The sequence below is a fragment of the Myripristis murdjan genome, chromosome 17 (assembly GCF_902150065.1).
Source record: "Myripristis murdjan chromosome 17, fMyrMur1.1, whole genome shotgun sequence".
NCBI lineage: Eukaryota > Metazoa > Chordata > Actinopteri > Holocentriformes > Holocentridae > Myripristis > Myripristis murdjan.
This window is the reverse complement of record NC_043996.1, coordinates 19,750,330-19,987,832: the sequence shown is the minus strand read 5'-3', so window position 1 is coordinate 19,987,832 and position 237,503 is coordinate 19,750,330. Positions and strand designations below refer to the sequence as shown.

At 41.5% G+C, this 237,503-nt stretch overlaps 5 protein-coding genes across 8 annotated transcripts; 2 read left to right on the top strand and 3 right to left on the bottom strand.

Annotated features, from left to right (window-relative positions):
* Positions 1–29,811: 29,811 nt before the first annotated feature.
* LOC115375761 (dipeptidyl aminopeptidase-like protein 6) lies at positions 29,812–94,634 on the top strand. Its single transcript, XM_030075295.1, has 26 exons — positions 29,812–30,003; positions 70,534–70,648; positions 71,842–71,940; positions 77,612–77,706; positions 77,793–77,867; positions 77,957–78,009; positions 78,501–78,582; positions 82,092–82,212; positions 87,236–87,390; positions 87,562–87,659; positions 87,798–87,924; positions 88,420–88,458; positions 89,041–89,148; positions 89,243–89,334; positions 89,433–89,480; positions 89,598–89,710; positions 90,593–90,640; positions 90,823–90,921; positions 91,274–91,343; positions 91,593–91,787; positions 92,167–92,221; positions 92,429–92,531; positions 92,652–92,710; positions 92,847–92,919; positions 93,032–93,105; positions 93,197–94,634. Exons 1-26 carry the CDS (start codon positions 29,812–29,814, stop codon positions 93,341–93,343), a joined length of 2,535 nt encoding a protein of 844 aa, XP_029931155.1. The 3' UTR covers positions 93,344–94,634.
* Positions 94,635–95,441: 807 nt separating this feature from the next.
* arhgap21b (Rho GTPase activating protein 21b) lies at positions 95,442–138,589 on the bottom strand. Of its 2 annotated transcripts, none has more exons than XM_030074460.1 (24): positions 138,397–138,589; positions 137,149–137,358; positions 128,161–128,346; positions 127,923–127,944; positions 123,123–123,215; positions 121,293–121,371; positions 121,153–121,207; positions 113,497–115,069; positions 108,311–108,457; positions 107,759–107,861; positions 107,577–107,622; positions 105,268–105,393; positions 104,879–105,178; positions 102,923–102,987; positions 102,628–102,770; positions 102,365–102,507; positions 102,088–102,246; positions 101,862–101,940; positions 101,675–101,748; positions 101,466–101,555; positions 100,900–101,067; positions 100,538–100,643; positions 98,154–98,185; positions 95,442–98,034 (listed from the first exon to the last, which is right to left on the bottom strand). In XM_030074460.1, the coding sequence occupies exons 2-24, from the start codon at positions 137,221–137,223 to the stop codon at positions 96,445–96,447; spliced, it is 5,454 nt and encodes a 1,817-aa protein (XP_029930320.1). In that variant the 5' UTR covers positions 137,224–137,358; positions 138,397–138,589; the 3' UTR covers positions 95,442–96,444. The 2 variants fall into 2 exon arrangements, with proteins under 2 accessions (XP_029930320.1, XP_029930321.1); XM_030074461.1 differs by having other exon boundaries at positions 95,442–98,031.
* A 1,878-nt stretch (positions 138,590–140,467) lies between these two features.
* On the bottom strand, positions 140,468–147,935 carry prtfdc1b (phosphoribosyl transferase domain containing 1b). Of its 2 annotated transcripts, none has more exons than XR_003929747.1 (9): positions 147,609–147,935; positions 147,230–147,336; positions 146,176–146,359; positions 145,562–145,627; positions 143,011–143,028; positions 141,876–141,958; positions 141,705–141,792; positions 141,392–141,468; positions 140,468–141,214 (listed from the first exon to the last, which is right to left on the bottom strand). XR_003929747.1 is itself a non-coding variant. In XM_030075306.1 (9 exons), exons 1-9 carry the CDS (start codon positions 147,654–147,656, stop codon positions 141,167–141,169), a joined length of 678 nt encoding a protein of 225 aa, XP_029931166.1. In that variant the 5' UTR covers positions 147,657–147,919; the 3' UTR covers positions 140,468–141,166. The 2 variants fall into 2 exon arrangements, 1 of the variants encoding a protein (XP_029931166.1); XM_030075306.1 differs by lacking the exon at positions 141,705–141,792 and adding an exon at positions 141,612–141,658 and having other exon boundaries at positions 147,609–147,919.
* Positions 147,936–152,208: 4,273 nt separating this feature from the next.
* pbx1a (pre-B-cell leukemia homeobox 1a) lies at positions 152,209–198,149 on the bottom strand. 2 transcript variants are annotated; one of them, XM_030074362.1, is made up of 9 exons: positions 197,476–198,147; positions 196,579–196,652; positions 163,928–164,172; positions 161,678–161,868; positions 160,974–161,109; positions 159,984–160,143; positions 158,820–158,932; positions 157,280–157,369; positions 152,209–154,287 (listed from the first exon to the last, which is right to left on the bottom strand). In XM_030074362.1, exons 1-9 carry the CDS (start codon positions 197,658–197,660, stop codon positions 154,195–154,197), a joined length of 1,287 nt encoding a protein of 428 aa, XP_029930222.1. In that variant the 5' UTR covers positions 197,661–198,147; the 3' UTR covers positions 152,209–154,194. The 2 variants fall into 2 exon arrangements, with proteins under 2 accessions (XP_029930222.1, XP_029930223.1); XM_030074363.1 differs by lacking the exon at positions 158,820–158,932 and having other exon boundaries at positions 197,476–198,149.
* Positions 198,150–224,588: 26,439 nt separating this feature from the next.
* glula (glutamate-ammonia ligase (glutamine synthase) a) lies at positions 224,589–227,808 on the top strand. Its single transcript, XM_030074468.1, has 7 exons — positions 224,589–224,743; positions 225,383–225,570; positions 225,722–225,883; positions 225,978–226,124; positions 226,224–226,351; positions 226,455–226,654; positions 226,749–227,808. Exons 2-7 carry the CDS (start codon positions 225,405–225,407, stop codon positions 227,059–227,061), a joined length of 1,116 nt encoding a protein of 371 aa, XP_029930328.1. The 5' UTR covers positions 224,589–224,743; positions 225,383–225,404; the 3' UTR covers positions 227,062–227,808.
* The last annotated feature ends 9,695 nt before the right edge of the window (positions 227,809–237,503 follow it).

The window sequence follows — 237,503 nt, the reverse complement described above, 5'->3', positions numbered from 1 at the left end:
AACGCCGCAGACACACACCAGTGACTTCAACACAGACAACCCATCATCCCCTCACATATAGGAGCTAATGGTCTGACTGGACTTGTTGTGAATTACTAAAAAACATCCATCATATACAGTAGACAAAGTAGGATACGAGCATGAGCAGAGGGCGTCAATACACTACACTTCAATTATCATCAGAGAGAGTTGTTTATGTCGCGCTGGCTCGGATAAAATAACACACCCGTCCCTCTCCTCAACCAGTAATGCATTCATGTAAAGGCAGGGATTTAAAAATAATACAAATAGCCTCTGATCCCCATATAATATCTTGGTTTGCTCCACCCGAGAAACATCGGGCAGTCACTCATTGATGTGACAGGACACAAACATCTTGACTGAAAATAAAATGTGACATTTTTTTGTCTGTCAGTCTTTTATTAAACATGGCCCCCTCACCATCCTTCACCATCCTGTCTTCTCTGTGTTCAAACTAACGCTGTCAAATTTCCTCTCCCATATCCTAACGCTCCCTGATGCCGAGTTCCTCGTGACCCCATCTTCCGTCTCGCTTTTTGGAGAGGGATTGAAAAACCGGGAGACAGCGGTCTTTCCCCTTGAGGCACACCCTCGAGGCCTTATTAAAGTGAAGGTCATGTCCCGCTGTTCTCTGTCTCCCTCTTACTGTCCTTATCCACTCACATTTCTGTAATATCCAGGATTTTCTTCCCCAGATGTCTGACTCTTACTCCTCCAGGATATCAAGAGCACAGCACAGGGGTGGCACTGTAATCCTGACATTTAGAATAAACCAGTTAGGGGGTTACAGTGAGCCAAGGTGATGCGCTTACGTATTTTTACCCAGAGTCCCCTGGGGAAAAGAGAACAGTAGAAGACCTAAAACTACTTGTTTAAGAGATTATTGAGCACCATTGTATTATGTATCTATTTTTTTAATTTTACACTGCCATTTTTGATACTGATCAGGCTGTTGGCATTGTGTCATTGTTCTCTCATAAAACACTGCACCAAGGACTTTCCCTTCAAACAAGAGGGCACTCCAAACCAAATATGAGAAAATGTAACAGTGAGGAAGGAACTATTACTGTAAAAACCCTTTACTGTGGTGGATAAATCATTAAAAACTCAACATGTGACTAATGACAATGGACTTTCCCTTGTCATATGCTTTTCCATCCATTTATCTGCATGTTTTCAGAAGACCTCACTGTGGTGCTGCTTCATGGTTCAAGGCACCCCATGGCTTCATTATTCTGTTGTCCGAATCAGACAAATGCCTTATGGATTTTTTTTTTCAAGCGGCTATAGAGCAACAGCTATAGAGCAGATGAATTCATAAGGCTCAGGTTCCCATATGAACCCTGGAGAGTGGGTTGCAGGCTGTGAGATACCAAAAGTGATGCTCTGTCCCCCAGCCACATCAGGGAGTGAAGATTGAGGCAAGCCTTTGCTTTGTGAACCCGCTCCTGTGTTTGACAGTACATGGGTGTGACTCTGGGGTTGCACCATATCCTGGTGTTCACCATAAATTGTCTATAGCCTGGATTTAAGCAGCAATGTATAACTGAGAATATATTAAACACAAGATTATGATTCAGTGGCTGTAGATAGTTTGCCCTCATATCTGATATCATAAAATGACAATATTGCCCTACAACGGTCAGATAATCTCTCTAGAAGAACATAAATGTCATGTGTTGCTGTATTTATTTTATCTTTATTTACCATGGAAGGCCTCACTGTTAAAAACAAACAAACAAACAAACAAAAAAACAACAACAACTCCCAACTCCTTTTCATGAGTATCCTGGCTAACATAGATGACAATACACAATAGGCTGAAACTATTAACAGACTGTACAGAGTCACAGTCACAACATCATCAGCTTTATGGATAAAAATAAGCCCATCAGTATAAATAGATAAAAGAAGACAATGAAAACAAATGGCACAACCAATGAATTAAAAAAAAAAAAAAAAAAAACATTTACAGCACATTGTAGTGAAATTGTTGCTGTAGGCTGTGGCGTTAAGGATTTTGAAACATATAATGCAGTATTTCAAAACAATGAGTATTGTTTCAGTAGTTTTTAGATTATTCCATGCACCATTAAAATGTCTCAGAGCAATCAGCATAGAGGGCTTTGGGATGCCGTTTGATGCTCTAATCACAGCTCGTTAGAATTTGCCATCCCTTCAGCTCAGCCGTCACCGCTTTCCGCTGCCTCTCACCTTGAGAGAAAACACGGTGGGACTGATCTATTTTGGAAAACAAATAACTTGATGAACCAAGTTAGCTATCTCTGACAGCATATTGATCAATTATGAGCCAACACTGTGATAGGCTATTTTCATACTTTCATATCCTGTTATTCATCATAAAGTCTCTGTAGCCTGGATTTAAGCAGCAATGTGTAACTGACAATTTATAAAGACAAGATTATGTTTCCGTGGATGTCAATAGATAGATAGGTAGATAGGGAATATGTATGTAAGAGCTGAACCGGCTCAAGAGCATTGTGTATGAATATTAATGTGTGGATCAATCCTGAGCCAAAACTATGATAGCCTATTTTCATACTTGGGGTGGATCATTCTTGTCCATCTTTTGTGATTATGTTCGATATGAAGTGTTTTTTACAGACTGGATCCCCTGTAGTGTAAAGCTTTATAGCTTTTTGCAATACAGCTCTTCATATATTTCAGTTTGTGATTACCTATTTCAACTCAAAATGTTCAGTGAAATTAATGCTGTCATATATATGTATAAGTATATGTATTTGTATGTAAAAGTGTAAAGCAAGGGAACATTGCTGTCAGGTGTCAATCAAATGATCAAACAGTCAAATTGCAATATTATTTTCCAGACACTTGTTCAGCCTAATCCTTTCTTTCAGTCTATTTTTCTTTTGTCTTTTTTTTTTTTACACACCCACCACATGGTTTCTCTGCTGTCTATAAAATATGAAGCTGCAGACAGAGGGACGTTTCGCTTGATCCCTCCTTCAGTTTGGAGGGTGGGCTGTGTTATTGTCTTGTAACAGGTTGCGCTTGTTCCTGAATTGATTGAATGTTTTTCCATCTCACCATTTTCATCAATGTCCAATACTTCCGTAGTCGCAGGCTTTGGACAATAGACCCATTCCAGGTTTGGTTTTATAATTTAAAGTGTTATATAATACCGGTAATTGAAATCCCAGAAGGCCCCTCACCCCGTTACAACATGCTTGATGATAAAGCACACAATTCCCCTGGTAGCTTCAATGTATGCCTCACTGAACGTTATATAAACACAAAATGTTTACAGCACAACACAAAATACTATAGGGATAATTTACCAGGAGGAGCAATGAAAATCAGGCTGTTTTTCATGATAGTGAGAGTCCAAATGCATTTAGATTCACTGCATCGAAGCTTGTCAAAACTGTTAGAACAAGACTATAAGATTACTGCATACATCATACTAACTCCGATATCAATTTGTTGAGAATGTCAAGTCTTCCCTCAATTTACAGCTGGGCTTTTCCTCTCCCCAGAAATATGAATCCCAGTAATAAGGCTGTGCTGAAGGAAGACATATATATATATATATATATATGACAGTTTGATATAACTGTAATACTGAATACTGGTCAGGAAATACCGCCACTCATACTTTATTTGTGTTATCAAGCTGTCATGTTGTTTGTTTTCATTGCAATTTGCTATGATGAAGTGTGGATATTGCTTTGGGAGTGACTGCCAGACTTTCACATTTCTCCTCATTACTTGTCTTGACTAGGCACATTGTCAAAAACCATGGAGAAAAGATTAATATCCTACTAAACCAGGGACAGACAGAAAAAACAGAGGCTTTCCAGTGGAGAGTTTTGTATGAGTGGGCTTACTCTGTCCCATGTTACTTTATCTAACCCACCAATCATCAGTATGTACAGTATACAGGCTACCATGACTTAGGTCCTATTAATCTGCTTAAGCTGCTCAGTTAACTCTTTAGACATGCACAGCATATAAATCTAATGTCAGTCCTGTCCATTCTCTGAATTAGGCTCTGCTTGGAGAATATGGAAATAAAGTTGGTCAGCATTTTGTGGAAACAGACAGCACTTTATCCATCAGTCGGATGGAGGCATCTCAGTAGAGCCTTAATGCAATTAAACGCCCTAAGTGTTTTATGGCTCACCAAGCAAGACGTGTGGTTTCCAAGACCTCCTCTGAGCTCTGTGGCCACAGCTTGATAGCCCTTTCTATTTGTATACTCTGTAATTGTCAACACAGTTTTAGTTTCATTCTGTTACTTTGAGATATATGGCCTAAGTGGTTTTCTTTGTATGTCTGTAAAAGAGATTTACATGCAAAATTGTATTGGACCATCTCGCTGCTCCAAGGAATAAAATATACAACCCTGACTGATGAACTAAGAGCACCCAGCCAAGTTATATAGATGATGAAAATGTGGTGAGACAAATAAAACCAGCAGTGGTGTGACTGGAAACCATCCACAATGCCAAGGACGCTATGGTTCTTCACTGCATAAGACATAACTAACACCCTCTTTGCGGGACAGGGAAAGGTAACCACGCCCCATGAAGGGATCAGCGTTTGCAACCTGATTTCACTGACCCCCTCTGTGCATGTCTGAAGGTGTGCTAAACAATGAAATTAAATGCTATAGTGTTTGGTTGGAATGAAAACCTATGCACCCTTAGCACTCAGTGCACTGCAATGAATTAATGAATAAATGAATGAACAAGTGACAAAAAATAACTAAGGCAGGAAAGGCAGATTAGCCGACTAGCATCAAGAATATGACACTCGATTCAAGAAAAATCTTTTTTTTTTTTTTTTTTTTTTTTTTTTTGTGCACTGTGGCACATGGTCTCTTAGCCCTGTTGTAGGTTATTGGTACACAGCTAGGACTGATTATCAGAAATTTGTGTATGTCTGTAAAAAAAAAGGAAAGGAAACGCAGAGATTCAGTGCGTAGTTTGAGTACATTTTGATGCCATTCCTGAATCCGGGGAACTGTCTGTCTGCTGATGTATCTACTCCAGTTAGACTGTGGGTCAGGGCCACAGTAATTAACCCCTCCTTTCACTGACAACCTGACAGCTGTAAGATCATCAAGGATATGAGCAATAGATTATGTTTCCATCAATCCTCACCTTGTTGACATTGCCCTTCTTGTACAGTAAATTATTTAAGGGTCCAGGTGGAATAGATTCAAGGGGAACAAATCCACCTTCTGAAAATGTTAGCCAGTATCTGGAGCCAGCAAATCTTTCAGCTCGGTAAGGGAGACAGTGTCAATTATTTAGTATGTACTCATGGGAAGCGAGCAGATCACCAGTTTGGTTTGCAGGTGGTTTAAGCTATAAGCCTAAGACTTCAAAAAAACAATTCTATATAGTAACTTGGCTGAAAAATATACTACTCCATCATATTCACGCATGATCAAAAAAAAAAAAAAAAAAAATCATTTAGTCGGTTCAATGAATTCTGCCCACCAGGTCAACAACATTTCAAGTCAGCATCACTGCTCTTTTGCTATTTGTTTTGAAATTGCCAATGTTACTTTGTTTGGTCAAGAATAAGGTGCTGGGGTCAGCAGCCCAACTCAAAACTCCCCATCAAAAGATACCGTTACTGCTGGCTATTGCCTAGATATTGATCAGAGCTCGATGCTTGGAGTTTGTCTTCAGGGTTGAAAAACTGAAATGGGAGTATCAGAAAGACTAACTTCGATTACACAAAGTTGTCTATATGAGGGCTCTTGGGTTTTTCCAGGGGGTTCATGTACTCTGGAATCGGATCTTTGACAGTACAGGCAGAACATTAAATGGATGAAAACTATCCCAAATCCAGGCACTGGGCTTGAATGTGTGGCTGCTGAATAAGTCATAGTGTCCAAGTCCATTAGAGAATTGCAGAAATCTCTTTGCTGGCAACGGGGGGATTGCTTCAAAGTTTGATGAGGTAAGTGATGGGATCACATGAATGGCAAACTTACCAAAGGTGTTTTCAGATGTTGGGAACTGACAAAAAGTTACCAAAAAGTGGCTTAGTGTTCTGTTTTCGGTTCCTATTTTTCTATTATTCTGACAGAGCCAAAGTAAGATGTGTTAATAGCAAGGTGTTGATAAAGAGAGTTTGGCAGGTATGTGGGTAGCTAAAAAAAGGAGGGGAAAGTGAGAGGGAGAGAGAGAGAGGGAGAGGGAGAGAGAGATTGTTAGATTTCCTAGCTAAAGTTTTGTGTGCTGCCTTTAAGTGTCTGCTTGATACTCAGTTCAAGATCATGGACTTTGGTGATGCATTTAAACCTGGATGTAAAACCATGAAGTTATTCTCTAAAGCTTGGGCCAGCAAAAGTGGCTGTCAGCCCAAGAATAATCCAAGACTAATTTAAAAGCTCTGTGGTGTGCATATGCAAAACACCAGACAACATCTGCAGATATTGTACACACATATTATACAGAGATTATGTGGCCAATGTGATTCTGACTGTGACTTAGATAAATAATGGAAAGATGCTGACCTGTTTAAGTCAGCTGATGCCACACTGTTTTATAGTACAAAGTTTTGTTACAGTGAAATATTAACACATCCAACACAAAGTTATGTTTCCGAACCCAAAGAATCATAAATCATAAACAACAGATCACCACCGTCTTAATGCAAAAGACTATGCTGACTGTAGCTGAATATGCTGAAGTACAGTAAAATGAAATTCACGGTGTCTCCGTGCATTCATGGTGATGAATGGTCCCTCTCTCTTTGTCAAAACAACAAAGCATGCAGAAACAAAGGACTTTGATGATGAGTAATTGTTTTTGAGCTGGAATATGTGGGCCTTTGTGTGTGCAGTCTATTTCTGCCAGCGTGAGATATTTGGATCACTTTTCCCTTTATAATCCCACCACATAAAGCACACAAGGCTTAATGTGCTGCCAAGGTGACGCACGGAGCTGGACGTCCAGAGAGCAATGTGATGGAGAAACAGTATCAGAGTGACTGTTCCTTTTTTCCCTCCTAAATCTGATTGACGTACAGATAGGATTTCTACCTCGTGAAGCCCCATAATTCAAGGCATTTCAAAGGCGCTGCAACTATGGCAAATCACTGGGAATGCTGCTCTGGGTAGAAAATGGAGAACTTTATCTGTGCTACATGCACCCTACATGACAGCCATTTACTCAGAGTGTGTTTGAAAGGGGCCTAATGTTGTTTGCTTAGCTCTTCAGTGCAAAATACAATGTTGCAGTGCCCACACAAATCTGCCCAAATCAAATTTCACGCAGGCTTATTTTGTGTACTATCCATCTCCCCTCATCCTTGTGTTGACAAATTCTATAATAAATTATGACAGGTTGCACATAGACCGCCGCGGTTATTGAATTGTTGGCTCATTTTGTAGATTAATCTGGGCCAATATATTCCTTGTGGCATCGTGAAAACAGCGTTGCAACTAATGGTGTGATTTATCCCTCCAATACAGCCATAACACCGACACTAGGTTGGGAATTCCTCACACTAGTGCAGGACTGTTATATTACATGCCATGTGATTAATGTTCACCACACAGGGCACCAACGAAAACTCTAACAAAATCGTGTAAACAAATTCGACTGTCTCACAACAGATGGCCATATACCGCATGCAACTGAGCATCCCTAATATCCCCCAGTGGCACAGTAACACTTTCACATAATAAAACACATTTCCGTGTGTGTGACATGTTTTTTTTTTTTTTTTTTTTCAAAAAAAAAAAAAAACAACAACAAAAAAACAAAACAGTTCCATATCTAGAGTGTTTCTAACAAGTGCTCGTTGTTTGTAATGCCAACAACAGCCATCCCTCTCCTATAGGAGGCAGCTGAGAACATTTTGTGTAAAGTGGTTTCCTTATCCACACAGACCAGAATAAAGAGTAACCATTTTGAAAATACATGTGTATTATTTATTTAGTTATTTATTTATTTATTTATTTTGCCGTCAATCAGTATTTCACAGCTTCTGCACAGTATACATGTACAATAGGCTATGTCCACACTATTTCTATGTAAATTGTGTATGCAGGTGCCGCATGTCGCCCTGTTAGGGTCAGTTCTAATTACTGTATGGATGTCAGCGGAGTGGTAAACAGGAGCCGCACTGGTGAAAGGCAATACGACAGGAAGTCTACTTGTAGTTCATGGCCACAACCTGAGATGAAGTGGCAGGCAGTCTGAGACCTGCCCCCGAAAGCTGATGCAGGCTGTGTGGCTTTGTGAGTGAGCGTGAATATGTGTGTGTGTGTGAGTGTGTGATGGAGGATGAGGGAAAAACAGAGAGAGAGAGACTGTGTGTACTTTTTTTTTTGCATTTGCCTGTGCATGTGTGTGTCTATTTGTCTGTTTTTGTCAGGCTATTAGACCATGACTGCATTTACCATGTACTCACCAAAATGTATTGATGAAATCCCAAAACAGTCAATAGGCGAGGTACACTGGTTAGGCAAAAACACATCAATACAGCCGAGTATCTCAATATTTTTCACAATATTATATCGAGCCTCTTGCCCCTCATATCGACATGTGCTGTATCTTTTATGCAATTCTTTTTTTTTTTTTTTTTACAGTGTCATAACTTCTACATGTTAGTGAACTGTGTTAAGTAAGTGAACTATGGTTATTTTATTTTTAATATACTGCATTACATCAGTTTGTCACTTGATTTATCCAAAAAAAAAAAAAAAAAAAAAAAAAAGTATCAGGATCTCCGGGTGTTATGCAGTAGGTTGAATTTTATGCTCTATTCATACATTTTCAGTCAATTCTGTACAGTGTGCTGCAATTTATTGTGAGACAAATCATACTTTGACCCATGTATTGTGATATGTATTATATTGTGAGGTCCTTGGCCAATACCCAAGTGGTAGTGAGCCTGCTGGTTTGTTTGCCGGCCCCTATTTGCTTCCTATTGAGGAGGTTATGTCTCCTTGCAATGAGCTTTGTACTCTCAAGTTGTACTCTCCCGTGCTCTGAATGAAAGGGGAATGTCAAGAAATCAAACTGCATTGGACCCAATAAGAAAAATGGATCCTTGGTTAATATATTTTTTTTCTTGATAATTGTTCAGTTGGTCAGCTTTTGAAGTGTGTGTGTCTCTCTGTAAAGTGCTTCTCACCATGACCCAGAAAAAAACTATTTCACAGGCTTCATATTGCCTCCTTTCGTGCAAGGCAACTGTGTTTAAGTAATTACAGGTAAAGTGGAGGAGTGGAAGAGAATGTCAAGGGCAGCCTTAGCACTTCTGCCTGAATTCAGTTTTATGTCACTCCAGCCTCATGTCAGCCCTTCAGCAGCCCACATATCATTAAGTGGCCGAGAGTTTGAAGCTGATAGCGTTACTTCTATTGGTCTTTCAGGTCATCACCATCTTGAGGCTTGGCTCTCCATTTCCCCCCGGTGTTTCCCAAAGCTTACACTTCTAAACCCTGAGAGCCCAAAGTCCATTAGATCAGTGGTGCTCAGAACAGAGATTTATTTATCACTCAACAGCCCCTGTGGTCAGCTTTATTGATATTCTAATGAGGACAAGAAAGGGAGACCAACTGAGAGGGGAATTGGATTTCCAGTGAGGAGTCTACCCCCCTTTTTTCCCTTCTTCTTCTTCAAGTGCTGTTTCAGAGGTGCTGATGGAATAAATGAGACAAGTCATATGCACAACCATGAAGCTCATTTTGAAATAAACCAAATAGATTATTATGACAGACATTTTGGGTAGCCTGTTTGCCTTGATGATATCAAACAGTGAGCAATATGAGTGCTCTCTCTCCCTCTCTCTTGATAAGCTAAATTCAATATATATTGTTGTACCAAGTCAAATATTGAGGAAATTTTAAAATCTAGAACATGATTTTAAAAATGACTGCTATAGCATAATGGCACATAAAAGTTACTTATTTAGCGTTATCTAAATAAAGTGCACTGACCACAGGGACTGAAACAAGATCTGAAAATGCAGGATGGTGTTCACAGGGTTCTCATATACCATCTGAGAGGAAATGCTTTTCTGATAACAGGAACTTGGTAATGCTGATACTTTGTAATGGTCAACCAATGTCTTAAAAAGATGTAATTCTGTATGAAGAATCGCTCAGCTGTCATGATGGCACAGGGAGTGAGGAAGGCACGGTAATTATATATGAAGAGCCCTCAGGGGATATAGTTATTATTACCGTCATCCCCATCAGCACTGTTCTCCCTTGCATTATCAGAAAATAAGTCACAGGCTTGTACACTATTTCCTGTGTGTGTAAGGAAGTGGTAATTTTAAAACAAAGGAGTGCATTTTAATGTCAAAGCCATGTTAGCAAAAAAAAGGAAAACAATTTTTTAGAGTTACTTTTGCTCCATTTTGAGACCATACAGTCCATTTGAAGCATTATATTTTCCCAAACCACCAGCCACAAGCTACAGAAGCATAAACATTTCCAAATATTCATTTTTTTACTTCATCTTTTAAAGGTACATACAGATTCAAATTCCTTTTTAATATGTAGATTTGCAGCAGAAGTAGATAGGCTTTGGTGAAATTCCACCGAAAGCACCTTGCCACACTTCATTTAAACACAAGCCCATCAATCTGGCAGTGATGAAAGAATAAACTTGTAACACCGGTTTTATTTCTCATCCTCCTCCCACTTTCCCCTCACTATTTCATCTGGCCAATTTCCAACTTATGTGGGTTCAGGGTGACTTCAGTGTAACACCCTCCCCTGGTATGAAACCTCTACTCCACTTGAACAACCCTCCCCAACAGTAAAACAAATGTAATTGGTCTCCTGTGGCTTCAGAGCCCTTTGCCTGTTCTTCCATTAGCACCACCACAGTGCTCCTGCAGCATGGCAGCCTGGCTGGCCGCTGTCCAAGGTGCTGATCTATAAATGATGGCTTTTGTGGTGGAGGGATGCCTCCGTGGTGCGCAGCCCCTTTCCCCATGTTGCATTATTCTTTTTACATTCTATCCCCCCACCACCTGTCATTCATGTTTGATTTTCTGGACGATAGCGGCGTGCACAAACAAAATGAAATGTCCCTTTTTGAAGTTACAAAATGGGAAAAAAAAAGCAGGATAAGACACCTGAATGCAATCATACTAGAAATGAAACCTTTGAATTTGAATCAGAATGCCTATCAAAGACCACAAATACAGCCTTGCATTGTTACTTTTTTCTCTTTTTTAGTTTTGACCTTGAGGGAGAGAAATATGGCATCTTTTGTGAGGTCTTGTTTGTATCTTGTCAACACATCCCAAATGGGAGTTGTCATACCTAATCGCTGTGTCTTTGGGTATTGTAAACTACATTACTCCTGTTCAAATATTTATCAGCCAACACCAGTGCAATGTGGCAAACACAACAGAAACAAGTTGAGAAGTTTACCACCCAGACAAATTACAGCCAGCACTTCCTAAATTCTAAGGATGCCTTTACTGACTGTTGGCTGTAATAATGTGATTTCAGAAACTTCAACTGATCAACATCATACAAGGCCAAAAAGTCCCCAAAAAAAAAAAAAAAAAAAAAAAAAGAGAACAAGAAAATAACTGTTACATTGCTACTCACTCCTATAAGGCCCAAATCTTCCCTTTAGATTTACTCAAATAACCTAAAGTGAGGATCAATGATATGTTTCTTTATAACAAAGCACAAGCCTGTCCTTTGTTCCCTCTAATTAGGAGCTGAGGTTGAATTTAGGAACTCTCTAGCCCCAGATCATTATTTCCAGAGAGTGCCGCCACTTAGCTCCCTGTGGTTTCATAAAATGCTCACTTTACTCTCTTTAATGAACTCTTTTGCATCCGATCCTCATTAGGCCTATTTGGGAAACTATTGGCCACTGAGGGGATGGGGGGGTGAGGGTGCGGTGACACTGTTTTGTCTTTGATCAGCAACAAACGCCTTTACCGGCTGTACCCAAGACACTCTCTGCCCCGAAACAGCTGCGGAGGGCAACACAGGGTCTGGCTGTTGTTCTCGGATCAGTTCGGGATCAGAGAAACCTGATAACAAATCTTGAAGAAGTTCTTGGGCTATTGAATTGTGCTACAGGCTCAGGTATCTAATAGCAGACGCCACTGTGTGGGCCAGAGGATGAGCTGACCAGATTATAGGCCTATTTACATTTCCTTGCCAGACACCATCTGCAATATGTTGACGTACCAGTTGGGCTGTGAAAATGGAAAAAAAAAGCGATGCACCAGGCTTTAGATGGCCATGCGACTTCATTACAAAGTGGATACAATCTGCATGGTGAAACGTCAATTATCCAGAGACTTTGAGGATGGCAGTGCCTCACTTCTCACAGACAGGCGTATATGCAATTTGCTGGTAAAGCAGCAGCCTCACTGTCCTCGTCTTTTATTTTAATTTAGAGGAGCAAACTGGGCGTGATTCAACCAGCGACGGACAATTTTTTTTGTCCCACTGTAGAAATAAAAAACTCCACTTGCTGGTCGGAAATCGCACTAGATAAACTTTGTACCGGATTTGGGAAGCAGACAGAAAAGCGCGCATGTTTCCTCCCCACAGAGAGCGTCTTCTTTACCATTGGACATCTCCGGATAACACTTCTTTAATTGCAGTACCACAGGTGGGTGGTGTTTAATCTCGCTCATTGCTCGACAACATCTTGACGGCGAGTAAATAGGAAACCAGAGCGCGGATGCCGCCATTTGAAGCTTTTCAACTTGCAGCTTTATCATCAGACTGCTGAAGAGGAGCCGGGATAACACAGGCGCCAGGATTTTCAACAAGAAGAGGGTATTTTCTTTTGGTTAGTTCTGCGTGTGTGTGTGTGTGTGTGTGTGAGAGAGAGAGAGAGAGAGAGAGAAAGGGAGGGAGAGAGAGAGAGAGAGAGAGAGAGAGAGAGAGAGAGAGAGAGAGAGAGAGAGAGAGAGAGAGAGAGAGAGAGAGAGAGAGATTAAAGTTGGTTGAGAAGGGCGGCTTCAGGTGAACATTTTTGTTTTGCAGACTTGCTGTAGTGAAGCATGAACTCATCAGCAGGTGCGGGAAACTACCGCAGGGGATCCAGCAAAGGAGACAAGGTAATGTTTACACCAAGACCTTTTTGCTGTCCACGTAGAATCAGCTGGGAGATTTTTCTTTTTTTCTTTCTTTTTTTTTTATTCATCCAGCAATTCACAGTAGTCAATTTTCAGGATGCATTTGTTGAAACAAGAAATTGTGAAGGTGCAACTGCTCCGGATGCGAAGGAAAGACTCTATTTTCTCTGTTGTGGACTCGCCCTGAGCAGAAAACAAAGACAGAGTCGTGTTACATGCCGTTCAGGTGTCATTATTAGGACCTGTAATATTGATGTAACATTGGTTACTTTTAGGATCAATCCTGTATCTTTTCCTGTTTGTGTCAAATGACCTTACCAGTGTAGTGCATTGCAAAAGTGTCATTTAGTCTCACAATCTGCCTCAAAAACCATGTGTTTTTTTTTCCATTAAACCGGCTAAAACTTTTGTCAAACGTTTGAGATGCAGTTATTTAATTGTAAACAGTGCAGATCCACGCAATTACATCACGAAAAAAGACTTATTTAAAACACCTTTTGAAACCACATGACTTGCATCAGAAACATGTGTAATCATCTCACCTCTGTCAGTTTCCAGAAGAATACGACTCACTATTAGACTTTGGTCATCATTTTCTATTTACTGCATGTACAGCTTTGGCTTGATGTGTGCTTTAACTTTGGCTTTGAGAACAGGCCGGGTTGTGTGTCATCTGCTTTTTATCAAATTGCATGTTTATTTTTGGAAAGGCTTTTTTTAAAAAAAAAAAAAAAAAAAAAAAACATCACAGATGCATCTGTAATTGCAGGTTCACTTGTTTTTATTATCCTAACGAGACACACTTACCATTGTAATCCCATATCACCTTTGCCATAAAGTGTAACTTGGAAAAAACGACAGAGATTTCACTTGCATTACACGGAGGGACGCATCGAGCGTATAGTATCAAAGAAAACAAAAATGTGATGAAGCATGAAGCCGCTCTACCGTGTTACTCTGCACTCTGAGGAGCTGTGAAATATTCAAGTGTGACAAATCCTTCTGCCTCTAGGGGGCATGTCAGCCCCAAAAATGTCTTGACATCACAGACCATAGTATTTTGGGATGTTCCTGTAATCTGGTTGAGACCTGTGGGGCCATAAGAAAAAAAAAAAAAAAAAAAAAAAAACACTTTTGTAAAATAACAAAAATCTTCCAGAGACTTTTATAGTTTTCTTGACAGCAGTTCTCACTTGTCAGTAATTTCAGCTATCGCTCACAGAATCGGAAAACATCCTGGAAGTTTCTACAGGTTATGGACAGCTCAGTGTTTTGAGCCTCTGAGTTTATCATTTATCACAGCTTAAGCTTTAACTGTTCTACATTTATTGTTAAATATAATGACATCTCATTTAGCCTGGCTGAAGCAGATATGTCTTTGTGTATAGGCCTACTTAATAAAGACTGTCCTTCATCTTCCAGTGGTATAAACTTATCATAAGTAGTGAGGCTCTCTTTGTTGTTTGGCTCTTGGTTTCAGCCTGTGTGTTCAGACTCACTGTGAAAGGTTTTGGTCATGAGTCAGTTTGCCCTCTGCTGGAGGAACAGAGCCACATACATCACGATGCTACAACCTATGGCCTAAAAGTCCCGACCATCAAAGTTTCTTAAGACTGCTTTGTCCTTCTGGAGGAGTTCCAGAAGTAGCTTATTAAATTCCATCATAATCTGTGGTCAATTTGCATGGAAAAGAAATTAAGTCTGGCTGTGGATTCCCAAGCCTCACACCCCACCCCTCAGAGGATAGATGTGTAATTTGGAGTAAATTCAGACTTCACTTCAATGAGGCTCATTAGTCTGATATGTTCGTTATCATCTTGTCATGAGAAAGAGAGATCACTCTGAAGACGTTCCAGCAGAAACTATGGAAACATCCATGATCATCATGATTTTCCTTACCTTGTTCTTCATTTCTTCCTCCTCCAATACCTCCCCCTCGCTTTCATCACCTAATGAATGCACTGAGTCCTTGCAGCAGCCATTGATTGTATACTTCTTTAGGCATTTTACATTAAGAAAGGCATAACCTGTTCCTCACATGCAAGTCAAAATCAGAGGATATCAATGGTAAAATCAGAGGTAATGGCAATTATGTCAGGCTTTCAATCAGCCCCTTTTCAGTTTCAGTTCCTCTGTTACTTCATTACATATTACATAACATGTAGCCTTACTGTTTCAACATGGATCATACAATTAAAATAATTGATTTCAAGTTTTCATTCAAGAGTTAATGTGCAAGTTTCTCCCAGTGGCAGTTCATGAAAAAGAGGCTGTAGCTATTGTAAGAGATGCACTAAGCCAAACACAAAGATGAAGATCTGATTGTTCACATTGTGTCTGTTATATAAGACATATGAGCAGGGCTGGGCGATATGCATCAAATCAAAGACAACAATGTGTTTGACTGAATACCTCAATATGAATATTGTATGAGTATTGTGGGGACTGCTCATGCTTCCAAAAGATATTTACACGCAAGGGATTTTTTGATAAACAACCATTAGTGTGGATATGATAACCAAACAGGGTGAGGCAAATAATAAGCGCAGAATTCGCTCCCTTCACTGTAATGCAGCCTTTAAAGCCAGGAAAATACAACACTTCATCATGATATTACGATATCCAGAATCCATGACGATATCTAGTCTCTTATTACCATACCAATATAACACTGATATATTGTGTCTGCGTTTTGGGACTTTTTCTATTTCTCAAAATGAATGATGTTTTGAATGTTGAGTAAATATCACCCCAGAGAGCATGTTGGTTCAAATATCCACCATTTTTCATGACCATACAGCGCTGACCATGTTTTCAATAGAGGTCATAGCCAGGATAATCATGACTATTTTCATAACATTTAAATTCCAACATCTAGAAATATCCCTGCTTCATGGACATGTAAACTCATTTATGAACTCCAACTCAATCTTAGCTCCATCACTTTTGAAGGTAGTTTATATGAGTTGAATCATTACTCAGCCTGATTTAGTGTATTTGGACACTGTCCTGATTGAATTATTGGCATTCATTTATACCTCCCACACCACAGAGCATAAAATATAATTCATATGTTGCCTTACGGTGTCTCATCTCATATATTGTGTTGACTGCGTCTGGCGTTTCTTGTTGTCTGACACTTTAGAGGCCAGTGCCATTCTCCAGAGTCTAGATTTCCATCATTTGCATTTGCAGACAGCAGCTGCCTGACAGCGCTGTCTGTTTCTAAGATTGGAGTGGCATTGTTTCAACTTCTGGAACACACAAGAGGCAGTACTTGAGTGCTCGCTGTCTCCAATGTTCAGTGTTCACGCTGAGTTGTGATATTGATATCAAATGTATCTACGTGGTCCTGTTAATGTTTTATTAATGTAATAATTCCAGTGTCCTGTGTGAATTAGCAAATAGCATGATCATAATTTCAATAGATTTGATCATGTAATTTTTCAGTGAGCCAGTCACTATCTTTTTTTCTTTCTTTTTTTCGAAAGTGTGTGGCAAGGATTTACTGACACTCTGAGCTGAATGTTAAGGTTCCCAGGAGTGGAGTTGTTCAGACATACCTCTATTGAAATGATTTGTATGCAGTAGGAATAAGTTCGGATGAAATGCCTTTCAAAAGTGCTCTGTATTCATCTGGTGGGCCCTCTGTATTTCTGCATTCAGCTATCGCGCTTTGAATCGGCCACTTAAAATGTTTGTATTGCCTACCCATAGCCACTATTAGCTACTGCAAAATGACTTTCATTTTACAAACGCGCACATGCACACACAGACATACACACACACATTGCGCACGTTTTGATACCATCTGTTTATTTTATCCAATGACCATATTGCGTGCGATAATACAGCGGTGAACAATAGCACATTGTTCAGTGTAATGAAATCGGAGACAGAGAAACAACCAGGGACATCCAGCAGCAAGGGACAACACCATTCAGTATCAGTCATTTGTCACCACTAACTGCTGTGCTGAGGGTTTGGGGCTTCAGGCATCCTTTGCTTTAGATGAGGACCATGTTTATGAAAGCTGTCCAGGTTTTGCTGCTCCTGGCCAGCTTTGGGCACTTGAAGCTCTTCATCCTGGACCTAATCACCCCTTTGCTGTTCCCCCTGGGTTGCAGGGCGCATCTATACCTGTCACCTGTGACAGATGACCTGATAGAGCTGTGTCTGTGGTCAGCCAGCTTGTGAGTTATAAGAGACATGTTATAATCTGAATTCTTTCAAATGCATTTCTATTCTATTCCTCAAAAAAACAATGTTGCTTCTTCTATCTATACCTTGTGCCAGTGCCCTTCTCTGAGCTCAGAGCAGGGCTGCTCTGAGAAGCATACCAAACAAGCTGTATGAATCCTTGGTATCCACAGGGAGGTGTGCAGGTGGTGGAGGTGGAGGATGCTTGGGGCTTTTGAGTCAGTTAACCAGGCACAGGAGCTGTGGTGTGTGGCTGAAGGTCAAGATCAGGGCTGGGGTAAGGACACCGAGGTGTGAGGGTGTCACGGGAAGCAAGGTTGTGAGATGAGTTTAGATTATATATCAAACCCAAGTTTGAACAGTTTTATGTCAGTTAGACTAATGCAAAGCCATACAAGGTTTAAAAGTGAAAATTGAGAGCAGACATTGACCTCTCAGACTACATATTTTGTGCTGTTTGACCAAAAAGCACGATTTTGCCTATGGATTCTCTGGTGCATGTTTTTACTACTACTACTACTAATAATAATATAAAATAATGTATTGCATAATAATGGAAATCTCAGGGTGCTTGACATTAGTCAAAATCCAAAAAATACATGAGCATTTGTGAAGATGAAAAAAATTCCAATAAAAGTGCATACAACAATAAGATGAGTAAATGTAGAGTAGAGAACCAAATTGCTGGGGAAAAAGCATTACAGCTGTTATGTGTTTCTGCTCGGTCTCTCTCACACACTCTCTCTCTCTCTGATATATGTATATATATGTGTATACACACACACACACACACACACACACACACACACACACATATGGAAAACATGTGGAAAACATTAATGAGATACTGGCAACGGGAATGTGCTTTCATGAATTATTTGATCCTATAGCAATACATATACACTGGTTTGGTATTTATTTAAGCCTTATGTATCTTATGTGATTATCAGCTCATTATTTATTAATTGAAGTTATCAGACGTAGACATCAGTTACACAGATGCTCTTGGATAAGCCACAAACAAAACTGACAACTTAATTATCCCAATTCTAGCAATAGTAAACTCAGCTTTCTCTGCAGTTATTTAAACCCTTTTTTGTTTCATTTGGTGTCACTTGCTGAATATGGTGAGTGACATCAAAACTAGGCAGTATACCACCATTAGCAGTCTTTAATTAGGGGCTCTGATATACTACTGCTACCACTACTACTACCTCTACTGATAATAATAACAACAACAACAACAACAATACTACTACTACTACTACTACTAATAATAATAATATAATAATAATAACAATGATGATAACAACAATAATAACTATTTATATGGCATCTGTAAAAACAGCTTACAAAGCCCTTTGACAGACACAGCAATACTCAGGAAGCAAAATCACAACAGAGAGCCAAACAGTAAAGCGAAACAAATTATGGTAAAGTTAAGATGAAGTTAAAACAAGAAGAAACAAGATGCAAAAACCCAGGAAAGAGAAGAATGATGATGAATAATAGACAGTAAAAAACAAAACATAAATAAATACAATTAAAACAATAAAAACAATAAACAGAAGACAGCACATAAAAGTAAGTCTGTTATTAGAAAAGTGCATTAGTAGAGTGCAGATCTCTGCCAGGCATATTTCCCCTTTTCCAGAATACAGGCTACCCTATGTGCTGAGCAAGAATCGGGAGACACTCAGTGGCCAGTTCTATTGTCAAATGCTTTTCAAACTGCAAATTACAAAATGCTGTATGATTCAAATATAATACAGTACAGTACAGAAATGATACTCCCAAAGCCACTCGAAACTTTTCTTGGTCTCTCTGTATATGTTTCACTTTATTACACACATTATAGCAGTGGTCTGGAACTTGCTGCTCACAAACCATTTCTGGCTCTTTGCCAGAGGTCTTAAGGCTTTCGATAGACACTGTGTTTCAAAAAGAGCACATATTAAAATAGCAAAATTGAAAATTACTACTAAAGGTCTCTCTCGTTCTCTTTCCCTCTCTCTCTCTCTCTCTCTCTCTCTCTCTCACACACACACACACACACACACACACACACACAAGCATACACCCACACACATACACTAAAGACCCGAAGACAAATATTAGGCAAATAGTTGTTTTTTTTTTTTACAGTTGTAAAGCATGTGTCCCATGTGTCTGCTCAGTGCTCTGTTGACTTCCTTGTCAGCAGTGTGATCAGAGTGTGATTGGAATGAACACAGTAACCAGAGGATGCAAAAACGAGCAAGCTAGACAGTGAATGAAGTGTGGGAGGGCTGTAACGACCCTTGAAGAGGGAGACAGAAGCAGTGAGGTAGACAGTGAAGGAATTGAGGGAGGACTTTGGACTGGCCAGAAGGCCCCCACCTGAGGATCTATAGGCCATGAGATACCAAGCCGAAGGTCGGCCGTCAACTGATATTTGGGCATTGGTGAGCATCTGTGGCCCTAGTTTTTGCAATGTGTCCAGCACCATTGGCACTTGTCGGACCCCTGTTGGCGGCTTTTTAGCCAATTAAACATGTTGAATCTGTGACCGAGCCAGTTGGGCAACGCAATGCGACACAACAGTTGGGCTTTGTCGCCATTAGTTCTATGATATCGGTTTGGTGTGCCTGGGCCTTAAGGCTACAAACGGGCTCATATGGGGTCAACATTCCAATTATGTAACTTGGAGCCAGACCCAGAAGTGCTTTTAAAGTGATCCGTAAAACCTTAAAATCAATTCTTTATTGAACAGGGAACCACTAGAGAAAAGCCAGGTTTGGGGTGATGCAATGTCGTCTGTTAAAAGCGGTAAGAAGGCAGAGCTCCATTCTGAACTAGTCGTAGGCGAGAGAGAGACTTTAGATTTATGCCAGAGAGGAGGAAGTTTAAGTAGTCAAGTCTAGAGAAAATAAGAGCATGAGATAATGATTATAAAAGCACATTGGTTTAATTCTGGAGATGGTTCCTATTTGCAAGACTGCACAACTTTTTAAATCCGTGATTCAAAGCTTAACTCTCAATCAAGTAGCACTCTTAAATTTCTGACAAAGGGCTTCACATTAGCAGACAAGGGACCAAGGCTCTTCTCAATGAGACTGAGCAATGTGGTTTCTGATTATGAGTCATTGAGTTGAAGATAATTTTTGTGCCATCAGATAGTTGATCTCACAGAGACAGTCTTCAACAGCAGCCAGGGTCGTAAGGTCTCAGGTGAAGATATATCTATACATTGTCTGCATTGTAATGAAAAGAGACATTGTGATGTTTGATTATTTACCCAAGGGGAGGCATGTAGATAGAAAATAAGACTGGACCTAAAACAGAACCTTGTGGTACACCACAGGTAATGTGAGTTGTAGAACAAAAATAGTTACCTGTGGTGACCGAGCAGTTACTTTCTAAAAGATAAGAATAAAACCAACTAAGCGCATATGTTCTTGATGCCAACCCAGTTTTTCAGATGGTCAATCAAAATGGCATGATCTACCATGTCAAAAGCTGCAGTTAGGTCTAAAACAATTCACCCACCACCTCCCCCTGCCCCACCCCCTTTCCCGCTGGCTGCTAAAATGAACTGATGGTGGTGGGGGGGGCACAATTTGAATTCCTATGTGTCCTTAAATTTTGTATGCCATTGATCAAAGCTATTATTAATGATTTTCTTTTGGCAACACCTCTTAAAATGGTGTAATGGCAGCTCGCAGCATTCTGCAAAATCAGCAGGAAGTGGTAAACAAAGGAAATTAGAAAACACATACAGGCTGTGCTGTATAGGAAAGTAAATAAGTCACGAAATTCAACGCACACATTGTTAATCTTCTGTCAGTATGACAAAACACCACATCACCCCTGTGCTCTACAGCAATAACTGCAGTGACCTTTTACACTAATTGCAATTACAATGACTTACTGTGAGCAGCAATGTTCATAATCACAGGAGTATATGTCATAGCTGTAAATGTGACAAAAATGCATGCAGAAGGTGGCCAATCAGGAGCATGTTTAAAGGACCCTGGGGAAATGTCATGGTAGAAAATCAGCTTGTTAACAGGAAAGGCTGTAACCGCCACTACCATGTCTTATATTAACTCAAAGGACTTTATTATTCCCCGGTCCAGATCGGAGCAATTATTCCCTCAGATGAAACCTTATCTCCTGTGGTGCCTATGCAAATATGAACTTTAGCTCATCTTTATATCCCAGGCAACTGTACAGCTTTACATGTTAGCTTGTTTCACGTAGTTGGCATGATGAAAGAACTTTCCTTTTATCAGTAACCGTTCTTCCCCTCTGATCTTGGATTGTTCATTTGAACAACCAACTTAATTGTCTTACATTCTGTGACAATACTGTAAACCGCTGAGAAATTGCAGCTGTTGTTGTCAACTGGCATGCTGCATTTCTTGTCTGTGTGCAAATCAAAGGCATGAGGTATATAGTCTGAAAGCCAGCAGCCATTAGTAATAAACTGCCCCAGCTACAGTGGAAAAGCTCTCTCTTTAAATGTGTCCTTGAGTCACGGTGGAAAAGAAATTTAGCTGACTTTAAATATCTGTATTCATGAGGCACCGTGAAACCTCAAACCAGTTACTACCTCAGGGTGAAAAAAAAGTCTAGCCTATAAAATAAAAACGCAGCCTCTCTCATCCTCATTCCATTCATTTGCCTAATGAATTTGACAAGGTCAGTATAAAATAGTGTATGATTTGTTTATAAATGTTAGATTAGACAGTGGGCTTCATAGCAATGAGGTGTGCAATATGAGTAACTGATCTCCAATGCTGTGGTGCCTTACTTACTTAGTAATACATACTATACAATTGACATTTGATGTTCATGTGTCTTGAATGTTCCCAGCTCAGCATCTTGAGTTCACACACAAGCAAAACACTGAATGGCACTATCAATACTAGCCATGATTCAGCCAAATTTGACTGAGGACTGACTGGGTGGCCTTGTGATCTGCTGTTGCTGGATCATGCATGCACCACTCCTAATTGATGAGTTATGAATGCTTTGCTATACTTCTTGCCTTTGCTCTTTGTCATATTCAGTTGAACAGATTGGATTAGTGCTGGAAAGCTTTTGGCTTTTCATTGAAAAATAAAAGAAAACAACAACAAAAAAAAAAACGATGTTTTCGCCCTAGCTTTATGAAAACCATTTTATGCCCTCTCTCCTGTGGACATTCTCATTGCACATGCTTTGGTTTGCTTGAATAAACGGGTTATTTAGTCTCAGCTCTTGAATTCAATACACAAGCCCCAAATGCTACATAAATAAAGCAGCAGTGTGGATCGTGCCAGGCTTCTGTCCTCTTGCCTGGATGGGTGGAGGGGCCGTATTTTATGATGTGGAAGACAGGCAGCATAAATATTACCTGTCATTAATCGCCTAACTGGGGAGATGATTGCATTGATCCATTTCTTGGTAATATGTGCACTGCAACTTACATAACTGAGTACAAATGTTTGTAAACATACTTGATGTACAGAAAGTCAATAATGTTACTGAGGTGTTGAAGGTCTTGTCCACTTATTCGTGAGTGTCTACTCTGTGTACATGAGAGTGTGTAAGCAACATGCATGCACAGACTGTCCTATGTGTGTGTGTGTGTGTGTGTGTGTGCCTCTTATGTTTCTTGTGGGTGTATTTTCGAGTCGCTAATTTAGTTGTTCTGTTGAACTCTCTGGCTCTCTCTGACCAAGGTCCTGCTGGAAGAGTTGGAGTACTCGAAAGAATGAGTGGGTGCGGGAGGGAGCAAGGATGGGAGAGATAAGTAGCATTTGGAGTACACTGAGCCTGCAACCCCCACCCCCACCCCTCACCCTCCTCCTCCTGTGGAGGCGATGCCAGTGTCTGTGTGATTGATTCGCCCAGCGAGTAGAGAGAGAGAGAGAGAGAGGCGTTCTTGGTCAGGCTCCTGGACCCCCGGGCCATCCTCTTCCCTGCTGTGGGGGACTTCTCAGACACCTCCAGCACCCCCAACTTCACAGCGCAGGGTGTGAGCGCAGCACTGGTGTTTGACAGAGAGAGAGCATAGAGAGAGAGAGGGAGAGAGAGAGAAAGAAAGAAAGACAGCAAAAGAGAGAGGCAAGGCAGTGGTACTTTTCACCATGTCTGTTCTCATAGCCACCCAGCTGAAGATAGACACCAGCACTCCTTCCAGAAGGGTAAGGGCCCTTTTAGCATGCATGGCACGGTGTGGGGGAATGTCTGTGTTTATGGGTGAGTCTCCTCCTGACAGAAAAGACTACTGGCTCCTTTTAGATAGCAACTGGACAGCCAGGGAGGGAGAAACAGGTCCGCTTTTTATTTTACCATGATGGACATACAGTATGCTTCCCTGTTAATTTTCTTTCAAGTGTTTCATTTTAATATATGGTAACATGTGCTTTGGTTAATGGTTACTGCTGGTTGTTATTCTTTGTGATGTGTTGCCATCTAATGACTTCAAATGGAACTGGCCGCCACCGGGAAAAGTTACCTGGATAGAGCTACGTACGGGTTGATGTGCGAGGTATTTCTATTTAGTGTATGATATTATTGATTAAATGATTTGCATTCATTCTTGACATGTTCAGCCTGCATGCATTTCATTTTCTCTGTTTAGGTGATAGTTATTGAGTGAGGAGAAATGGCTTGAAAAAATTAAACTAATTGCAAGCGCTCAGTTCACACTAATTGCTGACTTTAGAATGGTCTTGTTGCTGCATTCATGTACGCATGCAAATTGACTGCGAGGGATATTGAAAAAGAGTAGCACAATAACTTATATTGTGCTCTAGCTATTGAGGTTTATGTTTACAGGACAAGTTGGACCATCCAAATAACTACTAGCGTTACCTGAGGTCCCTCACTTTTATTAGACAAAAAAACTGTGGCTCATAACCAGTAGAAGAACTGAAGTGCACTGCATAATGGCAAACTGTGAAAAATTTGACATTTGCCAGGTTAAGAGAGTCTACCCAGCTTTCCAGATTACAAGAACATATAGATTCAGAATAAATGATAAAGGGTGTTATATTGTGCACCACCAGCAAAATCACCTCGGGCTGAAATCAATAGTTGAATAAAATAGAGTGTGACTGGCACGGTGGTTTGAATTGTGCCTCACACATGCTCAGAGAATACATTCCCATGTGATGAAGTGCTTCATTTTGCTCACCGGAGTGTCTTCCTCAGCAGATGCCTCGCTGTATTTACACACACAAGCACACATCCACATGCACAGACAAACACATTACGTGATGATAAATTTCACTCGTGTTTCCGTTCAGCTTGTTCCATTTCTCCTTTCCTCCTCTCTCCCACTTCCCCTATCTCTCTCCCCCTTTCCTCCTCCTCATCATCTGTTGTCACAATCCCAAGGCAAATGCAGTCTGCCGTTTCCCTCAAACCTAGCCACAGTCTCTACCACATCAGCCAGCATTAAACTCCATTTCTTCTGTGACTTATCTGCTGCCATTTCAATTTGGGCTCACTTTCCCTCATCTGTAATGTACTGGACGGTTCAGCACTTATACTCTGTACACGATATCACGCTGCTTCCAACAGTCTAATGCAACCTACTCGAATAAGTTTCACTCCTAGAAAGCGGTTCACAGAGTTGAATTTACATGCTGGGCTTAGCTGAGCATAAGTTTAAAATGGCTACTTTTTGGAATAGTTCCATAAATGTGAATGTGGTATGATTTAGAGGATATTTATAAATCTGAAGCATGAATGCTATAGTCTATTCAAGACATTTGTAAAGTTTTCTCATTTTCATGAACCTCTTCAACTCTGCTGATCCCATCCGTGGGTTTATGCAGCTTTGCAGTGCATGCAGCTTTGTGACAGATCCCAAGGTTTCCAAAGACCGACCAAATATGTCCTATTGAATAATGCACAAGACATCCAGATATTTTCTATTTGATATTTGTACTTTGTATAAGCAAGACAAAGCTTCAGTGAAGTGTTGAAAACATCAGATACAGAATATGTATGTGACATTGTCATACAATATGTAAAAAATACTTTTTCTTAATTTTAAGCTGCTTAATGGGAGATTTTATGCTAAATCAGAGATTAAGGGGTTAAATATCGGTTACAGTAATGTTTAGTCTCATTTCATTTTATCAGCTGAATATGACCTGACCTGAAAATAGAAATGACTTTAGTGATTTGTGGAGACAGCTTGCTTTTGTGCAGTCGGCCACAACAGTAATAAAGTGCTTTGACTTGCAGCACATTGTAATTGAATTCACCATCGTTACATGGCCTGAAATGAGCCAAGTGTTGTAATGTAGAGTTAGGGTGTAATTCAACGATAAGGAATGTATTCCTCTGCACAATCCTATTAACTTTGGCCTTCAGTGAGGTATAATTACATTTTGATAAACACTGACAGAGGAAGATCTTCCCCCCTAGGACCAATGTGGTTTTATATCAAGGAGTGGCCAATATAACATTGTAATCTTGATGGGAAAGAAGTCAATGACTTCATCTTTTTGAGCTAATTAGATGAATTGACATACTGAAGTTTTCAAATTTAACTTTTCTGTTTTTAGGTTTAGGGATTTTTTTTTTTTTTTTTTATTTTTTTTTTTTAACACTGGAGGCCAATAGGTGACAAGAACTTGGTGGCAGGGAGAAGAGTGTTGATTAATGATCTTTGCATCTATACTGGCTTATTAAAATGGTTTACAGTCTTATGTGCAGAAGTTTAAAAAGTGGACATATTTTATGCACCCACAATTCACTGCATGTATAGGGATTTATGATCATTTCAATCAGTGTCCCATAAACCACTTTGTAGCCTTGAAAAGGACTATCTTGGGATTGCAGCATAAGAAAAAGCATTTGGCCTTGCTGTAACAAAAGCCACAACATGTAAGGCAATACAGCTACCAGGGTGATAAGCAAATGTGTTGCCATGGCTCAGCTCAGCATAAACAGAAATCATTAGTGTCCAGCTAATACAAAATGGAAAATGGCACAAAAATGTGATTACCATGGGCTGCAACTAAATCCATTCTGTTGCATGCATGTAGAGAGACACAATGCTTTCCATATTCAGCAACAACTGAGTGATGTTCAGAGGAAATGAGATATTATTGCACTCTCACCAAACATTGATTAATTGATCTGTTTGTGCGGCCATCCAATTAATTTGTGTCATTTTGTTGTGGTGTAAATAATGCTGATGGAAACAAGTAGGCTGGTTGTAGCTTTTTACTTAATGTAGACACATTAAGTTGCACATTATAAGTGCATCAGAGCATTGCATAATACATGGTCCTGTAGTATGAATCTTGTATGATTGCATTATGGCACAATGAGGAATGTCATTCAGAAGGTTATAGCAGATATTCATTGCCACTTATCTCTTTATACATTGTTTATACAACATCATTTTTTTTTTTTTTTTTTTTGTTACAGTAGGGTCACAGGACAACAGCTTGCCCACTATTCTTTGTCATGTTGTGTTTTTGGCAGATCTGTTGGTTCGAGTTCAGGCTTTCCTGCTAACAAAGCTAGTATAAAGTTATAGGATCATATACTGCAGTGGGATTTTTCCTGCAGGCTCCCTCAGAGCAGTTCACCACACTGTGGAAGACATAATCACGTATATTCCAACACCAACTGAATAACTTTCCTCTTGCGCCTATAAGACAAGATAGCACCGGTGCATGTTCAGTAAGTCTCGCTATTAATATTCTCCAGTGAAATCCACAGTAAACTTACCCAGGAGAAACTTTGAAGTATAGTGGAGCATAATGATATCACTCATAGAATCATGAAGTGTAATGAAGTAAATCATGTCATGTTCTCATTAAAATACATTTGCTAGGTGTGTATAATATAATTATGATGCCTCAAGGTGCCACTGCACAAGCAGCTGAATAACAATTAGACTTTTGCACTGCTAGACAAATGTGCGCCTTTACTTACACTGGCTACAGTGACATCATTATGTAACTGTAAAGGTACTAGGTATAAGTAGGCAGCTACTAAGTCTTTGCTGATGTTATTACATGCCTTTCCAAATAGCAAAAATATTTTGTGTCCATGCATGCCAGAGCTTGTCTGCTGTAATGTTTGTGAGAACAGGATAAGGTGTAGCTCCAGTCAGCTTGGGTATCTGTCTGCCAGTGATAGGGGAGCCAAGTTTAGCCCAGCCCCCTCGTACAGTCCTGGAGGGACTGTTAAAGCAGCCAGCAGTTCACAATAGCTCCCCAACAAGGTGAAGGAGATTGGAAGACATCCATCAGAAAGACTGGGATGGGTGTCTGGTGACCCAAACCTATTTCCCAGGGGTACACAGGAGCGGACCTAGGAAAGGCATTTATGAACAAGAGAAACAAATGATGACAGGGATCAGGATGAGCCTCTGTGGAAAAAGAGGCCGCTTTCACAAGCTGTAATCCCTGAGAAGTTCAGTCCACAAAGCATCGTGTACATTTCTGTTGGAGCTACAATTATGTTGCATGGAAACACATCAAACAATGCTGCGCATAATGTATGGATCATACACAAAGCTAAAGGAAATAGACTGAAGACTTGAAGAAGTCTTTAGAAACAGAACTGAGAAACAGACTTGAGGAGCAAGAGTGGAATACAGACAAACCTCCACTAAGCAAAGGCAATAATGTCTTATGGCCTTGTTTCTGAATGGATATGCAAACCTTTGAAATCGATGTTCTGTATTCCAGCAACATATCCTATTATAGAGATTACATTCATAATTCAAGTTATGAATTAATGAGCCTCCAGCAGTCTTTTTGGGGCTGGAGATGACTCACCAATTGTGAGGAAATTAATTGAAACCCGCTCATTGTTCATTGTCGTATATAAAATGCTTTCATTTCTGCTGCTGTAGTTAGCACGCCTTGATTATCTTCTGCAAACAGCACGTTTGCAAAATGAACTTGCATTCACAAATAGCATTGTGAATGGACGCGTCCATCCACAGCCACAAAATGCAAAGTAGCAATTTTCAGCAGTACTGTGCACGTCTGCTTTGAATCACAGTTAGTGCTGCTTTGAAGTTGTACCCCTGTGAAGATGACCCATTTCCCAGAAATACAGCATAGTCCCAGTGGAGTGATGGTTTGAGCTGTCACAGCGAGGGGCCAAGGGGTGTTTTCTTGTGGCACCCACCCATGACAGTGACGGAAGAGATTCTAACACTCCCCCCACCAGACATAAGCCAATATTCTGCATTTATGACTGACCTGCTTTACTGTGGCCTCAGTGAGCATTTTAGCAGTATGAAATCACTTGTAATGTATTGGATGACTTGAATTACATCGCTGCATATGAAATGCCAATGAAAGTGTTTTATGGAAAGAACACTGCGTATATCAAGGTGCAGGAGAGAAATGCTCAGTATTTTACAGGGAAGAAAGGTGGGAATAAAGGTGAAGAACATTCACGCTGCAGGAGCTATGGAGCCAGTCTGTTAATTTGGATAAACTGTGGAAATAGACACTATTTCACAGTAATCAGGGAAATGAATACTGTTGGGAATTTTTGTTTTCTGATTGTCATAGGAAGCAGCAGAGTTTGAAGTTCTGCTGTCCTTATCTTGGCAAAAGTAATAATTGTTTTACACTTGGATTGTACTTGATCAGAGGGTGTGTGTGTGTGTGTGTGTGTGTGTGTGTGTGCGCGCGCCTCTGTCTGTCAGCCTGTCTTAACCCAAAGCGCCACAGAGAGGCACTCGAGCTCCGTCTTGGGACTTGGAGTAATTATTTGGAGGAAAATTATATTATCCTGTTCATGTAATCATAAATATGTGCGACCAGCCCTTATCAAAGGGTTTGAATGCAGATAAAAGCAGGTGAAAGTTTTGCTGTGCTGCTGTATTTGTGTGCACAGTCCCCACATCAGTGTTATGACAGCAGTATTACAGTATAGCTGCTCTCAGTCCTGGTCACTTCTCATGCAGAGCGCGTCTGCCGAGAGTACCGGAGGCTCTCTGCGTCCTTCACACTCTTCACGCACCAGGACAGTCCGCCAAACACAGAGCTGACAGGGTCCACAGATTATCTTTTGCTCCTTTGTTTTGTGGACAATTATCAGGAGTCTGGAGGAGGAAATATCTGATTGGAAACTCAGCGTCTGGCTGCTATCTCGCTGTGTGAGGAGGCATCAGGAAACTGAAGAGGGGGGACAACGTGCTGTGAATACTGAACAGAGCAACTATTGACACCTACAGCCTACCACTCTGCTGTGCGCCTGGACAAAGCTAAAAAGGCACATCGCCGTGAAGGATTTAGCTTAACGTCGGTCTTCCACTCCATGCTGTGAAACTATTTCTATCCGTGCATGCTTATTTACTAAGTCTCTTCACCTTATCTCTTTGCTCCATCCCAGAGGGAAAACGGGCTGTCCGCCATCGGCTCTCCTCGAAGCGCACAGAAAAACCAATAGATCTGCCCAAACCTAAATCAGGCGAGACCCGTCTGTGGCTTTGACATGCTGTAAGTTGTTTTTGTCTGGATTGGACCTATTATGGCTTCGCTGTATCAGAGATTCACCGGGAAGATCAATACGAACAATTCCTTCCCGCACCCACCTGAGGCCAGCCACCTTCTCGGTGGACAGGTTGCAGAGGAGGAAAACGCAGGCAAGACCCCTCAGCCCCTCGCCGACGGCCGACCTCACGTCCAATACCGCAAGAAAAACGTGCGGGAGGATGAGGATGTAAGACACTTGTCTTTTATTTAACAAGATAAACCCACGAATAGCACACAACCCGCCACCCTGCATTAGTTTAGATCATTACCCCTCCAAGACAGAGAGACACATTCATGCATATATACATCTAGTTATATATGTGATGCACCGATTGAAACGCTCTCCCGGGTGTCACTTTTACAGGCTGCGCAAGAAAGTTTTAAAATGTTGCTTTGTATTTTATTCCAGCTGCTGCCTTGCATGAATGTGTCGATTTAAAGCAAAGTTGCGTTGGTATTGTGTAGTGTTTTTCCAGCACTCAAATTCTGGCGCAAAAAGTCTGAGTGACCAAATGAAACCTGCCTATGATTGGTCTTTTGTCTAATTTGCCTATGTCATCTTGTGTGTGTGTGTGTGTGTGTGTGTGTGTGTGTGTGTGTGTGTGTGTGTCTGTGTGTGTGTGTGAGTGTCTGAGTAAAAAGCATCCACTTAAGCAAACAGGAGACTAACAGATATTTTACTTGTAAAATACTCAGTAGTTTTTGTGTCTGTTTATTAGGCATGCACTGTCCATGGTGCTGAAATTGCAGTGATCGTTCCCAGCATGTTTTAGTCCACACTGTTTCTGTCTTTTTGTTGTTGTTGGTTGGTGCACTGTGGCCTTTGTTATATTAAATTTGCAGGCTTGTGGTTATAGTTCAACATAAAAAACAAAGGTGCCAACCTTGTGGACATTTCGTGCATGTAATCCCCAATCCGGGGAAATGATCGCTTTGACTGTGTTTGGGAAAGAAAACCCCAGTCAAGTCTCCTCATTTGAAGCAAATTATACTATTAAAAGTTTTACCCTCATAACTGTAATCATGTGAATAGTGATAGCTTTGCGCACTGGTAAGACTTTACATCAGATCTGGTGGACTGACATGCAGCCGAGGCCTGATGGAGAGCGTGCTACTTGTTTGCAGATGACACTAATTCAGACCTACACAGTTCATGAGATCACAGTACCCTTCTCAGGCGTTTTTATCTTTAAATGGTGACAGGTCCATACACTGCTAACACTGCGTTGTTGCTGTGTGTTATTGATGTTTGTCACATTGAGAATCCAGTGATAAGGCTGGTGACAGGCCGGACACCAACACTGCTGGGGCTTAAAAAAACCCACAACATCTGCATTAGTCACAGGGTATAGGCAATTTCTTAGTGTGCTCCATGCTCCACAGTTTCCTGTGAAAGCCTCTGTGTTTGCTGAATGAGGTATTTTCATTGCTGGGTAATTGGAAAGCATGGTATTCAATTAATTCTAGTAATTTAAGCGTAGGAATGTGGTCTGGTTTTTCTGCAGTGGTTTATTAAATGTCTCTGTGTGATCAGTAGCCACTGCTGGATTGCTAGGCTTCCTATAGCATATTTATTAGGTGTGGACTGTTCACCTTGAGGTCACCTTTAGTCATGATGTCCCACTGAGTAGTGCTGGAGCATGAAATTGCCTTTTGCCTCATGAGATGGAGAGGCCACTTCAAGCAGTGATTTTTTTTGAGTCCCCATAAAAGTTTGAATGAGCTTTTGTTATTTCCACTTATTTTGCCAAGGGAAAGGGCAAAACTCGATTTTCTTTATCTGGATCATTAGAATCAATTAATCTTCCAGATGGTTTAGTGTTTTTCTACAATCCCACAGCTCCAGATGCAAGTATTACTTACTATGTTGGAGGCAGCAGTTTACTCCAAGCTGGTAAAAGAGGGAAGAGTCGGCTTTTTCTTGCAAAAACAATTAATTTGTTTTACTGCATTGCACTGAGTTCTTCAGAGCTCACAAAATGCGAGCACTGCATCTTTGTTTTTGGATATGTGTGTGTGTGTGTGTGTGTGTGTGGGATGTGATTAATTGTGTAAGCTCTGTGCTCTGAGTGTAAGCATCAGTATTTTGTGGCAGAGCTTGTGTCACCTGGGGAGATCAGCCATAGTTCTTTCTCTTTCTTACTATCTTTTACTGCTAATGGTGGCGCAGAAGCCCATAAAGTGTTCTTAATTAATTGTTGCTGTATGGACGTGTGAAATAAGGTGACATTTCAAACACAGACACCAGTGCTGAGGGATCTCGTCATGACCTGGCTTATACTGACTTTTCTCAACTGCAAGGCCAACAGAGGACAAACCAAACATCTCCTGTTGTTTTGGCTCGGGCACGATAACGCAAGGTGACACGTGAGGCAATATCAGATGACAAACTAATAATTTATGCACTTAAGCTTATGCTGAACATTTCCTTTGGCTCTGTCTCACCAGAAGTCTTCTAGCTGTGTTTCAGACGTCCGTACATAATTCTTCAAAATTATGAACCATTTATCAACTTAGTACTCTGTAGCCATTCTTGTTAGACTCAAGCCTGAGGGTCATCCTATCTCATCCTTGGGAAACTTTGCCTGGTTCTCACTTAAATGGTTTGGCTCCTTAGTTTTTCAATAAAACTTTCTCAATCACAAAGTTCCTCATCATGCTTTTATAAACCACACCTTTGGAGTTCTGCAGGGTTCGATTTTAGAATCCCTTCTCTTTTCTCCATTAATGTTTTTTCTTGTCCACATTGCTACTACTACAATTATTATACAACAATCATTTGCAGGCATCTATAAATACCATTAAGTTCTGCAAATGTTAAGCCATTTTCCAGAAATTTAAGAGAGCCATGAAGATCTAAGCTTTGATCAACATTTCAGGGAGAAATTTTCAGTCTTCTCTGGGAAATAGTTCCACACTGAAGACAAATTTTATCATTTGGTTATCTGGACCATCCCATCTATGGCTTTTTCAAACTCAGCCTACTTCAACTGTTTTAAAAGGCTATCTGTGTCACTCAAAGGCCTGCATCACTCTTGCTTCCAGCTGGGACAAGATGTAACAGTAGCGCGTTTTATCTACCACTAAAGGCTGGTTCTAATTTTAGAGTCTTTGCATTTGTCACCTGTCAGTTTTCAAATTGGTTTTAAAATTTCACCAATTCCTTTAAAGGCACATTAGTGTACTGCCTCAAGCTACAGCTCAGCCTTTTTAATGCCTACATTTTTCATTTTTCACAATATCTATCTGCTTATCTCATGATTACATAGACAAAATAATATATAATCACATTATCATCCTAAACACCTCTAGTTGAGCCAACAAATCTAATATTGATACTTACACTGGCTGAATCTATCTTGTTACTTTTGTTCATTGTGACTTCTGTAATGGCAACTGTGAATTCATGCTGAACTGTGATGACTATCGATAAGCAAAAAGCTCATTTCCCACTAGGCTGCTCTAATCTGACATGCTGCTCAGTAATACATTAAAATTTTTCCCCCCTCCTAGACTGCAGGCTTTTGATTAAAAGAATGCTGGAAATGTTGCCAGGTATTAATATTATTTTTGTTTAAATACATAGACAGGGACAGGAGAAGAACAATATTCTCCCTGGGGAGCTTGGTGGCAAAGGGGTTGTTTAGAGATGGCAGTGTTACACAAGCTGCGCCCCAGGAGACTAACAAAAAGATACAAGCTGTCAGATTTCTCTTTTGAGATTATTTTGGTCTGTGTTTAAGGTAACCATTGTATTTAACAATGTATTCTTGGCTGAATACTGCAAGCTTTCTGGCTTTGAACCACAGAATATTTGGCTGGCTATACCTTCTTCTACAAGTATTACTCGGTGATGCTTCATGAATTTGATTGATAAAACTTTTGAATTATTTTGCTAGTTTCATACTTTAGTTTGAGGTGAAATTGGACCATATCAAATGTTAATCCCCTTTCTACATCATTTTGTTATCTTGTGGATCCTAGAGCATTGGAGTTCAAAAGGAAATGATAACTCACCCAGGCTGTGTGATTGAAGTGTGAAATTTAATTCACATTGGATACTAATGCCCAGGGCTGACTCCATCTGTCTTCAGAAGCACACATACACACGCCGACACACGCCGCCCCGCATGCACGCATGCACGCATGCACGCACAAAATAAACAGAAACATGCTCACGCTCAGAGCACACTAGCACAGTATTTTTCGCCTGTATATACTTCTCCTAGTGGTGTCTGGCATGTGTCTGGAAAGAAGATACATACATGCACACACACACACACACACACACACACACAAACACACACACCGCCTGTCCTCACATGCACTTTACTGTACTTTCTACTGAAAAATATCCCAGATAAGAGTAAGACAGTCTGGCCTAGTTCCCAAGAATTAGTCTAGTGCTTTGTTTCCGTTGGGGTCCAGAGCTCAGCGAAATCAACCAGACTGAACTTAAAAAGAGCAGCCACATAAAAGGAAGAGAGCAGTGAGATGTGATAGTCTGTCCTCATTATCTAAGTGACCAAGCGTACTCTTTCTCTGCGGTGACGACTGCTTATTGAAGCCTGCCACTCTCCTCTTTACTAGGTGCTCTCATCCACAATAAGGATGTGCTCTGAGATTTCACTGGCATTCTCTTATTTAGCATTTTTTACTGACTTATGTTTTTGCACAAAGACATACACAGGCAAGTCATAAGGTCTCATTTTAATCAGGGTTAAACAGATGTTTTGGTTTATCAGGGTATTGGGCCAATATCCTTTTTGTCTTTTTTTAAGATATCGTTGTGTTCATGTCCTCCCTCTCCAATATGAAAAAGGTTGTTCTTTTGCTCTTTTTAAAAAAGTCTTTTGATAGCATTGGACAGTATTCTCTCATCTCTTTATTATGTATTGGCAATATTCTCTTTGTATATTTTGTTCATTCAAACATTTCATTACAGAGAGATTTCCTCTAGTAATAATTTCCTTGTTTATTTTTTTCATTGTAATTTTCAAATTCAAAGATGGTCAATATCCGTACAAAATATCAGCCATGGGCAGCTCCAGTTGAGGCAGATATCAGAACCAGCAGTGATTTTAAAAGAAAACAAATCAGTCAAGCCCTGGAAGTAAACATACAGCCATCTTTAGAAATACCTCAGAGCACATTGTCTAATTTTAGCTATAACGCAAATGCAGGGTTGCTGACCGCTCAACCTTTGCTCTGTGTGCAGTGCAGGACACAGAGCGGACAGGCTGTCACCCAGCGCGGCTCCTCCCCTCAGGACAGCACAGCATCCGCAGCAGGACCTCCTGCTCTGTGTTGCCATGGTTGCAAAGGTGAAGAGGGTGAGGCTGTACACTCTGGGAACACACACTGTTGCTTTCTGGTGGCTCTGCCCGCCATCTGGAGATGACACAGCGCTCCCAACCATGCAACATGCTAAATCCACCATCATGGGCCTGCCATGTTGCTGTTTTCCTCCATTCTGCAAACAGCCAGCAGCCTGTATGTGTACAAGCATCCACCACTCTTTATGTGTTGTGGTTGCTGCGGGTAGACTGTCACTTAGTATCGACCAGCTTTTTGCTGCTCTTTTCCCAGAAGGCATCTCAACTGGTCATCCATCCCCCTCTCAGCACCTCAACACTCTGTTGACACACCATCGATCATCCCATACCCCCCCCATGCCCCCTCCACGGGCCTGTCAGCAGCACGTCGACATGGCTGTTGCCGCCGCCTCGTTCTGCAACTATCCGTCTTTTTTGTCCAGTGATTTACTGTATTATTACTGGGGCTGACAGGTGGTATTAGTGAGTGTTTAAATAGAGAAATCCCCCATTACTCCATGATGAGAAAAGGATTTTGCTTATTGGTTGGTGCTGAGCTTCTGTCTTTGCACCCTGGATAGATATCCTGCTCTGTACATTTTCTAAAGTAACATTTATCCAGCTGTTCATACGTTTCCATGTCAGCATTTTAACCCTGTCCTGCCCTATTAATCCCTTTCACTTTTCATTCTTATTTTGATTTCAACACCAACTGCTATCTGTGCGGCTGAAATTGAATTTTAGCTGTTTAAATATTCATACAGTGAAAAATCACCCCTTTTGTCAGCCATCTTCTTCTGCGTTTCTTCTTTCTTAGTGGCAGTGCAGTTCACAGCCTTCCCCTGCTTTCTCACAGGAGATTAGCTCACTCTGCAGATCTAACTTCACTGTGGATCTTAAACCTTTTCTGTTGCGTTTTAGAACTTTAAGTGTGAGTCTCAGTAGCTAAATATAACAGTCTTAACCCAGATTGCTCCCATTTCCTATTCTCCCTGTGCTCGTGTCTGTTCAACGAAGCATTAGCTTTAATGTAAGGATGGCTGGTGATGGGTGGTGCAGTTATTTTGAGACAAGAGGAAAGAGCAGTTTATTTTTAGAGCTTTCTACTTCTGGCAATAATTTCCCAAAGGGTTGGGCATTTGTATAAATTACAAGGTTTTATTCAGGCGCAATAGTAAGTGTATGCATATCAAGTCAGAGTCATTTTATTGGAGTTTGAAAGACAAAGTAGTTGAAAAACCATCACTTTTTCATGCATTGTGTTGCTTTTGCCACTAGAGGCTCTCATGCGCCAGCTGATATTTGGCAGCCAGACTTGAAACAGACTTGAATAACACAGACATCAACATAGATGAGGCAAGACATTGGTTCTGGTGAGCAGACAGACACAGGCAGGCATTCGGTCAGCCAGTTCCAGGTTAGATTTGTCATCTACTGTCAACACTTATCACCCCAAAAAATCCTTGGACTAAAATGCAGCCAAGATGCTATGCTTTTGCCAGCCATTTGTCCCTGCAGGGCCTTCCTTACTAAAGCCAGCCGGCTGACCCAACCTGCCGCGTCACAAACAGAACCAAAAGGAGATTGATAATGTCACATGTCATCAGGGGGGCTGGATTGGAAAGGTTATGTGGTCACTTAGAGCATAAACTCTCTTTGACAGCTACATCAGCCACACTGAGGGATTGCATTGACCTGCAAACACAGAGCTCTTTGTGGAAGAGAAAGCCAAGGAAGCACAGAGGGTAACAGATGGTCAGCGGCATTGATTATAACATTTAATTCAAGAGGGGAAACGGTCATATTATTATACTGGTGGTATATTAGTGGCCACAGAACCTGTTCAGTAACCAGAAGATCACAGATTTAAAGGGTACAAGATGTTCTGGATGGTTAACTAAACCTGCCACAGAAACTGGAACTCTGTCAGTATATCAAACCAATGCTCCACAAGGCCATGTGTAAAGGAGCAGTTCACCCAAAACCCCCCAAAAGACATTTTCCTCCTCACCCCTAGTGCAATCTGTCCTGATAGTTTCTGTGTGATTTGGTGAGTTTTCCAGTCTGCCACAGTCTTTCCTGACTCCCTCCGCTCCAACACAATGTGGCTTGATGACATAACCAACAGCGCTCAGGGGCGAAGAATTTTGTTGGGAACTGTTTCCTACCAAAGAACACTGGCAAACTGTATCTGTCAATCCCCAATGAGTATGAATTGGATGAAGATAGATTCAGTTTGCCCATGTGCGTCAGTCGGAAAAAGTTCCCAACAAAACTCTTCACCCAAGAGCTGTGGATTATGCCAGGCATCTGCGTTGTTTCTTTTTCTTTTTTTTTTTTGAAAGAGCTGCTGCTATTGAGTTTTTCACATGCATATTTTTGACAGTTTGAGCCCCACAAAATAATACCCATCCAGTATCCATTGTATTGGGTCCCAAGAGACACAAAAGACTGAGGCAATGCACAGAAACCATCTAGATGGATAAATTGCACCGGCAGAAAAAAATATCTTTATTTATTATTTTTTTTAAAATAAATCACAAATATATAGAGAATTAAGAAGAAATTATTTCAAAGCCAACGACAAACACTCTCCAGCAATATCTCTGTCATCTGGAATTAGAACAGCAGAGCGGAGCTGCCATCTCTCCAGAGCCCTCACAAACTCTTTTTCAGGGCTGAGACCAGGCAGCAGTAATCCGTTGTGTCACACAGGCAGATTCTCTTATCGACCCAGCTATGATACAGCAGCACCACACCCCCGGGACGCACACAAGCATACACACTCACACCCACGCGCACTTTAGCGCACAGTTTCTCAGGCACATAAACACAGTCAGAATGACAATAGGATGGCAGTGCTGCAAAGTCAACAGGGTCAAAACACAGCAAACACAAGCAACAAGTCGCATTTGTAGCAACAGTGTGGCGCACTCAGAGCCGAGTAAAAGTGAAATTCAAACTGATTGTGTTTGCATTGTGAAATCCATCCTGCTACAGTGGCTATTCTTATTCTCGGCTGAGATGTTTAGTGGGCTCCATTATCCTTCCTGTCAGTGTGGCAGCAGACTCCCCGGGTTAGTGGTTCACCCACAGATAGATGCCACAACTGATGTGTTTCAGGACACACAAGAGAGCTCTGTCCTGTCCTGACACCACTGGTCTCGGCTTCTGATAAATAAGGCATGAGATAGGCTTTCATGTTGCATCCTGGCCAGCCGTCTGTGTGCATTCAAGCCTTGCAAGGAGCAACACAGGAGCACCAAACAAGACTGCTGGACCTTCAGCCATGAAGGTGGGTTTGCGCCTTAATAGTTGTACTAGTATACAGAGATGGCTTGCCCTGAAGGTGGCAGGTCATATGCAGCAGGAGTAAGAAGTTACGCAGTGCATCTGAGCGCTGAGTTGTGTGGTGGGTTTGTGTGTGTTTGGTTGAGTGCGATGTACAAGGTGTGAGTGCACATGTAGGCCACTGTCAGTGTGGATGAGTTTTTCCTCAGGAAGTTTTGTACCACGCAGTTTGGCTGTATGCACATCATCTCCAGTCAATATTTCTCCTGCTCCTCTAAGCCAGGAGAGGCAGAGAGTCATGAGTGTGAATGAAACCCAGGGACTCCAGGGACGGAGGAGAAGATTGCTTTTCCCTGCGCTGGGAGCCGAGCACTGCCTTGTGCGGCGATGCTCCGTCTCTTGCCCACATAGAGCTGAGCAGAGACGGGGATAGGTAATGACTGTCTACTGTGGTGGAGGTGGACAGAAGGGAGAGTACTACTGAGTGATTTGCTATTCTGGAACTGGAAGCTTGTCAAATTGTACCGTACCCAATGATGGGAATCTGAACCACAATGATTGATGTTCCTCCCCTCCCTAGATTGGATGTTGCATCATGGGAATACGGGGACTTTATTGCTATATGTGTCAATGTCGAGGTAGACACCTTGTTTGGATAACATCGTGGCTCGTGTTGAGACAAATAAACCAACCTTACAACTTCTGCCAAGGAAGTTTGAGGTTGTTATTTAGTTTTGCTGTCAGCAGGATTATTCAAAAACTTGTGAACTGATTTTCAAGACATATGGTGGGCAAATAGGCTTTGGTCCAAAAGGGCAGTTGATTCATTGGGGGCGCTGCAAATACACAATTACCATTTTTTAGCTGTAGCATTGAAATTAATGGAGATGGAGGCTGGATTCCAAATCCTGAGGGTGTTTGTGCAAGGATATGAAATTAACTTAGAGTTTAAGTGATATAAATTATGTTTTTGGGTGTAATGGCAAGTTCGGCAATTTGTTCAGTGTTTGCAGAGGTTTCCACTCTCTAAGTGCCCTCTATTTATAGAAGCTGGTGTTTTTGCACCGGAGTTGTTCGCCGCATTTTGTATTCTGTCTGTGAATCACAAACAAAGAGACAACGGGAGAGAATTTGTTGGTGCTGTCAATTTGAGTCACGGTATAAAAAAGTGCTCTGAGTCTCGTATTGAGCATTCTCACAAAACCTCGAGGCCACAGACAGTATGTGCTGTATGCACTTATGTTAGGTATTATAAGCTGCACTGTGTCACAGTGTTGTTGCATTTGACCTCCTAATCCTTTAGGAAATTCTAGAGTCTAACAGAAAAATAGCTTATGGCTCTAAGGATGGCACTTTTATCAATCAGAGTGTTTCTGAATTGCTCCTGGGAGTAGGGCAAGGCAGGGCAGGCAGGAGAGAGGATAAACAACTCTGGGTAAAAAGCGCCATAAAGTGGCCCCCGCGCTGCGTGTGGTGTGTAATGCTGATCTGTGCTGAATGGCAAGATGGAGCTAATGGCCCTGGTAAGTGGCTCACTGCTGATTGTTGTGAAGGGGTTGAACGCTTTGGCTTTATCCCACCACACTCTCCTGTGAGGTTATGTTTCAGAGATGAGTGCGGTCATCCGTGGCCGCCGGACACCCAACGCTGTCCGATACAGTCGCAGCACCTTCTCTATTCTGACCTGACCCGCTTCGGTCCGATAGCCGGTGTCGGATTCTCTCTGGCAGCTTCAGATGGGGTCTCCTCGTTGATGTGTCCGCACTTGAGAAAGGAGGGCAGTGCCTCAGCTGGACCAAGTTCTCGCAAATATTTAACAGACACACACACACACACACACACACACACACACACACAGCCATGCACACACACTTTAATTTAATGCCAGGGGTGTGGAACTTAGTGCTGAGATGCTGAGTATGGGAATATTTTCACTGAGAGCTAAGGTGTGTCTTGTTTATGATCGGCTCATTATTGAGCATCCCTCCGTCCACATCACTCCTCTCTCTCCCTGACTAATGCTACTGTAAGACTCCAAACGCTGCCTCTCCATCAGCATGAAAACACGCAAGTTGTCCCGAGTGGAGAAACTATGGAAGGTGAGTGGTGTTACACTTGAAAATGGATTGAATCTTCTCTGCTACATATGTAAGTTGCATCTGCATTTGTATAATTTTCCTGAAGAAAATAGTCTAGTGTTGCCCTCTCTCAAGAACTGCTTTGTTCTCTTATGATGCCTTCATTGAGTCTGTTAACGAGCATGGAATAATGATAATGGTATTTTGAATACATACTTCAAACTGGTACTATATGCCAGAAACTGTAAAAGCTGTTTTATAATGGATTTGAAAACAGACAGATGCTGTAAGTTGTGTTACAAACGACAGCCAACACTATAAATTGTTACAGAGTGTTTTTTTCCAGCTAGCAAATTTAAACACATTTTGTAGACACATGGAGGTGCAATTTGTGTTATAAAAACAAGAGGCGGTGCCTGTTAAATATGAAAACGTGCTTACCACCAATAAATAGTTGATTTTCTTTGATTCAGAATAGCACGTTTTCTTTTTTTACTGCACCTTTATTTATAAATGAGAGTTAAAATGGGGAAAGTTTCACTATCTTACTTGACTAGCCCAGTGAGATATATTATGCACAGCCCTTAGGACCAGACATAGAGGATCCAAAGCACAAATAATTTAATGGACTTCCCTCATGGACATTAGCTGTGGTTAAGCGGCAGCTGTGCAATAATGCAGAGAGTACTTCCCTGGTCCCATCATGCTTTGTCAGCTCATTAACTAAGCTACGTCTTTGATATACGTCCAGGTAAACAAAGATGGACTCTCTATCTCTGCTGATAGCACAAACAGTTTGTACACATTGTTTTAGTAGCTTTCAAAAAGTGAAGGTTTAAATGCAGAATTCAGTGCATTTCCTCCATGTTGGTTTGTTAAATTGTGCACTGTAAAAAAAAAAAAAAAATAGTGATTCTTATTTATTTTTTTTAAATGAGAAAAAATCTCTCATCTGCAAATGGGGTTAGTTAATTAGTTTTTAATTCTCAATATATCTATTTTTTAATAATCTTGAAGTATCATTTTCTCAATACTTGTTGTGAGATCTGCCTTGTTCGAAGATATTGACGCTGGAAAATCCCTAAAACCAGTGAAGCTCTTCTGGAAATAAATGGAATTATCTCATCCAAGTGGCAGAATGCGCTACTTGTTTTGGAAAGATCTGATTTTACAACTGGATATGGACTAAATGACTTGTTTAGATTGGACATTGTTGTTGCAGTGTTGTGTTCAACCATGCAGCCTAAATGAAAACTGTATTTCCACATTTGGTGTGAGCCCGGTTGTAACGTGGACCCCGGCAACAGCTTAGCAAGTGATACTGATCTGACGGAGCAGCCTGTGGTTATGTACGCCTGCTTGTGGCTGTGCTGAAGCCTGAAATATGTTAGGGTTATGATTTAACCATGCGACCAGTTTCCCAAAAGTAGATCTAAAGCAGGATTGAGCTGTGGCAGGAAGCAGCGTGCCTAGTAATAATAGACGCATGCAGAAAAGGCTTTGACTGTCAAACTTCAGATAGTGCATTAGACATGCACACATAATTTTACACATCTTGATAGCTGCTTTAGTGTGTGTGTGTGTGTGTGTGTGTGTGTGTGTGTGTGAGTGAGTGAGTGTGTGTGTGTGTGTGTGTGTGTGTGTGTGTATGCAAGCGCATGCATGTGTGAAATGGCTCATTTGGGCTTGAAGCACTGATAAAAGAGAGATAATGAGCATAAAGAAACATAAACTGTCTTGAAAACTTTTCCACTTAGTTGCCGCGGGTCCTTGGGGACTTGTTGTAACCTGATGATGAAAATCTTTTAAATTCTGCAGTGAACGGGTAAAGATAAAGTGCTGCTCATTCAGATGTCTCTAATTGGGCTTTAATTGCTATCCTTGGTAACTCCGCTATTTTGTCCTGAAATAGAATTCTGCTGATATATTCATTGTGTCCTCGTGTGAGGTGAATTATTTTCTTTTGGCTTGTTAAATCTGCATTTCATTTACCTGTGCCGCCTCCTGTTGTTTTAGTTTCCTGTTTTACAGTGGGCTATACAGCACTGTCACTCCTAGTCATTTATTGTTATTATGTTTATACTTGATAACAACTTGCCTACATGCAATGTTCATTTTATTTTTTTTATTTTTTTCCCTTTTACAACCTTCTTGTAAGACACTGATGAGGACACGTAAAGTTCATGAGGCTTGTAAGTCTGTTTTATGAGGACTGGATCAGCACATGGCTTAATGTCCTGTAAACTGATGCTGACTCACCCCGGTTGTCTCTTTTTGTATTTATTCCGGCTGTCTGTGTGCTTCACCTCATTGTGAAATTCACTGTTTACTTGTTAACATAATTTTCTTGCCACTCTTTTTTAAATTATTATTATCTGACTAAATATCCAATTAGTAAATGTGCAATAAATGTCTGTTTTCTTAATTTCATTAATATGTGAGTTGCAGAAAGGTGCCTTTGGGTGTTTTTTGTAATTATTAAGCTAATCTTCACAAGACACTTTGATGGAATAATCCCATGAGGCATGAAACACTGAGATGTAACATTTTTCTTTTTCTGGCTATGTTTACTGTGGGTGTTTGCAGCTATCTGACACTTTGCTGTTTATCAGTCACTTCAAGGAAGCACTCACTGCTGCACACTACTGCTGCTACTACTACTGTTACTAATACAATAAAAGTGTTAATAATGATGATGAATGTGTCTGCAATAATACAAAATGTGAATTTTAGTTGACTTGTTACTAAATTAGGATCTTAACCCCTCAAATTACATATAAATGACACTGAAGGCACTTTCCTCCCTTATTTACAAGCCAAAGACCTTACAACTTCAATCAAAAAACAAAAGAATAGTTTGTTTCATTAGTTTCTTTTGGGTGTTTATCAGCTTTGCACCTCAATAGTAGCAGCAACAGTACACCATTTAAAATGATTTTGAATACTTACACCATATACTGAGTATCGTTGTAGATGTAGATTTCAAGTGCACATGCATTTCATCTTGCCAGCTTTTGTTCATCGCTCAGTTCCCCTCATGGCTCTGTGCCAACTGGAGTCTCTTCTTGTGCCCCCCCTCTCTCCTCTCAGCATCCAGATTCCTTCAGCCACATCTGTCTTTTCAGTCCTCCGTCTTTTGCAGCAGGATTTCCTCCCATTTGTCAAGACACTCAGATCTGTAGTATGGTAGTGTCCGGGTTTTGCAGAAATTTGGGTTCTGCCAGATGGCATAGTTTGGGATTTTGGTCCTCCAGTCAAGATCTCTGTGAATGTAGCCTACACGAACCTGGAGAAAACACTCCTAGAGATCACATGGTTGAAAAGTGAGGTCAAAAAGTCAGTTGTTGTGTGTGTGTGTGTGTGTGTGTGTTTTTAATAATACTCCAGCGTTTTGGGCAAAATACCTTTTTCAACTCTGAAGACAGTGTCAGAGTTGCTGTAAGATTTATTTTTTCACTTTGACTCCCAATCACTCCCACAGACTTGGGTAAGTCAGTTTGGTAGTTTGGGTAAGTCAGAAAAAGGCTATTTAGCCTAAAATGTAGTATTCATCTAAATAAATTATGATTAACGCTTGAGGAGCAGCATCTATATGAGCTTTCCCCTGGTTTTGCTTGTGACTTTGTGATTTCTCATATTTTGTCATGAGTCACCATCTCCATCACCTTTCCATCATCATCTGGTCTCAGCAATGGGAGAAGCGAGATTCTGGGAGCTGGTAATGTTAGCCTGCATCACTCTGGTTTCAGGAGAGACCCCTCTGCTGCTTATCTCTTTGTTTAGACAATTTGTAAAGTTATATGCGGGCAGCATTACAGTCTGGAGTAACTGCTGCTCCTCAGGGAACAACCCACTCCCTGGTTGCCATCCTGAGAAAATGAGGAAAGAGATGCTTTCGGCACCCTGAGTCCACAGCATCCTTAGGGGAGGTCAAACACAGACCACATGGTGGCCATCCCTCATAGGCCATCTGAGTGCTCTCGTCCTCAGAGTCCCCCTCCATATGTGTGTCCTTCCTTTGCGAGAGTTTCTTTGTGGTCTCCGGGGCTGTCAGTTTGCCAGTGAAGCAGCTGTGGGGATTTTGTTTAAGTTTGATTACAGAGAACTCAGGCAGTGTTTGGAGGCATTTACTAAAATGTGGGCTGGCTCCAGGGAACACAGTGGATGGTGTGTGGGCTAGATCGTCCTTTTCCTCTGGAGACAGTCTTGGTTTGCATGCTGGCTGTTGTGAGTGCAGACAGTGGAGCAAGTGAGATGTGGTAGTTTAGGTTCACAGGACCAGAACAATCTTTTGGGTAATAATGAGAAAACAAACTTTGTTGAAGAAAAGGATAAAGGAATGTCTAGAATTATTTTCATGGGAGCCACTGCAAAGCAGAAGTATAGGGAGTGTTCAAAGAGCCATTGTGAGCTTGAGCCAGTCTATACTGAAATTAACTTCTGTCTTTATAAACTTGCATCCATGTATTATTGGGCTAAAAATGGCAGTCAAATTGTAATTAAGAGATTAAACAAACATCCAGTTATCAGTGTTAGTGCATTTATGCTAAATTTAACAGTGTGAAAGTGCAGACTGGCAAGAAATTTCACTTAAATTGAGAAGAAAAAAGGTAAAAACAAAAAAAAAAAGAAAAGAAAAGAAAAGAAAAACCAGAAAAGGAAAAAAGGACTGACTCCACATTGGCTTGTGTTTTTATGTCTTGTTTTCCATTAGAGGGGAACATGGTGGGTGATGGGAGGCCATTGCTCATTTCACATGATGTTGGATTTAGTGTAATGCGAGCCGCCAACTGGGAAAAACCATTCATGTCAGCCTCTAGTGGTAATTACATGTAGGACGTGTGAATATTTTATAAGCCCTGTATAGAAAGACAGAAAGAATAGAAAGGAAAACAATCGACAGTTATATTCTTGTTTTTGAAGTAACTTGTTCTGACATTTAAACATTAACATTTTAACTTACCATTTAAAAGTTGTAGCAATGAGTTGCCATCATGTTCTTGCACATTTTTTGAAATAACGCAAACAAGACATGTACAGCTTACAATCACTATACTGAGCAACTGGTATTTCATATTTGAAATTCACTAATATAGCTAATAATCAGGCCAAATTCCCCCCAAAAGTCAGTGTGTTCCTTTAAGATTGAGCGGTGGATCAAGGTTATGTGCCAGTGTTGGTCAAAGATGTAGGTTCAGAGGCTAGGGAATAATGAAAAGCTAACTGAATGTCTGTGTGTGTGTGTGTGTGTGTGTGTGTGTGTGTGTGTGTGTGTGTCTGAATGCAAACAATCCAGACAAGACAATGGTAGATTAATTATTTCACCCTGAAAGTCCTCTCTTGGTAAAAGAGCAATAATGAGTCTGATTAAAGACTTGCAGACTTTTTAATTACCCTTCTGTAATGTCCGGAGAGCAAAAAAAAAAAAAAAAAAAAAAAAAAAAAAAACCTAGAAAAAACAAAAACAGCCACTGCCCACAGTCTGAAAACTTCTCTGCGTCTCATTACTCCCTGACATATGGAGGCATGTTTTCTCAGGGCTGAGCTGATGACCTTTGAGTGTAAAAATCATCTGTGGTGAACAATGATGATCCGCCCACTCACCGATGCCCCTCTCGCCTCCTGATTTACAGCCACGGCTCAGGCTCCAGACTGCAGTGGAGACGTGAGCGGTGGCAGGGAGGCTCACTGATGTGCACAGTGTGGATGTGAGAGGCAGGTGTGCAGCCAGGTGGAGGGCTGGTCTCCGCTGAGGTAATGGCAGGTCACAGGCGGTCGGAGCTCGCTGGCCGGATGGAGGCCGGAGGGTTGAGCGGGACATGACTGATGACTGAGTTGCCGAGGCTGACAGCTGGTGCCATTGTTGAACGGAAACAGGTTGATCCTGAATCAACAGTCCCATTGATCGATAGGGCCTTACTGGCATTGTGCATGGGAACAAGTGAAAATTAGGGTTAGACCAGTGTAACAGTCATGTCATCCACCTGTGATACGGTAGAGGCTCCTCCCTGAGCACAGCTGCATAAAAACTGTGCAGAAAACCTGAAATTGATTTATCTTCTTTGCACATTTTTTTTACTCTTTTGTTGTTTTTGTAAATCAATTCATCATTAAAAGCCTGCAGTAATATACCTCTGAGTTATCCTGCCATTGAACTGGCTGGGTGGGTTACGCCTCCTTAAAGAGCTTCAAAAAATTTAATTTGTATCATATGATAATGGATCATATTATATTGCTATAGGGGAGAGTGGGGTAAATAGTGCCAATTTTTACTTAAAGTGCCTTTAAAGCGAGGGGATTACAGTAATGCCTCCAACTAAAATATGCACATATAGTTTAGGATGTTGTGCATCCCTGGGAACAATCACTTTGGATCTTATATAAACTGTTTGAGAAATATAGCTTTCGAAAAAAAAGTGGTTTTGTGGCACAACTTGCCCCCGGTGCGGGGTAAATTGTGCCATTAGAGAGAATACACTGGGGTAAATTGTGCCATTGATAATTGAAGTAAAACAGATCATTTTAACCTCACAAATGATAATGCTATATAAAAGCAAAACAAATTCAATACAAAATTATTTATTTAACATTTATTTATTATTTTAACAAGATCACAGGCCACTTTTCTATAACAAGGCCTAGCGCCACATGAACACATACCCAGAACAAAATACAAATTCCAAAATGAGCACCTGCAAATTATCTTCATCAGAATCTGAATAGTTTTAGTGATCAAAGGTAAGAAGACAATGTACAATAACAATAAAATACAATAAAGTAATATATAGTATATAATCACAAGTTGTTCCACTGGCACAACTTACCCAAGGCCCTTTGGCACAAATTACCCCAAGCCCACCATTTTGAAAAAAATGCATCCCCCAGCTGTTTTGAGCTAACATCATGCTAACTGTATAGACTCATGGTGTAGCTTACTAAAGTACTAAAACCTGTGTGAACTGTTTTCAAAGTTTTCTATAATTGTTCAAACACAGCAATCAAAAAACCTTGATCATGGAAATTTTACTTTGGAGGGCAAAAAAATGTTTTTTGAACTTAAATGTGCTTTCCTCTCAAGCCATGTGTCTCCCTTCTTTGCAGGATGAGTGAAATGGATGCCTCTTCAAAAATATGTGGTCACATGACCAACTTCTTCTATGGTTTTTTAGATAACAGGGGTGGCACTACTTGCCCCTTGGCACAAATTACCCCACTCTCCCCTACTGTATAGCCGTATTGTATCTTATGTTTTTGTTGTTTCATATCATTGCATCCTATCATTGTATCATATCATATTGTTGTCATATTGTATTCATTTGTATTGCATTGTATCACATTGCACCATATCATCATCATAGTTATTTATTGTTTTAATTTCAGTTTTGTTGTTGTTGTTGTTGTTGTTTTGTTTTATTGTCTCTTTTTCTTCTTTACATCACGTTTTTTTTTTTAAACTTCCATGCCATACTTCCTAGCATAAAAATCTGAGGGATATACTGAATACATGAAAATGGTCAGTTTTAATGACTGTAATCATGTGTACTAAAATATGGCACTTCAAAAACCCCCATTGGCTGATTGGTTAGTCGATTCTGTGTATGTACTGAATATACTAGGTGTTATGTAAAAAAAAAAAAAAAAAAAAAGAATAGCCAGAGGGGATATATATTGTACTATCTGTATGCTGAGAGAGCCCTTAGGGAAAAGTCTCTGGCTTTTGTTTTTGCTAACATTGTTCATTTTAAGTGGCTGTGGCTGTGTGAGGTTTTCTGGACTGCTGTGTGAGAGGCCAGCTGATAATGATCAGTTATCAAACAAACTGTTCTGGCCTTTGTTTAATGTCCTTCTCTCTCTCTCTCTCTCTCTCTCTCTCTCTCTCTCTCTCCCTCTCTCTCTCTCTCTCTACATATCAATCTGAACCAACTATACTCCCTCAGCTCTGAAGCTACAACTATTTGCCATGGCTTTCAACAGAGGGGAGTCAGTGATTAATGCTTTCCCATGTTAAGACGGGTTCACTTTATATGAACTCCCATTCATCAAGTGAAATTACTTGCATTTTAATACCTGCATGTCACTACCAACCTACAAGTTAATGTTTTCACTACAAAGAGTAATCCATATCTGCATCTGATCACAAAATCACACTGATTAATAATCATCAGAGAGATTTTCTAGCTGCTGCTAGTAAATCCTGTAGACTTTGCTTTGACCAAAAGCAAGGTGTCAGACAACTGGTGATCACTGGGGGGAGCTAGCATGCAGTTGAAGATGCTTCACTGTTTGTTGATGGTTAAATAAATGTCTGTTTGTTAGTCTGTTAGAGAAGACGAGGCATCTGGTAACTTTCTGGAGTACACTTCAACAACAATGCATGTTTAATACTTGGAGCAGAGTGCTTGTTTAAGGATTTGGGAATATAGGATTCCTTTGAGAAGTGCTGCCAAGAGATGTTTTTTTTTATGTCAGTATTGTGCCACTAAATTTACTAAGGAAATGCAAAAAAGCAGAATATAAAAGAGAAATGTCAATTAGCTGATAAAATGGGGGTTTAAAGAAAAACAAAAACAAGCCCTGCTGGCATGCGCTGACCCCACATGGCTGTATTTTCTCTTCCTTCTCCAATTAAGTCTGAATGTCTGTTGTTTCCTTCTCCCTGCTGAAGTTGGAAGATAGATGTTGCCAGGCACCTACGTGTAATGTGTTGTGATGATCAATCCTTGTACCCCTCACCGTGTTTGGGTGTTTGGGTTCTGTTCCTCGTTTATTTTGCTTGCTTGGCTGGTCCCTTAAGCGCTCTCCATGTTATTGTTGATGTTTTCTTCAGTGCAGTCTTTATCTCATAAATGGTATCCTCTTGGCTTTCTCTTCTCTTTAAGCTTCGTGTCAAAATGTTGAGCACCTACTTGTATACATTGGCTGTGGGGCGTGGTGGGTTTAACATTCAGCCAAATAACTATGTAAAGCATGTGAGTTGAAGTGAAGGAAAAAATATTGTCACGTTAGTCAGTCACTCAGCGAAATCCAGTTTGCTATTATTTTTTTCCACCGAATACAGAATAGCCTCAAGTCAATGAGTGTTTTTTTTCTCCCTGTATTAGGCATTTTGAAATCATTTCCATGTACCAGTAAAAGGTGAACGCTCTTGTTTTTGCTCGCATGTGTTAGTGGAGCTGTCAAGAGCAGCGGTGCTGAAATGAGTCTGTGCAGAGAGCTTGTTATGTAGCTCCGTCGAGCCATGCGTGGAGCTGCTTAGTCACAGTTGTGCTGAACTGTGTGATTAGTAAAGGTTTATGGTCCTCTTGGGATGTTGCTTCGAAGCTGACAGTCAGGAATCTTTTAAACATCAAACTGGGGTATCTGAAAAATCATGAAATATCAAGGTTAAAATACAGCATTTGAATCCCCTATATATTTGTCATACTGGAACGTTTGGGTGATTTAATGACATTTTTTTCACCTGTTGAATGCAGTGCTTTTGATGCTGTGGGTGACAAGAGATTATTTATGTGGTTTCTTAAGATCCTGTAAGAATTCCTCTATTCCTGCATGAAGCCTAAACCATTTAGTTCACTCAGCCAAGTTGCCAGACATGATGTATGATGACGGTAATTATGATGATGATGATGATTGCAAAGTATGTTTGTCCATTATGAATCAATTTGTAAAGCCTGTCCAGTATCTTTTATTTTTCATCAGAGCAGCTCTTGATAGTTTTTCCTTTAAAATTTGAGATATTTGTTCCTTTGTCTCCCCATTCATCTATACTTCCACTCATGGCTGAATTTACTGACTATTACAAGAGAATGAAACCATGTATTCGATCTCCTCCTGACAGCCTGCCCTGCCATGCTAAATATAAAAATAATAATTCTCATAATAATAATTATAATTATAATAATATTGATATGCATGATCTTTGTTACGTCATTGTAAGAGGAGAACCTTTACCTATAATGAAATGATCTGTAACTGATACTCCAGCATATGTTCCTTTCTGGGAGTGAGTCAATTCATAGATATGCTTTCTTACACTAAAAAAAAAAAAAAAGAGATCCAAGAGTGTTCACTTCCTTTTCCTCCAACAGATGACTGGTTCAAAAGGCCAGGAGCTCTCCAGAGACTGTACCTGACTTTTGAAGGAACTCTCTCTCTCCAGTAGAGGAGCTGTGTGTGCAACACAAATAGGGAGACAAGCTGTGCTAACAAGAATGTGGATGGTGTGTGTACAGAGATGTGACACACGGTGAGAGAGAGTTGGAGGCAGATACCGTGCAAACAATGTTTTGGTAGGAATTGGAACTATTTCTGCACTACGTGGGAGGACTGTAGCACTGCTTCTCAAGAGCCAGGCCAGCAGCAAGCCTTTGTGTTCAGGCAGACAACACAGTAGCATTGGCATGTACTTGAATGTGATGTTTTTTTTTTCTTGTTGGTGCTTTGGGCATAATATACAACTCTCCTTGTATTCTCTGAACTGCCAATAATACATTTGTCGGTTTTCTGTGCATTGTAGTTTCAGCATGTTCAGCAAGACAGTGACTAAACCTCATCTGAAAGAATGTATCAGTAGCCTGTTTCGATCTTGTACTGGCTTCCCCGTCCATTTCCTGTGTATTAAAATTGCCAGTAATGGTGATAGGGGCACCTGCAGTGATCTTATCCAAAGTGGCAGGTCTCCATACTATCAGATGCTCAGAGAGCTGGAGCTGAGAAGGGGAGACTGGAACTGTACAGCTAAATATAGGTCCAGGTGGAAGGACAAACCTTGGGTTCTCCTTTACATTGGGAAAAAAAGGGAAAGCTGAAATCTCAGAAGGCTCATTATGGGTGCTGGGCTTCCAGGAGAGTGTAAATGACAGTAATTGTAGCTCAAATCACTAAAAACACCTCAAAACACTTATTCTACATGAACTTAATATGCTTTGTGAGTGATTTTACACATGTACAATTTTTGTATTGTACTATATTGCCATGCAATTAGGCCTGATTCCTTTAACTATTCTGTGAAAATGGAACACACAAATTCATTAAAAAAAAAAAAAATAATAACAATGAAAAAAATTATGGGAAAACATTAACCCCATAATTCTGAGATTCCATTAAATTTCCCCTTAAGTAGCTTCAAAGTTAAGATTTCCCTCCACACTGTAAAACAATGGCACACACACACACACACACACACACACACACACAGTATATTCTGTATCTGCTGGTTGCATCTCTTCACTGAAGCTACATCACACTTATACTGAATTAGACATTTCAAGCCAAGCGACCATTGTTTTACACATTTTCCCAGTAATTCAGCAGGACCTATTTGGCATCTTTGCAAACCTTGGGATCTCCACAAGAATTTAAAATAGAGTTCAGTGGGTTTGGATATGCCATGCAGGGTTCAAGAGGTTAACTTAACGCAATTAGTGATTAACAAATTGTTGTTCAACTGGATCTCTAATACTTAAGTAAAACTCGACAGTTTGATATAAAGAGAGTGGTGGCTGCATCACAAGCTGACGATCGACTTGAGGAAGTAGGCTACCTAGTCTGATTTAGTGCAATTAAAAAACGCTTTTCAGGCTTCAACAAAGCGCATATACTGTACAACTCTCCAGGTAGTCAAAGGGAAAATGCGGATTTGAGCAGTGGGCGATGACATTGCCTCTGTGAAAGGTAAATTGAACCACCCACATCGCAAGACGCGAGAGTGCAGCGACCACAGTCTCCTGTAAGCTCAGCTGAAACACTTGGCTGTCTGCATCCACGGTCCTCGTAATTTTATCAAACCACCTGGGTTTCCTCCAGTTGTTGGCTCGCCTCTCTCTCTCTCTCTCTCTCTCTCTCTCTCTCTCTCTCTCTCTCTCTCTCTCTCTCTCTCTCTCTCTCTCTTTCTCGATCTGCGTCGTTTAGTTTCATTATTCTGCTGCACCTGTCAGCGGTGGCTGGCGGACTCTCCTCTCCTCTGTGGTTGCCATCATGACTTCTGCAAAAGAGACGAACGGACCTGTGAAAGCGGCTCCGCAGCAGGATCAGGTAGGACTTCAGGCGTCGCCAGCTGCCGAAATTTTTGGTGCGTTTTTTGCCAAGTGCGGCAGGGCGCGCTCCGCTGAGCATTCTGGTTTCATCTGGCACAACAGGTTCAGCAGAAAATAGTAAATGAGCCTCATCTCTCCAAGATGTAGCAGTAGGAGAAAACAGATGACTTTAGCCAAAATATAATGTGCATAGTTAAGTATTGGTTTCCACTTGATAGTGCTTGTTCAAATAGGCTACCATTATTTATTCCTTTATTCATTCATTCATTTATTTATTTAGTTTACTGGCAGAAACGGTTTAGTGTTGCAGTTTGGGGGCATGAGCCAACAAGGTATAAGTTCTGAACTTCTGCCTTAATATTTGATGAACTCTTATTGTAACCTCAGCCAGCAGCAGTATAGACTATACCATGCACTGGGTCTGTGTGAGAAGTGATCCTTAGAGGAGAATCATAGTGTTACCGGATTTGGTTTCAGGAAAGTCAATGTCTCCTTTCCAGAACAAGAGAAAAGTTCAGATCCAAAATGAAAATGAGCATTTTGGCATGGTTTTTCAGTGTGTGTGTGTGTGTGTGTGTGTGTGTGTGTGTGACCAGTGCTCATTCAGAGGCTGAATGAGCAGCTTTCCATTCTTTTAGCTCCAATTATCGAATTTTCAACACATGAAAAGCAGCATTAAGATGCTTTCATTCAAATTATTTCTTGCATGCTTACAATTTTCTGTGGGGTTTAAAATGAATTCTTATTTGTGCTCTTAACTCATCCATGAGTTTGACCTGTGGTTTGAATAAGGCCACGGGGAACAGTGAAGTGATGCACTGCTGTGTAGGCCTGAACACATGATGCGCATCTGGTTTCACGTGCAAGTTCCCTGACAATGATATAGTTTAGGCTGAGAAAGCATTTCACGAAATGTCACGCAAGGAGAGATCAAGACACCTTGGTGATAGTAAACCAATTAGCATAGGATTGCGGGTAGAAAGTCTTTGACCGCTCAGTGCATCTTCAAGGATTGTGTCAAGCACCTGCAGAACACATGAGAATCAAAATAAGGTAAATCTTACTTGTTGTGGTGGTGGCATTCCACTGTACACACACTATATCACTAGGATAAAATAATGACTGATACTTTGAAAACTGAGAAAAATATTTTCTTCAAGATTGTAATAGTTGTGCCTGAACTGATTAATTTTGCCACATCTCCTGGTTCTGTCTCAAGTGCTTGTGGATGGATCTCTTCCTTGGGTCCTGACACAGTCAGCACCATTGAATATTTTAAATGTTTATTTTTGTGGCCTCTTCATACATTTATGAAAGCAAGCAGCATCTTGGAAGCAGGAGGAGTAGACTTATGAGGAGAGAAGCTCTTTTATCATATTCCAATCAAACAAGAGTGGGAATCCTTTTAGAAAGTTGAGAGGAAATCAGATATGAAATCCTGAAAAGGCAGCACACACATACATTAACATTTATCTGCGCACCGCAACATTTTTACTGCTTCATTCACAACCTGCCTTTGGTTCTCTCTGAATATGCATTTTTTTTTTTTTTTTGGGCTCAAACAACGTATTTTAGTGACCTCAGCTTGCTTGTGATGGTGTTGGTTTGAAATGTGAATGTCAGCAGGTGCATTTACTTATTTTACTTATTTATTTTATTGTTTGTTTTCACAGGGACAGTGCACAATTAAAAGTAACTGCACCAGAATTTGCTAGCAGCTAATTTACATCTGTTGTCCCATGGCAGTTAGACAATAAAACAACCACAGAGCAGCAAAAACACTACATAAAACAACACAATATATAGAATCCATTGGTTAGAGATAATAAATAGAGTCAGTAGCCTAGGACAGTTAAAATAATTACATGGCAATCACTGGTGGTAACACTTTTGTGCTGACTTTAGCCAAAGCTTGAGGCTAGTTTTAAACACTGCAGAGCTTTCTGAGTCTCCAAAATCTGTGGCTATGGAAGTCCATTTCCCCACTACTTGAAGCAAAAAAGCAGATTGACCAGGGTTGTCTTTCTGAACTGTGGTGCTCCAGGCTTACCAGCACTGAGGAGGGGGCACAAGGTTATGAATTAGGCTGAACATCAGGCATGCATCAGACTAAAATAAGAATTCATCAAAACTGAGGAAAATATATATTTTTTCAAGATTGTACAGCCATGATGATCCTTTGGCTTTTTATCTAGTACTTTTAGCATTTGTTTATGGAGTGAGAACACAGGTTTGAGTGTCATCACACCTGCCTGTGACCAGGTTGTTATGCAGTAAGACAGTTGTTGAAAAAACATAGTGTGTACAAAAAGCTTTGGAGCAGATGGAGACTGGTGCCTGATGTTCTTAAATTAAGTCAGGTTAAACTTAACATACTAACCTGTTTTTTGAAAGACAGGTTTGTGTCAATTGTGTCAATAATGGCTATATATCTAACATGTGTCACAGATTCTCCATTAATTAAAATGTCAGGATTAACTGAATTATTGGCCCTCGCAGTGATTTACCTTTCTTACGTCAAGGGTCAAACATGACTTAGCTAGCCAACCCAACACTTTGCTCATTGCAGCTGTCAGTTTGGCTGCCGCATATTTTTTAGATGCTGCGTGGTTTAAAATCACAGTATCATCAGCATACATATTAACATCTGGACATACCAGAGGAAGATCATTGATATATATATCCTAACTAAAAGTGGTCCTAAGATAGACCTTTGAGGGACCCCTACTGTACAACTACCAAATGCAGAGTGCTTATTACCCACTCTTGTAAGCTGTTTCCCTTTTTTTTTTTTATCCAGGTCAAGGCATCGACAGATAAATTAAATTTAGAGTTTTCAAAGTAAATCATTATATATAAGTATAACTATATCTTAAAATATAAAAACACAGTTATGACAACACCATCCTTGTCAAGATAACTTTTGATTTGTTCAACTGTGCACTGGTCCACCTATCTCTCACATTCCAGTTTTAATGCTCTTGAGCAATGCGCTCCACCTGGCTCCATACCCAGCATCAATCTGAAAGCACAGAGAAATAAATAAATGGAAAATTCAAGTAAACTGAGGTTCCCTCCATTAAAAATGATGCTTTCTTCTTATGGAAAGTCAATACAAATTCAGCAAATGCACCTCTGTGATTCAAAGGAGTGCATCTGAAATTAATATCCTGTGCTGATGCACCATCACTGTCACCCTCATTTGATGAGTGCCATTCCAAACAACCTTCGCATTGTTGATAGTCATAGTCATTTTTGAAAGGATAATTACCACCACGAAATGCACCACTGCGTGCCCTACTCTGTTGTGTATGAACACGTCTACCATCTCCCTCATTGCTGTAGCCCTTTTCAATGTAAGGACACTGTCATGTTCAAGGTAGTATCCACTTATCTGATTTCCAGCAGTGGAATAGTAATATGGTTATAATAGTTTCATTTAAAACATAAGCACCCATCCAGATCAGCAGGTTAAAGGTGACACATGCAACAAAAACTTGAACTTGAGCTCTATGAACACGACCTCGTTCTTCATAATTGGAAACTTCTTCAAACTGCCAAAGCTCTGCTGTGATTAAGTACTAGTTTTATATGTTTTTCTGATTTTGATTCTACTTTTTGCTTTCAGAATTTAAATTTGTTTTAGTTTTTGAAAGGCCTGGTACATGGCATATATACATTGTTATTCACAGAATACAAGAACACATGGCACATTTCTTGTATTATGGAGGCAGACATCAGCCAACAAATCCAGTAAAAATAAACAAATTAATAAATCCAGGAAAACAACATCAACGACAGAGGGAAAACATATGCCATACATATATCTTGAGTCATACTACAGGATCACATAGTCACAGAAGAGACTGAAATCTATTTAGACCTATATTCCATTTTAATGTAAACCCATAGCCGGTCCCAGGGAGACACCACCCCTCCTCCTGATCACTTATTCTGCTAAGAATACATTTGTAAGATGCTATTTCCACCATTTCACTACCCCATTCTTTCAGTCCTGTAGCCTTCCTTTTCTTCCAGTGTCTTAAAATAACTCGACAGACTGTTATTACTGTGTACCCACAATGGTAACACTAAATGCACACTTGGATATGTTTGGTATTTGGGACTGCTCCCCCAGTAAACATAACTGTGGTGTTATAGAGATTTCTGAACGAAACCAACCACTGGATCCAAAGTGGTCTGATTCTACTTTTAATTTCCAGCATGCCAGAAGCATTTGATCTGCAAAACATTATTTTGACAAGATAATAGGCCTCCTGCTTTTATCATTTTAATTTTCTGGGACATTTTGAATAGGACGTTTTCTTTTACTGAAGGTAACTTGCGCTTGATTCATTTGAGACAAAAAATGGCACTATCACTGCCTCCCTTGTGTCATTTTTTCGGTTCAAGAAGCTGCTCTGTCAGTCACTTTTCTGGTGTAGTGCTGTTCTTATGATTAAAAGATACTGTGCCACTTCAGTCCATTGGCAAACCACAATTCATATCCTTTCAGAAGACACTGCTTATATGATGTGAGAATTCCTTTCCTCAGCCTTGCCTTTTTTGTTGATTGAATCCGCAGGACTTCACACCTCCTCATTTTTACCTTTTCCACATCCCTCTCCCACTCCACACATACCCTGTGGCATGCTAATAATTCTTGCAAATAGCCACGGAGAGCCAAGATTACCGATTTTTCAACACTTTGCACAAAGTTTTATAGTATCTGTTCGTCTGGAATGGCTCATATTTCCTATTTGTCTTTATCTGAATATCTTCTCCTTTGTTTCCCACTTTGAATCTCTGAAGCAAACACTCAAATATTTATGTATTCAACACAGATTGTGCTGGATTTTCCTCCCATCTGTTTTTTGCCCCTCCTTCAAACAATTAACTTCAGCAAAGGTCACCCAGGAAATCAATACATTTTCAATTATGGTCAAACACTTTAGCTGCTGCATAGCCACTTTTTAGGAAACACACTAAGCCATTTAATTTCACTGAGTTTCCTGCGGTTGTGATATGTGATGTTATGTGATGTGATGTTACACATTATCACATAAATCTGGGGTTTTGTGTGTGTGTGTGTGTGTGTGTGTGTGTGTACATGCAATATGTAAATCACAGCACAGTATTACAAAAAGCAAATAATTAAGAACTGTTCTTTAATCATCTTAATGAAGAGACACAGCAACCGTAACTGTGCAAAACAGTGTTGCTACAGGCCAGAGTCACTAAAACACTGCAAGAACGTCACCACAGGACAGAAATAACAGCAGTATCATGAGTACCAGTGTGTGTCACCGTCAACAACAATGTCCAATATTATCAGTAAAAATGATGAAATACAATAAATCCTTAAAACATAACCTTTCTAGAGTACAGGTTTGGCATTATTGGTGGTATTTTAACCGTTAACTAATGTATGATTGTACAACCCTGCAGTCACACTAATAAACCAATGTGGTTGTTCACACTCTCATTTCAGTATTTCTACATTTCAAAATCACACACAATTAAACCTTCCTTGACTTTTTTCTGCACAATGTTGATGTCAGCTTACCTCACATAACTACATATATAACTGCTGATAAAGCCCTTCATCAGAGCATGTATATATATCAGTTTTGCAAAATGTCACTGTGTACATGCATCACTGTTGGCTCAGTATTTTCTGAGTCATTGTGCTGCGTCTTCATGTCTTTAGGCGCTGAAGAGTGGCGAAGTGTCTCTCTGATGATGCCACTGATATGGAAAGAGAGAGGCACAGCTTTATGAGGTTTTCCTCTTCTCTGAACAGTCGTCTGGTTTGTGGGTGTTGTTTGGCCACTCTCTGGGACTGTGCTGCATGGAGAATCCATGGTAATGTCTCCCAACATCCTGAGTTGGAGCTGCAGGTGGTGTGTGTCCAGCTGCTTGGGAAGATGAAGGGGCTGTAGGTCCAGCTCCACTGTGTGGCCCTTTGCTGCATCAATTACCATAGTTTCTCTTATCTGCAAGCTGATGTCGAATCACCTCTCCAGTTCCGAATGCGCCAAATCCACAGCTTCATAAAAGTCATGTCTGAATTATGTTGTTTCACCTGCCACTGATTTGGTCCCTTCAGTGTGCTTATACCAGGCTGTGGTCCTGCTTACCCAGGACACAGTGTCTGCTGGCACCCTCAGTCCTATTTTGCTAGCACATGTCATTACCTCAGAACTCTCCTCCATAATGCTGTCATCTCTCAGTGTTGTTATTTGTCCTTTTAGCACATTTGTACATTCAAGGTCACCAAACGCGCTTGCCTTTGTGATTTGTAAATTCCTTGCCACTGCCTCACAGGGCCCGAGCAATGCCTCGCAGTACAGAAGGCCAAAGAAAGTCATTCCTGTTGGTGCAGTCCTCTGATTTTTCCTCTTGTTTCCCTCTTAACACTGTTGCCATCCTTCAGTGTGTCAAGCATAGCCATGAGAGTGGCATAGGAGGAGCAGATGCACGAGCTTGCTTTAGTGCATGTGCACCACCTTATGGGACCCAGACCTAAGATGCTGGTCACTACTTTATCAAAACATGATTCAAAAAGCTGCATGCTAAGTTAAATGAGTCAGCCACTAGGATCACCCCATGCAACAAAAAGAACTAACAAAAGGGCTGTCAAGTCTTGCATTGTCTTCACTCACCAGGTTTTTCTCCACTGTTGTGGCAAACGAAAAGTAAACAACACAGTATTTGTCTTTCAGATAATTTAGCCACTGGAATTTTCCAAGGCAGCCTGGCTTGAATGCACAAGTGAAGTTATCGGTTCCAAAACGCCTTGAAACTCAAAATCCTTTGGCTGGAAAGGGAAATTAAATTCAGCTAGGCTAGCTTCCACCACTCTAATTGCTGTAGACATCAACTCTGTAGCTGCTGCCTGTGTGCCTCTTCCTGTGACACATTCCTGCACACTCCACCGATGGTAACTGTTCCTCGGCTACCGCAGCCGATGGGCTCACGTCAGCTGCTGTTTGGCTGTCCTCCTCTGGTGCAAAGTGTTGAGGCTTCTGTCTTTTGGGTAGTTGCAAATCTGATTGTCAATTTAAGTGCCAGTTTAAGTTTATTGGAATTGTTTTTTTTTTTGTTGTTGTTGTTTTTTTTAAATCCAAAATTAATTTCTGACTCATGAAAATGATAACATTTCTGACTAAGACACCTGTGGCAAAACTTGAATTGTCTTCTTGGCAGAATTTTATCTTGTGCCACTGAACTGGAAACAGCAAACTATCGCTGCTCAAAATAATGGAAAATATGTATTTATTAATGGTTGCAGGGACCAGAAGGGGTTTGCATGTAATACGGGACAAAGAATGAAATGAAATGAAATAAAATAAAATAAAATAAAACAAAACATGAAAATATAGCATGGCTTCAGGTGTGGGTGCTGCTGCTCCCCCAGCACCCCTACTTGCGGCAGCTATTGAATTTCCCCACTGTGGGACTAATAAAGGAATATCTTATCTTATCTTTTTTAACAGTGAGCACATTCATATAGTATTTGTTACAATAGCTTTAAAGAATACTAAGACTACTATTTAGTGGTGCAGTTAGTAGTTAGCAATTTACTAACCCATAGCAAAAAAAAAAAAAAAAATAATTATAATGCAAACAAAAAAAGCCAATCATTTATCTGTGGGTGGCTGATGGGCTTGTTGATCAGTTTCAATGACTCAGCGATCACCTCACCGGGGGCTGTGATTTGCAGCTTTTCAAACTCACAAACAAAACCTCCCTGCCCGTCACTCCTTCCCTGCCTGCTGCTCAGGGATGTGGGATGATGTTACCAAACACATGGCGTTGCTAAACAGTTTGTCCTTAAAAGAGAAGTGATCTTGTGTAGATTGTGGGGTTTTACAGTTACCTGGCCGTCATATGAGTCCACATGGTTGCAAAACATCCTCATTGGTTGTTCCGTGCAACTAATGTCACATATAATATCTCAAAATGTATGGGGTGTGTGTGTGTGTGTGTGTGTGTGTGAGAGAGAGTTTTTTTGTCGGAGAGAGAGAGATTACTACATGAATTACATACTGCTGAATTATGCTTTTTTAATTTGTGCTTTTTTTTTGAAACACAGTTTCTCTGAAAAGCCGTATGACTTCTGACAAAGAGCCAGAAATGGCTCATGACTCATAGGTTCCTGACCACTGCTATAATGTGTGTAATAAAGTGAAACACATACAGAGAGAACAAGAAATGACTGAACTCAAGAGGCTTTGGGAGTTTGACGGTACATTTTCTATATTGCACTATAGGTTATTTGAATCATGCAGTAATTTCCGTTGTAATTTCAAAAGTGTTTGACAATACAATTGGCTGCTCAGTCTCTCCCAGGTTTTGCTCAGGAGGAGAGATATGCCTGACAGAGATCTGCACTCCACTGAGTGCACTGCTTTAGCTGTAATTTATTTATTACCTGAAGAGTGTGACTTATTACTAGTTTCTACTTGTTTGTGGGTGTGTTTTATTCCATTAAGTGCTCTACAATACTGGACTTGCAGTGTGTATCAAACACAGCGAATGCTTTTTACCTATGGTTACACACACACACACACACACACACACACACACACACACACACACACGCACACACACACCCACACACACACACAGTTTTCACAATAATAATGAGAATACTGATAGTTACTTGCCACAGTGTGCCACCTATTGTATTTTTATTTGTTTATTCTTAATGACTAGTTTTTTTTTTTTTTTTATTTGACCCGGTGAGAATGAAAGGCAGACAGAAGAACAAGCTAATTCCCTATAGGTAAATGGAAGACTTCAGGTGTATGACCACTGGGAGAAAAAAAAAAAACAGATACTTAATAATTGATTTGAAAGTGAAATCAGGAAATGGCATAAAAGGCAGTGGTTTAAATAATTTATAACGGTTCTGACTTGTTGTGAACGAAGAACCACACAATGCACTTGTCCTCTTCTCAGCTAGCTCACCAGTGTATCAAAATACTACACATCAGAATGATACTACCACCACCATTGGTACTCTCACTCCTAATAAAGCACTGTCCACCTGAAAGTAACAAATTTCCAATGAGCAGAAGGAAAAGATTAAATAATCAGCTATTGAATGATCAAGAGAGGATGCAGTGACAGGTCTTGTCCTTCCTCGCGCAGAAAAAGTCTGCCTCTAGTACCAAAGATGAAGGATGAATGATGCCGGCAGCAAAAGACTTCTGAATGTATTTTTCCATGGCTTCTGTGTCTGGCAGGGAGAGGGTGTAGAGGCAGCTAACATGTAGTGGTATGCCCGGCTGCAAATCAGTTGCACAGTTGTAGAGAAATGTAGCCCAATGCTTATAAAATACCTCTCATGTTAATAAGAACAGGAATGCATAAAGATAGGTCAGGGTTGGCAGTAACTGGAGGAAGTACTGACTGAAGACGGTGCTGATGACAATGGGGGCCAGTGATGGAGCCAGAAACCCAGTAAAAGAATGACTTGAGATCAGAAGAAGGCCAGGGCATTGAATGATGTTGAAAACAGTCTCCTCTTTGATGGTTCCTAGATGGGTGCAAATGAACCGGTGTGGTGACCTCTATGACCCAACAACATGCCATCCAAAGCGTTGGCTTCTCATACTCTCTCCAGAGGGGAAAGTAGAATGCTTGGACAGCCACCTCAGGGTCTATGAAATTTTCATCTGCACCTGAATCAATCAAAGCACACAGAGGAAGAAAGTGAACATCAAACACTAGGGTATAGCCTGGAGTTGAGTTCTGGGACAGGAAGCCACTGACCTTGAGTTAGCTCCCCTCTACTTAAGTGTCTTCCCTTTTGCTGGGTGCAGAGGCAGGTGGAAAGATGATGACCGGGCCTGGCTGCAGTATTGTCCTGAATCCTAAAGTCGTGCACAGCCCACCAGCATGGACTCTAGCTCTGATGATGAGGCGCCCTTTGAAGTCTCTCTGCGAGGAGCAGAGTCTTTTTTCTTTCACAAAGTTGTCCATCCAGTTAGCTAGAGAGATGAAAGTGCCAAGAGAGACAGGTTCATCACAGGGAGCTAACTCATCTTTAATGGTGTCAGACAAACCATGCGGAAAAAGAAAAAAAAAACACTTTGCAGGGCACCCTCGTCCCAACCACACAAGGGTGTGAAGCTCAACTGAGAATTCTGCTATGAGAGCCTTGACAGAGTATTAGTAGGCTCTTGGAGACCTCACTTCCCTTAACACAATAGTCAAACACCTTTTCATCTCCCTGGTGAAAGCATCAAGAGTGTGTTTTTTCTGTCCAAGAGCCATTGCCCATGCAAAGGAATTTTCTCTCAGCAGTCACATCCAAAAATCTTATCTTAATTGGTGGAGTAAAACAGAGGTTGCTGCTCCAAAACTAAAGTGCACTTGGTGAGAAGAGGGAGCCAGTGGAGAGGGCTGACCTGGACTGGTTGGTAGGTTTAGCTGGTGTCAGAGGCTGGTCACGCCAGCAGTGAGGTCCCTGACTTGTTCCAACATGTCACCTAGTCCTGCTGGCTGAGTAAAGCCCCCTTGTTGGCTAGGGTCTGGTGTAGGGAAGTGGTGTCTGTGCGGTTATGACCAGATCGCTCTGTCTGAACATAGGCTTGCATCCCTAAAGCAGACACAGAGACTGACAAATACTTCAGTAAACAGTACATGTGCACTGAAAAAAAAAAATTCTTCTGGTCAGAGAGCAGATTTCCAGCAAGACTCTCAGCAAGTGGTGATCACTGAGGGCAAAGGGGTAGGAGGGGATCCAATACAGGTGAGTAGCTCAGGTAAGTAGACTGAGTAGGCAGAAGCTGCAGGGCTCTGACAACAGGAGAGCAGTGTTAGCAGAGGCAGGCAGCTGGTAGGGTTAAGCAGAGCAGCAAGTCAGCCAAAAATAGCAGATTCCAAAAACAAGGCAGGCAAGGTAATCATGGTCAGAGAGTGGCAAAGCTGTACTGGTTAGAATGAGGCAAGTCACAAGCAGGCAGCAGGCGGAGATCTGACAGAGATAGTGGTTAAAGCATGGACCAAGGTCGACAATCTGGCAAGGAATGAAGGTAAGGGAGTGGTTTATATAGGAGGTTGATTGAAGTTGACCCACAGATGCTGCCTCACATGAAAATGTGCCTTCATGTCTTCCTGCCAATTAGGACAGACAGCCAGAGAGAAACAGGGAGAGCGAGAGCAGGAGAGAGTGAAGGAAAGGCTGACCAAGTCACAAAACAAACACAGGTACTCACACAAACAGACACACACACACTCCCACAGGCTAAAACACACACTCAGAGAGAGACTGTGACACAAAGAGTTAAACGATCATAGCACAGACCTAAAAACCATAAATGGGAACAAATAAGTAAAAGTGCATCATGTGCAAATGTGTCCTGTATGTTATGCACTGATGGGTGCAGCTGTCTTTTCACTGTCTATGATGTTATTACAAAAATAAAGAATACAGTGATTTACAGTACAGGCTTAAAGGTCCACTGAGCAGTGGACTGCTGAACACACTATCAAACTGAAGCCAAAGTGATGCTGCAGTTCATGAAGGCTCATTCAGCAAAATTTAGTAACCATATTGGTCTGTACACAATCAAAATCACTGTCTTTTAAGTCTTTAATGATGAATTTACTGCTTTGATTTCCTCATGCAGGCTTATCTAAAGCCTAGGTATTAGTAAGATGAAAACAAGTCAAAATGAAAACTTAGACAGTACGTGCAGACCTTCAGACAGTAAAAAAACAGGAATTTGGAGTCCTCATAAGTAGTCACAGTGTGGCTAGAATGAGACTTTACAACACCATCAACTCAGCTGGACGAGGGGAAAATTAAAGATGTTAAAGCGTGATTGTCATTCAATTTCGCAGATTCATATGTTTCTCATTATCAGATGGGAGCTCTGTGGGAGGATTTTATGAGTGGTTGGCTACTTGTTAGTCAGTGATGGCACTTCTCAGCAATTTTGTCAAATGTGTTAGACTGAAATAGGATCCACCAGCTATAGCTTAAAGCAACTTGATTTGTACCTATCTTCAATTCCACAATTTCCTGACCTTTTTATCAGAGCTGACATCTTATCGGTGAGCGTGTCCACAGGTACGATATCTTATTTCAAGTACACTCTGTTTCCACTGCACTACTTGTTTCGATTGAGGACCGCAGTTAAGTGTATTGTAGCGCTCACTAACATTTTTTTGTTGCCAGGTGGACAAAGACAACGTGCCTAGCCAGAGACAGGCAGGCAGTTGCCCCTACTATCTATGAACCAAGACCCAGCTGGCATTAATTCTTAATCTTGCTCATGAATGCTCATGATTTATTGATGGTGTTCCAGGGAAAAGTTTAGCCCCATGTCCAAGGGGTATTGCTTCACTCTCAAGTTTGACCTTTCTCAGACAGCGAGTACATTACAAGCGACTGATAGATCGTGTGTCGAGTGTCGGATGTCTTCAGGCCGACCCGCTGAAGTTTGCTTTCTTGTGAAATGCCCGCTGTGTCATATTTAAGACAGCCCAGTTTTGTCAGTCCTGAGTTAATTTTGTACACCCATGTCATATTATTTGTTTCCCACAGGGCAGTCAGTGGTAATATTAGCCCCCATCCCAATGTATGCCAACTCCATCTTCACTGCAAATCTGACTCAAATGACTCTCTTGGTTACCTCGGAAACCAGGTGCTCACAGATCAGGAAAGATCCATTTCACACTTCAGCAGCAAGCAGAAAGACAAAGAGATGGTTAGACAAAGAGAAAGTGGGAGGGAGACAGGATTAGAAAGAGAGTAAGACAGGGAGAGAAAGAAAAAGAAGAGAGGAGATAAAGAAGGCTTGACCTTAAAAGATGCCTCATTCTTACAGCCCCTTTGTCTCAAAATAGAATGAAAATAGCAACAAATGGATTGGGGAAAAAAATGTTGTTTTCTCCCATGTGTATTTCTAGCCTTTAGTGTAGTCAGTAGATTGGCGGAGAGCAATAGGGAAATGCAGGGTTTGTTTTGATGTGGTGTCTGAAGAGAACAGGGTGAAAATGGCTGCAGTGCTCATTTATTGATGCAGCTTTTATTGTTATCAGCCGTGAGGCATGCATGCCTGCTCTTCACACAGGCTACACAGGGAGATGGTTTAATGCAGACAGCCAGCAATATCTCGCCTTGTCAGAAAATGCTGTCAAAGGTCGAGATTTCCTTTTGGCACAGAGGCACTTTTGCCTTGCTGAGAGCTCTTTAGAAAGATCAACTTCCTGGGAATAACCAGGTTTCAGGCGGCCATGCAGTTTGACAAGCAAAACATCGGGGAAATCAACTAATCCATCTTAAGTAGGATTTTGTCTGGATCTTTGGGGTTTCATATGTGTACTGCTAACAATGGAATCACTGAGCATTTTCATTTATTTTATGTGAGTGAATGTGGTGTAAGTTTGCAGACCCTATTCATTTGTGTTTGATAAGGTGGGTAAAATTAATCACAATTCTTGCAGAGCCATGGCTGCAGGGATAAGGCAATCACAAGAGAGACACTTTAATAGGAGCAAATTTATACGAGGGAACATTGCTGTTTTTGAATATGTGGCTCCACCGCTGTCGATGAAGGTTATTCTCAAGTCTTCTGTATAATTTACAGTTTCTTGATACATTGCCGGAGCAGCTGGTTGTGTGGTTTCAATAAGAGAGACAGAAATTAAATAGTAAATATATAGGAGTGAATGTAAAGAAACAAGCTTCTTGGTGTACGCTGAATGTAATGAACAGTATTTAGATTTTTAAAAAGAAGCAAGTTGTATATTTCACACATATACTTGCATAAACTAATGTAACCAGCAGTGCTCACTAAAATGATGGGGTGTTTCTTGACTAAAAGATTAATCATTAATCATTCTCCACTTAACCAAGAGCATGCACATGGCAGCTTTACTTTAACCTACATACTCAAAGCTTCACATGGCATGATAGTGGCTCCAAATGGCAGTGAGAGGTAGCTGTCTTAAAAATCTTGAACTTATGCACTAGTTGTGTGGCATAATGTGTGATTTGATAGCTTTATAAAGGATAGCAAAGGGATGAGAGAGGTAAAGTATCTAATATTGGTGATTCCAGCGTTCTCTGAATGGAGCACTCACTCACTGCAGTTTGCATTCTGCTCTTACATTTTGATCTGTCTCTTCCTGTAAAATGGTGTGTAATGCATACTCCACCTGACACCAGAATTTAAAGGAATACTCCAAAGTTTTGGGCAAAATACCTTTTTTTTTTTTTTTTTTAATCTTTATTTCAAGTGTGCATGATACGGTGTGTAAATAAGACAGCTTCAGAGTTGCTGTAAGGTTTATTTTTTCATTTTGATGGAGCAAAGCTAATGACTCCGATCGAACATCTTGTCTCGGTCCGGGTAAGTCGGAAAAAAAATGCATTTGTTTTGCCCAAAATAAGGAGTATTCCTTTAATGTGGGCAAATATGGCAACTCTGCAGGGTCTCAGACAGGCTGAATGGCACATTCTTCTCTATTTCAGCCTAACTTTGAGTGAAAAAAAACCTTGCCTAGCATAGCTTTAGGGCTCTACATATGGTGAACAAACTTGCTGATATGGTTTGGGTACTGACAATAAGCTTGGGTTTTATCTTTGTTGCTGCTGAGGCACTGCATTGTTGATGGAGCAGAGGGGTGTTAATCAAGTGGGTGGCCCAAACAGCGGTGACAGCTGGCAGGCTGCAGAGTCCCAGTGGCTCTGCCGACCGTTGCTTAGCCTGCAACAGGAACACAAGTCAGAATTTTAACAAGTTGGTACTTTGTCTATCTACTCTACATGGACTGACAGTGGAGACTTGGGATTATTCATTTTATTACGTTATCTTGTAATAATTCTACAATGTCCAGCAGTCTCCACTGATTTGATTTGTTGAAGGCTCCTTGACCTCTGATTGAATAATTGGGTGTCTATTTACAGATATGCCAAGCATGGTGACGGAAGCTATTGGCGCTTGTCATCCTACATTTTTACAGCCTGAATTAGCCCACAGGGCCTGTGGGACATGTATTTAAAATTCAAAAAGTAGGCTGTCTCTGAAATCGCTTTTACTTTCCACATCTTGCACTCCAGACTTCAGCTTAGTTTGGCCGGTGGGCGAGTACATCGAATGGAGAAATGACCACAACGGATTATTTACTAGACTAGCCTGGAGTCCAAAGGCTAGCAATATTCTGCTGAAGGATGCGTTTCTTGTATGTGGCGCATAGCCAGCTGTCACATTTATAGATCATTAGGCTCTTAGGTTTGAGCAGCACTGAGTTGAATACTTTTACTGGACCAGGATACTGTATATAAATCACCTATGTAATATTAAAGACTGTCTTACAAGGTGCAGTGTAAGGAAACAATACGTTTTGGCTTTCACTTTGCTGTTACTGCCCTTACTAAATAGCTTGCCATTTTCAGCGTGGATATAAAATGAGTAAGTGTACAAGTACATGCAGATACAAGGCTTTTATCTACGTGTCTGTCAGAGCATCCCTTTGTTCTATTTCTGGCGCGGTCAGAGGTCTGCAGCGATTGCCGATATCGGAGACACAACCTCAAAAGTATGTCGTTTCTATTAGGGTGTGATAACGCGGGGAGATTAATTCCCCGTGTGTACAGTGGGCCGCACAACTCCGCTGCCTTATCTTCAAAATCCTGTTTATATCAAAGAGATACTGTACCTCTGCAACAATGAATCAACTTATTGATGTGGCTGCTGTTTTTCTATATGTACTCACTGCCTTCAGTATTGATTTGTTTGCCTGTGAGACAAACTGTACACATATAGTAGATACTCACACGATGTACACGCTCATGCGCACGCACGGACATACACATGCACACACAGACACACAGAGAGAGAGAGAGAGAGAGAGAGAGAGAGAGAAGAAGAAGTACCCTCCAAGGGAGCGTAGCTGTGTGGACTGGGTTCCTCTGGGAATGAGCCATCAGCCGTTTGAAGCAGCAGGAGAAGAAATGTGAGGGGAGGAGCCATGGTTGCCATGGCAGCAGGGCGCACGCACTATTAACAGAAAGAGAGGAGACAAAATTTTCATTGACCGGCACGTGTGTGTGTGCGTGTGTGTGTGTGTGTGTGTGTGTGTGTGTGTGTGCGTGCATGCATATGATGCGTATGTGAGCATGAATTGACATTTGGACGCATTTCTTGCCATATTAGAATTGGCGAGGTCTGTGTGTGTGTGTGTGTGTGTGTGTGTGTGTGTGAGAGAGAGAGAGAGAGAAAGAGCGAGAGAGAGGGAGGGAAAGCTGTGCCCTTGTAGTGGAGACAATGCCTTTTGTATCCCTAATTCTTTAAATCCTTACAATGGTACTTCCTTTTTCGGTGTTGATGTGCCTGTGCCTGTTCATGGGAGCAGTCATTCTGCTGGACTTCTGACCCTGCTGTCACACACACATACACACATGCACACACTCACACGTACACACAGTAACACTGGATATAAATCCATCTAGTCACAGTGACTGTGGAGGCTGAAAAGCTACAGCCTGTTATATCAGGCCAGGGCTGTTGATTACTTTGTTTCCAGTTATAGCTGGTCTTTGTCTGCTCACAGTGTCACCCTGAATGTGTGTGTGTGTGTGTGTGTGTGTGTGTGTGTCTGTTTGTGAAGACCATTAATCAGACAGGAATGACACCTGACAGGAATTCGTCCATAAGGCTCTGATTGCCTTGATTTGACAGTGTATCAGGCAGAAAGGGACGTGTGCATGTGTGTGTGTGTGTGTGTGTGTGTGTGTCTGTGTAATAAAAATTTGCAAAAATTCCCCACAGAGGCTTCCAGTTCAAAATAGCCTCATATGCATCTCTGCTTTGAGTGTGTGGCGGTCCTCGGAGGTTAGCTGATGGCTGCCTACTGAACTTTGACAGTCCGATGTTTTATATTTCCTGTGGTTTTTGCTGTATATGTTTTTTCGAATAGCGCTGATTAGCTATCTACCATCTGCTGGGCCGAGCGAGGAGAGCAGCTCATTATTCTGCCCGCTCGATGCCTGTTGTCTCTGCGTGGAAGCCATCCCTCCACTCTAGCTATCAGGCAGAGCTGCAGGGACTCTTAGTATGTGAACAGCGGGGAGCAGCTGGAGGATGCAGTGTTATTGCACAAGCGGCTGGGTAGTTGTCTGCATCTGTCTGACAGAGAATGAGCTGTCCTCTGGCCAATTTCTCTCTGTCACTGCTCCAACTGTGACAGTACAAAATACATCTGTCTTATATACAGTGTGAGGAGCTCGGTTCCAAATTGCTGCTTATTCATTTGAAAACGTCAATTGGAGGTCATCATTCAGTATCCTTGAAACACAGCAGATCCGTTCGGATATTGAATATGATATTGTCATGTGGGTATCCATTACCGTTCAAAATATACCTGGATTTGTTTTCATTTTGTGCTTTTGGTTGGATGATGAGGCATTCGAACTGGGCAATATTATGATATTATTTTGATAGCATGATACAAGACTGCATGTCATCTGGGATTGTGGATATTGTAATATTGTTAAATGGTGTTAGGCATTGTGTTTTCCTGGTTTTAAAGGTAACCTATAAAGAATTGTCTAAGGTCGATTGAAGTGAGGACATTTAATTATTGATTAAATGTTAAATGGATTGATTTAAGTCCTCACTTCAGTTGACCTATTTTTGTGTAGTGCACCTTTAATTAAAGGCTGCAGGAGACTAAAGGCACACTATTTTCTGAACTTGTTCGACTACTCTATCTGTCTCTAGCATCTGTTTTTTTTTTTTTTTTTTTTGCCTCTCCCTGCTTGGTCATCATATCCACATCACTAATGATTGTTCATCACAAATCTCTTGTATGTAAGTATCTTATGCAAGCGCCAGTATCGTCACAATATCAATATTGAGGTATTCGGCCAAAATGTCATGATGTTTGATTTTGTCACTACCACCCAGCCATTTTTCAGTATCTGTATGTCGGTGTGTAACATCTGCTTTTAATCTGTTTGTGTTGTTCTCAGGACCTGGTGGGCAGCGTCCCGGCCCAGAGGAACTGGAAGGGAATTGCTATCGCCCTGCTGGTCATCCTCATCATCTGCTCCCTGATTGTCACCTCTGTCATCCTGCTGACTCCTCGTATGTACACTTCACACACACACACACACACACACACACACACATACACACACACTCTCATAGGCGCACACGCTCACTGGGCTTTAAATTGTGACATGACACACCTTAGATGAAAATATTTTCCATCCTCTTTATAGCGGGATTCCACTTTTCTCATCGCGCAGCCAGGAATTTTGATTTGTTAACCTTTTTTTCCACGGTGGACAAGGTTTTACAGATGGCATGATTTTCTGGTTGGAGATTGTATGTTGGTTTTTCACAGAGGCAAGGTCATCCTCTTACTAGGTAATGGGTCTTTTAATGTGTTATGCCATTCAGGCCTGTTTAATGGAGATGATTATGCAGTAATAGCTCCAGCCATTTGTCAAATTGGCACAGCATCAGAGATACCATTTGCCTACTATTGGAAATTAGCTCTCACCCCTCAGTCTGCAGTCTCTTGCCACGCAGGAGAATTTCTTGAGGTCTGAAGTCTGTAAACACTCGAACAATATCTCAAACACGGTATTTATGCACCCGGATCTGTCTGCTCAGTCACGCCGTGAAAGCTGCTGAAGAATCTGTCAACTTACTGATTTGTACAGTAATACCGAGCTGTCAACTGTGGTGACAACTTGTGTCTAACAGTTGTTTTGCGAGTACAGGTGTGCAGTGGCAGACGGTTAAAGGGCTTATTCACTGGGTATGTCTCGTTCCTCACATCCGTACGAACTCAAGCCTGTTCTCCTGTTGCTCAACCCGCAGTTCGGCTGTCAGCTTCAGATCTCATTTTGAGTTTGGGGAGAGAGGGAGTTCTCCCCCGCTGCTGAACAATGAAACAGGCAGATGTGAACTGATGCTCTCAGATCAATAGAGTCCCTTTCTCGTTTGTGCCCTGCTCTAAATTGCCGTGCCTATGAGGAGGGAATACGCCTTGGAAGTGCAATCTCCGGGGATGGGAAGAGCGCACTGTAGCGCGACGGCGACGGTCTGTGGTTTGAGCAGAGCGACATGTTGGAGAAAAAGTCAAATGATTTTTTCTGTTTTGTTTTTTTCTGAAACTAGAAAAACTCACTAGGTTGAAATGACAATAAATCTCCTAAGGACACCTCTTTAAGTCTGAACTTCTCCAAATGTATTTTAGTAGATCACCCTGACTCTTACTGTTTATTATGAACCACTGTGGGGAAAACCATTTTGTTGTTTCTTAACAGGTGAAGATGACAGTCTTGCCCTCAAGAAGAAGGTGACTGTAGAGGACGTCTTAGGTTCAGACCTTCACATCCATGACCCAGATGCCAAATGGCTCAGTGGTGAGTGGACAGGCTGCCTTTGGTGTTTAACATCTGCATCTCATGTCAAAAAAATGTTGGGATCAATATGCTCTAGCCTGAAAACAGACACAGTGTCATGTAGATGCGCACCAACTCATCGAATTCATTTTTCTCGGTCTCTCTTGTCTACAAGAAAAGATCAAACATGCACCAAGCTCCAAGCTTGTATCTTGCCTTTAATGCAGTGTTACCCACAAATTAATTATATTCTGTGCTGGGGAAGTGGTCTGGAGTGGAAAGATGCACAATGTGCTGTTGTTGTACATAGATGTGCATTTGCTGTGGCCTCTGTAACCTTGACAAGGTAACACAGAGAAAGCTGCAGGCAGTGCTCATAAATGTTGGATCAGCAGACTCAGTGTCCTCTGGTGTTAGGAAGGAAAACTACTTCAAAAAATTTTTTTTTTCACCTTTTCATCTTTTCTGCACAAATAAATGAATCTGATCTACTTTATTCATAGTTTGATACTACGTGTTGTGGTACAATAGCTGGTGGGGACTGTATTCCAGTAACATTTTTAATTAGTCTTATAATTTGTAGACATTTAAAAAACGATTTTCGCTGGATAGAGTGTGGATTGCGCTGCATATTTTTGTCCAAACTCGACCCGAGAGGGAACATAGTAACCGAGGCCTGAACCCAACAGGCGCTGTTTTTTCTGCCAACTGACCCTGAGATCTGAGATGTTGCTTGTCATCCATCACCAGGTTACATTTACTGCCGTCACGTAAACTCCAGCACTATGCAGGAAGTTGCTCAGAACAGACAGTAGATCCGTCATTTTTATTTATTTTAAACTAGAGTTTCTCTAAAATAACATCGACATGACTGAACCACACCCGACCCAACTCAAACACATGCATATCTGAAGTCCAGGGAATCACCTGGCAGAGATATTAAATTATACACTATTGTACCTGTATTTAAATGCTGGCTGTCTTAATACTCTAATGATGATACATCCAAGGTTGCTATATTAAGTCCACCAAATGGATTTTTCAAAAGTAAATAATAATTTAAGCATTAATTTTGCCAACCTGGCCGTTAATATCAAACAGTTTGCCAGAAATTTCATTCTGGTCTGAATGATTAGAATAAAATCTAAGAGTTGTTCAGCTCAGCCTCTGCAGTATAACTTGGCACGTATCTCTAAAAGTAGGTCATTTCTGTCTTCTTGGCCTGGAGGAGGGCCACTCATGCCTTTCTTTATCTTTTTTCTGACAGTTTTGTAACTCTTGACTCAACTTTGAAACTTTTTCTTGTCTGCTACTTGTTTCAGATTTAACAGCTCAGCTTTTAACTACAAGCAAGAGGAGAAAAATTATAATCACCATGTTCACCTCTGTTTTAATGTTTAAAATAAATTTGATAGCTTTACTGTGTACTTTTGAAGAAATAAATCATTTGGGCCATTCTTACATTGTGTAGCTTTGATTTCTTCATGTATAGAGGCACAGTCTTAGATCTGAAAATGAAGCCCCTCTAAAGTGTAGATTGAAGACTTGGAGATGATCAATCATTTGTGATCAGGCCGCTAACTTTAGAAGAACCTGTCTGAAGGCGTAACTCATTTTTACAAACTCATAATTAGCTGACAACTTCGCTTTGTTCTCATTATGTTGTATTGTTAATTTGTTTTGTTCAGGGTATAGTGTAGTCTCTGAATACTTCTGAGTAGGCTTTGTGTATTGACATGTTTAATTAATTTTGCTGTTTTTTTTGCTGATTATTACCGTCAGGTTCCGCATTACTGCTAGGAAATGATGGCAAAACTGAACAAAATACTTCTTCAGAGAGATTCCTTGACGTGGATGACTCAATATAATTAACCTTGTCAGTGCAAGATGATCCTTTAACAACCCACCACCCCAAAAGGCAGACTGAAGGCCTGAACGCACTGGGAACAAGTTTGACACCCTTTAAACCCACTTTCCCATCAAATCCATTGTTTTCAATTGCATGGCACGCACTGACGTCTGACAGTGTTTCAATGTTGAGGTGTCAAAACAGAAGTGGGCAGCCTAGATCTGGATCTGCTCTATTTTAAAACAGGCAACTAAAAGTTAATGGGAAAGGGGCATCCAGCAGCCGTGTGGTGAAAGCCTCTCTTCCTCGCTGGCTGAGCTACCGTGAATGCATCGCCTGCCCAGTGTCTGCAGGCTCCACTGTGCATATTTATAAATTAGGGAATCGATTAACTTGTGCTGCCTATATAACATTACCGGTGTTGTGTCTGTTTCCACGTCGATGCGTGTTTCCCCTAACCTTAACCTGCACCCAACCTTACCCCTAACCCTAACCAGTCGTTCTCTGAGATGCTTACCTTACCTCCAACCTTACTTTAACCACAAACATTTACCTCTGCTACACCTAACCATAACCTAGCTCCTAAGCACAGCTGTGGAGGTGGCACTACAGGAAGGGGAACATTATTTGAGGAGGGGGCACTCTTCGACACAACTGTTTAGGGTTAGGGATGAGGTTGGTTGCAGGTTAAGGTAATGGGAAACACATCTCGACAGGGAAACACAAGGGAAAGCACCTGCTTGCAACTTGAAGGACATGTACAACCTTCATGATCACATTTTTAGCGAGAAAACACACAGTTTAAGGTTAGGTCAACGAAATCAACAGTTGGGCTACTTATAAAATGTTTCCTGGGCACAAACACACAGGAGTGTTTGTGCCTCTCCACAGGCCAGTGGTCTTTTAATCTGAGCTGGAGAGAACACCGCTATCTTTCCAAAAACTTTTCTACTTCAGCTGCAGCTCCACTGCTCGGTGAATTGAGTTAACTGACTGTCTACTGTTGGCTGCTGTGGGTTTTTTGCAGGCAGTGGTTTCTTGCAAAAAATCTCCCCAGTAGAACCAAAATAAATCCTGATGTTTCAGTTTGGCCGGTTTTAATCCAACAGCACAGAGAGAGCAGGCTAAACAAGTGATGTGAGCTCCATGGGCTGTGGGACAATGGCATCAGATGACGCTGTGCTCAGCTAGTCGATTTCCTAAACAATGTTTGGAAGGGTGTGCTTGATTTGTTGTTCCCATCCTTGCCAGATTTGTGGACTGCCCGACCATTCAAGCTGTCACTCGCATCAGGCAAGGCAGGATATTACTACTACTACCACTCCACTACTAGTATCAATGATAATAATAATGATAATGGTCATATATTGCAATTCAACTTAAATGGAATTTTTTCCTCTCCATATACGATGTTTCTGATAATATATAAAGTAGACCAAATTTCCCAGAGTAGTTTTAAAGCCAGTTGGGTTGATCAGCAGTGATGCTACAATTTAGGTGCCTGCAAACAAACTGTCAAAAATGTCTGTTCAAGCCTTCACCCACTCAAAACCCCCACATATACACACATACATCCATTCTTGCAGGTATGGACAAATCTATGCACATTTGATCGCTGCCACCGGCACTTTGTATCTGTGTGCCCCCATATTATGACCTTACATCCGTCCTTTTGTTCTGCTGTTCACACTGCGCTCTCTGTGATTAACATTACCAGCTTATTAACATATAATTAGCTAAGTTTCTGTGTTACTTTGTCCTTCACCCGCAACCATGATGAGGATGTCCTCACTGCTTGATGAAACTCCCGCAATCAATTGTGTGGCATTGCGTCTTGTCGGAGTTAAGTTAATGCAATCAACTCCTATTCGGCGCTAATGACCTTCTGATAAGGAGCCCAATGGGACAACCTTACACCTCAGTGGTCCTCATCAATATTTTATAGGCTTCATTCACAGCAGTGTGTAATTGATCCCTGTTGCTCTTTGATCACCGCTCGCCTCGGCAGTCTTTGGACTCACCTCTGAGTCTCTCACTCACATCCAAAGGAAAGGAATTCAACCTTCACATTGATCTCTAAAAATAGAATGGCTGATGTCTGCCTGACTCATAGCTTATTGATTTTTTTTTTTTTTAAATAATGTAAAGCGTAAAATATTGTTCAGCTGGTATCATAAAGAATATCTGGTGCTAAGCCTGCTTATAAAAATCTATGTTGACTATTTAAAATGCAAAAGAACCAACACTCACAAGTGAAACATTATCACTATTCTTTATGACAGAACATATTCCCAGCTCATATCCTCCTATGAAATTGATTTGGCTTGATCACAATATCCTGGACTGAGCCTGCGCTAGCAATGTCAACTCTTGTTAGTATCCCTCGTCACTCAAAATTGGCAATAAAAGTGGAATGGATTGGATTGTGCTGCTCGGCAAGCCTGAAAAATTTCATTGTCACAAACAGGTGTCACAAAATTCGTTTGGCTGAGGTGGCCAGGCACTTAGTGAGGCCTGTTTGTTTTGTCTGTGCATTTGTATTAGCATTTTCATTTTCAATCTTCATGGTTGATCACAAACCATTTGAAAGTGCATGTGAAGATGGCATATTTTGTTATTGGAGATACTGGAAACTAGAAACTAGATGCTAGAAAGTTTTTGGATCATATAGTTAAATGTGAGGAAAAAAACACCAGGAAGATTTGTTTGTGTGCTTTGTAGAGAGTTTAAAATGACTCAGAAGCCTCCAGTCATAGCAAAACATGTCCAACAGTATTAAAAACTTTAACTCTAGTTTCGGCACATTGCTTATATTGCTGTAATAACCAGATAAAACAATTCTGTCATGGTTTACTGGAAGTTTTCAAAACAGAAGAGACTCTCTGTGAGGAGCTTAGTGTCACAGTGATGCTACTTTAGCAGTGGTCCAGATGGTTGGTTAACACGATGCAGTGTACCTCCCCAAACACAGCATTTTTTTTTTCTTTAAGAATGGCAAAGTCATTTGAGTGGTCACTTTTGTTTATTGGTTAAGATTAGAATCAAGGTTAGGGTTAGGGTTAGGCTAAGGTTAAGGTTATGCATAAATTGGTTATGGCTAAGATTGGGAAAAGGCTGTAGAGAATGAATGTAGATTCCAGCAGCTATAGTGGACCAAATATATGACTGTAAAATGCTCACCCATACTGACATTACATCTTGAGATCTAGTTGTTAATAATATCTTTTTCAGTGTGGAATATGCAAGATGACAAAAGTTTGTCAAATTCCTTTAGTACTCGTAGTTCTTGTAATATGGTTGACCAAATACCTCAATATCAATATTGTGGTCATATTGTAGAGATGGCGACTGGTGATTTCATAAGATATTAACAGACATATGATTTTTCGCAAACATTCATTATGTGAATGTGATTACCAAGCAGGTACAGACAAATAATATAAAAGCTACAACAGTCTAATAAGTTTAGAAAATGGCATTCTTTATTGTTTAAAACCAGGAAAAGACAACATTCATGTTATATCATGGTATGACGATATCCAAAATCACATACAATGTTTAGTTTCATATCATGACGTCAATATAATGTTGATTGCCCAGCCCTGATTCCTTACATTTACAGTATATGAAGTGCATCCTGGTGCATATGTGATGTGAATTCAAATGGCTTCCATGGGAATATGGTCAGCTGTCCAGCAGTACTGCAGCAAGGTCAATGATTTTTAACTGTTTAAGATCAGTCAGTAGCAGAATCGGTCTTGTTATGCATTTTGTGTCTCTGTAGACTGAACAGTATCTCCTCTTCACCCCCTCTGACGCCGATGTTTCATTTGCCATTTGCAGACAATGAACTGCTGTATCGCACGAGGGAAGGAGATGTTGTCAAACTTAACGTTGACACGCTGGAGAGAGTTGTGGTTGTGGAGAACAAGAAGTTTGTGAGTATCATCTTGATCTGGCATTTTCCCCCTCAATATTTTACTTTGTTTTACATTGCATTAATCCCATTCTCGACCTCATCCAGGAAACATACAAAGCCACAAAGTATCAAGTATCTCCAGACATGCAACACGTGCTGTTGGCCTTTGGCGTGACCCCGGTGAGTGACCCTCTGAGCGCTGCCTTGCATCACATTTTACCAGAAGCCATTCAGCCTCTGACTATGTGATTCTGTGTTTGTCTCCACAGGTCTACCAGCACTCCTATTTGGCCAGTTACATCATTTGCAGCCTTGTTACACCGTAAGCCTGGCTCCTTGCCTCTTTTTGTGTTTTGTGGCTTTTTTTTTTTTCATTATCTTCCCTCCTTCTGCATTCGTGGTATTCCTCTGAGTAGACAAAAGAATTTGTAAATATATATCCTGTCTGACTTCATGGAAGCAATGCCACTTCCATCTACCTGCGTGTGCTGCCACCTTGTGGGACTTCATTCAAATCCCATTTATTTCCATGTGCTGTGTCTAGTCTGGCCTGGCCTGTTTTTAGCTCTTCATCCATCTATGTCTGCTCATTTCCCTACTGTTCCATATTTGCACTGGACTGAGCAGAGTCAGCTCGTGCTAAAACAGGCTTTGGATGATTGATGAAACCTGCGGTCAGGTAGCAAACAGCATATGTGACATTGCATTTGCATGTGCATTGTGTAATATGATATGCAGTGTGTATGCATGCACACAGTTGCAAATACAGCTCTTTTGCGCCAAACAAGGGATGTGTTTCCCCCACTCCCACAGGGAAACATGGAGTTTGAACCCCCCTGAGGTGCACAACGCGGTCCTGCAGTTCGCTGGGTGGGGGCCCCAAGGCCAGCAGCTGGTAAGGAGACATTTTCCTCTACAATACAGTCACCGAATACTCATAGGGATCTGTCAAAATCACTCTGACAGCTCACAGCATAGTAATGACTTACGGCTTATCATGACAGTGTGACTAAAAAATGGCTCAGTAGTAAGAGGTTTATGTAAAGAGAACTGTGATGACCTCATGCAGATTTTTTTTTTAATTTTTTTTTTTCGTACACTTCCTGGGCTGACCTCAGTGGAAATCACTGTGCAGCCAAAAGTATTTTAATTTTCTCGAGCTTGTGAGGACAAGCAAGCCAGCGAGAGCCACAGTGGCAGATGGCATCTCGGTGGCACAACCCACAGTTTGGACAGTCTGGGGTTGCCGGGGGGTAGCAGTCAAATGGCAGTGACTGAAGTGTGTTTGTGTGTGTGTGTGTGTGTGCGTGTGTGTGTGTGCATGTGTGCGTGCACTGTCAACCCAGATAAACACAACTATACTCAAAAAGTCAAAAGCAACAGGTGGCGCTTTATTTTTTTGAATAGAAAAATAATGAGCAATGCTAGATCAGTATGCTTGCCCTCATCATTACTTAAAGGAATAGTTCACCAGAAAATGAAGACATTTTCATTTTGTTTCAAGGTTTGATTTGTCTGACAGTGTAATACATTCTGTAGATGTGTCATCATAAAATGTATCAGACACTCGTGAGCGGGTGACAGAGGGCGGTAATGGAGTCGAGGACTTCACCGAAACCTCATCAAAGCGCTTGTCTTATACCTTTATCTATTTTGTGAAAGAATTTTGTTGCTTTTGAGTTGAGTTAATTGGTGTGACTGGGTTTCATTTGCCTGATGTCTAAATGACAAGGAAGGTTTTGATGCTGTTTCAAGTGCCAAAAACAGAACTAAATCTATTCTGTTATTTTATGCAAATTGCTTTAGAGTATAATTATTCCACGTCTTACTTTTATTTATTTTTCTTATTGTTTTTTTGCTTCAGTGGGGATCACGCCCTCAGCACTGACAGCGCTCTGTCCAATTACAAGAGCCCTAAGAATTATGTGAAGTTATTCTGAATTTGCCTATTTTTGTACAGCAACCTATTTTTGGTAAAAGTAGAATTTTCTGTAAAATTAAGAAGATCAACTGCACAGTGTTGGCAAAGGCATATTTCAGAGTCATGGCGTGCCGTGCTTATGGGCTTATTTACTTTGTGTTTATTATTAATGACCTCGGTGTTGTTATAGCAAGCACCTGTTCAGTATGAGCCACGCATAGCGATCTTTTTTTCCCCCTCCCTTTTTTCAGTGATAGCTTACGCTCATGTTTCATCACCTACTACTACAGAGCTGTTTGTTTTTCCATAATTGCTCTTATTGTGTCATTTTCGCAAATTACAGACAGGTTTGCTGCAAGAAAATATTAACATTTCTAGTGTGTTATGAGATTTTGCCCACCAAGGGAGAAAGCAGCCTAATTTGCATATGGTAATAGTGTACCTGATTGTTTCCTTTGCGATGCTGTTACTGTAGCTTCGCGTTTGATTTAATGAATAACTCAGGTTATGTGAGACGAATGAGATAAGCCAGTGTCTTTTGTCTCTGTCTCATCTGATGATGCTGTTTTTGTCCCCCTGAATATAATGATTTTCTATTAAGTTCATCAAAACAGGTGTAATTCATCATAAAGTGTTTTATAAACATATAAAGATGGCTGTTTTGTGTCTCTGTGTGTGTGTGTGTGTGTGTGTGTGTGTGTGTCTGTGTGTTTCTGGCGAAGCGTGTGTCCGTGTGCAGTGAAGCATCAGGTGTATGATGCAGGGAGCAGGCAGAGGGAGATGAATCCTGCTATGTTCAACTCATTAAACCACAAGCAATTACTCTGCTGTGACAGAGCAATCAGTGTGGCTGGGTCAACAGACACACACACACACACACACCTGAAAGAGCGATTGCATTGACAGAAAAAGAGGAGGGAGAAAGAGACAAACAGAACTAAATGAATGAGTATAGTGAGACATAGTTAGACAGTATCACACCCAAAAAAAAACTTCACACATGTCATAAAAACCCGGGCATGCACTGCAGGTATCTTTGATGTTGCCACTTTCATCTCTCCTCCCTTTTGAAACAACGTCTTTCTTGGCTTTTCGCTCTTGCTCTGTTTCTCTCATCCAATCCCTCGAAGACTGAAAAGTAGAGAGAAAAGATTAGCGCCTGCTTCGATAATGATTCGTCTTTTCAAAGACCATAGAGGCTTATCTCATTTGTCTCATTTACAACCATATGGTATAATAATATTTTTTTTTTTTCGTCCGACGAACAGTGAAATCCCTTAAGACTGCGGATGTGTTTCTTTTAATCACCCTGTTGTTTTAGATGTTAACATAGTGAGGCTGCATTGTTGGAGTTTCAGTATTTCACCATCATCGGCCAATTTGTGATTTTTTTTTTTTTTTTTTTAACAGGTACATTTTGATGCTGAAAAACTTAATTTTTGGTGAATTTTCCGCTCTAATTAAAATGAGGTTTGCCTGTGATTTTCTTATGTCCTCTGGCTGTTTACAGCATCCACCAACCACTGCTTTACTTTACACTGCTCTCCATTGATCTTCTCTCCTTAGATGTTGATCCTACAATATAAAACTTTGATTTTTCTCAACAGAGGCCATAGATCAGAGAGCGAGTCATGCCTGTCTCTCTCTCTCTCTCTCTCTCTCTCTCTTTTTTTTTTTATTCTTGCACTTTTATTTAACTGGAGTGCTTCAGCTCGGTCTGAGCAGCAGGGCAGCCTGGCTTCACATAGCAATCATTTCACATTCACCTCTCTCATACACACACCGGGCAAAGCAGCGCAATAAGTTGACAGAAATTTTTTTAAGTGCCACACACACTCATCTGCCAGCTGTGTGACTTAATTCCTTCAGGCAGCGTCATCACTGGCACAGCTTAGAGCCACCATCGCCCACTCCCAGCGGACAGCCTCATGTCTCAATAAGCACAGGAGTGTGTTTTGTGTGTGTGTCTGAGCTGTGTGTGTGTGTGCATATGTGTGTGTGTGCGTACATGCCTGCAGGGGCCCCAGCCAGCTACAGTGCCTTGATTAGCAGCAGAATGGCTTGCGTACGGCTCTGGAGAGGAATACAGCATGAACCGTAATGAAACAAATATCCTCTAATACTTTGCTGAAGGCAGCTGTTGATTGAACATGTATTAGCCTGAGAAGTGGGTGGCTGTGTCTCTCGCTGGTTGCAGTGGAGTGTTTTAGACTGAGAGAAAGTAAAACTGCGATAAAAGGCCATGTTTATTTTATTTATTTATTTATCGGAGGGGGCAGGGGTGTAGAGGCGACTGCTGTCGATGGAAATGTGCAATCAGGATGTGAGTGTAGGAGGAGTCGTGGCGCCGGTTTTCCACTGCAGGAGATTGAGGTTGAAGGTTAAAATCACCTGTACTTTGTGATAGTGCTGCAATACACAGAGCAACTCTTAGTGATTGGGAAACAAATGACAGACACTGTTTTTTTCATTTCTCTGTCCAGATCTTCATATTTGAAAACAACATCTACTACAGAGCAACCGTGGAGAGTCGTTCGATTCGGCTGGTGTCCACTGGTAAAGAGGGAGTCGTCTTCAACGGTCTGGCTGACTGGCTGTATGAAGGTAAGACAGCTGTGAACACACTTCCACCAGCTGCACAGGCCAGTCAAGGGCGATACCTGACATTTAATATCATGACAATGTCCCGTGGAAGTGTTGTGATATAAATATTGTCACAACATTATGACCAGGGGGCATCATTTTTGTATGTTTTATGTACATGAATGGCACATTAGTGTTTTGGGTGGGGGTCAGGGGGCAAAGGGCTTGATACTGCAGAAAATATTGCACATGGTCACAGAGATTCAGGGTTTGTATGGGTGCTGGAAATCTTTAAAGATTCTTTAATTTTAATGTGGTGTTGTCAAAGTTTGAGAGGTGGTTAGGTTAAAAAAAGTGCTTGAAATTGTACTGTCATAGTAAATGGCTGGGTCAGCGACACATTTAGAAAACTTTAAGCTTTGTTGTGTTTTCCTTTTAATTTGTCTCACTTCTGTTACTTAATTATTTTGGTTGTTCATAGCGCAGTAACATCTGATTTAGTGTGACAAAGAGGTGGTATAATCCTTTTGAGTAGCTGTAAACAGCCTCAAGGTGCTGAAAAATTATGTTACGAGTCTAACGTGGACTTAAAAAGCAGATCATAAGTTGCATTTCCATTTCTATTTCCATGACTTTCTTTCATTAGTTGCATCTCCCGTCACACAAGACTAACTCAAACGATGCAGAGTGGATACGTTTGACAGAAACGAGTGAAATCGGACAAAATTGTTTGGGCGAATGGCAAGAAAGGCAATGCAAGATTTCAGTCGGAGGAATATTCTGAAAATGTTTCTCTGACTTGATTTGAAGACGAAGGTAACCCCGTCCCGTGGACGACATGATTCCATTTGAACGAGCACAGCTGGCGATGTTTCAGCGCCCCTCCTCTCCTAGACTTCCCGTGGCTTGTCTTTGTGTTGAGGCCGTTTTAATTAATTCATGTCTGCACCACTGCAATCTCACACAGCAGCTGTTCGCCAGCCAGCATACTTGTAATTTAATATGAAACATTTTCTGATTACTGCATGTGAGACAGACATGCCAATTACATACCACTTAAATATGGTTTTGTTTTTGAGTGTGCTGCCATGATTGAGACCCGTGATGCCGCTGCGGATTCAGTCATAATAATAACATTTAAAAGATTTCTTGTTACACTTCGAAGACTTAACTATTTTAGCGTTGTTATCATTATCTATTTTGGATTTCCTTGGGAAAAGAGGGGCAGGGGTTGTAATTATAATGTAGTCATATAATGTAATTACAATATGCCAGTTATTGTAGGAAAAAGGAAAGTATGTTATATGAACTCTGCTGCAGGGCCGGCTCTAATCTCGTGAAATGGGATTTTTTTTTTTGGTTTTGTTTAGACAGAGTACCGGACGTGATTCAATTGCAATTCAGAAGGAAGATTTGCTGTATTATCTTCTGTGTTGTATGCCATCATAATTGGATAACGGACCGCTTTTCAGAACCACAGATTTACTCCCTTATGTGCGCCGCTTACAGTAAATTTGAGTTGTACGGCTCAAGGTGAAGCTGCCTCGTCTCTCTTGGGTGTTTGCTGCTGAGCAATCTGACATCGGGGTGTTTGTGTGAGGCGATTTCACCTATCTTGAATGGATTACATGAGCAGCAATGCAGTATTGTCAGTGGTCTGCCTTTTAAGAGGTAAAAAACAGGATATACACATCCCGGTTCCCTCCTGCAGTCCTCTATTGTTAAGTGTTGTCACCCGTGTCCTGTTAACCCAGCCTGCTTGTCCCGCCTCCTGTGTTTCCCCAGCCTGTCAGTTCCCTGTGTCTCTCCTTGCCACCTGTACCTGCTTGTGTTAATTGCTCTTGTGTGTATTTAAGCCCTCTGTCAGGCCTTGTTGTTTGTCTTGTGGTTTTTTCAGTTCCTTGTGTAGCTCAGGCCCGTTTTACCTTTATATGTTACAGTGAAGTTGTCTTTACCACACAGCCTACGTCTTTTTTTCCCCCGAAACTCCACGTAACACTTTTACTGCATTATTCCATCTTTGTTTTGTTCTTCGCTTTGTAGAGTTTCCCATGAGAGATTGATAAATTTCCTCTGCAAGGCTGTGGTGGTGATCAGCGTCCCACTGTTATTCCTCAGCTGTCAAATCAAAGCTTACACAAACAGGCGTAACTATTTGATTAAAATATTAAAGACAGTGAGGCCATTGTTTAGTTCATGAATGCTGTAAACATGACACTTGAATACAATCAGCGATACGGCGACAGATAGAGCCTCCGAAACATTTCCTGCAGAGCCGTGACCTGCAAAAGGTGTGTGTATTTATGTGCGTGTGTGTTGATTTGGCCATGGGAACATCTAGGGTTTGCAGTCTCTGCGTTCGTCTTTTCCACTGCGTATGTGCAGAGCCTGAAGGCGGTGAAACATTTTCTCCAGATGACCTGCAGATGTGCATCCCCTGGTGCTAAAGATAGTTTGAGCGGCCCTGAACATCAGCAGACAGTATTTCTCAAGTGTAATACTTCAAGCTTTCATAATAAAATGAAGATCCCACGTTTTGCCCGGTCTGGGTTGTAGAATGAATTGCGTCAGCTGATATTCTCTGAGCACGGGCCTTGAAAATGCTGCTGCACTGCTGAGAAGTAGCTGACCTCACAGAGCAAGGGATGAACTGTCTTCTATACCTGCTCTGAAACCATTACGAAACGCCTCATCCTTCTCATTTAACCTTATAGGAGAAATAATTACAACTCAGTGACATCAGTGCTAGCATCAGCATGAAGACCCCACCAAGGCTTGTTAGTTTTGTTCTCGACATGATGGTGCAGGTGCTTTAGCTGCTTCATAGAGCTCTACTGCCCCCTGCTGGATGAAAGTTGCTCGTCACTGAGAGGCCACAGTGAAATGAAACACAAATTATTGAGGGAAGGTGCAGCCTTTCGTGAGATCAACAAATCAAGGGTCGATAAAGTCACTCTCAAGGGAGCGGCTGCCTCCAGAATGACCGCTCCCTCAATTACAGCGCGCGAATGGACACTGTGGGATTTGATAATCCTGAAATCAGTGCCAGCTTTCTGTCTGTTAATAGGACCATCCTCAGAATTAAGCCAATGCTGTCACACTCTGACCTGGAAAAAGTCATTCACGCTCTTATTTTCTCTAGACTTGATGACAGTCCCGCCCTCCTTTCTGGCATAAAGCTAAAGTCTCTCTCTCGCCTACGACTAGTTCAGAACGCAGCAGCTCGGCCTTCTTACTGCCTTTAACAGACAACATAGCATCACCCCAATCCTGGCTTTTCTCTAGTGGCTCCCTGTTTGATTTAGAATTGATTTTAAGATTTTACGGATCACCTTTAAAGCACTTCTGCGTCTGGCTCCAAGCTGCATAATTGAAATGTTGATCCCGTATGAGCCAGTTTGTGGCCTGTAGATCCTCAGGTTGGCCCTTCTGGCCGAGCCAAAGTGGAGGCTTAAACCTAAAAGTGGCCGTGCTTTTGCCATCGGGCCCCTCGGCTTTGGAGCGACCTGCCTGAGGAGATACGACTCGCAGAATCAATGACTTCTTTTAAATTCCGTCTTAAAGTCTTTTTTTTTTCTTTTTCTTTTTTTTTTTTAGACTTGCCTTTATGTGATGTTGTTTCATTTCATTTAATTTATTTATTATTGTGTCTTTTGTTTTCCTGTTTTAGCCTTACTTTGATTTTACCTTAATTTTACCTTGCTCTTGTTTGGCCTTTCTGTACAGTCTTCTGTTGTTAGTTTGCTTTCTGAGTCTTCTGCTTTTGCTGCGTCTTTCAAAGCACCTTGTGAAATCTGTTTTTAAAGGCTCTATATAAATAAAGTGTGTTATTATTATTATGATGATGCACAAAACATTAAATGATGGAAGTGGGATGTCATGACATTAAATGGTGGATCAGCAACAGACGTCGTATTTTATTTCTTTAATTGTAGTGGCAGTCGTGTGTACTTGGTGCAAGAAGCGCTTGACTAATATGACGCCGGTGGTTTTTATAAGCACGGATCTGCAAATGACTCACGTTTTAACAGTTGTCATGTTCTTCTCTCCTTCCATTTGATCCGCCAACGTCAAATCAACATCGGCATGCTCAATTTAATGCCAGGCCAGCCTTTTTTATTTTTGTCTTCCAAACCTTTTCAGTAACCTCTGTTCGGTGTTACTGCTGAATGATAAAAAATGGCATTGACCCGAAGAGAGGAATGACTGTTCTACCTGCCTCTGTGCCCGCCAGCATATTTCATACTGTCAGTGTTAAATATGAGTAATGGATCCCTTTTTCCTCCGTGACAGTACAGTAAATGGGAGCCATAAATCAGACTTGCTAAACTCGTGATTGTTTAAATGGTGTCATATGGGAAATGTCTATATCTGTACTGGTATATTAGGAACATAAATACTCCCTAATCAGGTGAGCTGGACACGGAGCAAAACGGTGATTTCAGTGTTTTCCTGTGCAAGTGCACAAAATCTTCAAATTAGTTTTTTTCTGACCCTAATTATGTGTTCTGTTTTTTTTTTCTATTGTTAGCATCACCATTGTTAGTGGTGTAATAGTTTTTCTTTCTTTCTTGTTTTTCCTTATAATGTATAATGTGATACGATGTAACATACTATAAACATTACACTAATAACCTTGCCTTGATTGCACACTATCGCATTCCTGGTGAAAATGTGTCTCTAAGCCACCATTTCGGCATCATCAGCAGTATTTCTGGCTGTGTGTGTGCATGCATATCCATCCCTCCATTTTCTATACCTGCGTATTTCTTACAGCATGCACTGGGTGGAAGTGAGGAAAGCACCCTGGACATCACACAGACAAACACACAATACACAGTCACACCTATGGGTAATTTAGAGTCTCCTCACCTCACCTGCATGTTGTGGTTCTTTCAGAGGAAACCCACCCAAACACTGGGAGGACTTTTTAAATTCCACACACAGAAATGTGAACCCAGTGCCTGCTTGCTTTGAAGTGACACAGTGCTATCCAGTGAACCGCTGTGCTGCCCTGTACGTGATCATGCTGCTTTGTTTACAGAGGAGATCCTGCAGTCCCACATCGCCCACTGGTGGTCTCCAGATGGCCTGTGGCTGGCCTATGCCACCATCAATGACACCCTGGTGCCCAAGATGGAAGTCCCCATCTTCACAGGCTCGCCTTATCCCAGCGGCTTGGAGTATCACTACCCAAAGGCAAGGCCACAATCCTATATCTCAGTCTAGTAAATTCAACATATTTTATTTTTATGCATAGAGGACCTTCATATAACTTGTTTGACTTTGAAGACAAAAGACAGAAGCCTCTTTGCTGTCTTAAGCATGACACCCGATCTGACCTATCTCATTTCACGTCGACCCCTGCAGGCTGGCGAGGAGAACCCTGTAGTGCACCTGTCAGTGGTGAGTCTCAACGGTCCCCTGCACACTGTGGTGATGAAGAAACCCGATGACCCCCGAATAGGGTGAGTGGCAGGCCGAGGGTACCTGGTTGTGTGTGAATTAGCAGGCACCAGAATAGCCCTGCAGCATTTTCTTGAGTCAGTGGAGACAGAGGTTGTCAAGTGGTTGTGATGTACTGTAGTCTACCATCTGGTTTCCAGGAGGGAATACTATATCACCATGGTGAAATGGGCCACCAGCACCAAGCTGGCTGTCAACTGGCTGAACAGAGCCCAGAACAACTCCATCCTGACATTGTGTGAGGCTACAACCGGAGTCTGCATTAAGGTGAAATATTTATCAAAAATGCCTGCATATTAGGGTATATGAGTACATATAGCAGGGCTGAACAATTAATTGCAATATTATCAAAATTACAAAGTGCAAAATCCAATTCGCAGGAGCTGACTGTCTTGATGAAGGTGAAATGTGTGACAAAGTATCATTATAAATGAAAGATTTTGGTGCTACTGAGACGCCCCTTGCTATAAATTGTGTTCTCCAGACATAACAAAAGATATTTGTTTGGTACAGAGTCCAGCAAAATGGCATCATTATCATCATATTAATAGCTTTTTTTTTATCAGTGAAAATGAAATTTATGATGCACAAACGATCATTTCCACTAAAACTGTGAATCATATCATAGCTGCATCTTTCAAAACAACTGCAGTGTGATTTTTTAAAAATCATATTGTTCAGCCCTAATATAAACATACCAGGTAATTAAACCTAGACTCTGACTCTGATTCGACTTTCAACACAAACCTTTTATATTTTCAGAAACATGAGGATGAGAGTGAGAGCTGGTTGCACAGACAGGTAAGTGATAAAAAAAAGAACACTGCTGTACGATCATATCGGCACGTCATGAGTGTCGACCGATAAAGGCTTTCAAATGAACACTGGCATATCGGATATCAGCAAAAAAATCAATAACGTGAACCCCTAATAAAAATAAATATGGGATGTTTGACATAACCTAAGTTGAAATTGATGTTCTCTGTAATTAGGCGGAAACAAGTATGTGCACATATTGGTATCTGCAATTGGTCAAAAGAGTTGGAAAATATCGACATATTGGATATTGGCAAAAAAAAAAAAATCTGTATTGTGCATCCGTCCTGCTGCCCTTTGTATTGTGTTAAAAGCAGTTGAAAAAAGCAGACTGGGTTTTTGTGTGTTTGTGTGTGTAAGAGCAGGAAGAGAGAAAAAGTCTTGCTTGTACATTTTAGGACCCAGCCTTTTGCACATGTTCACATCGACATGCATTTACACACTGCATTAAGGTGAAAATGTATTAAGGTGAAATATTTTAGGTGAAATATTTATTCATTAGGTGAAATATTTGTTTCATTAGTAATTTGTTTCATTACACAGGACTTTGTTCTCCTCTCTCCACAGAACGAAGCACCTCTGTTTTCCCAAGACGGACACAAGTTCTTCCTGACCAGAGCCATCCCTCAGGGTGGGAGAGGGAAGTTTTTTCACATTTCCATGTCCACCTCGAAGGTAAGTACTGCGGTCGTGTCCTAACATCGTGATACTCAGCTGAGGAGAGGATTTGTGGCAGAAAAGTGACTGTTCTCGTATGGCTCTCCTCCAGCCCAACACCAGTATCGACATACTTCAGTCCCTGACCTCTGGAGACTGGGACGTCACCAGCATCTTGGCCTACAATCATGACAGGAACCTCATGTAAGCTGCAGCAACACGACGCCGTAATCTAGTGAATGTATTGCACATGTTTAACAGCTACTGGTGCAATGTCATGGATGTTTCATTTTTTTCCCCAGATACTTCCTGAGCACAGAGGATGACCCTAAACGACGACATCTGTACAGGTAAGATTGTTTCACTGGGCATCAACTTGTGAACTCCATAGCGTGTTAAAGTGCACCCAGGTAATGTATGCAATGCTTAATTCTCTTAACAGTAGCTCTGTCAATGCCATCTTGCAGTGCCGACACGATTCCTCCGTTCAACCGCCGCTGCCTGTCGTGCGAGTTCAAGTGCGGCTACGTGGACGGCTCCTTCAGCCACAACATGCGGTACTTCTTACTCAACTGTAAAGGTGAGCGTCCTCAACCTTGAATCCATTCGGTCAAGGCTTTGAACAGCTTTCAAAACTGCAGTGGCACATACCACAGTAGGTTTAGATGTCAGCCGTCTGATTTTTTTTAGGGCAGAGGGAGCCATGTTCAGCCAGAAGGTGTAATTGAATTAGTGCTCCATGTCCGGGTGAGAGTTCATATTGAATTGGACAGCCGCAGTTAACCTCAAACCACCGTAGGCTCCCTCTAATCAGCCATAGCAATAAATGTCTTGCCCGACCACATGCCAGCAGCCAAGTGTGTACTACTACCGAACAGCTGGCATACTCTCCCCCGGTGGTTTTACAGCCTTCCTGTGCATTCAGTATTTGCTGTATATAACTTGGATGGGAGAGGACGGCCCAGTGGTGAGCATCGTATTACTGTTTACAAGATGTGCTCTTTGTGTTTCCTCTGAGACAGCCCGTCATCATTATTTTGCCCCCTCGGCTCCAACGCTGGGGCACTGCAGCCCGGTTGCCATGGGAGTTGATTTGTTTAGAGGGCTCACTCCAGAGAGGAAAACGGGGACTGGTTTTCTTCATTAATTGGATCTTTGGAGAGTTACTCCATCGTGAAATAATAAGCCGGTACTCATCTGCTTCCAATGGGACCGACGTGGATTATTAGCTATGGAGCTGGCCGAGAGGGCTATTTCTGGCCTCGGTTTAAGATAAACAGAGATGTTGCCGCTGTATTTACCAGAGGATTGTCACGGCGTCAGCGGTAGTATTCAGTGACTTGTTTACTGGCACGCTGGAGGCCTTTGTGTCTCTCTTAAGTGCCTTGTTGCGTGTACGCATTTTCAGTGTCTTATTATTCAGTCCTTTTACCTGCATTGTTACCTGTTTTGTTCTGTGTAGGCCCAGATATACCCAGTGTGGCTGTCTATAGCACCAAGGACAAACAGAGTGAGTATCATAACAACAAGCAGCGCTGTCATCTAAGTTCAGCGCGGTCCTTCTACCTTACCGTGTCCCATGAGCAGCACTAAATTCACTGGCAAAGCGTAGAAAGATGTATTCATGGAAATGTGGAGTTTGCATCACAATGCATGAATGAGTTTGCGTTCCTGTTTCCTCTCCAACTGCAGAGGTGTTTGACGTGGAGACAAATGAACGCGTGAACAGTACCTACCACAACATGCAGATGCCCAAAGTGGAGTATAAGACCATCACCATAGACGACTACAGTATGTATCCACGTTCTCACAAGCACTTTTACATACTTTAAAATCACTGTGAAAGACAGTTTAATTTGATGTGCGGCATGATTATTAAAAAAAAGTGCTGTTTTTATTGCCTGATATTTTTGCATATGCCTACTGGTTAAAAATCGCGCCACCATTGAAGGTAGACTTTTCCAGGATGTAGAGGTGATAGAATTTTGATATAAATTACAAAAAAACGAAATTATTCGACATTAATGTGAAACAAGTGTATATTCTGAGTTGAAAAAAAGTAATTTGTTTCATTGGGATTTTAATAGCAGCCAGTTTTGTATTAAATATTCATATGTAATTCGCCCAATCCTGTCTATTGCAGCTTTGACAATGCAGATTTTGAAGCCAGCTGGATTTATAGATACAGCCCATTACCCCTTACTGCTACTGGTGTAAGTATGGAAACATTTGAACAATTTCATTACACAGATGATTCTGTCCTCAAATGTAATCCACAGTGTGCTTTTGTTTGATGCCAGTAATAATTTTTTGGCACTATTTTTTTTTTCCAGTCATTGATGTTTCATTTTGGATTGAAACTCTTGAGGACGTGTGAGTGTAAGATTCCCCTTTGGGAGCTTGGTCATTGATTTAAATGACCAAGCTCGTGGTTTGTTCTTGTGCCTCGTGTGTTTCCTCAGAGATGGCACGCCGGGCGGGCAGATGGTGACGGAGCAGTTCCAGGTGGACTGGGCCACGGTGCTCGTCAGCAGTTTCAGCACCATCGTCATCCGCTTCGACGGCCACGGCAGCGGCTTTCAAGGCACCAACCTGCTTCACAGGGTCAGGAGGAAGCTGGGGAAGCTGGAGGAGCGGGACCAGCTGGAGGCACTCAGGTCAGACATGTGTCATGGTTCAGTTGGCACCTCGGTTTTTGGGGCACGGTGTGGTTTTATATCATGGTGTGGCTTGAAAAACTTGAACTGGCTTAGAATTGAAGTTTCTTTTTTAATTTAAACATATTCAAGCCATTGAACATATAAAACTGAATTGGCTTTTCACTAATGTTCTGTAAGGATTTTGCAACACAGCAACAGAATGTATGCCGCTTGTGGAAATGTTGGTTATTAGGCCTAATGTTGTTTTTAATTAAAAGTAGTGTTGAATGCTCTACATTATGTTCTAACTGTGAATGCTTTCCCGTACAAGAGCTGAACCCCTAATAGTACTTCAGTTCCAAAACTCTAAAGCTTTACTTCCTCTCTTTCCTTTCAGACTCATATCCAAAGAGCCGTACATTGATAAAACTCGAATGGGAGTGTATGGAAAGGTAAGATAGATGAAGCTCTCTGAGATGTCTTGGTGTTTTGATTCTCCGGGTTATCTTCTATTAGCTGCCTCATGGAGATATAGAAGCCTTTTTATGTGGTCGTTTTAAGCACAAACTGTGATAGATTAGATTTTACCTCTTTTTGTAGCATTCCTTCTTGCTGTGATTTCTATCTACTTTTTTTTTTTTTTTTTTTTTTTTTATTAGGTCTATGGAGGATATTTAGCCACAATGCTTCTGAGCTCTGAGGAGTTTACCCAGCTGAAATGTGGAACTGCAGTCTCTCCCATCACAGACTTTGAGCTTTATGGTAAAACTGTGTTGTCCTCAGTCTGCTATTCTTTATCTACGGCTGTCTTAAAGACTTGGCGCTGTTTGGACATTGTCTAAGAAAGTCTGACCCTTATTTTTCTCTTCTCCAAACTTTCAGCCTCCGCATTTTCAGAACGATATCTCGGCTCACCAAAGACAGACTCTCGAGCATATCAGGTGTGCTTTGAACTCTTTTTTTTTTTTCTTCTTCTAGTGAATGCGTCAAGAATAGTGTTTGCTGAAAATGAAAAACACTCATCATTAGAGGGATGTTTGTTGAGCGGCGTTTTTTTCTTTTTTCTCTTTGCTTCAGATGGCAAATTTAGCACACAGAGCGGGCCAGCTTCTGGATAAGCAGTACTTGATAATTCACCCAACTGCTGACGGTAATGTTCTCATAATGTTTGATTCATTATTTCTCATTCTTGCCGTGAAAAAATATTGTTTAGCTGTCATTTTTGTGTAAGCCTCCAATGGTTATCTTCTCGTCCACCACAGAAAAGGTTCATTTCCAGCACACAGCCAAATTTATCAACCATTTAATCGTCGAGAAGGCCAATTATACTCTACAGGTGAGCTCCATGTGCCAGCGTCTGACAGTTGTTGCTGCATTATTTATGAAAGCGTCTTATTTCATTTCCGTGTGTCTGGGCGTCTGTCTAGATCTACCCAGATGAGGGGCACTTCTTACACAGCGAAGGGACACAGCAGCACCTGAGCCAATCGCTGGTCAACTTCTTTGAGGAGTGTTTCCGGGTGCCGGACATCCTGACAGACGACGAGCAGGAGGAAGACGAGGATGACGGTTAAACTCGGTCGTCCACGCAGCCTGGCTAGCTCCTACAGCACAATATGCAACAGATCTTTCTTAACCCCATCACCCACCTGCTGCCATCTATCAGCTCGACTCTGGAGTGCAGTCCCTGCATGTGCAAAGGGCCTCACCCTGCAGCCTGTCCTCACCCTCCGCTGGCTGACAAGGGGACCAGTCAGAACGGCTCTTATGTCACATCGATGACAGCAAACGAATCACAGATGTGGACGACTCATATCTTTATCTGCTATTGGATTAAATGAACTTGGTGTTGAAGGAGCCACCTCTTGTACCCCCTCTGGTGGACGAATAGAGGATCAACATAATGTTCATTGAGGAATGCATCTCCGTTCCCAACCACGCACATTAATAGAGCGCTTTGCAGCACAAAATATCCCCTGTGAAGATCGTCATCCAGTTCATTATGTTTAGATTGAACTTTGAATGGCTGCCAGTTTCTGATAACCTACCAACCCCACCTTCTGATTATTGTGTCCATGATTACTGCCTACTTGTTTCTCTGATGTTCAGTATGTCTTACAGTAGTATTGTGGCTATGAATGGATGTATGGCTACATCAATCCTTAGCTGCCTTCAAAAATGAGGGCACATGGTTAACTTGTGCTGTTCCAAAATAATAATAATAAAAAACGCATCTAAACAAATAACATTATCAATATGATTTCCTCTCCTCACATTTTGGAATTGAACTGTGTTCTTTTAGTCACTGTGCCTTACTGTGGGTAAAATATTCATGTTAGAGACCCACGTGACACTGAAAACGAGTAAATATGGGCAAACTGTGCATTACTTTGATGAGTCAAAGCCAGATTATGATTTGATTTTCTTCACATCCTCAATAGGAAAGGAGAGCCAATCAGTTTATTCATGCAGGAATTTACAACACACAAGTTATGACACATTTTATCTTAGAAATTTAGAATGAACCGAGTATGAGCCTGTATTTTGTGCTTGAGGGATGATGTACTGATGAAAAAAAAAAACAAAAAAAACCTACAGCATATTTTATTTGCTATTACAGATTGTTGACACACTGTATTTACTTTCCAAATTGGCATATTGGTGAGTTAACTATGTTGAATTTTGTTTATTTTGTGACTTAGTTTGTTTGAATTGTGTGTTAAATGGCTTGACTGTCCCCATGTCAGTTACGTTCGTATTGTTAGTGAAGGTTTCTAGTCAGCTGATGTACAAAATGTATAAAATCTTACATTGTTTAAGTCTTTGTTGTCTGTGTGACTTGTACATAAAGCATTTTGAAATGTATCTCAAGGTGTTGTTGGCTTTGTTTGTCGTCTTTTCTACAGTGTCTAAACCTACGCTCACCATCTCCAGTCTCTTAAACCAAAAAGTAGGGGCACTGCCGGCTTGAGCTTCAACATTGTATCCCTTTAATTGGAGCCAGAGTGCCCTCTTGTGTTCAGTACAAGCATTACACTGCAATTAAGGAAACAAAGCATTTATGATTCTCAAGAGATTATTCCTGTAATAAATTTGAAACACCATATAGATACTTGGGCAGAACGCAGTAAAACAAACATGAACTTTTGCTCTTGACAAGATTTATTTCCAGTGTTTTAGGAGTCTGTGTCCCCCCCTCCACGCTCAGAGGGAACACAGTATTGGTATAAACGGTCCAGCTCAATGAAGTGTTTTCACATGCAGGGACCTCTCCATAGAGAACTAGTACCTACAAACTGCCCACAACACCCACTGAAGGCCTCATGAGCGACATCTCACAATACTGTACTTCATCCCGCAATTTGATGGAAATGAAAAGAAAAGCAGCTGAAACATGGCATTTATATACACAATTAAGTTACTTATTTTACAAGGAATATTTAAAATTCAAGTTCTGTTAAAATCCAAAATGAAAAAGGGAAAAAAAAACAACAAAAGTATAAAACATGTTAAGACCAGAGTGGAATGCCTAAGGAATGGAAGCTCGGCATTTGTTAGATAACCTGTAGAATGGCTGTGAGAGTCAACGATAAAAATGTCATTCACAGTAACATCTTCATATATCTCAACAAAGACGATATGGCACCCTTACATTTCATTGTGAGGCACTTCCTATTGCGAAGAAACATGATTTCTGATTTGATTGGTCATATTCTTCTTCCTTTGCTCTTTTTTTTTTTTTTTTAAATATCTTTCAGTCACCGACAGATGCATGAAATCACGAGCACGTCAACTAATAACACAGCATTAACATGTTGCATCAGAGGGATGTTGTTCACTGCTCTTTATGCCACTTAGAAGTGATGAATAAAAACAGTATTTCCATTTGCATAAGTCCAGTGTCTCCTTGTCACAATGTACCTTAGGAAAGGCCCCTTGACAGCACAGAGCTTGTAGGCAGTCCAAACACAGGCTGTACCAAAAACACAATTCAAGTACAGAGAAAAATAGGGATATGTACACTTTTAGAATGAAACACAAGCAGCTAAAGCTTTTAGTCAGTATTACAGCAAGCATGTCTGTACATTCTTCATTTGGTTACTGAAAGACTCACTGACTTTAAACATTGTAACTTTCTTTACACAAAAATAGTTCCTCTGCAATACTAAAAATCTTTCCTTTCTTCTACTGTCTATTCATTCTAAAAGTCAGTTTATCCTTAAAGCCACTTAGCTAACCTTTACACAATCTTAACTTCAGCGCCATTGTTCACTCCGTCTTGCACATACTTCACAGGCCCATTGTTCAATGAGCAGCAGGTCCTCTCAATCTTCAGCATAACAGGGATTTGAATTAGGAGTGAGGATTTCCTCCAGCTAAGTCATCCCGCAGTCATTTGTCATTTTAAAAAAAAAGAAATAAAGAAAATATATAAACGATGTATTGTTCCATGCCTTACACATGAGCAAGATCAACAATCCCTGTGTGCAGTAATCCTCATTTCACAAGCACACACAACTTTCACAGACACACTCCAGACAACATTTTCTGTACAACATGCTCATTCACTAACATCGAACACAGACATTTCACTGACAGACTCCCAAGTAAGTACACATGTCACAGACAGAGAACCCAAACACATACACACACACTCACACACGTCCAACACTTCTCACAGGTACTGATAGAAGCGCGAGTGGACCACCTGGGCACCAGAGAGTTTATGTGGGTGAGCGGTGGCTGAGAGGCTCAGGTTTTTACTCTGAGGGATGTCCCCGTTGAGCAGGTCAGCTGGACGTTGCGGGAGAAGCTCCGAAGACGAAGACGCCCTGAGGTTCTGGGGGTCTTTGCTGCACAGCGCCGCCTGGTGTTCAGAGAAATCCAGGCTGACCTCGGGGTTGCTGGTGCGGTGCCGCTCGCGGGCAATCCAGTCCCCGATGGAGAAGTCCTGAGAGCTGCACTTGGGCTTCAGCCGGTCCACAGCTGACAGCTCTGTCCGCGAGCCAGAACCGATGGCACCCTGGTGCTGCCAGTCGCCCAAAACAGACAGCTCTGCAAAGTCCCTTTGACCGCCCATCGTGTGTCTGCGCCGGATATTCTTCTTCTTACTGCGGCCCTCAGGGGACCGGCTCCTCTGGGTGCCCACGCCAAACATGTCATCCACCGACGTCCGCAGACGAACCTTCAGTCGGTCTGTGATCTTCAGCCTCCACGCCGGCTCGGCCTTCTCCAACTCGCTACGGGACGAGGAGCTGAGGCTGCCAGTGGAACGGCCCTTCGTCGACCCCACAGCACGTGACAGCCTGTTGGAATCTTTGTCGCTACGCATGCCGTCCAGTGAGGACTCACTGTCAGTCTTCTGCCGCGCGGATTTTTTTCTGGAGAGCGTGTCACATTCAATGAGTCTGTGGGAGGGGAGGGGCCGCAGTTCTGGCTGGCAGCTCTGCTCCACTTGTCCTACGTCTTTCCCCACAACAAACACCGACAGGTCGCTCTCGCTGTCTGTCTCCATTGGCCTTCCTTCACTGATGAGCTCGCTTCGCTCATCATCTGCCTCGTCTCCACCCCGGCTTTCAGCCACAGACTGAACCTCTGGACTGAGGGTGCTCAGCTCCGCCCCAGTCAGGAACGTCATGGAAGATGTTGTGGAGTAGTCGGACGTGATGGAGCAAACCTCTGCCCCTGGCCCGCTGGGGCCCGTCTCTGGTCCCAGAGCCGTCGTCCTGCCGTGCCTCACTCGGGGAACAGAAGCCTGAGAGCTGGTGCTGTTCATCGTGCCGAGGTCTGACACTGTATCATCGTAGTTGGAGGGTGGGTCTGACAGAGAGGACTGGTGCGCCATCGGCATGCGGTAATTGAGGCTCGGGGAGTGGGAGGGCGAAGCGTAGGGGGAAACAGTAGTGTGGAGAGTAGGGGAGGCATGTTTGGGGGGCGGGGAGGGAGAGGACTGTGACAGGCTACTAGAGAGAGACTCCTTGCCGTTGTTTTTGTCCAACTGTTCCTCCGAGCTGTTCCTGTGCTTTGCTTTTACATTGGTTTCGTCTGTCTCCCTCTCCTCCTCGGTCTGACTGTCTGGGGACCAGGGAGGCTGCAGCTGGCTCTCCTCTGGGAGCTCCTTCTTTGAGAACACAGCGTCCAGGTCATCATCTGAGCTGCTGGGATGAGCCTTGTCCTTGGGTTTCTTGCGCTTGCGGCTGACAAAGAAGGAGGAGCGCAGCATCTCTTTGCTACACTGGTCCTTCCCAGAACCCCACAAGCCCTGCTGATATAGACACAAAACAACATTATACACCGAATCCGCTGGACTATAAAGATCAAACAGCAGAGAGAAAGGAGTGAGGAATTTATATGAAATAAGAATTGAACAAGAGAAGAAGTTACCTTTGATTTGGAGGAGTCACTACATGCTGAATCTGTGTAAAAGAGAGGAAAGTCATTAATTTAAGTCCGCTACCTCAGTGACTTGCTGAAAACAGTCATCAATTAACAGAAGGAGAAAGGAATAGAGAAAAGGCAGATGAAAAGTTTGTTGAGAGTGAAACCGACAGACACGACGAGTATAATGACAGCAGCTGGATGAGAGCGGTTGACACATTTTCAGCTCATAGTCAGAGAGACAGGAGAAGTAAACGGAGTAGGCAGTGTATATGTACAAGTGGAGAAAGCAGCAGAGGAGGCCAGAGATGAGGAAATGAGAGGAAAAGGAAGTAAAACCCGGCAGTAAACCAAGACACAAAGCAGCTCATGCTCATGTATCGATGAAAAAACGACGGCACATCACGGACAAACACGTCAGTCACAGAGCATCACACAAAGCCACCGACCAGCTATAGGCATTCTTTCCCAACTCAAAGACATCACATAGGAGAGGGGGTGATGAGTTTTCTCTAACCAACAGACTTAAGCGACCTGAGCTGAGTGTGTGTGGTAAGTGTAATGGACAGATAGCTCTCACTCCAAGCTGTAGGTTACATCCTGTGGTGCACTTGGACATGTAGCCTGTTGTTACACGAAACCTTCCCTACGTCTCAAATCAACCGAAAATACTTAACATAAAAGGCAAAGCAAAGACGTCACAAAACTTCTCTACCTCGCAAAAAGGAGAATTAGCACACATTAGCTAACAACAGACTATATGATCTAATTTCAGCTCAAAATGTTTCTGTCAGCGTGCAGTGCAGGGCTTTGATAGGGACGTCGGGTGGCTGAACAACTGATGTGAGGTGTTGTACGTAAGAGGGAGAGGAGGATGTAAGTGGCAGTGTTTGGCTGTGAAGGGACACAATTTTTTTTTTTTTTTGGTAAATGTTGAATGGAGACAGATAGCTTAATAACAGGACGCCACAAACACCAAATAGAACAAATGGACACAAAAGAAAGCAGCTGACACAGACAGACTACCTGTGGCTGCTAATAGCAAAAACACTCTAGAGCCCCCTCCAGTGTTGAGCTATGGTTGCACATGTGCTGCGGCACTAATCCAACTAGAGACTAATTGGTCTGGCATGTGGTTGTACATGATTGTGTAGTTCCCTCTGTGTGTGTGTGTATGTGTGTATGAAGGATTGTGTACTGGAAAACAGCCAGCTCAGTACTGCTACTACAACCCCCCCTCAGACACCATGACAGATTTTATGCCACATGACTGGGAGAGAACCTGAGGTTGACCGTACCATGCTACTTGTCCTTGCGATCAGCTTAAGAGACAACAAGAGACAGCAGAAGGGCTTTCAGAGAAAGTACAGCAGCATCGCTCTGTATCCCCTCAGTTTAGGGTATTCGTTAAAATATGAGACGTGCACACCACAGGAAAAATGACAAACATCGACTTCTCTTTCTTTCTTTTTTTTTTTGATCTTTTTTTCCTCCTTTCGCCCCAATTTACAAGAGTTGCGGGTTTCTGCAGACTAGGCAGCTACACTGGGCACAACACTCGTCCTTCTTCCTACAGTCCCAGCTGTCCATCACTGACAAAACAGAGTCCATCAGTGACATCACCGAGTGATAGACGCCGCCCACTTGGCCTGTGTCAAGATTGGGTAATGTGTGAGTGCTGGACAGGGACAAGGGAGAAAAACAACACACTACACACAGAAGGGCAGAGGTCAGAATGGTTAAAACTTCCACTGTTTTCTTTTTTGTTTGTTAGTGTTTTTTTTCTTTGGGAAAGAACATGCCGGGTTTATGTGAGACGAGGAGAAGGGGAAGAAAAGAACTGAAAGAAAAGGAGTCGTCATCTCAACATAAGTAAAGCACAGGGAGAAAAATGACTTGAGCAAGGGAAACTTAATATTACAAAGCAAAGAAATGAACAGAAAAAAAAACGTCTGGACAATTCTGTCTTTGGGCAAATAAAGATAAACACAAAACGAAACAGACCTAAAAAAACAAAACAAAACAAAACAAACAAACAAAAAAACAGGGTCTTGACATATTGCAAAGTATTTTTCAACAATTTTCCAATGGGCAAACCCCAAAATGTATTTATTGAAAAATCATTGAAAAAGCTTGCTATAACAGAAGCACAAATAATATCTGCTAGACTTGCTTAGCCTTAAAGCATTTGAAACTGATCATGGAAAACAAGCACAATGTCCTTTGCTTTAGCTTTAATAGCCACATAATCCTAATGTTAGAAAATGTCTTTTCCATGCTACATGTCTACTTCACTCAGATTTAATGTCTTGTAAGATATAATATCTTTGCAATGCGGATATCTTTGCTTTGGTAATGTCGCTCCTGAGAGAAAACTCCTGTTGACTTACCTGAGACTTCACCTGGTGAGGCTGCGGTCCGACCGATGTTGGAGAGCAGGTGGTCTATGTTGGGCACAGGCTGAGACTGCACTGTGCTTTCCTGCTCAGATGTAGTCTGGAGCGACAGATGGAGAGAAAAACACAGTCAGGAAAGACGTAAGAACAGATGAAAGAGCAAAGGGAATATTAACTGAGCGAGAAGATATGGAAATGGGACACAACCTCAAATTCACTTGTCATCCAAAAGGAAGAGAGTTTAATTTTATTCAAATACGTACTGAATGGTTCTCAAGAAGCAGATTAAGTTTAAGTTTTGTTTACACTTGGAGGAAAGAATAACAAAAGAAAAAAGTGAGTGAATGGCTACATACAACAGGATCTTCATCACCCTCCTCTGTGAAGAACCAGTCATACTGCTGGATGAGATTCTCAACTATCTTGCACTGGTCCGGCATGTGATTCACCATGTTGGTCATGTTGTCCTCAGAGGTTCGGACAAGAGTAGGACCGAACACGATGGCCAGGTTTCGAGGCTCCATCTGAACAGATAAGGCAAAGTTAGATTTGCTTAAAATACATCCCTAAGGGCATGTTTAAAGACCCAATGAAATATTGCTCTTATTTCCTTGATCTTATATATTTCCTATTACAACAGGATTTTGGGAGAGAGAATGGGTGAAGATGTGGGATTGTGAGGATTTTATTGGCTGAAATTCTCAATTATGCCAACTGGTGTAGCATAAGGTCACCATTAAAGTTGTGCCATTTTCCAGGAAGTAAAAGCAATGGGAGTTGATTTCCTGGGGACTTTAATTTACATATTAAGGACTGGAGCTGGAAAACTACCAGCAGGGAAAGAAAAAGGACAGGAGCAACAAGGGTGTTGACTAATGAAATTTACCTTAAAAGATCCTGTTAACTGTCTTAGCTATCATACCTTGTTCTTTTCACAGTTTTCAGAAACCCTCTTGAGGTGAGCAGAGAGGAATTTCAGAGTTTCATAGTGATGATCAGGCAGTTCATGGATCTGTAAAAATAATTGACAGACGCTCAGTTTTCATTCATACTTCATATAATGATAATCAAGCACATATTCCTATGGTTTGAGCAACATTGTGCACACATTTAATAACAGATTTCACTTACTAGCCTCTTCAGCTCCTTTAATCTCTCCACTGAGTCTTCTATTCTGTTGGCTTCGATGAAATCTGCATACTTTTCTGTCGAACATAGGGATCAAATTTTTATTTAAAGGCATTCAAGACAAGAAGAAACACACATGCCCAAACGCCCAAAGCTTGTCATCATTACCAGTGAATTCACAAGGTCTCACCATTTGTAAAAAGAGGTTCTGGAAGTTTCCGGAAAAAAGATTTCAGTAAACTACTGATGACATTGAGGTCCCGCCATTTCTGCAGTGGAAAATACAAGAGAGAAAAACAATAATGTGTTAAAAAAAAAAAAAAAAAAAAAAAAAGCTCAGAGACCACAGCAATTATCGTTTAAAGAATCTTCCAATGATGTGGCATTTCAAGTTAAGTGGTGTGTGTGTCACTTACATCTTCTTGGATGTCAATGTCAGTCATGCCTTTGCTGTTGAGCTCCTCCTGCATGTTGGAGATGGCGGCATTGTTCCCCGGCACCCTGTAGATCCCCGTGTACTCCAGACCTCTCTCCTCCACCACCTTGCAGCACACCTCCACGATCAGCGGCACAAACTGCACAACGTACATCAGGACAGCATTAATGACAACAATGACCTATATGCAACTGTCGGTATTCACACAGACATAGTTTGAACATTGTCTTCAAACACAGACAGATGTTCAGCCTCACCCTGTTGGTCTGAGCAGGTGGACAGTCATCCAGTCGCACCCCAAATGTGACCCCTGGAGGAGGCTTCTTCTCAAAGGGCTTCCTCATGATTCCTGGAATGCCTCGTTTCCATGCAGCTCTGTCTCGCGGAGGACTGGAGTCATCTGACATGGCGCACACACACACACACACACACACACAAACATAACAGTCATGACAGCTCAGAAATAGCATGCAACAACACAAATTGAAACGGTTCTGTAATTTTCAACCAGTGCCTTTACCTTTCATCGTCCTCCGCTCCTCTGTTTTGGGTGAATGAGGACTATGGCTCTTGCCATCTGCTTTACCACCCAGGAAGGCTTGCTTGATGCTCAGGGACTGACGGGATGTTTTAGGCGAAGGCTCAGACCTGCTGCTGGGCGTACTGCACCAAACCAAGTTTTACAAAAACAAAAAGTAAAAAAAATAACACAACATAAACAAACAAGATTAGATTGACATACAATTCTAAGAGGTTGATACAGTGGTTGCAATACTGTAGTTGAACCCCAGGGGGCAATGTCTAGCGCTGCATACCTCATCATGGTGTTGTATTCTTTGATCTTTCTGCTGATCAACTCCTGGCTTGTTATGGCAGCATTCTGAAATAACACAAATGAGAAATCACATCATGATGTAAACAGATTCAAATGTCACTTCTATGCATTTTCAAAGTAAAAATAGTGACAGTGTAAAACAGGAAAAACGTTCCTTCATTTTGGAGATGCTTGTTATATAACATCCATAAATTCATTTCTGATATGATATGATCGGATTAAAACAGTAAACTATATCAAATATATCAAATATAATTCAATATATCTACTAAATCTGTGAAAATAAACAAAATTTGCACATCCAATTCCCTGAAATCAATGCTAAGTGGCATTCAGAAAGTCAGCAGTTCATTTGAATGGAGAAACTCTTGGGTTACAGGGCGCTCACAAAAACCTGAAGGCAAACTGCAGACAGGAAAACAGATGAACAAACGATGCCACTGTTAACTAATTTCCAGGGCCACACATCTTCCGAAACCACAGGGATGATATAAATGATACTAACTTTATCAGACAAGCCTGCACTTTGTAGTTTTTAATGTAGCCAAGAATGTAAAGCATGACTAAGAAAAAAAATCAAATGTACTTTCTTCAAAGGACAGGGCAGTGCAAAAGTCAAGATTAAATAGTAAGAAAAACAGGACAGCAATTGTGAAAACTCAGCGCAGCAGAAAATACTGCACAGATGGGAGAGAGAATTCCCATTGAGCTTCGATCTCTCATTTCAACATTCCCTGCTTCCATAAAACTTCAAAGGCATAGTATTCAGGATTTTCCACATGCTACATGTTGTTTGCCTCTGTGTGTTCATTCAAACTGTCACCACCTCTCCACTACCAGTGTGACGGATGTGCCTCCACAGAAAGCAACTGAGACTTTATGGGCCATATGGGCTTGGAGAAAATGTTAACCAATAAAATGTAACAGTGACGGATGTCTTTTGTTGATAACCAGCCGTTTGGTTACCGTACCTGTCCAACAGAGAACAGACCATCTCTGCATCACACTTCATCATTCTTTTAATTCGTCAGTGGGGAAAAGTCAAACCAAAGCTGACTCTCATTTTTGAATGAGCCCTATCCACAGCTCCTTTTACTTCACTGTATTCTCATTTTTTTGCAAAGTCTGCCAATGCCCGAAAAATGAGCTACACATAGTCCACACAACACTGTTTTGAAGAAATGTAGTGTTAAGTAGTGAAGCCTGTGAAACTGTGAAACACCATATTCCTGGGTAGGAAAAATCCATTTGGACGGCCCTTGAACTCCTAATTCCTTGTTGGAAACTCTTCTGAACTCTCATTTTAGTCCTGAGTTTCCTGACATATAGTTTATAAACATACAGCATACAAAGCGAATGATAGGCGCAAAAAAAAATAACTGCTTTAACCTGATTTGATGCAGGTTGGCAGAATAGGTTTACTGCCCAGAAATGTCCCATATTATGACAGACGTGGGCAGAGGGAGAAGTGCAAAGACTAGCCAGTCATGGGTATTTATATACACTGCCAGTCCAGCAAGTGGTAACAGAATGTGGAAATCTATACATATTTGAAATACGTAAAATCCTGCATAGCATGTCCTTAATTTCCTAAATGGATTTAAAAGTTTTCTTCAACGGTCAATAGAATGTAGTGGCTGGGCAACGACTCTATAGCGCAAAATATTCTTTTACTACAGCAATATGTTAAGGGTAGGTCTACATCAACATGAGATGAACAGAAACATTTTTGCCTCTTTTCCCAAACTGATCAAGACCTGCAAATTATAAAATACATTTTCCATGCTAATTTTAAGACATTTGCAACCCTGGGATGAGTTTAGACCTAACCCAGCATCAAGTAATAAGTGACATGCATGCTTTGGCGAAGCCAGGCAGCCTAGTATAGGTCTTGTATAACCAAGTACAGGATAGTATAAGTCTTGCGAGAGCACACCTCCTCATCCAGGTTACTGTTTTCCTGAATGACTCTGATCCAGGACAGCATGTCATCCCTCCCGTCTGCCTGGAATAAGTACTCGTTGTCTGATGTGGTTAGTCGCAGCACATTCTTGCGTTTCGTGTCACTGTAGGAGATATCAATCAGACAAGCCTTGATACTGATAGGCTGAGGTTCCTCGTCAGAGTGTGAGGAGGCATGGGACACCCCGTCCTTCTTGTCTTTGTAGAGGGTGAGGGAGTGGCCTCGTAAAACAGCGTACATCTGCTTCCACGACCTCATTCCTCCACCAACACGCTGCAGAGATAGGGGATGAAAGATTTATACCTTGGACTCAAACATTTGAGGAATATTTATGGCACTTCGGTGTGGGTGTATGGGAGTACCTTATTTTTATCTGTGCTAAGTTGCCGAAAGTTGAGCCAGCCTTCTTTGGAAGAATCAGCAAAGATATCTGAAGAGGAATCCCTTCTTGATCCGGAATCATCAGAAGATCTATGTCCATCCAGAGCCTGTAAATGTGAATACAGGAAGACAAGACTAATGAAGAGGCAGGAGACGTTTTGTGCTCACATTCATGCCCATAATAGTAAAACACCTCCTATGGAAGCCACTCATCTTATACTAGGGGAACCACAAAGGCTGTTGGCTAATCACTGCAAAATCTTGAGCAAGTTGATTCATTATGGGTGGTGAAACCAAGAAATCATAGAGAGCACAATTGTAAGACCACTTTAAATCCACAAGTATGGAGGACTAAAAGGGACAGAATGAAATAAATAAATACATCTTTAAATAAATACTTAAAAGTGTCATTAATTAATTAAAATGGGAATTAAATAAATAAATGTGTCATTAAATAAATAAATATGTCATTAAATAAATAAATGTGTCATTAAATAAATAAATGTGTCATTAAATGTGTCATTAATTCATTAAAATACCAGTTCATTTAATGTAAAAACATATATATAATTATTTCATTATTTATTTAATTATTTCATGGACCGGTGTTGCAGTGCTTCATGAATTAATTTTATCTGTCAAACTCACCCATCAAAGTCAGTGGGCGGATCCTAACACCTGATTGGTTACCCGGCACAGCAAGCCAAGACAGATCGACTTCAGATAATCGATTGATGCAGAGCAAGTAAACATATTCTAGAGTGAAAGTTTTTAACTGTTTTGCTTAACCCAGACGCTCAGGTTGCATAACCTACAGCCGAGAGACTTTACTAAACATCAGGTAAAGCATGCTGCAAGAACTGAGGCTCTCTGCTTTGATGTGGACACACTACGCCAGCACGGGATTTTACCTGCGTCTACACCGGCAGCCACCAGGGAGAGGAGGGAGCGCAAGCGGTGCAAACGTAAACAAATGAGGGGGAAGAGAGCCGGGATCCACGCTAGGCTACAGGCTACAGGCTACAGGCTACAGGCTACAGACTACAGGCTAAAGGCTACAGGCTATAGGCTATAGGCTAACCCCTCCAGACCAGCAGGACCGTGGCTCTTGCTCTCTAATGTTCGCTCCCTCGACAACAAGCTGGACGAGCTACGCTTGCTAAGACACCCGCAGGAGAGAGACTGCTGTGTGCTTGCTTTTGCGGAGACATGGCTCCATGGAAACATCCCATCCCTGCAGGAGTAGAGCACTGAACACTGTCAGAGACCCCTCTCACCCGCTCCACAAATACTTTGAGCTGCTTCCATCAGGCAAACGGTGAAAAGCAAAACCGCTAGAATGAGCAACAGCTTCCTCCAGAAAGCTGTTAGACTTTTAAACTGCTGACTTTACCATCAGTCGGGGATCCTAAGTGAAAAACTCTATCTCATTTTGTGTGCACTACTGCTGTATGTGTAGCTTAATGACAATAAAGCTTGATTTGATTTGATTTGATTTGATTTGATATTCTGACACACCTGGTGGCGCAACCTTTACTCGGTTCAAGCAAATGGGGGATTTGCAGGAGCAAATGTTATTGCGGTGCGCGATGCGTGCTAGATAGGTGCAGCCACAAAATGTCGAGAAGTTGCCCAGAACTACTCAGAGAAGCAGCAACTTTAACTGGAGAGGCTCTCAGCAGAACTCCTCCGGCTCCGGCAGACTTCCAGGCTTCAGACCTAAGCAATCGATTGGGCTAGATTCACGTTAGTCCCGCCCACTGACTTTGATGGGTGAGTTTGACAGATAAAATTAATTCATGAAGCACTGCAACACCGGTCCATGAAATAATTAAATAAATAATGAAATAATTATATATATGTTTTTACATTAAATGAACTGGTATTTTAATGAATTAATGACACATTTAATGACACATTTATTTATTTAATGACACATTTATTTATTTAATGACATATTTATTTATTTAATGACACATTTATTTATTTAATTCCCATTTTAATTAATTAATGACACTTTTAAGTATTTATTTAAAGATGTATTTATTTATTTCATTCTGTCCCTTTTAGTCCTCCATACACAAGAGGCATTGGGTTTCAAAGCAACTAACTCTAGTGAGTAGTAATTTCCATTTTATCACAAAGTTGGAGTGAGACTCATTTCATCTGATATTGAAATGTGATCTACTGAAAAATCTGAATTTTAACAGAAAATGTGTTCCCTCAGAGTTCAGTAACAGCACCAGCAAATCCAGTAGGTGCGACTGAGTGAGTGACAACTGTTACTCACCTTTCTGAGGCCCCAAAGGCTGGGCATGTGCTTACTGGAAGGCCGCCTGAAGACAAGGAGGAAGAAAGGGCGGGTCAGTAAAGGGCAAATATTAAGACGAGATGAGGTCAGACAGACTCATGACCTGATGAATACAAATGAGGAAAAATGAGGGCAATGACCTGATCCTGGCATACACTCACCCTCTCCCCTCCTCCCTGTAGTTGTCCAGACCCTCATCGTACGATTTGGACCGCTCTGTTTTGGTGGCTGACTCAGACTCCAGCAAAGCATTTCTGAGGGACTCTAAAAACAGAAAAACAGACACATTATTAAAGGTTTATAAATCATAACCCAAGTCATAGACTCGAGTGATAATGAGGGTCAGGCATGGCACCCCAAGAGGTGTCTTGGATCTTTAAACCTGGGCTAAACAGATATTAAGCAGACCTACAGAAATGGGTATTTCAGTAAATGTGAGGTGAGCGTTCCCTATTGTCTATATTTAACAAAAACAAGATGTCCCTTTCCTAATAATAATAATAAAAAAGCCAAAATTATGTGGCATCTTGTGCAGTTAACATGTTGTACATAGCATAAAAACTGATATATGTGATATATGTGACACTGGTTTGCGATTTTAACAATGGCAGTAGTCTTGTTAGTACAGGGCATTCTGGATAAGGAAGGCTCCGCTGAACGTTCCTGCATCACAATTGGATGAGACACATCCGATACCTGACAGCACTTCTTACCTTGATCATGTGACAGCTGACGACGAATGACAGGGCATGGGGAGGATGGACTGGGGGGAACTGTAGTTATGGATGGAGCAACAGATATCACAGCAGATGCTGGAATAGGAGTGGCCTCGCGGTCAACGCTGGGGCTGGCTGGCTCATCTGCAATCACAACGCCACATTTAGTTTTTGCATAGAATGGTGTATGCAGCTTTTGCCACAGTCGTTATCATTACATCACCATGTGTTTCTCTGATTCTAACAGTGCAAGTCTGTGCTGGGACTTACTTAGCTATAACTTAATGTAAATGTCATCAATAACTTGGGGTGCTGTCAACTGCAGCATTCAGGAAAAATAAGTAAACAGCCTCTCTATGGCTCTTCACCAACAACACAGCCACACACCAACAACATAAAGACAACGGATCATCTTTTGACATGTTTATCGAGAGAGGAGGAAGTTCTTAATTCTTGAGTACTGCCCACTCCTGGCACTCAAAGCCTGAAACAGCTCAGAGTACAAAGCTGCTCTCTGCAGCCGAGGGGCTTTTGGAGCTAAATTTAAAGGCAAGTGCCCTAGTTCCAGCCTTTGCCCAACTTTGAAACGGGGCAAAGGAAAAGGCGTTTGAGGGTTTCAGAGTGAAGGCCTTTAAGGTTATCCTTAAGGTTAAGACTCCACCTATCACCAACAGGCATGATTCTATGGTAACAACTTCAAAGTCTTCCATCTTTATTTACTTTCTCCAAAGTACAGGATGACCACTACAAACCTTCTAGTTTATGTTGCAAACATCAAAGTGCAGTTACCACAGCCCACACAACAGAAAACCCCAACATAAGCAGCACATCTCTGCATACAGGACATAGAAACATAAAAAAACAAAGAACATACCAGGTTCTTCAAGCTCCAGGTAGCGCTCACACTCCTGACAGACTGTACACCAGGTAACATGGTCTAGCCAGACTGATGGGTTCTGCCCCAGACCCAATCGGTCCACCAGGAGCATAATGAAGAGGCCAAGACAGGCTTACTCTCTTGTCCCAGGCTGAATAAAGTCAGGCATGGTCATTCTCACTGTGTCTAACAGTGGACCAGTACAACTTCTGATATCCTCCAACGGATTTAACTATTTCCTCTGTCTACTGTATATTTAGCAACACCTCACAGTAACTGAACTAAGATGGTGTAGCCATGAAGTCATATCTTCCGTGCGCTTAGAAATTAATTCCATGGAGTAGGAAAAGGCCATGTTCCAGCTACAAAGCAAAATAGTTTTAAAATTACCAGCTAATATCATCTAAAGAGAAAAGAATGTGACCTGTCTGTAGCCTAGGCTAAAAAACACTGAGCATGCCGCACTGCTATTCAGGCCATGGGAACGCAGGCTGACCTCACATGATGAGGGCCAGGACTAGTAGCCTTTCAAACGGGTCATTGATGGTGGCCTAGAAGCCCGGTCAATCAGGGCTCTGTTCTGCTGGCCATGGGCACAAAGCCCAGAATGGTGGCGTTGCCGCATCATCACTGTCACTGCCTGCTTTGTCTGCACCTGGTCTGCAAGGCCTCCTCTGCAACCACAGTTGCATGGACTGCGACAGGCATGGGAGAAACACTGTTGGTAAGGCCACCTGACACACCAGGGCACAGGAAGTGTAGGAGCTGTTTAACTTACTGTGACAAGAAGTCCATTGACATGGAAATTGTCACTTATTTTCAAAATGCAAGACCTTGGTTGAGTAAGAACTGTTCAGAGTACAAAAACAACATTAAACAGAACTTCAAAACTGATGCAAAACCTTGTGTTGTTTGTTTTGTTTTTCGTTTATATTTTTTGTTTTTGGGTTTACAGGATTGGGTTCTAACTTTACATTCTTATTAATTAAATGACTAATTTACTTTCATTTTTTTTCTTCTCATTTCTCTCACTCCTATCTTTTTCACCTATTATTTTGTTTTTCTTACACAAAACCTTACCTCTTCTCCCTCTCATGCCCTGTCTCTGCTTATCTACCTTTCATTCTGTCGCTCCTTCTTCTGCACTCAGAAATAGCAATTTAGGCCTTAATCATCTGTAAGACTTAGCTGGTCATTTAGCAAAAGCTGAACAGATACATCCAGTCCTACTAACAACCTAATTTTACACAGCATATAAACACACAGGTTTAAACCTTTAATAAGGTAATGGTGCCTTATAGTATTTCCCTTTGATATTTGTGGAAAAAATCAAGTGAAATGTAACATGCAACATACATTACATTAGATAGTTGGCAGGTTACACCCCACAATATTAAGGAGGGCTGCAGCTACTTCAAAAAAGACCCAAATTTAACTCAGAAACTAACTTTTGTCCCATGGGCCAAACTAAACTCTCCAGTGCTGTCGCTGCCTGTGACCTAGTTCCTCCATACATCTACCTACAGAGTACAAAATGTCCTTATGTCCTCCAAAAAAGTAGATCATCAGAGACAGGGCACTTTTTTTAACTTTGACTAAGAAACAAAATGTTGACTTTCAATTTATAAACAAAACTATTTTACACTTAGCCTAACAGCACATACCCAAATATAAAATATTTCATTAATTTGTGCTGACATTAAAGGAGGTGATGTGAATTCTTCATACGCAGCTGTATAGCCTATACTGGTTTGTTTTCAATTTGCTAATATGATTTTTTTGCAAAATCTCAATGACAACACATTCAAAAGGGCAAAAACCAAAAAAAAGGCAACACCGAACAACCACGAGGGCCTGCGACAACACTGAACAACACAGCAAAGTCCTCAGCAAGGCACACAAAAAGCTAAGAAATTCTATTAATTATGAATATTTCCTAACTACTGAATTTGCAAAAAAGAAAAAAAAAAAAAAACAGAATCCTTAAAGGGTTGAAAAACTCAAAGTCTCGGCTATGTAATTCAAAACCACCACATTTACCACATAAACCTTATGGAAACAAGTTTTAACAATACTGCAAACCATTAATGTGTGCATGGCCAAGCAATTCTTTTGAGGAGGACAACCATTTAATCACCAGCTGATGCATTATGTGACTTCTGGTAAATGCACTCTCAAACGACAACAACCAAGACAGCAAATGTGTAATCATACTTGATCTAGCAGCCTGTGTATGGAGGAGCCGTACAGTAGCACAGTTGCCTCTCTGTGCGGTGGCCCTCCTTAATGGTTTGAATCTGATCTGGTCAGCAGTGTGCAGGCTACATACAGGAGGCAGAACCTTCTTTTTTGATTTTTGCTTGACAGCTATTCAAATGAGGGCTAGCATTCCCTGCTGGTAAAAATATCATGGAATTAAGGATGATGATGATAATGATTAAAATGTACAATGTCATATTTTGCTTGTTCAAATGTGCCAATGGCCATTACATAGCATTGGGGGTTCATGAGTGTCCCTGATCAATACCATTCGTTTCATTGTTACGGCAATGGCTGCTGACATTTCGAGCTCTGAAAATAGCCGATTTAGTCTGGGGCTTTGTTTTATTTTGGGGAAAATCCCCCCTCCTCCACTCCCCAACACACACATATAGCCACGCTGCTCTTGCCTTTATTCTTGTGTTGGGCAGCATTAGTCTGTAGAGTCTGGCGTTAACAAGCTAACACACACACACACACACACACACACACACACACACACACACACACACACACACACACACACACACACACACACACACACACACACACACTTCAAGTTGTTAAATGGCATGACTTGTTCATTTAGCTTGGAATAACATTATGACCAGCTTTTACATTTGCTGTTCAGATAAGCAACATGTGCTGTATGTTGCTGCCACTTTCACTTTCACTCTCAACTTGCATGACCATTATGACTTGTTGCATGTAAAATGTATGCTTGTCTTGTTTCTTATGGCTGTTGCTTGACTTGATACTTCTTGCAGTACTTTATGACATTTCTAATTTTATGTGCCAACATAAATTGTGTTGAAAATGATAAATGAAATACTATTAAGGTTGTACCTGAGTCTGTATACAGATGTAAATAGTAAATGGACTGCATTTCTATAACACTTTTCTAGTCTACGAACCACTCGAAGCACATTACAATGTTTGCTTCGCATTAATACATTCACACACACATTCACACACCAATTACAGAGGCTGCCATGCAAGGTGCGAAGCTGCCCATGAGGGATGGTCTTCAGTGTCTGGCTTAAGGACACCTCAACATCCTCACTGAAGGAACCAGGGATTGAACCAGGAACCCTCCAATTACCAGGAGACTGCTCTACCTCCTGAGCCAGGCTGCCCCTTAACATAGACAGCAATAGCAAACAGGTGGTACGACAACATAAAGAAATCACAGTGTTCCTTTAACAACAAGGGTTACTTGTATCATGGCTGCTTCCTGGGCTGGAGGGCAAAGGGAGACTATAGTCTGTTAGATAATTACTTTGCCAATCTCAGTCCATGAATTTGTATTAATTTCTTGGTGCTTCACGGCAACAAAGAGTAATATGGAGCCCACTATGACACACACAAAACCACTGTGCCTTATTAGTATTTTCTTTTATCACAGACACGTGTAACATCAGCTGATAAAAACGTGTCACACAACTCTACCAGTGTGACGTTCTGATGAAGACGGAAGCTTGCCGTCAAAACATGTCAAGGTATGAAAAATAACATCTTCCAATACACATGTCTGTGATAAAATAAAATTATCATAAGTAAGCTTATCATAAGTAAAGACATAATGATTCCCATACAATTACCCCTGTGCCTGCTCCATAAGGACCCTAAACAAGCTACCAGGCAGAGGACCACAGTTGTTGTACAGTCCCTTCCATGCCTTACTTATCATCAGGTGAGTATAAACTAACCTGAGACAGCATCACATTACCTCCCAAGAGGTTTAAGCTTTCCCCTATTCCATCCCAGATAAGCCTACAACCCGAGACACCCTCTCTGGCTGCCACTAAAGCTGATCAATAACATCTACCAAAGAAGATTGATTTACTTCTTAACATCCACTCGGCACTGCATATACACTCATAACATGCTGAAACTGATGAATTTCAGGATAAAAATATAAACTTTAGAGGCCTATTAATCCACAGGCTGTATGGTCCCTCTCTGTCTGGTCTAAACCAATTTCAACTGCCCTAACAGTCTGCCTCATGTTAGTACTGCCTGCAACCACAGCTCATTGTTCTCTTACCAATGAATGGAATAGAGTCCAGAGATTCATCCAGGTTGCTGGAGCAGGAGGTCTGACGTTGCTCCCCAAGGCGACGCATGTGCATCTCCCGACGTGCATCATTGGGAAGCCAGCATGCCACCACATCTGCTGTGGAATCTGTTCCATCATCGTTCACAGCTAGGATGTAGGAAGGGTGCCGTAGGGGACTGGGGTTCTTTCCAGAGGGAGGCTTCTCCCGCAGAACTACCCTGCCCTCTACAGGGCTCCGCCCATTTACTTGGCTCTGAGGCTCTAGATGGGGTGGTTTCAGGATGCCAGGTCTCTGGGGTCTCTGTTGAGAGGCAGAACAGGATGAGGACCTGTGTCCTACCAATGCTGCCTCTCTGCCTGCCTCGGCAGGGTGCATAGTTTCAGCTCGCACTCTGCTCTGTCCTTGTCTGGTAGTCTGGCTGGCATGGTTACTTTTGACTAAAGGTCTTTGGTCAGCAAGGGAAGGCTCAGCGCTCGTGCTCTTCCCCAAATGAGAAGGTCTATCTGAGAGCATAGGGGAGGAGCGGGTTTGGAGAGACTCTGGTCTTTTAGTGTAGACAGCAGGGTTGGGTGCCCCCCTCATGCTGCTGCCAGCAGAAGGCCTGTAGAGAATGGCTTGTCTGGGTATAGACTCTCTGCTGGGCCTTGTACCTTGGTCTGCTCTTCCATAACCTCTCCTGTCTACGGGCCGTACCAGCTCAGCAGGATCTACGTAGTCTGTGGAGCGTGCCCGGGCTTTGTGTGTAAGGCCATCTTGAGACACACTTCGAGGGGGCCAGTTCCTAGCATGGCCCATTCTCTCTGGCCCACTCATGCGGTCTTGTGAGGAGCTGCGTGGGGCAATCTGAAAGTGGAGTGGTGGTCCATGATAGGAGCGATCATGGGATGTGCTCCTGCGTCGAATCCCCTTGGAGCACCAGCCTCCCCGGGGAATGTGGTGGGTGGTGTTGAAAGCATTCTGACTGGAAGCCCGCAGGCTGTCCAGCCTCTCCTGGATAGTCCGGCTGCCATGGGAATGGATTCCTTTGTTGTCAATGTACTCCCTGTAGGTTTGGTAGGTGCGCCAGTCAATGTTTTGATGGTTGGATGGATAGTGAGGTGGCGGAGCTCCATAAGGAAGCATCCCTGGACCAGCAGGAAAGACGTCAGCCTTCCGTGGGATAGGATATTGAGCTACTGACCCTGGCCTCCCTCTGACAAACCCAGGGTCTATGTAATCTATTCTATGTGCTGGACCCATTCGACCCACATGGGCAGTATCTGGAGGGACCACCACAGTCCTTACACTGTCATTGCGCATGCACACTGCCATTTGGCTTTTTGGGTATGACTGAGGAGGTGGAGATGGAGGCACGGTGATCTCCTTGCGGTACCCAAGATCAGGAGGTGCCGCTGGCCCCCGGCAGACCTGCCCTGCTGGGGGGGATGTGTCTGTTGCCTGGGCCATGCCTGCAGGCTTACAGTCTACTCGGGGGTAGCATACAGGGGGTGGATCAGGAATGTGACGGGCATTTCCACTGTAGGTGCTATGACCACGGAGGTAAGCATCCTGGGAGTAGGCCTGAGGACAGAGCGAGAAAGCAACGTTACAATAGGCATAGTACAAGCTGCATTTGCAAGTACGTGTAATATTCAACAGTGTACGACTAGATGCTTGCAGAGAAGTCAAGCGTGAGATTACAAATGCTACTGTGTCCATGTGTGTGGGTAGTGCATGTTGCAGTGTGAATGAGTGGAGGCGTTAGCAGTTCAGGAGTGTCAGTGGTGTTCATCTGCTCCTTATTTAGAGTTCTCATGGTAATGTTCGCTGTGCCATGACAGAACATTGTGCAACATAACAGAAGACTGCACTATATCAAGAAAATATTCCTCTCTAAAAAGGACTGGGTACTGGTGCTTAAAATAAACTTTTAATGTTAAGGTGCTGTTTCTCCAAAAATATGTTGATATTAAAATCCTAGAGTTGTTCTACTACCAAGAGCAACAATGGTTTGCTGTTATCCTAAAATTGTGATTTGATTATTAAGAGAAAACATTTTTCTATGGATGAAATGGTTAACTGTATACCTATCACTGCTACAAACCTCTAGGAAAAAAACAATGACAATATTCATTTTGTACTAGATAGAATATACCATGACAAATAATTTATCAGCTACAATCAGGTAGACATCAATACATAGCTTAGACAAGGAATAACATTTGACATGATAATCACACAACGGTTGTGATAACATGGATGAAAGACATTAGCGTGGACACCATGTAGCCCAAGTCTTGGCTTACATTTTACATATTGAACATGACAGGGTTTGATAACCTAAGTAACATTGGACATAAATATGGACAGGTAGTCAATGTCTGTTTACCCACCTCAGACTGACAGCCTGTAACCTCAGACAGACAGGTTGCTGCCCATCCTTAGTAGCGACTGTGCTATATTTAACCTCAGTGATTACCCTCCCGGGTTTAGCAGTCTATACTATTTCACTATAGACCATACTATAAACCTTTCAAATAAATATAAAATGGCAGCTAGGAATTCTTTCAGTTTCTCAACTATGGGCTAGTAAAGCTCAACATAATCTGATCTGATTTATCTGTTAGGCTTGAACTATACATAAACATACAGATGAAAGTGGAAAGTCAAAGTAAATGGACTTTGACCCTACTACCTGGCATCAAATCACATTCTTACATAAACCTGTGTGTGCTAAAGCAATCAGTGCTAGCCTATGTCCCTCCCTTTGTAAGCATGAGCATGCAGGTGAGTTCAGAGGTCACCGGCCTTTGTCACACTAATGATATCTGGCATGGAGGATGAAAAAGGGGCGAGGCTCCACTGAGATGCCAGCAGGATGCCAGCTGTTGTGCCTAATCAAACAGGTACTGCAGGCACAGTGCATCAGCCATCGCCACAGGCTACATATCAGAACCCCTAACACAGAGAATCAACACTGGTTTGAAACCACTAGTTAGGAAAAGCCTTGATGTAAAATCAACATAATATATCCTATAAAAAGACAATGCCATCATGCATGACAGATGCAAAATGAGACAGCAAGCACAACATGTCAACATCAAGTGGCTACCAAGCCTGTCGCCTGCTTACCAGATTAGTGGTTTTCCGAGGAAAAGGCTGCCGTTACAGCATGTGAAAACAAGAGCATTAGGACACCAGGGAAGAAAGGGCAGAAGAGAGGAAAGAGGCTAGCAGAGCGAAACACATACATTGTAAAAAAGAGAGCAGATTGAAAGAGGAGTGAAAGTGAAACAGGCACAGCGGTGCCTGGGCTCGACATGCTAAAAATATACCGGAGCTGCAGCAGCAGTAGACAGGGATGGTGAAGAAGCAGAGCTGTGGCAGGGGTTGCCACATTAACAGTACCACCTGCCTGTGCCAGTCTGTCCTGGGTAAGGCGGCAGGAGCAGAAGCCTGCCTCCCATACTGCTGTTAAGTCTCCATGGTTGTATCTATCTGCAGCCAGAATATTACGCTCACTGAACAAGGTGCCTCCAGTCTGCGTGTCTCTCTCTCCCTCTGCTATTGCTCACATGACAGAAGCAGCAGCTGCTGATTATACATTCAGCTCAGATGGTACAGCTCCCCCTCCCACTCCTTCTCCTTCTCTCCCTCTCCGTTAGCATCAACCTGTTCAAAACACAGGCAGTCAGCTGACTTTATCCAATGGTTTCATCTCATTGTTCATGCTCTCCTCCCTCTCCCTTTTTCCTTGCTCAGTTTTTCCTTTGCTTTGCTGGCTCAGCCCCCCACCACCCACCCCCAAACCACCTCCTTCCTCCAAGTTGAACGTTCACTCTGTCTCTTTGCTAAGCAACTGCTGCCTGTCTCTAGACAGTCAGTGTGTGCCGCCTCCACCTCCTACAGTAATGTCATCCTGCTAGCATCTCTGATAATCCTCCTGTTCTTATGGACAGCCCTCGTCTGTCTGCCTGCCTACATCAATACTTAAACCGTTTTTTGTGGCAGCTGGCCCATTACTGTTACTCTTCTACCACTGAGGCCAGTGACAGCAAGTGCAACACATGTGAAACACAGCTGACTTTAGAAATGGGAAGGAGGCAAAAGAGAACTAACAAGGGAGGGGGCAAAATGACAGCCAACTGGATATCAGAGCAGAGAAAGGGAGGGATGGTACAAGGAGGCAGAGGGATAGGTGATAAGTGGATGGGTACATGTTTTCATTTTCTCCAAGACTACTAGTTAAATATCAGTTGACTTAGGATATAATCTTATATCTCTATACTGAGATGTAGTTTAGAAGAGACACCAAATTTTCAATTTCTTAGATAAATTACTGTTGATTAGTTGACTAGAGGGGGTAGTGCTTCAGACTGGTTATGATTGCATGACATATTGATTTGCTGCTCTGATTAAGTATTATTCAAGCAAAGTACATTCATAGGATGCTTCTAAATGATTTACTCAACCATCTATCTGGTCAGTTATGACCGAGACAATGGTCAATTATGGCTATATTCACTATGCCCACAAATGGTCAACAAGGGAAATTTTTGTTGCACAGCAAATAGCCCAGGTCTTTCATATTATTACTCATTATAAAAAGGCTGTCAGATAACAAAGAGCCCCTGGGAGAGTATTCCTCGGCATATGGACAGAGCGCTCAGTGTGATTTGTTAAGGCTGAATTATGCTTCAGCGTTAGAAGAGCGTACGGGGGTTGTGCGAAGCACGCATTTCCTACGCAGCGCGTGTGTGTCCAACATACCTCTGCAAAACACACTGCAATTCTCCTCCCACCAATGTAGACCCTGTGACGTATGGTCGCTGCTCTTCTGCACGTCTTTGTAATGGCGAGAGGACGAGTCGTATAGGTGCGGGTACTTGCGCACCTCCTCGGCCAGGCGTTCTTCCGCGAGATCCAGCACTCTCCAAAGTTTTCAAACACAACCGAAGAGTCGAGACACAACAGTTGTTTTAAAAACGGCGCTGCCGGCCGGCACAACAACAGGATGTGATACCGGTTGCAACGAAATGCCGTAAATTATGTACTTCGGCGGACCAATCACAGCTCTTGTGGGGCTGCGTAGGGTCAACAACAGGAATTTTTGGGAGGCGCGCGGCAAGGCTCTGCGGCGGTCGCACAACCCCCGTAAGCTTCGCACAACCTCCGTACGCTCTTCCTACGCGGAAGCATAATTCAGCCTTTACAGATATACACTAGATGAGTGCACCTTTACTTTGCCCTGATCCTGCATAATGCTTACTAGCTGCCATCAGCTGCAAGCAACTTACATAAAAAATGAATGAGGAGATCTGGCATGCACACAGGTAATAGAGGTTTTATCTGAGCCCTTTAAAAAAACTTTTGGAGACACACAAACCTCTTTTGGCAGTATATGCAAATGTACAGTGTTTACTCTCCCTGTTGCCTGTACCCAGAGCTCCCCGTTCAACTTTCCTTCAAAACTCCACCACATGATGCGTTTCATGTCATGTGGTGGACTTAAGCCAGCTCCAGTGAACTACAGACTGTATTTCTGCATTTTTTTGTCAACAGGGCAAAGCGGTCATCTGAACTGCAATAGTGACAGTGTTTTGTTACTAACACGGCAACATTACAGTGTGAAAATATATAATACATGTTTTGATGAGGCCCGTTCAAGACTAGCTTAGCATATACACTGCCCCAGTTTGTTAACCAGCCGTGCTATAAGCACAGTACACTCTGATTGTTGTAGTTTTTCTACCTTTTGAACAAAAGTGACTAGCACAGCCCTTTTCTCTGTTTTCTCTGGTGATGTAGCACCAATTTCAAAAATATGTGTGCCTTTTTAATTCAGAGAGCCTAGTTTTATGAAAAGGCCATCTTTCCAGGAGTGAATCATTCCTTTAAGATGTAGATCAGCCACAGAAGGGCTTCTGGTGTCATTGAAAAACAAAAACAAAAACAAAAAAAAACAAACAAACAAACAAACAAACAAACAACAACAACAACAACAAAAAAAAACGAATACATCGTTGTCTCTGTCTGTCCTGTTGTTTTGTACTCATCCTCTAGAACATACTTCCGGGAGCAATTATGTCATTATCAAAGCCACACCAGGGGTGCCTTGGCAGCAACACACAAAACTGAATCATTTCAAACAGCATCCAGCTATTTCAACATGCAATGAAGATCGACTTATCAAACTAGCAAAACAACATTTGTGTTCCTCGGAACAATCAGTGCCTACATTCCCAACATTACTGCTAGAGATATGTAACTGATAGAGAGATGGACCAGATCAAAATAACTCTTTTTCCCATAATCTAATTTAGCACCACGACCTAAATTTCATTTAGACCCCTAAAGAACCAATCATGACAAAAAAAAAATTAAAAAAAATGGACCTTTGCTCATTTTATTGAAACTCACCTTGAGACTTCCATGTATGTAAAACGGTTTTATTTAAAAAAAAAAAAAAGAAAGAAAGAAAGAAAGAAAGAAAGAAAGAAAGAAAAGAAAAAAAAAAAAAAGAAATGTTTTGTAATGCTGATACATAATATATGGGATTTACACTAACATTCATTTTGCATGTGCATGTCCACTTATCTTAACCAGGTAAAACATAAGAGAGCATGACATAAACCAAGGTTCAAACTCTCCTATTTGTGTTTGATGATTTTTCAAAGTCATTGCCTTCAGGGTTTCCCTTAACCTCTCTGATATATCACCGGGAACTGTACTGGCAAAAATGCTGTAGGAAGTCATACATACCCCATAGAAATAAGGCCTGGCTACAAACAGCTTATGAGACAAACATTGATTGCAAAGTAATTGTGCTGAGGAAAATCTGGAAGAAAGCCTTTGCTTCAAAGAGGTCTGTTTTAGGTCAGTGATTATAGACTAATCGATTGCTGACTGACTTATTATCCCTTGCTGTAAAACATCAAACTATAACTCATATGAATGGATGTGTGATTACAGAAGAATAATGGCACTTACTCTGAGTCGCCAACTCTATACTCCATTTAATGTTGCAGACCAACCAATCAGCCAATTCAATCTGATGCCCTTCAAACCCTGTTCGCTCTTCTAATACTATCTGACTGCCTCAGGTAACAAACCTGTGAGACTGTCACATGCAATAAACCACATTTGGCAGTGATCCATATTACACAAGTAACATCTATTTGAGTCATGAAGCAGAAATTAAGACTACACTGTATTGGCCTATGATCAAAGAGACATTTGTCTCTTTGACTGTAGGCCAGTACAGAATGGTCCTAATTTCGAAGAGACAAATGTTTCTTCAAATGCTGACCTCTGACTCTTCTCTATACCCCCTCTGGTGGCCAAGGCAGTTAATCTGCATGTTTGTATATTTCAGAGAGTGCTGGCCCTTCAATGAGGCCATTTCTGCAGCAGTGTCAGCGTCACAGGCTGTTCTGGCCTGGTTAGGAGGCCCAGATAGAGAACTCTGATGGGATGGCAGGACGGCCTGCCTCTTACAAAAAGTGTCCCAACAAGTGCAACTTAAAGTAGAGCAGCTCTCTGAGACCCAGTCGCATAAATAGTTGCGATCACTGCAGACCTGGAGACACATAGATTATCTGTTTCTAAGAGAGAAAGTATGAATACAACCCCATCAGATGACAGGGTTGTAAATAGAAACTTACCAGCTGCAGTATATCTTCATCTTTTGGCATCACACAGAGTTCAAGAAAGGCATCACTGCAAGGGAACAAAAAAGGTTACAATTAAAAAGTGCACCAAACTGATAGACAATCACTTAGAAAAATTTCACATAAACTCTCACCTATCTTGGATCAAGGCTATAACCTCAGAGTAGGTTTTCCCAATGATACTTGCTCCATTCACCTTCACTATTCGGTCACCTGTGAGCAGTAAAAAAAAAAAAAAAAAAAAAAACAACAACAGAGGCAGCAAAGGCATCAGTAACAAAGAGAGATAATAAAGGTTTATATGTATCTCTACATAGTGGAACTCAGTCCATGATGAAGAGGAAGTGCAGCTGTTCGGTAGCCAGAGGGTAAAAAGAGGAAAGCAAACAAGTTAGGCATAGTCACCTGATGTGTGTTTACAGGAACCGTGCCTGGGGGCTGTCTGCACCCACCAACATATTAAAATCACTTGGATATCTAATCAATACAGGACTAACAGCCTAAATACACCAGCTAAGGACGCAGATCGACACATCTGCTGCAGCAGAACATGTCCATTATAATCCCCTGAAGCTGCTACACTGACCATGGAGGCCGTGCACAACCACGGGGGCATCGAGCTGATCTCTATTTTACGCGCCTGTTTTTTTTTTTTTTTTCCCTGTACAATTTTCAGTTGTTGGCCCTAATTTGTGGAATAGTTTGCAACTAATGATTAGATCATCCCCCTGCACTGATATCCTGAAATCTTGTCAGCTATTTCTGTTTATAAGAACATATCTGACTTATAAACAGAAATGGTCAGAAGAAATTCTGTGTAAACCAAAAATTAAGAGCATACAGTCTAATTAGGAATATTTAAAAGCCAGAGACTATGTCGCCCTTAACCTGAGCAGAGCACAGAGGTCTGTCTGTGCCCAGCTGAGATGTGGTATCTTGCCTCTGGCAGTGGAAACTGGACGCTTCCATTCAGTTCCAAAGGAGGATACAAAGCATCTCCTGTGTGACCTTGGAGAGGTTGAAAATGAAATGTACTTTTTGTTTTACTGTCCATTATATCATAATTTCAGACACAGGCTTTTCCTAAAAATGTCTGCAGAATGTCAAGATTTATCTTCTATGACTGGTGAATGCAGACTTCAGTTCCTGTTTACAGACAAAATGTTTCATCTAGCTCAGTTTGTGTTAAATGCTTATCAACAGCATATGAGGATGTTTTATGATTAAAAGTGTTAAATGCATAGTCTGTGCCTCACGTGCCAAGGCTATATTTTGGAGCTTTGATGTCTGAGGAGCAGGCTTGTATTTGTTTTTGGTTTGGGCACTGTTTTACATGAATCAAGGTATACTATACCTGTTCTTTCAGCCTCATTATGTTATTGTTCTTGTCAGTTATGTCAGTGTCTTGTAAACCCATGCAGGCTGGGCACCTTTTGGTACATGACACCTGGAAAAATAAATTACCTACCACTCTCTTTTGTTTAGCCTCTTAATTGTTATCATTACAACATGCCTGACCACTCTCTGTTTTTTATTTACTGTTTGTCGCTGCCCGTATTATGATTTTACCAAGATATGCTATGCTTTTATCACATTACTTACACCCTCTTATTTATGTCTGTGTTTTTATTTGATCATTCTTTTTTTGTATTTGATTATTGTTGTTTTTGTTTGATTGTAATCAAATGGTGACTATGGTCAACATTTGCTGTTTTTAAATGTGCTCTATAAATAAACTGAGTTGATTCCTTATTTATCTTTGCTTGTAGCAGAAGCAATAAAGTTTATTATACTCACTCTAATGAATAAAATGCATAAAATGTAACGCCTCATTTCTCTCTCCTCTACAGGATACCATTTAGAAAGTTATAGTACAAATACTGCAAATTCATGGCTTCCTAGTCCAGCAAACTGGGCAACTGTGCTCCAGTAAGCTGTGGTTGGAGATGAATGAGGATTATTACCTGTGCAGAGTCCAGCTGCATGGGCAGGGCCACCTTCCTTCACTTGCTTCACAAAAATGGTGTCCATTGGCTCTAGCCTATTCCGCTGTCTCCCTGATAACACAAAGGTGGCAGTGAGTGTCCGTTATTACATTGGAAAATAATGTCAAAGCAGATGGTTATAATAGAAAATATGCCAGTTGTCTGCTGAAAAGGGGCCTTTTCATCTGGATGGGAGGGGAAAAAAGACGCTTTTAAATATTTATAAAATGTCCATGTCACCAGTAGCAACTAGTATAATTTTAGACATTTCTTTGAGATTCTAGAGGTTTCTTTCTTTTAGTCCAACTGTGCCAATAATAAGCAAACCTTAATATTTATTGAGGTTTTGGGGATTTCTTAACAGAGGCAATAGCTAGGCAAGCAAAAGAAGATGTTAATTCACTATTCTGATACAAGCGCCATATCTGCTCATTTAAAAGCACGTCACATCAACTTTAAATCTGAAAGGCAAGTAACTACAACAAAGCCTACTAATGGCCAGCAGACTGGGCAGTAAAGTGATTCATGACATTTGGAAAGGAAGAGAAAATGAGTGTGTATGAAAGTCAGAAATAGAAACTGGGAGGTTTGTCTCAGGATTTGGAGGCATGTGAATCAACATCATAACAGTAGAACCGACTGTTTAGGCCAGTGCCTGCCCACAATACAACAGTTTTGAATGTAAATGATAGTTAATTGGACAGAAAAGTCCCAGTGGAGGGGGGATTGTGTGGATTTAGGGAGGTGGGTGAATGCAACATAAGGGAGAAAAACCTGTTTGCTCATGCTGCGCCTGTCTCCTAGCAGCTGCATGGCTGCAGAAAAAGGAAGAAAATAAAGAAAGAGTGTGGGGGGTGAGAGAGAGAGTGCGAGAGAGAGAGAGAGAGAGAGAGAGAGAGAGAGAGAGAGAGAGAGAGAGAGAGAGAGAGAGAGAGAGAGAGAGAGAGAGAGAGAGAGAAACGAAGAGAAGGTAGACTGCCAGTGTGTTCAGCTGCACAACTCCCACTCTTTCCTTATAAACTGAAAAATAGCTTTGGGCAGAATGCAAGAGTAAAGGTAAAATGCTCTTCCAGCAATTCATACCTGTAGGTTAGTGTATGGTTTGGCAAACATTAGATTAGAAACCAATAAATGAAGAAAGACATAGACAAAAAAGCTAATAGACCGTCAGCTGGCATAAATAGAAAGAAAGAGGAAACAGGCAAATGAGCAGAAAAGAGTGAATAAATGAGAAAACGTGATGTGTATCTGTGACAGATTCTGAGCTCTCAGCTATTTGTGTGCATATTGTGTTTGAAGGATTGGAAAATGCAAACAGGAAACAGGTGGCCGAATATTATTCACTGGTCAATTCATCTCTGGTGGCCATTATGCTGGCAACAATCCTCAATATCGCTATATGCATAAGTATCACTCCTGCACACACACACCTGTACCTGCACATGCGCCTTCATTTATTCTTTCTCTCTCACACACATGGCATTACACATGCACAATCACATCCTGGGGATTGATATTATGTAATACTGCAACAGGATTCTCATACAACCACAGCATTGTGCCGTGCTCCATCTGGTGGCAGCTTGTAGAATTGCACTACCATCACCACAATGCAGCTGTTGTTTCATGAATTGATAGTGCATAAGGCACCACCAACATTTAAATGTACTGTGAACTTTTAGCTGCTCCCTGGCCTATTTAATTGTGAAGCATTTAACACTGCTGTTGTATACATGAGGAAAACATGTGAGGATTGAGACCTAAATGCAAAACATATATAGATATAAAGACACAGTCCTTTTATCAATCCCAATAAATTCAGCTTTGTTTAAAAGGGCTGTTCTTGTCACTTAAAGACGGAGGTCCTGTCAAAAATAACAAAAGTACATTTCTGAACAATGAGACCCTGAACACTATCCTATCATCACTGAATGATTTCTGAATGAAAACTAAAATCTAATCTTCAAGTTGCATCAGCCAAAACCTAATAAACCCTTCATAAAATATTGGCTAGGTGTGTGACCACCACAACCCCACCACTCCATGATAAACAAAAGGATTCCCTTCCATCCATGTTGTTGAGGGAGTTCTCTTATGTCAGCAAACTCACCATAATACCTATAGGCCTGCTGACTCAAAATGGATTCTAACAACAGCGCATGTACACACTGAACTCGACACCAAAGGAGACATACTCTGCATAACAGCTGTGATTCAGGTACTAGTAGTTTGAGCCTTTATGGATCCAAAGGGAAAACCCGAATAGATGACAACAGTACACTAAATCACAAGCGCACCCACACCTCACCTGAGAGCAATGAAAAAAAGAGCTTTGTCTTAGGAGGCTGCAGACTCTAATGCAATAAGATTATTTATGGCAGTGCTGCGCTGTGACCAGGCCAGAACAGTTTGGACTGGGATCATCTCAGGTTGTTTTTTTCTCAACTCTGGCCTGCTGCCAGCAAGGCCCTCTGTCCTGTATTATGCAACCATCAGGATTCTTTAATATTCCCTAGCTTACTCAGACCCAAGCAGCGAAGCTTCAGGCCAAACAGCCCCTGTCTTCTGCAGCGCTAAAGTTTCTGGGTCATAAATCACTATTGCTATAATGGGAACATACTCTTCTGTACCATTACATGAAGTTTACATTTGGGCACAAGCCAACTGCAAGCTGCGTGCTTGATGCCCACCATTTCTTTTTTACTGCCGAAATTAAAGGCAGAACCAAGAGTTTAAAAACAGACTTAAGACATAACAGCACCACCGCATCATATGGTTTTGGGTGAGATCATTCTGTACTTATAACAGGACTATGTTTTAGTCTCTCAAGATATGGTAGAGATGCTTTCGTTTGTATGTGTGTGTATATCTATGCACCTCTGTGTATCTGTAAAATAAAATTAACAGGGTTTTGTAATAGAGTGAGGGCAACATTAGTATAGGCCTGCAAGTGAATTTGAGCACGTGTCAGTTAGTATGTGCAGATAAGCATGTGACTGCGTACATTCTGCTTTCACATGGAGGGGTGGTGTCTCCACTCCACCCTCCGTAACAGCCCACATAATCTGTTCGCCATCCACTTGACTTCAATAACAACATTACAGCATTATTGGGTGCTGAAAGCTTTCTGCATATTGTTTGTGTGCATCTTCAACAACAGTTAGACTTCTTACTGGGTAAAAACAAATGATACATCAAATCATAATTATGTAAATCAATGTTTTGGCTTAGATTTACCAAAACATATTTGACACAGTTTAAAGCATTAAACGCCACACAAAGTCTGTGTGCACATTTAGCAATGATCCTTTTTAAAACTCTGAAAGATTATGCCATATCATGTTACTGTAAGCACAGGTATGGGTCAATAATAATCTGGATTGCAGACATCACTGAGTTAAAACATTTCACGTCAAATCCAGGATCAGGGATTAATACACAAAACAAACGGAATTTGGGAAAGTTAAGATCTGTTTTGCTCTGCCTTATTTATCCTATTTGGCCGAAACAATGTACCAGTAGATTGTACAGATACACTCGCATGCACTGAAAGAGTCAATTATCTACCACGTGTGCCTCAACGTCTTCCAAGATCAGTGACTTATAGGGTTTCCCCTAGTGTAGTAAAAACAAAAAGATTATTTGTCCAGACGAATTATTTACTTCCCCAACATGTACAGGGTGAGTTCAGTAACAGTGCCTCTTTCCTGCACATTATTTTTCCTCTCACAGGAAAATAAATGTCTGGGAGAATTACTTACATCCAGCTGGATGAGTTCCAGTGACAGCGTCCCCCCCTACGGCCAACAAAAGGCAGCTCAGACTAAACAAAGAGTTAAGCCCACAAACAAGCCACAGGGAGATCACCTCACTGCGATCGCATTAGGATGGAGCAGGCTGAAGCAGAGCTAACCCAATCAAAGAGCATTCCTATCTGAGAAATCTAAATAAAGCATCTGTCAGCAAAAGCCCTGAGATGTGCCTATTCCCTTTTTTGCATGGGAAAGAATTTTATGTCAAACTTCATATCACAATTTGACAGTTTAATGTTTACATAATGACAAACATTCATATCTTGTGGGACATGACTTTTTTGGTCTTCAGTTCAGCATACCTCTGCTATGGCAAACAGCGCACACTTCAATTAAACGTCAACTTCAAAAACATTAACAGGCACTTCTTATTACTGCCCTCACTTATGGACAAAACCCAAGGAATTAACAGGGAAAATAACTGTTAAGCCGTTATTGAAATCAAAAGTTTCGTGGATGGTGTGTCTGCCAAATTGTCTTATGCACTCCTATGATTTGGGAAAAAACTAAGTCATGCTTTACAAGGTTTTCATGTTTTTAGATAAACACAGCATAATTAAATGGCAAATTTATGGCATGAGTTTTACGTGAGGTTCTGCGTTTTACAAAAAGGGAAAAAAACAGCATATGTATTGACTAATGTGGAAAGAGGGGCTCAAAAACAAACCCAGTTAAAACTGAAAACTGTCTTTCTCACAACCTCAGGGAGAAAAACAGCAACAAAACAAAGAAAAACAATATGAAGAGGTAGGCCAGTGCAGGACAGAAACAGGTGGTGCTGACCAAACCTTTCATGCCTCCACAAAGGTCAGCGACACACAGGAGGCACATTGTTCCCACTACATAAGGAAGTAAAACGAACTAAAGAGCAGATGGATTAAGAGTCATTATAAGTCAGAGGCACTGCACTGACTCAGCAGTGCTAGAGGGCAGGCATGAAGAGCTACAGCTGAAATACTCTGCTTACCTCTGCGGCCATGTTCTTCCTCCTGTAAAAACACAGAGATGCTCAAGTGACTTTGTTGCCCAGAGGATCAAGGAATTTAGCACTTTGGTATCATACTTTTGTTGACTCAGTGCTATAATCTTAAGCGTTAAACAAACAACACTCGGGTGAATGAAACTTCTTGGGGACAAAACAGAGCATATCTATTTCTGAAAAGTTTACTTAGGCTATGTGAGACAAGTATGGTCATGGAATTTACCGGGAAGTCACAGTGCACAGCCGACTCTGGTGGATAGACGATGAAATGGCGGAGGGTGAAGCCAAACCCTTGGGAGGTACGGCGCAAACACACTGTTTTAGGCCCCGGCCATGAGAAGGGCTCCTCCTCTGCCGAATACAGCGCTGCGGTAGAGTCAGCCATGTCACCCCACTCTGGAGAGTCATTCTGCAGAAGGAGGAAGAGTTAGTGAAGTGAAGAATATAGGCCAATAAACAATGTGCCAAAAAAATCCCCAGATGTAAATGCCAGTTTGCATGCTTCTTCAAAATGTCATTTGACAGGAGTTACGGCAACACCAACTGAGTCATTCATAACTACTCAAGAAGAGAATGAGATCTTAAAAAAACATTAGTGGCTCCAGTGTTAACAGTGTCCCATTTCCACAGTTGTGAGTGTAGAGCCCGGCAGGCCTCGGGGCTTTTGACACCCACCCCTCTGTTTACTGGCTATTTATAGCCTCACACCTTTGTGGTATCGTGTGTACAGCAATGGCCCCCTATTACTCTTCCTTCCCATCTCCTATTCCCTGTTCCAGCACCACTTTCAGCAAAGTCTCTGTTCAAAATAGTCTTGTACTTACACACAAGTGAAAAAAGTATTTTCCTCACCCCTTCTCAACCCCCACCCCAACTCCCCCAGCCCAGAGTTTCACCCACAATGTGAGGAATTTGATGAGCTTGCATTCACGCTATCCCTGCCTGTGGAGATGTGTAGAGTAAAATCAGGATGAGTTACCTGCAAGCTAACACAACCAGTGAGCTAAACAAGCAGATTTTGTGGTGCAACTTCAAAACAAATACAGGAACATCATCACAGACTATCAAAGTAGTTTTGTCAATATATGACTGAAGCCATTTCAAAATAAAAGCAAAAATGTGAACTTAAGACCAATAACTGTTGTGATCAAAAGACAAAAAAGTAATAATACCAGGTCGATCCCTCACTTAATACAGTTTTTGGAGGTAGAACCGCAAAAGCCAAACCACATTTAAAAAAACAAACAAGACCAACATTTTGTTCACACTAGCAACCAACAGCAGCCCCTTAAATTGCTCTTAGTCTCTCACAGGAAGAATATTTGCTATACATGTTGGTCTCACCTTCCAAGGCTCATTATAAACATGCTGTTTAAGTAGAGGTGTATGCCAAGTTAATGCATGTTTTACTGTTGCTTCTGAAAGATGTGTTACTGCTACTAAACAACCATGTCTCTCCTAGACTGTCAACAACATAAACCACCAGTATCTGAAAGATTTTAACGTGGTAACCAGAGTCGCTGGAGGGATATAAGGAGCTCAACCTTGCATAGACAGTGAGAAACAACAGCATTAGTGTAGCTTGCTGGGAAAAAAAGAACTGCAGGTGCAGCTGACACCAATGTATTTTGATGGAACTAGTAAAACAGGTTTCTCTTGGTCTAACCAAGCTTTGGCTGTCTCACGGCACCAGCGCTTCCATGTTGCCGTCTGAGCATAGGCCCTAAAATGTCCTTGCTCCATTCGAAAACATGCAAATCCATAAGTGGAGACACACTTGTGGCGAAATGACAATAGATCAAGTGAATGTTTCAAATGTCTGACTGACTTCCCTAAGGTCTCCAGGGCAAGCCAATCCCAGTCAACTGGATTTGATTTAGCAGCCAGTCCACATGGCTATAGGCAACCCTCTGATCCTTGGATATGGTCGACAAAGGGGGTGTGGGCCACTCCTGGCAGACACATGCCGAGCAGGGTTATCATTGCCACTTGCATAATTCATACTGTGGTGACATACCGGGCCAAATTCCACTCCCACATTCCCGTGATGGCCCTCCCTTTCCCCTTCATTTATAAAACCCAGACGTTGCTGAGCCAATGTGCCAGTCGAATGCATGTCAAAAACAGCATGACCAGACCATCGACAACAGAGACTGTCTGTTGAAAAAAACACTGCTGGAGAGGGGGGGTCAAAGTCTAGTGCAAAACCTGATAGTGAGAGGGGTAATCCTGAAAAAGTAAAAAATGATACCATTATCCATCTACACAAACATCAGTCCCTTCTAAAAAAAAATTACAAGGAAAAGCCTATAAGAAACACCCACACCAAAATACACAGCAATCCTCCCCCGGCTTACAAATGAATGCCTCTCAGCCATTCATGAATCACCAGAATGCTAGTCTGATATTTGCACTGGGTGAGGCAGCTAGGAGTGTGTTTTCAATAAGAATTTGTTCTAATGGATATCACTGGGAATCAAATAGTGGCCAGCCCTTACTTACCAAGCCTCTCACAGCAGGAACACTGATCTCAATGACAAGATCTCAACACATCCACAAATATTGTAAAAAGGAGTACCTGCAGTATTTATACTCTTTCTAAGGGTGCTATTTAGGGATGCTACAATTCAAGGGAAAAAAAAGAAAAACTGATCAGTACACACTCCTTTTATTTGAAAATCTAGTATAAACATTAACAAGTAAACAGAAATGTTATGAGCATTAAGTATTTAAACATATTAGCTACATTTGAATAAGAACACTGAGTTACAAGTTCAACATTAGCCCATAGCCTTTGGCAAGAAAAAAAAAACAGCCCAACAAAAGACTTATTTCAAATTAGAGGAACTCAATGAGAGGTCATGCTGTAACAATAGCGTAAATAAAATGGTATGATTATATGCTCTCATTTTAATTTATAGTTCTGTAAGCATGAGTGTAAGTTTAAGTGTTTCATGTATTTAAACATAAAGGCTATTGTAAGGTACGATCACTGAATTACCAAGTACCAAGTCATGGAGCAAAGTACAAAGTTGTATTGATAGTACTGATACTAAAATCACTGGAGTTGGTATCATTTTACAAAATTTTGGTATTGACTTGGTGCCTGAATGTGAATTCTTGTGACTTCCCTGGTGGGACACACCTCTCAAAACTTTGGCACATTTCCTTCCAGTTGTTTCACAGGACAGCAGCATTCACTGAGCCATGGCTATCAGGCTACCCAACCTATTCTCAGCATTGTAAGCCTCAGACTAGAGCCCCCCACGGAATTTCAGTCAGCATGTTGTATTTGGTCTCAAAATTGGACTCTTGGAGTTACGCAAGTAAACATGTTATGACTGTCAACATAAGGAAACTGTGGAATGCGAAACATATTCTGGCTTAACAAACACTGTATTATTTGTGCCAGTGTATTAGGTAACATACTAAAGACAGGGTACACGTGGTCATTTTCAGAGAGGTTTTAACATGACTACATACACAACTTCTCACACAAGCACATACCACACAAGGTTGATAAACAAACTGCATAAGAGACTAAAGAAATATCCATAATGTACCATAGTACCAAAGCTTGTATGTTAAAAAAACTTTCCATCACCAAATGACATCATCAAATGACTTAGCATTACATGTACCACATGACATCATCCCTAAAAGCATCAGACATGTACACAGCCTTTTTAAAACTGTGATAAAACCTGCTTCTCTGTGGGCTGCTAAATTCTACACCACATCCAGTCCAAACCAAGCACTTAACTGTGAAAAGCCTAAGATAATGATACAGTGGTCTTCTGGTAGGCCTTGGGCGTTTCAGTCTTGTAGTGCGGTAGAAGGCAAGAGTATCATTAGTCAAACTACGTAGACTTGTGGTCCATTTTGTGCACGCTACACATCTACATGTAACTCACACGTTACAACACACAATAGTCCTGTGGGCTATTTCTGAATGCAGGATATCATTCAAAAATGCTGGCAATCATCACGTGCAGAGAACATTTCAAAAGAACCTGACATGGCATCTAACTACTGAAAGCCTGGGTTATAACCAAATTCCATGCCAATACTGACACTCCATTCATCATGTGTTTCATAAACCCTGGTTATTTCGGTAAACCGACACAATAATGATTATTCATCTTGTCCCATTAACGGCCAAGACTACCCACTCAGAGAATGCCTCTTTACTTTGAACAGATATTAGGCTTTCAGAAATGAAAATGAGCAATGACGTGTATATACTATAAATGCTCTCCAGGAGCGATATTTCCATCAAATATAAAAGCTCCTGTGAAGTCAATTTCAAAATATGAAGTTTAATCATTTAGCAGGTTGGTATTTTCTTTAGAGTCAAATGTTAATGACTGTGGGACTGGGTGAGTTGTAGATTTCAAAAAAGCGTTCACGTAATTATCCTTCAAATTCACACCCCACAACTCAAAATGAGATTCCAGTGAACAGTGAGTAAAATCAGGGCATGTGTGTTTCATTCTGCCTTTTTCCAACTTGCAAGAATAAGCTGTTAATCCTACTCTAAATGGCAAAACAATTATTTGCTTTTATGGCATGGTTTGAAAATTTTGAAAGTATTCTGTGAGAGGTCACTGGAGGTGATTTAGTGTCCAAAACAGGTGCTGTGTCTAGCCACACCTAATATCATCACGTTTTTGAAAAAGATGACTAGCAAGTTATAACACACTATCAGTGAGCATTATGACAAAGTTGTACCTACTTGGAAGGTGACCTCTAGTGAATTGTCTCACCATCTGATGCACCAACACTATAGAGAATATGATCTGCCTAAAAGAGGTAGAGGCCTCTCAAAAAGCATCAGTAATGTGATGACAAAGCAGGGGTACCCAATGCTCACCTTTGGGTTGAAATCACTGATGCCTTTGCATATCTGTACAGAATAATTTCAAAAACACAATGGCATTCACTGTGTTTATCCATATCAGTCTTGATATGGATGTTGAGCCTCAATCTGTTATGAAAATAAAACTTAAAATATTTTGCTCATAAAGCTCTAACATATAGAATATTATGATTATAGAGTAAATTCTGTTTTTCTAAATACATATTATAAAATATCTAGACTGTTTGAACACAGTGGAAACCACTGATAGTGTTCACAGTTACAGTGATTAACCGCTTATATGGATCAAAAAGCTTGGCACAGAATCGTTCCTATGCAAATGCTGTTTAAATGATATCAAGTGGAGCACTTACAGTTTTCATTTTGGGTCTTCTCATTTATTAAAACCAAAGGAAAACCAGTTTTTTTGTTTGTTTGTTTGTTTTTTTAAGAAATGCACAGTCAGGCTGGTAAAAAAAAAAAAAACCTTGCTGACAAACTACAGAGCGGGGGCCGGTTTCTCCTACTGGTGAAAAGTGCTTTTCTCTGGGCAACAGCTGTGGGTTTTCCCATCACGTCCTGCTCTCTGCCCCAGGACAGAATGAGCACACCAGCTAAGGCACCAGCATGTTTTAGCGACTATAATTCTCAATCTGAATCCTATCAGGATCTTACTATATAATTTTTTTTAAATATTTTTTTAAATATTTTTTATATTTATATTTTTAATACTGACAGATATTTGACCAAAAACATTGGAATGTTTCTTTTTACCCATAACACCCACCTTTAACCTGTTGTCTTACTTGTAAGAAATATGTTTAGTGAGCACTTGTTCAGAAAAAAAAAAGCGCAACAAGTGAAAACAGCTGTAGCACTCTAGAACAGTGCCTTCTGTTTGTTGCAGCTCCAGTGATTCGGAGCTAAAATATGAGAGAGCAGTGAGAACCTTTTAAACTGAAAACATGTCAAGACTTTTCTGTGGTAAGTTGGCATGGATCTCAATCAGCAAGTGCTGCACAGAAACTATGCAAAGAGGAAGAACTGAATCACGTAGCCCACCTCTATATTTTCCCCATGACATCAGACACAACCATATGGCAGCAGGAAGTAAGAGCCATCTTCTATCGAATTGAAGATCAATTTTCCCTTCCGACTGCCATCAGTTAGCCATACGATGCATGTGCAGAGGGTTCTGTAAATGGCAGCCTGCCTAAGTGAGTTAAACACAAGCTTTAATGAGAGCAAGACTGTGGTTAAAGGCTGGTCTGTTGTCTATGGCTCCTGATAGTGCTAAATATGGATCACGCTTCATCATCCGAAACAATAATCTGTTCACCGCAGTCTCATGTCTATTGTGTTACAGAAGGGAAGACAAGTCGAAAGGCAGAAAATATTAAGAACAAAAAGGCCCAAGCGACTGTATCACAAACAAATTCCAAATAAATCGTGATATCCAGTGTTTTCCCGAGGTTGACTGCTTTGGGGAAGAGGATGGGCTGCTGGGGGGATTAATTACAATATTACAGAACATGTGGACCTAAACAAACAGTTAAAGAGGTCATTTTACAAGTTGGGTGCCTTTAAAAAACACTTTCAGACGTTTGGGGTTGATAACTGGTCATCTTTGGTTGCACACAGATTACATTAATAAATTAGCCTTGATGGGAAGCTATTATTGCACTTACAGTAATGTAACGAGTTGTCGTCAACTCGAATAAAGTTATCTTCACTTCACCTGTTTCTCCTCTGCTCTGTGTCTGTGTGTGTGTGTGTGTGTGTGTGTGTGTGTGTGTGTGTGTGTGTGTGTGTGTGTGTGTGTGTGTGTGTCTGGAGGGGCTAAGCCCCGCCCTAAGTGAGCGGAGAAGAGAAACTAGCACGACTGAAAATGACAGCAAAACATTGTAGAGACTCTCACACTGAGATAAAATGAATTAAGTACACATAAATTACATAAAGAACATAAATAAAATGTTTTCTTTCTTTTGCCCCACCCCCCTTCCCAAGGCAATAATAGAGGAAACATTGATATTCTCAAGATAAAAAGACACTAGGCCAATATAAATATAAAAAAGTCAGACTCCAAATATTGCAGACAAGAACAGACTGAGCAGCATAATAAAAAATGAGTGTTGCAAACTCCAAATCCTAACAGAGGAATCCGGCCAGAGGGAGCAGACATGAAGCCAACACTGTTTCACTGTCTGCCACTGGGATTCAGGGTTCAGTTTTATTGCTCTGATTGCATGCAATATTAAGCTGATACTGATACACAAACAATCCAGTGAAAAAGTAATATTCAGCTAATGCTTGTAGACAACTACTCTAGTGTTAAAGGGAAGCAAAAACAGTATAATGGATCAAATATTTTCTCACTCAAATTGCCATATTGATGTGGACTGATGTGGATTGTTTCAGTTATCAACTGTATATATAACTGGTTTTAGTTCATGATGAATGTTAAGCAGTGAGAAGAAGGTAAAAGGTGGCATGCTTACAACAGAACTGTGGTCATGTTATCTGAATAAAAACAAAGACACATACCTATTGTCATGTAAAATCTTTCAGTGACCTGACTTCTTCAAAGAGGACTCAGTGATACATTCTAAATACATGAAGAAATCTTCAGAGTGAAGTGTGTGCCTGGCTTCAGGGGAAAGTGTTGTGTCTTGACAGATTTAAAGAGTGATTAAAAAAGAATGAAAAAGAAAAAAACATCCTCTTAGAAAACCTCTTAAGTCATCAAATCCTCAGTGTCATCATTTCCAGAAAATCCCAGGGCCAGAGACTCCTGGGGGTTTCCAGCTCAAAATTAGCACATGAATTAGTGTGTGTGGTAGCCTGATTAGAAGGATGCAAAACTGCTAAAGGAAGGATTCCCATTGAGTGCACCGTGCCTTTCACTGTACCAAAGCTAGAAGCACAAATCCACCATGAAATAGATTTCCCATGTTTATTCCAAGAATTCTGGACAACAGAGCAAGAGAACCGAGACTAATGTCATGTCATGTAGAGACACGTCAAGTCATCACGCAACATCTTGGAAATGAGTGACAGTGCTTCGCCAAATAACCACCGCTGCTGGTGGTTATTTGGCAAAGATGTGGTTACATTTTAAGCTTCAGAGCTGTTTGTGTTAGTGCTCCATTAACCTCATTTCAAAGTGAAAATATACATTACATGACTGTATAAAGTGCCTGAGCAAATATTGTCAAGTGGGCATTCCCAGAAAGTCTTGCTTGATAAAAATCATTGATATGCGTTTCCTGTGAAGTTTATTTTTTGCAGTGGCAGTGAAGATAACTGGAGTACAATATAAACTTTCCTTGTACATGTCTTTTAAATGACCTCTATCAGAGTGTGTTGATTTACACAGGATTAACTGCTGTGTTCACATATCACTGTACGTGTTTTTATTACAAAGGTGATTTATGCGCTTAGATTGTTTTCTCTATGACTCCCAAGGCCCTAGAGACTGCTCATGGCCACCAATCCATGCATTAAAAAAAAAAATTCACCGGCAAAATTATAAAAAAAATGACCCTATCACTGGCCGATTTATCTAATATTCTGTTTTATGTCCAGTGATCCTCCTTTTCTCTGTGTTCTGCCCAGTAATTATAAAATCATATTCAGTACAGTGATAGCACAATGAGCTTTACATCCCTCACTCTATTTACACGGAGGCAGAAAAGCTGAAGTGAAAGGCAGAATATTAGATTAAAGGGGCGGAGGAAATAAAAGAAAACCACACATTCTATAAATAGGTGACCTTATACTTAAAAGGAGCATGAGCTACCTAGTTCACCATGAAGGTCCTCATTCAGAGGACAAGCCCCCAGAAGAGCAGATGGTGTCCTGTCTGGTATTACAGGGGTTACAGCTTAAAAATCTTTAAGAGGGGGATTGAATAAACAGCCTCCACTCTCTTGTCTCCTGCCACATCTACCATCACTGATAAGTTTGGATTAAAATGTTTTTAAAAACACTGCTGAGTAACTCAGACCTGTCTTTGGATCTTTTCATCTACAATGATCAATTACCTTAAAAAAGGAAAAATAAAACTTTTGACACCCACTCGCTGGCTGTAACAAAACAAAACAATAAACAAGCAAAAATAAAAGAACAATAGTGAAGTACTGGTGGGAGAAACAAAGCATGGAGAGTTACAAACACAAACAGCTGGGGCCCAAGTGTCAAACCCATTACTTACCCCCCACTACCACCAAATTAAAAGACCTAAGACACTGAAACCAGGACACTAGCTGCCCTAAAATCACAACTTAAGGATGATCACTGCTTCATATATAGCACAGGCTGGGATACAGAGTCTGAGGTTTGAGTGGTGTTTACCTCACAGAAAGACGGTCTTGTTGGTTGTCTCTCCTCCTCTTCACCACAAGAATGAGACCAACGTGATGCCATCATTCAACTTCACTTAAAATGCTGTTATCCGTGAACGCCCACATCGAAAAGTTAGCTCCAGCAGGAGGCAAGAAAACACTTCATGAGTTCAGCTCTGTCCACTTCACAACTCCATTCTTGCTTGTGTTGTTAGTCCAGCTGTTTCACAAACAGGAGAAAATGTTAAAGCTTCTCTTCATATGTTACTGAAATGATGACAGCCTTTTAAGTAAAGTGCTCTGAAGTAGTATCTCTCACATGTCAAGGCTCTCACATGAACCTAACATCACAATTCAATTTAATTCACGATGGCAGACCATGCTTTAACATTTTGAGCAGTCCAAATTTAGTCACATTTCAAACTTTACGTGATCATTTGATCCTTTAGTGCATCAACTTTAGAAACCTTTAAATTCCGGTAAATGTTGAGAAACAGTCGCCTGAGGTAATAGGGAAAAGTGTGTCCATAAATGTGGCACAATTCAGTTTACTGGACTTGCTGACTATTGTCTACCTATTTCAATGCGTCCTAAAGCTGTTTAAAGAAGGTGAAGGCAGTGATGTGACCCTCTGCATCACCACATTACTCAAGCAACTTCAAACATGGATTGAATGCCATTATTTTAAGCCACAACAACATGAACGCTCAACAGATGTGATAAATGGCCTGCAACAAGTGGACAACATGGGGAGGGAGGGCAATATAAATGTCCGTCAGGATGGGAAATAAACTATCATCAAATCTAGCTGTAAAAGATTGATATTGTGAGTTGCTAGTCGGATGAACGTGTCATCGAATTAATACCTGAGTGATAAAAACATGAATTCTGTGATTAATACCGAAAGGGAGTGAAACCATGACACGATGTTTTCATATTAGGAGGAGAGATCGATGGTCAAATGAGGCACGAACAGAGCGTGTCGAGCTGTTGTTCTCTGGCGACCGACAATGGTCAAAGTAGTATGGCAGCAGTTTACACCTTTTCCTTTGTTCGTTTCGTCGAAATGTGAAAAAACACAACAAAGTAAACAAAGTCAGGTCCAGCAACAAACTGTTACCAGGGTTAGTTACTCTGTGGACGCTATTGTTAAAGCAGAAAGAGCAACAACCAAGTCAACTGTGGCAGCAACAGGCTGCCGCTAACACTGGTGTTAGCATACAGGCTAACGACTGGAGTTTAAAACAAAGTTAGTTACCTGTGTAGTTCAGAAGTGTCGTTACAGACGGACTGCAGCGGGAATAATTGTCCATAAAAACAGGTCGGTAATGTAAAATCCCGGAGTAAAAGTTCCGCAGTGGTCAGACGTTTTCATAATTTCATATCTTCTGAGTACAAACGGTTTCTCAATGACTATCCAAACCCACTCCGGGGAGGCGCATGGTGCAGTTTGTAGCTGGAATTTGCTTCCAGCGTTCCCGACTCGTCTCTCTGGGAGCCCACCTTCTGTCCACAGAACACTCCCAACCAATCAGAGCACGCCTTGTATTTGACTCGACCAATCCGGTGCGATTTTACAAAATCGTGCCGCTGCCCAGCTCAAAGGTGGTGTTTTTTACTATTCCAAACTAAGCTGAATCGATCGAGAGCCAACTCCGGTGAAAAATACAACAATGGACCTAGAGACATTGTACATTGCCACAAGTTTACCTTTCCAGTTAAAGTTTTCAATAGTACTGTCCGATTTTATTTTACTACACACAATGTTGCTATGCCATTGGTCCGACGGCCCATTATTCGAAACCCGAAAGCCCATTAGTCCGACGGCCGGTCATGCCGAAAACAAACGCCCATTGCCCCAAAGACCCACCACTTTGAAAATACACACTGTGGAGTTGTGGGGGTTCAGTGGCTTCAGTGTTGCATCCATGCCGAGAAATGCATCCACCCCTGTTGTTTATTCATAAGCTTACGGAGGAAACTACCGCCTAAACTTAACCAAACGCACGGAGAAAAAGTTTCGGAATGATGGGCATTTGTGTTCGGGATAACGGGCCCTCGCTGCAATGGGGAATTTCATGGATTACTTGGGGTTTCGGAATGATGTGCCGTCGGACCAATGTTCAGTCCCCCACACGCAACTAGGATGAATTACAAGAGTCACATGTCCTGGTTCAAAGTGGGGTCGAGGAGGGCTGGCATGTGGATGTTTTCACATTGGGTATCTCACTGAACACACCAGCTTTCTCTATCAGGCTCATCGTATTGATATATAGCCTATAGCCTATTCTCTAGGAATTAAGATAAAACATTTAAATATAGCTCATTGACACGCCCCCCACACACGCTCACACAATCCGCATGTATTGGGATAGGAGACTAGAAGTGATCAGATTCCCAGGGCCCTGACAAATGTCCCCTTTATTCCTTTGCAACAGAAGGGGCCACCTGTTCTTGGGATTAGCAGCTTCTGTTGCAGGGGTCAGTATAGGATGGAGACTTTGACAAAGCTCTCCTGTCCAGTCAGTTATACTTCCACTGCCTCCACTATGGGTAAAAGCAGTAGTAAGCTTTTTTATTATTATTATTAAGTCAATTTCAGTGGTACCTCACATCTTGGTGAGCTACCCACCACAAAGTACAGATGGCAATTAGAATAAGAAAGTTACTGTTATAGGCCCACTCTTGCATGGCTTAGCCAGAGGATATTTATCCACAGTGCCATTTTCCATTGAGAGGTCACAATGTCAATTCACTGTAATCCCCAGCAGACCTCACTACCAAGTGAATAACGGTTTTGTTTTTATAGCACTTTTTGTCCCCAGCTCAAACGCTAGGAGTCATATGTCAGGTGCGTACAAAGAGCCCAGGAGCTTGCACAACGGACTCTCTTTTGTTCCATTTACTATCTGTAGTTCATATGCAGCTAACCTACTTCTTCCATCTAAAAACTTTTACTAGGTTAAAGTGTTTCAGGTTTCCAACCGTACAACACTTTGCCCTACCTCAGTATTGAGGAGATGCAGGCAAGTGTGTACCAGTTTTAAAAGGACAGATCAGGTGTTTTGAGGGAAATTAATGAAGTTGCAGTGTAATGAGTTACAGTTGTTACAGGGTAATACAATGGTTTGTATGACCCAGAGTCCTCCGCTATATGTGAATAACTAAGAAAAAATGAGAGAAAAAATGAGGCAGACTGGGTTTCTCTGTCTTGTAAGCTCCACCATTAAAAAAAAGTTTATGTGAGTGGCAACAAAATATCAAAACTGGAAAATGTACAACTAATGTAACTGGATAACATGAATAGTGTAGACAAGTGGCACATAATATAGCTGAAATGCTCAGAATCACATACTTTACTGTGTGTTAAATAATATAAAAGAAAATACAGGAATGATACAAGAACCCCACTACATTGACAAGAGGTAGTTAGTACACTTAGTGTTCACAAATCTTTTTGTTTGCCCCTGAGCAACAAAGGCGACAGCAAGACAAATATCTATATGGAACATTAAAAAGACAAGTGGAGATGAAGATGGTCTATCATTCTATTACCAAAAGGCACAGAAATTTCCAAATACAACAGTGTAACTCCCTTTCATCTTAAATACAGCTGACATCGAGTTTAGTGTCACTACCTTATGACAAAATACATCAAATTCATGTGGTGATTATCGAGTCCTTTACTTTGCATAGAAAAGCATTAAAATTGAGATGACTGTTACTTTTCAATAAAACTGAATCAAAACAGAACTACCCAAACTCTAATTCAGCTAATTCAACTCAGCTGTAACATTCAAACACTGTTAAATATTAAATGTTTTGCTAGATCCATATGTTAAACGTGTTTATTCCTAAAGGAGATACATGTTTGATAGAAGGTATGCAAGCGAATGCCATAAAGGAACAGGGATGTTTGAGATTAAACGTCATGACAGCAGTTTTAAGTGACTGTGTCGCCATGGGAAATGTTCAGGTTTGCTGCTGAAACACACCATGTGACAGTAGCCTCTTCTGCAGTCCTCCATTTAGATCTTATATTTCATCTTCCCGTTTTCACTGATCACACAGATATGCTAAAAAGGGGGAGAAAGGGAGAAAGAAAAGTGACTTAAACAAAAACATTACATCAGTTCCTTTGTGATAGGATGTCTGCTGTGACAGTCATAGTTATTGGACACATATCAGGAGGCAATTCCTCTCTAATACAATCACTCAAATAAAATAAAAAATAAAAAAATAAAGTGACTTACATTGAGGTCTCTAAAGTACTCATTGTAGTCTAAGGCATATCCGACCACAAAACGATTGGGTATCTCAAAGCCTACATCTGAAATTACAGACAAGAGGAAGGTGATTTGAAAGCAGGTCCATAGTCTGTTGACTCATGGCCAAACGAGCTGCAACAATCATTTTAATGGCAATGAGAAAGTGAGTCACAAAAACATAAAAGAGGCTTGGTCAGGTACATACAGTCAGGAAGACATGCTGCATTATGTGGCACTCTCTTCACCAGCAATCTGATAAAGACAGATTAAAGCAGAGGTTATAATATGAAATCCACACCTGTCGTGTCGGCCTTCATGAAAACAATATTCATTTTAATAATAGCATGTGGAATCGGTGTCCCTCACTCTCTCCTTCTCCGTCTAGACTGGAAAGAGGAAATTGAGTGACTCAGAAAGCAGGTCAACCCAGGCTGGTTTTTGTTTTGCTATCTTTTCAGCCGAGACCTACCCTGCTACTTTGATCATTTTGGGCCCAGCAGCTTCCACGTGCTTCAGGAGAGTCTTCATTGTCTTCCCTGTGTCTACAATGGCCTAGGAGGCAGGAAAATAAGTTGAGAGAGGAGTAGGTTGCCAGCAATAAAATGCAGAACAAGCTAAAAAAAAAAAAAAAAAAAAGAAAGAAAGAAAGAGTGCCTGAGCTTTCTCCCATAGGACTGAAAGTGAAAAAGAGAAGCTGGTCACACTGTACTCCCTTCTAGTCTCCTTTTTTTGCAAGTGCTCATGTGTGTGTTCTCTAAAATGACCTAACTTCCACGGAGTTCAGAAGTGGTGCCAGCCTCAAGAACAGGAGGAAGTAAAAGTGTAACTAAGCCACAATAGTAGGTTTCTAAGTTTTTCTGCTGACCTGTTATGGGTCTGTTGTTGTGTTTCTATGGGTGTTTGTCAGCCCTCACTACTTCTATACCACAGATAACACAGAGCTATCCAACATCAATGTTCTTTCTTAAAGTGAAGAACTACGGTATTCATGAATGTATAAATATGCCAACAACTTTGGATATGGAAGATTATTACATTAATATAATTTTTTACCTAGCAAATGGATATAGGCATACTTTAAGAGGCTAAATATAAAAAACACATGCACAGAATCATATAAAATAAAAGTGTACTCAGAGATTTCAGTTCAAAACACTGTTAAAGACCCTCTAGTTACTTTGCAATAAAATTCCTCACTGAGAGCAGTATAGGAAAAGACTTATTCACTGAAGTCTGAGCACTGACTAATGATTGCTGTATCAATATGCCCTTTCATGTGATACCCACTGACGTAATCCCCCGCTATATGACAGAACTGATCTCTTTCTTGTAAATCATGTTCCTCTTCAGTGCACAAATTCCCCTTGCAGAACACAAAAGTTGTGCTAACAAGCCTGATTCTTGAGCAATCTTGGAAAAACTCAAATTGCCTGGATCTAGGGCAGCCAATTAAAAAAGTTTTCTCCCGCTGAACTCAGGCTCGTACAAGAGAAAACTTAAGATGTCTTCTCTTGACCTGGATAAACATCTGGGGCGAGGGATACAATGGGTCCATTTGGCGAGGTTAGAGGAAAAATAGAGAAGTATTAGAATGGCTGACTCACCTCCACAATCAGTACGTTCTTATGTGAGCATGTTGAAGAGGGAAGAGAGGGAGGAAAGAAAACAATTACATATACTTAGGAATGGCTAAGAAGCTATCTCTGATCAACAACACACACAGTCCAAGATAACACTCAGAAAGCCTAATGTTCAAAAGCTAGGTACTACTGTGATTTCAAAACGTCACAAAATAACTGTGCGATCTAAAATACAGCATATACCAAAACAGTTTAAACAATTAAACAGGAGGGCCAAACTATGGAACAAATGACTTTTGAAAACAATACTAGTAAATCAGTTTTTGTTTCACACAGCAGTAGAAAAGCCCCTTGAACAAAAATCACATGTTAGAAAACAATAAATGCTATAATTTCTCAGCATCGTATTATACAAATGGGAAGAGTGAAGTGAAATCAGGGGATATCAGTTGTGTCATAACTTTTATTATATGATAGTGATAGCAGAAATCACTTAGGGAACGGAGAGCACCTAATAAAATGGCAGCATCACCCAGATCTATGGTCATCCCTTGTGTCGTGTCACAGTCAAATAGCTGAAATTCTGCAAATTTTTGCCCAATCAATTGGAGACACTGAGGTAGTATTTAGATTGGAGTCACAATCTTAGTTGCACAAACTTATCTTGGTCAAGAAAAAAAAAGTATACACTGCTAAACTACCCAATAAATGTAACTGTATGCTGCCACTTCTTTTCAAACAAAGGATGCATCCAAGCATGTAATCATGCTTTGTCCCGGCCTCATTATCCACACAGAGATCTAATTAGAGTACAGTAGCCATGCAGAAATAGGCTATAAAAGAATAAGTAATATATCAAACTCCCCACAGGAAGGGCAAAACTACAGTATGTGAATAGTGGCATGGGTGTAGGCCTAGTATAAACTGTGTAATGTGCTCCATGTCAAACAACAATTAGCTCACTTCTTCCAGCAAAACACAGCGGCATTCATTTACCAACAGGCTGACTAAATTGAGTTGGACATCACGGAGAGCTCAGGGATTTCACGAGCAGACTTAAAATACTGTGTGAGCAAAGCAACAAGCCATGAGTCAAACTCACCACCTCATATCTCATTCATGTTTCAGGCATTTCGGCCACACCTTGCCACAGTGTATGTGTGTGAGAGTGTGTGAGACTGTGACTGATCAGATCAGCTGATTTATATTACTTAACTACACTCTTGTTGACACATGAGTACATTAGCAGTGGTTAAGCAGACGCAAATAAACAAACATGCCCAACAGGTGTGTGCGCTCAAACACACACACGCACGCAGACACACACTTACGCCAAATTTCTTCATGTTTTCATGTCTATGTGATTTCAAGAATACATCGACAGAAACCATAAAGATCCAATAAAAAACTGGGCGAGCCCTGGCAGTGTCATGTGTGTTCACTTTGTAGCACCATGTGCTCATGTGAAACAGTTCAAATGGAGGACACAAAGGATACAAAAGCAATGTCTTTCCCACTTTTTTTTTTTTTTAAAGAACAAGCCAACACTGAACAATACCTTGCCAACCACTTTGTCCCTGTGCTCTGCAGATTTAGCCCTGAAACGCCACATAATATTTAATATAAGAATTTGACTAGACACCAGTTAGGTGTGCTTCTACACAGCTGAATCAGCTTTACAGATTCCAGCTTTCAGACTGAAGTTTTTTTTTTTAAATCTTCAAGGAGTCCCACTTCATTATGAATTGCTATAGGTGACACACACAATGTAGCAGCATGCAAAATGTCATTAGTTCATCAAGACCCTTTAGTAAATACTAATATAGTTTTTAAGGAGGGCGAAGAAGCTGGCAAGTCACCATGCAACAGTTGTTTGATATTACTTATTAGAACTCAAATGATAAAGTAAAGTAAGATACAATTAGGTCTGCTGGCCTTTTTAATTAACTTTTTAATTATCATTTACTGCGATGTTAGGAATGCAGCTGAAAATTTCTATATAAAGAATGGTGGCTCTATTCAAGACTCACTGTAGGAAAACACTACAGGTTTTGAAATTGCTATTGCATAATGATGTTGATTGTGAATAATGATGATGATGAGTAACAACTAACAGACCACTGATCGGCTACTGTTCCCTTAATCTGATATGATACCCACTCGACATGATCTCCTTTAAATTATAGAGCAGGCCACAGGAGATTATAGGATAGGATAACTAAATATGTTATATTTTCTTTCTGATAAGATTAAACAACTGGATGCTTCAAAGAATCATGTGTGATTCCCGGAGGAAACAGCTGCCTTGTGGTCATTGGTGGTGTATCAGAAACTGCCATCTTTGGTCTCCTTTGCGGAAGCACTGAACCATTTGCACAGGAGCAATGAGAGAGACACTGGAGCTGGTTATAGGGAAGGCTGCCCTCTTGAGGCTGCCAACAAGAATAACCTGCTATCTCAACTCCAGCTGACTGGTAATTTTACTGTAACGGGGCTCATGACAGCACCAGTATTTCATTGGAGTCAGACAGTCTCTTCTTGTAAAACATTTTTGTATGATGCTGGTGATATTTACCTTGCCATTTAAAGAAGACAGATCCTCGGCTCCAAGAATGTGGAGATCCTCAGTCGACTGGTCATTCTACAACAACCAAAACCAAGAGAAATAAAGCTTGTTCTTTTGTTGTTTACATGTGTTAGAAATTATTCTAGTAATATTGGTGGGAAATAGCTATACTAAACAAATATGAACACAATCGTTTTTAAGTGATTCCTAAGCAAATAAAATAATTTTTAGCCTGAAGGTAAGGCACATTTGACACGCTTTTTTTGTTCACCTTGTAATTTCATTTTGCCTATGAAATAGCTGCATTTTATGGAGGGAAATCATCTCTATATTTGAAACGCTGGATGAGATTCAGGTTAATCAGGTTTAAAAGCTTATTTTACAAAATAACCATGTAATATCATCTGCATACAACCTCAATTTCTGCAGTGTTTTTCTCCTTTGCATGGGTTATGATCATATAAAATGGCTCAGCCGTGGCCAAATCACGCATAGATATTGCTGTCATAACATTATCTAATTTATACATCTTTTCAGTCATGGGATTCAACCATTATGGCTTGTGACCTAAGGCATGGGGGAAGCCTGTCTGTTTTTACACCCCTCTCTGGCCAGAAGCTCACCACGTAGCTCTTGAGTCGGATGAAGTGAACCCTCATGGGGATGGTGTGGTTGGAGTTGCGACTGAGAGCTTTGATCCTATCCACCAGGTCTGCACAGAACTGGTAGCCTCCTTTCAGCACACACAGAACCACTATGTCATGGTCTCCCAGGTCATCCATGATATTTCGAGCGAGACGTTCTGTCCTGTAAACAACATCAAACAGTAACTTGATTTCTCCCTTTCGTAGCTTAATATATCTGCTTCACTGAGGGCATGATCCTGCTGGAACTAATGGCAATGTAATCCATGTCCCTCATTCTTAAAGCCATAAAGCATAGCAAGTCTTTGATTCACAAGTTGTTGTCGATCCGGTTTTAGATTAGTGGCACACCTGTGCCATGCTCAGACTTGCTTACAGTATCTCTTCTGACTCTGCACATGTTTTAAAGAGAGAATACCAACATCTGCACTCTAATAGGTGATTTAGAGTCGCTCCATTTAAACACAAGAGGCCAAAGAACTCTTTTATACATCAGGCTATCCTGTTAAATCTGCATCCAGATCTCAGTTAGACCAGGATATAATGTGATCCAGTATGCATTACTGTCATGACTGTTTGATGTGCTTTGTACTGTCACATATGCAACTCTACATTAAATCTGTGTGTAAATCTCTTCAATGAAACCGCCTAAGGCTGCAAAATGAATTTCAGTGTAAACTGACAAAGTTATATTGCGTATATTTCAAATACAATATGGGTGAGAATCATCAGTGAGCTCAAAATGAGTCATTATCACACAATACTTGGGCCACAATATGACAGGAGAGTGTTCTTGTGTTTTTTGCTTGGTTTTGTTGGGTAAAAGATAACATGAACAAAACAGGCACATACAATCAAGAATAATGAGCGCCCACTTATAGAAATTTTATCTTCTCATGTAAATACAGAACCCATTCATTCTTTTAAAAGCCACTTGCATCTGTATGAAATCACTGGCAAATCTCTCAAATTTCAAAGAAACCCCCAAGTTTGAGTGACTCTTAATAAAATAGAAACTTGTGCAGTGTTGTACCTGTCCATTATCACGCCATGTGGAATGTAGACACAGTCTAAATCGCCAGAGTAGTGAGCTGGGTAGCTGAAGAGGTCTAAACTGTAGCCTGGCCAATCATCTTTGATCTGGGAGGGAAAAGACACGATGTTGCAAACTTGATAAACCACAGGGAACCGAGCAAACACTGTTGTTACAGAGTTGCACGCTGCTCACCAGCCACGTCAAGCCAGCCACTGAGACTGATTGTTGCACTGAATAAAATAAAAGAAAAAATCATGATCTAGGCTTTGGGCAAACTTTTTGCGATCTGCGGAGCATGTGCGTCCGTGAGTGAGTAACCCTGCATGTTGGACACTAGCACTCGTCCATTGCCTGCCTCGTTTTCTGATTTAATTACCACAATTCCGCCTCTTCTTCCTTCAGATTGGACGGCGCCGTCTGCCATGTTGGTTTCCTGCGATGCAAAGGCTGCAAAGTGCGACAGTTTGTTGTTGGGAGAGAGGCACTATCGGAGGGAGTTGTCATTGAGGGCAGAGGAGGAGCATCGGTGTGGTGAAAGGATATTCCCAGTTTACATCTGACTAGCCGCGATTGCACTCTTGTGTATTGGGAGAGTTGTGGCAATCCGCGGGGTGGACCTCCCTCCAGCCGTCAGGGCGCCCTCTAGTCCGGATGCAGCATGGGACGGATTACCCCGTGATTTGGGGCTCAGAGGCCCCAAGGCAACACTGCCCCGCGCCTCGTGTGCCTCGATGGGTGGGGGAATAATCCCTCGAAATATGACGAGCAGGGCAGCTTGATAATGTTACAAAATTACAAAATATAAAATATCCTCAGTCCTCAACATGGGTGACTAACTCACTCAAAACCTGCCATTGAAGTTTTGTTTTACAAATTCAAATCAGCATTACCAGTTATCTGACACAGATAAAAGCACACCCACTGGTGCTCAGGTTGACAGGTGAGACAGCTGCAGATGGCCCAAGTTGCACACCAAGGTATCACTAGTCTTGTTTGAGATATGATTTTTTAGATGTGATCCATGCTGAAAGAAATTACAGGCATGGCTGATCACCACAGGCACCTAAATGACTTGCCTCTGAGTCTTCACACCACCATGGATTCAGAAAACATTGGATAAGATTGTGTGTCACCTTATGAATGTTTTAAGGGCTTTGACTGGCAATATCAAGACAGGTGGGGCACGAATCTTGCAGAATAATTTAAATTCTGTGCAAATATAAGAGGTTGTCTGCTTATTATAAACATAGAATTGACAGTAGGCTATACTACACCTCTCAGCCAGTAACTCCCTGAATACTTGAATAATCTATTGTCTCTGGTTAATCGGATGTGTTAACATCACCATCGTGTGGTAAGGGGAGCAAAGTGATGAGTGGTGAAAGCTGTAGCAGGCAGACCACAGGTCCCTCTTGTGGTAGTCATCAGAGACTCAGATCTCTCCTTTGAATCCTTCTCTGCTGTCATTCAAACCCAAATTAATATTCCAAGACTCACACACATTTCCAGTCCACCTTTTTACCTAACATACCAAGCTTACCTAACTTACCTTAATTTACTTTATGTGGAGGTGCATATCTACAAAACACTGGGCTGATAACACAAAGGCTCTATAGGGAGGGCAGAGTGGACTGCTCTGGTATTTCAGTTTGTGCAACTCTCACTCTCAAAACTAATATTCATGAAGTTCAAGTTCACACTTATTCAGAGCCCTTTATCACAGTTTACAGTCTAAAAGGTGTTAACAGGCCTACAGTTAATAGAAAACAGAACAACACCCCCTGACATGAACCTTTATGGCTAGCAAGAGAAACCTCTCAAAAAAGGCTAAAAGGTGAAAAATGTGATATCTTCATAATACCAATAGCCCGGAGTAACAAAAAAATTGAGAAAATCAAGATCAGCATCAGCATCAAAAGAGTGGATTTGGCATTGTTGTACTGGGTTGGGCAAATACAAAGTGGTGAGACCAGTTTGTGTTGCAGGGTTGTGCCTTGTCACCATGGTGGCAGAGGTAGAGGGGAATATGAGGACTAAACTGAACTTGTGAGAAAAACCTCCCCATTTGGCAGATGCAACTACAGAGCACCTTCGTCCTCAGGATAGATCACCTGTCCCCGGCTCTGTGTTGTGCCAGCAGCCATCAGTTTGTACAGTGACTCCTGACCAAACAGCCCCAGTCTCAGCCGACTGTGATCGTGCTGAAGCACTCTGTTCGGACCTGTGTACTCTTCAGCACATCCTCTGCATCTGACTCAGCACCATGGCTCTAATTTCCACCAGGGACGGCAGGGACACTCATCTTCTAAAAACTTGGTATTTTGTACCCTACCCTTCCCAGTGCACACTTTTTATAATTTTATTCATCAATAAACCAGAGAATGTAAGATTTCTAAAAAAAAAAAAAAAAAAAAAAAAATAGCATGTCTATGTTCATGTTCAAATATAGAAATGCTATTCATATAAATTGTACATTAGTGATGTACAATAGTGATGTTAGATTGGTCATTTTGTGAATACATGTGTCTTGTAAATCATGTTTTGAAATTTTTACAGTAGTTTACATGTTAAGTGAACTAGCTAGCCTAATTGAATCAATGTAACTGATGACTAGCTGGTATTCATCTAACAATGGAACCAAATCAAATATTGACTCCATCTACATCAGCTCAAATAAAAATATCATATTTCAGCTAGCTGGATGGTCTATCCTGAATCTGTGAAGTTGTGTAAAAATGCAGGAAATAACTTTTAAACAGCAAAATTAATTGGGGAAAGACCACATGACCTCCTAAAACTGAGTCCCACCCACTTTTCGGACCACAGGTCCACCCCTGCTCAGCACATAATAGGCTGCAGTTTATAAATATGTGCTGGCTCCTTAATGAAACATGCACAGACAAGAATCATAATAGTGCTGATGGATAATAATGCAGGCTTATTTTGTATATTTGATATAGATGTGTACACCACACATCTATAATAATAAACTCAATATAAACTCTGTCTGCATCACACTGAACGAAATAATGAGTCAACATTTTGATCTTTTGTGAGTGCGGGCTCCGGCTCCCTGTGGCTCCTCTGGTCAGTTAGTTTCGCAGCGGTGGGGTATGGGCTGTAAGACTGGACGGCTGTGTCATTCCACATTAGAGCTGCCTGCTGGGGGTCTGTTAAGAGGGTGAGACAAGGTGTCTGGGCCACCCACCCATGCACATCCGCAGCAGCTGTAATTAAACAGTGGTACATTGACAGCTGGGGAGCCAGATGTCAACAGGAACATTAGATTTCAATCAGCCGGCTGAGTACCACCTCCATTACAAAATCTCTCAAAATTATTGAAAAGTGCTGGTCGGGGAGAGTTCATGTGGTGATCTGCATACCTCTTTTTATGTGTCATGAAGGCGAAAAATATCTTTTCCAAGTCTTAATCAAATTTGAAGGTCAGCTGTAGTGTCAAGCTTTATGCGATGATAGCAAACAGAAAAAAGATAACTGGTTGCAGTGTATGATCAAACAAAGATCACAAATGTGCTGTGCGCTCTTGGAAATGGGGAAAACAGCATACAAATAAGAGGGCGATCCAGGTACTCCAAATATCAGGAAATGTGACAGCGAGGAAGGAAATATTAAAAAGCCTGTATTGTGTTGGCTTAGTCTTTAAAAACTGCTTCTAGGGCTTTAGAAGCAGAGAATACGGGTGCAGCCTCACCTATATAGTTGCAACAACCAATATGAGGCAAGAGAATATCATGACAAATAAATACAGAACAAACAAAAAACAGAAAAATATACATAAGCATCGCAAAATAGGTATCCAAATATGTGTAAAGAACCTATGCAATGAGTGAATGAATGCCAAGTGATCACAAATGGCCCTTGAGTGTGAAAACATGAGCATCTAGCATTTTGTGATGTCCTTAATGTTTGCACAAGTCAAGGTTTGGTGAGGATGAAGGTTTGGGCCATTGATCAAGTCTCGTCAAATTGTTTTGATGCCCACGCTGTTCGTGAGAGCAGGCCTGTTTCTTTCCTTCCCCGGGGCCAGGGAGCAGTCTGGCTTTGGCATTTCACACTCACTCAGCAGTCAAGGCCTGTGACCATCCACAGACTTTACCGCCAACTGTTCCCTTACCCTCGCCCCTGTGTTTGGCCAATTATGAATATTCAGTTGCTGTGAAAGTAATTCTGTCGGACATGCAACTGTCCAGCTAGATAATGTCAGTGTTGTTGTTTGTAGCATTTGAGGGGAGAATCTTACAAGGACGTGACCATTCCTCTCCCTTCCAATCAGATTCTGATATGTATGACAACAAAAAGGAATGACTGGCCATCCTCAGTGTGACCTAAATAATAAGTAGTATCCTGAATTTTTCTTTTTTGTTCTTTCTGTCTTTCTCTGTTAATTGTCTTTGCTAAACCCACAAGCCCACACAAACATGCACACACTAAAGACACTAAAGAAAACAGCACATCCGATTCTGAACTGAATCTGTGGCTGTTCATCGCAGGGCTTTCTCATCCATCATTCGGGATAAACGTGTCTCACAAGATGTGACAGACCTTGCGCCTGCAAATCCAAATCTCATCTTTAACACCCTCACTTGTGGGGTCCCACCGTGACTTCAAATCGAGAGCATCATCACATTGCTGGTGGGAAAGACTTGCTCCTCCAGTCTTAACTAAATTTCATGGTGGTAAAAATGTGTCTGTGAGTGTGTGTCTGTGTGTATGCGCACTAATACATTGGACAGGAGCCATTATGGAAGGCAGGGAGATGGGGGGTGGGTGGGGTGGGGGGGACCATAAAAGGGAGATGTCTACTGGCAATCACTAACCTTGGTTGACTTTCAGTTATCGCAAGACTGGCTGCGATTACCATTGTGCCACTGATGCCTTCAAATGATGGAGAGCAAAATGAGAAGTCTTTGCTCTCTCATAAACTCCATAATAAAAATGCTGATGTATGATCTTGCTGTATTACATATCATTTTAATGTGTTGAAAACCATTTTCAACAAAGCAAGTCAAGCACAATGGTGCACATAAACACATGTTTGAAAGTTCATGAGCTAATTTCACGAGAGTAGGAAAGCAAAAAAAAAAAAAAAAGTAATAGCCTACATTAAGCATACAATAAAAAATAACAAAATACAAAAGAGCAAACATACAGACACAACATAAAACGTATATAAACATGATTAGAATGCTCAGAAAACACATTATTTGACATAATGAGTTGTCCCTTCTTTAATTCTTTAATGGTTAACATTTACAATGTTCATGATTTTTTTTAAAAAACTGAAACAAATCAGTTTGATAGTACTGACAAGCATAAATTCAAATGTCTACATTTGTTTTGGTGTCAACTCTAGGGTTACTAAAGCAGTAACAGCTGAATAATATATCGACTGCATATTGGAAATGCTGGATATCTAAATAAATGCCTGTAAGAGATGTGGAAAGTATTAGTTCTATATCAAAACAGCAACTCAAAATGGGACTGGGCAACAGTTCAGGTGTGTCTCGATGCTTGTTTCATGGCGATGTTCAGCTTCTCCATGGCACAAGCATCCCTCGACCTGTGCTTGTGTGCTGTGCTGTAGTGCAGATTCACGCTCTTTGCTACCTGCCTCACCAGAGCAAGGATACACTGTAAGCATATAAAACTCTATTAACATAATGACTTCCCTGTTTAAGTGGACTCTGATTCAATGTACTCAAAAACAAACTCAGTTATAGACATCCTTGACAGATTTCTTTCTTTTTTTCCTGCAGAAACTGTTAGTGGACTTTTCAACAATCTTTTTTTTTTTCATAGGGCAGCATTATTCACTCGGCTTTCCTTTTTCCTCACGCTCCATTGTAGCACCAGTGTTGAAAATGTGGCAGGAGTTACATTTAAAATAGAAAAAGAAATGATGCAACATATTCAGGATGGATTTATATAGTCAGTCATATACTGCTAACCGCATGTATTAAACAGTGGCGTGATGGCAAACACACTTTTCTTGACAATTGTTTTGGTTTAACAGCAGCATTTTGGCATCTAATACCTGTAGGACACCAAATGTAATAGTAGGGGTTAATACAAAATATCAGGAGGATTTAAGTCTTTTAAAAAATAAAAAACAGTCAACAGAAGAAGAGAAAATTCCTGTCAGTGAGGCCTATATCTCTGTGACCCTTATGCTGTAGTACCAAAAGGAATACAGAAGTTGAAATGACTTGGTTTTGAGTTGTCCTTATTGTAATGAATGATGTCAATCAAGCTTGTCTGAGTTGATGACAAGTATTTATTTATTGTTTTACAGATAACATACTTCACAGGGTTACCTTAGAGGTAATATCTCCTGACAGAACTCTTGTTTTGACTGGTCGGAGACAGAGGGGAAGATGAACATACTTTATCAAGCACACATTGTAAACAACTGAGCAATACTTAAGTCTAAATGGCGTACCATAGAATAGGTGAGAGACAACAAAACGTAAGTAAGAAGATGTGCCTCTTGCTTGCAAAGACAAAATTTTCATTTTTACAAAACAAATAATGGTCACTGACATTTTTTTCTACTTTTTTTTAGTGGCTGAGAGGTAGAATGAAGTATTTTCAGTCAAAACCAATGGTTTGATTTAGGCTATTTATCTTATCACATCATTTCATCATTATGAGTGAAAACATCACAAGTGAATAAGTAACCCCAGCCCTCTGAATATAATGTGAAATCTGTACAAACATCTCCATTCATTGCAGTATTGTTTTGATTTTCATTGTGAAATTTTTTTAGGTTGTATCCCAAATGTCCAACATTACAGCAGAGGAAAGTTTTTTTTTTTTTTTTTTTCTGGTTAGGATTTCACAGTACCTCTCCAAACTCTGGGACAGTGAATTCCTATACTCTTTAATACTGTGAATACCAAGGTCAGTTCATTTTTGTGGACGAAGAGTGGAGATTGATGTATTCAGTTGGAGGTATCCGAATGAACACTTCCGGGTCCTTCCGTGGGTGATGTCACTGACGAAGGAGTTGGAGCATCTTGCCAGCCACCATTTGTCTGCAGACAGAAGACAGGAGACAGCTTAATGAGAGCACAACATGTTGCAAGATAAGATGTGGGTATATAAGTGTACTAATATCCTGATTAAAATGAATTAGACGGTGTGTGTCGCTGCTGTCATACGCTGCCGCATATCTCACTACTGACAGCTAAGGAGAACGTAAGCTCAATGTAAGCTTGATTTAGAGCCCTTATTCACTGTTTACAGTCTCAAAGGGATTTTCAAACAGTTTGTACAGAACATCTAAACCCCCCGCATCCTATAAAAAAATAGATAAATCATTTTTTTAAAAAAAAACAGAAAGGGGAGAAATGGAAGAAATCATGGGAAGGGTCACAGAGAGATGGGTGGCAAGTGGGGCTGAGCAATTTATCAAAATCACAACATGGCCAAGTTCAATGTCCTACAAATGCCATTATAAATTAAGCATTATAGAAATCATATTTTCCAGACTTAAGCGACAGACTCCAGCAAAAATCACATCATCATCATCAACATCATCATCATCATTTTTATATTTATTTTCAGTGCAAATGAAATGCAATGCCTTCCAAATAAAATTGTGACTCATATCACAATTGCGATATTTGTCAAAATAAGTGCAATTAATTTTTTCTTTTCTTTTTTTTTTTTTTGGTGAATCATTCGGCCCTCGTTAGCTCAATCAAATTCAGTCAATTAATGAGAAGAAATCCAAAGCGATTGACTTAAAAAGCAGCATAAGGAAAATCATAAAGCAAAAAAACTGAAAAACAGCCTGACTGACCACAATGTGTGTTTTAAATCTTGGGTTTTGTGGACTCTTAAATCATAAAACCTGTTCATCCTATAACAGACACACATGTGCAAATCATTGGTTCAAATGTGAAAATAACCCAGACTTTTTCTTTTTTCTGCTACAGCAGTGATATTATGTCCAACTGCTACTCTAACAACCAACACAATAAAACTGACAAATGCTGGTTTTGACTGGGTCACCAGAGATTCACAACCTTCATTAAAAATATTCTGGATCACTTCCCTCCATTTCCCATTCAACATGGCTGACATAATGTGAGCTAAACAGTGGGGATGTTAAACTGAATACACAGACCTTTCATATACCTCCCAAAATACCCCTGAGATAGTTGATAAAAGAATCATTTATACCAAATTATCACACTAGCTACTAGGGGGGAAAAAATAAAATAAAATGGTTCTGCAAAATGGATGCCTTCTCCAATCACAAAAAAAGGTTGACTGAAGACCATTAAAGACATTAATAGCAATTTCCATGCTATTAGTGAATGCTGAAAATGTGCTTTGGCAGCCTCTTATTTTCAAACCCTGTTATTTCACATAAAGGCTATCTGTCATCCTATTCAGCACCAAGAGAAAAAAGAGAGGGAGAGAAAGAGAGAGAGAGAGAGAGGGAGAGAGGAGAGAGAGAGAGAGAGAGAGAGAGAGAGAGAGAGAGAGAGAGAGAGAGAGAGAGAGAGAGAGAGAGAGAGTAAGAGAGAGAGAGAAGAAAAAAAAAAACATTTCCAATCTTTGTGAGAGTCAACACCCACCAGCAATTTAAGGGGTGTGATTGCTGTTCAAGGATAGAGAAGGAGAGGTGCGCCACATGAATGTTCACTCAGTGGAGCTCAGAACAAAAGACATTGTCTGGAAAAAAAATAACAAAGCACCCACACCTCATTCAGAAGTCCTATTGACATGCTCTGAAGTATTTCAACAGTTTAGTAAAATAAGTTTCTGAGCCATTTTTTTGTCTTTTGAAGAACTAGCTTTGCACTTGTTCAATATGTAATCATTATCACTATTACTATCATTATTATTATTAGTAGTAAGAGTAGCAGCAGTAGTAGAGGTAGCAGTATTGTAGCAGATTCCAAAAAAAAGAAAAATTTACTCCTCCATATCTGATTGTAGATAGATAGATAGATAGATAGATGGATAGATTTTATGGACTATCAGACACTAATATCCAAGGGATGACGTATAAATGTGAAAACACTTTTCCAACATATATGCTGTGGGTTATGATAATAATAATAATAATAATTATAATTATAATCATTATCATCATCGTCGTCTTCATCATCATCACCATCACCATCATTATCATTATTATTAATATTATATTTGTTTTTTGTTGTTGTGAAGGTAAAAATATTTAGGTTCTCATCGTAAACTCTCAATCCCTCCAGCGTTTTGAAGGACACCTATACACACTGGAGCCTGTTGCATTTTGTCTCAGCGTTGGACCACATAGGAAGCCGATGGCCTGGATGCGTCCACGTTCTTATTTTAGCATGAGGGGTGTTGCAGGCTTGGCTGTCAGTGTCACTGTGGCTGTGGATGAATGATCTGACCAATGTGCTTGGACTGTTAGCCCAAAGCCCCGCTCATCCCATCTATGTGACTGTCGTATTGATTCTGTTCAGTCCCGCGCAGCCTGTCGCTATGGATCTACATGCTAACACACTGCCTCCAGTGCTGCCTGCCCAGCCCGGCCTCGGAAGAGGACCTAGAAAACTGGTCCAGCCTTTCACAGGATAGTTAAGAGTTATTTTAAGAAGGAGCAACTGGGAAGTTTTTCTTGAAGCCAAACTTAGAAAGGAAGGGAGGTATGGCTTGTCCTAGGGTGGCAATGTGGGAGCCGTGTAGGGAGGGAGGATGACACCTGTGTCCTTGTTCCTGTCGGCTGCAGGTGCCTTGCTAACACTAATACCCTCCGACAGACTCGGAGCGTGTCCAGCCACTCAGCCTGGCCGCTGCCTCATTGCCTGCCACCTAGGGCATGACTGGAGCAAGGGTGGGGTGCGGTGTGGGGGGCAAATGCCTGGACAACAGCCCAACCCCAGCAAACCCTGCTTAACGGCATCGCAGTATACACACTGAATTACACAGTATTAAATGCATGCATTAACTGGAAAATACATCCAAAGTAAGACAGCAAGGAAACGTTGAGAAGGACAGAAGGAGATTGTTTACAGGTCTTACGTTGATGCCCTGTGGACTGTACATCTGGCTGGCTGCGAGGCTGTCACTGTATCCTCCGGTCTGGCTGATAACATGGCGAAGGGTATCCACCTGGAACACCGAGGACAAGGAGACAAAAGCCCTGGTCAGACAAAAGCTCTGGATAACAAAGACCGCTGTGCACAAGGAAAGGTCAGCGTGATAGTAAAAGGGTACCATAAACAGGAAAAGGTTACAAACTGTGAAACAGAATGATTTGGCTGCTATTACAAGCTTGATAACAGGCATTGCAAAAGGACAAAAATACACAAAGCGTGACAAAGAGTACCCCAGAATGAGTGTTTATATTTTTAGTTGTTGCTAAATGCCACAACCAAACGAGACATTAAAATACAATGCCGTGCAACTCATGTCTCCTCCTAATTACATCTCTACACTCCTGACAAAAACACAAATGTTTTATGTGCAGTATTGATTCCTGTATATGCAGACGTGCAGGCATGATTTCAAATAATTTGCTTTCTCGAGACTTGAAAATGTTTTTTGTCTGAGTCGGTGCATGCACATTTGTGTGGAGGGGTGGGGGTGGCGGTACAACTTCAGTTATGGAACAAAGATTTCACACATGGCACTCCAGCAAATGCTCCGATGAAGGCTTATGTCGAAACGTGTTAGCCTGACGTGGCCATCAATAAAAATATGGTATAATTGAGGTCAAGTGTCGTATTATTTTTGAATGCGCTTTTTATTTGGAATGCTGCCATTCCCATGCTCTTCATGGATTCGTTGGAAGCCACTTTGTAGTTTTTGGCAGAGCACCCAACCAGGTTATATGAGGAGACACACCTGCCATATGGATTTCACACGACATCAGAATGTGTTATTCAGGAGGCCAATTTGGTCAAAGCTGTCATTTCTTTCTTTTTTTTTTCTCTTCTTTGCTTTCATTTAATTGTACAATCCTGGTAGTGAGGCCATTTTGAAAATGTTCAGGAAAATGACCTTTTGGAGGATCATGAGTTTCAATTAAGGACCAACCCGGAAGACCCCTTTATCTCCTATGGGGGTCATCGCTTTGCATATTCATGAATGACCTAAAGCATTTGGAGAGCTGATTTGAACAGAAAGGGGTGGATGGAGGGATAGAGAAATGCTGCCAGGAGTGCTGAAACCACACAAGAGAATCACCATGGGTGATGACTCTCCAGTCTATGGTGCGAGTTGTAACACTCAGAAACCTTTGTGTTGGTCATCATTGTCCACTGGGGCAAGGTCAGGGTGCTTGATTGCGCCGGTGGCTATGCAAACCCATGTCAGGGAAGCTGATGAGTGTTGCACCGTTTCCAAAACTGTCTGCAGTCGTCTACTCACTTGTGGCTTGACAATGGCCTCTACATTAGTGGAAACCTTAAGGCTGAGAATAACCTCTGTCTCACTAACTAGGTCAAGAGACTCGGTCATTATATGCAGACTGATCAGTGGCTCAACAACATCACAAGTGATCTGGGCTAGCTTGTGATCTCTTGCTTGTGTCAGACACTACGCTTGGAGAGGCTCCTACCTGGGATTGTATGTTGGCCCCAACCTGCCCCCCTTGGTATGAGTCCCCATTGAGGGACTGCACACTCATGAACAAGTCTCCGGAGTTTGACATGTTAAAAGAGCCAGCAGAACCTGAGAATACACAGAGTCAGAGAAGAAAAGAGAGAGAGGCAGAGAGAGAGAGAGAGAGAAACAGGAAGAGAGTACGACAAAGATTGTGGACAGGATAGAAGAAAAGGAAAGAAAAAGGAAGAAACAGGGGAGGAAGGAAAAAGGAGTTAAAATGATCATGCAAAAAAGCATTAAGTGGGTTAGTTGAGGATGGCAGCAGGCAACAAGAGGACAGCATGACAATCCACCATCTACACCATCTGCACGCTACAAGATATCGTCCGCACTGCACACATCAAAGCATCAATGAATCATAACGAGTAACAGCTACGTAACGGATAATTGTCATAAAATTGTTAAAGTCCAGTTAAAGTAAGCCTTATGGATTGTTTTGTTGTTTAAGGTCCGTGCTGCCGGTGTTTCATTAAGGAAGTACTAATTGATCCACAGGAAGACCCAAAGAGTCCTCTTTGTCCTCTAATGGACCCCGACTCCCCAGATGTAAAGAGACCATCGCGTAACTTGATTTTAACACCCGGTCCTAATCCAATACAGTTGAGAAGTCTCTATATGACAGAAGACTTGGCTTGCCCTCTGAACAGCTTAATGGCATGCATGAGGTCAACCGGACAAGAGACAGGATAAATTAACGTCCACAAGACCAAGAGGTCAATACAATACAGAGAGAGAGAGAGAGAGAGAGAGAGAGAGAGAGAGAGAGAGAGAGAGAGAGAGAGAGAGAGAGAGAGAGAGAGAGAGAGAAACCAAACAGGCAGAGAGAAAGAAAGAAGAAGAAATGAAGCAAGACAGAAAAGAGAAAGCCGTACCATATTACTGGGTTAGTTAAGGAAGGGTGAAGCGCTCTGTTAGTTGAATGAAACAGCACCAGAGACTGAATTCTTGAGTCGGGGTTGTGCTCTATTTTAGCACAAATATCTTTCTGCTCTGCAATATCACTGTCCAGATTAAAATAAATGAATAAATAAATAAATAAATAAAAAATCCTCATCCATGATTTTGCTGATTGTTTTAGTGTCTACAATGTCCGTTTTCTTCTGGGTGTGAAACTCACCTGCTGAGTTGGGAGTGGATGGGGAGTTTGCCTGACTGCCGTGAGCAGAAACGCTGGTGGCATTGACTGCGGTCTTTGCTGCGTACATGTTGGCCTCTTCTTGGAACTTGCCGATGTTCTTCTTGTATCGGATTCGCTTGTTGCCGAACCAGTTTGATACCTGGGAAAATTGCGGTGACATGAAGGTCTTCATTAACTCTACAGATATGTATGCAGGCGATGAAATGAATGAGATGAGAAGAAAAAAAAAAACATTCTACAGACGGAAAGAGCAGCCCGCCAATGGGCCTCAGAAATCACGTCGTCAGTTGTCTCTCTTTTTTTAGACTTCGGAATGAAAACACAGATCATCTATGGGTGAAATGAATGGGGTTCTTCTCATTCCTTCAAAATAATTTATGACATTCCGATATGCGTTTGTATATGAAAAAGGAAAACATTAAAGAAAAAGTCACAGGACAGCCAGCTGTGTATTTAAACTGCCCTGCAGTGTTTGTTTGTTAGCAGAATAATTATTTCAGTCAAAACCTGGCAATGGGAATTCAGAGGATCCAATCCCATTTAAGAGAGTGATTTTGAACTAGTAGCTAGTAACTAATAAGAGAGTTTTTTTTTTTTTTTTTAACAGATTTACCACTTAGCAGAATAGAGGGTAACACACACACACACACACACACACACACACACGAAACATTCACAAATACTCTAAACAGTTAACAAATGCTTACTAACACATTATAGTATAGTGACAAACGCATTCTTTAACTTCTTTCTTCATTGTTTAATGTTTCTGAACATGTTTCAAACAATGAATGCATAATTTTGGAGCGCATGCCAAACAATGCTTTCTGAAAACTGTAAATTAATTGTTTATCATATTAAAATGCTTACCATTGTGTAACCGTGTGTTAGAAAGCATATGTTAACTATTTACACAGCATTTTTAAATGGGTTAAAATAACTTGCAGCCTAATTTGTTGTTCCTGGTACCTGTGACACTGTGATGCCACACTTCTTGGCCAGCTCTTCTTTGGCCTCCTCACTGGGGTAGGGGTTACTGAGATGGGAGTAGAAGTACTCGTTTAAAATCTCTGTCGCCTGTTTATTGAAGTTCCTCCTCTTTCGTCTGGGCAGAGAGCAGTAGGAACAAAAAGATAAGAAGAAAAAGAAGCACATTTTGATTTAGATTCTTCCCTTCTGTTTCTATTTCATCAAGCTAGAGTTTAGTTTAGTTTGCTTGCACAATGCTAAACATGGACACAAAATGATAAAAAATACAATCAATAAAATAGTAAAATACCAAAAACAATACTATACAACAAAAACAGAGAGAAAAGAAAGACAAATGACTATTCTGTCCACGGTAGATGAAAGCACATCTGACCTCAAAACAGAAGAAGAAGAAAAAAAAAGAAAGATGAAATGCAAGGACACAACTGGATCAGGGATTTCAAAATAAAACTACCTTGAAATGACATACCAGAGACATCACTATCATGGAATGTTTTTTTTTTTTTTAAATGCTACATCGACAGAAAACTGCTGCTTTTTCAAAAAGTAATTATGAGTTCAGCTGTACCCAACCACAGCATCTTTTGCAACCCTCTCCCACACACGCACACACTCTCTCTCTCTCTCTCTCTCACACACACACACACACACACACACACACACGCACACAAACACTCACAGACCTGGCGTCAAGGAAGCGTGAGCGCAGGATCATGACGGCCTCGCAGGTGCTCTGTTTCAGCTGCATCTGGATGGAGCTGAACTTGCGGTGGATGATGCTGACCATGCGCTCGATCTCTTTGGGCGAGATGGGTCGTGTTCGAGACTGCTCCCTCAGCAGGTTCATCACATGGGTGGTGAACTCATTGCACGCCTGGATGCATGTAAAAAGAATAACCATCATAGGAGCTCGACAGCCTTGGAACGAGATTGAATTCTCAAGCAGCTGCACCTTTAACAGCCAATAGAAGTAGGGCTGACAGTATTACAGAAGTAGTGTCAGTAGTCATACGGGTAGTCTGAATTAAAGCAGCAGACAGTGCGATGTTTCACGCCAAACAAAGTGGCAGCGAAGTCATACAGTTGGAGGTAGCGAGGCTCGTGGTGCTCTGAATATTAAAAAGACTTTTCTTCAATGGAAGGGAAAATGTGACAAGTGAAGAGAAATCTAAAATGACAGGAGGCTTTCAGTCCCGTTCACGTTCAAGAAGTTTAAACTGTCTCTCTCCCTCTCTTTTCACTCCATCTTTCAGTCTACCTCGTTCTTTCTCTGTCTGAATCAGTCACTGGATATGACTGCATTCAGAGTCAAGGTGTCTGTTGCTTGTCACCGCCAGGGTTACGTCAGTCAAAATGATGCACGGAGCAGCCGTTCTGCTTGCACACACATGCCAGACACCACTCACTCATACACTCGCAAGGTGTATGTAGCGTGGTGACACAGAAATGCTCAGGTGTATATTCACTGTGACAGTTAGCGATGACTAGCCTTGCTTGGAGAGGATGACAAACCCAGAATGCTTTGACTTCAGCGGGAATGACAAGATGTTACAGTCTTTGGAAAAGAGCTGGTGTGTGACTGATATAATGGCTGCTTGCTTGCTGAAGATAATATCTCTGCAAGCCTGGCTTATCAGGAGGTGGCCTGTGAGAGCTTATTTCAAGTACATTATATACAGTTAAAAAAAACAAAAACTTTTCAATTCAAATCGTCTTTTTTCTTGTATCTAATGAAGACACTAATATTCTGTTGAACCCCAAAGGATAAGATGCTCTTTTCACTTGTTACCCCTCTACAGAAAGGTCAGAGGTCAGGTCCAGCTACAGAACAACGTCCCTGGCAGTGTTAGAGATTAGGCATGGGTGACATCCAAAATTCATCCTTGCAATATTCAATATTATAAAAAAATAATAACTCCCTTGTTTAGATTAACCTTTCCTGGCACTTTTTAATGTGTAAACTGTGAAAGGAGGCTTTTATCTGTATATATTTATGTTTATTTTGTTGCTGTTGTTCTTTGTTATTGTTACCAATTTCAGCTGGTATCTTTGATCATTATGGATTGAGTGTGTTTATGATGTAAGATTTGTGTGTTGAGTGTCCTTGGGTGACTTGAGAGGCGCTTATAAATAAAATGTAATACTATAATTGTTAAATAAATAAAAACATTTATTTTATTCAAAATTCTTCATCTAAAATATCCTACATTAAACATTTTATGTTCAGATTTCGCACTCTAACAAAAATTGTCATGTGTGTATTACAAAAAAATTCTCTATGCTCCCTGTTATTGTTACTATCTGCATTTATTCAGCTGTCATATAGGTGACTTGCCTTTAGCTGCGGTGCTGACAATTGAACAAACTTTTTTTTAGTCAAATAGAGGTTAAATAAAACACATTAGTCTTAAACAAATATCAATATTGAATCAAAAAAGCAATCTAACAACAAGACTGCAAAAATAACAGTTATACTGGTACAGGACATTTAAGAATTGCGGATACCGATATAAATAATAAATTGAAACTTCCGAGACCTTTCAGATTAATCCTATTAAAATAGTGAGGCTTGCTACTAAAGAGTTGTCTTTGTAGTCATTCTGTGGTGTGGCTATGGTACTGTGACTTTGGGCACGGATCCAGAAAGGTATATTCAATGCTATTGGATATCAGCCTATGTGTAGTAGGCACTCAACTAGGCAGATACTTCCAATCCTGTGTGCTTGAGTCCAGGACTTGTGGTTGAAGGATGGTCTCGCTGTTTTCTAAGCTACACTGCCGCTCAAAAAAGTCTCACATGAATTGATGAAATAATAAAATGTGAGTATCTTTTGGACAAGACAGGGAAGTTGGGAGAGAAAATACTACAAATGTAGGAGCAGCAAGAGGACAAAAGAGGATGCCAGTGGTAAACGACAAGCTTGCCCCTTTACCTGTTCGTACTTCTCCAGCTCCGTGTGGTAAATTTGTCTGATCTGAGAAAGCTTGGCCCGGTAGTCGGAGTGTTCTGCTGAGTTGTCGGCACCGACGCCTCCTGCAGCGGCTGCGGCTGCTGCTGCAGCTGCTGACCCGCCACCTTTCTCTGGTCCGGACACGCCCTCTGCCAGCAGCATGTTGTCCAATCGCATCAGCTGGGCATCTGGAGGCTCCTCCTCTTGGGCGCCCCGGATACTGAGCACTGAGGAAAGACCAGTATGGCAAAATCAAAATAACAATGAACATCCCATATTTGTGTTGAAATTGACTTGTTTTTCAAAGGCAAACCAAGTGACTAAAATATCAGATGCATGTCTTGCAAAAAATAAGGGCTCAAAACAGTCCTAAACAGCAAGTCAGAGGTATTGCAATACACTCAAGAAAGACTTTTAAACTGTTTCTCCCCCTCCAGTCAACCAAGTGAACTGAAATATGGCCATTGTTTTAATAGCTCAAGTCTGTGCCATAAAAACCTACAGCCTCACTGAGTATGGCAGGATAATAAAACATCATTTCATCGATTCTGAATATCATTTCATGTAAATAATTAACACAGCCACCCACCAGAGTTCATTTTTCATTGCTCCCCTTATGCTCAGGCTGTCATGTTTATTTTCTGCTTTAAAACAATGTCATCTTGTCAGACGTTACCTTCAAGATAAAACAACTAATACGAAATAAGATAATATCAAATTCATGTCAAGATACACTGCAGAAATTAATAGAATAAACTAATATGAGAGTCCACTTGCAGGAGATTAGAGCATTTTAGTCCAACTGAATAGTTTCCCCTCTTAATCAAAATACATCATCTAAGAAATGACTCTTAGGAAGATATTGCTGACATTCAAAATCATTGATTCACTGTAATCTTAACATCTGTTATTACTACTACATGATTATTACATATTGAGCAATGAAGATCAGATAACCAGTATATATTAATTGAATACCTAAACAAGCAGCAAACAAGAAGCACTTGATTTGGTACAAAAGACTAATAAATAAATGCCCGACTCCCTAACCCAAAACCCCAGTGCAGTTCTAACAATGCTGTCATCCCCATTTAGCAAGACTGCTGGAGGATGGCGTGAACACTGCCACCGAGGTCTGTTCACACACTTGTTTGGGGAAGCCAGTGGCCACAGTTTCAACCTGTTTCACACTCCTACAGGCGCTCGGCTCTCCACTACAGCTCAGCTCCCGTGTTGCGGTGAGTGTAAAGAGTAAATACAGAAAAGGCTGGCATGCAGAGATGACATATATACCATATCGCTCAGAAACACACATGCAGCCTTGCACACATCCAAACATAGGGGCGTATATGTGACATGTTCAACACACAAAGACTTACTTAAGAATTACACTGCTGGCTCTTACACTGATGCCTTATTCGGGCTCGAGCAAATATTTTCAACATATCTGAGAGCACAAAACATCCACTCCTCTTCCTATGAGTTGGGATTTATTCAAGCTAAGCGTCAGCCATGTTGCCTTTCCCCCGTCTGCCACTAGAAGGCTCCCTAGGTAAAGGAGCAGAGCTTCCTGCTTTCCTTTAGAGGTGCTGAAAACAGCCAACCAGGTGCAGCCCTCCATTCCATCCACTGTCTTCAAGGACAAAGACAAGCTCACGCTGCCAACACATTTCATACATATATACACTTTTACCCATATGCCTCTGGAGGAGTGTCTAATACTATGCTTGTCTTGCCTAATACAATTACAGATAATGACAGTAAATGACGAGAGGGGGCTCGGGTGGGCTTTGTGTCAATAGAAGTGCTGGACTGAGCCGTGCACTAAGCCATATTAGACCCCAAAGCGGCTGGCTGTAGGGACGGGTAGGTCTTTTGTAATGAGGATATAAGGTTGAGTCGCTGTGTGACCTTTCTGGTAAGTCGGGGTCCAGATGGATTCCCGGGGCCTCACGGGGAGCTTGTCTACCACGATCCCCTTCTCCTCTTTTCACCCGCTTTCTTTTCCTTTTCTCCTCCAGCACAAACATCATCAGTTCCCATCAGCTCCAACACGTGAGCGAGCTCAGCTCAAGAGGCAAATGTCAATGGCTATCAGACGGCTGGAAAAGGTCAGGAGTTCAGATGGGGAGTAGACGCGCGCGCGTGCGTGTGTGTGTGTGTGTGGGCGCATGCGCATGTGCAAGTGTGTTGGTAGGGCGTGTGCCAGATGAATATGTGGATATTTTTCATGTGAATCACACCAGCGGGAAATTATAACACTCGCCAATTTGATTCTGACAAAATAGTGGCACATCCCAACCAGAGGGGGAATCTAATGAGCCTAAGAGTGATTTATTCATTCCCTCCAAGTCCCCGAGTGCACAACTAAAAGCATGAAATGGATTAAATAAATACAATTAATAAGGATAATCAAACAATTCACTGTGCTGTGGCATAATTACCCTAACCATAGCCATCAGCTTTATTTATTTCTCTTTGGTAATAGCAATGAAATCGATTAGACTTCTCACTGTGAACTCTGCCACTGTGAACTATACATTAACATAATCACCTGACAGTAGGACGTGGCCCCTATTACAATATATCACATACTCCCCACACTTTCATAATAACAAGACCTTTAATACACACTCTCTAGTCGATTCTTGCAACAAAAGCATGGAGCCCATACTGCTCTGCATTTCTCTTATCCCATGGACAATCACAGAGTGGTATCTATAAAAGGAAGATGGCCATCATCTCATCTTGATCATTACCGACAGACTTAATTGAACAATGAGAGGACACAATTCCCCTCTCCCTCACTTCCCCCTCCTCCCTCCTTCTTTCTCTCTCTTCTTCCTTTTGCACGTGGTATTGTATAATGCTTTCCCCGAGATGTAGGGCACTACACCCAAAAAGGCAACACATGAAAAATGAATATGTATCATAAACTTCACTTGAGCCATTTCCAGAATAATGAATGGAAATTTAGGGATAAGCCTTTGTTTTTGTTATTGACAAAATAAATTTTGCTGTTTTACTTACTTAAGAGCTGGCTCATGCCCATCGCCGCCCTACTTGCTGTTTGCATTCGAGAGTGTAAATAAACATGACGATTAAGCCACCCACTCACACAGGGAGAATCAAGGTGCACGCACAAGCAAACACTCCACACATACACACACGCACACACACACACACACACACACACACACGTACACAAATGAATGCATGCAAATACACATCCACACAAACACACCAGCGGACACGCAGGAAAAATATACAACTATGCACATTGGCAGGCTACCCTGAGCACCAAGCCTGGCGCCCTGCGAGTGCTTTTAAATGAAAACATGTTTAATTAATGATGTTGAAGTATTCTGTCACAATTAGGAAGATGTACGGTCAAACAAGCCAGCAGTGATGTCCCTGACAGCCATGATGAAAGTTTACCCTCCTTGCCCTGACTGGCAGCTAGCAGCCAATGCTGGACTGGATCCATTTCCCGTCAATACAGTAATGCGATACACTCTGCAGCGCTCTAGTGTATATGTGTGTGTGTCTGTGTGTCCTTCCCTGCCTCGCTCTTGGCCACGTCACATGGCCAAGAGAGGGCCAGGCAGTGGCTGTGCTCTCTATTGATTGTGTGGGCACACGTCATCTAGGGTTTCAGCAGTTAATAAATCAGGCCTGCTCCTGACACAGCCGAGTGTGTATACATGCACGTGTGTGTGTGTGTGTGTGTGTGTGTGTGTGTGTGTGTGTGTGTGTGTGTGTGTGTGTGTGTGGGCCTGTCACAGACCAGTCAGCAGGAGTGGAAGCGACAGCCACATGATAATGTAACATCACCACCATTCATCCCTGCCACACGGCATTCTGGGACAAAACAACAACAACCTAGGAACCTGAAAAAAGCAGTGTGATTTACAGCAGACATGACAAGTATCACTAATACAAATACTCCCCTCCCCATTCCTTGAAGGAGTTCAACATCCTGCTCTCATCTGCATGTGATAGAAGCCCAGAGAAACAGTCTTCATGAGACACGCTATTGTGCCATTTTTTTCACATTGACCCGCACAGGAGAGGTAAACTACAGCGCTAAGCAATGCTATTATCATTACTGAGAACACTAAATGAACATTATGTTACATTATATCCACTTTACTGTATATGTGGCAATTTCTGCTTCTGCCTAAATTGAATCAAGGCTGTAAAAAAGAGAGGACAATCATTGTGGAATTACTAATTATTGCACACAATAAAGTCTACGCCAAGCAAACTATTATTATATTGTAGAAACGATGTGTGTTGGTAACTCCAATAGTCTTAAGATGCTCTGCACTGTAACTCGGAAGCTAGATTTGCGATCTATTCGTGAGCTCATGGGAAACTTTCTCAGGCCCAAAATGTTCCCTCCATCAACAGATAATGGGAAGCTGTACAGCCTCAGTACACAAGGGCATAGTCATAAAGCACCTCTAAAACAGCTTTATGTTTTATCAGCCATCTCGAGTATCATGTGCAGAAGGGGGCAGAGCTAGAGTGTTCTATCTGATACCGGGTGGGGGGATGGGGATAACAAGGACAAGGAAAAACACCAAAGAAACACTGGAGGGACAGGGAGGGACAAGGAGATGTGGATGGTACGGGCAAGGAGGGAGAGAGTGATGGAGGGAGAATGAAAGGCGAAAAATAGAAATGGAATAGGAAAGCGAGGTGTCAATTAAAAAAATGAACCCCAGTGCATTTGGGAGGTGACAGCTGGTGGGAGACGAGCTGACAGGCGTCACATTAGGCGGATTTGGTGGCCGCTCCCCTCATCCCCTCCTTTTTTTTTCCCTCTTCCTCTGTCTCTCTCTCTCTCTCTGGCTTTCTCCACTGGCGATCGGTAGTTTCTCATGCGGCAGTAGTGGCGGCGGCAAGCAAGGCAAGAACTCAGCTTGGTGTTTTTCAGAACAAGTTCCCCCTGCAGCTACTCCTAATAACGGTAATTATCGTCATCATCTGAGGCTTAAGCAGGCCAGGCTGAGGCCTGAGGGGCTGGCCTGATAATGAGGCAGCCAGCGCCAGAGGAGAAGACCATTCAGAGAACCGCCCTGCCACCAACGCACAGCACTCCCATTTAAAAGCCTTCATTAAAATAATTCATTATTCAAAATAGGCAATACATTAGCCCCCTGGCTGTCAGTCTTTCCTAAGGTGCCTTAAAATATATATCTTCTTGATTGAATCAAACTCCTGCTCAACCCATGCAGTTTTAATAGCTCCAGGCTGCACTGGAAACCACGGTGGCTGAATAGCTGAGGAGAAGTCACAAGCTTGTGGAGCATGGAGCAGCAGAGTCAGGCTGCGAGCAGAGAAACAAAGACGTCTCTATGGAGAGCACCCTAAGGCTCACTGTCGGTGGAACATCCACAGCAAAACATACAACAAAGCAAAAAAAAAATGACTGATAACATTTACTGTTAGATAGATAGAGCTTGGTTTACTGCTGTCAGTGTTTCTTACATCGTCCACAGAGGAGGCCAACAATAGTCTTGATACTGTAGTCTGTATAGTGGAAACAATAATCTATACTGTACACTGCATTCTCGCGCAGGGACCTTGCCTACCTGTTATGATACTACCAGGGTTTGTGATCATTTCTACGGGTATGTGATGCTAATTTATCCATGAAAGTGGGTCAATGCACCTTAATTTCCGTTCACCAGATAAGACACAACAGGGGACATCTTCACTACCTTCATTAAGGATGCCACTACTAGTAATCTTCCCTTCTTGCTCCACCTAGTCTCATTATAATGTCAGTGTCAGTATGGAAGATTTTGATTACTTGGGAGGAGTGTGGGGGTGGGAGGGGGTGAGCCTATCTGCTACGAAAAAGCTTAGAAAAAGCAGAGAATCACAGCAGACTTTCACAGCCTTTTCAATCTTAGAACGATTTTCTCGACACATGAAAATTCTCATCCACATTTTCACAAGCACTTGACTGCCAGCTTCAAATTAAATGACAGCCAGCAGAGTGATACTGTCCCGGGCAGCAGTTGGTGAGGGTGTGTGTGGAGCGTTCAGAGCCAGGAGGAGATGGTCCATGACAGTTAGTGCCCTGCCCTAACTGTTGCCCTACAAGCCCCCCCCCATGCAACAGGGCAAGACACGAAACAAGGGGCCCAATAACACACTCCTCCTGAAGTCCCCGTGGTGTGTGTTCCTGCGCATGGCACATTTCATAAGGCTCCGCTCTTTGACTGGTGATGAGTTTATGCGAAGGTAATTAACAGTAATTAATCCTTAATTACAGCAATTAGCAGAGTCGCAGTAAATTAAGCCACATCTGGAGGCACGGAACATGGCTACACAAGTGGGGGCGGGCTTTTTGACAAGGGGGAGATGCTGAGCCCATCTGACAGCAATTGGTTGGGTCTACCTGGGATGCCATTCCTGCTCCAGGCTGTCTGGTGTGCCTCTAAGACGAAGACCTGGGTGATGTGGCAGGGCCTGATAAAGGAGGTTCATTCCTGAACTGCATTGTTTCATCTCAGGGGGAAAGGCTCCCTTAGGCTACCAAGGCAAGGACACCCACCATATGGCCACTCATAAACATAGACAATAAGCGCTTATGGTTCTGCTTCGTTGTGCACTGTTTCACTTGATAACACATGAACATGCATACCACACAATGATGCCAGAGAGAGAAATTTGCCCACAGTTTGCTTCTCTGGAGCAACACAATTGCACCCAACACACTTACGGGGTAAAATATACAAAAAGCAACATAAAGCCTCATTCACTCACCGGCTGGTGTATTTCCTGACATAGTTAAAACTTTATTATCCTTTACAGAGTGAAATCTGAGCTGCATAGCTAAATCTGCACTATTCCCACATATGTAGATATAAAAACATAAATGAACATGAGTGGTCACTCATCCCATGATGCAATTCATCTCCAGTGGGAGCGATATGCTCCAGAATGACAATGCCCCTATCCATAAAGCACAAGTGGTCACTGAGTGCTTCAAATGGCATAATAATAATGTTAGCCATATGCCAGTGCCTTCTGTGTAAATAGATACAATCCCAGTGTCTTTTCTCTACATAGATGATCCAAATTGTATCCATGGATCTAATATCGAGTGAGGGTTACATTAGATAGATACTGGTAAATGGAGGATCCAGATGAACAGTCTGAAGTGATAAGTAATGTTGGCTCTGATGAGTGGAAATCATTTGTTTTGTTGGCTGAGCGGTGATATTCTGAGCTGTGATGTTTTAGGCTACACCTCCTCCAAATCGGAGAACTGGGCAATTTTATGAGTTAAACCACTGGCAACCTCACTAGCTTAGCCCTTTGCATAGCTGTCACACAGCAGAAGGAATACAGCCCCACAAACATGGCACAGGGTTAGAGTCCCACATCCACACAACTTCAATGACAAACTGCCCTGCCATGACAAAGTCAAAAATATTGATATATTGCGCGGTAGGTTTAGAGGGTGACATCCCAGGACTGAAATATGTTGGCCTTCGCTTATGCAAGAGGTGCAGACAAACACTGCAGGATTGTGGCTGTTACTGTCCTTTCTGTCTATAGCTGTGGAAAAATGATGATGCACTCGTCACCCACTGGTTATCAAACCAGTCACATGCCCCAGCTGACTTCACCCTAAAAGTGCAGCGTACAATCTGACAGGCCGGCTGATGCAGTCCAAATGTTTGATAGGATATGAGGTGCCATTAATATTGCAATGCTAGAGAGGGTCGCTCCAGCAGGAAATATTGTCTCTCTCTGCATTTATCAGGGAGCTTCCCATCAAGGCAGAATAAGTCAAACAGGCTTTTTTTGCAGTGTGTGCAGTTTGTTTGGAGACTGTCACAACTACGGAAATCCCTGTGAGGTTTACTGTTTTGCCAGGGCCTGGTGCACAAAACACTAGTGGTGCTAATTCTTCCCCCAGCCGTCATGGGAGAAAAACTATGTGAGGGATTACAGTCCATTAGCGGGGCCAGCTCCATTTCACACACTCAGAGACAGTCTTGGGTCAAATAGCTTTTGCTAATAATTCTCAACATTTTGCTTTTAACCTGTTCGGAGTACCAGATTTGTGATGTTTATAAAAGACAAAAAGCAGTAGTTGACAATCTGCACAACCACAGCATAGGAATTCAAAGACAAATTTGGATACTTCTCTGTGCATGGCAACTTATGTGATGCTATCTGAATTGTCCCAATGCATTAATGATCTCCTTTTTCATGGTTCAGTTTGCACCTACGTGTTTAGGCCACAGTTCAATTTGTATCATAATTTGGCTTGAAAAAAAATTGAAGTGACTAAGAATTCCAGTCTCTTCCAGTTTCTTTTTCATTTAAAGATTAATTCAACATGAAAAGGTGAATAGGGCTTTTGCTAACAGAAAGCCTTTGTATATATATACTAGAGTTGAATGAATGGACCTTATATGACTCATAATCTAAGAATTCATTCTCATGCTTCCTCTTCATGGCCACTGCTCTTAATAGCAGATTAGCAATCAGTCTAATCACAATAATTAGCTACACAGATCCATAGACACTGTGTGTGGTGGTGAGGGGGGTCAACTTAGGACAAAGGTTTAGAGGAGTAGCAATGGATATGACAATGCCATGCCTGCAGGCGGAGAGAAAGGGAGAGAGAGAGAAGGAGAGAGAGAACGAGGGAGGGAGAGGGGGGGGAGAGAGAGAGAGAGCGAGGGAGGGAGAGAGGGAGAGAGGGAGAGAGGGAAAGGGAGAGAGAGTGTTTGCAGCAGAGGTAGTGGCCCAGGCAGTCTAAGTGGCCTGGCTGGCAGGCCTACCACACCACTAGTGGATAAAGCCTAGTCATTAATCATAGGCCTCTGGGATCGTCCCACTGTAGCAGAATACTGGGTCAGAGGGAGCTCCTGCTGTCAATCAGCGGTGAAACGTGTGTGCGTCTGAGTGAGCAAAGTGGAGTGGGTATGCAGAGGGTATGTGTGTTTTTGATGAAAATGTGTCATTTTGCCTCTGGCTACACAGAGCATATAGTGCGGCGGAATTAATGCATTAATGCAAACACCAGTGTAAGTGCTAGACATCATTTACATGAGAAGCATCTCAGCTGATCTACTGGGAATGCAAGCAATGTTTTCTGCACCAAAGGCTAAAGCTGATTAAAAAAAAAAAAAAAAATTCAAAACCTTTATATGTAAGGGAGCTCGCCAGTCTTACATGCTGTATGCTGTGTGTGCAGCTCTTGGGCATCAGCAGCACACGGCAGTAATACTTAAGGAACTGTCATCTCCCAGCACACACATAACACTCAATAATCATCAGATCCCTTAACAGAGAAAGTCAGAGAATTTGCATGTAGTCTTAAAAAAAAAAAAAAAAAAAAAAAAAAAAAAACAGCACTGCCAAAAAAACCCGAACTCAGAGCCCAGTGTCTGAGTGACGACAGGCTATTTTTCAAGGTGTCTTTCAGATTTAGTAATTTAATACAGAGGTCCAGCCACTGTTGTTTCCTCCTCAAGCATAACCTGAAGCCAGTTTTCATTATTACTTCCCCATGTTCTCCATCTCACCGGGGCACACTCAGGCCGTATCGGTGACATTTTGGGTATGCAAGCCGAGAGCCTGTGGTCGGTGCAACCGGTCAGAAGACATGTAACACCAGCGTCCAGGCTGAGGTCAGCTCTAGCAATCAGAGGTAAAGTGAGAGTATGGGAGTCAATCTGGGCCAAATGCGCTGGCTCCAACATTTCGGCACACCAGTGAATTATGGTCAACTGCCAGTTTTTGAGCCATTTCATTACAGAATTGAGAAAATGAAATGTAAAAGGATAAAATCCCTAAATTAGTGGTTTTTCAAAGTGGGGTTCAGGGACCTCTGGGGTGCCTGAAGGGCTTCCTGGAGGTCCTAAGCAAAATGAAGAATAGTCTAATATCCCTGAAATTTTATTCACTAGAAATGGTTAAGACACAAAAAATAGATGACTGATATTTGAACACTGCTTTAAGGTCACTACTTTGACTCTATTCGTCACTGCTCAAGTATCTCAACTGTTTAATACCTAACACAAACCAAAATATCTTTTCATATCAGGGTCCTGAGGGCTTTTTTTTTTAAAGTTTCATCTCTAACAGAATTAGAGTTCCATTAATATGTGTTGGTGTCAAAACAATAATGACATTTCAATATTAATTCAAAACTACTGAAAAAACACTGACATTAATATTGAAATTTAGAAATGTTTGTTTGAGATTTTGACCACAAGATGGAATTTTATTCGAGCATCACGTGGCATGTGGATGCGGCCGGTCGCATGTGTTGCAAGTGGTTGATTTACCACACCAGCAGATGGAAAATACAACAAACACCTTATTAGCACTGAATCACAGTACTTTTATCATGGCAACATCAAAATCACAATGTACAGTTTTCTATCATTGTGTAGCCGTAGTAGAAGTATTTTGCTTAATGAACCAACAAAGATAACTCCTTTCTACAAATTTGTCCGATTCAGGTGTGGTAGCAACCTGTTTTATGTTTTTTCCTTGTTTGCCATAGGATCAGAGTTTTATGGTATTGGTCTTAGCTCTCAGTCAAAGTAAAAATTCTCCAACACTGCAACATTCCCCGACTCGATGGAGATCCGGCTTCAAAGACACGCCTCCCTCCTGGCCCCCTGGGTGAGATAGCAGTCGTATTCTGTCGGTCAGCCTCTACACACCTGCCTCCCCAGCTGGACCCCTAATTCCCCCCCTATTCTCTCCCTCCCCCTCGCTCTACTGTGCTCTACTCCCAGCTGCCTGGGCTATTTATAGGCCCTGTTTGATTTCCACACCTGCAGGGAGGCAGAGTTGTCACAGTGGGCCCACGGACCCTCTCTGGAATACTGCATGGGAATGAAAATGCACTTTGCTGATGCAGGAACTTATTCTCGCCACCCTCTCCCCACGGACTGGCATGATACTATTTTGTTGCCGATGTGCAGTGCGGTATGTGGTGGAAAGATAACGCGTAAAAGGAATCCATGTAAATAAGATTCCCCTGTGAGGTGTGTGTGTGAGGTGGATTGGCATGGATTACACTTTTTGTATAATTATATATACGCACGTACACACGAGCTGGAAATGTCATCAGTACTTTAATAGATGAATAGATTGGATAGACATTGGTGCTTTACCTTTTCAGACTTGTTTAACTATAGAACCAGCGAGGCCAATGCTAAGTCAGTAGAACTGCACATAAAAGTTCCTATTTTCTTCCACCCACATTTCCGTTTTTTTTCCTGTCATGCTTTTCTTTGGATGTAGTGGGTTGAGGATCCAGTCAGCGGATTACATTATCAGTCTGACCTAGTTGCCAGCTATCTCCTGAGACCTGAGGAGCCAGGCTTTCTGCACAGCCTTCCGCTGCTACAACACGCACACTGTGTAACTTTAATTTATCAGGGGGAAGAGGAGGGAGAAATGTGACAGGTTGACAGTTCTCTTTGCCTGCCACTCCGAGCACTCTCTCTCCCTGCAGTGTGCTGGTTAAGGGTCCTCGCTATAAAACAGTGCATTACCGAGGGTGACTTTTATTCTGCACCCTGGAATCTAATCAGCAGAGTTCCCTCTCATTAATGTGAAGTCATATAAACAATGTGATTTTTCAAAAGCAACATATGGATATAAACTTGAGCTGAATTTCAGTGTATTTTACCAAATGCAACTGACCACATCCCAGACTGGAAGGGGACAAATGGAAATACACTGGTGCTCTCTGTTCACTAAAAAATGTCCATAGTGAGCCATGTTAATATTATAACATACAGATACAGAGAAGGTTAAAAACTGTATTTTTAAATTTCTCGACTATGATCTAGCATATATATGAGCAGGATTTTTTTAGTGTCTAAAGAAAATGACTTGCCCCCATGAGGAACTATTGTTAATACCGCTGTTCCTTATTGTGCAATTAATTTTATAAAATCAATCATGAAGCAATTAGTCAAAGAAAGGTATAATTTTGATCTTCAAAAGAGACTATTTGGAGCTGTTATTTGAAAAGCACAAAGGACTTTAAATCACAAAGCAGTTTGCAGTGGCAAAATTAAAATCATGACTCAGTCATGTGAAAGAAACTACGATGACAATATGCTCCGAGAACAAAAGGCTAAACTAATCAGCCAGAAAAATGAAAAATTAAAATGGAATTTGCAACAAAGGAAACACTGAAGTCTGGTGAAAGAAAAGGTAAGCACATAACCAATTCCACACGACTCAACAAAATGAAACCTTGAAAGAGAACAGTGGAATACATTTATCAGAAAAAAAAAAATGTATGAAGTGATAACTTAGTTCAGCGATCAAAGTGGCAAAAAACAAATATGATCTATAGTCTATAATCTATAATATTCTTGCTCTCCTATAGGTTAGGTTAAAGGTTAAACGTCAATATTTCATATAGTATTTAAGTTGGCTGGATGTTGCCTGCATACAGGAGAGAAATGTAGGTGAAACACTGCAGTCTTTTTGGGTCATGACTATTTCCCCAGTTGTGAAAAAATAGCCAATATGGTTTTCTGTGAAAATTTGGGGGTGGAGGTGGGGAGAGATGTGCTGCTGCCAGATTAGGCTGCAGTCTGAGCCAAGGTTATAAACAGGCTGTTATCAGGCTTCCAAACAGAATAATCCTCCCTGTATCAGCGCCCAAACATATGGGGCCACACAAAGCAGCAGCCGCCCCTGACAGACACCCCCTTTTAATTACATAGAGAAGGGGGGCAGGACCTTTCTCTCTATGCTTTTCCTTTCTCCTCTGGTTTCTCTGTTTCTGTCTGTCTGGGAAAGATTTTTCTTTCTTTTTTTTAAGGAAGGAAGCTCATCCACGGTGTCAAATAGGGCTTATTACACTTCTGAACCATGACACCCTTACTTCAACATTCAAAATACTCAATTTATAAAAATCAGGCAAGAGTTAAAAAAAACAAAAAAAAAAAAAACAAGAAGAATGTAGAAGTCTGTCACAAAAAAAACAAAAACTTGCTTGCTTTAACAAATATTATGATCTCACAAAACCACATCCATCTGTTCCAGTCAGGTCTGAACTGTTGGAGACACTCGTGCCATCTGAAAGAAATAAATTCCTCAATCTTTATATACTGCCTACAGATTTTAAAGTCTTGTTCAATAAAGTTTAAAATGTCACAGAGGTGTAATAACGGGGATCATATAAACGCCGGCGCTTGGAAAAGCTATGCAAAAATGACGCCGTCCCTTTCCACTCGTGCAATAAAGTTTTATTTGGCTGAATCGGCCAATAAAAATGGGCTTTGAAGGTTGTCAATGGGGAGTAATTGGTCTGTTTTACAGGAGTGATCATATTTCTCACAGCCCCTTTTTTTTTCATACAGCGTGAATCAGTCTTGACGGGTGCACAAGGAGAATCTTCAAAGCGGAGATAAGACTTCCCCACCAACCTTCGGCTAACACAGTCAGATACATAAAAAGTGACGTGGGGGAAAAAAAAAAAACAACAACATCTGGAAAAGCGATGCAGTGTAGGTAAATGGCGCTGCAACATAAACATTACAATATGCAGCACTGTCTTTTCTGAGTGTGGTGCTGTAGTAGCCCTGCTCGGAGAATTCAGATGAACAATGGAGATACACAATAACAGTCCATGCTTTTGGCAGCAGCAGAACCCATTTCACACACCCCCAGACAGCAGAGAGAGTGTAGGCCTTAATGACGTCCAATCTTCTCTGTCACGCAGGGCTGGAGGCTCACCAGGGCAAAAATCGACCGACAGCTCAAAGTGCTGTTAACGGGTCTTGAGGATTCCTCACTGATGCACACAGTACACCTTTATTTCTATCATAGGTCAGAAAGCACGCCGTCACTCTTTTCCCCCCAATTAACGTTTTTAGATTCACCCTCCTCCGTTTTTATATCGAAAAAAAAAAATGCAGATTCCTAACATTCAGCCATGCCCTGGTCTGTGGTCTGTAACGCACGCTTTTTTCAACTAGGATGTTTTGTCTGCAGCCTTTCTCTGCTGATTGAGACCTTAGTGTTTCAACCACACGTGTTACATCACACATCAGAAGACATACAACTCACAGTATGTCTACCACTTTTAATCTTTTCATTGAAAGAAACAAATGATCACAGTACACAGCCAGTGATAACCCTAATGAGAACAGCTCCTTTATTTTGCCAACAATCACGCTGACATCTGAGAGTCTTTTCAAACTAGAAAGCTTTGTATGAAGTAAATTTCTCATTTGATTAAGACTTTTGAGCTATAAACCTACATGTCACATTGTCATATGACACGTTTTTCTTACAGGATCAGCTGCACATGTCCATTGTAACACCTATATCGTTATAATTATGTTTTATAGGTTTATTACTCGGTGCTATTGTTGGCATTAAGAGGCTGCTGTTCTATAATCTATTGCTGAATGATCCATTTTCATGCTCTGCTTGGAGTTTGATTTTCTGATTTTCCTGTTTTTGTATGTCTTATTATTTTTTTTCTTGTTTTTGTCTGATTGCTTTTTTGGCATTGTTCCATTGTCTTGTTTTTTTTTTTTTTTTTTTTTCAAATGTTCTGTCTAATTGTGCTTGTACTGTATTATTGTTGTTGAGGAGCCCTCAAAAACCAGATGGTACATCTCAAGAATTATATAAAATCAATGCATGCCACCATTTTGTTTTTGTTAATAATCAAATGAACACAGTACATAATAGAAGATAACCTTTAAGGAAATAATTTAGCATAAACAATCATTTCAAAAATCTGAAAGCCCTCGATGCAAAATGAAAACACTGGCTGGTGCCAGTCACTGAATTTCTTTCGGAAAATTAAATAATTGCACAATCTAATAAAACTGAAGCAGAAGTCAGGTAAGACCACGGCCGAATTGAATAGTTTTGTTTTTGTCAGCATGTCTCGGCTACCCTTTTGATTTGTTTTCACATAACCAACTGGAAAAGCTTTGGTAAGGAGACATTTTGAGTGCAGCTAAGCCAAATCAGTGTCTATCCATCCCAGAATGGTATTGTAATAGATTGCTCTCGCCTCTCTGGAGCACCCCTGCCAAAGCTCTCCTGCCATAGTAAGCTGGTACACAAACACAGTGTGTGTGTCTCCCCGTCCCTGGCCTGACAGGAGACACTGGCAGAGACGGGGTAAACGGACGGCGCGGTGCGGCATGGCAGCCCCTAATGATCTCCCCTCTGTTTCAGCGGACTGAGAAAAGCCATTACCTCCCGCCACATTACCCTGCCATCCCTCACATGGTGGATGGCTCCTCTCTCCCATGAGCACCTTGCTCCAGTCATGGCTGGCAGTGCTCACCTTCTTACCACCTCCTCCACCCGTCCACCCTCCTCCCTCTGAAACCCCCAGCTCTATACATCACATTTAACACTCTGACACTAACAGTCTATAATGTTTCTATTCTACAAAATCACTCTGCCAACTCCAGGATAGCAGAGCAGAGTCTGAGGAAAATAAATACCACTCTCAGCCGTCGGCAGTAAATTCTAAAGGAAAAAGGAAAGTACAAAAAGAGCCTCTTATACACTCTGCCTCTCCATCTGGCATCTGAGAGGTCCTTGGCTGCAGTGGAAATGAGGGATAATTTCAATCGATACACATAACAGCTTCTACTGACAGCAACAGCTCACACTTACATGGAGGATTGTCCAAGCCATATAAAGAAGCCATATAACCATATATTCAAGGCGTCAACACTCCTTGTGAGCACTTTATAGCGGTATAAAAGAAACATTTCCCTGCATTAAATTATTAAGAACAAAAAGTGGCATGAATAAATAAAACTAGCCTGAATAAGTGATATGACAAGACAGAGTTGAGGCATGACCTTTGAAAGTGTTTCAATGTGTCAATGGCGCCACCAAAAGAATGAGACCCACATTTAATATGTGGCAAAAAAAGATGCACGTATATATACATAAATATATATATAGATATGAAATGAACTGCAGAAAAAAATAAGTGAAAAAAGCAAAACCACATACAGTAAACCTATAAATAAAACATGCCACAAAAGATTAACCCACTCAAAAAACAAAAAACTAAAAAAAAAAAAAAAAAAAATCTAAAAACACATACATACAGAAAGTGCCCACACATCATTCCATTACTTTTTTTCTTTTTGGTACTCTCTCTAATATAAGTGTTTACTTGGGCAAAATCCAATCATTTCATTCTCTCCAAGTGCATTTCATGTATATAAACAAACATTTGTTCGACCTCGCCGGAGTATTAGCTTTAATGTATCGTCAGCAAGCCTGGCTTTGAGAGGGCATTAATTTCAATTCGCCGATTTAAACACTCCAGTTTGTCGCAATCCTTCATCGCAGTACGCCACCAAGTCAACACACACAATGGGCCTATTTTTCAATCTAATGGTGGAGCTTTCTTGCCATTAGTGGAAAAACTGCTTTCGCCTTTGAACAAGCCACTCAAATTGTATCGTGCATTTCAAAATGAATTTGAATAATTAATTACAAGTTAAAACAGACATGAACTCAAGAAATGAGCTGGGGATGGGAGCTGGAAATATATTTGCCCCCAGGCCACAAGATCTCTCATCCTAGCAAGCTAGAATATCTAGTCTTTGAGGATAGAGTGTGTAATCTCCAGTGAATCTAATGAAACAAAGTAAAAGATAACGCCACATTTCATCACATCGGAGACAGAGCGCTTCCTCTGGCTTGCCCTTGAGGTGGCAGGAATCCATAATCTGAGGAAATCATTCTTTTTATGTAGTTGAAGTATCGCAACCCCCAGTCTGACCTGACTCTCAAGATAGCTGATTTATGAGCAGATCCCAGACTTTACACCAAAAAGTTATCACCCTCTCCCTCAAAATGATTTGTTTCTCAAAAAGGCGTCTAGTAAAAAAAAAAAAAAAAATACTGAGACTAGCCATTGTCAAAAAGTATTTTACATGTACTAAGTCCTCTTCTTTTTCCAGTAAATGTGCAACATGCATTATGACCCCTCATTTAATACTTAACCTCTAGAGTAACACACATAAAGCATACACTAGGGGATCCAATAACAAGGAATACAGCCACAAACACCTGTGTCTTATTTATCTTTGAAGACGGATAAAATATTTTGCATTAGCAAGTGTTATTGCAACCAGACAAGTTTATAGCATTGCATTCTTATGACAGAAAAAGACATTTAGAAAAACCACCTTCCCTTCTGACTTGTCCTTGGCCCATTCCTTTGCAGAGAGCTTGTCTTTATTATTTAATTAAGCCACTATGGCCGTTACATTAATAATTGAGTGTGAGAGGAGACCCAGGGCAGCCGCAGGCTCTGGCGCACTGGGCTTCCTGGTGAGGAGTGTATTAAAAATGTGTGTGTTTATGTCCCCAGGGCGTCTGTCCTGGCTGCATAAAATTGAATTGGTTATATCTAATATATCATCCCCTAAGGGTGGGTGGGTGGGGAGGAGCAGGGAGAGCTGAGATGGTCGCATCCTGCCAGCAGGGAATGAGAGCTCGTCCAGGCTTAGGGATTCAGAGAGACGCATGAGGCCTTGACGTTAATGTCCCTCAGAATCAAATCGATGGCTGTCCGAATTCTCAATGTGCATGGCCTTAAGCTAGGAGCCGAAGACAAGCTCAGAACCAGATTAAACCCACTCGTTACCGGAGTCTTTGTTCACTTCTGGTGTCTGGGCTGCCCATGATGCATTCTGTGCATCGGTGTGAGAATGGGTGGAGGATTTCTTATGAAAACGGATTACAACCAGATATCAAATACAGGCAAGGAAAAAGCTTATGGCATTCATATAGACACTAAGAGGATGAATGCTGGTGACAATGTGAGTGTATGAATGTAGAAGCAGGGAAAACATCACTCATGATCCCTCCTTTCACCGACTGAGGCGTTGACTACAAATACACTCTCTCCCTCCACCTCTCCTCTCCTCTTATCTGCTTTCCCACCATCCCCCACTCCACCTCCAGATCATGCTCACTCCTTGGGTTTATCCAACTCTGCACCTTTAAGGCCTCCAGACTCCAGAGGAATGAGCGTTTTAACACCACCATTAAGGTCAGGGCCTAAATTATTGATCTGCCACCTCCATCAGCATAACGGTCACGTAGCCAGTATCACAATCTAACCCTGCCGCCCTCGGCCAGCTCACCGCAGCTCCCTCAATTAGAGAAGGATTCTCATTACAAAGAGAGACAGCGAGAGAGAGCGTGAAAGAGAGAGAGCAAGGTAAAGGGGGGGAAAAAAAAGAAAAGCGAGGTCCATTTCAGACAGGGAAAAAGGGGGGCAGCAGGCATTTTTTTACACCCACCCGCTCCCTTTTCCCTCCCACCCTCTCCTCCCCCTTGAAGTCTCCCATCAACTCCCCAGACAAGACCCAAAGATGACAGGTCTTATCCTCACCAAAATGCAGGCGATAAGGCAGCTGTAAAAGAATAATAAAAGAATAATGCATGGCGGATGAAAGAGGAGGGCAGACAGGGAGAGAGAGGGAGACAGCGGGAGAAAGAGAGAGAGAGGCAGGCCAGGGAGGGGGCAGCAACATAAATAAAGATGCGGTGCAGTTGGGCTGGATCTCCTAATGAATTCGGAAGGTCCTGGATCAATAACATCAGCGCGCTGACGACACATCACAAATGCCAAAGGAGCTCTCCGCTCTGAGCCTTAGCCCAAAGAAAAACAGACCTTTACTGCATGCTTCTTCTCTACAATCTTAACAGACTCACAGAAAAAAAAAAACCTCTGAACAGAGACGGATAGAAAAGGTGCATCAAAAATTATGTTTGAGTGAAACAGTGAAATGTGTTGTGTGTTTGCCTCTGTGTGTGTGATGTTGCCTATCTACAGCAGGAAGCAGGAAGCAGCCTTGATGCTTGGTAATGGGGATGATTTCCACCTAGAAGATGCCATGATAGTAGCCATGCTATCAGTGTTATTAGTGATGGTGATGACAGATGGCCTCCTTCTCTCCATTCAGATATGTTTTCAGAGCTGTCAGAAAAGCATACTGAGTACATCATCAACCCCCTAAAAATAGCCTCTAGCATGACAGTCAAAGTGTTTGTCGAAAAGCTCAAGAACGGGCAAGGTATGCTGGTGCAAAACAGACACACCTAGAGAAGTAGGAAACGCCTGGGTAAATCCTCTGCTCCGACTGGATGAGACACACGCATCCTTTGCATTGACTTGGGTTTCTGAAAACGTGCCCTCTCTCCCCAATCGCTCATATAGAATCATGGCCTAATGGCATTCCATTAACATAATTGCCAACATAACTAGTGTTCCGTGTCTGAGAGCCATTCCCCATCCACGAGGAAAAAACAGAGAGACGAGAAGAGCTGAAATCGAGCCAAACTGGGACCATCCCCAAAAACATATTGTGGGTGTTCATGCTGGATCCCCCCACCCCCTTTCAAAAGCTAGAACGCTTTGTTGTGAAGACCCCCTGGGAGGGCTCTGGCATCTCAAGGAATGTGATGCCAGAGCATGTGCGTGTGTGTGTGTGTGTGTGTGTGTGTGTGTGCATGCGCTTGTGAGTCTTGGCCTGCATGTGTGCGCAAGTGCACACACACACACACTTCACGCGTATGTTTGCATGCAGCTGAGATAGCGAGGAGTGGAAGACCAGTGGTTCCTTCACATTTTGGTAGCTGCCTCGGCATTCAAACACTGGGCCAGACGCACGCTTCACACCAAACACAACCTGCCAGGCGAAATGAAATTCTCATTATTTTTAATTAATCCCTAATTAAAATATATTACACCACAGATTCCACAAATCTCTCTTAATATGCAAATGTGGCCAATTCAAGGATATTTACATATCATTAATTAAGGCAGGCACATTCTCTTAGTCTAATGAGCTGTGGCCTGGGTCTGCCAAGGAAAACTAAACGCTGGGCTCAGGAGTGAGTAAGCATAGCCATGGGGGATGCCTGCTCTGTGTTGAGTCAGGACTATCAGCTGTTAAAGCTGGGCTAAAGTAGACAACAACAACTTAGGCTGGCTTAAAGGGATATTCCCTAAAACACAGGAAAACTGTTAAAACCAGGCTATGGATGACGTACCTTGTATTCTTGTTTGGTGAAGTATTTTTATTTTTCACCAGATATACAGATAAATAGCAAACGTAAACATTGTAATGTCACACTGAGACATTTGCAGTGCAGCTACGATGGAGTTTGAAAGCACAAAAAAAGCACAAAAAAAGCTTCAGCTGTCTAAAACATGAGCGATAAACATCAAATGTAAGCCCTGAGAACTGAGGTGAGAGAGCCTCTGTTTACTGTCACCATTTCGTGCCAAAGTGCAAACAATCAAACAGAGAAAAATTAAACACAGCAGGAGAGAGACCAATTTCTTCACTGACAGTTGCCTCAATAGACTAGAATGCAATGCAACTTGCATTCTGAATACTGAAACTCTCGCTTCTTCCCCTTCTTCTCGGTAAAACTCTTTTTCTGCCATCCCCGTCACCACGGCTCCATCCCGCTTCATGAACTGAATGCAAAAATTTCTGTGGGAGTTGTCCAAAAGCACTGTGGGAAACGTAGCAAGAAGTGCACAGGGCAGGTCGATGCCCAAAAAACAAAGAAAGCAAAGGAAGAAATTACAACACTTTAACACAACAGTGTAAGGGTGGATTTTTTTTTTTTTTTTTGCTAAACTGTAATTTCTGTATCGCTAACAGGTGCGCTGTGCAAAGTTGCAGATTGCACTGAGGACGTAATTGGCAAAAATGTGAAATAAGCACAAAATTTATCAGTGACTCGGGCCATCAACTGTGCAGACTTGACCTTTCAAATGAAGTGTTTTTTCTGTTTTTTTGTCAGTTGAGTGTTAACGATCCTCACTTCAGTCGACCCTCTGCAATTTTGCATAGGGGACCATTAACATTTCAGCAAATGGTAATTTTTTTCCCGTGTGTTAAGAGACATAACCACCAGCTAAAGCAACTGGATGGTGAAAGTAAGCATAGCACTGTGCAAATACTACAGTTTGCATAGCTGCTACACAGATACCACTGGTGAATATCGTGTTGTATTAGGTGACTTTAGGGAGATTCAGAAGAAGGCGGGGTGCGATGTACCTTGGCCATCTCCTTGTTCTCTCCTTTTCCAGCTGCTCTAATTTGACACCTTGAGCATTGGAGGAGGTAGGGTTAACTAGGTGGGGGAGCGCAAAGACACAGTGGAATTCATTAAGTATGGAGCCCCTTCTCTGCCCTCAACCTCCTTCCAACGCTAATGACATCAGAGGTTAAGAGAGAGCAGACTAACTGAGAGATGGTAGGAGGGAGAGGAGAAAGAAAAACAGATGGAGAAGCCAAGAGAGAGCAAAGATATATGAAATGAGAAAGTCATTTTCCAAAGAGCCAAACAAAGGGTGGATAACATGATATGGGACAACTCAGATGTACATTCACACACAGCGGCAACGATGAGTCAAATAATCGATCAGTTGGCAACTATTTTGACAATCAATTAATCAGTCTGATTCATTTTTGAGAAAAAAAATCCAATTTCTCTGATTCTGACTTCTCAAATGTGAATATTTTTTGTTTTTCTATAAATATGTGTGCACTGGTTTTCTGGAACAAAATAAGAGATTTAAGGAAGTCACCTTTGGCTGTGGCAAATTCAATATTTTCCACCATTTTCTGACATATTATAGACCAAACAATTGATCAGTTACTCTGGGAAATAATCAACAGATTATAAAATAAAAATAATCATTACTTGGTGCTCTTTACCTATGACTTACTTTGACCGAGCAAGACCACCACGGCCTAATTTGTGTGTTTTAGCCCAAGTGCATTTCTGCATCTCCTTAGCATTCACATGATTTGAAAGAGCTTGCTATTTTGTTTCTGACAGTTCTAATGCACTGTGATCACATACCACCAACCTACTGCAGAACCACTGAAAAACCCATTTATGCCACACTTTGTAGGTTGGATGGTGTGCAATCAGACCTTTTTCAACATTGTGATTACCACACGCTGGCACAGTAATCTGTGGCTGAGGAATTGGCTGTCTAATGGCAGCTTCACATCAACCATCTATAGGGACCTGCCAGACAGGTAAAGTGGTAGTTACAAGATATTGAAATGGCCAGTGCCACCAGGAACAAACACCTACAAAAAGTATTAAGAACTTTTTTTTTTTTTTTTTTTTCCTAGAAGCAGCAGCACTGTGGGCAAGACAAGCAGCTTTATCTTTGCAGCCACTTAAAACATCAAACACTTTACTTTCCTTCAGAGGCACTCTGAGGTTGCTGCTTGATTTCTGGGCTAGAAGGAAAATGATTGAGGGACAAGTTGCAGGGGGAAAAAAAGTCTGTCTCCAAGCTGAACCGAAACACTGTCCTGAGACCTTTCAAACGCTCATTTCCATTTATCCACCGGTGACATTTTTCATGACGTACTCTCTGGCAAACTATCTGACTCATAAATCCAATTCAAGCCTATTACTGAAGAACTTTTAAAGCTATCCTTCATTAATGTTAATGGGGTTTTTTAGTGGAGGCCAGTGGTGGTTAGGACTACATGGCTGCTTTCCCAAGCTTGTTTAACAGGCTCCAGACAGAGATGGATGCTTCTTGCAGCCCGATAGGCTCTCTGAGCCATCTATCACCCAGAGGACCCACCCACAGAGCTGGCGTTCCATAACAAAGGGCAGGCAGGAAAGCTCTTGATTGACAGCTTTATGTGTGTGGTGGCTAGTCATACGGCAGAGAGAAGATGTGGTTTCTGTTTCTGGCCTTACTACTGGCCCCCTTTCTGAAAATGAGTTGTGAAGAACAGAACAAAATAACAAGTGAGCAGGAGAATCAATCAATATTCCGACACACGAGATAAATGAGAGAATCAAACACACACAAAAACGCTGCTAATGCTGCTGAGTAGGTACAAAACTAATCAGGCAAATGAAGCTACCCGAGAAACGTAAAATGTGAATGGAGAACAGTGTTAAGGCATGAACAGTTATTAACATAAAGATTATTACCCTTACACCCCCAGACTTACCAATTAACTCAAATAAACAGCCATATTCTAAAATGGATGGCTGGAGCGTGCAATAAAATCCACCGCAACATGTAAATGCAAATACGCCGACACAAAAACACATACAGTGCACACATATTTATAGACGCGCCGTTCCACAGCCACTAAATTCCAGTTCAAAAACATTAAAATCTGTAATAACACAACATGTGTACAAGGACATGTAAGCATAAACTGCTTTGCTGCTGCTGCGGCAGTAATCATTTTACGAGAGGCCACAGTTCCTCACAGGGCTGTATATATTCTTGAAATGCAGACAAAAAGGAAGAGGGGGGAGGATGTTTCAGAAGAGACACACTAAATTTGGACAGTAAGTAGTATCACCCCGTCGGCGCGGTACACCGCACATTCGCAACGCCCCATTTAACCGCACACGGCGCTTCCCTCTACTGCCTTCATTTGCATACTTCAGCGGGGCCCTGACGGATGAAGACGGATGGGGCAAAATCAGCCTCACTGAAACAACTGTTTTATCAAGGTTAAACTATCCAAGAAGCTCTTAACCCCAGTGCCTTTATCACACTATGGCTCTCCCAATATCAATCTATCAATATGATCTTATCGGCAGGGAGGGGTGAAGACGCTCTCCATAAACTGAAGTAATGGGAGCATAAAGGAAGTTTATGTGTTTAGGGGAGGAGACTGCTAAACATGGTGTCGAAGGACATGTCCAATAAAACAGCCTACAAGGTGGTGCAAGGGAGCCAAGTGCAAATAAAATATAATATAAAGAAGAAGTGTTTGTCACTCGCTGGTCGGCTGGCCTGGCAGTAGCCCAGAGGCAAGAGAAGTCTGCGGTCAAATGGTTGCTGGTTCAAATCCCAGAAGCTGGACGGGGGGAAGCATGAGTTAGAAATGCTGCTGCACCATTCCCTCACAGCAAAAAGGGATCTTGAGCAAGGCACGGACACCTGGGAAGCTTCGATGGAGCTGGCGTGCGGCAAAAAAAAGTAGAAGAGTGTGGTTGATCCCGTTTGTGGATGTGTGGTAAGTCACTGTAGAGCAGGGTGCTGCTAAAAAATAATAATAAAAAAAAAAAATAATAATAATCCACAAATAATTACAAAAATAAAAGCAAAACAAAACAAAAAAAAGTGTCTTCCATGCAACAGTAGCAAAGTATAGTATGATATGAGGAAAAGCAAAAAATCTTCAAAACAAAGCTTGTTCAAAAAACAAACAAACAAAAAAAACAAAAACAAAACTAAACACAATTTATCCATATATGTCACCCTGGAATTTATTTGCATCACTTTTTTCTGAGGATTATTAAATTTCTTTTAATTAAGGGCGCACTATCATGTGATGTAGCTTTATTAAAATTAGACTTAATCTTCCCCACAAATGTCTGCTACAAATGTCAACTTCAAAATGCACTATTTCCATGTCTTGAAGAAAATATAAGCCTCACCTCTTGCTTTTCTGTTTTGAAAGAGGAAGAAGAAGTTTTGCCAAGCACACACACATGCACACACACACACACACACACACACACACACACACAGGAAGGCGCCCATGCATGTACACTCTGTGTGTAACTATGTGATCGACTCACAACAGGTTTCCATGAAAAAGGATGAAAATGAAATTGAGCAACAATTACTGGTAGCAGAGAGAGCTTTGGCTGGGCTTCCTGTCTCCTTCTTAATCTTGAAATACGGCACAAAACACTCCGCTTGTACCAGGAAAATGTAAACTGACTCAAGAGAATTTTCAAAACAAGTCGACTGGCACTGAAACATATGAACTGGCAGATTTGACTTGTTAAAATATTTTTTTTTTTCAGAGATTTTTGAGTGACAGATTATACAAACCAAAACACATTTTGATACGCATTCCAATATATTCTGTTAGCGATTAAATGGATAAATTAAAAGAAAGACGACGACTTTGCCTTGAAATTGTGATATTGATATATGACTTATGAACTTGAGCCTTGTGTCGTTTCGGCAATTGATATTATAAGATATATGTCAACAAAACAATTAACTCTGAGACTTCTGTGTGGCACAATATTGATGTGATGTGGTGACGAACTGTTGCATGCTTCTTTGTGTACATTCACTCACGTTTTACATCCAGAACCTGACAGAAAACCACACGACAAACTCCTAACTTTTGATCTTTGAAGGGTAAAGACTCTGTTAGAAAGTGGCCTAGTAATAAATGAACAGAAGTACATAATTTGCTGATTATGCTCAAGAAGAAAAAAGAAAATGACAGCAATTAACATAATTTCAGTGGGAGTTAACTGTCCAGAACTAACACTGCCAAAGGCAAGCTGGCAGACAGAAGGCACAGAGGAAACCAGCAGCTTTCACTCTCTGGGTTACATTAGAGATATCTACAAAGAGGGAACCAGCCAGGCCTTAACGGATCAGCCGCCATTCTCACTGGCATTACTCTGAAAAATAGTTTAAATATTTCTCCTTATCAGGCAATAAAACCTGACACTCTATTAATTGTATCTTCTGAATAATTCAAACATTGCAAATATTTGCATCTTAACAACTTGTTTAATTTTGCACTGAGCCTTAAAATTGCATTAAAAAAAAAAAAAAAAAAAAGATATGGTATCCTTAAAATGAGTGAAATGAGTCAAGACTGCCAGTCAGGTGAAAAAAAAAAAAAAATCTCCCTTGTCTCAGATGCAATTTCACATTTATATAATTTGGGTGACAGTAAGTTGAAATAAGGCGGATCATGCCTCTTGCTTGAAGATAATGTTAAGTGATCCATGAAATTTGCATTAGAAAGTGAAATTATCTCACCCTGCTGGCAGATATGAATTGTTCAAATGGGTATTTTGTGCGTGACACTAGTGTATCACAACAATTCAAACAAAATATGTTATGAGGTACACTGTAATGTATTTGGTGGTTATTTCCCTGATTTTACCGATTATAGGGATTTCCCTTGCCTGAAAGCACAGAGGGCAGATTTTAGGGTCCTTATCCGGCACCCTGAGACGGTCTCTCTGCTGCCAGGCAGCCAGGCCAAGTCCTGACCTCTGCTAACACTCGTGCTCTCACCCCACTGTGCTAAATGCTACCTGTGGTGTCACATCTGCCCCGGGAAGTGATCCAAAACCGCAGCACCCCGTGTCCCTATAGGCCCCACAGAATTAGTAGCAACAATCCCGGGAGACTGCCTGCCTATTTCTGCCCCCCGACACACACAGACACACGTACAGAAATAGTAGATACCACACACCACACGGAAGATTGCCAGCATGAGGCTGTTTGATTCTGCAGCCACAAAAACAACTCTTTGTGTGGCTAAATTTATCATCTCTCTCTGCCACAGTATTTCTCTCTCTCTCTCTCTCTCTCTCTCTCTCTCTCTACAGTTCAATATCTCTTCTCTTTTTCTGTGTGTGTGTGTGTGTGTGTGTGTCTGCATTGTTCTTTGTCTGTGCCTCTCCTTCCAGTGAAGGTACCGAGGTTACCAAGGCTCATCTGTGGCCCCTTTGTCTCTCACGGCAAAGGCAAGGTTTATTAACATAAATTAGAATAGCTCACCGAGAGAGTACCTTGTCGCTATGCGTTACCCACGGCAACCTCTCCTCCACTCTCAATCCACCTGAGCGTGTGTGTGTGTGTGTGTGTGTGTGTGTGTGTGTGTGTGTCTGTGTGTGTGTAAGAGAGAGAGAGAGAGAGGGAGAGAGAGAGAAAGAAAGAGTGAGAGAGCACACTCCCCTGCATCTAAATGTGAAACTACTCTGCAATGAGGGAGACACATCCACACCCATCTCTACCCTGTCCTGATTAAAATAAATGGTGCTATCTGCACTGCATGACTCACTACACCATGGCATTACTATCAGTAATTGAAACATCCAATCACTACTGAGCCATCAGCCTCGCTGCTCTTGCCCATCTGACTTTGTGGCACCTGATTGAACATTCCTCTGTATGGAAGTAATACAAGATATGCCTCCTAGTTTATATGGGGGAGATTCTGAAGAGGCAAATACAAATACTGCATCAGTGACAGTGCAATTCATGCATTTTTTTCTTTTTTTTTCTTTTCTTTTTTTTTTTTTTGCCCGGTGCATGTCTGTGGTTGTATTTACGTGTGCCTGTGTGTGTGTGTGCATGCATGTGTGTATTCCTCTCAACATCCTTAGCAGATATCCAGGGAGAGTCGGGTAGCCTCATTGATTGGTGTTGATTCCATCTGGGCAGCGAGCAGCAACTGACAGTGGATCTAAGCCGCCGCGAAAGGCAACCATTAATCTTGGTCCTGTTTAAGCAGCATGTATTAATTTATGTCATTTTTACTAAGTCAGCCAGGGAAGGGCTCTTGCCATTTTATGTTTGACTGTTCATCGTGGTTGGGGGGTGGTGGTGGAGGTAGGAGGAGGCGAGGGAGGAGGCGAGGGAGGAGGGGGGGGGTCCTTTGTACAACCCCAGCATGCTGCCAACACACCACTTACATCGTACTAGCGGGGTGCCAGAGAAATGAGATCCCACACCCCGAATTAAAGGTTATCAACTGCCAGGGCAACCACCATCATCAAAGTGTCCAAGAAAATCTGAAGGCATAGGTTGCGTTCTTGATGCAAGAAAAAAAAAAAAGGAGGTTTCTCAAATCAAATGAGGAAAAAGAGGAAGCCAGTTTGACGCTTGGCGCTTATAAGCTTTTAACTAACAGATTCGACACCGTGAAAAATATTTTGAAAAATCTGTATAATTTTCGAAGCAATTGTTGTGTACAGTTTGAGCCCTTGTGAGGCATCTTGGTAATAAGATATGCAGGTGTTTTGACTCCAACAATATGAGGATATGCACATCCACTGGTCCTACAGCATGGGGGCAATTCCGCAAGACTGCGGAAAATCCAATCAAATACAAACAGCACCAATAAGAAAAACAATGGCTGAGGCAATTGCGACTGCAATCATGTCACTGGAGCTGTTTTGTAGACACTAAAAGCTGCTCCAGAGACAAACATCTGATAAAAAAGAAACTCCACTCCGCCGTAGAGCAAATTTCCTCTCTAAAGCAATTTTATATTCGATAAGTGGAAAGGCATTCTTAGCGTAATGGATCTGAATATGATCTCTGTCAGAAAACTAAGAACAAAGCCTTTTATAAAAGCCCAGTTTGCAGAATGGCCAGTATTGCTGCATCAGATAACCAAATTGAGAAGTGCGGTAAACAGACTATAGATAGAGAGGCAATACACTCATATTTTTGTTGAATAGGTGAACTGGGTGATTTTGCTTTCTCTGTCCTACTTTTTGTTTCCTTACAGCTGGAAAGTTCACAACAGGTTGGGGAGAAAAAAAAAAATATTGCCAAATCACACACACACACACACACACACACACACACACTGAAACGTGTTTTGTAAATATCGTAGATGAAATAGAGGCATCAAACATACTTTTTCTTTTAGTTAAACACCCAAAAACAAATGAAAAATGTTTTCAGTCATACAAAATATACAAAGAAACACAAACACACACACACACACACACACACACACACACACACGCAACATACATACACACATTGAATATGACCATTCTACAGCCAGACCTGTTATCACAGCTAATTACTACTCCCACCTCAGATATACAGGGCTGTAATTAGCCTTTTAAAACATGATTAACATGTCTCAATTAAGCCACTCAACATTTGCATAATATATTAGCTGTCCTAATTGCAAGTAAGTTTATATCAGAGGACAGGGAACAGCAAAAACATTAGCAGCATCGTGTTGTTTCTGGAGTGTGTCTGTTTGCACTGTCACTGTGCTGACTCTGTATTTAAATATGTAGCAGACAAGTGGATAATCTCACCAGCCTATTCATGAAACCGATTTCACCTTAAATATAAAAATGAGCTTCTAATCAGCACATCCCTGCTTGTACTCGTTATAAAAATACATCTCGACGTTCATAATTATTTGCCTGGGTAAACATTTTTTAGTCAGCGGTGGAAGACTTTTCCTCTAAACTTGCAATTAAATCAACAGCAACATTTTCACAGGGAAAACTTCACACACATTTTGAAGTTATTTATTTGAAGTTATTTATGAGAGAACAGACTGAGTCCTGTTCAGTCTTATTTCCGTGGAAACTAAAACATGGGGGGATAAACTGCTGCTTCGGCACTTCCAAGCCGGGGACAGATATACAGTCTCCCAGCTAGCGCGGGGAAACCAAGGACATAGCCATTAGTTTCAGGACAGCGCCACATTGGAGACTAATGCCTCCATCTGTCACTGGAGATGAGAGGAGAGTAACAAAGAGAGGCAACACTAACCCCTGAACTCATCATGGACAGCCATGTCAATTAAATACTGAAAAACAGCAGCATTGGGAGCCATAGTGGCCAGTCTATTCGCTGCTTCGTGGGAGCTCAACTACCTCTGTCACTGTTTGATGTTGATGCAAGAGAAAATAGTAATTTGACATTGTACCACCAGCACGCACCTCCATATTTACTTCAAGTCCACCAACGGATCATTTTCAGAGCACTTATCGAAACAGATTTCGTAGCTTCGCACTAATGAAAGGAGCCTGCTCCTCCCGCCGCATGCCTCAGTCCAAACAGGAACTCAAACAACTGGAGAATCAACGCAGCTTTATTTGAGTGGCGATCTAAAACGCCAAGCGCGCGAGTCAAATTAGCAGTGTAGGGCCTGAGGGCCGGGGTCAGTGGGACCAACAGATTCAGTAGGTCTCAAGCTTTGATAAGTTCAAGCAGTGTAATACATTATCCGTCTGATCACATTAGTCATGCAGGAGCACTCCATCTGACCCAAGTCTGCATGGGAGTAATGTGAGGCTGTTGACACAGACCGGCCTGACGAAACAGTCCCAGGCCGACAGAGAGAGAGAGAGAGGGGGAGAGCGAGAGAGAGAGAGAGAGAGAGAGAGAGAGAGAGGGACTGGGCCTGAAATCTGACACCCAGAAACATTGACTTGGTGTCTGGCTTCTCTTACTCAGTCAACCTGTACGTGCCAGCTCCACTTGCCGTAATGGTTCCACACAAACAAAGACACTCTCCAACTCTCTTCACAGGATGTGAAGTGAGCACAGGAAAACACAAGTCTGAGTGCTCTCAGGAACTTTAGAAACAATGATGGCAGCCCTGCAAAATTACAAAAAACAAGAGGGGGCAGGTAGACAGGGCAAGCTGCGAGTGTTTTGGTGAAACATAACACTAGTGGACAAAAAAAAAAAAAAAAAGAAAACAGCTGTAAGTGGTAACACAAGCCTCCACCGTTGGGTTTCCAGAGCCGATGTGCAAACCTGTGCTTGTTTAAGCTTGCTAAATACTCTCCACCATGACACGGGCCCGACCCCGGTACAAATATATGGGCAGGGGGAGTCGTGCGGGGGGGGGGGCAGGCAGGAGTTAAGGTCTGCTCTGTCTGCTATTGGCATGCACTCCCGCCTTGTTTGTCAGCTGCTTGCCAGTGGAAGCCTCATTGCTGCAACGTCCCATATTGCTGCTGTCAACACACACCAACCACCAACATACCATGAAGAGGAGAAACCAGGGAACATACAACAAACATTTCCATACCTGCACACATCAGAATGCAGACACAATGTAGTATTATTTATTCATTTAAGCAAGAAGTTTTCCTATGTTCAGTAAAAAAAGGCCCTGAGATCCAGAAGGAGGGCTGGTAAAGGCGGCATCAAATCTCCCAACTCTTGTACCAGTCTGCCCTTGCTTGCAATTCTTCTGAGAGAGACCCCGGCTGCAACAATGTAAAAGCAGGGAGAAGCTGACTCTTTATAAAGAATATAAAAAAGACCTGACAAATTACAGGCTGTACTCCGCTCGCATACACTGCACTCAGCACATTTGGCTGTAAATGCCATGGTGAAGGTTTGAGTCATTTTCACTGTCACTGCAGTGAAAGGATTTTCAGTTTCGTCTGCACAAACCTCCTATGGGCGAAGATGAGCCCGAGCTCGACACTTCAGATTTAGACAGGGGAAATAGTGAGGCAGCCATTAAGTCTTGATTCCCTCAGTAAATCTTTTCGGCTTAAATACTATTATGTCGTCATAATAACAATGTAATTATTTACAGCTTGCTAAATTGTGGTTTGGAATTTGTTGATAGTCCACGCTTTGAACAAAAATAACTTGGTAATTAAGTTTGTAAAAAAAATAAAAAAAATAAATAAAAAATATAATAAGGGAAGAAGAAAATACAAACTACGTTGAAATTATGTTCACTGCCAAACTTGGTCCTAAACAGAGAGGAAGAGTGTTTGCAGGCCAAGGGGAGCCTGTAGTCAGAGGCTCTCCGAATCCTGGTTGCCAAGAACGGTGGGAAGAGAGGAGAGGCAGGGAGAAAAGCCAGGAAAAGGTCCAAGTCACTTTGTTCTTCTTTTTGGAAACGAACTCTGGTTGAACCCAGAGAGACGCCAGACAGTTTACAAAGAGCCAGGCATTACTCTCTCACTTTCCTGAGCATGCGATTTAGAAACAGGGCCCCAACCTTCTATAGCTTCCCTCTCACAGGCTGGACTCTTTAACCTTTATAAATTTGGTGAAAATCCCAAAGCGCCAGCGAGTTCCTTGTCCTTTTTGGAAAAGCCGTGCCAGACTCTGACTCATAGGAATGAAATGTCAGAGAAGAACAGTTCATGGCAAATTAAGGAATATAGTATTGTCTCCCTACCAGCACTGTGTTTATTTTCAACTATCCACTGGTAGACTGTACAATAGCTGGGAATGCAACAGCACAACACACACACTAAAAAAAAAAACCCTCACACCAACAGACAAAGTGACAATAAACTAGAAGACATCTTCAAAGTTGTGCTCACAGATAAGGTTATATTAGGGATTTTGTTTCATTCACTATCTTGAAAAGCAATCTCTTAAGCAAGGCTCTTGCATATCCCTCTGAGAATATTCACAGGCTTTCATCATGTGAGCTGCTCCTCTTTTAATCTGCTGTTAAGTGAGTAATAATTCACACATTCCTTTTCATGACTTTGACCCTCGTTGCAAACATAAACAGAGAAATCCCTCTGACCTGCCTCTGCATGTAAAACAGCTTACTTAGAAATCAACATCAAACTCGGCCAAGGAAAACAGAAAGGAAAGGTGAGAGAGCCCAGCCCAAAAAGCCCCAAATGTCAGTATGAAAACACTCCTGTGCAATGACAGCACCTCATGTGGGGGCAGTCTTATTCAAATGAGTGCTGTGTGTGTGTGTGTGTGTGTGACCTTTGTCAAGCCAAATGACACAGAATAAATTTTATGCCAAATTCATTTGCAATAGGGATTTCTAAATGATCGTGAGCCACGTGCTACTGCCCAAGTAAATCCATATTTGAAAAAAAATCCTATAATAATAAACCTTACATACAAGAAGGACTGACACTAAGATGTAGGACACCTTTTCTTCTCATTTTTTTGATAGTTAGACCACAAAATGGATTGCTATAATCCCGCATCAGAATTCAAGTCAGTATTAAGTGCAAGAGAATAAAAAGAGGCATAGCATAGTGGAGCTGGTCTTATGAAAACAAAAGAAACTATCGTGAGATCTTACCTGTTTTCTCCTTTATTTCACACAAGACATTGAAGAGAGCAGGTTTCATTCTGTGGCAATTCAGTGCATGTTTCCTAAAAAGAAACGACACAGCTTTCCTGATCAATAATATTCAAACAAGTGGCAATAGTTGCAAAGCTGCTTAAATGAACAGGGCTACTTCAAATCAAAAGATAAAGATTAAAATACCCACTCCGTGGCATTAAAGCTGTTCCTAATGCAAGAAGAAAAAAAAAGAAAGAAAAGAAAAAATAAATGAAAACACTTCAGGACCTCGTTGAGCTTAAGGACAATGTAAATAATATTCAAACTTGGTCCACATTGAATTTAATTATTTTTGCCTCACCACTACACAATGTAAGACTTGAAATCTTAGCCTAAGATTACAAATAGTATATGCAGCATTTACAGGAACACGTCTTAATGCATTTTGCACTGTGTTCATATTTTATTTAATGGTCATCACGGCAGCCCTGGATCAAAACTATCGGGGAGGATCTGCAACATGTAGCCTAGCACAGGATTATTAATGTAAGCTCCTTTGTAACAAGCAAAGGTAAGAGTCTATTTCAAACTGAGGTGGCATGCTGCTGCTCCAGTTTTAAAAAGCCTTGCAGCCGCCAATTAGAATCTACAATGGCAGTGCAATAATTGATTGTTTTTTGATAATAATCCGAATGCAAAAGTTGCCTCACAATATGAACTGCGATCGTGGCAAGTTTAGTATGAGGTCTCTATCCCTCTCTCGCAGTCATGGACTTCGCAGGGCGTAATTGCATTCATTTAGAGGCAGTCTTGATACAAACCACAATGTTATTATACCCCGGCACCCCCCCACCACCCAACACTGCCTAATGTTTCCGCTCTCTGATTAATACAACTCTTTTGTAGCCTCACCTCGCCTGTGCTTCGTCTAGGCTTTGGTCTGTGATGGTCATTATTTGCTGTAAAATGTCTCCAATGTCTTGCTTCCTTCCCTCTCCGTCCGTCCCTGCCGTGCCATCCTGCATATGCTGCGCCAGGCCGGGGTGTCCGGCCATGCCTACCCCGTGGGAGTGCATCAACCGAGGCTGCTCGTCCATCCTTGACCACGGTCTCTGCTGCCTCGCCTCCAACTGGCAAAACACTTTTTGGAAATTTTCTTATGATGGGAGAAAAAAAAGAAAATATCCTTGGAAATTCCTTTGGATTCCTATGCGTCTCTCACACCACTCTCTCACCGCCCGACACTCTCCTCCTTTTTCCTTGGTAAGCTTTTCTGGATTTGGGAGGAGGGAGACTGACAAACCCTCTCTCTCGCTCTCTCGCTCTCTCTCTCTCTCTCTCGTTCTCTCTCCCAGCTGGTTTAGGTGAAATCTGATCTGAATAGCTGCTTTTGGCTTTGGCCACTCCTGCCCCGCTACAGTAGGAAGGGGAAAAAAGCAGGATTCAACATTAAAGGGTCCTAATCTGATTAAAAGTGGAGCGCGTTGTGCCCCTGTTATGAAATCTCCTATTTACCCGAAAAAGCTTGATGCGCCAAACGCGCCGAGAGTCGCTGGCTTTTGAAGGTTTTGGCCACAAACTAACACCAACTGTTATTGTTTTTCGCTTATGTCTGGTAACTGACTCATAACCAGAGTATGGATAAAAAGCCTCCGCCCCTCAAGCAACGATTGGAGAAGAAGGAGCGCGCAAGTCCCACCTCGGTCCTCTCTGGAAACGTCAATCATCCTCCTCGGGAAGGTGGGACACTATAATAAACATAAAGAGATGTGACCGGACCGGGTGGCAATACAGTGATGGATAGAGAGTGAATATGTAGCCTAATAAATAATTGTGACTGGCAGTGAAGCTCTGACCCAACAGACCAGCATGGTGGTGCTTGGGAAAGACACCCTGTCACCGAGACAATATATTTCCCTGCTGAATATTTACATCCACATAATCAATCAAAGAAATAAATCAAAAGATATAATAATATACAGCATTTCATGTGTAGATGTGTGCAACAGTTTTACTAGCCTCATATCAGTAGAGTAACAAGAGCGACTGTAATAGCTGTGTATTCATTGTATCATGAATAGAGGCTTATATTCCTTATCTAACCTGCACTGTGTGTGTAAAAATAATGAGACATTTAGCATCAAATAGTTTTTCCTTTTGCTACAATCAGATGCCACTAATCCCCAATCCTTTTTTAAAAGAAAGAAACAAACAAAAAACAGCAAACATCACAATACAGATGTGCTGCAGCTGTGTGTGGCGCATCACAGCTCAACGTGGGTTATATATCCAAATGCCTCCTTCACTTGTTTTAATGGCCGGTGTGAAATCGATCAGTCAGTCCTCTCATTGCATGTGGAATAGGGAGGTGAGGCGGTAATTGTCACAGGGGGCAGGGTGAGGCTGAGGATGGCTGTGCTGCTGGTGGTGATAGCAGTCTGACTGTCAGGCACTGCAGGACTGCACAGCAAGCCTGGAATGAAAGTGTGTAGTCGAGCAGGCGTTCTCCTTTATTCCCTGTTTGAATGTGATGGACGCTTATCTTTGTCTTGTAGAGCTTGCAAAGGAGCTGGTGATGTTGCCAGCCCATTGTGAGCCTGCGGATTCTTTATTGGGCGTGAATTGTGCATCAGGTTGGCGTGCCATTTTGCCCAGGCAGACTGAATACCAACTTTTCGGCAATGATTTTTTTCATACTGCATAGTAGTTATCCAAGTGTTTCCAACATACTGAACTAAGTTTTAAGTTTTGAGCATATGAGACAACACCATTGTGTCTGATTTTATTCCTAAAATGTTACTTGGTAGACCTCCTGGTTCAACCTTCCCCACATGAGTCTCACATGCCCTTAAGACTTATGATAAAATCAAGGCTGAATTGATTCGGGTGAAATCTAATCTAAATAGCTTATTCTTTTGGCTTCAAATTCAAATTTGTGTCGTTGTAAGCCCGTAGACAGAGATGACCTTACTGCTTGGGTGCTTGCAGGAAAGCAAATCTGAATAGAATAAGACCTTGTTTGTGGCTCTGATTGCAATATTCAGAAAAACAGCATTTCAGCCCTAATGAAAGAAAAAATTATCTGACATTGCATATTTGCCTCCATTAAAACCAAATGTGTTGGTGCAGCATTTATAATGCCACCAAAAAAAGAGTAAGTGGGATTTGATTACAATTGCAAATGAATCTGATGTAAAAAAATATAAATAGTAGATGTTTTCTTACATAAATCAGGGAGTTGTTTTTCTAAGGCTAAAAATGTTAATGTCAAGCATTTCTATATTCCCGCTTGAGATGTGAACTAGTTGCCAAATATTATCATGTCTCTCCTCTCTTATCATCATCTGGTGAGGTCTTTCTGATAAACAAGAAACAAGGCAGAATGCACTGCAGATTATATTACATTGTGCGAGTGGAAATCATTACAGTCCTGTGTTACTGGCACGGCAAAAAATTTCATCTCAACAAATCATTTAGTCTCATATTCAGTCTTGAATTCTGAATTTTCCTGGGAACAAGTATAAATCTGGTGGGGAAAAAAAAGAATAAAGCAGATCAAAGCTCTACTATCAAGAAAATGACTCTTTCTACAATAAAATTCTTGAAACAAGTTGATCAGCATTAGAAACAACTGGATTTTTTCACCTCACTTTAGATTTTTTTGTTTTAGTCTGTTATGATGGACTGGCGACCTGTCTCGGCTGTTAAGCAGCTTGGAAAATGAATGAATGAATGAATGAATGAATGTTTTAGCCATTTTTTTGGATGCGTACACGATGGCACGAACACTGTCAGGTTAAGGTGCTGACGTCCCTCACTGATCTCCCATACCAAAAATGAGTCTCACAGTAAAGCAGGGCACTTTAGATAAAAACATCTATATGGAAAAATGTGTAGAAACAGCCATATAGATGCTGTTTCTCATAATTAAAACAATGCAAATACAACTGTGAACATTACAGGCTCCATAACAAATGCATGCTGCCTACCTGGCACATGTTCCTCTAACAGGACCAGGGTCAAACAACTCCTTACGCAGAGAGCTGCAGGGTCAGGGCAGGGTAAGTTATGTATGAGCTAGCAACACATCGAGCGAGAAAGCAGCAACTGCATGGCACATCTCTCCAGGAAGTAACCTTGATGAAAAATTCAGTTGTTTGCAGCTCCTGGTGTCCCTCAGGCATGAATAAAATGGGGCCCAGACAGAGAGAAAAGACCTGGGCTCAGCTTGAAACTACTCACGACCGCTGCTGAGAAACACACTGCGATACACACCGGCTAGCATTAGGAGATGGGCACGAATTAAACTTTAATCAAGCCTCAAATAGATTAAGCGATAGGAGTTGACTCAGCATTTCCAAGTCCTTGCTCTGTCTCCGTTGACCATCCTTTCTTGAACTACCACGGAAGATCAAGAGCCCACAAGGTAACAACATTTGTGCACCTCAGTGCTAGTTTAGTTTAGGTTGTATAGACAGTTATGAAGCAAAAAACAAAGTAAACTGTATTGCTTTTAAACATGCACAGGTCTATCTTTAATGTGTGCATACATGCTCTACACACACACACACACAAAAAAAAATCTCCACGTCATTGAGTCTCATATTTACTGTTCAAAACTTGCTTTTATTGAAATAGGTGAAAACATCTGCCAGTGGGATGAGATAATCCCACTTGTTTCTACTGCAGTTTCACTTGTTTAAGAAATGTTTCTGAGAGAAAGTATAAACATGTTGGAACAAGGCACAACAAGGCAGATCAGACCACAAGAATGAAGAGGAAAAACCCTTGATTCAAGAAAATTCTGGAAACAAGTGGGATTATCTCTTGCTTGTTTGAAAGAAACACAAGATTTTAACCCTGAAAATGAGACAAAGTGACTCGCTAAAATGGGGATTTCTTTGCAGCGAAAACATTTCCAGCAGTGATCTTGACGATTCTTTCCAGTCTTTTTAGTTTGAGTTACAAACCGCTGCCTTTAATCCAGCCGGATTTGCCTGTGGCATGCAGGTAGCGACCATTTTATTTCCCAATCTAGTGTGGAATAGCTGATCCCCTACATGTGCAGCTGGGTCTGGGTCAGGGTGAAGGATGAGTGATATGAAGGGGCTGACCTGTCACATAGCATTTGACTTACTATCCTTGGAACAGGATAAAAGGGGAGCCAAATGTCAAGTGATACATCTGACGCATGCACACACTCACACACACACACACACACACACACACACACACACATATATATATAAACAGACAGAGAATTGGGGATGCCAATGTTTTATAATAAAACCTAAAGCCCACCAGCCATTCTGTTGCTGGCATGTAAAAAACAGTAAGCTTATCATTTTTGTAAAGCAGAGAGAAAAAAAAAAAAAAAAAAAAAAAAAAAAAACAGACACCGGTGGTAGTGGTAGTGTGTGTCAGCCACAGGATTTCCATGCCCTTTTCCATGAGTGTGTCTGTTCTTGCTGTAGGGCCCCTGTAAGCCCTTAGACCTCTTGGCAAAGCGTGGGATGTGCCTGGTGGGGGGAGATGTGACGGATGCCGGAGCCTCGGAGCCCGTTAGCTGCTCTGTGAATTTTCCCAGACTCATTTGCATTCATAAAGAGCCTACTCCTTGTCACAGAGTGTTTTCTTTTTTAGTCTGCCTCCAAAAATCCCGTGCGACTCCTGGTGGGAGTGCGCCGGGAAAATCCGACTGTCAAAGACGACAAGACGAATGAATCCCTGTGTCAGACGCGTGTGGCTTCAACGATGACAGATGGAGGAGAGCTGTCCCTCTGTCGATCGGCATGCTTCATTTTGGAATAAATAAATCGGACCCCCCACCCCCAGCACCCCACACCCCCACTCACACACACATACACACACACTCACACTCTACCATAACAAGTGTTGCTTTATTTGACAGCTCTCTGTGTCTATGGGTATGGGTGTGTGTGTGTGTATGTGTGGTGAGTGGTGGGACTGACCAGAAGACAACTTGATTCAGTCCCACCTGGGGTATCATGGAAGAAGGAAGCAAGATGGTACCCTTGCCAGCTACTTCTGCCATCATCTTCGAAAAGCTAAGCAGACCTCGGCATGAAAAATGAATTGTATTATTTCTTCTACCGGTAACAGCTCACGAGACGTATTTGTTTACGTATTTGAAACATGCTCTGATTATATATGGCGATCAACTGAAGAGAAGACCCTTAAACCAGCAAAACCATGGAATACATGGTGATACATTTAAAAGATCTTTACAACCAGACTAGTTATTGGCAAAAGTTTTGATGCAAAACTGCCGCCTGTGTCATGCATGAAAAAGGTGTGAAATTAAATTGTGTGCTGAGTTGGTTGCAATAAACATCAATCAACCTTTTCGGTATTTGCTTTACAATAAACAGCAGGAATTTAACACTGCTTATGATTGAATTTAGTAGTCACAGAATTACATCCACAGTAGGAATACCTAAAGTTAACATCGTACTTGTACTATATATGGGCAACAACTTAAGATGCCATGACAGAACCATGCCAAATTAAAAAAACATGTGGTGGTGTTTATCTTGACTAAAATAAGTCCAGCAGTAGTGCCGCAGATTGAAACGAGTTCACCGAGTTGCATTTCTCACATTAGAGCAGATGCTGCTACTGCATGCTCCAAAGCCAAACTTTTCCCAAGGCAGTTTATTTTAACAAAGTATAATGATATGTATAACAGTGGTGATGGTATTTAACATGCACTTTACATGTTTTTTTTTTTTTTTTTTTTTTTTTTTTTTTGCATGACTTCATCTTGTGGTGATGGTTAGGAGACTCTTTGTTTGAGGAGGCAGGCTAGACGTCTACAAAACAGCAGCTGTTTGGCTATTTCTCATTTTCAGTTGTTTGTTGGCTCAATGTACTCAGTAACAAATATCTTTAATCAATCACTAATACTGTCAGAGTGAATTCTCTAGTTGTGTTTTGTGATGTGATACTATAACGTAGAACATTTTGATTTGCAACTACTTTTCAGTAAAATCAGACCAGTAGGACTAGCAGCTCAAAAGGCCTGGCTCTTGATTTTGTATAATATTGCAGGATCTTGATCTTGCAGAATCATTTGTCACAATACAATCATGCGCATAATCAAAGAAAAGTTCCCTTTATGCCGAGCTAACACTGTGACTTTCAAAGTCATCATATCACTGTACTGTTCACACAACACAACTTTCTGTCTTGTAATCAGGAATCCTAAATTTGTTTTGACAAGAAAACATGCAGAGATTGACACTGGAAATGACGTGATACCAGGCGCAAGACAGGATTTTTCTCCTCCAGAAATGGATATCAGCAAGACACGCGTGATCCAAGTTTGTGCACTGATTTGCAGCGAAAGAAACAAGGATGAAAGAAAAAGCCGTGCTTGTTGATGTTGTTGTGTTGCAGGTGTTAAGACTCCTCCCCAGGTCACACTGTGTCGTGCGCTCTCATTGGCCGTAGTTCATTGCCGCCATCCTTGCCAGTCACAAAGCGTTTCGCTATACAGGATCTGGACTCCCAAACAGGTCCAGTTATTTAGTCTGCTTGATATCTTTCAGGCATCTGCGATACATTGGCAAGTCTCTTGGATCGCGTCTTTGAACAGTTCACACACAGCGATCAAGCGCTGGTTTGCGAGTGCCAAGGAAAGGCCGATCTGCCTCTGATCTGGGGCTTTTGTCAACCATCGCCAAAAACTGTCGCAAGTGGAAAATCGGGGCGACAATCATATTGTGTGAACTTGGCATTAGATTTAAACCGCAGTTTGAATCCTCCAATCAGAGTTTTCATTGTAGCTGCCTAATCAGAGACTGATTTACACCTGGGATGCCAGGTGAATGCAATTAACTGCAATTAACTAACTGGTAGGACAGAAAGTCTGCTGTAGTTTTGAAGCTGAGCAGCAGGATGGAAAACCACGAGCAAGTATGGAGCCTTCAACTGGAAGATCTGGGTTCAAGCCAGTATGGTTTGTCCCAGATGTAACGTGTTTCTTCATCTGAATCTTTTCTAGTACACAATGAGCACAACACTATTTGTTTCCTACCCATATTCCACCACAGTGTGCTGTGATCGGCCCACCAATCCAGATGGTTAAATGTAGGCATTAAATTATAAATAGTTATGTTTAGGCATTAGGTTACCAATGATTGAGTTAGGTGTAGAGTAGCAGCAGCTGAAGCTGATCGAGGGTTTACTGCGGTTAAAGATGCACTATAGAAGTAGGGACTATTTAGACTCAACTGGTAAAAAAAAATGTGGAGAAAACATAATTTATCAAGGAGGGGAGCCAATGAAATTTCGTGCTTATTCCACTTTTTTTTTGGCAGCTGAGTCTAAATGATCCTCACTTCTCTGCAGCTTTGTGTACTGCACCTTTAATGTTAGGCTCTGGGATCTTGGAGAGACATATATGATATGGAGGAATGGAGGAAAAAAAATAACGCATGAGAATCACCTATAATAATTCATGCTGATGCCTGTGATATCTCTTCAGAAAACCATACAACTGGCCAAACAAGGTGCTGGCACGGTAAATACCTGAGACGTTCATTTCTGTGTTTGCTCGTGTGACTGTACTCGGAAGAGGTATTCATTTTTCCTCCTTACAGTGGAAACAGAGTCTACGTTGAATACCAGCGACACAGAGCCCCTAAACCTCAAAGAACACAGTGCAAGAGGCGCATGATAAAAAGAAGAACATCTGGTGAGCTGAGCATGGTGCCAGGACAAGACAAAGCCATGTGCCTGGCAAACACATACCTCTGCACACACACACGCACACTCACACACACTCACACACACATATACACACACAAACATTTATTCATGCATGCATGCACTAACAAGCCTGCCCCCCACTAGAAAACAAGCAAAAAATCCCCCACACATGCATGCACACTACATTCATTGTTGCTGCACTCACTCACAGTAGGGTGCAGTTGAGAAAATGCAAAAGTAGGATGTGGTTGGAGAGTCCACTGTTGAGACAAGACTAATCTGCATACTCAGAGGCTTAGAAGTGAATATGCATGAGAGAATAAAACGATATGCCTTCAAGCAGACCACCCGCTCTCTTAGGATTACTGTACCCACCTCCGAGCCTTTTATCTTCTTGCTGGCATGCAATCAAGCTGATTTAGTGTGCACTGGCTCATGGTTTCACACAATGGATTAGACTTAAGCGACGTTAACCTGTTGAGAAAAACAAAACAAGACAGGAAAAAAAAAAAACACCACTATCACAAAAGCAAAATACTTTTTCAACCGTGCTGTTTCTGACACAAGTTGTACCAACATATACAACTCTCACCAGGGTTTTGAACATTTCTTTATGCCTGACCTTGCTAACTGCAAGTAGATTTAACAAACCAAAGAGAGAGAGGCAAAACTAAAATGAGGGAATGAATATTTGGAAGAACTGCACAATATGAGACACAGAGTGCTGATGACCCATCAAATATTGAAGAAATGTCTGCTGGAACCATGAATTCACATTTCAGATGTACTTCCTCCAAGACTGTCCTCGCCAATGAATGAATATTTCATTTCAGAAAATAGAGTGGCCCTGAATTGCACCATTACCAAACCTAATGTCAGGGGAGGAACATTCTTGGATTCACATTTGGTTCAAAGTTAGGGCAAAATGATAAGAGCCGGTGGAGCGCAACACAATCTGATGGGGTAATGCACTGGCGTGAATGTTTCTCACTGCATGTTGGTGTGCTTCGTTTTCCCCCAAATTACTAAAATCAGAAGCTGGGGGACACGATACACACATTTCGATCGATCACCTCATGAATCACCCAACTGGTGAAAATGATCAAGGTTAAAAGATGTTATTTACTGCAGGGGGCTTTCAAACTTTTCTAGGTTTGGGACCCCCACGCTGACATTCATGTAACCATGGACTCCAAAATTTAAGTGATTCTGCCCCAGGGATGTCAATATAAGAATATTCATTTTAGTGAAGCATTAAGTTGCTTACTTATACAGAGCCAAAGTGATGCGATTAAAACTTTATGTTAAAATAATAATTGGATCACAGCAACTTCTACTGACTTATGATGAACTTAACTGTATCCTTTGTTTTGCTGAGGATGCTCAGGGACCCCTGGGTGGCCTTGAACCCGACTTTGAAAACCACTGGTTTCCAGGACTGAACGCACACACACAGTGACACCCAAAGGTGCAGATCACACACACACACAGAGCGGAAAAGGTGTAGTCAACCCAATCTCTCTCTTCTCATACACATGTGCATTTTCTTGATGCAGAGAGAGAGAGAGACAGAGAGAGAGAGAGATGTCCATGGTAGGGAAACAGTTAAAGCCATAAAGACATACAGTACCTCAGCCCTGACCCTGTGCCCTCCTAGGTATCCCCCTGCGCAGAATTCTTATTCCCTACCAAACTGACAAAGTGTTTTTAATCTTTTCTTTCCCTCTCTCCTGGAGATTGGGGAAACAAAAATCAATAGCTCCTGGCAGGCGATCTAGCAGGCTGGTGAATTACAGGGTCTGCGCTGCAACCGGAGCGCTGCATCACAGGGGCCTTGGAATGAGAGACCTTGGGAGAGGCGTCAGAGACACGGAGGTTGCAGGGTCACTCTGGGTCCGCAGTCTGAGGAGCATGGTATTTACTGCCCCAGCCAGCGCGCTGTAATGAAAAATAACTGCCACACAACACAGAGAGGAATGGCCGGAGAGAGAGAGAGAGAGAGAGAGGAACAGATAGATAACACAGGCAGAAAGACGAGAGAGGGAGAGAGAGAGAGAGAGAGAGAGAGAGAGAGAGAGAGAGAGGGAGGTTCTGTACATATGAGCAGCTGAAGCCTTGGGAGGGCAGGCTATAGCTGTGATTTGTGTGTACTCACGTCATATGCTATGTGCAATACAGGTATGATGTCAAACCGAAGACTAATGTTTTTTTCTCCCCGTTCTCCCAAATGGGAAATGATTCATTAGCGTTTGGTGATTTAGAATGTGGCAGTGCTGGCCGATCAATATGCATGGGCCCATCTGTCAATACGTGATTTCTGCTGGTAATTAGCTGATGTGGGCCAGTGGTTGTGAATATTGCCTGGCAACTGACAGCCCGGTTGTTTCTGTCATCACTGGGGGTGGGAGGGGGTGGGGTGTGTGTGTGTGTGTGTGTGCGTGTGTGTGTGTGGGGGGGGGTGGTGCACAGGTGGTAGCAGCTCACTTCCAATCTATGTTTCAAAACCCAAACCAGGTTCACAAGGGCAGCTTCCGTGATAAAGTCGGCATCAGAGATCTATTTCTCTCGCTTTGGACGATGAAATCACTCATTTCCAACATCTAAAGTAATTTGCAAAATGATAAATAATGACAGAATTCCATCCAACAATTAAAGTTATAGCTTTACATTAATTGTGAGCAAACATTTCCGTGAACATGGATCGGCTCTGGAGGTGGAGGTTGTATCTGAGGCACTATTGAGAAAATCTGTCAGATCACTCAATTATCACAAGTCTCGACAGCTGGCAGCAAGACAATTAGGACTGGGAAAATGATAATGATGATTATGATGAACAAAATTCTTAATTGCTTTGTTTTCAAAGCAAGCACAGATTTACAGGCTAGTGCCCGACTCAGACCGCTTCCGGCAAAGCTGAATCTCATGGTCATGGTTCAAATGTCTACCCTTAATTGAGGTAAATTGAACACCAACCATGTGGAATTTGCACCTTAAGGACCACAGCAAATAAGATCTAATAATGAAAAAAGCACTTTATTTTACCTTTATAAGAAAGCACCAAGTGTACTGTATTACCCAATCATCTTCTGTCTGAGCTTTAGTAATCAACCTGATCAGCCAGATATGCATACCGAATTTCATACACGGGCTCTGTTTTGGCTTGTATTTACATTCCACACACAGGTTGCATTTAGTTATTCTAAGGAGTTATTCTAAGGAGCAAACGCAGAAATTAACACTGAATACGATGAAATTTGCTTTTACTTTTAAACAATGTCTCTTTGGTTCCGCATGCACTCTGCACTGCCGTATGAACAACTCTCCTTCATCATTTCCAACCTCACATCTTTCTATACTTTGTTAATTTAGAGAGAAAACCCAGCAACCACGAGTGGTATAAACCCCTGCAGAAGGATCCTTCTCTGTCTCTCATTGGCATTTGCATATTAGAGTGTTTTCTGGGGAAAATGAGCTGTAGAAATTAATTCAGGATTAATTGGTGCCTTTATCTCGTTAGGACAATCTAATTTAGGGGATGATGGAATTGTTTAGACTCCCTTTTGCATAATTGGATTGCGGTGAATGGCTGTCATTACCGTCTTTTTAGCATCATCTGTGGGCCCTCTCTCTCTTCCAGGCCCCAGCCTCATAAAGAGCGATCATGTGTTACGCCAGTGTTTTGCTAACCCCTGGAACACACTGCTATGTGGCAATAGGCGAGCATGTGGCTAACCGCACAGCAGTGATTAACTCTCCTTTAAAGCCATTAGTATATAGCTAACAGCACGCCGTAGAGGAGATTTCATATAAACACATTAGCATGTGGCTAACAACATGGCAATGATCGACTGTGAGAGACAGCAATTAGTTTTTAGTCGGAGCTGCTGTTGAGCTGTCTGTCAGCTTCCTGGTAGCAATGCTGACAGCGTTACCTGACCCGCAGTGCTGTGGCACATGGCATCTCTAAATCTCCCAAGGCTTCTTGAGAGGCTTATTCTTTTTCCCCGACACATTTCCGACACATTTCGTCCTTTCATTACTTGCACAATATCTCCGAGACAGTTTGCAATCGTGTTTTTTTCAGTGTGGGATGAAAATCAATAGAGGAGGAGGCAAAGCTCATGTAAAGGATCACTCACTGGAATACCTGATCTTCCCACTTCAACAACATTGATGTAACTATGGAAACAAGTTCCCAAGATGAACCAGGATATGCCTATCTTCTGACAAAGGGCTTTTTTATATCTCTCCCAGCCAGTTACCCAATACCACAACATAAGAGAGGCTTATATCTATTGTTCACTGCTATGATACCATCATCATTTTTCTGAAAGCACAAATTGTATAGATATTATTCTGCGGGCCCCTCTCCGGTAAACAAGGCAGAGTGAAATCTAATCTATGGTGCTGATACTCAGGCTGTGCCCAGCTAATTGAGTTGATGTAGTCTGTCCCTGGAGGAGCTGGACATACAGTAAAGACAGACTCTATCAAGTCATATAGCTCATATACTGTAGTTACTGGAAATGACTTGCGTTTATATTGTCACAATGGCTGCTATCCACAGTGCACATAAAACGACTGGTTTACCGTAAACTGCAGGAGGATTATTTGTGTGCTGTTATGAAGGTTACCACCTTGTGAGAAATAGAGAAAAACAAAAGGAGAAAAAAAAGAGATGCCTGCAGAAAGCACATGCTATTTCGTCCATTGATCTTGTCAGCATGCCCACTTCTTATGTCTGCTGTCATTTGCTCTGCATTCCTCACATGCTCGTGATGCATGCTATGTCGTAGTTTTGATGCATCTCAGCCCCCTCTCGTCCTCTAGTGCCATTTCCATTCTTTGCATAAATGCAGTCTAACAGTATTAAGTATTCATGCGTATTGGTGAAGGTGGTGCCTGTCCTTCAGGGTAAGTGTCAGGCCTGCGTGTGGCGCTGGAAAAGCCCTGGGGAGAAGAGAACATTAGGATCCATCAGCCTGACAGACAAATCATTCTCTCATGTAAACATAAATATGAGGGTATGTTTCCACCGCCATCCCACTATCTGTTGCTAGGCTACCTTGCATTAAGCAGTGTAGCTGTCCCTGTTCATTTTGCTCCAGGGATTCCAGCAATACCATCATATAACCTGCTGAGTCTTAATGAGAAGGCCTGCTCATATGAGTGGATATGAACATGGTGATATGTGAGATTCATTCAAAACACAGGAATTCAACTGTCTGTCAGCGTGGCGGCGTGGAAATGTTTATGAATTTGAGGTGTTTGGAAGGGAGCTTTGAGGCAAATATTTCTCTATTTCTTCCCAAACACGCCTGACACAAGAAAAGGTCACAATGGATCAACCACAGCATGCACACACACGCACACACACACACACAAATGTGCGCACACTCCAATGCACTGCACACACAGGCGCACACCCACATGCACACACCAAACAATATGTGATGCTGAGCTCCATAAAGGTCATTTGTTGCTGAGAAATCACTGATCCCCAAATGCATTAACAAAGTCAATTAACTATTCTCCGACAAAGAAGAAAGGAGCCCATCTCCAATAAAAATAGAGCACCAAACAGAATCCAAACACTCCCACAATTACAACAACTGCGCTTCCCCAGATAATTATGTGAGCCATAAATGGGGAGAGAAAGACAGTAGAAGGCAATGGTCACTGAGAAGAAAGCACAGGGAGATGAGAGAAGGGAGCGCCAACAGCTGGTTTGAATAGATTGTGTGTGGGATGAATTAAAAAGTTGAACCTTTCCCTGGCCGTATTCAGATGTCTGCCTCTGGGTGATTAATCATGGCCGTCAGGACCTGTAATCCTTTTCAATGGGAAACAAATGCAGCCACTGTCCTTTCCTTTCCACAGCACCCAAGGCCCAGGGCCGCCAGCCTGCTTGCCTGGCCACAATACCTGAACTACAGAGAGGGGACCCAAGGGAGGGAGGATGTGTGGACACACTGTAATCTACTCCAAACATGATGGGATGAACAAAAAAGCTGGATTTCAACAAAATTGTATAGCACCCTTTATTGGTTTTGTGTATCCTTTTTGTATCACGCAGTCAATAGTTGAGGCAGGTGGCAGGGCTGCAGGTCCATTTGGTGAAACAGAAATGAGGCTGCCATAAAAAAAAGGGGGGGGGGGGGGGGGGGGGGAGAAAGGGAAAAAAAAAAACATTTCGAGCTGCGGGAATTTCTTTAAAGAAAAGGGGATTTAAAGAAGCTTGTGAATTATGTCAAGACGTGTGACTGGATTTCAGATGACAGGGGAGTTTTTCTTGCCTGCTATCAGTCCTCTCTCCTCGGAGGTGCCTCACTCAGTGAACTTCATGTCACGTTTCTACATGGTGGTAAACAGCTGATCTAGTTTAGAAAGACAGTGAGAAAGTCAAGAGCCAGCAACATCCAGAGCCCGGGAGAAGAAAGTGTGTCATCAGCATAAAAATAGAAGCCTGCTAACGAATTCCTAATCATATCCCCCGTTTCCTCAAGGGGCTATGCTAAAGAGGTTAAAACACCGGGCCGTAGATGAGAATTTGTGGCACATTAGCTCTTGAGATTATTTCTTGCCATTCCAAAGGCTTTCAGTGTTATTGATTGCTAAATTCACCATTATCTCCCCAGAACTGCAAAACATGGCTTGTCTCAGTGCACCCATATATCCTTTCTGCAAATGTTAAAAGCACAATAATGGAGAGTAATTTCTCCTCAATTTCTAACACAGTGGTGAGAATACCACGGTTTCGTTGCACCTACTCTGTCAATCAATTGAAATTAATATCTTAAAAGCAAAATGCGGCACTTGCACATCAAATAGAAAGGCATCAATCCTGACTTAAGCTCGACCGAATCAAGTAATGCCTGCATGGCTTTTATGAGTGAATAAATTGAATGCCCGTCTATAGAAATGCCCCCATACTGATTCTAACGGTGCAAGTGACCTCAGTGTAATCACCTAAAAAAAATGTAGTATTAAAAAATCCTTTGAATTCAACAAAAGGCAAATGTCAGTGTTCCCACTGAGTGAAAGAGTGCTTTTATATGTGTGAAAGGTTATGAGGGCAGTAATTCAGCAAAGCTGCAGAGAGTAGTGTATACTGGCAGCATGGCAGACTGTGGAGAATGGGCCATGGCCAGCCGTTTCCAGAGCTTTTGTGTGTCTCTGTTTGACCAGGCGTCTCCTGGTCCACAGGAGCACAGCTTCAACACATCTAGCAGAGGAACAAAGCAGGCATTATCAGCCCTATCTCATCCCCACCCTGCCTCAACTCACTGACACCCAGGGACAAACAGTGGCAGGGCCCAGCCGCTCAGCTTTGCCGGGGGACTCTGAAGCGGACATTGAAGCGGACTGGGAGGTCCATTAAACACATAGGCGACACCTTAGCTGTAGACAAACATCAACACAATAGCATGCAATGCTGGTTGCCACGGAGATGGAAGAAAACAGAGCACAGCGCCAGTGGCGACAAAGAAAAGGAAGGGTCAGGCACCATGGGCCACTGGCAACTGAAAAGCCTCTGCAAACTATACCCTGAGGTAGCCCTCAGAGCAGAGCAAAACACTCTTTTGACTCTCTGTCACATGCACAATATACTCATGTTATTCATTCTATGACATGTAAGGGCTGTCATTACCAACAACTCTGTGACTACAGAATTTTTTTTTAAAGTAAGCAATCTTTGTAGTAAGCCTGCATATAAGCCATAAAACCATATAAGCTTCCCTGCGTTTTTCCAACCTGTAAGCCAAGATAAAAAATATATTCATTACCTATTCACTGTCATAACAACATGCAGTTGACAGTCTAGCATTTTGCTGATTTTAGACTGTCATGTGCATGATACTGAAAGCTTTACACCACACAGCGATGTAAACATGGTTAACCAGACCCATGTTTAGTTTAATGCCTAAGAAAGGTACAGTGTCTCAAAATGTCAGACTGCATGCACAGTCAATAATTATATTCTGTTGGGATGTTTGAGTTAAGAACTCTATGAAGTCTAGAAATGCTAATCATAAAATGGAATTACAAATGCTTGGAATGATGGTTGCTGTTTTTTGCCTGTTGATCACATTTCCATGTGTAAATCAAATTCAAAACTGTGGGGACCTAATTAAATTGAAAATGCTAGCTGAGGGTGCAGATATACTGGAATTTATTGAGGGTAGTCGGAAAACTGGCCTTTCATATTCAACAGCTTTCTCTGCTTTGATTTGGTTTTCAGTCAGCAGATACAGTGGTGATTTACAATGCTACCCTGCACCGAGAGCATTTTGCTATTCTGGCCCTCCAATAATTTTTATCTGTTTTCTGTCTCTTTTTCACTTATGGCTCACAGCAAATAAAAGCCATCAATATAATCATCCCCTATGACCTCTGTATTCAACAACACGGCTGTCGAACAGTTCAAGTTAAAGGCTGCAAGAGGCAAGCCACTCTCTCTCTCTCTCTCTCTCTCTCTCTCTCTCTCTCTCTCTCTCTCTCTCTCTCTCCCCTCTCTCTCTCTCTTTCTCTCTCTCTCTCTTTTCTATAGTCGCCTGCGTGCACAGCACTCCTCTCCACCTGCCTAGGCTGCTGTGGCCTTGTCTGAATCCTCTGAATTCCCAGTCCACTGCAGTGTATCCGCCTGGAAACACCACAGATGCCAGCACTTGGTAAGTTGCAAAAACAAGTAAAGTGATAGGATGAAGATGTCAGTTATGGCAAATAGAACTCTGTCACACTCCTGTAACATCTCTGTCACTGATTATCAGACCGGAGAGTCACACACACACACACACACACACACACACACACACACACGCACACACACACAGTCTGCCTGATAAACAGAAGCACAATAGCAGGATCCAAAACAGCTGAGCTCTAATAACTTTAGTGGATAGCAGAGATTTGGGAATTAAATAGGCCGTCTTGGTTAAAGGTACTGAACATTTTAAACATTGTGCACAGTGATGCAGTTTATGCCATTCTGACAAAACGACCAAGGACTTCACATTGATCCCACATCTAATTTATTTACGGACAGAGAGGGGTTTGAGCGGGACAAAAGCGTTTTAGCAGCCAGGAAGGGAGGGGAGGGCTGCAGAGGGTTCACAGGCAAGAAGCACTTGGGTTGTTTTCCTTGAGTCCTCCAGAGAAGGATCAGGGGGTGAGGAGTCAAAGGGAGGACAAGGTGACTGATTAAGCAGAGGCAGTAGGTCAACACTGGGCAGCTGAATCAAACTCAGCCAAGGCTTTTCCCCCCCAACTATGATCAAATATATCATCTGGTTCTGTCAACACATCTGTCCAGCTGGATGCAATACGTATATCACTAACACATGTGCATATGGACGGAGCAGCACAGCCACACACACGCATTCTGTAAATGTGCATATCAACATACAGCTCACAGCAGAAAACTGACAAAAGCCGGGTTTTGCCGGAATAATGGATGCATGAAATCAATCTGTGAGTTTCAAAGGTGCATCGTGTGCAGGGCAATCGCTGCTGAAATACCACAAGGAAACCATATTGTCTGAAAAGTGTCCACGACAGGAGGCTAATTCAAAATGCACAACACATGTAAGTCGTTTTAAAATTCAACATGCGTAGGCTTTATACATTAGAAAGATAATGTACAATAATTATCACCAGTCCCGACTGGGATGAAAAATAATCTACAGCGATCAGTCCATTTCAAAGAAAATGTATTACAAAGTACATGACTCTTTTCAATATTCCTCCAACATTCATTCACAATATTTTCAATACAGAATTCAATTATGTGGAACACCTGAACAAACAATATCTCACAGCCAATTATTCAGTGCCTTGGAAACCATTGGCAAACAAATTAGCAATGTTAATGTGAGAGAGCGTCTTGATATTTTTGGCTGTGTGTGCTTACAAAGGCAGCAGCACAGCCCCCACTCTCTAGTTATGTCCTATTGTTGGCTGATGAATTAAACAGCTTGGACTTGATTTGAGAATCAAATGGAAATTTCCGGTGTCAGTCTGCTCCCTCTTCCTCAGCCGAGTCATCTTCAGAAAGCTGCTTCTTCGCTCATTATTTTCTGAGGCATCTAAATCGTGAAAAATGATGTTTTTGACTACAAACATCCATATTTCATCTCCACTTTGAGCAGCGCTATTCTGCTTGACATTTCAGCTTCCAGACAGAACAATGAAAAGCTACCATGAGATATCTTGGCAAGGCTATTGCCCTGTGTATTGATTGGGCAAGGGCCCAACATCCCCTCACTAAAAAGAGATTAAAATATCAGACTTGTCTAAGACATTTATGGAGTCTGTGACCTCAGCCAATGCAAAAGTGGAGTACATACATCATAGTCCATCTGTGTAAGCTACACTGGGTCTTGGGCAGCATTGACAGAGAGAGGCGGTGGAACAATCAGCTGCACTTTCATGGGCTGATGCAGAGGGAATTTAGCTACAAGTTGTGGGTGTAAATCAGCACGGATGTTGTTTCATTAAAAATTCATACCACATCCTAACATGTAAATTTTAAACTCATGTTCATAACACCGTGAGCTGTACCCTGGAAAGGTTCCTGCACTTTTTTTTTTGCAGTTAAAATGGATGAGATAGATTCTGTGGGAAAGACAGGGAGACAAAGGCGTGAAAGATGTGTGTATCCATTCACAGCTCCAGAGGACCTTCATTACAGAGCAAGCAGGTCCTGTCAACGTCTTTTCATTACATGGTCCCATATATTCACCCCTGGTGTCCAAACGGTCCGCTCTGTCGCTTGTCAAGAAACGGCACTCTCGGGAAAGTCCTCCTATCTTGCCGATTCCCTTCACCACGCCTGATTCCAGACTGCAAGGCGGGAGAGGCCAGGCAGAAAGGGAGGAATCGTGTTTGCCATCAACAGCTCAAGAGAGTAGCATGGCAGCAAGATTGATGACACCCTCCCCGAAACTAACAAAAGAACTCCTGTGCACGAGGGCCCGCTTATGGGGCTTGATAGACTTGTCATCCTCTTAATAAACAGCTCTGATATGTCAGCAGCAGTGGCAGCAGGGACTACACCAGACTCACCCACCAAGCCATGGGCAGGACCACCTACTGGCAAAGCGGCACTCGGATACTTGGATGCTCTCTCCATATGGAGGCCGCTATGGGCGTTGGCGTATGGGGTGCTAACAGCAGGAGGATAAATCAGTGCCAAAAAAAATTCCTGTCTTTTGATATAATTGCTATGCAAGGAAGATTGAATATCATATGACAGTTTGGGTTAGATGGTGAAATAAGCTCCGTGAATAACATCCAAATTTATGCTGGCCTTGGTGTGGCCGAATTTATCTGTCTGATATAACCAAGGAACATTTTGAACTTTGTGAATACAATAGAAAAATGCAAAAGAATAAAAAGACAGTCAGTCTTGAATAAAGAAATGCATGGGAAAACAACAGACTCTGTTTAATCTAAGTGCCACGATTACACTACATCATCCATCCCTTTTCTATACCCACTAAGTCCTACTGAGGGTCACATGCATGCCAAGCCCAGCATGCACCGGGCAGGGAAACAGCTTGGTTGCCAGCCCATCACAGGGATAACACATAGATGAATACACTCATAAGCCCTGCAAACACAGGAGAAACATGCAAACAGCACAATGAGACAATCAGGGCCAGATTCAAACTTTCTTGTTTTTAGGCGACAGTGCTAACCACTAACCACCATGCTGCCCATAATACCATCCCCCTTACCACGTTTTTTTTTTTTTTTTTTTTTTTTTTTTCTCCTCCAGAACAGACAACAGCTGTGCTCCCAAGAAATCTGATAAATCTGTTCTGGCTGAAATTGTCCAGTAGAAACAATGCTTAAGGGACATTAGTCTCATTATAAACAGCAACTGGGAAATGCAGAATTTGTAAGCATGTAATCTGACTTCATGCTCTGGATGGATGTCATTTGAAAAGCAAGTAGATATTAGGGAATTTAACAGAGACTGTACAACGTCAAGGACAAAGAAACTAACCAATTGCCATAAACCAATTGCTTATACATCACAACACAGCATAATAGCCACATTTTTCCTTAAGTCCTGTGAAAAATAAAATTACCTAGAGCAGGAGCATAAACTCAGTGTTTAGTGTTCTCTGTTTGTGATGCATTGCTGAAATCTCACTATAACAACTGAAAAAAAAACCTGAAGGGTATTAGCAATTGAGGGAGCAGATTTTATCAGGTTTCGACATCTCATATTAATATGAGACTCCAGGACGACGAATACAAAAATTCATGCCGAGAAAATGGAGCAAAAAATAATTTCATATAGTCTGCCATTTACAATATTCACTTATTTTTCACCAGAAACGTTGTTGTCTCTGTCACGATTCAATCTACGGCGCACTCCCCACACGCTGTATAATACCTAGTTAAAGCCAGCAGGGTGTGAAATGGTATTTGGAAATGAATGAAACCGACTATGAAACAGTGGAGTTGGGAGATATTGCCATGTCAAGATGACAGACAAGTCCTGGAATGGAGCAAAAAAGTTATTATCCCAAAGAAGAGCAAGACTGGATTAAATATAACCCATGATGCCTCACACTGCACTGCCATCACCTCCGCCGATGTTGGTAAGTGAATACATACAAAATCTTGTGAAATTCCTTTTGGTTCCTGCACAACCACAGCGTGTCAGGCAATAAAGAAAAATGTGCAGTTTGAAGGGAAAATGTCTCTTTGGCTGCTCCTTGGCCACACGGTGCACTATATAATAGATTCAATTAGATTAAAAAAAAAAAAAAAAAAAAACATTTTAGGGGGGGGGGATCATAATGAGTGAGGTGAATGGTCGCCCTGCTGATTTTCATTTGAGAAATCAGCGGCATCTCATGATACCATGTCAACAAGTCTAATTGCAAAGCTGTTGGTTATTGATGCTCTAAATAAACTGTTTTGAAGGAGTTTTAGAGGAACAGCATCCCTTAAGGCCCCTCCTGGCCTGATTTACAGCTGGACTGATGAGTCACAAAGGACATGCTGGTCACTGGCATAGTGACAAGTATGCTGTCAACCTTATTAATTTTTAAGGTAGACTGTTGTCCTGTGGTTTGTTGGGACCAGAGGACACGATGATGTATGAGGACCAAGGGATGGCAGGGGCTAGGCCCTAATTGTTAGAAGGCTGAATGGGGTGAAGGGGTAAGTTGTGAGGAGGGCTGTTTATCCCTCTGTGCTGGATGAGGAAGCCGGGCACCAGAAGGTGAGCTATAAACTCCGGAGTGAAACTTTCTTATGCCCTTTACCCATTTTATTGTCACTATCCCTCTCTGAGAATTCGCAATCACACAATAAAGCTGCATCGACAGAGCCTTATTAGCACCTACACATTGTTTATCCTGGCATAAATTTACATTTCCCTATTACTGGAAAAAGAAAAGCGCTACATTTGTGCCTCTATTATGTAAAAAAAAAAAAAAAAAAAACTCTGATGAATTATGTTGATAAGATCACTAAAAATAGCGCCATTCTCTTCTGTCTCATCTGTCATTTCAATCTTCTGTATAGAGGTCCTTAATTATATTTTGACAAGCCAGTTTACATTACATAGTACAAGATTTCAATGAATTTTGACATGTTATAATTTTCATCAAGAGAACGAGGTGACATTGTATGATGGCTTTACATAATGACATTGATTCACAGAACAACGCGATGATAGATTTATGTTTCCAGAATTGTTTAGTTTGCATATCTTCTGGTGGATACATGCGGGTCATGCAATGAAGACAAAGTCTACAGGTTAAAAGGAAAAAATGTCACCTTGCCCGCTGATTGGTGCTGGTTGTGGGACATAAATTCCTGCGCTGGTAGGTGCTGCCCTCTGCTGGAAGAAGAAGCATTGTGTCCTCAATGCTGTCTTGTCAAAATGTTTGCACACACTATTCTGCACACTTCACCACTGTTTCCACAATATATGCTGCTCTCTTTATTTTTGATTAATAATGAGGCTGTATGACAAAAGGAAATAGTGAAGAAACTAAGGAACTCAACTTGAGACCTGTTTCACAAATCTGGCTCTGTACAATCTATTACTATAAAGTCCAAGACATCCAGGCACTTTATTAGGTGTATAATGGTCAGTCCTACCTGGAAGTCACTCTGCCCGTCTTGCTTTCCTCACAATGTGGTGAACTGACACAATATTACATGTGTCAGCATTATGTCATTCAGTGATTAGTATCTCTACTGCTACTGGCAGCAACAACTCTACCTGTAATAACTGTATCTGCCAAAAACATTTATTATCAAGTTGCTTATTGCTAAAACTATAAGTACTATGTTATAATAGCACAACAACGGTACTAACACATGCGTTAAATTATTATTATCATCCTATGCTGATATTTTATATGTATTACTCATAGTAGTATTATATTGTGTGTATATAAGTTGATTGTAGACAGACAGACAGGCAGACAGACAGATAGACAGATAGATAGATAGATAGATAGATAGATAGATAGACAGACAGACAGACAGACAGACAGATAGATAGATAGATAGATAGATAGATGTTGAATTATAGATATTGAATTATATATATTATAACAATGTATTCCATTCAATTATTATATTTATCCTATTTTATTTTTTTTAATTACACTTATACATAGGTGATTTTTTTTGCACATTCTTTGTATTTAGCTATTTAATTTCATTTGTTGTGCTTATTTCTCTAAGGATATATATTTCTCTCTTCTAGTGTTGATAGGTATATATTGTGTATTACTATTCCTGTCCAAAGTCTGGATAAGACAGGAATTTTTAATACACTACATCTATCTATCTATCTATCTATCTATCTATCTATAAAGAAGGGAAAAATGAAATAATGCGGTACCAATATGTTAACAGACAGTCATGTTAAAATGGTTTGCAGTCTTGCATATGTGTTTTGCTAAGTTGTTTAGAAGACAGTGACTTGACTGGTTCACGTTCCTCAGTCGGTCATTCGGCTGAGACAGATACAGACAGTGAAGGGAAACAGGGTTCTAGGTCTTACAATTTCAACTTCTGAGTTATGTGGGATGTCTTGGCACCATTAGGAATCCAGGCAGCTGCAATCTCATATAATCTGTCATTTGTAAAGTGTAATCTGAGTAGAGAGAGCTAGACAGGACATGAGGTGTGGTGGACCTTCTTGTATTCAGATATACTCTATATCTGATATTGTAGAGATGACTGTTTGTGCATTTATAGGATATTAACACCCAAGAGATCACTGATGAAAAAAAAAAAAAAAATCATCACTAATGTGGATAAAATGAACAAGCAGGTAGAAACAATCAATAGAACAGCCACAACAGAAAAGAGAAAACCACATCCCTTCAGTGTGATGCAGCCTTTAAAACCAGGAAAAGACAACACCTGTGCCATACCACAAGCAAAATATGATATGTAGTCTCATATCACAACATTAATGCACTGAAGAGTCCAACTCAACAGTAAGAAGATACTGATGAAGATGTAAATTTCACCTTTCTTTTTCTGTCTTGTCTTGGTGGTAATTTCCCCTTTAGAACAAGAAACTTATGATTAGAGCTTAATGGCGTATGAGCCGATGACATGCTGACCTGAAATAACAAATCCCTCTTGCACGTTGAGGAGAGGTTGCACAGTACCAGTCACCTTCAGGTGTGGAGCAGCAGATGCAGGGGTGATGAGGAGGCACTACCTTCACCTCGCTCTCCACGCTCTCTGCGTTTACACGGACCAGCGCCTTTTTCACACAGCAGCAGCAGAACCTGAGGCGGGATGTGGATGAGAGGAGGACCATAAATAGAAAATCAGCAGAGCCAGAGGTATTACAGTTTTATATTTTTTTTATTTGTTTTTATTTTCATTTTCGTTTTACATTTTTTGTTGTCAATTCAGTTTAGTTGCAGTTAGTTTCTGGAATGGGTTTGTTCGTTTCAGTTTAGTTTTTATTGTTTAAACATGTTTAGTTTTAGTTTAGTTTTTATTAGTTTCAGTATTAGTTTAGGGCTTTTTTTTATTATTATTATAACATGGGGGTGTTTGTCAGGGGCAGGATTTAATAAGTTCAGAATGGGTATTCCAATACAAACCCAGCACTTTGTGAGGGCAGATGACTCCCAGTGAACATCCTAATCTCAATAAACATCTCCTCATGCTTGTTGTGGTGAAATTTGATCAACCTGACCAAGACTGAAACTGAAGACGTTTTCTGTATATTTTTGTTTCTTTTTAGTTAGTTTTGCAAGTTCACAGTATCCTTTTTTTAGTTTTAATTTTATTTCAGTAAACTAAAATGGTAGTTAACTACAGTAACCTTGGCTAGAGTGTACATGACTATGATGGTTAACAGTCTGCAACCATTTATGTTCATGTTTAACAAATGTACAACTGTAAGGATCAAAAAGAGAATTTAAAAAGGTAATGTATATTAGCTCAAAGATGTCAAGGCTGGTCCAGTAGATCCTTCCTTAAAGTCTGGCAGACCTCATGAGCCTGGGAAACACAGCAATACCGGCATCATGAAAGACTCCTCCATGCAAGAATGGTGGATGGATTTACTCTCACACTTTGATGTGTTTACCTGTACTGGGATAAAGAAAATGATAGGGTGAAGGAGCACAAATTCATAAAATGTAAGCCTGGGTATCAAACTGATAAGGCTTGTATCAGCAAGGCTACACTCTGTGTTGGAATGTACGGGTTGAGTTTGGGAGCAATCTCTGAATTTAAGAAGAGACTGATGATCATCTCAGCTTTCTGATGAAAACATTCTCAAAAAAAAATAGTCTTCATGATTTAATCTGCCTAACTAACAGCACACAGATGCCAATTGTCTTTCCACTGCAACACATTCTGGTCAAAGTTCTCACAAGGTAATAACATCAACAGGGTAGGCATGATAAAATATAGGGCAAATCCACTGATACTCTAAATAATAGGAATTCCTAAATTTGGGGCGAAATCAGCACAGACAGCAACAACTTCCATCTACGCTGGGAAGTGTCCTGGCACGAGAAAACACTCACTGTAAAAGGATAACCGGAACACTAAAACACCATTTTACTGCTATACAAGCAGTAAAATGCATATTTCTGTAACATAAATACAGTTGTGGAGAAATCTTTCCACTGGCCTCAAATTTCACATCTGATGAAACTGGTGTAGACGCCCCGTATGCGTCTCTGCACAGGAGAGAGTCAGACAGACAGAAAGTCACATCCTTCACGGTCACAGAGGAGTTCATGTCTCTGAGCAGTGGGTCCCAGTTCACAGAAAATTCATAACAGATTGGTGAAGCAGCTTGCATGGCGCCCCAGGCAAATGTGACAATGAGTAAGTGACAACTCACCATTTTTTTCCCTTGAAGAACAAGTCGTTTAACTGGGTCTGTGATTCCATCAGCCACCAGGAAAGCGTGCTGGTACTCTGAGAAGCTCCATCCCCGACAGCTATTTGTACCGTTCATTGTCACACCTTGTGAGATGAGACGAAGACGAAAAGACGAAAAAAAATGCAGAAAGAGAGCCTAACCAAGGAACATCTATGAACATTACACTTTTATGATTTCAAGCTTCTTCAACACATCTTTTACAAAATATTATGGCATGGACAGATAGGCCCAATTCTACTGACTGAACGACACGATGTCCTATATTTTGAGAGTCAAAAAAGGCTATTTAAATTAATCTAAACCACAACTAAGTATAAAGACAACCCTAAACATCACAGAAAATTATTACTCGTGTTATGCAGCCAGAGACCTTGAGTATGACCCCAATAACACTTTAATACTGTCTGGAAATAATAAAAAAAAAAATGATCCTAGTTATTGGTTAATAATATAATCACATGTAATCACTGATTACCAGTTGATCTCCAGAGATATGGGAGCCATCTCCTGGGCAGAACAGATCACATCTGCAGCAACCTGAGGCATTTCAGGAATCTTGGCTATGATAGAGGCATTGCACTGGAGGAACTCCACTACATAAACAGGAACTTGGGTGCAGAAATTATATGACACATTCCTTTAAAACAAACCATAAGACAGCATTATCTGATGATGGAGTGTGAATAAGAAAAATGCTCAAGCAGTGATAAAACAGTGACCTCACCAGTGTCTCTACGTTTGAAGAGCCGATTTACGGTGTTGTTGATCTTCACCACCCCGGGAGGCCTCTGTTGTCCACACTGCATAGCTTCTCCACCACCTGGTAGAATTTCATGGTAGAATGTTTCACTGCCTCAGGTAACTTGCAAAATCATCCTGGACAGCGCTTTTCTTCAAGACAGCTGTTATGAAACCATATACATAACATCTCAAAATGTTTCACCTCTTTAGAGTCTGCCGAGTGTTTGAATTTGATACTAAATGTTCCCTGGGAGGTCTGCTTTCAAAACACCAACAAGGTGTTTGGATGGTTTGGATACTCACATATCATCCATTACAAGTCCCCAAATGTCAACTGGTCAACAGTTTGGTGAAAACAAAATACTTAGTGTCCCAGGTTTATATAATGTCAATACATAAGGTAAAAATAAAACAAGGTTAACAAGGTTATTGCATTGATCCAGTAAAGTGATGTAATATTGTTAATGATTTATAACCCACTGCCCTCCTTCTTTACTGACCAGTGATGTTTGTAACTTTCTGTTTCTGTTCATGAATATACTTAGAAATGCAAGAAACAGGGAGGGTGTTAATGAAAGACCTGCATTGTTTTGGTCCATTATCTTGTTGACAATGATGCAAACATATGCAAGGATGCACCTAAAGTATATAATTTGTGCATCCTGTGCAAATAAAAAAAAACATGTTTGCACTAACACCTGCATATGTTTATTGGTGGGATTACATAATCTGCGAAATTGAGCGGGTGCAATTTTAGCACTGACCCGCTTTTACCACAGGGTGGCGTTGTGGACTGAAGGGAGGAGGGCTGCCTACCTCTTGACTTTTTGCTGAGTAGGTTGTCTGCGCCCCACATGGATGTGGCCGTGAGAGCGATGAAACAAAGCATACAAAGACCGAAGGGTCCCCATCTCGGGGTGGTTATTGTGCTTTTGGAACAATATTGTGTAGGTTATAGCTGCGTGCCCCGTTCAAGTTTAGGCACGAAAGGATGAAGACGTATAGGAGTCACGCAAAGCGACACGCGGCGGAACTCCGGCTAGAGGGCGTCGCGCCTCCGCGTTCACCGCGTCCAATAGCCAGGCTCCTGTGCCTTTAATTACCTTGGAGTAAACACGCTGGGGCTTCTCCGACCAATCAAAGACGCGACGTCCCAGTTCCTGTCGTTATAAATGTGCCCGGAGCCGGAGCCGTGATACTGGAGAATGAGAGAGCTACTATCGAGACTCCACACAACAAGACATTGGACCTGCCAGTCCTTTAGTTTTTATTTCAATTTCCTCGTCATTCCAGGTAATTTTCTTGCTCTCCGTTTTCATATGAAGGCTGTATCACGGACTTCCTTGTATGTTCATTCTAACATATTTTTGCATTATAATAGGCTTACTTTAGACTGTGAACATTAACTTTGGCTTCTGTCTTGCTTAAGTGGCGTGGAAACTCGTGGTTGGATCTGTTTTTATTTGTTTGTGTACATCTTGAGTTGTCTGCATCGGCTTTGGTAATTGGCGCCAGTTGGCAACAAGGAAGCATATGATGTAATATTGCCTCGCCATATCAAGATTGTAGTAACCATGACTACGGGCGGGCGGATTAGCAACAGGATGGAGATGCGCCTTGTTTAAGTTGCTGATCGCATTGCCTCTCTGCGGGGGAAATTGCGGGGCGTGCAAGGTTGGAAAACAAAGTGAGCTGTCAGATTCTCGGTTTGAAAATGACTAAAGAGAACGCTTTGGCGGTGAAAGGTGTTCTCCTCTGTGTTGTTACAAAATGCAGAGGAGAAAAGCTGCCTGTTTTCTCAATGCATGCCTTCACTCCTTCTGGAAGAAGGAACAATGATGCTGTTTTCGCCGCATGTTCGGGTTACGCAACATGTGCCTCAGTGTAGCAGCACGGGCGCAGGGCTCATATCTGCTCTCCTCTCGTCCTCAGGTGTGATATAGTAGGAAATAAGATGGCCACGTCCGCCAGCTCCAGCTTGAGTAAAGCTGTTAAACAGCAATACATGGAGCTCCCTCAGGGGGATAAGGTGCAAGCCATGTATATTTGGATTGATGGCACTGGAGAGGGGCTCCGCTGCAAAACCAGGACGCTGGATGCTGAGCCCAAAAGCATCGAAGGTAATTAACCCTTAATTAACGGTGGTGCATTCATCTTTCTCCTCAGCTCCTCTTGAATGCTCTGTAAAAGCTTTTCTAACACATTGCTGAAGACGTAAGGTTAATATTTGCCAATTCTGCAATGTAATACCTCTTTTTCCTCCATTTGTAGATCTACCTGAATGGAACTTTGACGGCTCTAGTACCTACCAGTCAGAGGGATCCAACAGTGACATGTATCTGATTCCCTCTGCGATGTTTCGTGATCCCTTCCGTAAAGATCCCAACAAGCTGGTCCTGTGTGAAGTGCTGAAGTACAACCGCAAGCCTGCAGGTGACATGGAACTCCGAATCCATGCAAAACTCATAATTTTCTCAAAAGCTGTTCATCTTGGCTTTATATTTAATCTGAAAATTGCTCCCCACAGAAACCAACCTGCGAATTACATGCAAGAAGGTCATGGAGATGGTGGAGGACCAGCAGCCTTGGTTTGGCATGGAGCAGGAGTACACCATCCTTGGCACAGACGGACACCCATTTGGCTGGCCATCTAACGGCTTCCCCGGACCACAAGGCAAGGAGCTGGCAGAATAGTAGTAGCTGTTGTAATCCATGTATGTGAAAACCTTGGATCAGCGTCTGGATAGTTTGCTTACTGAGTGTTTATTTGCAGGTCCGTACTACTGTGGGGTGGGAGCAGACAAAGCTTATGGCAGAGATATAGTCGAGGCCCATTACAGAGCCTGTCTGTATGCTGGAGTGCAGATTTGTGGCACAAATGCGGAAGTGATGCCTGCACAGGTAAGCCCACTGGCTTGATGAATGTTTTGCGCTATTCACATTGTTGTGACCTTGAAAGCCAACTCAAGTGACAGTGGACTTAAACCTTGTTTTCTGTGCACAGTGGGAGTTTCAGGTTGGACCTTGTGAGGGCATCAACATGGGTGATCATCTCTGGGTGGCACGCTTCATCCTGCACCGGGTCTGTGAGGACTTTGGAGTGGTCGCCTCATTTGATCCTAAGCCAATCCCTGGTAACTGGAATGGTGCTGGCTGCCACACAAACTTCAGCACGAAAGAGATGAGGGAAGATGGTGGACTAAAGTGAGTGTCACACTTTGCAAATGTAGCTTTTGTTTGTTCGAATATTGCTAATAATTCCAACATTTCGGGTGCTAACATTGTAATGTCTTTTCAGGGCCATTGAGGAATCAATTGAGAAGCTCGGGAAGAGGCACCACTATCACATTCGTGCCTATGATCCCAAAGGGGGGCTTGACAATGCCCGCCGTCTCACCGGCCACCATGAAACCTCCAACATCCATGAATTCTCCGCAGGCGTGGCCAACCGTGGTGCCAGCATCCGCATTCCTCGCAATGTTGGCCAGGAGAAGAAGGGCTACTTCGAGGACCGCCGTCCATCAGCCAACTGCGACCCCTACGCTGTGACCGAGGCCCTGATCCGCACCTGTTTGCTCAGCGAGGAAGGAGATGAACCGGTGGATTATTAAACTTGCATCTCACTTGAACTGAGTCCTTTTGCCCTCCACTGCCCTTCTTTCCTTATCTTTTCTTTAAACAGCTGAGAGTAAAGCTAGTACTGTATTTTTTTCCTCTCCCACTGAAATGATTTTAACCTGCATTTTTAAAATAGCTTAAAGTTGGCTGGTCAACTTAACCATGGCAAGGCGGTTGTATCCTAGTTGAGGACATGGTAATCACAGGGTATGTCTTTCCCCTTATGTTTTTAGAAGGGACTGGCTTTTGTAACATTGTTTAAAGCCCATGTCATGATGTACCCTTCCCTCTGTCTATCAATGTATAGAATGAACTAAAGCACATGGACACTGAAGAGTAGAGCTGCTAAGGCTGGACAGCATGTGTAACTTCTTAATAAATCTATGACTAGTTTGTGTACTGTTAATATGTTGACATACCTTTTCAACTACTCAGTCTTCAATGTTACTAATTCTTTTTAAGAAGTGTCTATTTTTAAATGGCAATGTTTAATGTCTTCAGATTTTGACACACTGGGTCAAGTTGTATGGTACACTCTGTAGATGTCTGTGCCCAGACTTTTGTTGTCCAAATGTGGTGGATCTGTCCATATGCCATTTGTAGAGTTCCTGTACGACTCATGAAGGAGTTTTATCCTTTTGTCAACTGCTATATTGTAATGCACCTGATTCAGTAAAACATCAGTTTACTGGACCTGGTGTTTTTTTATTAAAACATTTTAAAACTTATTTTTTACCACATCATGGCTATTTATGGTTTTTGACACTGATTTTGCTATTCATATATTGCCTCCCAGACAGAAATATTCCAAGAAGTACTCGCACACTGGAGCCAGGAAAAAGGCTGTTCCCTTAACAGGCAAACAGCAACTTACTGCTGTGTAGATCCCATTATATGCAAGTCCATGTATATGGTTTCAGGGAAAAACATGATCAAACAGATGTGCTGCCTCAGCATTTCAAGTCAAAACTCCTCAGGAAGGGGACATGAGTCAGACTTTAACAAATGTACCAACAGCATGAGAGTTATTTGTTTGCCTTCTATGGGAACAAAAGAGATTTCAACCACACTTCACAGGAACCACAGAACATCCACATCTCACTGGATATAAATATTTACTTTTGCTGTCCTGGTACCTTGGGGGAAGGGTGTCAAGTTTGCTGAGACCTTTTACCCACATCCCAGCTGCCTTCCCAACAGAAAAGTTTTTCTTGCTCCCTGATTGGCTTTGTGAGGAACAAGTTAGCCAATCCTATAGTGCTGAGGGCAGACTCTGTACTGTTTCAGTGCATGTTGGCTGGCGCAAGGCCAACACATGTACTCAGCTCTGTTTTGGTGGATTTTTCCCCACCCAAATCTAAAAATAACTTCTCTGACCAAACTTAGTTTTGTGCCCTTCCAAGTACCCACGTGTTTGCCTTTCAAGTCAAAAATGCAGAATTGTGACAAAACAGCTTTGCACTTTAGGGGAGAATGCTTGAGATTTTTTTTTTTTTTTTTTGCTCCATGTTGAATGAAGGATAAGTCCTACATTCATATACTAGCAGCCATTAGACCAAAAAAAAAAAAAAAAAAAGTCGTAGTTACAACACACACACACACACACACACACACACACACTTCTTATACCTCCACCTCAACTAAGCCTTTACAAAATACAAATATATCAAGGTCAATAGCAAAAGGACACATTTGTAAATAACTTTTTTAAAGATGTTCCTTCTATCTAGGTTCCACTGTTGATATATGATACCTATATGTTGAGGATCTATTGTGTGCAGTCCTCGCCTGGGTGTCATCTAGCGGTTTTACTCTCCCTGTTACATAACGGTGCCACTGTTCGGGATGTGTTTATGGTGAAGGAGAGGAGCTGGGGACTGATGGAAGGCACCTAATGGCATTCTTGCAATATCCACACCCCTTCTTCCATCACCGCATCACTCGGAGGCTCCGTTACGACTTTCTTTTCCTGCCTTGCACACAGAATCCAAATAACCGTCTGCCTGGGAAGCTCAAATGATGGGGAGACACTGGACAAAGGATGGGGAGGGATGCTGCTCTGTTGCTATGACAACCACCGGAATGTACAGGCTCAGCCGAGGTGGTTCTTGTATGGAGTGGGAGAACAGTGAGGGGGGGAAAAAACACATCCATGTTATGTAAGGAGGGGGGGGGGGGAACACATGAAATCAGTTCTTATAAATGGAATAGCACAAAAGCCCCCTGGCTAAGCACAGCTTTAAGATGTCAGTCAATTAGCCACAAATTCACACTATGGAACAGTCAAACCCGACCTTTTAAACATTTGTAACGCTAAGATGGAATAATGACTGACGTTTGTGTAATTAAATGTGAAAATAGCACGTGGAATATCATCAAAAACAGCATGTGCATGAAGCGTGCATCATTTGGGAATGTTGAGGCTCTGCCATTCAGAGCATGCATAAAGCTCCTTGCCCGGGCTCTATAGTTGTGTAACTCACATCATACCAGTTCAAACCAGTACTGGCTCTCAGCCCACAATGTACAACAAAAAAAGGGAACTCTGCATGAAAGCCATAAAAAAAAATTAGGCATAGGGATGAGATGAGACGAAAGATGAGGTCAGTGGTGGACAGAAAATGTCTCGTCTCATAATTTGGCAAGAAAATCCTGTTATAAGAGGATGGATTTTGGGGGTGTTTGAGGAGGAGTTTTTTTCTCTCTCTTCCTGTTGTTTGATCAATATCTGAATATTGTTTTGTGTTGTGAGGTTTCTGCAGACCCCCTCTTGCACACACACACACACACAGACAACCACCGAAAGCGAATCAAACATGCTCATGCTACATCTCAGAAGCACATGTGCTGACACACCTACAGCACATCCACAGACAGAGAACAACAAGGCTGCACGCTCTCATGCGAAACATAGCCACACACACACACACACACACACTGTGATTTACGCTTGGTATTTACACACACAGGCTGAGGTTATACCGTGACTGGAAGCCTCCTGATTGGTTGAGCAGTCTGGTGTGATTGGACTAATGCTAGATCCTCTTCAGCCACTCATGCTTACCTGCGCTGTGATTGGTCACACCATTACATATGACACAGTGACACAGTTTTGGCTATGGTGCTGCAGCACAGATTGAGAGACACTGCCTTTGTTTCTTGCAGACAGCGTACAATGCAGACAGAGCAGCACATCACCCCACAGCTGCAAATGTCCAGTGTTTTGCAGCGCAGTGGCATGGTGATAGTGGCACTAAGAATAACATTGATAAGGCGTGCTGAGTCAGTGTCTGAAACGTGTTTATAGCCTGTTTCACTTGATAAGAACATACACAGGAAAAGAGCACAAACAGCTGGTCAGTTATTTATAAACCAGCGTGACTTCCAAACAGATCTTTTTTTTTTTTTTTTTTTTTTGGATTATAGCCCCTGGCTGCAAAAGGTACCATGTTCTGCTCCAGTCATTCATGACCCACTTGGACTGCTACGCAGAATCTGAGTCCTAATTCTTGGTATTTGAATAAACTTTTTTTTTTTGCACTAACATCCAGCGTGGTATGTGTGAGTGTGTGTGCATGATTGTTAATCATTGTTTGCTCTGAAGTTGTTGTTATTCAAAGCATTGTTTGCCCACAGTTGTGTTATTGGGAGGAAAACTGGTTGTCGGTTTATGATTAAATGACCTTAACTTTGGCATTTTTGCCTGAGTTACTAAGTGCCTTTTTGCCAAAACACAGATGCTGGACTTCTCAGAATTTCACCAAACTTTAAACAGTACACACTTCCATGACTGGAATATTGAGCCTCCAGAGTGAATGGCCAGATGCCTCGGTGATGGCTCAATTCCAGCCTCGGTTGGAAAGTACTGTGAGGAATTGATAATTCACAAGAAGTTCCGCCCTCCCCCGTCAGTGTCCTGCTGATTTATCTGCGGGGGGTGTCCTTTTGCTTGCACACAAAACAATGCATGATCCCCCGCCCCCCAAAGTCCTGCTTCAGTGGAATTTTCCATACCATAAATGTCAGAGGGGGGGGCTGCAACAAAACGCATATGTGCTATAAGGAGTTTGAAATGTTTAAGACTGTTTTTCAGACGACGCTTCAGATCTCGTGCTATTACAGCTGAGCGGCCAAAGGTTCTGCTAGAACATTCTGTTCCATGTCATCCGACACAAATATCCAGTCAATTTCGAAATAAATGCAAAACAAAACGTCTTTGCTCCCTCCAGGGAAGTTGAGTAATTGCAGCAGTAAATAACATAGCATGAAGCAAAGAATATACAACTGGCATACCATAGCTGGCAATTACAACTCCAGGCCAAATTAAGGGCAACTATAACAGTAAAAAGTATGAAAGTACAACCACATGTGTGCAGCAGTAGAACAAAGACACAAAGAAATGAATGAAAATGTATGATATGAAAATATACAAATTTTATGTAATATGAGAAAAGTAAACATCTTGATATATACAGTACATAAGAGATGAGGATAATGTTGGTATATACAGAATTATCAGTGCTACATTCAAATATGTGCATCAGCAGATACAGGATGTGCATCATATTTGCATTACCAGGTCTGCATTCTCTATGTTCACCAAGTGTCTACGTCTGCAGACAGTCCATTGTAAAACTATTCCCGATTTAGACTTGAAAGACAGCCTGGCCAACAACTCGGCCGCTCCGCCTGAGTCAGCATCTCTGCTGAACTCTGGCTTGGACGTTGGAGGAAGCGGAATTCATGAATGTGTCAGTGAGCTTATCTAGGCTGCACCTCCCAAGTCTAATGTGTTGCTAAATTAACACTTGATGACAACTCAGCCATAAATCCTGGTGTCCCAGAAGCACCATCCCTGTCACACACTCTCAGTAGTCTCACCTGTGTACACATCCACACGAAACCAACACTGTACCAGCCCCTCAGCTGCATTCGTCCTGTATTGCTTAATCTAAAACTTCCACAACGTCGACAGCTATTGGCTATTGCTAAGACTGAGCCTTCAAGCTTGAAACAATCTACCCTGTAATTCAGAAATGGCATTGTGCCAACAATAAGAGGCCAGGACCAAACTGACCCCACTGGCACAAAAAGCCTGCCCCTAAAACTAATAATTCCTGCTATGAAAGCTATGCAATCATATGATGAGTAAACTCCTGTATTAGTCATGAGATGGATTTCCATACTTTGGAGCTGAATAGTCCCATAAAGGCAATGTTAAAGGCAAAGAAGAGGAAAGTAACTGTATAATTTGATCAGAATCAACTAGTATGATGGAAAATTAAGTGAAAATATGGGTCATGTCTAAAATGGCCTAAGCCCTGAAGAGAAATCCTCGCCTGGTCATGTAAATTAATTGCTCCCAACTTCCACAGGGACTATCTTGGCTTTTCACTTCCAAGAGTGAAATGTGTGTCTCGGGTTCTTTCTTTAATCTACTGCCTCACCCGGCCTTTTGCTAGTGCTGACCATCTCTGGCAGACCTACAATACATCTAACTTGTATTAGGAGCCACAATTCTTTCCTGTCTTGTTCCCCTTCATGTTCACAGCCGGTGTGATTCACTGAGTCCTCATTTGCAGCTTCCTTCCACCATATATCAATGGGAGACACTGAATTTGCTCCCTGACAGCTTATCTCAAAGTTTTGCTGTGTCTGTGAACAGAGCGCACATGGAGTTTTCACATAGCCACCTGCTGATATTTTGGAGTAATGTCAGTGCAAGGCTTTTTTGCATACAGGTTTGCATTTTTTAAGCACCTCCATGACTGCAATTTACTTACTTTATATCAATTTGTTTTAGTGCTACTTGTGTTTGCTAAACTGCCTCTGTAGCCAATTTACATCCCGTTGCCGGAGTGGGCGGTACACCTCGTACTTGCATGTTCAGTCTCTGACACTATCAGCCCTAATCTTACTTTTTCAATCTGCCAGGCTCCGCAGAGGAAACGAAAGAACCCTTTAACCCTTTTACTTTTAACATACATGCAAAAAATCTAGAACTGGTTGATTCTCTGATGTGCAAGTATCATAATCCTTACAATGCAACAAAAAAATAGAAACCGTAGTACTTTAAAAGTGTGCAGGCACTTCCTAAGAAGGGGGAGCTTGCATTATTAGAGTGACTGGAACGACATTTCCCTTAAAAACTGTATTGTGTTAACAGCGAAGTACTGTGATAACACAATGTTGTTAGTTAGAATTAGGGTCGGGGTTGACACGTCTGGCCACTCACAGTGCAGAAACTAAGACTTAAACCTGATTCATGGTTCACGTGGAAATGCATGCAAGGAGGGCACATGATCGAAATGACATAATCACAGTACAGAGCATGAAGCAAGCCGGTGGGCTCTGCGCAGAGTACATGTAATTGTCCTGTGCGCATGAACAATTGACAGAAACAAACGGACCAATGAGCAAGAAAAACATTCAGAGCCCAGTTCTTATTGAATTGTGCTTCCCATGCATATAATAATAAATAAGTCACACTCAAATTATTTAGGTAAAACTCTAAAACAACATATATATTGTGATGCCCTGAAAAGGTATTGTTGTAAACATTTAGAAAGTGAATGTCACAAGCAGTATGGCTCTCATAGGGGTTGTGTCAGCCCGTCATGTGCAGGCATCAGTTAACCCTCCTGTCAAATTTAGGGTCAGACTGACCCTAGTTCATCAGTTCGCATAAATTTGACCCCAGTAATTTAAACCTCCAGAAAATGATTCTAACAAAAAAATTGTTAACCAAGTTTATGTGTCAGGTGAGCACTGGTCATTTGGTGCCAAGTCCAAGAACTAATTCTAAGATGAGAGCTGTTTCTATTTGGAATTTGCTCCCCATCAATATCAGACAGACTAAAGGCTGATTTTCTTTCACTAAAACAAAAACTGATGAATTTTGTATAGATATGATTGTGTTTTTTTTTTTTCTGTCAATTTTTTTTATTTCTCTTTTTATTTCATTTTTGTTTCATTTGTAAGTTACTATTTGTGTTTCATATGTGGAGTTATTTTACTGATTTACTGATTTTTTACATTTGGCTTATACAGTAGGAGTACAGTATGATATTCAGTACGATTTGAATTATTGCTTTTATTTATAGTTGCTGTTTGTGGACCCCAAGAAGATTAGTGACTACTTTCTGCAAGGTAATCGGGTATGCAAATAAAGAATAAAGAATAAAGGAATTTCATGTTTCTTGCTGACTACCTAAATAGCACTTTAAATAAAACACAACTTTTCCTGCTAAGCCCTCCTTATACATCCAAGTTCTACTACAGATATGGCTGTTTAATTACAGGCAAGGTTATGTTTGGTTAGGGCCCAAAAGCAGCTATAAAAGGCATGTTATAGCTCCTCTGTGTCATCCAAGAATGTGTGTAAAAAGCTGATATTTCTTACATGTTTTATACAGCTAAAAAGACCCCAGTGAAACACCAGTGGGTACCAAATGTGCACAGAACATCCATGTTTACCCGTTTGTCCCCATTAAATTAGGGAGAGTCATTAAATGTGAAACAAAAAAAAACTTAAGTTGAAAACCAGGCAAGAACTGGTAGCATTCCTGCATGCAGAATACGAAGGACATTGGCAAGACATTGGTCACAGCTTATTTGCTGTGTGAAGCTGGCGACCTCCCTAAACTCCCATCCCAGCACCCTCTGGTCTCTCATCCACGTGCGCTGTGTTACAGACACATTATTGCAGATGCTCTATTGACATGCGGTTTCAAGCCTTGAAATCAAGACAAGGCTGAATTCTGCATAAGACAAATAACCCCTGGCAAAAATGCTTTGTTGTAACTTTGAATAGGAACCTCCTAAGGCCCACACAATGCCGGTGCAACATAGAGTAAAAATGGAACTTCATTGTCTGCCTTTGTTCAGCCATCAACGTGCTTCTAGTCCTGACCAGCTAAGACAGGAGACGCTTGTTTGTCATTTTCCTATTGAGCAGGTTGAACTATTGTCTCTGCCCTTAACAAAGGGAATGCTTATTCCTCCAGGATTCATGTTGTCCTGTGTCAAACGCCTGTCCTTTTACGAATACACACACACACACACACGCTGATACAAGAGTGTGCACGCATGTCTTTGGCTTTGCTACGCTGGGTTGTGTCCAGAGAAAAATGTGCACACTAAAGTAAGCTCATAAACGTCCCTTATCTCAAAACCGGGGGCAAACGGCAATGTCAAAGAGTTTCGTCATCATTTTGCATTTATCACCATCCTCCTGACCTGAATCATGATAAGACACATTTTCAGTTAGATTAAAAAAAAAAAAAAAAAGACAGAGAGGTTTATATTGATTTAAGCTTGATGCCGTTTGCTCTGGCAACAAGGAGCCGGCTCTGTTACATAAGCAGGAATGCCAGGTAACAAGAGTGAGGTGGACCATCATTTGGCATGTCTACTGTTGCTGAAGGGCGTCAGCGCTTGCCAAATTAACCAGCCATAACGATGCCATAAAAGCTGCTGTGTGTTAGTGTGTGAATGTGTGGAGGACGAGAGACAGATGTCTGTTTAGAAGATTAGGTAAGGCCTTCCTTCTTTCTGTTAGCACACTAACCAAAGGTTAAGCGTCCTGTTTCTGCTAAACTGCAGTAAAATATTATTGACCACAAAAGAAACAAAAACCATGGAGACTCTCCAGGGCCCTTCCCAGGTTAGTCATGTCAAGCTTGACACTCCTGTAGCTGAGTCACACCAACCAGAGCTCAGTAAGGCTGAGTAATAAAGGTCATATCAGGGCAGCAAATAGTGAATAATTACAATAGTAACGGTCCAGAGTGAAGATAACCCTGTGAGTGAAATGATAGAATGGAATCAGCGAGGTTGAGCAAAAGATTAGTAGTGTTTACTCCCAAAAAAAAAAAAAAAAAAAAAAAAATCAGATGTTTTCCACCCTGTTCTGGTTTGCACCTGCACGGTAGAGAGCTCACCGTAACAGCGCAGGGTTAATGAGGCAGTAAGAGGTCGTTGGTCACAATACTCCAAGCACCAACTGTGTTCACTTATCACCTTCCATGAGTGATGGTGACCTACACTAAGATTACATAATCTAACATATGGTCTACTCATGTATGTGTGGCTGATTGTATGTGTGTGTGTGTGTGTGTGTGTGTGCTACAACGCTACTCTTTTACAGCACACGAGCAGATTTTCCACATATGCTTAAACATGTGAAAGACATTGACCCCCTGTGTGAAGCTGTTAGATTTTGTACCTAAATAGCAAAAATTAAGCACGCAACACTGCAAACGAGCTCGCACAGTGTCATTTATGTTGGGAGGTTGTTTCATGCACAACTTTTTGCTGATGAGCATTTTTCTCTCTGCATTGGTACTTATACCCCATATGTGTGTTTTTAGTATTTCCTATTTCCTTTTTTTTTTTTAATCTATAATTTTGTCCTAAAATGATTCCACATCTTCTTCCATTCATGTTTGCATAATGAAAAAAATAAAACAACACTCATTCAGTAATTACTCACATGAGTTACAGTTTGAGCATTGCATAATGATTTCATTCAGAAAAGTATTTATGTGCACATGAACAATTAGTTCTTGTCAGTTACTGCTCATTTAATGCGTCTTGTGGCCTTATGTTTTCTCTTTTTTTCTGTTGCATGCTTTTGTTGTTGCTTTATGCTTTTCACCACCCTCAGTGTCCCATATTGTCTCATATTTTCACAGGTCAATCATTAAAAGGTGGAATTTGTGAATCTGATTGAGTTTACAGATGACTCTACATGGTTCTCACTGATGACTATAATCAGTGATTAACGATGAGATTATTTCCTTGTTTTTTAGTTGGCTGAGTTTAAACAATGGTCAGTTCAGTCAAGCCTCAGTTTGCATAATACTCCTTTCAGCATTTATACCCAGCTAGAAAGATTTTCACAAGGCCAGCCAAGAAAACTGGATGTCCCTGAGTACATCCCTCCATCACTGCCATAAAATAGCACAACAGCAACTATGATTCACTCTGCAGTGGCGGTCTGTTTAAACCAGCCCTGTCTTGTCCTTGTTAGTGTATTAGTCATGTCACCACATATGAACAAAGCCAGACTGAATCTGTTACTGAACCTTACTGTTACAAATAAAAATGTTATCAAATGTATTACAAATGGATATGTGTGTATATCTTCACTGATTAAATTATTTTTATTCATATTAAATATAATAATACAAAAGGCATCTCCCAAAACATTGCTTTAACAAGTACTGGATAGTATTGCACCAGGAACGAATGAACCAGGAACAGCCCCTAATCTATGTTCCCATCGGCTGCTGATTGCTTCAGTTCTCATGCATTTGCTTACAATGTAATTATGCTGATTCAGACCATAGGAACATACGAGTATGCCAGTGTGTGTTGCATAATTGCCAACAGCCTGTCAGGATTAGCAAACCATCTTAGACAGACAAATGCT

What these genes read in the sequence shown, in the direction of transcription:
- LOC115375761 (XM_030075295.1), top strand. Translation starts at nt 29,812, where the DNA reads ATGGCTTCGCTGTATCAGAGATTCACCGGGAAGATCAATACGAACAAT. An exon ending in ACGTGCGGGAGGATGAGGAT is followed by an intron (nt 30,004 to 70,533) that starts GTAAGACACTTG and finishes TGTTGTTCTCAG; the next exon opens with GACCTGGTGGGCAGCGTCCC. An exon ending in GGCCCCAAGGCCAGCAGCTG is followed by an intron (nt 78,583 to 82,091) that starts GTAAGGAGACAT and finishes TTCTCTGTCCAG; the next exon opens with ATCTTCATATTTGAAAACAA.
- arhgap21b (XM_030074460.1), bottom strand. Translation starts at nt 137,223, where the DNA reads ATGATGGCATCACGTTGGTCTCATTCTTGTGGTGAAGAGGAGGAGAGA. An exon ending in CACCTGCTCAGACCAACAGG is followed by an intron (nt 102,247 to 102,364) that starts GTGAGGCTGAAC and finishes TACGTTGTGCAG; the next exon opens with TTTGTGCCGCTGATCGTGGA. An exon ending in AGAACCTCTTTTTACAAATG is followed by an intron (nt 101,749 to 101,861) that starts GTGAGACCTTGT and finishes TATGTTCGACAG; the next exon opens with AAAAGTATGCAGATTTCATC.
- prtfdc1b (XM_030075306.1), bottom strand. Translation starts at nt 147,656, where the DNA reads ATGGCAGACGGCGCCGTCCAATCTGAAGGAAGAAGAGGCGGAATTGTG. An exon ending in CATGGCGTGATAATGGACAG is followed by an intron (nt 146,360 to 147,229) that starts GTACAACACTGC and finishes TGTTGTTTACAG; the next exon opens with GACAGAACGTCTCGCTCGAA. An exon ending in AGTACTTTAGAGACCTCAAT is followed by an intron (nt 141,215 to 141,391) that starts GTAAGTCACTTT and finishes CCCCCTTTTTAG; the next exon opens with CATATCTGTGTGATCAGTGA.
- pbx1a (XM_030074362.1), bottom strand. Translation starts at nt 197,660, where the DNA reads ATGGACGAGCAGCCTCGGTTGATGCACTCCCACGGGGTAGGCATGGCC. An exon ending in TGAAATAAAGGAGAAAACAG is followed by an intron (nt 164,173 to 196,578) that starts GTAAGATCTCAC and finishes GTCTTTCCTCAG; the next exon opens with TGCTCAGTATCCGGGGCGCC. An exon ending in ACAGTCCACAGGGCATCAAC is followed by an intron (nt 154,288 to 157,279) that starts GTAAGACCTGTA and finishes TTCTGTCTGCAG; the next exon opens with ACAAATGGTGGCTGGCAAGA.
- glula (XM_030074468.1), top strand. Translation starts at nt 225,405, where the DNA reads ATGGCCACGTCCGCCAGCTCCAGCTTGAGTAAAGCTGTTAAACAGCAA. An exon ending in CGGAAGTGATGCCTGCACAG is followed by an intron (nt 226,352 to 226,454) that starts GTAAGCCCACTG and finishes TTCTGTGCACAG; the next exon opens with TGGGAGTTTCAGGTTGGACC. An exon ending in AGGGAAGATGGTGGACTAAA is followed by an intron (nt 226,655 to 226,748) that starts GTGAGTGTCACA and finishes ATGTCTTTTCAG; the next exon opens with GGCCATTGAGGAATCAATTG.